This window comes from Agelaius phoeniceus, chromosome 6 (genome assembly GCF_051311805.1).
Source record: "Agelaius phoeniceus isolate bAgePho1 chromosome 6, bAgePho1.hap1, whole genome shotgun sequence".
Classification (NCBI taxonomy): Eukaryota; Metazoa; Chordata; class Aves; order Passeriformes; family Icteridae; genus Agelaius; species Agelaius phoeniceus.
In genome coordinates this window covers 53,621,903-53,879,604 of record NC_135270.1, presented here as the reverse complement: position 1 = coordinate 53,879,604, position 257,702 = coordinate 53,621,903, and the positions used below count along the sequence as shown (strand labels likewise).

General features: G+C 42.4%; 4 protein-coding genes across 13 annotated transcripts; 1 reads left to right on the top strand and 3 right to left on the bottom strand.

The window, feature by feature from the left end:
• Positions 1 to 41,480: 41,480 nt before the first annotated feature.
• CDC42BPB (CDC42 binding protein kinase beta) lies at positions 41,481 to 132,823 on the top strand. 10 transcript variants are annotated; one of them, XM_077180724.1, is made up of 39 exons: positions 41,481 to 41,967; positions 70,133 to 70,224; positions 82,504 to 82,587; positions 86,179 to 86,274; positions 90,581 to 90,729; positions 92,672 to 92,765; positions 94,063 to 94,263; positions 95,149 to 95,397; positions 96,372 to 96,451; positions 97,417 to 97,583; positions 97,673 to 97,792; positions 99,619 to 99,752; positions 101,437 to 101,679; positions 103,230 to 103,340; positions 103,794 to 104,038; positions 104,221 to 104,326; positions 104,839 to 104,963; positions 105,705 to 105,810; positions 107,399 to 107,547; positions 108,199 to 108,293; positions 108,381 to 108,460; positions 109,894 to 109,944; positions 111,020 to 111,109; positions 111,547 to 111,621; positions 112,020 to 112,125; positions 114,440 to 114,576; positions 115,152 to 115,291; positions 116,826 to 116,907; positions 120,534 to 120,750; positions 121,138 to 121,200; positions 123,459 to 124,055; positions 126,984 to 127,081; positions 127,193 to 127,277; positions 127,426 to 127,543; positions 127,646 to 127,763; positions 128,680 to 128,718; positions 128,848 to 128,953; positions 129,044 to 129,114; positions 131,098 to 132,823. In XM_077180724.1, the coding sequence occupies exons 1-39, from the start codon at positions 41,790 to 41,792 to the stop codon at positions 131,227 to 131,229; spliced, it is 5,229 nt and encodes a 1,742-aa protein (XP_077036839.1). In that variant the 5' UTR covers positions 41,481 to 41,789; the 3' UTR covers positions 131,230 to 132,823. The 10 variants fall into 10 exon arrangements, with proteins under 10 accessions (XP_077036839.1, XP_077036838.1, XP_077036841.1 ...); XM_077180723.1 differs by having other exon boundaries at positions 41,482 to 41,967; positions 127,423 to 127,543; XM_077180726.1 differs by lacking the exon at positions 109,894 to 109,944 and having other exon boundaries at positions 41,482 to 41,967; positions 127,423 to 127,543.
• A 5,746-nt stretch (positions 132,824 to 138,569) lies between these two features.
• Positions 138,570 to 159,835, bottom strand: AMN (amnion associated transmembrane protein). The gene is made up of 12 exons (XM_054635734.2): positions 159,544 to 159,835; positions 157,437 to 157,555; positions 157,284 to 157,328; positions 147,949 to 148,036; positions 146,267 to 146,502; positions 144,639 to 144,776; positions 144,451 to 144,559; positions 143,330 to 143,412; positions 142,290 to 142,476; positions 141,363 to 141,537; positions 139,120 to 139,222; positions 138,570 to 138,871 (listed from the first exon to the last, which is right to left on the bottom strand). Exons 1-12 carry the CDS (start codon positions 159,584 to 159,586, stop codon positions 138,776 to 138,778), a joined length of 1,422 nt encoding a protein of 473 aa, XP_054491709.2. The 5' UTR covers positions 159,587 to 159,835; the 3' UTR covers positions 138,570 to 138,775.
• Positions 159,836 to 165,262: 5,427 nt separating this feature from the next.
• On the bottom strand, positions 165,263 to 212,385 carry TRAF3 (TNF receptor associated factor 3). The gene is made up of 11 exons (XM_077180722.1): positions 212,251 to 212,385; positions 199,415 to 199,671; positions 196,175 to 196,226; positions 193,840 to 193,944; positions 192,786 to 192,953; positions 188,479 to 188,559; positions 185,737 to 185,811; positions 183,859 to 183,951; positions 179,301 to 179,441; positions 174,251 to 174,425; positions 165,263 to 173,044 (listed from the first exon to the last, which is right to left on the bottom strand). Exons 2-11 carry the CDS (start codon positions 199,654 to 199,656, stop codon positions 172,473 to 172,475), a joined length of 1,704 nt encoding a protein of 567 aa, XP_077036837.1. The 5' UTR covers positions 199,657 to 199,671; positions 212,251 to 212,385; the 3' UTR covers positions 165,263 to 172,472.
• Positions 212,386 to 213,988: 1,603 nt separating this feature from the next.
• Positions 213,989 to 235,987, bottom strand: LOC143694395 (uncharacterized). Its single transcript, XM_077180564.1, has 6 exons — positions 235,979 to 235,987; positions 235,007 to 235,515; positions 234,637 to 234,771; positions 233,981 to 234,036; positions 214,858 to 220,497; positions 213,989 to 214,022 (listed from the first exon to the last, which is right to left on the bottom strand). Exons 1-4 carry the CDS (start codon positions 235,985 to 235,987, stop codon positions 234,021 to 234,023), a joined length of 669 nt encoding a protein of 222 aa, XP_077036679.1. The 3' UTR covers positions 213,989 to 214,022; positions 214,858 to 220,497; positions 233,981 to 234,020.
• Between the last annotated feature and the right edge of the window lie 21,715 nt (positions 235,988 to 257,702).

Below are 257,702 nucleotides of genomic sequence, written 5' to 3'. Positions count from 1 at the left end.
TCTGGAGAAGTAGTGGAGGGGTTTGGAAATCTGCTGCTGCTGCTCATTACAGGGTTGTTTTTTCCTACAGGTAGCAATGGGAGCCAGAGGGCTCCTCCAATTTACATCTGGTTGTTCCAGCTGGCTTACATGGATCAATTTTGTGGTGTAGGTGCTGCCCTGTGCTTGGTCAGCACTTCTTGGGAGTGTATAGTATTTTTGTGAGGGCTTTCTGTATTTTTGCCATGGTTCAAGAACAGCTGAATTCCCATTTTAGAGAGTTTCTGACCTACATGAGCCCTGAGGAGACTGTATAGTCCAAGGTAGGAGGCTGGGCCAGCTGTGTCCTGAAAGTCTGGATGAGTTTGCAATGTGAGACTACAGGATGGCACAAAATGCCACTCCAGACTGCTGCTACTAAGAAAACTTAGCTCAGGGCTGCTCTGTGCGGCACTGGGCACTTCCCCCAGTGCAGGGGCTACAGTGGGTTTCAATTTCAGAGCTATTCTGCACTTTGTGGTGACACTGTCTAGCTCACTGTTCTTAACTTTTTCTTGTATCCTCACATACAAACCCAATGCTTAAAACCTCAACAACTATCAGCATTAAAATAAGATTAACTTGAATCTAATTTAGGTTTATGGCCCTGCTTAAACCTTCTAGAGTTGTGATCCCTGTTTTGGAAGCTGTGATATCTTTGCAATCAGTCCATCAATCAATCAATCAATCAATCCCATGCCATCAATGACTGTAACACATTTGCTTTAGATAATCAGACTCTGCACAAATCTCCTGAATTTCTAGCATGCCCATAGATTTGCTAGCTCTGCACTCTGTTGGGATTTACCTGATCCTTCCAGCTGGAAGAGTCTGCCAACAGCCTCCACTTCACAGAGGGGACCCTCCACCCAGGCCACCGCTCCTGGCATCTGCTGAAACAACAGATTTGGAAGCATTAGCCTGCTCCATTAGTCTCCAGGTCAGAGGGTCAGTGAAAGTCTCCAAGGTACACCAAAAACTTGTCTGGAGACTCTTTCCCCCTTAAGGAGCCTGCTACCTTCAACGCTTACTCATTGACCAAAGACAATGGTCTTGAAACACCCCTAATTTCCAAAGATAAGCAATGTAGCTATGTAAATGAAAAGTTGCAGGTTTCCTTAAAGGCTCTGTTTGAACATATTTTTTCCATGACACCCCTTCACACCATTAGGTCTTTCTGGCAGCTCATTTTGGAGGATTTTGTTTCAAAATATGTTTAGAAGCTTAGGTTTTAACAAAGGATAATAATTACCCAAGTAACAATGAACTTAACTAACCACCCAAGGAGTTGGAATGATTTACAGCTTTCAAAGGAGCTGATGCTAGCTTGCCTTTTGTCTTTCTACTTAATGCCTCTCTAATATTCTTCTCTGGACACAATGCCTTTATGAACTGTTTTTTCTCCATCTTTTTTTCTTCAATAGATTGCCAAGTCCCTCCACCACCTAATTCTCTGCATACAAAAGAAGATTTAATATCCTCTAAATGACTATAAAGAACAAACCTACCAGATGGCAGACTTCATTGCTCAAGGGGGATGCAGGCTGCTTCTCTTGGAGAAGCATTTCAATGTGGTTCCAAAAGAGAGAGCCATTAGATGTATTCATATTTTCCTTAATGGGATGCTGTGATGTAACTCAGGAAAGGTGTAAGAAGAGGGAAATATATTTTGTGATCCAACAGAGGAAACAAATGGAGCTACATGAGATGCCTTTTTGCTAATTTCTTGAATCTCTCTGAGAAACACGTTGACTGTGACCTTGAGCATCTCTGCAAAACTTTTGAGATGTAGTATCTTGATGCTATGTATGATTTTACAAACTCAAAGAAAGGTTTAAGAATGTTACTAGCATTCAAAGACTTCTTCGCCAGATTTAAAACAAGGATGTTGCTGACATATAATCAATGCTCCTCAAGAAGAAACTGTTCTGCTTCATTCTCTTTCCATTTTTCCTATGCCAGAAGCTGACAAGATTAGTTGATTAAAAGGACTTTTTTAAGAACAAATGTTTGCATCTCAGTTATTTTCCAAGTATTTGGCTGAATAATTCATCTGATACATAGCTAAATCATTTATCTTTGTAGATTATCTGAGAAGAGATCACAATATTTATGTATGGACCTATTGCTCAGACTTATTTGCTAAATAACTTATTGGAATAATCTGTGCTTTGTGTCTCATTTGTGTCCAGTTCTTTGGAAGATGTTGGTATTCTGATGATGTGATGTGTTTCTGTTCCCAAGTGGGTGAGTGTAACTTTCTGGAATTATTTTGTGATGTAAGTGGCTGTTATTATGAGTCTGAAATGTGTTTTCATGCTAAATTCACACTTGGTGAGTATTCCTTCCAGAAAATGTGTTCGCTGGGATAACTGTGGAAAGCAAACACAAAAAAAGGAAGGAAAGCAGTCAAAGCAAATCCATAAAAAGATTCAGATGCACAGAAATGTGTTTGCAGGACACACTTAACTCTGCTGTGAAGCAATGTGATAAAGGAGAGCTCAGATTTATAAGGCAGAGATGGTTATATGCCAGCCAGCTACATATCCTGTGTGGACAGCTTGAATGATGATCTGCAGCCAGGCCTGCTACCAAACAAATGTGACCCACAGTCACTTGTGTTCTCCTTGGGATGTAGGTTACACAGCAAAGTACCAAGCACAGCAAAGTGTAGCATTACATACCAAATGGAAAAGAAAAGATAAAAAGGGCATATTAATGGGGAGGCAACAATCTTGGTATTAAGGGTAAAGAAAATAGGGTATTTTATGTGTCTCCAAACTGACACAGTAGCCTGTCGTAACAGCCACTACCTGATACCTTGAAAGCAGGAGAAAAATTTCCATCATGATTTAGTGATCAGCTTTCACGCTGAATTTGGAGATCTGATCTCCTTATCTTTGCAAGTGCTACTGGGAGACCTGCTTGGTAACAAAAAAAGAATTCAACCTAACAACAGTCCATTCATACTAGTGCTGTGTCAGGCAAAACCCAAGCTTTTATCTAGAATATTAATTCTCTGCAGACCTTTGCTTCAAGTCATATTTGCAGTGCACCAAAATGTATTTTAGCATAGCCAAAGAGAGACCTTACTGTCACAGAAACTCAGTTGAACTGGGTTTCTCCCCACCATGAAAAAGTAGATTCAAATAATATTCTTGTCACAATATATTCATATAGCTCCATGGGGAAAATCAACTGTTCTGGATTTAATCCCAGCTACTAATCGGGAAGACAGCTTGCAGTTTTCTCCCCCTCTGGTACCCACATATATTTCTAGATTTTAATTATGTCTTTGGGCCATCTATAGAAAAGACATTAACTGTTTTAGATCTTTGGCCATGTCTATAGGGATGGTATTTTTCAGTACATAAATATGTACATTGTACACTCTATGTCAAACTCCCTGGTGCACTCTGCTTATTTATCACAATCTTATGTGCTTCTCTTGACAACCTTTGTGCATATGCTGTTTTCTCAGTACTTGGGAGATATCCTGAGGTTCAGTGGTCCCTTCCTCTATTCTGTACTCCACAAATTTACTGGCAGTAATTTGTGGGATGCCTTTCCAAAACTACAGGAATACTGGTCTGGAGGCGTAAGCGTATTAAACCGCCGAACTCCCGTGATTCACATCCTTTCCTGACACCCATTAATGTTCCTGGCACCATTTTCAAATTACTCTTTGGCAGATGGAGGACATGCTGCTAAGTGCTATGATTATGAGATTCATTAATATGGACAGAATTATGCACATGCATTTGTATTTGGGCAGGCAGAAGAATTTACATCTGAGGTTTCCAAAGACACTGGATACTGAGGTGATACACTGCAGGAAATTATACCAGAGGAAGATGAGATAAAATTTTGTGGAGAAGTTACATGAAGCTGTTTTGCTTGATGAAATTTTTGTTGTGAGTCTCACCTAGGCAGCAACAACTGGTGAGAACAGGTAGTGGTTCAGAACTGGATGGTCACTGCCAGTGGCAAAGCTTTTGGATGACAGAGACCAATTAGATCTGTGAGCAGAGCCCAGAGCTACAGGAGAGGAGTGTGAATGTGCCCATCCACGTGGGCAACCACACCACCACTACCTCTGGCATCTTACTGCTGATCAGGAGCTCACCAGCCAGGCTTGGGAGATCAGCTACACAAATGTCACAGGGATTTGAAATGGGGAGATTTCTGATCTGTCATGTCAAAAGCCTGGAAATGTGCAAGAGTTGGAGCTGGCTTTAAGGGTTGTAAATGACAGACACACATACCTGGTCTTTTCCAGCAGGACCAGGTATTTTCTATGGATTTTCAGAGGCTGACTGATCACTATGAAATATTCTCTGAGAGTAATGGGAAGTGAAAAGGTCTGTGATGGTGCATCATTGCAAAAAACAGGTCTGGGTGCTGGAATGGAGAGGACCTATTTGCTTCTAGAGATATGAACATTATAACTCTTCTTGTTCTGGGCATCTGGATTCCATGTATGGTCTTTTTCCCTGGCCAGGGAGGCTCTTTGTTGGTGGTTTCAGCATGAAGGAAGAATTATTTAGCTTTGTGCAGAGTGGTTGCAGATGATCACTGGCATGTACTTCAGGAAGATGGATAGGAGGGAGGTGGTACTTCATGGGAAGGGTGGGTGTTTCTCATCATGATGTGCTTCATGTGATAAGTGCTTGCAGTTTTTTTGCACATCCATAAGAAGATTTCCTGAAGGAAATGTTGGAGGAGGAATGTGAGTGGGAGCAGGAGGAAGAAATTTAATGTTTTAGGCAGATGGGGAAAGCAAAATGACCAAAATAATCATGACCACAACATACTGGATGTTTGGTGTGCTGAGGACAGAGAGTGATTTTTGGCCTATGAATGCATTGTAACCAGGGAAATGTCTTGCTCTTTGCAGTATTGATAGTGTGTGGGCATGATCTGTCATTTAGGGGTTGAGCTGGATCTACGTGACCTTTTCCAGTCAAATGCACCAAAATTAATTTGAGTGATGAAAGTAATATTTGATGTGTTGAATAAAACCTCAGAGAGTGCAGTGAGGAAGCACACAAACAGAACAGCTGAGAGTGAGATGCCTGGTTGGAGTAAGGACATACAGGATCACACAAAGGTGCCAAAGTCAGGCTGGTAGTAATGAGAGCCCAAGGGTGGCACATGCCCTGGAGTTCCATGGGATTCTCCATGCCAAATCCTGTCTCCCCAGGTGTTTGACTCTGTGCTGCCCATCCTTCCAGGGTACCTCATTCCCCTTCTTTGACAGCACCTCAGGAAGGGCCATCTCCCTGCTGTCTCTGTAGCCCCTCTGCTGGGATGCATTCTGCTGCGATGCGCTGGCACAGATTCTCCAACTTATTTTTTCCCATTCAGGTACCTGTCAGCCTCCCTGTACAGGATAATGATTCTTTTCACACAGGTTGCATGCTACAAGTGCTAAGGGACATGATTAAACATCTAAGTGCTTATTGTCCATTCCTAGTTTCCATGGCAACCATGATAAAACATTTATTTTCCCACGTTTCAGGAATGCCATTCGCCTCCTTTCTTCCCACTCCTCAGTTCCCTTCAGGAGGAGGGAATGCTCCCTCTGCTTCCTCAAGGACAGACAGCTGTGGCAAAGGCTCAGTGCTGCCCACACCTCCAGCACAGATGTGACAGGGCATGGGCAGCACTGGGTACCTGGTACATCAACTTGTCCCAAACTCCCAAGACCCAAATAGGTCTTGTCTGAAGATAGCATGATCACTCCAGGGCCACACCAGGAGCCAGCTTAGCCCCCTCCCTGTGCCTGCAGGTGTGGAAAGGGGAAGCCAGCTCTCTCACAGAGGAGCATCTTTGCCTTGCAGGGGTGTGCTGTGCTGTCTGGGCTTTGATTTCCCCTATACAGGACCTACAGAGCAGCACAAGTGCACTTCAAATTAACTGAGTTTCCCAGAGGTCTTCCTAAGCCCTTCACAACACCCTAAAATCTGCCTGCACCTTGGTCAGCCTTGGGAGCTCTGTTGCAGGATCTCAGTGCTGACAGCTCATCTTCTTAATCAGCTGAGTGAAATAATGAGTTGGAGAGCCTTTCCTAAGGAGTTTTTCTGCCTGGGATGTGTTACTGTTATACACATACTAGGTTCACAGTGTGCTTAACTATTCAATCAATATGCTGTTGGTCACTGAACCCTGCATTGTGTGAGCTGCTGCAGGTGTGCTGAGCTGAGCAAACTGCTGGCCATGTGGGAATGGGATGTGAGGGCAGCAAGCCTGGATAACAGCTGCAAGGTGGTGGTAGGAGGCAGAAAACCTGAAAGTCTTGGCTGACTTTTGACTTGTGCAATGCATTTGGCATCTTCTCTCAGTTAACAAGTGAAAGGACAAGAGGAAATGGCCTTAAGTTGTACCAGGAAGAGGTTTAGATTGGATATTAGGAAACATTTCTCACTGAAAGGGTGGTCAAGCACTGGAATGGGCTGCCCAGTGGTGGAGTCACCATCCCTGGAAGTGTTCAAAAATCATGGGATGTGGTGCTTGGAGACATGGCTTCGTTGTGAACACAGTGATGATGGGTTAATGGGGGGACTTCATGATCCTACAGGTCTTTTCCAGCCTTAATGATTTTGGGATTCTATGTACAGGAGGAAAGAGAGCTGAATGTGAAGCAAATAAGGAGTCAATACCTGGAGAACAGAGGTTTAATATATTATGCTAGTATTTGAACACATACTATAAGTTTACATGTATTTATACTTATCTGCTACTGGGGGCTGTCTCTGTACCACGTTTGATGAAGCTCTTCTCAAGGCATTTGAGTGCATTGCTCAAATCTGGTAGGTCTCTGCCCATCACTGGCTTCCTCTGCTAATGTCCACCTTGGCAGATCCTGGGGCACTTCTAAGGTGAAAAAAAATATAAGATGGTGGAGATAAATTTTGTCTTGTTCTTCACTGGGAACAGGGTGGTCTGGGAAAAGAGTCTGTCCCAGCACTGTCCTTAATTTGTTCAGCACACTGATAATGTCAGGGAAGATACCTGCAGAAATATAGTCCAGCTCCTCATAAGCTGAATAAAGAGTGGGACCACTGCCTGCCTGCCTGCCAGCCAGAGAGGTCTTGCCTTCCTGCAGCACTGCACTGGCTCCAGGAGAGCCATCCCTTCCCTGTGGCTCTCCTTGTGCTCTTCTCCAGTGGAGACTGAATGTGCAGCTCTGGAGAAGCAGCCTCCTCAGGCCCCTGCAGGGTGGCTGTGCATTGCTGCTAAACCAACATGCTGCTCTCAAGCACTGGGAAGTGACAGTACCAGAGAGCTGGCACAGGCAAGGTGCCACTGGAGCTGTGGTGTGCCCACATGGTACCAAGGAGGTCAGTCTGATAAGGGGCAATCTCTTGGCTAAGATGCTTGGAAACATGGCATCAATGGCAATGTTGGTACCAGAGCTGACTGAAGATCAAGAGTTCTGGTTCACCAAAAAGAACATTTTTCTTCCTTCCCCCTCCCTCTGAATTTCAGGAAACTGGGGCCAGACCCTTAACCTCAAGACTTCTTATCCCAGGCTTTCCAAATACATCTTTCTGATTCCTTAGTTTGCAGCACCCCCAGCCCAGGGATGTTAGGGATTCAGAGGAAAGCACCCCAGAGCCTTGGCTGAACCTAACTCATTCTATACAACACTTTCAAGTCCTGAAGAAAGCAGCTGTTGGCCTGGAACTTTGCTGGAAAGTTTCCAGCCAACTGGAATGAGTTGAAATGAGCCTTCAGAAGCCCTAGACACCAAAATGGCTTCACTGGGAAGTCAACCAGCACCTGCTCATGGGGGCTTCTTACGGGTCCTTTGGCATGAGCAAATAAAAGGCCAGGTGCTGGCCATCATTTATGCTCTTTAGTCATTATTCTCCTCCCTGCCCTGGTGCCAGCCAGTGCCCTGGCATGGCATGGAGGGCAGTATGCACTGGGCACTGTTCCCAAATACAAGGCAGGGGGGAATAGATGCACCAGTTTCAGCACTATCCTCCTCACAGAGTGCCATACTTTTTCCATAGTCTTATTTTCACAGAAATAAAATATCACCCTGCTCAACTGCAATACTATTTCAGACACTTAGAAGTGGGCGAAAAAACTAAACAAAAAGATAATTCTAAGAATACTGTATTGAGGCCATAGGGACAGCACAGGGGTCAGATGAGACCCAGAATCAGATGCACTATGGGCTGGAAATGGCTAATCTGTGCTACTTGGCTTCAGAGGCAGAGAAAGGTCCCTGATTTGATTTCCTATTTATTTCAGACCTAGACCAGTCAGCAAATTTGGTATGGAAGAGAACAGCATGAGAACATCAGGCACTTTTTGTGCAAAGTAATTTAGTCCCTCTAACATCTCCTTAATAAAGGTTTTGTGGAAGCAACAGGAGGTACAGAGGTGTTGTTTTGCTTGCATAATAGGCTCCTAAGGGGGCTCAGGATGAAGTATGCTACATTTGAGGTTCTTCAAATTGCCAAGATGACCAAAATCCTGAGAGCTGCACAGCTCTTCTGTATGTATTGGTGGTCATTTCAGTGATGCTGTTATAGACAGTCCATAATTCACCTGCTTCCTCACTGTGGGATATTTACTACATGGATTTATCCCCTAGATGTTCAGTGTACAGAGTGGGGAGTGGGTGTGATCCAAGGTTGAAGGATATTAACTAACATTAGTTTGAATTTTCCCTCCTCTAGTTGACAAGTAGCTCATTGGAAATAAGCCTGAGATCCTGAGGTTTATTGAAGGAAAGGTATTAGAGAAAGGATTTTAAGAAAAAGGCTGAAGAAGGGGTTGGTTACACAACTAATTCTACATCATAGTCATGAGCAACTAATCTATCTCCCAGCCTTTCCTATTACATCTAAATAGACCTGTTGTAATGAAGCATTGAGAGGTGAAAGAGGGGGTTAATGTACCACTCTGTCACTGCTGAAGGTATCACTTACAATTTGATGGAGATCACACAGGAAAACAAGCGTGGTTGTCTCAGTTGATTCTTCAGGGTATGTCCAATGCTGAATTTTCCTGAAATCTGCAGATTTTTAATTTGTTAAAAATCTGCATAAATGATGTTGAGAGAGGAGATTGTAATGAACCTGTTATGCAGGCAAAACAACACATTTATACCTCTTGCTTTTATTTAACACTGGACCCTTTTTACTTGGAGTTTACCTTTCTGGTGTGATCTTTTTTCCCCCTCTCAGATAAAGCAAAGTAATAGCTACCCAGGGGCCAGTGAAATGTATGAATGGGGCTGAGTTGGAAAGGGCAGCCCTACAGATATGCTGGACTGGGCCAATGAGCAAGGTGAGCAGCTTAGGCTATATAAATATTTAAAGAGCTGTAATTGGGACTAACGTGACCTCGCTCCCAAGGTTCATTATTATACATGCACATGGCAGAAAAGCAACTAATCATGATCTTTCTCCACTTGCTTTTTCCTATGTTTTTGACAGAGTGTTTTTCACTCCCTAAGGTGTTCCTGGCTGGCACTGCCTCCCTAGGAGGGGACAGGAGATTTTTCATGGCTTTCTGTGAGACCAGGAAAAAATCCCAGAAAACTTCCATAAAAAAGCAAGGGGGAGATGTTTTCTCCCACCCAGGCATCACCTTGTGCTGCTGGGATCTGAAGCAAGGAAGCTGGTGAAAGCTCTCATCCAAAGCCCAGCAGGACTTGAGGAGCCCTTGCTGAGGACACCCTGTGTCCCAGGGTCACAGTCACAAAAATACCCTCCTCCTGTTGGGATGACTCCAGCTCATCCTTGGCTTCAAGACCATGTATCTGCAGCTCCTAGGCTCAGCTGTCACACCTGTCCTCGAGGCATGCAATCTCTCAAGCTACAAACACTGCAGCTGATACAAAGCACAATATCCTATTTGCTTAGCAACACTCATTTCCATGAACACCCTACACCGTGAGGCTTGCTGTTGTCCCAGTGCTCTTTAACTGATCCTAATGCCAGGTCTCCTCCTGGGATGGAGGTCACAGTGACACAAGGGCCAGTGGGACAGCCCATGGGCTGGGCCACCAGGGCAGCCATCCTGGCCTTCATGCTCCTTGCAGTGCAGCTGGAGCTCACCAGCTTGGTGCCAGCACCTCTAGGCAGGGAGAGCACAGCAGGCCGATCACTGAAGGAGAGTTGCCTTCTCCTCCGGGAGAGCACCGAGTTGTCTTCTCCAGAAGAGGATCAATGAGCGTGGGAGGTTTTTTCCACATTGCCCATGAACAGACCCTGATGTTGGGTGGGGAACACACCAATAAATTCTGTCTGCAGCTTCCATCCCATGCAGGGTTGCTCTTGCTGGGGACCAGCCTCTGCAGGGTTGGTGGTGTGGGTCAGGGCTCAAGGCATACACACACACACACCACATTTTTAGACCTGCAGCTTTTCCAGACATAGCATTTTAATTATCTGTTTGTGCCCCTTCCCACCATGCACACAGCTCATTTTGAATGACATTTCCATTGAGAAAGACTTACTGGTCATCTGACCCAAGAGAAAGACAGAAAGAAGGAGGTGGAGTAGAAGGGAACGTGTTCCCAGAGAGTTGGGAAGCTGGTGAGCACACCTGGGCTGCACTGGCCGGCAGCTTGCACCCAGGTACACTTCTCTGGAAGGGGCCACAGAACAAGAAAAATCACATACAAACACAGGGGAGAAAAAAAAATAAAAAAGAAAAGAGAAAAAAAAGGAAAACAAGAAAGGAGAAAAGGTTGTTTGCTGCCCTACTCTTCCCTGTGGCTAAATTAATTGGGTCTTACTCCTGCCGTCTGTATGCCGGCAGTACTCCCACAGCACTGACTTTAATAGGAGTGCAGATTGCAGGATCAGGCCCACGGTGTCTTGGAAAAGATGAATAATAATCACTACGTGGAGAAATACTGCAGTTTGCAACTCAAAGAACACTTTAAATCTGCTTAGCAATTTGTAACGCCCACAGTAGCACACTGTGTAAAGCTGCAGTTATGAGACAAATCACTTTTCCATTAAGCATGGCTCCAGGACGTGCCTTATGGCAGCACACAGGGAGCAGGGAGAGATGGAGGGGAGGGGAACGCTGTGCATGAGGTGGTGCAGGAAGCCAAGAGGTTTGCTTTTTCCAGCAGCAGCTGTGTTATCCCTTTACGGTTATTTTCTGGGCTCGCTGCAATTAATCCCCACACAGCCTGATTCCAATGTCCATCCATCTGCAGACCCTTGTGACGCCTCTCACATCTAACCATCTCTCAGTACTGATGACTTTCCTTCAACAGCAAGCCTGGAAACAGCAAATTATATTAATTTTTTCAAATTACAGTATTTTTCTCGGTTCCAGATCTCAGTGTTGTTTGATGAAGTCTGACCTGGCCACCCAATGTTCTGCCAGCAGTTATCTGACCTCACCTCTGCCTGAAACATCACTCTGCCAAGCCAAAACAGCTATGAAATGAGCTATGAAAGCTCATTTTAAGGGCCTTCCTCTCTCTTAAGCCTTTGAAATCCTGCTGATCTTCTGGAGGCAGAGAGCATCTCCAGATGCAATGTGTCCTCATTTGACTCGGGGCTGTTTCACACTAGCAGGAGGCACTGAGCTGCTTGGGGTGGGAGTAAGTGGCAGATCCCAGTCTTGGCCACCACAAACTGGTTTAACTGGTAGACAAAACCCACCCTTGCCAGCTCTGATCCTTTTGTCCGCAAAACTCCCCCACACTGCCCAGTTATAATTCAATTAGTACCAGATGATGACAAAAAGCACCAGCAGAGACAGCACCTGAACCACAACCATCAGTGGCAGGAGCCCACTTGCAACAAATCCTTCACCAAAGGCTTGGGCAGGGCTGGCTCTGAAGTGCCACGAGAGCAGAGCAGCCTTCTGAGCACAGATCTCTACTGAGAAAAAAGACCTTGGACACGCTGGAAATAAAAGTGTGGTTTGAAATGCAGGGAGAACAAGGACAATGAGCTATCTTGAAGCATCTACACAAAAGTACAATGACATTTAAGCCTGTCTAGGCCAGGGAGGAGATCCAGGCAGACTGGGGAATTAGACAAAACAGACAGGATCTCAGTGGAAGCTTTTATCTCATTCTTAGAGAAGGTGTTTGGAGACCTTGAATGAGAAAAAAGGGTAGCAAGATAAACAGAGCAGGCAGCTGAATCCCTCAAGATTTTAAAACAATGATCAAAGGAAAATGGAAATGAGGAACCTGCCCCCAGAAAGTCAGAGGAAAACAATTCACAGCTCAGTGGTGGGAATCAGGTATTAGAAGAGGTATTTCAGCTCCTCCAGGGAATCCAGCCTGTCCCACACCCAGAAAGCATGTTTGTGCTGTAAGGAGAACACGGGCAAGCCTTAACAGATAGGCCAAGTTTCCTTCTGCCTGGATTGTAGGAAATCCCAAGTGGTGGATGTAGGATGGCATGGAAGATACATGAAAAGTAAGATATTATATGTAAAGGAAAAATTATTCTTGTCAAGGATGATTAAATGATGAAACAGAAGTCAAACTTCCCCACCTTTCTCTCAGACTGGAGTCTGTGCTTCCATTGTGAATGTGAGGGATTCCACCAGCCACTGAGCAATGCATCTCCACTTCCAACAGAGCAAAAGAACTTCTGTACTTCTTGCAAGCAGTCAGATATTTTTACTTTACATCCCAGCTGAAGACAAGTTTTACTGCTGGGTTTGGGTAGTGATGGGGAGAAGCAAGAAGGCTTCATACACTCAAGGTGTCTTTGCAGACCTCATCCTGCCAGCCTCAGGAGTGTTTGGCCATAATGTGTTTCAAGAGTAAGCCCTAGGTCATGAACCCTGTAGCCCTGACCCACAACAGAAGATAGGGAAATAAAAATTAAAATAAAAATTAAAATAAATAAATAAAAAATAAAAGTGGAAAAGAAAAATCACACACAGAATCACAGAATTCTGTGTGTCTCATCACAATTTGGAAGAGACCTTCAAGATCATCAAGATCATCCAACCCAACCCTAACACTTCAACTAAACCATGGCACCAAGTGCCACATCCAGCCTTTTTTTAAACACATCCAGGGATGGTGACTCCACCACCTCCCTGGGCAAACAATTCCAGCACTAATTCCAGTAATCCCATGACACAGGCTAGTCCTCACCAGTGGTAACATCTAATTTCAAGCTAGTTATGCCTTGGTTATTGAAGCATGGCCAGGGTGCCTCACCTTGCAGCTGTCAGTCACTCAGGGCTAAACACTCCAAACACATCACACCTGATCATTATTTCTTCAGAAGTACCTTAAGGTTTCCCTATGGGACAAAGAGTCTACAGAACTAAATACCATGTACACAAAATACATCACCCCCCTCCATCATAATAGTGAAATTTCCCATCTCTTTTCTCCCTTGACCCACATTTTTGTAGCAGAGCAAGTGCTTTTAAATGAAGGAAACAAAATAAGGAGCAGCTGTTTGATGGCTACTGAACGGCCTGGGATGGCAGCAGCAGCCTGAGCTCAGAAGGATTAATGGGCAACATGCGCCTGAGGAGGTCAGAGGTGGCAAATAAATGCCATTTATCAGAGAGTTACAGAAATAAAGGAATGAATCACATTGCTCACATCACTATAGATGAGGTATAAATAGAGTTAATCAGCACTGAAAGCATATTAACTCAAGGAGAATTATTCATGCACTGCAGGTGTTTTCCCAATCTCTGTCCATGGAAGTAATAAGTAGGAGAAGTAATTGGTGTCCAGCCCATCTCTAGCCAGCAGCTATTGCCCCTTCTGGACTGAATTAATCTTCCAAATTGCTATGCTGCTTTACAACACATATTTCAACATAATGATCTTTTACTTATTATTATTTTTGGTAGCTTGTGAGTTATAGAGATTGATAGCATCCTTTGCAAAAGAAATAATGAACCCAAGGGGAACTGATAATTCATTGAACTTTTGAACTGCCTCCGAGTCACCTCTCTGGGACTTGAAAATTATGATGTATTATTTATTCAGCCCTGACTGTGCCTCTCTCAGTGTGGTAGAAAGCTTTGGGAGAGTAATAACATCACAGGTCTGTACACTTTCTCTCAACACCAGCTAGACAGAGTCTGCTACTAATTTGCCTTTCAATAGGGGCTGTATTTTACCTTTGTAGCCACTTTTTAAAACGACAATTTCTGTGTGTCGGTTTCAGCGCAGACTCAAGAGTCTCCCTCTCTCTGGTCAGCCGAGCTGCTGCTCCCCAGCTGCGGCACAGGAGGTGTTTGAGAGCCCTCACAGGGAGGTTCACAGGCACTGCTGTTCTCCCTGCTCCCTGGGCCAGCACCATCGCTTCCCACAGACTTCAGAAATACAAGAATAGATCCCCAAATAAGAGGAGGTACCTCCTCGGGGTCCAGATCTCCCCCTGAAAGGTGCTCAGCTCTGTAACCAGACTCAGCAAAGGGCTTAAACAGAGGCTCAACACAAGCATGTGCTCACCATCCTTGGGAACTTAGAGCTCAAAGGATCATCCCTGAGCAATCCCAAGCCCCATTTATTTCCCAGTGAAGTTATGAGGTGAAGACTTCAGCAGGTGCTGAGAAGGCAGCTTTCATCCACACCATCACTGCTGAGTTTTCTCACCCTCTCTCCTCATCCTCCCTCCATGCTGTCCAGGAAGATGCTGACTTTAGGAAGGCTGACAGGACCATCCCCAGCCCTTTGGCCCCTGCACCGGGAGCGGGGCCATGGCCACGGGGCTGAGGTGGCCTCACTCTGCCATGGCAAAGGCCCATTTCTCTGAACACCTCAAGCACAGCAGCAGGAGGAAGAGGGGCAAGCACCCGAAGCATCCACCTGTGCTCCTCAGATCAGGTGTAGCCTTTGATGGCAAAGGTTACTCTCCCTGGGGTGTTCACGTGTGAATAAAGGTGTTGTTAACCCTTCGAGGCCCAGCCCAGCGCTGCAGGCCGCGGCGGGCGCGGTGCGGTGGGGCCGCGGGCTGCGAGGGCCCGGATCCCCCGCGGAGCCTCCGCGCACCCTCCCCGGGCGGGCTCGGGGCTCGGCGGCGGAGGAGCCGCCTTTGCTTTTCTCCTGGCTCCCTCTCGTGGCCTTCCCGAGCAGCGCAGCTCCGCTGCCTCTCAGCGCCCGCCTCGGGAGCGCCCCGGGCCCCGCTGCCCTCCCGGCCGTCCTGCAGGCCCGGGTGCGGGGTACACAAGCGGCGTTTGGGCTGCGGCACCCGGCTGCCAGGCAAAAGGCAGCAGTTTGGGTTTTTGTTGGCTTCACAGCTGTGTTCATGTTCCCAGCTCTCGGCGTCTCTAGTTGGTCAGAGTGACCCCGAGATAAGTTAGAAAGTCTCTTTTCCCAGCCCGGCGGCCGAAGAAGGAGTCAGAGCTCTTCATTTCTCGGTCTCAAGGTTGTTTATTGTATCTTATCTGTAATTTTTTTTTTTCTCCTGTCCAGCCGAGGTCTGCTCAGCATGACAGTCAGAGGCACTCTGCCTGCCTCTGGTGTTATCTTTTTTATACTAAAAACTACGTGTACAATATTTACAATTACTTTCCAATACCTATCACCTATGTTAGACAGTGAGCTTCTACTCTAAACCAATGGAAAAGTGCCAACATCACAGCAGAAGATGGAGGCCAAGAAGAAGGAGAAAAGCTGGACACGCCCAGATTCCTCCATCTTGCCCCCTGAACTCCCATTCTAAAAACTTCAAAAATCTATTTTTCACTCCGTGATAAATTCACTATCATTCTACTTAAACTTTCATGGCTTGTAATTCTTCATATAAGGTTGGTAATTGTTTTTTCCAAGGGCTAAATCAAAGGCACAGGGGTCTTGGGTTCTGTGCCAAGGTCTCTGAGCCCCCTGGGCAGGGGCTCGAGTGCTCCAGGGTAGCCAGAGGAATTTCCTGGGTTCTGACACTCAGCAAGAGGGGTTTAATGCTCCTGCCTTCATGACTTAGCACCAGTTTTAGGGACAGATGTGCTTTCTCCCAAGCAAAAAGATCGTTCATAGCTGTTGCTTCTCTGCCCTTTGCTGAACTTCCTCAAGCTGAATTCTGCAGTAGCTGTATTGCTGGATGTGTTGCTGCAATTCCTTTCGCTGCTGCTACCCATGGGATTGGGCCTGCTTGTCCCTGTGGCATCCTCCATCTACCCTGCAACCTGGTTTAAATCTTCATCTAAGTCTTCAGCTTGCAGCACTTTCAGAGAGCTGTCACCTTCCTCCTTGTTCCCAGCCTGTCTGCAAGCTCCTCTGCCCCTTCTTCACCCCAGTTTTCACCTCTCTTTTCACCAGCCATGACCCTACGCCTGCTTGGCAGCCCTTTCCCCTCTCTTGCTTCTCTCTAGACACCTTCCAAACTGTTCTCTGCCAGGGCACTGTCAGCACTGCTGTCTGCTTCTGCCAGCTGACCTCTTCCTTTCATCCCTGTGAAGCCAAAACACCTGAAAATGTGCTCATTGTCGTTGCCTCCTCTCCTTTATTCTTTCCCCTCACGTTTTCATGTTTCAGTCCCAGCTGTATCCCTGTCTCTATAAGTCATTCTGAGACACAAAGAGTGACAAGCCATGCCACTCAAAGCATGGGTGAGGATCAGGATGTCCCTGCAGCTCCAGGGCTGTGAATTAGGGCCTGATGCTTTGCTGCATGATCTCAGGCAGGTAACTGAACTTCCCATGGCTTTCTTTCCCCCATTCATCTGTTCTCTGTATTTCAAACATAAGCTGCCCAGTGCAGGATGATTTCTTAGTCTCTTGGTGGTAAGGTGTCAGATTCAAACAAGTCCTGGTTTTGTAAAACTGAAATCTAAGGCCTGATAAAATTTGAACCTAAGGCCTGATAACAACATGAATAATAATACAGCATATAGCACTTCTGAAACAGTTCTTTGCCAAATTAATATTGTGGAATTGAAGTGATGCTTTATAGTGTTTTAAACATTAAGTACCCACAAGCCTGCAGCTGCCTCCAGGCCAATTTATTTCAATTCCACCTCATTTTCCTGTGAGATACTCCATGAAATTTAGTGGCAGTATGTGACAAAGGAGCTAGAAAACGTTTTGGTGCAGAACAGCCACTGGGCCATCCAATATGCTTGATGTGCTTTATTCAGAGACATGTCAGTAGGTATTGAAAATTTATGGAGAATTATACCATTTGGTGATGTGTCTGCCTTTCCCTTCTCACTGGTTGGGTTCCTTTGGGCTTACTGGAGCATTTAGCAAGGAGGAGCTTGCCCTGCCAATCGATGCAAGAGCTCCTCTGCCTCATGGTACAAAGGGTGTAAGTGAAGTGGAAAGCACATGTTCTTTCTCTGTGAGAATCACTGTTTACTTGTCACTTTCTCAGAAAATTTTGTAAGGATTGCATGTGTTAGAAATGTCTGAAGGCTTTGGAAAACAAAGCAAAGCTATTTTGAAACGGTATCATTCAGACTGGAGGGTTTCTCTGTCATGATGGAACTTCACTACTAGATAGCAAGGTAGTTCACAGCTGACAGAGTAAATGGAGACCCTTTGGTCTGGTCATCCAGGTATCAGTGACATCAACTGTACATGAGTTGTCCTGGTAACATCCAATATTTTGGGTTGGGACTGTTAAAGGTTATCTAGTTCTAGCCCCTGCAATGAGAAGGGATGTTTTCAAGTAAATCAGGCTGCTCAGAGCCCTGTCCAACCTGACCTTGAATGTTTCCAGGGATGGGGCATCTACCACCTCCCTGGGCAACCTGTTCAATTGTTTCACCAACCTCACTGTCAAAAAGGAGACAATACAAGGTGCTGGACAGAGGGCAGCATAAGCATGCCTTTCCAACCACCCCAATGAACAATCAAAGTGCAGGAGGTAAGAGAGGTGAACAGAAAGACTCAGCTTTCTTTCCTAGTCCCTTGGTGCTAGGCATTTTTTTCCAGCAGATCCTTCCAAAGCACCACTGACACCACAGAGGAGACCTGACCTCAAGCAGCACCAGCCACTGCCCACTGCCATGTGCAAACCCTTTCCACTTGAAGCAGAGCTGGGATGCCTCCCTCTCTCATGAGGTGGGAAAGAAGACCCTGTTCCTGCTGTCAGTGCCACCTGTGTGAGACATATTCTCAGTGCTGATGGCATGGGGTCCTGCACAGAGCTGGCCATGTCAAGGGGCTCAGGCTACCACCTTAAAGCAGCAGCTCCCATGAAATCCAGCTGCCAGATTCCCACTGCAGTCTGCAGACACTGGATTTGACCCTTGCTGGAACAAATGCACTGAGGCACAGCCCCTTGCAAGGCCAGCAGCTGCCAAACCTCTTTCCTTGCCCTTGTTCCCAATGCTGACCATCCCCTCTCAGACACAACAGAAGGTGTGTGACATTTGTTTGACAGCATTTTCCAGAGACAGCAGCTACTGTGGCTGCCACCTCCATCCTGGCAGCCTGCAAGCCCCTTCCTGACACATTCTTTTATCAGAAGGTTAAATGCTGGTCAGTGCAGTTAAAATTCGGGATGTGCTGCTAAATGAAGCAGCATTTGTTCTCTGTCTGCCACTCCCCATCTCCTTTGTCTTCAGCAGGAATTATTTAATGCCCAAGAGCAGCAATGAGGGGCTGGGTGTGTTGGTCTCACAGCTGGAGAAAGGCCACTGCCTAGGCTGAGCTCTGCCTTTTGATTCCCTTGCTGTTGGATCTATTTTTATTTCAGATGAGCAGATATTCTCTTGATGTATAATAGAAATGAGTGAAGACATAGTTCTTCATCTAGGATCAGTCTCTGTGAATTCAGGTTTTTGATCAGCAGATGAAGGGGCAAACAGGAGGTGAAGAAGGGGACATCACAGGACCATAAGGGTCCTGAGGAAGCCCACCCATCTTTGTGCTGGTTCCATCAGTACAGGAGGGGCAGGGATTTTGACTCTGCTTATCAAAGGTGAAGGCGAGTAAATTAAATTCATTCACTTATAATTTGGGCAGTAAGTTTACTCATTCCCCACCAGGAGCCTGGAGCCCCAGGCAGGGTAAAGTGCTCACTTTTATTCACCACTCTAGCACTGATCCTGGTTCAAAGACAGCTTACTTTTAGGTTTTTTCTCTTCATTTTTCAACTTTATATTACAAAAAATGGCTGAACAAAGTCCTGTCTAGCCAGTACCCTGGAGAGGAAACCAGCTGTACTTCAGGGAGACACAAGCTCATGCTTTCCTTGCCCCACAGCTGTGGGAACTTGTCTATGGCTGTGCACTGAGACTCCCTTGGTGGCACCTCTGAACCTGCTGGGTGTGCATGCCCCCTTCACTGTATCTTGGGGGCTCCTTGGGGGCTCCTTGGTGGGTCATGGGGGCGAAGTGCTGTGCAAACACCCTCCAAGGGACAGTCCCCTCCCACCCCAGGTGCTTCAGGACAGTGGATTTCAATATGCAATGAAGCAGAAGGCAGCAGCAAAACCATCCCCTTTGCTGCCCATAGTTAAACTCCTCTCCATTTGTCCTCTTCACCATAAACCCCCTGTTAGAAAATTTTGAAAATGACTTAAGAGAGACCTCTGCATTCAATAGGGAAGGCATTTGGGAAGGGATTCCTAGTAGCTGCTGAGGGGGGAAAACAAAAGTGTAACCACAAGCAGCAGGAGACCACAAATCAATATTGCCTACCCAGGGGAAGCAAAGTGGCCAGGGGGGACAAGGCAGGGTGAATGACTTCAAGACAGAGCCTGGGGTCTGGTTGGAGGAAGGTTTCTGAACCGAGAGGGAAAGTGCCACAACCTTGGTGTTATGCCAATCTTATGATGCAACACAAAAGTTACCTTTCCTTCCTTTTAAAACTTACTTTTTCTTAATTATTTGCAAGAGGAAGGTAGGGAAAGTAAACTGTTTTGGCCTACATCAGGAAAGCTGCAAAGCTGAACCATTAAATCTATAAATGCAGATTACTTAGGGGAGCTGGTGGCTGCAAGCCTGGTGCCCTGCTCATCCCCACAGCCAGGCTTGTGCTCTCATGTCAGCTTGCATGAAACCAGGAGTGGCATGGTGACTTGGTCTGCAGCAAACCTGAGTGCTGGAAGCTCTGACACTCCCCAGGGATTCAGGGCTGCTGACTTAGAGGAGCATTTGCTGTTAGTCAGATTGGAGAAGTCCAGTCACAGGCAGCAATGTGGCATCTTATTGCTCAATTAATTCATCTTGTTTGTTAACTCTTAGAGAAGGAGACAGATCCTGGAAGGACATGGCCTCTGGCAGGCAGGGAGCAGCCAGAAGCCCTGCCAACACAGTTCCTGCTGCTGCAGTTACAGCACAGGGCTGTGGTTAACATCCCCATCACGGTTAGAGGGCATGGTTATGGTCTTCTGCTGCAGCAAGCAGGATCTTCAGCACTAAATTTGGATTTAAGGGAGGGGAAAATGGCACTTTGGAAAGAGGGTTCTGGCTGGAAACGATGGAGAAATACTACCACAAGCTCCTGTCCCCTCCCTGGGCTGCTGCTGCTGGGGTGATTTATGAGCTGGTTTATGGACTGAGACATGCAGGAGTGATTGCCTGTTCCTCTGCAGTGCAACACAGGCTGCAGCCAGCATCAGCTAAAGCACTGCTGTGCAGTCCCCACGGCTGGGAAGAGACAAGCCCCCACTCCTGACCCCCAAGAGACCCACCCTGGGGTCCTCCTCCAGGATAACATCCAGCCTCGCAGGCACAGCAGTCATACCCTGGCTTCTCACAGCTAGTCAGGGCTTGAAAAACCATATTCACAAGGCATCTGCAATATTCAAGGGTCAGAACTGCTCCTTTATAAATCAAGTGCAGCTACTAGCTGCATCTGCCCAATCAGAGTTCCCAGGGAAAAAAAGGCTTTTTGTCTGGAATTAATGTTTGAGAGTTTGCTTTATAGTTCTAAGTCAATATCTTTAAATGCTTTGCAAAAGAGCAATGGAAGAGAAAAGCTCTGCAAACTGGCCATGCATATTAAAAGCCTCATCCTTCAGCAGTCTAAAGCCAAGTAATAATCCACTCAACTCTCACTTATTTCAAGCTTCCATTGCTTTTAAAACAAAATCATCAGAATATTTGGAGGCATTAGACAGTCCAGTATCTCTGACTGAACAGGTCACAACCTGCAAACTTTCCTAAGGCCCCGTGTGTGGCTGATGTGAACATTCCCCACCTCCTGTCACTGTGCAGGGCTGTGTGCTGGGATTGGAGCCTGTGTGGGCCAAGGACAGCTTGTGGGATCAGATCAGTGGCATTTTGTTCTGGTCTTGCTTTAACACAATAAACACAATCATTACAATCGGTGTTATTACCCTAGCTATTTATTAATGTTATTTGATTTACAATGATAATTTGCATTATTGCATGAGTGCTTCTTTCTATTCCAAGCAGCCACATATTGGATCAGGAAGATCTATTGGCAATCAGGCTGCCCATTTGAACTGACTCCCTCTTGCTAGCAATGGCAGTGCCAGTCCAGCTGCCTGCCTGTGGAAAACACCAGCAATTTCCTCAGCTGTGTGTTTGTTTCCTCACTTCACCTATCCAGTAAATGGATTTTCACCAAGAAGCCAAAGAACAGGTAGACTCCCCCTGAGCCTGCTGCAGTTGCACAAATGTGAATGGACAGACACAGCAAAGCCACGACAAAAACCAGGGAGTGTCTGGGACAGGTACAGTCCCCAGGCAGGGGAGAGCTGGAGGAACAGAGATTTCTTCACCCTGGCTGTGTGCAGGGCTGAAAGGAGGGAGGGAGAGGAGAGAAGCCTGGCTCAGGGCAGTGGGCTTTGGCTCAGAGCCCTGCTGCCGTAGGGGCAAGGGGAGAGGGCTGAGGTAAGATGTCACCATCCCTTTGCTTACCTCATTTCTTTGAAAGGGCAGCTGATGATAGAACTGCAAGGAACATTTGTCTGTAACTCTATCACTGGTTTCCATGGAAAATATTGTGTCACAGGGGAATTTATGAATTCAAGGCAGGAAAAAGCTGAAGAACCAGAGAACCTGGGTAACAGGACTGAGAAAAGGCAGGTCAGGGACCCGTGCCTGTGCCTTTACCAGTGGGCTGTGCACATGGTCATCATGCTTGTACACTCATACCCCAGCTGCACGGCTGCCGCAGACAAACAGGGTTTCCAGCAGGCTACAATGACAAGGCCACGAGTTATTTTCATAAATCCTCACCCTTGCAAGGGTCTCTCCCCAGATCAGCCCGTGGGCTCCCGGCACCTCCCTCAGGCAGCCCGGTGCCCCAGCAGCCCGGCACGGCTCCGGGCCCGTGGCACTAGAGGGCACTCGGGTTATTTTTTCCACCGAGCCTTGACTATTAATATTCATAACATGCGCCGCGCTCTAGGGGCGGGTTGGCAATATTCTCTTACGGCAGCAGAGGGGTTTTTTTCAGCTGTTTTGCAGGGAGCGGGAGCGATCACAAAGGCAGCTGCTGTTTTCCGAGGGGATGCCACAGGGGCTGCCGGCAGCGCCGGGAGCGGGGCGTGCGCGGCGTGGGCTGCCGGGCCCCACGCGTAGGAGCGCGTCCTGCCTCAGCTCCAGGTGGTGCTGGGCAAGAGATGGGTCCTGGACCTCATCCTGCTGCAGCTCCAGGTGGTGCTGGGGGAGAGATGGGTCCTGGGAACTCATCCTGCCGCAGCTCCAGGTGTTGCTGGGGAGAGATGGGTCCCGGGAACTCATCCTGCCGCAGCTCCAGGTGGTGCTGGGGAGAGATGGGTCCTGGACCGCGTCCTGCTGCAGCTCCAGGTGGTGCTGGGGGAGAGATGGGTCCTGACCCCGTATCCTGCCGCAGCTCCAGGTGGTGCTGGGGAGAGATGGGTCCTGGGACCTCATCCTGCCTCAGCTCCAGGTGGGGCTGGGGAGAGATGGGTCCTGGGAACTCATCCTGCCGCAGCTCCAGGTGGTGCTGGGGAGAGATGGGTCCTGGACCGCGTCCTGCTGCAGCTCCAGGTGGTGCTGGGGGAGAGATGGGTCCTGACCCCGTATCCTGCCGCAGCTCCAGGTGGTGCTGGGGGAGAGATGAGTCCTGACCCCGTATCCTGCCGCAGCTCCAGGTGGTGCTGGTCCTGGCCCCGCCGGGTGTTCCATAAAGTGTGCACTCCCAGCCTTCCGGAGCTCCAAATGAAATAAGAGAATATCTGACACATCTGAAGCTAGATGCCCAGTGAAGGATGAACTGGCGTCGTGGGGTTTTGTTTTCAGCCTCTGCAGCAGATTGCTAATGCAGCAGTGAATACACTTCTGTAGGGGCCTAGAAAGGATCCTGCAGAAAGATATGTAAGTGGTGATCTGCATAGACCGAGGGGTTGCACTTGGTGCCTTGTTTGGATGGGCTTTTTTCCTCTATTTTGACCTGACACTAACACTCCTGATGCCCTGTCCTGACTTCCCCAGCAGAGCAGAGGACCCAGCCACTGCCCACACACATGGGGCACAGCTCCAGGGATCAAGGCTGCGAGAGAGGGCCATGGAGGGTCACGGCTCCTGGGTTCCCCCAGCTGATCAGATCCTCCCTGACTCAGGGGTACACAACCTGTGGCAGATTCCCTGGTGCCTCCTCCACCCACAGCTGGAAACAAAGCTTTAGCCTTCCCCCCAGGTGCTGGAGCTGGCACACTGCTGTCACAGGAGGGTGGGTCTCACTTCGACCCTGAGCCTTCCCCAGCAGCGAAGCACATGCCTCGCCTCTGCTGAAGCACATTTCTCTCTCACAAACCACATCTCATTAACAGTAATTCTTTCTAAGCTGTAACTGCCATTCAAATCGAAGTAGAGTATTTTCCCATATTTACTGCCACTTTATTTGTGCTGGAGTAGCAGCTAGAGGCTCTGATTGGGACCCCCTCGTGCAAGACATAATGAAAAGATGGTCCCTGCCCCAAAGAGCTTCCGGTTTAATTACAGAATGAGCGACAACAGATGGATGCCCCATACAGACAGGGAGGAGCACAAGGTAACAGGGAGACAATTATGATTAGCTTAATAACCCATGGTCACAGTACAGCAGCTGCCTGCCATTGTCACTAATTGTCACTCCAATTGTAACAAAACAACTCTTGCAGTTTAATCTCAAATTGTTCTCTGTCTCCTAGGGGGAGAAAACCCAGATATTTTCCAACACCTTGTGCCTCACCTCTCTACAAAACCATCCCACCGACCCTGAGAGTGCAGGATACGTTGCCCCAGCAGTGGTGCTTTTAAAGGTCTCTCCCTGCCCCTCTTTGCTTCCCACATGGACCTGAGACATGACAGCTGTTTCTGTCCCCTCCACTCCTATCCCTGCCTGGTCTTACCATAAAGTGGGTGGAGGAGCTACAAAGAGCAGCACCAGCAGGAGTGCAGACAGAGCACCATGCACCCAGCTCACACAGGAGCAAGCAGTAGGAGGAAATCTTGCTGCTGGAGGTCTGGCACTGTCCAACCACAGCCTGAGGGTCTAACCCACCTTTCTATTTTTCTCCTTCTTTCTCACCACCGTGACTCAGCTACACGTAAGTCCTCAGTCCCAGCATCCCTCCTGTGCTCTAACACTGTGACTGTTGCAGTGTAAGACCAAATTGTGATTGAAGTAATCATCACAATTTAAGTGGTATTTAATTGAAAACTACTCCCCTCTGTATGTCTCTTGACTAGGTATTTTCTATGTATTTCTGTATATTTTCTTCTATTTTCTTCTTTCTGTATATTTTCTTCTTCACTGACTTTGTCCGTGTTTTTGTGTCTACTTCCAGATTTTGACTGTTTGGATTCATGTTTGAAATATTTCCAGGAATCTGGCTTGTCCATGTCAGACACAAATACATGTGCACATATTGCAGGACTTCTCCATGCCCAAAGAGGAGAAGTAGGGGGCACATCTGGCCACCCAGATTGGATTTCTGCTCTGACTGAGCCCTAGTCAAGCAGAGAGAGTCTCAGGAGACAGAGGCTGCTCCTAAGCCCAGGCCCCACCAGGCACAGCTGCCCTGTCTCCCCCGTTTCTACAGCCACCAACCATCATCTTTTCATGTGCACAGGCATAAATCCTTGCAAGGTGAGCTGGCCATGAGGTGACTTGGATCATCCCATCTCCCTTTTCCACATCTGCACATCTTACCTCAGACCAGAAAAAAAGCCAGCCTATAGTGCCTGCTGGGTTACACCCTGGCCCTCAAGGATCTCCCCTGGAGTGGGGTCATGAGCTCATGTGGCCATGCCAGCTCTCAGTAGTGTCTCCCAGGAAGGAGCAGAGCTGTGAGCATTGCCCTTGCTGGCTGCAGTGGTCACTGTGTTACAGGAACCTCAACCCACGCTCTCTCCCTTCCAGGGCTTGCTTTAAGCTTTGGTTTCCTTTGCAGCTCTCCTCAGGCTGAAGCAGAAGACACCTGTGTAGAAAGCATGGCCCTGGGAGGAAGGATGCACTGGTCTGCACCACAGAGGGCATGGCCCCGAGCTCTCCAGGGCTCGGGGATTCCTGCAGCACCAAACTGGCTGCTGCAGAGTGACAAAGTGACAGCCAGCAGTGAGGAACAGAGGCTGGGCTGGCATCTCCTGCTTGTGCTCAAGGACATCTCCAAAACAGAACCATGAGGCTCTTCCAGCCAACAGAGCCCATGGGGAGCCAGTCTGGGCTTGGCAGTGAGCAGTGGGCTGCAGCCACCCCTGTGTGGCAGCCACACACACCAAAACTGCTGGCTGCCAGCACTCTGCTGTGGCTTGCTGTGCCTGGAGATAAGGGGGCTGACAATTTACCAGGGACGATGGAGCCTGGCCAGCTGTGAGGGAACTAAGTGGGAGCACTTGCACTAAAGCAAAGGTTAAGCTCATGAGTGCTGTGGGCAGCTACTGGGCAGGCCTGGCTGTGTCCTGCCTGTAAAAGCCATTTCAGGGTACTCCATCCACTTTGCAGTGTTCTAAAAGCAAGAAATAAGTTGCTTGAGCCTTCAAGTGACTGAGATCACTCTGCGTCCTTGGATTCTCACATCAGGTCAAGCGTGAATAAATTGTACTTGCTGCTTTCCTAGATATATTGCTTTTGTTGGAACAGCAAACTGCCAGGTTTACTAGCAAGCTGAAGAAAATCTCTGAGATTGGGTTTATATTTTTATCCTGAGCATTAATAACTTGTTATTTATTCCACTATTATTAAAAAAATTATTAAAGTATGCGAAGATTTTATGGCAGCTCCTGCTGAGTCATTTCAAAGTGGAAAAACTCCTTCACTAAAAATTAGCCCATGACATTTGTTAGCTGGGTTATCTGGGGTTGCATTCCTTTCCTTTTCTTACCTGGTAACTATTGACATGACAAGTACAAGCAAGGTACAAGACAAAGGGTAAATGTAAATTTAAAATAAAGCCTTCTGTGTTGAAAGGTGGGAACTGTGTTCCAATCAATCTGCTGCTACTGTTTTCCTTCTGTTGAAGTGGATATAAGTCAGGGAAAAGGAAGATGCCACAGAATGTGGTGATGTGCTTGCTGCAGCCCAGGCTGCTGAATGAGGTATCTCAGGGCCTTAAAGACCATGAGAGTTGGAAATGATTTGCTGGCTCATATTTTGCACCATATGTCCCCACAGTTGAAGTACCTACAAAGTGTGCTTGAGCAATGCATATGCTGCCAGGACGAAGGCTGGTGTTCCTCAGCCTTTCAGCAACTCTGCTGAGGGAAATGATGACAGAACCTGCAGAATCTGTTGGTTTCTCCTTGTGCTGGGAATGCTGGTTGAACTTGCCAGCCAGCCCAGCAAAAAAGGTGAAAGGCACCAGAGGCAATAAAAGGCAAGTCAGTGAAGCTGCAGAGAACTTGCAGAGTTCAAAAATACCTGAACCAATCCTGTCAGTGAGACAATATTCCATAAATTGCAGTAAAAAAAATAGAGCTGAGGGGGGGAAACCCAACATAAACATGTATTAGGAAGAAAGTACTGTTATTTCTGAAGGATGCAGTAATCTGTTTGAGACAGGTCTTGTTAAATCAGTGCTTCAGTGCCTTGTTTGCAATGATGAGACAGATGATGTGAAATGTAAGTCTTGCATAACTAATTCACTGCAATATTTCAGAGCTGTTAGTGGGATGATAGCAAGAGAAAATAGAGAAGACATTTTGTGCCAAGATTTTTAAAAGCACTTCATAAAGAGAAAAGTTAAAGATTAATTGACTTCTGGCTGTGGTTTGATAATGCAGTAAAGCATTGAGTTAGATAGACAACTGGCTTAAAAGCAGCTTATGATGGGAGCTAGGACGTGAGCACCAGTAAGCATTTGATTTTAAGACTTTAATTATCTGTAATGTCTTGTATTTTTAAATGGCTAGGTTGGGATACTGAAATATTAGTTACAAAATTTGCAGGTTAAGACAACAGTTGGATTTAATAAGCAGGAAGGGAGCTGGTCTGTGTGCAATACAGCTCTGCTCTGAAAGGTGACTGTGAAAATTACAGACTGGAATTTTTTTAACATGGTTATATCTCATGGAAAAGCAAATGATAGTTTCATAACCACCTGCTCTGCAAACTGAACGGGAGATCCTTGAACGTCAGTAGGAATATTTGCAGAGTTGGGTGCTTCTCAAAGTGAATCAGGGCATCAGTCTCTGACCTGAAGCCAGTAAAGGAGAGGTGGGTTTTAAAGTTGATGACTAATGTGAAACAATACATCAGGGAGAGGTGCCAAGTTGCAAACAGCACTGTCATGCAATACACTGCCAAGTATTTCTGAGTCCTATTCAGAAAAGTTTTGAGCTCATCAGCATTGTGTGTCACTGCAATAAAACTGGGAGAAATAATGTTGTTGCTGGGGGTACAGAATGCAGAATCTCTGCCATATGGCCTGTGGTAGGTGCATTCTGCTGAGATTACAGCACAAACCAAATGCACTAGTTCCACAAATGCTGGTTTAGGACTTGGGTTAAATTGCATGAGCCATGGTAGGTTTCAATTCTGCTTTTCCATTTAAGGAATCTTTACGATGAAGTAAACATATGCTTCATATAGGGGAGGCTGCTCAGGAATTCAGCTGTTCTGGGTAGTGTGGTTTTGTCTGGGTGGTGCTTGAGGCTGAGTGACAAGTGTTGAGAGACAGAGAAGAAACTCACAGGCCGTCCAGAAACAGCCACAAGAAGATATATTAATGGCATAGCCTCAGCAGTCAGATAGAGAGTACCTGCCTTGTGTGTCCCTGTGTCTGTCCAGCCTGAATCCAGAGAGCTGCTCATTCAGATCAGGGCACTGACTGAAAGGCCTTCAGGGATGCCAGCAGCAACACTGGCTTGGACTATCTTGAGTCCTGTGTTCGGGAAGGCCTGGCTACCTCCCTGGCATGAGGGCTCTGACTCTCTTGAGCATCACAGTTACATTTTACAAGCCTTAAAGAGCAACTTCTGATGTTCCCACACTCTTGTTTTCCTCCCTTCTCCAAACTGGGCATGCAATTCAGGTCACAGTCAACCCTTCTATTATTGTTTCAATCCCCCAAGTCAGTAAAAATAGCTTGTAAAGGCTTTCATGTTATCTCTACCACCCATTTTTTAGTAATTCTGCAGGAACACTGCGCCCTGCTCCCTTGTTGAGCCTGAGCCTTCCAAGTAAGTGTCTTTTGCATCTTTTCTCTTTTTTTTTTTTTCAAAATCCTGCTGCAAACAGCTCAGCTATCTGGAAAATGGCCACTTACTCTTCACCTTTGCCCACTTCTCTGTTAAGAACCTCATTAAAGTGTTCCTCTGCCTTCCTGCAGTTGAATTCTTTAGAACTAAAAGCTTCCATTTTTCTTCTTTATCAGACTCACTCCCACTTCCTATCTTCCCTTCACTGCCACTTTTGTAAAATGCTCACATGCTGTTAGGACTCCTACTCTGCCCCATCATGTCCAGAAAGCCACAAAAGAAATATCTTTTGCTTCATCCTGTCAGCTTTTTGTACCCACTTTCAGCAATATCATATGGCTCTGCAAGAGCTTGAGCTGGATCTTGAATGCAAACAATCAGTCACACAGCACATTAATCCTCAGATGCTTTTGTGTCATCCTCCCCAAGTTGGGTGGATCTTGTAGATACCAGGATCTTTCACAACTCTCATACAGCACTCTATCAAACCCTCAAATTCTTAGCATTTCTGTGATGTCCCTTTCTAGATTTCTGTTTCTCAAAGCCTCTGGGGTATTTCTATGGCTGTTCTGCATTTACTTGTTCATCATGCAGGTATTTATGCTATCAGCATTCTTACGAGTCACAGTCAGAGCTCCTCAGGAGCCTGGTGTTCCAGGTTTCTGATTTCCTTAGCAACTGTCTCCTGGTTCTGTGTCTGGTGCTCCCCCTGCACCAGTACCTATGGAACCTGATTTCTACCAAATTTGGCAAAAGCATAGACATGGCAAAGCTGCTGTTATCCTGCAAGTTCTGTATAAATGGGTGATTTAACAGAGGAGAAGCTGCACTTTTACCCTTCCAGAGCAAAAGGCAAGATTGCCTCCAGTCCTTACCTTCTGGGTCTGGCAACCAGCACATCCAGGATCCTTGTGACACTCTGTTGAGAACCCACAGGAGGTAGGTAGGAAACAGAAAGGGAGCTGGAAATACTGACGTGATTCAGAAGGAAGTGGTAAACACTTTGGCATACTACAGGGCTGGAGGACAGAGGCATGGGAAACATGGGTGGGAAAGGCAGGTACAGGTCTGAGTGCTGGACACAGAGCATTTCTGGGGGTGCTGCTATGGAAACAACACAGAGAATGAGTAGAAGAATGATGGTTAGTGCACAGGGCACAGATCCACTGGAAAAAGGTTCCTTAGTTCTGCAGCTCGTGAACACTCTCCATCCTGGGTCACTACTGACAAGATAAACAGTGACTTGATCTCTAGAGTTCTACATCATATCTCTAGGTGTGGCACTCTTAGCAGATCTCATCCCTTGTAACTACTCACAGCCCCAGGACTCTTTGAACATGTGATTGGTTTCTTCCTCTATTTTAGCACTTAGTTCTCTTGCCCATTTCTTATGACAAACTTGAGAAAACCAGCATGTATCTGGGCAGTTCTTCATGGACTGTTCCTGTTTTTTCATCATTCATTCTGCAGTGACTACTGACAAAGCAGATACTATGCTTCCTTTTTTATCCTGAAACAGCAAATTTATTCACTGAGGGCTTCAAAACTGGTGACTGCTAATAGCCCAGGCTCATCATAATACATGCTCACACTGCATATCCAGCTGGCTTGCTTCTGCTACAAAACAGTGGCTTTGCTCATTTTTAAATGAGAGTATTCCAGCTCTCTCAACTTTTGCATGGCTGTGATACTCCTCTGGTTGCAATATTGTATTTTGGGGGATGGCCTAACTGCATAGCATCAAAACATTCCAAGATCCATTTGAATGTATTGTTGTTAGGTGATTTCCCAATGTGTATTTGAGTTTCATACAAATCAGGGCTTTTATAGGAGAAATGTTCAGCATATGCCCAGCCTGCAGTCTAAAGAACCAGGCTTCTTCACCTGACCACTCTCATTGGTGATGAGGAAAGGAGCCTGCAAACAAAAGCCACTGAAGGATTAGCTGTGCGCCCATGGGAATACTAAAGTCCTTCTGCAGGGTCATACACTAGCTAGAAAGGGCCATTAAAACACCATTAGAGGTCATACTTTGTGCTGAATGAGGCCCACAGCCCTGCCTCGGGGTAGTGAAAATGAAGCAAACCTTCACTGGAGCCTCGGGAGTTTTCTCAAGGGGAAAGGCAGGAGGCAGAAGGAGGTGCAGGCAGAACAGGACAAGCTGTAAACTTGCAGCGCATCTGGGTCTAACCTGAGCTGCAGCCTGGTGGCTGCATGCCAACTGCATTAAAATCATAGGAGGATTTAGGCTGGAAAAGATCTTTCAGTTCATGAAGTGCAGCTGTAAACCTAAGTCCAAGGTTTGGACTTAGGCCAAACTTGGTGGACCAAGTCCACCAGCAGTGCCATGGCCTGTCCCACACAGACAGGACAGCTACTCACAGCTAGGAGGGACATGGCCACTCTGACCAGGCTGTGTCCCTCCAACCAGGCCCCTTAGATACACGAGCCTGCCTAAATGCCATCAGGGACCAAATCCTGGAATAGCTGTCCAGCCAGGGCTCAGAGTGGCTCAGACCTTGGGCTGCTGCCCCAAATTCCTGTGTGTGCCTCCAGCCAGTGGTATCCTCATGCTTTGGTAGGGGTCCAGCAGGACCCCACAAGAGGAGCTGCACACCACCTTGCTCAGTGGTGGCTGCTCCTGGAGGAAGCTTTCACAGTAGTAACAAACCAGATGATTTTGGGGCAAGATAGATGGGTGGACATGACTAGTGAGGACCTGGAAAGGTAAATCCATCAGTTAGCTCAGTGCACTCTTTGTCACATTCAGAGGAGACACCTGTCAGCCCTGCTGAGCACTGTCTCTGCAGGTTCCCTAACTGTGAGGCCTGGCTGATATCACCTTCCTTCTGCACAAAGCCCATTTGCCCCAGAAAAAAAGGCAATTACATAAATCAGCAGTGCTTCCCTTTGGCACAGCAGGCTGGAGGTATCCTGGGCTGTGTTGGGAGGAATGCTGCCAGCAGGGACAGGGAGGTGATCCCCTCTGCTCAGCCCTGGTGAGGCCCAGCCGAGCATTGTGTCTAGCTCTGGGCTCCCCAGTACAAGGCAGACATGGACACAGTGGAGAGAGTCCAGGGAGGGAACACTACAACAATAAAGAGACTGGACCATCTCTCTGATGGGGAAAGGCTGAGAGCTGTTCAACCTGGAAAAGAGAATGCTCAAGAGGATCTTACCAATGTGTAATAAAAGAAATACCTGAAGTGAGAGTGTAAAGAGAATGGAGCCAGACTGTTTTCAGTGGTGCCCACTGACAGGACAAGAGGCAGTGGACAGTGGGAAACCTGGGACTTCCCATCTGAAGATCCAGAAACCCTTTTCTCCCTGCGGGTGACTGAGAACTGGCACAGGTTGCCCAGGGAGATTGAGGAGTCTCCACCCCTGGAAATATTCTCTCACCCCTACAGATACTGCCCTGGGGCTCTAGGTAGCCCTGCTTGAGCAGGGGGAGTGGGATCTGATGACCTCCAGAGGTCCCTTCCAACCCCACCACTCTGTGATTCTGTAACAGAAACAGTGAAGAGTATGTGTAACACCTGGACTTTTAAAAAAGGTGACTTCAACTTTCTACTATGACAATGAGTGATTACATTTGGAAGCTGTCCCTGAGATTCTGCTTGAGCTGAAGCCTGCTGTGAGTACTTTGCATTTACTGGTAGAAACTACACCCAGGTGGATGGTTCAGAGAACAAATGTATTTAAATTAGGCATGTGGATTTGCATCTTAATCATGTTATCATGATTAAGTAGTACCTCAGCGTTACCTGAGGCAACCATAGACTACACACCTAAACGAAACCTGAGACAGTCAAAGCCCTTCTGCTTTACATATGTCAGTGCAGATTTTCACATCTGCAGGGCAAATCATAGATTGGCAAGCAGCATTTTAATGATTGAAAGAGACAGCCATGTCCAGGACAGGCCCCAATTAACTTCAGTAACGATGAATGCTTTGAAATAATGTATCCTGTTCCTGGACCATCACAAAATTAAATTTAGGCCTTGTCCTACTCCTAACATAATCAATAACAAAACCTCAGGATCAGATGGATGTCAGTGGATTTCCATGAAGTTATGACCGATTCTATCAGCCCTGGGGAGTTTAGTTATTGACAGACTGAGTCTGTGCAATTTGCTATTGACTCCAATGAAGTCATGGCAATTTACTGTAGCTGAGGATCTACCACTCCCCACCTCCTGCTTAATAGCAGGAACAAAAGCAGTATCCGTTTAGAATGGAATAGAATAGAATAGAATAGAATAGAATAGAATAGAATAGAATAGAATAGAATAGAATCATTTCAGTCTGTTAGGAAGGGACCTATAGTGATCATGCAGTCCAAGCCCTTTCTAGTGTTTGACCACCCTCTCAGTAAAGAAATGCTTCCTAACATCCAGACTAAACCTCCTTTACGTAGCTTTGAACCACGTGTTATGTCACTGGATCTCAAAGAGAAGAGACATCTCCCTCTCCACTTCCCCTTCTCAAGAAGCTGTGGAAAGCAATGAGATCACCCCACAGCCTCCTTTTCTGCAAACTAGACAGGTCCAAAGTTCTTAGCCACTCCTCAAGCACATTCCTTCCAGCCCCTTCGCCAGCTTTGTTGCCCTCCTCTGGATGCATTCAAGGTCCTCACACCCTTCTTAAATTGTGGGGACCAGAATGGCACACAATGTTCAAGAAGATCCTCTCAGAAAGAGAGATCACAACTTCATGCTCTTCTGCACTGCCCAGCCTGAGCCCCTCAGCCTGTGACAATGGCCACTTCAGTTTTAGAAAAGTCCCCATTTCTCCGTCAGAGCTGACTCAGAACAAGTGATAACCACAGCAGCTGCCTCCTCATACACCATACATCTGCTCTCATATCTCATGTCAGGGAAGCAGCTCTTGAACCCCAGGCTCCTTGAGGAATCCTTCCTTGCTGCTTCTCCCACGGTGTTTGCTGGTCAGAAGACCTCCTCACATGGGACTATGGACTCCTAGCACCATGTGGTAATCACTGCCTGGTCTTTTACCTCTGAAAACAGGGCTTTGCTAAGATATTTGTGATGCCATAAAATGGATTTTTGACACTGTCACACACTCTAGCAGATGCAGCCTCTATCCCCATGTTAGTGGGAATTGCACCCGCACCTGCAACCTGGTGTTTGGTCTTGTCTGGGGAGCTGAAATCCCAACTGAAGCAGCCTATCACAGATTGAATTTTCAGAACTTCAGGTTGCTCTAAGATGTGGGGGACATTTCAACACTACATGGAGAAAGCTAAAAAGAGAACAAGATTAAAGAGCTCGGGCTGCAGATAACTTTATATTGCCAGGAGTGGTTGAGGGCTGGCACTTACAGAGCTGGCTGGAGACCTGTGTGGGACCAGCAGTTGTCCTCTCCTTCTTCACTGAAGCTGGAGAGCCAGCCTTGCTGCTACTCCTTCTGAAGTCAGGTGAATGTCCTACTAGGGGCATTGCCAGTCAGCCCCTATCCCAAATTAGCTGATGCATGTCCAGCTCTTCAGGATCCTCCCTGGCTTTTTGTCTGCCCTTCTCCTTGACTCCTCCACAGATTTCTGAAAAGTCTAGGTATGTGCCACTTGGAGGATGAGTAACTCATCACTCTTCTCAAAAAGAAGGGGATCAACATGGGGAATGAGAGAGCCAGCCCTCAGCAGAGAGGTGGGAAGTGGGTAAATCAAATCTTTCTGGTGGGTGGTGGACTGGCAGTGTCTGGGAGCAGGGGAGCCAGGCAGGGGTAGCACTCACCCTTGCCTGCAGTGCTGTGAAGTCCAGGTCTGTTCTGAAGTGCTGTCAGTGTTGTTACAAATCTTTGTAATTGCAAACATGTGAGATGAGACAGAGGCCTTTGGCACAGCTTGGTGCTGTGGAGGGGTAACTCTGCAGACCCACACTGAGTGCCTCTGGATGTGCAATGGTGCAGTAAAGATCAGCCTGAAGCTTGGCTGAAATCTTTATTCAGAGCAAATGAAGAAGAGCAAAATGTCTTCTTTGCACATTGTCAGAAAAATCACTTTGTTTTTGGAAGAGGTTTTATTGAATAGAAAAGTGAGAATTACCAGGAGCAGTCTTTCAGGATATTTGATGCTGATGCTGATACAGTTATTTTTTCACTGTCCCAGGATACTGTGAATTGAAGCCATTTTGATCCCACCTATGCCCTTCTGAACAGTGCTCAGAAATTTATAATAGAGAACCATCAGCTGGGAATGACTTGCCAGGTCATCATTACTGAAGAAGTAAAAGCATTTTTCTGCACAGTGTCTCCTGCTGCTTTTAGGGCAGTGTACAACTGCATTTTTCCTGCATGCTATTTAGGTTCTGCCTGTATCTTAGAAAGAGATTGGAATATTTTCTGATTTCAATTTCTCATTACCACAAAATTATTATCTATGGATTGTCCATTGTGGAGAGGGAACCAGGGAAGAGAGTACAATAGAACTTGCTCTTTATTTTGATTACACATTTTCTGAAAAATCAAAGAGCACTTTGTCAGAGAAGAATGAAGTATGCATTAAAGTAACATTACTTAAAATGCAAAAATATTTCATTCAAAGCAGATTAGTTCTATTCCTTTTAGAGAGACTTAGTTGTGCTTATCTCCATGGGAACACTACTATTAAAGTCACTGACAGATTTTTAAAGGTTCAAGAGAGAAGATGAGAGAAGTTTTATTTTTCATCTCCTATCATTTCTCTCAAGACATAAAAAAATTAATAAAATGCAGTATTAATTTAAAATGTGGTGTGAATAACACTGCTACTCTCAGCAACCCAGGAGAACTAATCCTACAGATTAGCTAAGAAAAAGGAACATATTTCCTATATATTTATTGCACACATCCCCTGAAACTCCCTTTATTCTCTACAACGAACAGTACAACTGTCAGTTTAGTTGAACCATGGTGCCAGAGCATCTAGCAAAAAACAAAAAAGCCCACAAAACAAAATCAGATAATCTTAGTCTAGCGTCAACCCAGGCGCAAAAAATCGCCTCCAGCAATGATGCTTTTCACACTTTGTACAAAGATTGATCTGACCAAGTCTGGCAGATGTGAAGTTGCAGTAACAAACACTATTAAATGACAAAATGGCAGCTGTACAGAGAGCAAGACATGGTGCTGTGACTTGCAAGACATCATAATTGTTGAGAAGTATTAGGGGGTTTTTACATCATCTCTGTGCCACTGCTTCCACCTTCTTGGGAGATCCATGAGGAACTATGAGCCTAAGGAGGGTTTTATGTTTTGTTTTGTCACTCTTTCAACACTGCTGTGTGCCTAAACAGATTGGATCATTGAGCCACTGTTTTCCTTAGGATACTGTGGACTTGAAATCAGAACTGAAATAAAAATGAGCTGTTGTGTTGCCTAAACGTGGTGATGACATTCTGCTCCAGATGTCCACGACAATGACCTCATCTAAACCCATAGTTCTCTACACTTCAGTCTTTTTCAGACAAATAATGGGAGGGGGAAAAAAACAAGAAAGAAAAGAACAAGTGATCTCATAATGATTTTGATGAAAGCAGCTGCCCACTTCAGTTAATGCTGCACTCAAAACATGAATGGAATGGGAAGGTTTTTCATTTGGGATGGGATCCATTTCAGGCTCCTCAAGTTAAACTGCCCATAAGGAGGAAATGTAGATCAGACCAATGCCTTCCTGAAACACCAGCAGACAGGCAAGATCCCTTCTTTCAGGGGAACTTATATGAGCATAAATTATTGAGTAAGACAACTGTATGAGCATGAAAAAATAGATAAAATGATGTGTTTGGGGACCTGCTGCAGCTAGACTGGGGGAAGTGAGGGGTTAGCATGGTTCCTTTGTTTATTAAGGAACTCTGCTACCTGTCCTGTAAAGCAAACCAGTCAGAAGTGACAGTATCCCTAAAAGTGTCTACTAATTAACCTAATAAATTTTTCCTTCTTTGTTTTTTCTTCTCTTTAAGGAAGCATGCAGCAGGTACAAAATCTTTTCACATCCTAGTTTGCTTCACTTTCAGTCAAAATGTTGGGTTATACCATCACTAAAATCTAGATGCTTACAAGAGCAAAACAGAAGCACTGCCAAGAAATGCACCCAATGGCAGAACACACTTAACAGGAGGTAACTTGCCAAGCAGTTTTGATGCTCTTTTTTTTTTTTTTTTTTTCTAATTTATGTTATGGGAAAGCATTTTAGTGAGAATTGGAAATGACCAGACTCAGCCTTTCCCAGCACTTTCCTGTGAACAACTGCCCGTTCTTTCCTCCCACTTCACTCATCATCATGTGCAAAGGGAAGAGCATTAGTGAAACTCAGATATTGCATTACCAGAGAGCTGAAGCAGACAGAGCTCCCTGCAAGCTGAAGCACAGTTCTAGCATTCACAAACAAAAGAGCAGAGACTTTTTCTTCTTTGAGAAATGTCCTATGTGCTTACCATCATGGCCAACAAACCAGTGGTGACTTTGCTGTTGTTTTTAATATTGACTGCATTAGCTCAATGTTCAGGCTTACATGGTGCAATGTCATCAAAGACAGCCCCCACTGATAGATTATTTTTGGCTCCCAGTATAGATGACAGCTGTATATTTACACTGTGTTTGGCAAGAAGGGATTTTTTAGAATATTGCCAAATACAAACAGATCTGGAAAGGTGACAGTTTCCTAAAAAATAATTCCAGGAAGGAAATTCCATGATAACAACAAGATACAAAGCAGTCGTGTGACTTTTAGACATGCTTAACTCTTTTTATATTCTACCTTTGGAACTCATTACTATGAGCTTTCTCTGATTTCAGTTTAATTATATTTTGCATTCTGGATCATTAGAAAACTTCTCCCTTGCTGCACATTAGTCATCTTCTCTCTCAGTTAAAAATTTTATCTAATTTCCTTAATTAATAGAATATATTTAGGTCTTCTAGCTAGGTTTTCTAGCTATATAGACTTCCCTTTGTTTATTACTATAAAAACAATTTAGGCAAAACCCAAATAAAATATTGCAACTTGATGTTTTTTTCTCTTTTTCTATAATTATCTGTCTGAATGTAACAAAGGAGATAGTGGCAACTTCTTCACTTTTTATTTTTAGCATGGTGTTTCTCTTGTGAATGAGCTATGCTTGCAATTTCTGTCCATACTCTATATTTCTTCAATTTCCTAATTCCAAAATGATATGTGGGTGGATTTTCCTGAAGTCATAAAGCTGTGACACAGCTATTTCCTGTTGCCATCAAAATTCTGTAACAGAATTTCTCTCTCCCCAAGTTACTAAGTTACTTGGAGTACAGCCACAAAAAAAAAAAAAAAAAAAAAAAAAAAAAAAAAAAAAAAGGGAAAAAATACCTAAGTTGATTGAGTTGATTGGATTAATAAAAACTTTTCAATAGCCCCATAGACTTTGTGCCTTCAGTTCTGCAGATCTACAATGATTCCAGATAAGTGAGTAAACTGAGAACTTGTTCACTTGCCAAAAAAACAAAACAAAACAAAACAAAAAAAAACTAAACAAACAAACAAAACCCTGAAAAATTTAAAATCAGATCTGTTCCAGAAAAAGGGGCTGTATTTTTCCACTGAATTATGCCATAGGAAAAAGGAACTGGTAAGATGGATCATTCAGTCCACTTTAGCCAGATCACATTTATTTTTAGCCTATGGAATTGGCACAGATGAGTAACAGAAGCAGAATACCTTCAGCTACATTTCCAAATTTACATACAATTCCTAGTAGGAATACCAAATGTCACCTTTTAGCTCAGCAGAGTTTTTTGAGCTGAAACCCTTGCTGTGAAAACCCAGAATTATTTACAATGCACACAGCTTTTAACTCTTTTGCAGGGTTTTTTAAAAACAAAATTTCACCTAATTCTGGAATACCTACAGTATCGCTCATAAATAATCCTGCACGTGCTGCTCTGATGTGCTAAAGCCTCCATAGCTGTTAAAGCCGGATTCAGCATCATCTGTCACCCATCTGTCCTCCCAGCACTGGACCTGGCTCTTCCCTGCTACTGGTGCAAGTCAGGAGTAGCTCCCGAAACCCCTGGATTCTGCTAATGCAAACCAGACTGAGGGGACTGGAAACAACAGAGCAGAGCGATTGGTAGGTGGAGATGGCTCTTTCTTCACCGAGCTGCAATCTTCTTTATCTCTTCCTTGCTGAAGGAGGTGATGGTAATCACCACCTGCAGGAACAGATAAGAAGGGCAAAGACAGATATTGTAACAGGATCTTTAAAACTCTGTTGGCCATTACTCTGGTCAACTGCGCGAAAATTACTCTCCAAAGTGGTAATAAGCTGAAAATGTTAGGCTCTCCTTTTAAATAAAGCAACAGCACCAAAAGAACAATTGTGATTGTTGAAATACCAAGGCTCCTCTAAATGAATGTATCTGTGATATGACACAGTATGAGGTCAGATGAAGCAACTGTAACCAAGGAGGAACACCTCGAGAGAACAATGAAAACTTCGAGATCTGCTGCAAAATACTTTTTTTTCAAGTGGATGTTTGCAGAAGGAAGTACAAAGAGATAGAATTTATTCAGGAAAAACAAAACTATTTTAGTCTACTGTGGGTTTTCTTTGTTTTAAAATTATAGGTTCTCTGTGTGATTCATAGGATCTTCTATCAACTTGCATTTTTTAGAATTAACAGGTGCCAACATGCCTGTATCTTCTTGACCCAGGTACTGGGTCCAAACGCACAGGATGGTATTATTATGAACTGAGTAACTTTCAAATGTAATAGATATCTGCTGTCAAAGAGATATCAAACATTCCTGAGGGCCAAGGGATCCTAGAAACAGGTACTTCTGTAATCAGCTGCTGGCCCTCTGTGTCACATGGTCTGCTCCACAATAAATATCCCATCGCTCTGCCTGGCTGTGCTCCCGACCCTTGGGAAAGGGCAGCTCCCCGTGTCAGCTCTGCTTGGGTTTGGCCTCGCCTTTGGCCCTGGAGGTGACAGATGGCACCGCTCAGGTCTTTCGGCAGTGACTGCCATGTCACGTCTGACCCTGAACAAAGCGCAGTCTGGCTCCTGCTGCCCGGGGCAGGATGTTCCCAGCCCAGACACAGCCAGCGCTCCTCGGCTGCCTCCTTTCCGGTGCGATGGTTGTGAACGCACAGCACCTCAGCTACCTGCCGGGGGAGACAGGCAAGGAAACAGCATCCTTGCCAGTTCAGCTTTGCATCAGGACCTGACTGGCTGCATTCCTGCAGAAGTAAACTCCCATCCCAAGCTACTCAGCATCTTGCCTTGAGGTGCTGCAGCTTCCAGAGAGAACAGTTCTCAGAATAAGCTGTGATGGGAAAAAAAGCAGTGCTGAGGAAAGGCTTGAGTGCCCTACACCCAGTTCCCTGCTCCTTCAAGGGACCAAGGGCAGCAGCTGTGAACACGCAGGGCTCTTTTTGCCCAGGCTAGCTGCTGCTGGGAAATAAAGCCCCATCACCAGGGAGGTTCTAAAAGGCATAAAAAGCCACAGCTTCCAGACACCATGTCCTGCTGCAAAGCCATGCCTACCCTGCCAGCCCCATTGAGGCAGGGAATATGACCAAGGCTGGAAAAGAGAAGCCCCCACTCCAGGTGTGGTTGGAGAATTCTCCCAATGGCCACAGCATCCCGTGAAGACCTGTGGGGATGGTGGCCCTGGGGTCACCACATTCTCCATGGGAACCCATGGCCTGGCACGGCCAGGTGTGGGGCTGGGGGCTCAGGCAGGAGCTGGGTGGCTCGGGCAGGCTGCCCGGTCCCCAGGGCTGACCAGTGGGGACAGGAACTGCAGCCCTGTCAGGATGGCACAGGCCAGGGCACACACACTGGACACACGTTGTCCATGAAATGGGAATCATTATCTGGTGTGCAACACGCCAAGAATTGCACACTCAAGAGAGACATTGATTATTTATTTCAGGCTTGTGCAAGCCTGGGTGCTCAGTGGTATTGCACAAATCAAGCACAAGCCACCAGAGTTTCTGCACCATTATTCATAAACAGAAATTCAGAGTGAGCAACTTCCCCTAGCCCCCCTACTAGGATTGGTTAGTTATTTCCATACAAGTTACCAGGTAACTTCTACACGTGCTCAGAGAAAGGGTTTTCATCTGGGCAGAGGTATTTCTGACCTGTAGGTGTGATCTTTAGTATTACACTTAAGATGGTTCAGCAATAGGATACTTGCACCTAGAGTATTTTACCCAAGTTAGCAATGGAGCCTCTGGAGCAGGTCCAGTGGAAAGGAGGAAGGATAACTGGGGGACTGGAGCCTCTCTCTTATGAGGAAAGATGAGGAAAGTCCTGTTCAGCCTCAAGAAAACCCGAGTGAAAGGGGACCCCATCAATGTGTATCTGAGAGTGGCAAGAAGATGGAGCTAAGCTCCTCTCAGTGGTGCTGAGCAATAGAACAAGAGGCAATGGGCAGAAACTGATGCACAGCAAGTTCCACAGGAACATGAAGAAGAAGTTCACTGTGCAGTGACCATGGACTGGAACAGGTTGCCTGGAGAGGGTGTGGGGTCTCCCTCACTGGAGACATCCAAAGCCATCTGGATGCCATCCCGTGCCATGTGATCTGGGGTGACCCTGCTCAAGCAGGGAGGTTGGACAAGACTCCCCGTTGTGGTCCCAGACTCATTCCGAGATCCTGTGATTCTGTGCACATAGATAGACACCAACACCGCCATGTGCTGCGTGCTTGAAGCTCCTCAGTGGCAGCAGGTCCGTGAGGGAGAGATGCTGCCTGTCCCACTGACTAGGGCTCCTTCGTCGTGCTTGAAGGCACACACAGATCTGACACTAAAGAGCCTCCTGACTGGGGATAACACACAGACACAGGCACATAGACAGCCACACACACACGAAAGTGCCGACGCGGACACGCAGCCCACGCCGCCCCTCACGCTCTCCGCGGCGAATCTGCCGCTACGGGGCGCCGCCCGGCCCAACCTTCCTGCGCGCGGCCCTGCCCACGTCGGAGCGCGCGGGCGCCGCGCGGTGGGCGTGGCCGCAGGCGCTCCGAGGGACGCGCCGGGCCCGGGGAGGAGGAGCGGGATCGGCAGCGGGATCGGCCCTTCCCCGCCGCCGGGGCGAGGCCGCAGCGGAGCGGGGCGGGGAGTGGCCGGGTCCGGCCCATGGACCGTCCGTGCCCGACGCGGAGCCCGTGGAAGGAGCCGCTCGGCCGCGGGAGGCGGCGCGGGGCGGCTGAGAGCGGCTGAGCCCCGGGGCCTTCGCTTCGCCCCGTCCCGTCCGCGCCCCGCGCCCGCCGCCCGAGCGGCACCATGTCGGCCAAGGTGCGGCTGAAGCGGCTGGAGCAGCTGGTGCTGGACGGGCCGCAGCGGCACGACAGCGTGCTGAGCGTGGAGACCCTGCTCGACCTCCTGGTCGGCGTCTACGCCGAGTGCAGCCGCGACTCGCCGCTCCGCCGCGACCGATACGTGTCCGACTTCCTCGAGTGGGGTGAGCCCGGGCGGGGGCCGCGGGGCGGGGGCTGCGCGCGGTGCCCGGCGAGGGGCGGCGGGCCGGCCGGGGCGGCCCGGCCCCGCGGTGCGCTCCCACCGCCGCTCCCGGCAGCGGCCGGAGACGCCGCCCCTGGATGCGGCGCCTCCCTGGGGAACACCCCCGCCGCCAGCCGGGCCTTGACCCTCCAGGTCTCCTCCCTCGGTCCCAGGCGAACCGCTTGGCAGCCGGCAGCAGCGGAGTGTCCTTGGCCTGAAACCGTGCTCGGCTTAGCCCGAAACGTCAGGCTAATCCCGTGCTCCTCGGAGGGTTTCCTACCTGGGGGAGGGGAGGAGAGGAGAGCACCAGGCTCAGGCTTTGAAATGCTGCTCTGGTGCCGGCTCCTTGCTTTAGAGAGGGCGTGTGTGTGTGTGCGGCTCGAAGAAACAACAGTTCCCGTTCATCATGCTGTCTTTTTTAATTTGGGCATGCCCCCCCAAGGACAGAGAATTTCTAGGCAGCCTTTCTAAGAGCTTTGTTTAATGGTTCCCTACTGTTAAGCAGCCTGATAACGAGAGACCTCCAATAGTCCGGAGCATGCTGACAAAAGAAGATGTGGATACTTTTGATGGCACTTAGGATAAAAGTTTTCCATCCAGTGTTGGTTAGTTAAGGCTATTGACTAGAGGTATGTGGAGAGCAGAGATCCTTCCCTGCTGCATGTCTAAATGAATTTATGTTAAAACGGCCATGGTGGCTGACTGGTTTATTCAGCTGAGTAAGTTATGAATAATAATGTGTGACGAAGGTGACTTAACTTCTCCATGGAATAAGAATTGGAGGGGAGGGAGGAGTGATCATTGCTCACGAGAACGTTGCCCCGTTTATCAGCTGTTCCATGCATGTACAGTTAATTAGGCTTTAAAAGAGCACTCTTAAAAAATCAAAAAACAACAAAAAAAAACCCCAACCAACAAAACAAAGGATTTCCTAAGGGAGAGGGAGGGGCAGATTTACTTCAGTAAATGCAAATGTGTGTCTTTAGCACTAGAGACCAGAGTACTAACATGAAGGGACAGCTGGTTCTCCTTAATTTCTGTGGGGACCACCACTCTTTGTCATACACTAACAAACTAAGAGGATTCACTTCCTGGACTCTTCTATTGACGTCAGTAATGCGATTGCCAACTGAATAATTAACCACTTTATCACATCTGCCCCGCAAGGCTGCAGCCTGGGGAACATTGATTATTTGTTTTGTCATGGGAGCTTTGTACGTCTTCTGCAAAGAGCATTCAGGGCTTTTTGTTTTCAAGCTGATGGCTTGAAGGAGTGAACACCAGCAAATTGTTAAGTGTGATAGATCAGACTGCAGCATACTTTGAAAACTGAAGTTGGAAGGATTTGGGGCAGGCCAGAGAATGATATGCTCTTTCTATAGCGCTGCTGGTGGTTGTGTCTTACTGATTGATCCCAGCGTTGTCATTTTTTGCGTGATGGAGAGGCCGATTATCCAATTGTTTATAAAATCGCTTCTTTTAATTCTATTTATTGTGCTCACTGAATGTGAAAAGGTTACTGACTTGATGAAAAGTATAGCTCGCAATAAAAACAGTGTGTAGGTTTTACTGCAGTGTGGGATTACCCTGGTATAACAAAGTGCCTATTCAATAAATAATTGAAATGTATGTGAGCTACCATCTGGTGCTGCAGAGTAGGGATAAAAGTTTGTAATCCAGGCTCTTGATGGTAAGGGGGTGGACCTAAGTCTGGACTGGATATTTGTGTTCCATCAACAAGGGATACCCTTAAAACCAATTACAGTTGATACTGTGTGTTCCTTCCTTTCCTTCAAGCTGTTAAAAACAAGTAAGTGCCAGCAATGAGACACCTTTTATCTGTGTCCTAATGCCCTCACAGTGTGTTTCCACTGACAAGGAACTTGTTTCTGCCTCCAGCTAATAAGGAAAATATCATGCCAAACATGCTAATCTTCCTTATGTCATGATGTGTCTTAATTACAGCCTGATTTGCTGTTAGAAGATATTCTGGATTAATGTGCTCAAGTTTTCTGTGCTGTTATGTGTCTGTAGGAGCATCAGAGTGTAGTTAAATATTTGGGATATACTTTGAAGATCAGTGTTTCTTTATCAACTGGAGACAGAAGGAATTTCCTTTTGACAAAATGGAGACTTACCACTGACAATAGAAATAAGCTGCATAGGTATTAAATTTGAATTAAGATGACCTATATAACAAACACTTTTTTTACAATTGTGATTTTAAAACTGGGTGTGAGGTATCACACCTGTAAAATTCCCTGAAAATGATTCAGCATGGCTAATGGACTTGCTTGCCTTCTTAATTGGCTAGGGAAAATGGAGTTCAGGCGTGGTAGGTGAGGCAGGGTTTTTCTCTGGCTGTGGGGTGCAGAGGAGATGGTGAGTTATGTGGTGTAATTGCTGGATATGGCTATCTCTGCTTTCTGACAGAGCATGGTGCTGCTCGTACTCTGTAGCTGGTGGATGCTGGACAAATGGGGAATGCAGAAAATTAAGTCCCATGTACATCTTGTGAGACTTAGGCCACCTCCTCTCTATTCAACATCTGTGGAAGCCTTGCACCTTACCTGTGGAGGCTGATAAACTCCAAATGGTGCATCCCATTGCTTCTGTCCTGTTAATTCCTCTGCTGCTTCCTGGTAGTCCTGCCATAGGCTTAAATCTTCTTCCTATTTGCTAACCATAGAAGAGCTCAGGGTGTGGTCCTTTGCCTTGAGGCAGCTTGTGGCTTCCATTGCTTTACAAATCTTGTAAGAATCTGCCATTTTAACCTTGTCAATTATAGCTTTCCCATGGTGAATGGAGCTTTCAGACAGACTGTTCTTTCCCTATACTGGATGTATAATACACATATCTTTATGCCAAGTGTCTTTGGAGAAGAGCTAGCTGAACTGCAAGTGAGTAGTCCAAAGTCCTTTTCTTCTAGTTATTTTTATTTATAACTTCTGTTGAATAAGCTCACATCCAGTTGATTATCACTGTTATATTGTTTATATAATAGATATTGAAATAATGCTCAGTATTCTTAGTGGGAATTGAATCCAAGTCTGTTAGGTAACAGACCCATGTCTACATGTTAAGAAAGAACTTCCCAAATCTGTGCTTAGTGTCTTTCAAACTGTAGGAGCTGCATCTGCTGCTCCTAGAGTGAGAAATAGTGAGGAGTCCTGTTTATTCTAGTTGACTTTGCTCATTCCTGTCTGAAAGTGGGACTACCTGAAGCTATCAGCAGGCACTGAGGAGGCTGCATGGACTTTGGACTTACCTGATGGACTATGGGTGCTGCAGTGTGTGTTGTCCATACACTGCAGAGGATGTCCCAAGAGACTTTTCCTGCAGAAAATGCTGTCCCTTGTTTACCCTGACAAGGAGAGAAGTACAAGAGTGCTAGAGCAGCACAGTCACAGCTTAGGTGTCTGCACCACCTGTCCTTTAGCTTTCAGGTACAGCATGTTCCTCCCCATGGAGCCTCTCGTTCTCTCATGCTGAGCCATCTGAGTCTTGCATAACCCTGTGCTAGAGTGGCTGCTTGCAGGGCACCTTGCTGGCTGGCATCACTTCTGTGCTGGTTTGACATCACCTTGTTTTTCAGGAGTTATCTTAGCAGGCTGTGGCTGGTGCTCACTGCCCCTTCCTTCCAGTCACCAGGGACTGGCACAACCGGCTGCTCCGTTTTTGGACAGCTGCTTGTCACAATTTGCAGCCAGCAGTCAAACACGTTCAGAGGAGAGTCTCAGGAATGGGCTTTATTTGTATTCAAAATGATCCTGGTGCTGCACAGCCTCTCTTGCTTCAGCCTTTGTTTCCTCTGACCCTGTTTGATACTGCTGGCCTGCTACAGAGGGCAAGGTGGCACGTGTCCCCAAACACTTCATTCAGTGTTGTCTCACTCCCAGACTCTCTACTGGCTGGTTCTCTCTGTGGCAGCACCTCAAACCCCATGTCAGAGTAATTTAGTAGTTTGTTGGTTTTGTTTGATGCAGGCTCACAAAACACTTCCGTGGAATGTTTCTCCTCATTTGTTATGACCTGTCAGTTTGCATGCTGACTTACCTTCTGTGTTCTCAGTTTGTGCTGCTACCCAGCTCGAGTGGTGTTCTGCTTTTGGATGGTGGTGGTGGTGGAGTTTTTTGTCTCTGTGTTTGTTTTAATTTTTTCCTGAGAGGAACTCTAAGGACGCTGAAGCTGTGGGGAACATGAAGAAGATGCAGATGATTAGCACAAGTAGGCCAGCTTGGCACTTGCTGCTGAGCTCTTGAAGACAGTCTGGCATAATAGTGGATGCTGTTGTAGTAACATAAATATATTCCCAGTGTGGACTAGAGGAGAGAAAAAATGTACACACAGAGTGCTCAAAGCAACCTCTAGCCTAGCCCTGAATTGCCACTTTTGGGTATACATTTGTTACCCTTGAGTCTGGACCATAGATGGAAAAAATCATGCACAGAACATTGACTGGGAAGGGCTTCTGTGCTGGTGCAGTGATCACAACTTTAGGTCACTGTTGGGACTGGTGCTTCAAGTTTAGATTTTTCCATTTGGAGGGGCTCTGTGAGCTCTGCAAGTTGAGTCCAAGGCCTAGTTTTTCCTCCTTTCAGTTCTACTTAAAGATACATCTTAACCTATCAGATAAAAAAAAAAACCTAATTGGGGAGGGATAACCTTGCAGGGTGGCCTTTCTGTCAGAGCAGTGCAGAGCCTGCTCTCTCAGCCTGAGAGCAGTGGTGTTCTGAAGTGTACATGTGAGCCTGAGAAAGGTCTTTCCAGCCTGCACTAGAGCATCTTCTAAACCAGCTGCAGGGTTGTCCTAGTCCTAGTCCTAGAACAGCCACAGGTACTGCTGTTCTAGAAAAAGTACTGGCTAAGGGCAGGGGCACAATGTGTGGCGAGTGTGCTGCTAGCATGGATATAGCAGAACTATCCTCAAGTATTTTTGAGATGACCTCAGAGCTGATGGATTTTTAGGGTTGCTTATGAGGATCTCTTGGTCTTTTGGGGTTACACCAGGAAAAGCTGTAACTTGATAACATGTCATATCTCTTGACTTGAGGGTTTAAATTCCTCTCTTCCTTCCCTTTGGCACTCCTCTCCTTCCTCTGCTTGCAGAAATACACATAAAAATTCAGGAAGGGGCCTCGGGCTCTGCCAGCCCATATAATGTCCTTCTCTGTGCAGGCAGAAGCTGTGCAGTGAGTGATAAGCCTGTTGGGCACGTGTGTGAAGTGACAGTGGTTGGATAATGAAGACAGCTGATGAACAAGAAAACTGAATTTCAGGTTTTGGCTAAGTCTCTACATCATCCTCTATCTACCAAAGCCTGTTACAATTCCTTACACCAGAGTTAGTGGCAGGAGGGTGTGCACTGGGGCAGGGTACAGCTACAGGTGCCTTGCACATGTTCTGGAGAGGTGAGTGGTGGTGGTGGTGACCACAGGGTTTTTTGTGCAGTATGGATGCAGCTAGAACTCTTCCCTGATGGGGTACCATAGCTTGGATCACCTTCTGTAAGGAGGTCATGATGGTTATCTGGCAGAATAGTGTGACCCTGGCTGCTGAATCCCAGTTTCCTGCATTCTCTGCTTTGATGAAACTGGTTTTGTTCTCTTCAAAGATTGCATATTTGGGCTACTTCAACATGAATTAATCCTAACTGCCATGTTAGCTTTGACAGCATTGTAGTCAGTATAGTGACATGAGGGCATGTGGTTAAAATCCTGCTGCTGTATGATGCTGGACTCTTTACAGGACATCTGTTTTAATCTATTCTTTTTAGAATGAGACAGAATCTTTTAATGACTTTTTCTGTAAAACTTCATGCTGTGAAGCATTGGGACTGAATGTTGCAGTCATGTTTTAGTAGTGGCAAAGTAACAGGGTCTGGAGGAGGAGAGGCCCATTGGCATGTGCTGGTAAAGTGACAGATGGCCTGGGTGAAGATTTGTCTTTTGTCCCATAGAAGGAAGTCAGTATTGCTTTTCTCCTGTGCATGAAGGTGCTAATAAATAGCACCAGTCTTTAGTTAGGGCTTGAGGAATCATGTGGTGTATTGAAGGCTGTGATCTATATTTTGCATTTAAATTTTGTTTATCTATGAAAACTCAGAAGGGGGTAAATAAGCCACTGATAAGTTTGTCTTCATACAGGAAAATATGTGTGCAGCTAGTAGTTTCTAGATGGTAGATGATAAAGTGTAAGATTATAATGCAGAAGTAAGATTTCATAAGCATCCATAAATCTAACTTTTTTTTGTCTTGTTTCACTTGCAAATCTAAATTATTTTCATATTGAGTTTTCACAGATAATATTAAGATAGAATATTTTGCAAAAAAATTGACTCAATTTACATCCTTAAAACTTGCATGGTTGTCAGAGCAGAGTTAAACACTATCGGTGCAAATGTCTTTTAAAGTCAGTTTAATCAACAGATCTAGTAAAATGAACTTTTTTATCAAATTGAGTTGAATCTATTTTTGCAAACAATTAATGTGTGGGAATGAGTCGGTTTCTTCCACACCTACTAGAACAAATGACTTTAATTGTGTGAATCAGAACTTAAAATACTTGTTTCATTAGCTGTTTTTAGCAAGTTACTTCTACTTTATGGTTGAATATTAATATTTTAGGAATGTTGATCTGTAATTGAGATTAGCTGGGAATGTTAAACTACAGAGTCTTTAAATTTATAAAAAATTACACTTTTTCCCTTGCATGTAATTTGAGGCAATTCATGCAAGCTGGTTTAAGATGGCTATTACAAAAAGGAAGAATTATAATACTTAACAATTGCAAATTTTTCTGTGCCATTAACAGAATGCAGTGCCTAGGAATATGAAAAATTTTATGGGTTCATCTTTTTCATTACCAAAGTCTGAAAAAATCAGTAGGACAATGGACCACAAATAAACTGTTTAGAAAAATAGAAGGACTTGTTCAAGCTTTTTAATGTATTTTTGCTTTTAAAAATACTTAAAATAGAATTGACGTTTGTTTCCTAAGTCTCATAAGGTACATTTGAGAGTTCAATGTATTCTTGATTTACCAAAGGGCTTGTATCATGCTCACTGTTATATCCCACTGAATGCTAGGGGGTTTGCATTTTATTTTTTATATATATATATATTTTTTTTTTTAAGGGATTTAATTTAAAATATTCTCCAGGTCTGAGAATTTTTATATACATTTGCTCTGTGGTTCAATGTGATGTGTTCATTTTTTAGCTGTCTCCTAACACTAAAAGCTTCCAGCCTATTTTTCTCATCAGCATATGCAGATTGCCAGAATGCAGGCTTTCATTTATAAAGATCTTGTTCACTATAATGAATATAGCTTTCTTCAGTAGGAAACTACACGCTGTTTTCTTAAGCCCTGATTTTGCATAGACCTCAGTAATCATGTCTGGAGATATACTTAGAGTGCATTCAGATTAAGTGTGTGCATCCATCATTTCCAGCTGAGGCCTTAGGCATCCTCAAGTGCCTGAGATCTTAATTTCTATCATTCATGTCATCAGGGTCTTAACACTGAAACGTGTTATTACTTAACCATGGCCTAAAGCTTCAAATGTGATTAGTTCCTCTGGACACCCAACCTAAGACATCTATAAAGGAGTCTGAGCTTTAAAAAATGGTGGGGATATCTTTTCCAAGTATTAAATAATTGAAACTGTGTGGAATTTATTAATCAGATGTGCATGAGTTAAGTCTGAGGTATAGTTCTTAATTTGTTTAAGTGCAGTGCCATTGAGGGGTAAATATGTTTAGGTACCTTTCCCCAAAAGGCTGAGAAGAGGTCAGAAGCAGCACCAATTTCAAATATATCCCAAATTCTTTTCATAATTTATAATTGTTCTCCAACGAAAAAGACAAATTATCCATGTTTATAAAAATAAACATGGACAATTTGTGAAGTTCTGCTTGGAATGTTTATGCCAGTTTAGTGAGATGGTCATGCTCAGAGTTTTGGGAAAGTAAATACAAAATTCTGTCTGGACTTTTAATTCAGCTTAAACCCGAGTTATGTTGTTCTAATTGTCATTAAAAGATTTGGTGAAAGGTGAAGTAGCAAGTTAAATGACTCCTGTTTTAAACTTGTTTGAGTAGCTATGTGGAAGTCAGACTTAAAGAAGTGTTGCAGCTATTCTGGCAATATCGTACTTTATTTGGGACTGTGTAGTTCATGGGGTATGGATTCATTCTTTTTACAGGAGGTATGACTTTACCCAAAGCACAGCAAGCACTGTAGAAGTATGGAGGGTTGTATATTATGATTTCCCTGCCAGTAATGGTCCCTTAGCCTAAGACCTGCACTGTATGCCTTTGAAATCTCTGTCCTCACCTGAGGAAGGACAAGGTTTCTAGTAATTGCATGGTAATGCTCATGGGACATCTGGAATCTTTTTCCCACTCTTGAGGAATTCCTCTGTCCCTGGTTCCCCCCACTACTTCTTACAGAGCTTTGATGTGTACCTTGGGAGTGGATGGGGATTGTCTCCATTGCCTTGCACACCTTAGGATTGCTGATGTTGTTATAACATGGCTTCTATGATCTTCATTTTGCACATTCTTCCTCAAAAGTTGGCTTCTTCATGGAGCTTTTCTGTGTGCTGCCAGCCTTACTGCTGCCCACGTGACTTGGATTGTCAATACAGGAAGCTGGAGTGTTCAGAGTGCCTTTTATTTTACTGTAATTAAGGCAGAGTAGAAACAGCAGGAGGGTGACTCCAGGCATGAAGATCCTATTATATCATTTTGAAATATGTTCCCAAAGGTTTGCTTTTTAAGATGCATGTTTAGTCTTTAGATTTAGCTCTTTTTCTGATAGGATTAGTTAGGTTGTCATGTGTTTTTGTTCCCTCCACCCACGTTTCTGTGTATCATGACTGCATGGCTGTGGTCTGTCTCTTATGAGCCCTGAGAGATGGTCACCCAGTGTGCAAGCTCTGCAGGCTTTGTTCTACAGGCTTCTAGTTTTTGGACTCTGGATCCAAAGGACAAAAAGCAAATTTTTCCTATTGTTAGGTGTTTTTCCTATAGTCAGGTGTACTTGAGTAAGATGTTTGTATTGAAATTTTTAAATTAAGGATGTAGGTTTCTGTGTCTAGTCTGTGATTGCTTTCACTATGTGAGCCTGTGATGGAAATGTAATATCTGACCACATTTTCTTTCTTTTTAGTTTGTATGCTCTTTAAGCCAAGGAGGGAATCTCATTCTGTTCTCCGTATTAGAGCTACTTTTAGGGTGGCATTGTTGCCCTGGAATGGTCTCAAGTTACACATTTTGAAGGAAAATACATTTTTGTGATTCAGAACCATGGGACTTCCTCCAGGAGGCTGTGAGAAGAAAAGTTTTACATGTACAAGAGGCTAAAAGTGATCTAGACCTCACAATGGAGTAACTGGTAGATGTTGGGTTGTAAGTGCAGAGTGAAGGCTGGAGCCTGTGGTATTTAATATTTCTGCCTTTATTGGGTAATAGGTATTTTTCCTAAACTCACGGCACTTCATCTGTCAGAGCAGACTGAGAAGTTGCAGGTCAGCTGTGTCTCAGGGAAGAAGCACACACACCTTTTCCTTCCAGACCAGCTTTAACTAGTTGTAGTAAAATGCCTTAGGTCATGTGGCATCATATCACTGCATAGAGGAGTTAAGTTTGACTGTGCTAACTTACTCTGGTATGTAATTGAAGATTTCCATTACCAGTTAGTTCAGCCTTTGGTTTCCTGGACAGTTGATATTTAAGTTGGGAATAATGTCAATATACACACAACTGTTTTTAAACTGTGGTTCTTCTGGCCTGGTACTCCAGATAACCTGGGACAACATAGTGTGGGGATGCCTCACTGGAGGCTGTATCAGAGCCACAGATTGTCTTTATCTTATCCTAGAAGTATTTACTGGTTATTAAGGCAACTGAACTCTGGTTATCAGTGTTTACTGCTGTGGGCCAGCAGGATTTACTGGATTGGATGTAGTGCTGTACCAACAGGGCTATACTGGGCAGGCTTGACCCTGGCAGGCATGACCTAGTCAGGTTTACATCTGTGGCTAGAAATAATCAATCCTTGTGCATCTTGAAGTTGACCCTGATGTGAATTGTGAAGATAAAAGCCCTGACATTTTGTGAAGGAGGGAAGTGGGAGATTTTTAATTAAGAAAATTAAAAGCTATTTGTGAAGAAGCTTTTACTGCCCTTAGGAAAGGGCTTTGCAGTAATTTTCATCCGTGTTAAAGGTATGCATGTGTTTGAGTGGCTCAGACCAGGAGAAGTTGCCCTGGTTTATCCTGACAGAACCAAAGCTGCAGGTTATCTAGGTATAGACTTCCTGTTCTTGTGGGTAGTGTTAAACATCATAAAGATTGTGTTTAATGTTTCAGGCATGTTTTAAGGGTGGGGATAGCAGATACTACATTCCATCCTCTACCTTTTGTATGTAGCATTATACTTCCCTCACACTGTGAAACATCACAAAATTCAGCATGACAAATGCAAAGTCTTGCTATGTGCAGCTGTAATAGTTGGGGGATGACCACCTAGACAGCAGCCTTACAAAAAAGGATTTGTGGATCCTGGTACACAATTAGTTGAAAAAGTCAGTGATGCATCATTGTAGAAATGGAAGCTGCCTGTGTACAGGACTGCATCTGGAGTGTGTCACCAGCAGGCTGAGGGAAGTGGTTGTTATTCTCTTTACACCACTCTTCCAAGGCCACTTCTCTTGTACTGTGTCTAGTTCAGGGCTTCCCAGTACAGAAGAACCACTGGGAAGCTGAAGTGAATCTAGGAGTACTGATGTGGCTGAGGGCCTGGAGTAGGTGAAATGCAACAAAAGCCTGAGATGCCTGGAGAAGGGGAATCTCATCATTACCCTCCACTGCCACACGTGTGGTTAGGGAGGACAGAGAGGCAGATGCTTCCTGGGTGCACTGCCAAGAAGGACCAACAGTGGACACAGGCTATGGCAAGGAGCATTCTGACTCTTTGTGAGAGATAAATAAAAGTACTCCTCATGAGGATGGTCTTGCACTGGAAGAGTCACCCAGAAAGATGAAAGGCTCTTTATCCTGGCAACAAACCTCAGCTGGACAAGGCCTTTGTCACCTGATTGAACTTTGATGCTATCTCAGCTTTGGGGGGGATTCTGATGTCCAGAAGTCCCTTCCAACCTAAGTTTACTCTGAGGTTCAGTGTACTTTTTTTCGAGTTAACAAATATATTTAACATCATGGCTGCTCTGATAGTAAATAGTTGTTCTTCATACTTCTCAGAATGAAAAGCAATATGTGAAGTAGCATCTTCTTCTTGCTGTAGATAAAGTAACTAATACAACTTGTTTTTTTTAATAGTCTCAGATGGTCACCTTGATTGGCTGGCATTTTACCACAGTCTGAACATAAGTATTGACAAGCTTTTAACTAGGCTTGTTAAATGAAGGGAAAGTTTTGTTCATGTTTTTCTTCCATGTATTTAAAGAAAGCACCAGTTTCCTTGTTCCTGGCAGTGAATTTGCCAGAACAGGTTTTAAGAACTTTGAACCTATATTTTATGTTTAGTGCTGTCTCTCAAGTGTGGTTTCCTTATGTCTAGTTAGCCTTGATAGCACTTGGATATTTTAAAGCATTCCTCTGTGGAGCTGTCAGAAGAGCCTGCCCTCCCTGCATGACTGCAAGCCTGAATGATCCTTTATGAAAGGTACAGGTTTAGTTGTTGTACTAGATATGTTCTCATATCACAAAGGATCTCTATCTAGTTGGGCTCCTAATATGCTTATATCTGACACTATAAGGAGTCTAGGTAAGCAGTTGCTAACAACAGGGTGAAACAAATATTCCTCATAAGAGGCAGATGTAATGGGAGGTACTAGCTGGGGTTTTTTGTTTTCTCTGTAAACTGAGAACTCATATGACTTACATGAAGTTGGACTTGCAGCATGGTTTTAATGCTGGTATTCTTGATTGATGATAGTAGACTCAGCTAACCAAAATGCACAACAATTTCAGTGTTTCAAAATCATATTGGTATATGGAAGTGCTATCAATAATGAGGAAAACAATGTACAAATGGGACAAAACCTAAGAAATGAATCCTTTTCTAGTGCTGTTTTGTACTTAGAAGGTATCAAAGTGGCACTTGACTTTCCATACAGTGAATTTTTATCTGTGTCTTTGAGTATTTTGCTTACAGCAAACCCCTTGCAAAATAATAACATTCTTCAAAATTCCTACATTCCTAAATGCCTGGAAGTCTGGTAGATACCCTTCTCAGAGAACATACATTGTCAGCTATGTCATGAAGGCATTCATTGAGAGCTCTATATAATGTAATGGTCCACTGCCCTTCTGGGGCAAGGACTGTGTCTGTCTGTGTCTGAGCAGTTTATAATGTGTGTTCATTTTTCAGAAGAAACTTTTCTCACAGTGTTGTGTAGTTGTTTCAGATGATCTGGTGTTTGCACACTGTGGAGGTACCTCGGGGGAAAAAGAAGACAGTGAAATAATGGCAGGAGCTTTTTTTGTGGACTGAGTCTTGCTGCTTAAAACTACTGAGAAATACCATTCTCCTCCTCTTATTCCCAAATTTCCTCTTTCATTTAATCGTTCAGGCTCATCACTTTTAATTTCTTACTTATTATATACTTTCATTTCTTATTTAGAGAAGGCACTTTGCAGTGATGTCTTCAAAACAGCAGTGCACACTTGTGCACACATGGCAGCAATGATCTTTCATGTCAGTGGCTGTAATATGTCATTGTGCACATTTCTTCAAGTATATGCTTGATAACTGCAGAATAAATAATATAGACCTCACTGGAAAATGTGCTCCAGTAATTCACCTTCAGAGCTCTGTGGGTGACAGCTGGTGAAAGATAATGGATTATCTTTCTGCAAGAGGAAAGCATGGGCAAGACCTACTTCTTACATCAATCTCCTTGCCCTCATCTCTTCCTCCCCCCTCATGTCCCATATAACACTTAAGAACCTCTCCTCTCCATTTTCTGAGGGACTTGGGTGGAGATTGCTTGTTATCACTTTTGTGTTTAAAAAATTTGAAAAAAAGAGTTATTGGCAAGGAAATAAATTTAGCTGTGCATAACAATTCATGGAAGAGGAAATCAACACTGTCTGCTAGTAATCTTTTAACACATATCCAGAAATAGATTTTTGGAGAGTCACAGTATTTGTTTTAAAATTTATAACATTGGAATAAAAAATAAGCAGATCTGTGAATTAGAAAGGAGTGGAAAAAAACATTATTTAAAGTCCAAAATATTGGTCAATATACTGCAAACATTGGTCAAGCCAGATGTCTTTACCTGGTGCTTCTAGAAGTTCCTGTACTTTAAAGTAAACTTTAGGTCGAGATTCTTTACTAAAATGTCTGTTAAGAAAAATTTTGAAGGAGAGATGGAACTGATGGTACTCAGTGAAAAACTTCTCACATGGGATAACAAAGATTCTTAGACTTGGGTTTTGAGTTGTTCAAGTATGTTCACATAAGAAAGGTGATATTCTAAAGTGACTTCTTGGTTCCTTAAAAATGCATTCCTTAGAGAGTGGCTCTTCAGAAGAGAAATTCCTTAAATTTTGGTTTCATGTAATACAGTTGTAAGTGCCCCTGTTGTCTTCCTTTAAAATATGGCTGAATAGTCAGTCAGGAGTGAGGTTTTCCCAACAACTGCATAAGCTATTCTGCTATTGTAAAATTTCTTTAAACAATTAGGTACATTTTTGTTCCTGTGTAAGAGTAATGACTGGTGCAGTCTGAGCATAGTAACAGACATAGTGACAAAGTGACCCTTGCTGCTCATGCAGATAATGCAGTGGAGTAGTTTAACACATGACTGTTCCTTCTTTTTTATCATGACTGAAACTTGTTTTGAAAGATTTTATGGACCTAGGTTTTTGTTGTTTTGTTTTTGTTTTCTTTTTTAATTATGCTTCTGTGGACTTGTTTTAAAATTCAAATTATATAGGAAACAAGAGTTAAACATCAAGAAATTATTACAAAAGTGAAATTTTGGGGCTGTTAAAGTATAAACAGTAGGACAGTTGCTAGAAGTACAGTCTTCAAGGCTTTTTAACTCCTTTCCAGACAATTTGATGAACAAAAAAAGCAAGTTTTATAAGCAGTCATCTTTCCCCCCCGATGCTGTGGGGTATTTGTGTCCTGCAGACCATTGCCATGGACCTGCACTGTGTGTGTACCTGCTCATGAGAACCAGAGTGAAGCTGTTTGTTAAAGACCATGAAACTGCCAAGAGATTTTTGATAAATGTCATGTCCTTGCTTGATTCACAGTGGCAATCCAAAGATGGAATAATGAATTACTGAGAACATTTTTCATGAGGCTGAAAAAAAAAAGAGCCCTAGGTGACATATATATTGAGTATCTTATGTAAAGGAAAAAAAAATACACAGCTCTTTCAGACTTTTACATGAGAGAATTCCAAAGAAGTTTATGGAAGAAAAGGATTACATAGCCTCAGCTCCACAATACTCATATCAAAATGAACCTAGCTTGTCTGAACTACAGTATCAATGATGAAGAGTTTGACAGTCTTTATAAGATTGTGGTTTGGGACTCAATGTGCTTTTAAAGTGAGTTGATGCAAGTGGAAAATATTACTGAAGAGCTAAAACAATCATGAAATGGGTAAAGTACCCAAGGTTTACTTAGATGACACTGGAGACAAATTAGTAAAGGAAAATATTAAATTCTAGATGGAAAAAGAAAAAGGAATGGGGTATAACTAAAATGATGTGTAAGAAAGTAGAAGAGCAACCATTTGGCTTTTATCTGTGTAAATATTGGCTCAATGTCTATAGTAGTTTGCAGTTGCATTGAAGTAGATTAAACCATTTTGTAGATTGACTGAAATTCCTTGGTTTTCTGTTTGTGGTCACTTCTTCTGCTTGTGGTCTCCTTAGAGGCTGAGTGCTATGTTGGAAGATTTCTGGAAAGAAGTTAATGCATCGTTACTGGATCCTGCTCTGGATGTGGGAACTTGTAAAAGCACATCTACACCAGTAGGGTTTTCCAGCTGCATCTGTACTGGCATGCAGGTGCTCACCCTGGTGTTGCATAGGAGCTTTCAAATGTTTGGTTGTTATTTCCAAGTATGAGGAAAGAAAAAGGTTGGAAGCCAACAGAATGGAGCCTGAGGTATAGATGAAGATTTGAGATTGCCAGCCTACTACAAGCTTGTTCTGATTGTCTTAGTACTTGATTTTCTGTTTTGAAATCAACACACCTGCCTAGATGGACTGTAAATGAGGAAGAAAAAAAAGGAATTCTCTGCTCAAATGCATAGAAATAAATCTTAAAGCAAAAGGATCGTGGATGTAGTGTTTATTAAACATAGATGGCATGTGGATAATGTTGCACCTTAAGTGGGGAGTGTACAAAACTGAAAACTTATGTTTAAAACTACAAGCTTAAAAGCAGAATGCTCTAAGATACTGCACCTGATATAGAAACTTTCTGGGATGTTCCTCACTTGATATGCCTGTCTTGAAAAGCTGAGGAACAAGACGTAGAGGTGAGACGTGGTATTTGCAATTGTGAGTGCAGTGATTGAACAGATTTTTGTTCCCTACCAGCTTTAGGAATATGTAAGAAAGAGGAAGCAGCTAGAACCCAGGGATCTTGGCCTGCTGCTGATCATGCTGGAGTGTGCAGCAATGGGAGGTATGCTCTGGACTGAAACGTAATGTGGAGGATATAAGATTCTAGGAGCCTACAGGAGGTTTGGGAATGCCTAGAAGCATGTCCATTAAACACCAAAGTCATGTGGGCTGGCAGTCTGTTGAGAGCTTTCCTAAAATCATGATCCAGAAGCTGGATTTAAGAATTCCTGGAAGATACCATGGTGAAGATGTTAAGAAAAGATGGGCTATAAATACTAAACAAAACCAAAACTGTTCTTTGATACACAAAATACTGAGATAAGGGGAAAGAGCTTATTCAGTGTACTGTACATAAATTACCAAAAATTTGGATAGGAAAGCATGATAAAAATACAGAATGAGGGGGAGAGAAGAAGGAAGAAGTTCATCCTGCCTGTACTAGAGAAAGCTGAATTTATAATGCTTGGAGACTTGGAAATGTCTCTAGGAAGAGGCTTGGGGTTCTATTTTTAGTTTCCTGTTCCGTATGCTTTGCATACACATGTGATGTTAAAGCTCTTTAGTCATGTTCTAATTCAGTTAAATTTTAAAAATTCGCTCTTAACTGTTCCAAGATTTGCCTCCCTTAACAATGGCTTTTTGATTTGAAGAAGAGTTTAAAAATTTGAACCTGCATAAACTGTCATATGTCTAAAATTCTAGACTATCATTTATCCAAAATGTTTTGTTTCATGGGTATTCACTGTGTTAAAAAACCAAACCCTGTTTTAAATGGATTTTTTTTAAATTTAATAGCAGATGTAATGGTCCTGGTCAGTTTGAAACTTCAGAATAATTAGCTGATGCTAGCAAGCTAATAACTGATAGTTGGTAAATGGGCAGTATTCTAAAACAGAATTCTGCAGGCTTCTTGGTTTATTTCATTGGTAATTAAATTTTTTGGCTTTTTTTTTAGCCATAAGCACTTAAAAAAATATCTACTGCTAATGATCTATTATCATACAGTTTGACTCCATTTTTTGAAAGCTATTTCTAAGACCAGAGGTGGGATTTTCTTAGCTTCCCAGTAGATTCTCCCCACTCTTGGTAAAAATTTAGACCTTTCTTATCCATTTAAAATTTTAACTGTATTATGTGGAAAGCCTGGGAATAGAGATAGACAAATTTTAAAATGTGCAGAGGCAGTGTCAGACATTAAGGAAAAGTTGCACAGTGAAATTAGAAGCACGTTGCCTTATCTGGGTGATGTTTTCATCACGCATTGGAAGGCTGAGAGATGTATTTCTCTTCCCTTTCGACTTTCTTTCCATCCTGAGCAAGTAATTTGTCAGGAAGCATCCTGATATGCCCTCTGGAGATGTGCTTACCTTCTGAGGACCCCAAACCCCAGTGATTTTTCACAGCTGCAGGCAGCTGGCCATGCTCCCGATGCCCTGCTTGCCCTGAGTTTTTTTGGTAGTGACCTTTGGAACTTGAAGTCAGTGAAAATAGTGCTGCTGTAAATGGTCTTCCTCTTGCTTGTTGCCAGCTAGTGGTATTGGAATGAGTAGTGTAAGATAGAATAGCTTTGGCTATACATTCGTGGTCTAGAGGGGGAAGTGAACAAGAGTTATAAATCCTGAGAGTATTTATGATAATAAAAAAGCCACTCTGAGCCGTCCAGTATAATGTGTATATTAGCATGGGACTTGTTAGTATTCTCTGCAGATTTAAAGACAGTTCCCCTCTTTTCTGCTTCTGAGTAGCCTGAGCTCCTCCAAAGATTCTTGTGCCTGGTTACAGTAATTGCTTGTTGCATGTCTTTGTGGCCTTTTCCTACGGCAAAGATCTGACTTTCAGTGACCTTTTAATTAGATCTCAAGCTCCAGGCGAGTTTTGAAACAGGGTGAGTAATGTCTGAGAAAATGTCCTCCTGCCCGCTGCCATTTAGAAGGAAGTGAAGAGAAAGATGTGCCACACCTGTTCTTAAAGTAGCTGTTGCTACCTGAACTCTTAAAATTGAAAAACAGCTCAGGGTAAAAAAAAGAGTCAGGTGCAGTTCTGTAGCACTGTAAGCTCACCTAATTGTCCCATCCCCTTAGCCTTGTATTTCCTAGTTGATGGTGTTGATCTGGTTGGGAACTGAAGTGTCAGGCAAGAGGTAATTGTCATTTGGCTCTGCTTCCTTACCCAGCTTTCCATGGAGCTCCCTGTTAGCAGCAGGGCAGTTCAGCTCTGCCACAGCTGGATGCAGTGTGGGCAGCTCATCACAGCCTGGGCCCTGCAGACAGCAGCTTCAGGAGAAACGCTCTGCTCCTTTACCCTCCGTGTTCTGCTGGCACAGCAGCCTCTCCCGACCCTTGATGATTCAATTGCCTCAACTATAGGGTGATAGATGTGTCTTGGTAGCTTGGGATCCTGCTGATTTAGTGAGTAGAATCAGGTCAGTGAGGTGAGGCCAGCTGGTTTGTTGGAGCTGATGGAGAGCAGATCCATGGAACTGCTGCTCTGGTCACAGCGATCCACTAAGTTGAACTGCTTGTGCTTTGCTCTAAGTTTATAAGCAGAGAAAAGGGATGCATCATAAGGTGGATTTCACTCCTGTTACTGTAAGTGCATTTGTGTAGGGTGCTTTGGCAAGAAGAATTTACTGGAAACCTCTAAATTCTATAAATAAAGGAGGTGGCATGTGGTAAATACAACACCAGTGTAAAGTGTAAATTGTTTTATTACATAATGCACATATTGTGTTTATAGTAACTTGAGAGAAAATTTTGTGTATATCTGGAGAAAAAAACCCTATGCATTTACTGTAAGTGATTGGTAAAACAGCTATATTTGCTTTCCTGTTAAGTTTTACTTCTAAGATGAAATAAAGCATGCAGTCAGGAACTAGAACTTTGCTCATACATTGATGATGTAAGTGGTGGCTTAATTAATGTAAGTGTATGTATGCTTATATCAGCACAATGTGGTCATCAGATTGGAATTGTTTTATTTCTTAGGATGTGCAAGAGGTGCTGGGTCTGATGAAACTTAGTTTCATCCTATGTTATTGAAATTTTGGTGAGCTCAAATTCAAGATTTGCTTAATCTCTACTTTGAAACCATCTGAAAAATACCATTTTTTTCTGAGCAGTTGTAATTCCCAGGCAAGTCTACAAAAAAATTACTAACCATGTTGTTGAGATTATTCATCATGCAGTAAAATAAGTGGATTTTAGCAATATTTACAGTGTTGTTATGGAATAAAAGAAATGGAATCATTGAAATTTTACTGTTTGGAACTAGTGATTCATATAACCCCCCTGAAACAATTTTTCCATTACTGATGTGCTTCACTATCTGATTGCCATTTGCTGTGGCTTAAATGGCCTCTCCAACACCTGCAGAATCTGGCCCTGAACTACAGAAAAACTGAGGCACGAATAAAGCTAAATTAAACAGATACTGCATTCTGTGATGTTTCTTACAAAGTTTAACATGTGTTTTGAAGAGCCTGTCCTAATGTGGTGCAGGCTGTGGTATAGCCACTTCCATGGTTGCTGTGCTCTGCACCGCATTGACCTCAGTTCTGAAAGCCATTTTGCCCTTCTGCAGCCTCATCCTGCTCCCTGCCTTGGGCTGGGGCTCCATGTCACAACTGTATGGGAGTCACATTGGGTGCATGGTGTGCTGGGAGGGGGTGGAATGGGATAGACAAACTAGCTTTTGCCTGGAAAAGTTCCTTGATTGACATACTACATGAAGGCTGATGATCCAAACAATGGACTGGAGCATGGTGAGAAGGAACAAGGAGGAACTCCTTCAGGAGTAGAATGAATTTCCTGGATTGAGGTCGGCATGAAGATCCCTCTTCAGTTATCTCAAATGTCTGGGATGTCAGACAGTCCCAAGAAAATCTGTATATGGCTTGATGTACATATGTCTTCCATGCTGGGTACTATCATCTTGAGGAAGATAAAAGGACTGAAGATGAAGCTTATGAAGGCATTGGATATCGACAGTTATAAAGAGCAGAAAAGTTCCTTTATTGTATAATAGTAATCTTTGCTTTGCAGATTTTTAGCAAGACTTAAGAGTAAGGAAAGTACCATCTTTGAAAACCTTGCAAAATTTGAGTAGAAGCAAGATCCATTTGTTTTGGTCTCTGCAGAAAGTGCCAGCTTGCAGATATTGTTGGACTTCTGCTCAGTATTTTAGTCTGTGATGGTTCTAAGGCTGAAGAGGCTGATGGACCACCAGGGAATCCATGGTTGTTATGTAGTCTGATGAAAGAGCTGGGAATCTTAGGGAAAACCTTAGGAAGAGGTTAGAGAAACATGGCTTTTCGTCTCCCAAACAAATGTGACAAGTTGGAAAGAGTGTGAAAAACTGGACTACCAAGTGCAGTCAGGAGCACTGTTTCTCTAAGGGCTTTCTTCATTCTCCCCTGAGAGGCTAGAATTTAATCTCAAATTGCTGGGTGTTTTCTGAAATGCCTTTATGAGTACTTATAAAGGTGCAGGTCTTCTTGTCCAGTCTTTCTTCCTGCTTAAAAAAAATCTGTGTCCTGACAGTGATATCCTGATATATTGCATTTTGTGAAGCTTCACCAGGTTTGTGTGCACAGTAATTCACTTTTGGCTTTCCCAAAGTCAGTGCTACTTACAGTCACATTCTTCTTCAGTGTTGCTACTAACAGTTTCATCTTCCAAGATCAACTAAAATATTAATAAATAAATAAGACAAGCCATGCTTGATTTTGTTCTAGAAACCAAAGAGTAATTCCTTAAATTTGGATCATTCAGTGACAGTAACATGAACAAAATGAGAAATTGGGCAGTGAGCTTCACCCTCTGATACCAATGCAAGCCTTCTCTCCTTGTACTTGCATCCCTTGTAGTACTAGCACAGACCATGGTCTGATTGGCATGTGGTTTTTATTTTACCTATTATTTTTCCTTTGGCAAAGAAAGGTCTTGCATATATATGAGTACAGCAGATAATCATTTGGTGTGTTTCTTTGAATGTGTGAGCCAACCCTTACTTCCTCTCACCTGCTAGAGCTCTGTTTCTGTTTAGTTCTCAAAGACACACAGTGGCTTTGGCAAGAGTTAAACTGGCAATGTGTTTTGTCACTTGGACTACTGGTAACCATCTGTGTGTTCCTCAGTGCTTGTCTGTACAAACCTTGAGTATTATTTTGGATGTCCTTTCATTGTAAGCATGGAAAGCAGTGAATGGGCTGGGCAGGCAGATAGCCAGCTATTAAGTGTTTGTGGTAACATTCATCAGCAAGCTGGCATATTGCTGCTGATGAGTCCTTCTGTGTGGCACTTGCTTTTGGGGCTTGCCACACAAAAAGAATAACAGTGAACACAGATGATGTTTCGAGGTAAATGCCATGCTCTTCTGCTGGCAAATTTAGCAACACTAATAGGATCAACATCAGAACTACTACTTGATATTTTTCTTGAAAGCATTTCCCAATGCCATTAGCCTTTAGCTTGGTGATAAATTTTTCATGCAGTTATCACAGAGTAGTGTACAAATGCCAAATGCCAGAATCAGCTCTTCTGTAACTGATAAAGCTGGTTACGGAGCAAGATGCAGAAGCTACAAACACTCAGTTTATGCCTAAAATTAATGTTTTTATCCTTTTAAACCTTTGAGGGGTTTTGCATGTAATTATTGAATCCAAATGTTACCACATTCATAGTTCTGTTAGTGTCAGCACAGTGTCTGATTGAAGGTGCTCAGAATGCTCTTTTATGTTTGTCAAAAAACTTTCATAAAATGAAGCAAAATCCATAACTGGCTGCAAATGGATACCTCTGTGCAACAGTTCTTCAGAAAGCTTGAAGGCTTTTTAAGCATTTATATACCAAATAAAGACTAGCAGTTTGACATTTAACTTAATAATTGGTTTCCATCTTCTGTCTTGAAAAATCAAGAATACTCAGACATTCTTGCTATTGTGTTCATGTATGTGTTTCTACTGGCATTTTAGTAAATTTTAGTAAATGCCAGTGATACTGTTATAAGAGAACAGTACTAGCCACTGTAAAACTGGCTGGCCTTGTTCAGGGAATGAAGAGGATTTTGACAGTGTGTGAAGCAGTGTTGTAGCAGCAGGCTGTTCTGCAAGGGCTGCAGGCCCTGTAAGAGGTATCCAGGTTATGCTTCTCTGGTTTTAAAGCCAGTGGAATTTGTGTCATTGTGATAACCAAGAGTCTTGCACCACTGCATTGGTCCAGTGGATGTTGATGGGTGATGAAGAATTGGATCACTGGGCAAGAGGCAGACAGGATAACTGAAAGGTGTGTATGTACATTGTAAAAACAGGAGGGAGAGCATGGCAGAAGCCAAAGGCCCAGCAGCAAATGTGTTAGAGAACACAGAATGTATCACCTTGACTTGTAAACAGCAGAACTTGGGTGAAATCTGTCTTCCTGTAAATTTGTATTTATCAACTTTACTGGGCTCAGTGGAGTAACTGCCTGCCCTTCCCAGTGCATGAGCTTCTCTTTTCTGCTGCACAGCTCCTTTCTTCCCTCTTCTGTGCAGCATTGTCCCACTGTCCCTGCAGGACTGTGGACAGTGAGGGATGTCTGCTTTGCACCTGGGTGTGTGCTGGCTGCCAGCTGAGCAGGTGACTGCTTTATTCCTGCTGCTGCTGCCTTTCCCTTAGCAGAGGTGATACCATGGGTGTCTCCTATTCACTGCCATTTTAAAAATAAAACTTGTAGCAACTTTGTATCTTTGGACAACTTCAAAGAAATTTGGTAAAGGGGATATGAAGGGACTTTATTGGGATCAACAGGTACTGGTAGAGAGGAATGGCTTCACAATGCCCAACAGTATGATCACACATACCTTATTTCCTTAGGAAACCAGACTGAAAAAAAGCGTTCACAGAGGTAGACAGTAAGAGGAAACAGGTCAGCACAGGAAAAGGGAAGCAAGGATCTATATTTGGAAAAATTAAAACTGGAGTCAGCATAGGATGGAAGAATAAAAAAAAATTTGCATTTCTAAAATGCAGGTGAAATTTCACAATCTGATACAAAAGGATTCTACTTCTTTAAAACTCAAGTGTGGGTTGTAACAGGTATTTATCACCTTAGTAAGCAGGTTGGGGCTCCCTGGGTGTGGGTATCTCCCAAGACATGTATACAAGCACTAACTTGTTAAACCTGCCAGCCTGCTGTTTTAGTAGCAATATCATAGGAGTGCTGTTTCTTTGAAAAGGGTGCACAAAGGGCACACAAGTTACTTGATTTCTAGAATGTAAGTTGAGGGATGGCTGAGGGAAATGGTAAAATTTGCTGCTCTTTCATGTTCTTCCTCCAAAGAAAACATCTTAAATAAAATACTGGATCTGCCTGGTGGGAGCATGGCTCCACAGACAGTTATCTGCGTCATTTTGTTTTTCCCTGACATTAATATTTTGCAATTCACATAGTTTCCTACCACAATGTTTTGTAGAGGGAATGAGGAGATAAAGGGAGCATGGTGGCAGATGAACTTGTGTCTGACCAGACAGTTTGGACATACCTTCAGGGTAGATCCACCTGAATGTTGTTATTGTGTTATATAATGACTTAAACCCCAAATCACTTATAGCATCAACTGTGAAACTATTTGGTGTCGGCAATCTGTTATAGAAATAGGTTGTCCACAGAGCCCATGGAGTCTCCATCCTTGGAAGTTTTTGAAACCTGACCAGGCAGAACCATGAGTAACCTGGTCTGAAATCAGTCTTGACTGTGATTTGAGCAGGAGATTGGATTAGAGACCAGCTAGTCCCTTTCAACATGAATTGTGAGTCTGTATTATTTTCTTGCCATTGTCACATTTATTTAAAACTTGGAACTGCCAGTGGTACAAAACATCAGGTGTTCTTGAACATTTGGCAGCTTCAGCTAAGTGAGTTTTGTGAATTTCTGGAAATTTGTACTGGCCAACAAAATTTGGACAAGTCCTCAAATAAGAATCCTGGGGTAACTCCACCATTGAAGCAGCAGTGATCGTAATCCAGCAGGCTGCCTTTTGCCCATTGCAGTTTTAAGGTGTTAGCTTTTGTGATTCCAGATGGTAAATTACTGACATAAATTGAATGATCCAAAGTATGAACAGAAAGTAGAAATTCAAAACATACCTTGACACTTCTCATTTTTAAGCACATTGCAGGTGGGAAGAGTTGACCTATTATTTTTTGAGGGTGATGTTGATAACACTAGCATCCTTCCCTGACCTGCTTTCAGAAATGAGAGGAAATGTGACATATGAGGCCAGGATGCACCCATTCTTAGGGTAGCAGTGCAGAGAGCCCAGTCTGCTGTGTCAGATCATCTCTGCTGGCATTTCCTGCAGCTTTCAGTCATTCTGAAACTGCCTCCAAATATTTTCTATTTAGTGGCATAATACACATTGACTGCAGTGTAGATGCACCAGCTCTCAAACCTATATCACAAACCTATTTACCTGTGAGTAAAACATTTAAATTATGTTTTCAAATCATTAAAATTTATGTTTTCTTTTTGCGTAAACAAAATATCCATCTATCAGTTGAAGAGGAGAATATGATCAGAATAGAATTGGTGTGTGGAGAATTATGTCTTTCACATGTACCCTGGTTTTCAATGAGGAAATAAATGCTGGCATTTCACTTCTCATTAGGAATCAAAACATCAACTGTTACTGTTTTGTATTATTTTCTTCAGAGCATACATTACTTGGCTTCTGAAAATTGGTTGTTTGGGGTTGGTTTTTTTCCTTGCCTGGCGTTATAGAAAACACCCTTCTTCCAAACAACATAAGTACAATAATGCAAAATCAGCTTGAGAGAAAAGGCAGTGGTGCATACAAAGATGCTGCTCATGGAATGTCTATCCCAAATTCTTATTACATCCTCACAGTCATGAATAAACAAACTCTTGCAATTACTTGCAGCTAATGTTACCCTGACAACAGTGTGTATATATAACAAAATTCAGTAATCACTGCCAACAAAACCCCCAGTACAGCTAATGCCTCTGTTTGCCAGGATGAAATCTTTTCATTAAGGATTAAATCAACTCCAGATCATAAGTTCTGCCTTCAGTATTAGGATCAAAAGTAATTATTCATTCCAGTATATGGAGATAAGTTTGGTTTGAGTTCCCTGTTTATCAAATAGTGGTATGTAAAGGGAGAAGCTGTATCTCTCTTTACCAGTTAGGTAGTGATAAATCACTTGGCATTGTTCTGGCAAGCACAGTCTGTCTCTGATGCTTTTTGGTGCAAGTTTCTCCTCACTCAATTTTGCCAGTTCTGTGCATGCTACTGATCAGTATATTTACAGTTGAGGAACAGCAGCCTCCTGGGACAACTGCAGGAATCCAAATTGGAAATATTTTTTGATTTAACTTACTAAGAAATAGAAATTGTGGAATCCAGTACTTAAATGCGACAGTTCACATCCTGGTGTAAATAGGGTTCTACTTCAAAATGCCAGTAAAGTATATATAATTTTAAATAAATAAATTACTGGTCTGTTGCCTCTTCTGAGCTCTGATCTGTTCTGTAACTGCTGTTGTAGTCTCTGTGATCATTACATTCTCTTGACACCCAGTTTTAGTTTCAAGTTAAATTTACTTTTAAGGAATCTTAGATTCCTTGACAAAGACTCAGAATTTTTCCAGTTCAGGGGAAGTCCTGCCAAGTTTAAAATTTTTCTGTACATTCAAATGTTTGTGTTTGGTGCTTTCTAAGACAGAGACCACTGAATCTGCAGTATTTCTGAACACCAACACCTACTAAATACTAAAAGCAAACATTAGTTAAGTGCACAAATGGTTTGTAAAAACAGTAACTTCCTTCTAGGAGTGAATATTTATTTTAATTTACATATGTTAAACCAGTGATTTTATTAACCAGTGCTTCAGTTGACCAATTGAGTTGGAAAAAGCAGGACCAACCTAGGACTCTTGTAGATTTTATCAAAAATGTTGGTCAAGAAAATGAGGGCTGCTCATCCTTCCTTCTTCAAGAATACAATTTCTAGAAAGATGGCAATAATGCCCTTCCCTATTTCTTCTGTTTACTGAAACTTAAATATGTGCTCTGCTCAATACATATTTATTAATATTAAAATACAAAACGAATCAAACTAACTTGCTCTTATATACTTTGCACATTTCTAAACTGAATTCCAGTTTTAGTGGTGTGAAGTTTGATGCACTTCCAAGTGAGTGCACTTCCAAATTTCCAAGAAATTTGTAGATGAAATAATAAAATATTTTGTCACCAGTCAGCAGAAATGTAAGATATAAGGGTTTGGGGGTTTTTTTGAGTGTACAGGACAGCTTGAACTTACTAGGTTTGTGTCTCCTGGCTTTGAAAGTTGCTTGTGATCAATTTACAGCAGCAGAGCTTTTAATACTTAAAGCAATTATTTTATTGCCCAGAGAAGTTGTGGATGCTCCATCCCTGGAAGTGTTCAAGGCCAGGTTGGATGGGACTCTGAACAACCTGATCTAGTGGAAGCTGTGCTTGCCCATGGCAGAGGGATTGGAACTAGATGATCTTAAAGGTCCCTTCCAGCCCAAATCATTCTGTGATTCTCTAGTTTTGATATTCTGTTTTCTTAGTAGAATTACTGCTAAAATTTGCTATTTATTTAAAACAAAAGTTATTATTGGGTTAATGTCCTCTACAAATAAATACTAGATTTCATTTCCCCTTGAATTTTAGTAACAGAAGCTGTTGTTCTGCAAAATTAGTTCAATGACCAGCATTCTGTAGTAGCAAACCCTTAATAGAGGAGCTTGCATGTTTGCTTCTTGTCTGCAGTTGTGTTTCCTCCATCTGTGTTCATTTGATGGGAAGGAGGTGCGAGAACCTTGCAAAACAGTTGATAATACCAGTGCTGACAGCTGTGTACTGTGCTTGTACAGGTGTCTGACTGGACTGGTACAGATCTCTGACTGGTTTGAGGTGCTGGTGCTGGGGCGGTTCAGTGGAAATTATTTTGGGTTTGAGTTCACAGGCTCAGTGCCCTTCTGGTGAGGAAAGTGTGATTAGCATTTCTGCCCAGCTGAAACAGGGAGTCTAGCAGAAAATCTAGCAGTGTCTCATTCTTTAAATTTCATACTTTGGATAGACAAGAAACTCTCAGTGAAAGGGGTATTACTTCTGGAGGAAGCCTTTTCAGTAACACCCTCCTAAATACAAAGCAGCAGCATGACTGTTCTTCAGTACAGCTGTTTCTTCATTATTGTAGCAGTTAATGGTTTTTTGCTGAGAGGTTTTCAGGCATTCTTGGTTAGACTTCATAAAGAAATTTTCAGTTTCCAGTTCAGACTTCTGTACCTCTGTGTGGTTGTAAGGTTTGATTTCTTTGTGTTAGCATCTGAAATACACCATTAAGGTAGTGACCCCTCTTGCAGGAATTCTGTTTGGCTTATAACTTACTAGCTTAATCATAATGTAAGGTGAGGAAAAACAGGAGTCTGGGCTGAATTACAAGTAGTAGTTCTGTGATGTTTTATTCAGTTGCAGATAGGAAAAAATACACATATTGGAAAACTTTGGTCTTTTTAGTCTAACAGTGTTTGTGATGAGGCGAAGAGCAGCAATCCTTTTGTACTTAGTTTGAAGAGTAAACTGCTGCTGTGCTTGTGCAAACTCATCCTTGTGCACTTTGCTTGCACTTACACCACTGGTTTTCATTATTGATCTGGTCTTCAGAGTAGTGACTTGTAACAAACGTTCTACCTAAACAATGAACCACATGCTGTGATGTGCTAGAAATAAATGAAGTATTCTGGATGGGATCTGGAGAAGAGAAAACTGATGGATCTACAGATATAGTGGAATTTATCCACCAAATACTTTGAGAAATGTGGGACCACCAGAACAAAATAAGTTAGTTAATCACTTGACATCTTTCTAGACTGCAGCCCTTCCTTCACTACTTGGTCTAATTGAGATCTGGTGAATGTTGCTTAGCAGAAAAGACAGTTCAAAGTAAAAACCTTAAATTAGCCACAGATCTTGTGGGAAATGGTTTTGCTGCTGTTGAGTAGAGACAGCTATCTCTTGAGATTGGGTTGTTAAAGCCTTAGCTGGTACTAGCTGAAATAAAAAGTAAAGCTGCACTCCACTTAGAAGAGAATTAATCTAGTGTCTGCAGGGTAGGACAGATTGTCCATGGGGTTTAGCAGTAATGAGTGAGCTCTCCCTTTCACGTGGTCCTTCACTGATTCACAAAACCCTAAAGAAAGGGAGGGAAATCCTTCTGAAAGACCACTTTGCTCTATGTTCTTACTAGCAACAAGGCAGAAGCATTCATGCAATTGAACTTCTAAAAAAAATTTAATTGTTAATTAAATAGTGTAATTAGCTTTTTTCCCCCTCTGTAGTTTTAATAGTTGAAAAAGAAAATCTGCTATTGCTCTGGGTATGCAATGAATACTTTTAAATACTCCAGTTTATGAGTTGGCTTGCAATGTTTCTCTTTGTAATTGACTTTTCTTTTTTCTTTTTTCTTAAACAGCAAAACCATTTACAAAATTGGTAAAAGAAATGCAACTCCATCGAGATGACTTTGAAATTATAAAAGTGATCGGAAGAGGTGCATTTGGAGAGGTAAGAGATTTTAACTTTCAGTTGTAATAATAAAACTCATCAGTTGTGCATCTAATTTCTTTTTACAGTTGACTTTAGGACAAAAGGTTCACACAGATATGCTAAAATACTTCCAAATGTGGAATATAGCTAGGTACCTAATACAAGGTCCCTTTGAAGCAGGTTATTCAGTGTCCAGGTGTGCCATTTCTGTGACTGGCTTTCTGACTTCAGTGTAGCCAAGCAAGTGTCTCTTGGATGACTGAATGAGCAGGATGGTCCCACCTAGCAGCTGCACAGCTGAATTTGGGATCCCTTCTCCACTTGCCATATGTAGTGCTCACTGCTGCTCTAATTTAACACAGAGCTGGGCTGCTGCTGTTAGGAGCGTGGAGGCTGCTCCACCCATCTGCCTGTCTCTGTAGCAATCTGGTAATGCAGAAAGACGCATTTGGCCGCCTCAAAGGCTGTTCCCTGTCATCTTTGAAGATCAAAGGCTGCTGGATCTGTTTTTTGGACAGCAAGTTGAATCATGCTGGGATGATAGGAACGCCTTGTGTTTTGAGGACTCGCCAGTCCCAGGACCCTGGACTGAAGCTTAACTTCTTAATATATTTGATGAAAGTCTCATCAATCACACAAGCCTGGTAGGGCTTGCCACTGGCAAAAGCATTCACAGACAGCAGGCATAGGATACCCAAGGCTTTGGGAGGACCTCAAAGACAACCTTTTCAGCATTTAAGAACAGGTAACTAAAGTCATAGCTGTCAGCAAAAAAAGGTTATTAACTAGAGAATTTCTAGAAGTAAAAAAACTTTCTATTTCTTTCAGGAAACCTTTTTGAAGTAGTGCCACACTAAAGTGAAATGCAGAGACTGCCATTAGTGGCTGACTTCAGCCCATGAGCACTCAGCTGCACCTTCTGCTGCCAGTGGCTAAGGAGAATTTCCTGATCCCCATTCCTGTTGTCTCCACAGAGAGCAGGACTCTGCCCTGCCAGGCATTCCTTCCAAGCCTGGTGTGCTCTGGACACCTCAAACTCTTTCATGTAGGGTTTGAGTGTGGGACAGGGTAGCAGAGGGCAATCAGAAACTCAGCTAGAGAAACACCAGGACCCTACTTGCCCTGACTTCAGAAAACAAAGAGGTTTCTGTGTGCATATGCACTTGGTAGTGGGTGAAGTAATGACTTTATATCCATGTCATTTTAAGTTATTTCAGAATCTGCTTTTGAGAAAAGTGGTCACCTAAGACAGAAATTAATGTTTCAAGAATATCTCTTCTTCTATGTGTTTCGTAGTCTTCATGTGTACCATCATCTAATGTAACATGTAGTTTATATGTAGTTTACATGTAATCATCATGAACACAGCTGCTGAAGGAGCATTTTAATAAAATGTCCAGATTAGCAATAACATCTTGCCCTGTAAGACAGAAGTTCACTTTCTAGTGGATGTTGAACTTGATGAGTGCAATATTTGTTACAAAAAAGGAAGTGTTATCTGAGAGTAATGGAAATACTGCATGAATATCACTTCATTTGAGTGATTCACTTGCATATTATTTGAACACGAATTTTAGAGAAAAAGAAGTTACTGTAAAAAGTTTGTCAGGAAAAAGCAATAATTGGAAATATATTTTTTAGTCTAAGGGAGGACTGAGAGCTACAATCTTAGTCCAGAAAAGAAGTCTAAGGAGGAAGATTTATGAGTAGATAAAAGGCCTAAAGAATTAAGACAGTAGTGGGTACCTATCTGCCTCTCTGTTAGGGTTTTGATTCAAAGCAGTGGCAGAGTTTTAAATGCCCTCACCAACTGCATGAGAATTTTAATCTCCATGAGCTGGGTTTCTTCTGGAGGAAACTAACCAAAACCTCCATTCCAGGTGTGCACCAAATGGCCTTTTGGATCCAAGGAGTGCATAAGAATCAATCACTGGGTTTGACTCTCCTAACAGCTTCAAAGCATGTTTGGTCCAGGAAATCAGGGTAGATACAGTCAGAAACAAAATTCCTGAGCTGCATACAGTATAGATGGGAAGGCTCAGCACAGGATACTTTGATGTTGTTCTGCTCTTGCTGTGCCAAATGACTTGCTATAGTGGCTGTGACCACTGATATCTAAAGAATTTTAGATTAGCATTTTGGCAGTTTGTCTTTTGGCAGGATTAGAAAAGGTTTCTGGATCTTTTCAGAACTAGGCTTGTGATTGCTTTGGCTATCAAGAATGGGAGCCCTTTATAGTGACTTGCAGATGGAGTCAGCGTTGGGAATGCCTTCCCACAGTACAATATTCAAGGAAGGCTTGTTTTCCATAGTACTTGTTCTGTTCTTTTTCAAAAGATGCTCTTCTCTACTTAAAGAATTGACCAGCTGGAAATCACAGTACAACAGCAGATGAAGTATTTATATGCATTTCAAGAGACTTCAGTTTATATGTGGTGGGATGACCTTTCTTAGCTTTGGATCAAAGTCTTAAGGTGCATGAAAGATACAAATGCTGAGTGGAAACTTGTGTTAATAGTGTTTGGAGTGCCAGAATCAACAATGTGTTTCATACTCTTACATTTGGAAAAGTATGGATCTTTACAAAAGCAATTCACACATCCCAGCCCCCCCAGTGGAAATGAAATTTCACAGAAGTGAAATGAGAAATATCTTCATTTCATCCTTCTGTTGGAAGTGTGAGTGCTCACAGAGTCAGTGGTGTCAGTTACCTGTCAATATCACATCTTGTTCATCTCTTATCTGGAAACGTTTTCATTTATAGTTGCAGCAGCTTGAAACTTTTGATCAGTTTAAATTATACAGGAATCATTGATTTTAAGTTCATTATACTTTAGTCCCTCTTGCCACAGAATATTTTGTGCTTTTTGCTTATGAAAGAATCCTTTGACCCTTGTATATACCACACTGCTATAACTGCCAGATTTTATAGGTATTATAAAATAGCAATTATGTAAAGGTTGACGTTCCATAATAAGAAAATGAAATGTAGTTTCTTGAAAGGAACTGGTGGCATCTGACTTGTATAAAACAACACTTGAGAAAGCTGAATGGAGGAGTTGTGAGTAATTTTTCCATAATACTTTCATACATACATGGGAACTATGTTGGAAATTACTTGATGGGCTTTATGTGCTAAAAATACATTCTAAGAATACCTATAAAATATTTGTTTAAATATATAAATAAATTATTCAGAATTAAACTAAACATATTCCTGTTAGAATGAAGTAGTTTAATTTAAATACTGAACAGCTAAACAAGGTAGACTTCAAAAAGGATGAAAATTACATTCCATTCTTCTCAGTTTAGCTTCTTTGGGTTTTTTGGAGAATGCCAGGGGCTTTATTCTTCCCAAAGAACTTTTGCATTAATCAGTAGCTTTGAAGAAATACAGTTCAAACAAAATAAAAGCATGATATTAGTTACTAGTCAGGATCAGTGGTCAATTTTTGCCAGAAAAGATGTAAGCCAAGGAAGGAAACGTGGTATTTGACCAAAAAGAGGATTGAGAGCACATGGGAGCTTTTATCCCTGTGAACACAACTGCAAAATCAGTATCTAAGGCAGATTGATATAATCACCAGAACACATCTGTACTGGCATGTCAGTACCTTTTTCTTTCTTTCTCCTTTGCAGAACTCAGCTTGGTTCTTTACACTTTTTCCAGCAATATGAGAACATAACCCAATGCAAAACCATCTTAATGAAAGTTCTTGTAGCATGGCATGTCTGAGAAAGCAAGAGAAAAATGTTTGTTAAATTGTCATTATTATGCTAGGGGAGAAACAGCCTAGCTTAGAGTCTAGAGATTTCCTCTGTAGCCACCTGGACTTCTCCTTTCACATAAAGGAAGCCAGCCACTTTGCAGTCAGGGAGAACTGAATGTCTGAATATTTCTTACAGCAGCATGTAAGGCTCTGACTCAGGAAGTCACTGGCTTGAGAATGTCATTTATTTTTTTCAGAAGTTTCATAGTTAGGAAGAAAAGCTTTACACGGTATTTGAGTGTGTGACAGTTATAATAGCTTATAATTTGAAATGCTAGAAGGAGGATAAAGTGCTCATGGTTCTTCCTCATCTCTAGGCTGTACTTGCCTGGGTATATACCCATACCCAGCTGAGTGCCCCAGTGTTACTTTTAGTCTTTCATTTTCTGGGTCATACAGGCAGGTACCTCTTGTACAGAGGGACAACCTCCACAGGGAGCAAAACTAATAATAAGTGAAGAGCCCCCTGAAAGAAATTCAGAAGTAAAATGGTTTTCTGTTATCTTAATTCTGGTTTCTATTAATAAAATGACTGTAGAAAATCTGTGTTTGTAGACAAGAAAGAGTATTTTGTGTAGCACGAAGTATTTTGTGGCCTACACAGAAAACACACGAACTACACAAGAGTAAAAATCACTTCTGCAAACTACACAGAAGTGAAAATACAATCTTTAGGAGATTTAAGGAATATCAGCATAGAATGCAAAACTTTCAGATTTTCAACCTTTAGAAAACCACACCAAAACAACAAAGAAACCAAAAAGCAGTTGAGCTGTGGTTTGAAGTTTGCCTGTGCCTGACTATTCCTTTCATCTAGAAACACCATGGACCGTTACATGAAATGAAAGGATGTCCTGAGAACCTGGGCTTGGTGGGATGGTGCTTACTGGGAATCTCAGGCCAGCCTGAGAAGTGCTTCCTGTGTGTTTGGTGTTTGGCTGCACATGCCAGATGAACTGGGAGCAATGGTGCTTACAGCAAGCAGGCTGAGAGGGATAGGAAGAGGACACTGTATGGGGACTGTGGCTCTAAACACTTGCATGTGCTTCTTTGCAAGGTTCATCTGCCTTCAATAATGTGCTTGTATGTCTTTAAGGTCACATGTCCTGATTTTGTGTAAATGACCATTTAGGCACACTGCTGTAGACAAACACTCCAGTCAAAGAGCAGTTGTTGAAGGAAGAATGAGTCAAAATGTACCTTGTTTGAGAACTTGGATTGTATAACGTGGCTGACACCTCCTGGAAATTTGGCAGTGTGGGACTGAAACAATTGTCTTCCTTCCCTTGTTTGTTAGCAAGGATTTCTTGAATGAGCAATACTTACTGTGGTTCCAGCAGAAGGGTGGAACTGCTTGGTCTTGCTTAGCACAAAAATAACTAAAACTCTTAATGTGCCCCACCTAAGTATTACTGTCCTGGATGGATTAGAAATACCTTCTCATGTAAATGCTGTTGTGCACAGACTTGATCTGTGTAGTGTTTGGTAATAATATGTCACCTCAACTCAGGATGCTTAGTCACAGTCTCAGCTGGGATCAACAGACAGAAAAATGTGTTTCCAGAAGAAAATAATGGCTGAGAGAGAATAAGGCTGATCCCCTGTGTACCACAGGTTCTGATCACTGATGTGGTTTCTAATGAGAGAGATACTGGCTGAGCTTGCAGTGAGAGTCAGAAGGGAATATGTAAAAGCAGACCTTCCTGTGGTCAGTCGTGCTCTGCAATGAGAGGCAGAGCTCTTTGTGCCCTCTCCACCTTGGAATCACAGCTGTAGGGTACTGAGTTCAGTGTTTTGATGCACTTCTAGAAATTAACCTGGGGCACAGGGAGCCTATGGACTGCAATTAAGGCTGTCTCACCTATTCAGAGCTTTGGTGGTTGCTGTTAGGTGCCCAGCAGGGACCGTACCTTCCTACACTGTAGATTAACAGAATTCCAAAATATTGCACACCACATATGACACTTTTCATTCAACTATTCAAAGAGTCAAAGCCTTCAGAATACGATGCAAAAGAAGTATTTAATTAGCTCTGCTTTTCTTTAATATGCTCTTCATGAAAAAATTAAATCAAAGCAAGCTATTTTCTGCTGTGGAAATGGATGAAGAAAGAAGCTGCTTTGTTTTGAAAATGCTTCAAAAGAGCTGGTTGCTATCTCAGTCCTCCCCAGCTCGGTGTGTGTTTGTGTGGCAGCACCAAGTAACTATGGAGACAGGCAGGTTGCAGGGAGCCAGAGACACACAGACACAGTTCATTGTGGTGCTGCTGTGAGAGCAGACATTTGTCTCTGCAAACCCCCCGGCCCTGAGGGAACAGCTTAGGTGCTATTTGGGGCCTTTATTCTTCTTCTGCAGAGTCTTTCTGGCTGGGACTTGTGAGGGATTTCTTATTTGCACAACATGAAGATATACACTGCATGCTCAAAAAAATCTGATTTTGCTTTGGAAATCTGCACCATGGCATATGAACTCTATCAAAAGACACTCTGGTTTTTAAATTTATATGTAAAATAGACATTAAAAAAAAACTGATAGAGCAGCCCAGACCAGTTTTTCCTCAAAGATGCAGTATTAAAACTATCAACTAATGAGCTATATATCAAAGACTTTTTCCTATCTGAAAGTGTCAGGAGGATAAAGTAGTTGCTGCAGTGTTTTTTGCAGTAGCTGGTGTGCAGGGTATCAATAGCATGAGACAGAAATAGTAGAGTAAATGTGGCATAAACAAGCTTTAGCCAAAGGAAATGAATGTAATATTCAATTATAAATCTGGTAATAAGACATTACGGGTAAATTATTTACATCTGAAATGACATTTTGTCTCTTCTCCCAGTTGAAAGGCTTGACTAAAATCTCTCCTCAAATGTCTAAAGCCTTTCCAAGTTCCCGTCAAAGGTTAATTCATGGTATTTTACACTGTTTTATCCATGTAATTTTATTGTCTGTTAGACTAAGGAGATTTTTTATCATCCACTTTTATTGATGCCATTCCTTCCAATTTTACTTTTAGATAGAATCATAGAATGGTTTTGGTTGGAAGGGGCTTTAAAGATCATCTCGTTCCAGCTCCTCTGCCATGGGCCAGGGGCACCTTTCACTAGACCAGGTTGGTCTGAACCCCATCCACCCTGGCCTTGAATAATAACAATAATGTACACTTTATATTTTCTTTTTTTTTTAGCAAGTAAGGCTTTTTCTATTCCCACAGTAGCATTTAGTTTCTTGATCACCTCAGCTGTCCTCTAACACCTGCTCCAGATGAAGTTTATTTTTCTGAGGTGTGGCTGTGTGTGGGGTTTCCAGAGAGTTTGTATTGCAAGGCAGTAATGTTTACCCATCCCCAGTGGTGTGTATCTGCCTGTGAATTCCAGATTCAGTTTGCCTTTTTTCTTAACTACCTGCCATTATGAGCTGTTTGCACAAGTATTATCACCTGTAAGTCTGTGTTCCTCTTCTTTTCGGTGGAGAACATTTTGCAGTCCAGTTTCACCTTATTCCTGTAGGTCCAGTCCTTAAAGATAAATTCTACCTGAAAGTTTAAGGTGCCGTGAACATGAGTAGTGTCCTAGCGAGTTTTTTGTCTTTGCTTTGAAATTAATGCCAGCATGATTTTTAAGAAGGATTTGTTAGTTGTCTTAATTGTTTTCTGGAAAGCCAGTCTTATATTTAAATTATTTCTGCACTTTATTGCACCATACTTACCATTTACATAAAATAAAATTTGTACCTCGATGCTGCTTACTAATGATGATGGTGTCACTCAGAGGGCACAGTACAGTGCTGGGAAGTTCTGTCTTGTCTGTAGAGGATGATTTGGCTCAGATTTGCACCCTCTAGATTTCATTGGAACACTGGGAAAGGTGGAACTTGGCCTGGAATGGCTTTGCACAGTGCAGCCCTAAATGTCAGTATTGAGTGGGTTTTGAAGATCAAAACATAGCAAAATACTCCTATAAAACAATTCAAGAAGGAAAATACTAACTCTTGCTGAAGTCTAGAAAGCTACTTTAGCTATATTGGTTCTTTATTTTATTTTATTGCACTGCAAGTGAAGCAGAGCTTTGAGACACAAAATATGGCAAGGAAATGGATGGCAGAAGCAATACAAATCTGATGGGGTGTTGTGGCTTGTAGTTACCACACATGGGTCTCAGTTATGCCTTAGCCCCACTTGTTATATTTTTTTTTTTTTTACATAAATATGTCAAAACTTGGTTGAAGTGAAGGCACTAGGATTCATTAGGCTTTCTGAAGTCCTTGAGGAAATATACTTGAGCTTTATTGCAGTTTTCCTGTTGCCTCAGTCTTGAGCATGACAAGTCATGGTGATGCTAATCAAATCAGATGGTGATCAGTCCATACTGAAGGGGAGGTTGCAGTGCTGGGGAGACCCTTGCACCTGCAATTTTTTCTTGTCACATTTTAAAGACTTAATAAAAGAGAACCACTTAAATATCTACCAGACTGCTTTGTGATTGTTGAGCATTTGACCCCCCTGATTCTGCATTCCAATCTGGCACTATGAGATGCAAATTGGGAATAAATTTTAATTTCCTTAGTTTGACACAGGCATTAAAGGTGGTTGGTTAGCCCATGTCCCACCCCTTTGGCCAGGTAGAGAAGTGTAGGAAAAAAATCTAAGAACAGAGCAAAGCTGAATCCTCACAGTTTCCAGTGGCTGAGGGTTCAGGGAGTCCCCAGGCCACCCCTCTAACTCGGGGGTCAGTAGTCACTGAGGCCCACACTGCAGTGTGTGTTACTCACCTATTAAGTATGTCTGTATTTAAATATTTAAATACTTTCTGAATATGTAGCAGCCTGTGGCTGAGTTCCAGAACTTTTTTTGTGACAATAGTACTTCCTTAATCTTATCTTTTTTTTTTTTTTTTAATTTGATGCTTTTAAATGTCTGTGTTATGAGAAGTGGTAAATTATTGTTCTCTGTTCATGTTCTCCGTGACATTCATGGTTTCCTGTGTCTGTCATAGCTGTTACCTCTTTCAGGCCTGGAATATTTTAGGTTATTAAATCTTCTTCTTGAGAAGCTGTTTTATCATACCTCTGCTTGTACATTTTTTCCTTTCATTATTCTTAGCATACTTCTTTTTTTTTGTTCTTTTTTTTTTTTAACTACTAATACACTGCAAATTCTATTAGGCTTAGAAATGGAGAGTGAAAACCAATATTAAATCCTTGTCTGTGCCTAACATGAGCACTTGTTCAGCCACTAAACTTTTAAACTCTGAAGATGGAAACAGTGCTTTTGTTCTTAAAGCAGGCATTTGTAGCAGTGTACAAATCTATGTCCTTTGGAATACATCTGAACACCAACTGAATGGTTTTTCCTTACATTAGTAGATGTGGTGGATCAGTATGTAGGATAAAAAACATCATATTTAAAACCAGACATCTTGCATGCTTTGCACAACTGCAGTGTGAGAGGCCTCTGTTTGATCTCACAAAGTGGTCAGTCTGGTTATTGTAACTGAATTTGAGGTATGTCAGAGAAGGAAGAATTAATATAAAAGTAAGAAAAAACAACTCCACTGCAATGTCTCAGAAGGAGACGAAGCATTATATGACAAAAGTAAACTTAGAAATGCTGCCACCTGATGAGGAAAGTAAAAGAAGGGTTACTCAAGGAAATGCTGAGGTATTTCATGGAAGAAAGGATCTTTTCCAGTATTGTAACAGTATTCTTCCTTATAATAGCACTGAGTTTATCAGGGCATTATTTTATTTGTGCTTCCCTGTTTCAGTTCAAATATCAATGAAGTTTGGGTTATGCTCTTCTGTTTGTTTTCTTTTTAAAAAATCCTAATTATTTGAATTTGTTGAGGAGTCGGGTCTAATCAGGCAAAAATTCTGTCAGTTCTTTGAGATATCTTCAGCAGTCCTAAGATTTCTTTCCAGAGATAAAATTCATGGGGAATTACCTAATTTGCTGTGTGGTTCAATGAATTTTTCTGCTGACATGAGAAGCTGTCCCACTGTCACCCTTATAAGTAAAGCAGCGGTGTGTTTACTGGTGCCATAACTTGATAACCACTTAATGTGAAAATATGAGTCAGCTTTCTTTTTATGAACTATACTTTCTCTTCCACAGAAGACAATTATCTTCCTCCAGAAAGTTTAAATTGGTCTTTTTAAAGCAGTCTTTTCAGTTGAAAATAAATAGCACTAATATAGTTGGTGACTGGGGAATTGCTAAATAAGTCCTACAGATTTGGCATCCTTTCTTCTTTTCCTTTCTTCTTTTTCCAGGCCTGTTTCATTTGCCACTTTGTTCTAACATTTACACAGATCCTCAGCTGTGCCTGCCCTCTGTGATGCCAGGCTACCATTGCTCCTCAGCACTTGAGCATGTTCCAAACTTGTGATATCCTGCAATGCCTTTGGACAGTGATGGCCTTAGATGAAGTGCAGTAGACGCCTATCTGAGTTCTGATTTGTGCACTGTGTTTGTACTCAAAGGGCTGAGCCGTTCTAGTGTTGTGGTGTTATGAAACTTGAATGTTGCTACACCGGGGCTCACAGAGCTGCGCTTGCAAAGCGCATCTGCTGCAGAGTGCTGGTTCATTCCTCTGCAGCAGGTAACCTCTCCTCTGCAGCAGGTAACCTTGGTGCTGCTCTGTCCCTGTCCCTGCCCTGGAGGTGTGGGCATTTCCTGAGTCACCATCTTCTCTCTGGAACAGTTTAAAAAGTCTAGTGGGTAATGTCAGCATCTTGCAGTTTCTCAAAGCTTTTAATGCGCTGTTTGACTTACAGCGTGCCTTCAGCTGGATCGGGGTAATGACCCAATTAAGTGTATAGAGAGAGGTTTTTACAATGACTTTTAAGTGTGATGAAAAGTGGAGAAAGGCTGTTTACATTTAAGGCCATTACAGAAGGTCAGTTGAGCAGTTTCATACTTGCCAAGGAACCTCGTGTGTTTGGTTTGAGACTCTCTCGTCTTGCTCATCCTTCCCCCGCAGCAGGAGCAGTGGGAGGTGGTTGTGGGCCAGGAGACGCTGGGATTGTAATGTAGCTCTGGATATTCTGCTTCACTTAGAGAAGCTGCTTCTTAGTGCTGTACCTTTCCCAGCTGTACCTTTTCCAGGGCCAGATTCCCATGTCTTTCCTGCAGTGGGTACATTTTTTCAGAGCTATGTGTCTGTTACATGGCTGTGCAGGTTTGTGCAAGGTGCTGTCACCCACTACATGACCTGGTGAGTGGAGCTTTACTCTCTGAGGTGGGGAGGGCTGAGCTATGTACCTGCAGGCTGAGGTGTCTGTGTTAATTTCCTGTTCTTGTGTTACTGGAGAAGCAGTAGTTTCCCTGCCCCTCTCTTGGAACTTCTTTGCTGGTAAGGTGCAGGGTGATACTACATTTCCCTCGTCCCTCCTCAAGACTTAGGACTTTTTATGATGTTGTTCTGCTTGATGCATTATTCCAACCTTTTTCTATAGTCAGCAGCTTCTTAAAGCTGCTGTAGCTGAATCCTTTCTAGATAAGAGTTTTTAAACAACAGAAGAGGCGAGGTGATGTCATTCCTTTTCACACAGCTATTCAGAGCTCTGTTGGAAGCAATGAAAGCTGGTTGGTTTTCTGCTTCTGAAATAGAGATGAGCTGAGAAGCAGTAGAAATAGCAGTAGAAATATTCAAGCAGTCCATGTATAGTCCTGTGAAAATGTTGCTGTGTTAGTCATGATGCCTGTTTTTCTATTGCCAGCTGGAAGAACATGGAAATTATGGCGTTACCACAAGAAGAATTAGTTTTGGTCTTTGAGAATTCATTCACTTTGGTCAATGACAGTACATTTTCTTGGTCAAAATAAAGTCTTTGCATTCCTAAGCCTTGAAGTTTTTGTATTCTTGTTTTTTTCTTCCATTTACAGCTGTGTGCAGAGCTACTGTTCATAATAGATGAGTGTAAGCAAGTCTAATTCACAACATGCATAGTAAAATGATGTAAGCAAAATGGTGAATAAATAAATGAATTTTTTTTTCTTTTAAAATATCTGCATAAGGCACACAAAAGCATGCTAATTTGCAAATATCTTTCAAGTTTCTGAGACCTGAAATGTGAAAACAAATTAGTCAAATGTAGTGTATTTCTATTGACAGCAGCCTTTCTTGTTTTCTCAGGCTGCCCTTTTAAATGTTGCCCCACTGGCTGCAGGCATGACTACAAGCCCCACTTGTTCTTGGGAAACAATGCAGCTTTACTGCACATCTTCATATGAAAAGCTTCATGCTCCTCCTGTATCATCCCCCATGTACTTCATCATGAGCTCTTGACCACACAGGGTGCATCAATCACATAGTAATGTTGGGGGAATACAGAAGGAGCCAAGACTCAGACTGCAGTTCATCAATATGGCAGTTGATCACTGAATACTCCTTAGTAACTTATTTTATGGATTTGTGAAATTAAACTGTTTGAAAACTGTATTTCTCTGACCATGCTTTTGTGTGAGTATTGATCTCTTTAAATATTGTATTTTTCTGACCATGCTCCTGTTAAAGATATCTTAATTTTTCAGGTTGCAGTTGTTAAAATGAAGTGTACAGAGCGCATTTATGCAATGAAAATTCTAAATAAATGGGAAATGCTTAAAAGGGCAGAGGTAAGTAATACTGTTTTTTAACACAGAGAATTTTTAAAATTACATTAGGAAGATTACATTGAAACTCTTCCAGATTAGGAAGAATTATTTCATGAGCATAGGAGCTTCGGTCTTTTCTCTTTTTTTCCCCTTAAGCTGTTTTAATGCAATCAAGTCTGACAGTCCCTTCCAGGCATCTGTTGTTCTCAGCATTACTGTGTATTCATTTACCAGACAGTCTGCCCTATTTCTTACCCGAATTTATTGGCCAGATTTTTGTTTACAGTAAAGGCAAGTTAAAGACTACATGAAAGCTGAGATTGGTGCTACTATGACATTCACAGCTGTATACAAAAATGTTATGAAAACGGTCTTTCTTCTCTTCATTCAGAAACATCCATTAAGGAGCTTTGCATCCTACAGTATGTAACAGGATTTATATAGCTAGTAAAACTATAACTAAATATTTTGGGATCAGATTCAGATTGTAAAACAAAACGTGTTAAGAAGGTAACATCTGTTTAAGAAGGGGTGTTTTGGAGAAAGGAGGTGTACACTGTCACAACAAATTCTGTAAATGTAAATTCACACATTAGGAAAAGAATACTAAGAATACACAGTGGGAAGAGCTTTCTAGGATAGGTATTTCTAGGATACATACTCCTCCATGGTAGAGGAAAACCTTATGGCACATACATAATATTATGTAAGTTAGCAGATAAATGAGCAGTAGATTTGAAGAGAAAAGACATGTATTGCATCAGGACTTGCAGCAGTTCTGTTAAGGGGCAAGCAGGAGTGGCTTTGCTGAGGTCTGAGCTTGCTGACCCTTCCCTGTCCCATTCTTCTGTCCCCTTCCTGACACCTCCTCCCCCCAGCCTGCCCTTCCTAGTTCCTCCCTTCCTTTCAGTGAGTCAGTGCCAGGCCTTTTCCTGTGACAGAATCTCCTCCCTCTTATTAAGCCCCTCTTCACCACTGCCTTTTGCTTGATTTAGTCACAGTCTGTCCATCCATCCATCCATGCAGCGCTTTAGAGGCGGCAGCAGCCACTGCCACCCGGCTCTCCTTTGAGCTGACAGGAGATTTCACACCCTGGGATGTGCTGCATCAGCAGTTTTGCATTAAGCCTTTCCCTGGAGGAGGGAAATTTGGTGCCCTTTCTATGCAGATTTCGGCTGTGTTAATTCATTGGTCAGTATAGAATTGTTTTAAACACAATATTTTGTGTTTTAAATAATTGTTTTAAACACAATATTTGCAGAGGTCTCCCAAACTCAAATGGAAATACAGCTATGCTGCCTTACTTCGGTCATTTTTAAAGTGATTTCATTAAGTGGCCTAAGTAGGTGCAGCTTTTGCATGTAGAGAAGACAGCTGTTTACAGATTGTGTTCTAATCATGCAACTAACTCGTCTTATCCTCTCAGGCAGGCATAAAGGATGTATAATGAGCAATAGTTTTCCCAAGACAAACTTAGGAAAAGTAACAGTCAAAAAAATGTTTCTCTCTGCTGATTTTCCCCATCTACAAAGGACAATAAAGGAACTGTCTTCTCTGCAGAACTACTTTGTCTTTTCCTGATCAGTTTGCTTGCTTGATTTGACTTTTCTGGATAAGAAGGACATTGCATCCTGCATATAAAGTTCATGCAACATCTGGATGTTAAAAATTTCCCAAATGTGGTAAAACCTGTTTGTTTTTAAAATGAAGCCTGCAAGAATACAGTAGCTTCTTAAATGGAGAGTTCCACTGAAAAAGCAGACTTCAAGTATTTTATTAACCCACCTCACCTATTATTATATAAAAATATTATTATTATTATGAGTGGGTTAAGAAGCATGTTGTTACACTGCTTTATGTTTGTTGTGCATGACATAAAACATAGCAAGAAGTTAGCTTATTCATGTACTAGCTGCAAGAAAAAAAATCCCATATGGTTGGAAGCCACTAAAATAAAATAAAGATTAGTGAATATCACCTGACATCCGTAAATGGGTTAGAAGCAAAAATAGGCATGCCATTTATGTTGATAAGGACCATTTGTATGCGTTGTTCTCACAGCAAAATACAAAGTCATTAGTGTATTACTGTTGACAGTTCCAAATAAGTCCTGACTGGCTGATTAGGTAGCCTGTCATGCTTTTTCAAGTCACGTCTCAAGGCCTTTTAAGCTGGTGTAAGCAGAGGAGGAGAATTTTATGCTCTGAATTCAAGATGCAGTGTTCAGCAGCATTGCTGGGTTTTCAGTGTTCATAACATTCCCTCGCTATTTGAGGCTGCACAGTGAACTGGATCAAGGGACTGATGTCTTCAAAAATAAACAAACTAGTTCTGTGTGTTGGCAGCCTCCTCACATCGTGGTGCCAGGAGAGCTGAGAAGTGCAATGCTCTGCTGCTGTGGGAAGGGGATAGGATTACTTGGAGCTGCTGGAGCTGCCAGCCTTTTTTGCAGAGCGCTGCTTTGGCCTTGAATTCATAAACCGTTAAACCACTCAGTTGGCATTTAATTACAATTTACTTCTCTTTGCACCAGTGATTACTAATTTACAATGTGACCACAGCATGGTCTTCTTCAGTAAAATTGTAGATTGAATTTGGCTTCCTTTGAAGGGAAAATAGTTGGAGATACATTTGTAAGGTGCAGTCAGTATATGGTAAGGCTTGGGCTTCCCAGGCACATTTCCATAGTACATTTTCTGAGACATCTGAAGAAGTGGCAATGACTAAAAAAAAATAGTTCTTTTCTAGAACACAAACACCTCAATCTGTAGCTGTCAAATATCCTGATAATGCCTCTCTGGATTGAGAGTAGTAGAAGAGTCCCAAGGTCTGTTTCATGATAATTCTGATCCAATAAAAACATTAATATATTTTTATTGGGGAGAACTCTCTTGAAGTTTATGAAAGTTGGTTTTATGTAAAGATGCTGAGAAAACCTGTTACACAGAGCTTGCTTCTATGAAGTGTTGCAGTGTGCTGTTTGAAGTTGGGGAAGGATTATTGAAAATAAAAATCTATATTATACTGGACAAAGATAAGACAGTAATAGTAAAATCTGCTTATTTCCCATAGTGTATTAGCAGTGTCTGGAACTGGGACTGTACTGTAAAAAAAGTATACATGAAACTGTTTTCATAAAAGTCTTTATCAGAAGAATCAGACTTACTTTCCTAGAGCCATTATCTTTCTGCTACAGATGGTAGTGACAAGTTACTATTTTCTGACTTAAAAATGTTTTATAAAACAGAGATTTAGCTTTGACTTGAGTTGGCTTGTGGGCTTTTTGGTGTTGGGGGTGTTGTGTTTTGGTGTGGAGTTTTTTGGGATTTGTTGGGGGGAGGGGAGGTTGGGGGGGGGGTTTCATTTGGTTTGGGGTTTTTTGGTTTGGTTTGGTTTTGTTTTTTAAAGTCGCAGTCAGGATTAGAGTGACTGAATGCCTGCCTAAAACCTGCAGAGATTCCCTGGCATGTCACTTGTGTAGACTGAATCCCAATGAATAGAGACCTCTGTTCAGTAATTTGAAATAATCCCATAAAACATCCATATATATTCATCCTGTGGAAACTACTTGTTGTTGTTGACAATGGCTTTTCTCCCCCTCTCTTCCTTTAGACAGCTTGCTTCCGAGAGGAGAGAAATGTCTTGGTGAATGGAGATTGTCAGTGGATTACTACATTGCACTATGCCTTTCAAGACGAGAACTATTTGGTATGTTTGATTCATCAGTAAATAAAAGCTCTGGGTTGTGAAAGAACTTTATTTTTGGTATATTTAAAAAATATTAGTGCATTAAATCCGTCCACCTCATGCCTCACAGCAGTGTTTCAACATTCTTGTTTTCTCCTTGAAGCAAAACTTCAAAGGGACTGACTGTAACTCCAGGAGAGTGAGAAAGTTGTGAAGAACTGTAGTATATAGAGATTTAGTTAAGCATCTTAAATTAACTAATCTCTCTTTGCATAAAAAATACCATGTTCAAATTTAGTATTTTGGATAAGGTTGCAGTTAAGTAATCTGAGATGTGTTAACTCTGTGGAAGTAAGAAATATTTTATTTTAAACTTTAATAATGTCTTTTAAAGCAAGATTTTGTTTTAAACAGGCAAAAGTAATTTAAAAGTTTGGTATTTTAAAATCCTTAGGGGAAAACATAGCCTATTTCTTGAAAGTATTTCTATAAAATATGTCTTTAAATCAGCAGATTGGTCATTTCAGTAATTTGAGAGACTTTAGCAAATACTTATAAAATCTGTACTCCTATGACATTTCTTTATGATTGGTTACTACAACTGTGACATACAAACCTGTTTACTTCAGTCACAGAATACAGCAGAGTCCTGGTTAGGAGCAAAGTCAGTAAAGCCCCAATATTCTGCAATATACTGAACCATGCAGCTTCCTTGTGGCTGCTTCAGGCTGGGTTTGCAAACCTGCTGTTTCTGTAACATCTGACATAGCTGGAGTGTGAAAGTTTCCACCTTCTTAATACTTTAGTAGCATGATAGCAAATCATGACTATGAATAAGAAAAAATGTATTTATAAAAGGCTGCCAAGGAGTTCAGCAGGAGTTAGTAAATACTCAGACATTTCCACGGATGCTGAGAAAAAACACATTCATATGTCATGTTTGGAGTATTTTTAGAATAACAAGCACATAGTAGGAAAATAAGCAGTCACATCTTAGGCCCTCATTTACAGGCTAATTTCCATTGAATGATTTGTGATAGGTCCAGATTTTCAATCTCTGGCAGTTTAGTTGTCTCTAGCACTGCCTCATGATTTCACATCAGCTTGTAGCTTCAAATTCTCACAGAAGCAACCTTCAGACTTGCATAAAAACATTCTGTTCTGTATTTCCAAGTAGCTTGTAAGAATGGAGCTACCTAAGGAAAAATTGTTAGCTGTGTGAGATAACAAGCAAGAGCAAAGACAGCACAGAGGGGGAATCTTTTCCCAAAGTTCCCAGAGGTTCTTAGATATTGAAGTTTCACTTGACAGCAGAAGGTAGACATCTCATTTAAGATCCAGTATCTAAGAAGACAACAGTTCTGCCTAGCAGCCAAAGTCAGCAGATTCCCAGCTTGCCTGAGATCTGCTCCTGCATGTGCTGAGGTGCTGCCTTCCAGTTTGGTCTGTTACTCAGAAACCATCTCCTGGAAGTGTCTGTGCTCACAGATGGAGTGGATCCACATCTCAGTCACCATTGTAAATGATGCATGAAGAAAACGTGAAACACATCAAGAAATCAATTCATCCAAAAAGCTGGACAGAAGGTTCTCTTCCATCCCATCTAGTACTTGTCCAGGGCCTAAGAGATCTCTGTTCAATTCTCTTTGGAGCTTGAAGATGTTTATAGCTACATTCTTCCTCATCATGGAGAGTGCTGCCTTGTTACAGAGCCTGGGCAGATTTTGTTTACTTTTTAGCTGTGCTCTTCATCCACGGTCCTTGCAGAATGGAATACAAAGCTGAGAACAAAGCAAGAACACACAACAGAACTTGGTTTTCCAACCTAGTCATCTGTAAGAGAAATCTCTAGGTTTCAGTATTTTCTCCCAGTGATGTTTGTGCATTATATCTAATGATTCTTTATTGCAAAGCCACATAAGCTAACTCTGAGCAGAGGGAGAGCCTTGTGTTTTCTCCCACCTAGTTCTCTGTCTCCTCTGGCTGCATGATAAAGGGTTCAGAATGAGACAAAGAAAAAGTAAGATACTAACATAGAAAAGTAGTACCTGCCTTTGGAGAGTCTAAAAGTACTTAGTTTTATTCTCTGCCTTTAGTATTAACAGAGCATTTGATAAAGCAGAACTTCTATTTAAGCAAGAAATACAAAATTCTATTAAATACATATGTTCTGGAGTTCATTTTCTGGTTCTGCTCTTGTGGTTTTAAAATCTTTCAAGTTAATGCATCATTCATTACTGTTTTCTAATCAGCCAATTCTTAAATGACATTACATGGAAATGCTGCATAACTTTCTTCTGGTTCTTAAAAAGCTTTCATAAGAGACAGCCTATGTCAAGATGGGTTAAATCAGCCTTTGGTGAGTTAGCTGAAGCAGATATGATGTAAGTGAAACATAGTCCATGAATATTGAGAACTTGCATGGAACTTGACCTTCTCCATCTCTTCCTTCCCGATCTCTTAATTTTCTTTCCCAGTCTCATTCATGAAAAAGGGCATATGTGTATTTCCTTGCTGTCAGCCTCTCAAAGGCTTCTGGGTACTCATGAGAGTATTTTGATATCCTTTTTTCCTTTGATTCCTAACTACTCTCACCGTTCAATGTAGTCACTTCCCTGGAAGAAATGCACTACTGTGAGATTTCAACATCAGAATAGCTTTTATTTTAACCCCATAAGAAGGGAGAAGCACCTCCTGGCAAGCAGATAATTTTGAATTGAAAGATTAGTAAAGTTCTGCTTCCTCAAAGATGAGATACCAGCATCTTTCTGTGATCCAAGTGCCTTCCTTCATGGGTCACCCGGGTTCTTGCTGAGTTATAAATGCTTTGGGAGCTGACAGAAGTGCATTACCCTGTCTCTGACAGAGAAGATATTTCACTTTCCACAGAAGGTTCTATAAAGCCTCTTTGCCTTGAATTTAAGAGAAAATACTTCAAGATAATATCCCTTTTAGAAGACTGATGGTTTCTGTCTGTAGCATTTTGTTTTCAAACATAAGTATTGTGTCTACAGTGTTCAGTACATGTTTAAAGTTCCTTGGAGCAATACCCACAGACTGATTTCAACATAAATGATGCAATTTGCTTATCAGATTAAGCAGTAATTTGAATAAAATAGAGAAAAATATCAAAACTTGTGGCTTTTGGAGTTGCTCTTTTAATCCAAAAGATAGTGAGGAATGGCTATTATTGCACTTCATGTTCTTTGCATTTCTATCTTAAATTTGTTTCCCTCATGGAAGATGGATCTGTGGCAGGGACAGTGGATTCTAGGTCGCTTTACTTTGAGGAGAAAAATAAGATGATGGCTTTGAAAAGTTAATTCCAGAATAAGCCAAGTTAGTCTTAAAACCACATATCAAATCATCTTGGGAAGCATGGAACAAAGTGGCTCAAGACTGGTAGTACTAGATGAAGTCATTATACTTGAAGTAATGGTCTGGATTTAGGTGGATATTGCTAAGAAATACCTCAAACATAATCCTTGTTTTGTGGTATGAGAAACAAATGGCATGCCTGAGTCCTTTTCCTTCATGTATCCTATCAGTATTGGTCCTTTCCATGGATGGGATGGTGCCTGATTGGCCTAGGAGGCTGTTTACTTTTTCACTGAAATACATTCAAAAGCACACCAATGTTTGACTGTTAAATTTCCCACTCTAGTGCCTCTGGCTTGACAGTGCTTTTGGCTTGTTGTGGGCATCCATGTATGGTATAGTAATGTTCAGTGTCATCAGACTCCTGCCAGCTGTGTTATGCACCCACGGTGTGGAATGTGCCAAGATGAGTGGTTGAAGATGTTGATGTGATAAGTACCACTTCAGGAACAATGAGTAGTATTGAAATGGTACCCTAACTAAAAAAGTACTAAAATGTATATTTTAGACTAAGCTGCATCAAATATTGATTTTAACTATACTTTTTTTTTTTTTTTTCTTTCATCATTCTTTGGAAATTTTCAGTTTAAGAGTCGTTAACATGCACCAGTTTTGGGGATATTAGATCATTTTCTTTGTGATACTAGTTAAGACAGAAATAAACTCATCCTGATTTACTTCTTTGTTTTTGTCATATTTTGTTTGGGTTTTTTTTATCATAGGAACTAAATGCTGATGTGCCTTTCTTACTGTGATTAATAAAGGAATATGATACCTTTTTATACTAAGTAAATAAAAGTAAAACAAAGGACCACCAATTTTGACTGCTTTTCACAGGCACAGAAAAAATAGTGGAAGGGTTTTTTTCAGGGGCTAACTGATGAACTTTATTTTTTTTTTCTTGCCAGCTTTCTCTCAGTACTTTATTGCTTTATTTCTCTATTTTCAGTATCTAGTGATGGACTACTATGTTGGTGGTGACTTGCTGACACTTCTCAGTAAGTTTGAAGACAAGCTTCCTGAAGATATGGCTAGGTTCTACATTGGTGAAATGGTGCTTGCTATACATTCCATACATGAGCTGCATTATGTGCACAGGTAAAATACCTTCTCATTTGGCAAAATATACAGGTACAGTTATTTGAAGTTAATCCCAAATTTACTGCTATGTATACAAATGCACACAGTAGCCAAAAGCAAACTACTATAGATACATGTTTACTTTATGCTGTATAATAGCTGTATAAGCTACTTTATTTTAAATATCAAGTTTTGATGGATTGGTATCAGAAGCAGTGACATTTATCTGACTAACCTTTTAAAGTCTGTTCTATTTTTAATCAGGGCTCTTGACTTATTCTCAATTCACTTAATAAATATTTATCTGCCTTTGTCCAAGCAACCTAGAAGTTTGAAGCAGTTTGAAATGGTTTGAACTTTCTACAGAGGTGTAGACATTCTGCAAAATTTATGCACAGTAAGCCCATGATAACATCAGTGCATCTACTTACCTGAGATTATCCTCAAACAGGTTTTCTAATCAGGGGGCATATGCTGGTCTAATTGTTTTTGCACACAAGATGTGGATTCTGAATCACTGGCTACCATCAAGTAAACTTAGGTTGTGGTGGGTAGTAGCTGTACAGTTAAAGTTCAAAAAGCATAAGGGATTCTCAGTTATAATGCAAACTCTTCTGTTTGCATTTTGATTGCTGTTTTAAAAATTGAAAAGATGTTTAAACTCTCTAAAACTCTTGTGAGTGAATGTGGACAATATTTGGGGATTTTAAAATGTTACAGCCTCAGAGAAGTTCACTAGAGGCACCATTGCACCAATTTCCAAGGAAATTACTGAGCAGCTACATCTTTCCCAGGGCTGAATGCAGGTCTGTTGTGGCAATAGGAGTGTGTGGCTCTGTGGCCAAAACACGTGCTTTGAACAGGACATGTGCCAGTGCCAAGAAATTACTGCTTGGCAACTGGAATGGATGAGGAGGAAGCATGATTACTCTGGAGAGGGTTTCAAGGACCCTTTAAGGGCTTATATGACCTGTTAGCTGCAGATAGGAGACAGTGGAGCTCAGAGAGGAGGCATTAAGCCTTTCTGAGCAGCAGTGCTGGTCCCTGAGGCAAGTGAGAGCTGCATGCCAAGCAGAGATTGGCTCCTGCTGCAAGTGCCACTGTGAGCAGTGTTCTTTAAAAAACAAACAAATCAGTGTATAGTTGTATATTAGTTTTTATAGTACCCTGCAACTACTGAGCTTGACTTGTGGTTGTGGAATGTTGACAATATCTGGAACTGAAATGTATGGAATAAGTTTAACAATGCAGAATTACTAATTATTTTTTGGGGAAGCACAGTGACATAGTCCAATCTTCTCAGCACATATTTTTGTGTATTATGACAAGTAAATACACATTTAACATTTAAATTCATGTAGACAGGCATAGATTAGCATTTATTATTTTGTATTAATACTGCTAATGAGCAGCGGTATTACTGACATTTCAGTAATTAATTTCAGAGCATTAGCCCTTGGTTAAAAAAGGTTAATTCAAGTTTGTGTTGGAAAAATGTATCAAGTTGGCAGGCTTTTTACACATATGAGGACCCTTTGTTAAATCTGTCACAGTTTTTCTCACAAATGTCAAGTGTGAAATTGGAATTCAGCACCTTAAAACTCAGCCATTGTCAGCTTCCACATCTATGTAGCAAGGTGTATTAGAGCGCCTTATTTTTGTTTACTCCTGGTAATTCTAGTCTCCTTCTCAAAGATTAAACTGAAGGTGTTGTGGAGTTTTTAAGTTTTTCAGCACATGTAGTAGCATTTGGGACTTCACATTTGAAAAGAAATGCAGATTTTAGGGTGCAACAGAACTGGTGGCTTTAAGGTTGGTTGGGGGGCAGAGAGTCATAAATAGTACCAAAAAGAGTTTACATCATTGGATAAGATTCTATGTTATTTTGATGCAAGATTAATCTCTACAAGCAGAGCTAATAGTGTATGTGTAAATGCTTTCACTTCTATCTATGTAACAGGGACATAAAGCCTGATAATGTTCTTTTGGACATGAATGGCCACATACGACTGGCAGACTTTGGGTCCTGTCTGAAAATGAGTGAAGATGGCACAGTATGTATGAAGCTCCATTTATTTGGGTTGCTGATAGTGGGACCTTCTAAGTGAGTTGCTGGTTTTAAAGAGATTAGACATCATCAGGGATGTGACAGATTGTGAACTTTCTGACACACTAAAAATTGAGGCTGCAGTATAACTCAACATACTTAAATGAGTTTTTGAAGTCTTCATCTCCTTATTTTACAAGCCGCTAACTTTTCAAGTTATCCTTTGCTGTATTTTTCTGGTTTTCACTTTTTCTCCTCATGACCATTTGAGTCCAAGGGGGTAGGATGAGTCACCATCCCTGTAGGTATCAAAAAGATGTGGATGTGGTACTTGGGCACACAATTTAGGTGGACTTGCCAGTGCTCAGTTAACAGCTGAACCTAATGATCTTAAAGGTCTTTTCCAACCTAAATGATTGTCTTGAGTCTACAATTAATAAGAAGTTTGTTTTATATGCCTTTGACAAATGGAACAGCAACATGATGGTAATTGGCCATCTTGTGCAGCAGATTGGATTTACCTCTAAAAGCTGAATTGCTTGTGACAGGTTTTGTTTGTTTTGACTAATTTAGGGCATTTCCAGGGGTGCCAGTCCTGCCAAAGTATGGCATCGTTCACTGGTTTTGGCACAAACTCACATCTTGTTGATGTTCTTTAGTCATAAAATGTCTGTCAAAGCTTTACCATAAAAATGTAAATGAAAGAGCCATTAGAATTGAGAACATATTCCTAGAGATTAGTCTGCCCTGATGGTGAGGGCTTCCCTAGTACTTGTGCACAGAGTAATTTCTCCACCTTATTCCTGTAGTAAATCCAGTTGCACATTAGGCAAGAAACATTTGACTGATTTCTGACATATTAAACCTTACCCAGGAAATTTGTTCTATGATCTTCAAATGAAACTATAAAATTCAGGGGTAGGACCTGATCTCCCTACTTACTCATTTTTCATTTCAAGTTCTGGGCAGCAAATTGCAGTTTCAAAATATAAACCAACACAAAGGAAAAATATATTTTGTCTTTCTGCTTTCACAGTATTATTTCGCTGTGATTATTTTGGGTTTCCACTCTGTTCAGAATAAAACATATCAAGTGATTTTATGTAGCAGTAGAATGGAACTTAATCTTTGCAGTCTTTGTTACTTTCTTAATATTTCCTTTGTTATGTTGCTGTGAATTTATGAATCTCTTCCTTTTCCAGAACCGTGTCGTGGTGTCTCTGTCAGAAATACTAGTGTTTGAGTAAAACAGTTGCTGAGAGAAACTGAAAACTTAAGAGAATTATGTTTGTCTTATTTTTAAGGTACAGTCATCAGTAGCAGTGGGTACTCCTGACTACATCTCTCCTGAGATACTGCAAGCAATGGAAGATGGAATGGGGAAATATGGGCCTGAGTGTGACTGGTGGTCACTGGGTGTCTGCATGTATGAAATGCTCTATGGTGAAACACCCTTCTATGCAGAGTCACTGGTGGAAACCTATGGGAAGATTATGAATCATGAAGTAAGAGCTGTATTAAATCTCTTGTGTTCTGAGTTTATGTTTACAGAGAAACTTATTACTTAAGGATATTGAAGTGATGGTAGTTGTTTGCTTTTTCACAGTGTTTTAGATTGATATGTAGGTTTGTTGGTTCAGGTTTTAGGAAGCTTGCTTCTCTGAAATTAAGAAATTTAATTATTTGACAAATTAAAATTTTTCTCTAAATGCTGATTTTCTTGTTGGAAATCTAAGCAGTCATCACAAATCAAAATTAAAATCTACTCCAGTTTCTTCAGTCTAGAGTAATTTCAGTTGTAAGTGGTAATTACAATTTTTAGATGTTATGTTTGTTTATGAATAGAAATATTTTCTAAATGTAGATTATATTTTGGTAAGAAATACAGGTATTTAACCTATATATTTGAAAAATACATTCTTAAATATGATAACATAAATAACTGACTAACATCATGGGGTTTTAAGGGTTGAAATTAATTTAATCTTGAGGAGTACATCTCCAGGAGATCAGTGGACCTCTGACTAAGAATACCAGTCTGTCTTTATTGTATGATCTTTAATATATCGTAGTGTGCAAAAATCCTGGTGTGTCTTAAAAAAATTTGCTTTTCCTAACTGTGTTATTGTAATCACAGATCAAACAGATCTGTTTTAAAGAAATTGAAAAATTATTTATTGTACTTGAAATCCAATCTAAAACAAAAAGTCTGTCATTGAATGTGTTGAATTGTACTCTGTCATTGCTCACTGTAACTAAAACAATATTTGACTAATAATTAACTATTAATTTCATTTTATTGGTGTAGTTCAATGTTTTTTTTGAAACTACAATTGTAAGTTTTGGAATTAGTTCCTTCTCTAAAACTTTCTGTTTGTTTTGTTTTCTAGGAACGATTTCAGTTTCCATCCCATGTTACAGATGTATCTGAAGAAGCAAAAGATCTTATTCAGAGACTTATCTGCAGCAGAGAGCGTAGGCTGGGACAAAATGGAATAGAGGATTTTAAATCTCATGCATTTTTTGAAGGACTTAATTGGGACAACATCCGAAACCTAGAAGCACCTTACATTCCAGAAGTCAGCAGTCCTTCTGACACCTCAAACTTTGATGTAGATGATGATGTACTAAGAAATCCAGTGAGTCTTTGTTTTCAGATATTACTAATGGAAGTATGCATCCTTGCTGCACTGTAAGGTAGTAGTGAGAATTTACTTCAAAATAAAGAAAGAGATGAAAAATAAGAGATTAATTTTTCACTCCAAATGTGAAAAATTCAAGTTTTTAATCTCTTGGCATTTTGTGTTATCAGAAATCATGAGCTGCTTTTTTAAGTGGTAGCATTTGCCAGACTGTATTACTGTTACATGGTCAAAGTTAAAACATGTTTAGGTAGGGAAAAAAGCCTCTTAGTTGCCCTTTCAGTTTACCCTAACAGGGAGCCTGTATTTGGATTTATGCTTTTGCAAAGGTGAAAAAAAAAATAATCTGTCTTTACAAATGCACATGTATTCTCTGTGTAGCTTGCAAGCACAGCTGTCCAAGTGAAAGGACTCATCCTGCTATTTCTCCACTGACTTAAGAAGCAGGAGGCAGGTTCTTGGAGTAAGGGAACATTGGTGTTGCACACCCCATTTCTGTTTCTTCTAGTTTACAAATGGTTCAGGAGGAGTAGAGAGCTTTTGTGGTAATTTTTTCACCGATTTGTATTCCAAGAAATTAGGAGCTTTTGGCACGTTTTTTGATTGCATGTCTGACAGTAACTAAAACACTAAGACTAACAGCATGCATTTTGGTGCCAGGTCACTTTTAATTAGGAACTTGAAATTTTGGGTTTCCTTTTACTGGCTGCATTGTGCTTTGAACTTGTTGAAATGCTGCCCTTTCAAGTGCCAGTTCAAGAGGCTCTGAAATTCAAGTCGTTCTATTAGGCGACCTGATCTGAAATAAAGCTTGTCCAGGGGCAGTGGAGCATAACTGCCAATTGTCACTTGGTGTATTAAGAAAAATCTTTCCATTAGCTGTCTCTCTTTTAGCTGTTGAGGCTCAATGAAATGCCTTTCACTCTGTATGGGTTCTCTCTTGGGTTTTCATGCACATTGTTTTCATGCAGGAAGTGGTGCCACCAAGTTCTCATACAGGCTTTTCTGGATTGCATTTGCCATTCGTTGGGTTTACATACACAACTGACAGGTAAGCAAAGGATATGTTTTATATAGGAAACTTGTTTCCCAAATGCAGCTAATTCCTGGGAATTCTCATTTTTATAAACATATAGAAAGGTTGATATCCATAGGTATACATGCAGCCCAAATTTTATTCCTTGTTTATTTTTTTCAAATTTCATGAACATATTTTGATCCTGTTTGCCAAGATTAGGTGCTTTTTTATTTAATATTTTATGTATTTGAAATGAAAGAAAGTTAAGGGATTAGATGTGTGAATTGCAGTTCCTTCATTGAGAGGCTGAGAGCAAGTCTTGTCCACACTGGACATGTGCCAGGAACTGTTCAGGATTATCTCATTGCTCCACTGTCTTGCTGGGAGACCAAGTTAACATAGAGGGTTCTGAGCATGGACAAAGTGGCTCAATTTGCATGTCTTTGAATGGCCTCCATCTGACTTCAGAGAGCTTCCAAACATATGTTTGTCTCTGATCTTAGAGTATTCTGACCTATTTGTTATTCCATTATTTCTCTTTGCTGGGATTTGTTACCCCATGAACCCAAAACATGTGTGTCATTCTTTTCACAGTGAAACATTAACTTAAATCCATCTTTGCCATACTTTAAACTAAACTTTTGGGATTGTCCCTCAGGTATCTCAGTGCAGGTACACTTACCTGCTTCCATTTCTGCCAGGTACTTGTAACCTTTGGCATGGGAGAGTTAACATTTTCAGTCATTTAGGCAGTTTGTGAAGTCAAGGTATATCTGCATCCATTGAAGTTCTGCATGCAGGTATCTTAATTCTACAGCAGCATGCACAGTAACTAGGGAGTAATAACTTTACCCTGAGAATTGTCTCTACAGTAACAATTACTGCACTAATTGTACTTGTAAATTTAAGATGCATATTTGGTGGAATCCCAGCATGTCCCAGCTATAGACTGCTGTGAGTATTTATTAAAATGTCCTAACTTATGTATTTCTTTTCAGCTCTTTATCTGATAGAGGCACTTTAAAGAGTGTGCTGCAGTCTGACACTGTAACCAAAGACACGGATGTACAGCGAGACTTAAAGAACACTTCACAAATAGAAGGCTATGAAAAGAAAATACGGAAATTAGAGCAAGAAAAGCAGGATTTGAACAGAAAACTGCAAGGTTGGTGGTTTATTTTTGTTTGGACTCTTAGTTCTGCTCATTGGAATATATTCTATTGAAAATCTTTTCCTTTCTGTTTGGATTTTAAGAATCTGCACAGACAGTGCAGAACCTCCAAGGTCCAGTGTGTGTTACAGCAAATACAAGCCGTGATAAGGAGATTAAAAAACTAAATGAAGAAATTGAACGGTTGAAGAACAAATTAACAGGTAAGCCTCTGGCATGGTAATTATAGTAATGCAATTTATTTTGCAATAAGTAGAATTAATGCTTTTCAGCTGTTTAAAAAACAAAGGGTGTTTTAAAGCCTTGTTCAATATTAAGAGGCATTTCAGTTTTTTCCAGATGAGTGCTTAACTAGTTCTTCCACTTGCTTGGCTTGATAACACATACTAGCATGGGAAGTCCAGAGTGTGATGAATTGTGTGGATGGATTTAATTAAATATTTTGTGTGATTTTTGTTTCCCTAAAAATCTCAGGAGATCCTGTTCTCTTACTCCTCCATTTGGGGAGGAGTGTTGTGTTGGAGAGGTTTTACTTGGAGGCAGGTGTAAGAGACAGGAGATAGAAGTCTGGTTGCTCTTTAGTAACATAAAGGAGTAGATGGGGGATGTGTAATAGTAGTTCCCATTTAAATATTTCTGAGCTTCTGCTCCCTTTGTGTTTCTGTGTTTGGTGATGCATTAATTAGGAAGCACTGAGCGCTGCAGAAAAACAAATACTGGCATCTGTCCTGAGGGAAGACTGACTCATCCATATCACTGAAAATCTGTTGCTTGACAATGCTATTAGTTTATCCATGCAAACCTCCTGTTAGCACCTAATTTTTAAGTAGGAATCAGTGATAAACAAAGTGGTAGTTTTGAATCCTAATGACTTGGCTGAGAGTTTTATAGAGGCCTGTATAGTGTGAGTTCAGATGCTAAGTTGCTGATGCTGATTTTTTTAGAATATCTTTTCCTGATTTCGTTTGACAATATACCCTTTTTGTAGGTGTATGCACTGCAAAAATCAACTCTGTTCTCCTACACAGATTATCTTCCCCAAAAAAAGCTATTTTTGTGTATTCTGAAATTAGGTTTGAGTCACAATAGTTAGATTAATGTTCTGCTTTTGCAAAGTCTTCAGGTTTATCTAGTTCTTCTACCAATGATGTCCTGTTAAATATAAATTCTAACAGTATGTTCTTAAGAAGAAGTGGCATTGGTTCATGTAGGGTGGGAGGAAGTTTGTTCTGAAGTGAGGAAAGGAATAATACTTCAGGCATTATAACAGTGCTTGGGATCCTGAATACTTAGGTCCATTTTCCTGTTCTGCCATAGATACCAGTGGAACTTGAGTGAGACAGTTATCCCCTGTGAAATTTCTTATATATTTGTTTAGTATATTTGTTCTCAAATAGAGAATGGCAATTCATTTTCTTAGAATTGGTAAGACTGAGCAGGAGTATATAAAGGTGGCTGTGTTGGGTGTTTTGCACTTAAAACCAGTAATTTCAAAGCAGATTTGTTTATTTGTTTCTCACTTTGAAAGTAAAGTGAGAACAAGCTGCCAGGAGTACGGTCAGTCAGGTCTCCAGGTTACCTTGTGCAAGATGGTATTTCTTTCCCAAACTATTCATTAGTTCTTATCTAGAAAATAAATGGTCTTTGCTTGTCTTGCTGGATGCACTAATGACTGTTGCCTTTTTGTTGCCTAAGGAAAACTATTTAGGAAACACATTACTAGAACTGGAATTGGAACATTTCAAGTTTATTTTACAATTTTCTAGGGCTAGAAGTTGCATTCCTCAAAAACAAAACAAAGCCTTGTGCTAAGGCTTTTTCCCTTAGAGATCACAATCTTTGGGGCTGAGAAAAATAAAATTATTTTGAGGTATCCATATCCCAAAGTTACTTTAAACAGTCTAAAATGGCGGGAATAGGAAAGAAGTTGATTTTCCAAGCATAGTGATGCCAATTTGCACGAGTAATGTGGCTTGTGTTTTTGGTGTTAATTTGGGACCAGTTGCCTTTAATATGTATTTATCTACAGATATAAGTAAACTGGAAGCACAGCTTGCAGATGCAGTGGCTTTTCGACAAGAGCATGAAGACTCCATGCACAAGTTGAAAGGACTAGAAAAGCAGTGCAGAGTACTGAGGCAAGAAAAGGAGGACCTGCATAAGGTACTGATCCAAGGATAGATACTTTTTTTAATGGTTATGTAAAGTAGTTCTAGAACAGTTACGTTGTGATTGCAATTTTAGTGTTTTAAATGCTGCTTTTTAAAACGATGCAGAGATGTTAGGGAACCTGTTCAGCAGTACAGTAGCTTTCCAAAATATCACACTTTTATTTTTTGGAAGTTGATGGGCTTACTATTTCAAATGTGTTCTGCTAGATTAAACAAACACCTAAAGAATGGTTTTAATTAAGCTGTTTAATTCTTCTTAACTGTTTGAGTGGAAGTCTGAGGCAATCAAGAGAGACTTCAGAGCCTTGGGATGACTTGTTAAGGGATCAGGAGCACAAGTATTATTCTCCTCTATTCTTCCAGTTTCAGGGAATGATGAGGGAGGAAAACAGCCCCAGCAGATACCTGGCTGGTATCTCTGGCAGAATTAGGGGGTTTTGACTGTAGGTCAGTTCACATGACACCAGGGCCTGCTGGTGACATTTGGGGTACACCTGCCTATTTAGGGGAAAAGAATCTTTGCACAGAAGTTAGCAGAGCTCATTGAAAGAGCCCATTTACTCTTTCTTTATACCAAAAGGTTAATTATTGCTCAAGGTTAATGATGACTTCTCTGTAATCATTGAGTTTATTTGCTGCTGTATAAATTATCCCTTTGTTTGCTTCCTGAAATTTAGCAGTATTTCATTTTTAAGTCAGCAACATATTTTGTAGTAAAGTAAATAGGGATTTGCATATACTACCTACCACTTTCAATAATAGTAAAAAAAGCTACCTATGTTGGAATAACTAGTTTTGCAAAAGTCTACCAGCCATATTGTTCCTGAGCATTCATATGGATCCAAAAGTAATGCATGGGCCAGAATTTCTGGGCTGTTTCTACACTAGAATTTAACAGTCTCTCTTCGGTCTGTTAACCAGTGGTAGGGATTATTTGCCAGAGTGTATAAGTAGCAGAGAAGGTGGATCTTCTGGTCTGAGTACCTGCTTTTTGGGAATTTAATCTTCCTGTAATGCTCCTACTGATGGCAGAAATTTTTAGAATTCCCTTCCACAGTATACATTTATTTTGTTGTGTCATTCTGCTCTTTTTCTTATTTTTTCCTCCAACTCTCAAATGATTTTATGTCAAACATTCCATTTGTATTTTGATCCCATTAATTTTTGTGAACTACTTTCTGTAAAGAAAATAGTTTTTATACTTTCAGTTAAAGTATTAAGGGTTTCAAAATTTGTTTTAAGGAATTTTCCTCAGTTTTCTGAAAAATCTCACATTTGCTGGAGCCTCTCAGTGCTGGTACAATGTATTTGATGTTGCTCCTGATTTCCTGTCTTCTGAAGCATTCCTTTAAACAAGATTTCAAATGTGCAGGTACATGGTGGTAATGTAAAATCAAATTATTTGGAAGTGAGGTGACCTTGTGTGGTCACATTTATAAGAAAGACTTCTGGGATACCAAAGGTATCTTTGGAGCTGACACACTAGAAGCAGAGTGATAGCTGTCTTTGTATGTCACTGCAGCTGCCTAGCTAAACAATTGTGTAAATTGAGAATTAGAAATCTTTAGTAGTTACATGGGGTGGTCAAAACAAGCTTATGTAGGTCCAGTTTCTTCTTGGAAAGAATATATGGAGTTCAAATTACTCTTTTTTTTTTTTTTTCTTTTTGAAACCAGCAACTTGTAGAAGCCTCAGAGAGATTAAAGATGCAGTCCAAAGAGCTGAGGGATGCCCACCAACAAAGGAAGCTGGCTGTGCAGGAGTTCTCTGAGCTCAGTGAGAGGATGGGGGACCTGCGCTCCCAAAAGCAGAAGCTGTCCCGGCAACTCCGCGACAAAGAGGAGGAGCTGGAAGTGAGCATGCAGAGAATCGACGCTCTGCGCCAGGACGTCCGAAAATCTGAGAAGCTGAGAAAAGAGGTAGCTTGATAAAACAGCTAGCACTCATGGGTTGCAGCTGCTGCTTACCCAGAATCTCCTGTGTGATTGTATGGAAAAATTGGGAGTGTCTTCTGGGAGTTCTTGTGGGGTTTTTATTTGCACTCAGACTGATTTGAATCTTGAGGAAAGTGTTCTTGCTGTATGCCCAGTTTATTAGTTCTGGTGTTTGGATTCTTGTAGAGGCTTGACTCATAGTCAGCTTGAAACCTATAAAGCTCAGTGAATGTCTTCATGTGCTCTGAGGTTGGAGTATTCTGACTTCACTGTTTTTTTAACTGAATGTTTCTCTTCAGCTGAAATGAGGAATAGTGATACAAAACTAAATACGTGGTTTTCCTTCCTCTGTATTTAAGTCATTGTAAGAGTAATATCTTTAAGCAAGCTAATTTCCAATTAGTATTCTAGGCAATTTATAATTTTACATGAGATGAAGTGGATAGCCAGAAGAGAATATAAGAAAAATTTCTGTGGTTAATCTGGAGTGTTTTAATCACTGAAAAATCATAATGTTTTCTGCATGCTCTGGGTGAAAGAGAAGAGAAATTCAATAGCTCTATAGGCTAGGAAACTTCTGGCAAATTGAAGGGTAGGCTATGAAAATGTAGTAGATGATGAAGTTTCTAAAGCCTTTCTCCATGAACAAGATATGATAGTCAACTAGGAATTGATGAATTGGTGTGGCATCTCATCTCTACAGCAGAGTGCAGCAGGCATTCAAGTGTTGTTGCTAATGCAGTTAAATGCTTTCATGCAGAGCTTTAAAAATCTCCTGTCTTTGTTCTTAAAAATTCCTCTGTACTCCCTTTCATAACAGTTGTATCAATCTTCTATTCAGTGCACAGTCTAGAAGTTCATTATCTTGTCCCACAGTTCTAAGTACAATCCTTTTAAAAACAGCTTTGCTAGTTTAATTTGAACATAGAAAAACAAATCTTACTTTTCCTGTCATGGTATGAAACTGTGCTGCTATTGCTTCAATTCCAGCAGTTGCCTTAGTTGCCACTAAATCTAAATTGTCTTTCTGATAAGCTTTCTGAAGTCAATAAATGGATGATCAAGCTTATTTTGTTCCATAATTGCAAAGTAAAAATATTCAGTGTTCATATTTAAAGTGTTTTGCAGTAATTTGGTTTAAAGGTTGATATTTTTAAGCTGCCTTACTTAGATACTGAGCCGTGGAGCTGACCTGTAAATGTGGGAGACTTTTCTCTTTCTCAGCTGCAGTGTCTTTTTAGTGCCATTTCCTTCTCTTTTCTGTAATAGAAGCTGTGCAGTTATCCCTGAATGAGCTTGATGTGGTTCACATCAGTACAAAGAGTCATAAAATAATAGTTCTCTGCATGTGACAGATGGATGCCTGAATCACTGAAGGCAAAACAATTATCATGACATTCTGAGATGGTTGTTATAGTGGTGTAACTTAAAATAGAAATAAGTAAAACTTGCTGCTAGGCCGTATGGAGGAAAGGAAATGAATGATCCAGATAGTGTTATCTTGTGTTGAAATGACCTAAAATGACTCTTCACAGCTGGAAGCCCAACTTGAAGAAGTCGTAGCAGAAGCATCAAAAGAACGCAAGCTCCGTGAGCACAGTGAAGTTTTCTCCAAACAACTGGAAAATGAACTGGAAGCTCTAAAGGTTACATGGTTTTTGACAAATATTTACTCATGGCCTAGAAGCTGCAATAGTTTGGCTTACTCAACTGTTAATACCAGTGGGAGACTTAAAAACTGCAGCACTACTAGAAATCTGACCTAACCCATGCAGATTTATATGCCTTTTTTGCTTGAAAGCCTTTAATTTCTGGGTACTAATGTCTTGAAAATGCTCAGTTTATATAATTTCTAAGCAGTTAGTAAAGCAATGTGATCCAAATTTGTTACCTCTGCAAGCCATTTCAACCCCTTATTTGGGTCATGTAAGCAGAGCAGTCATTTATAATGCTTGGGGACAGGCACCTTTTAAATCACTCGGTGCCCAAATAAATATTTTTCCAAAATGCCACGAACTGGACAATTCTGACTTTTAAGAATATACTCAAAATATAAAGATCATAGCTTCTCCCTAATGACTTCTCCTCTTGTTTTGCAGTTGAAGCAGGGAGGCCGGGCAGCTGGTGCCACACTGGAACATCAGCAGGAGCTTTCCAAAGTTAAGTCTGAGCTGGAAAAGAAAATCTTATTTTATGAAGAGGAGTTGGTCCGACGAGAAGCATCACATGTTTTGGAAGTAAAAAATGTGAAAAAGGAAGTACATGATTCAGAGAGCCATCAGCTTGCACTCCAGAAAGAGATCATGATATTAAAGGATAAATTAGAGAAAACAAAGCGAGAGAGGTAAGCTTTTGGGCATGCTCCCCTCACTATGGATTTCTTTTTGTTGTGTGTATGTATTGCAATGCATGGGTGCCTGTGCAGGCTGCTGTTTCACCCTAACTCTCTTTATTCCTTTTTGAAAATCCTAGTCTACAGGTTCAGCAATGTGACAGTGTGTTTCTATTTCTTGCCCTTCTCTTTAGGCACAGTGAAATGGAGGAAGCAGTAGGAACAATGAAGGAGAAATATGAGCGTGAAAGATCTATGCTCTTGGAAGATAACAAAAAACTAACAACAGAAAATGAGAGGGTAATTATTTCAGGAAGCATATAATTCTTACTTCATTAGTCTCTGATGTTGAAGTAGTCTACTCACTGTTCAGAGCAGGATCTGTGAGTATTCAGGCACTATCTGAATTTTAAAAACTTCATTTTTGCCATATAAATATTAAGATTTGGCTACGTAGTAACTTTAGCATCTTGCTACTCTGCTCTTTGGGGGATTGATTCCCACAATTAAGAGGACACCACCTTGCTGATTCCTCATGAAGGCTGCAAAGAGAGGGAATCATTGACACACAGTGCCTGCCTTCCTGGTGGTTTACAGTTAAACCTTGTTTCTCTCTGACCTCTACACTTGCTTTTTTGTTTTCTTTTGTTTTAAATTATTTTATGTGAACTGATAGTTTCACAAAAAGGAAGCCCATCCAGATAGCCTGGGGTGGTCTTGTTTGTTCAGATTCTAAAGGTTTATAGGCATACACATATATAAAAAGTCTTAAACTGAGCTAAGTCACAAGTGAAATGAATCTCTTGTTTCAGCTCTGCTCCTTCGTGGACAAGCTAACAGCACAGAACAGACAGCTGGAAGATGAGCTCCAAGATCTAGCAGCAAAGAAGGAGTCTGTTGCTCACTGGGAAGCTCAGATTGCAGAAATCATTCAATGGTATGTGCTGGTTAGAAATCCAGACATAGCCACTTTCAACTTCTGAAAAACTGCTTGGATTTTTAAATTTTTTTTAAACATAACTAGGCCTTGTCTGTGTCTGAGACCAGCAAGAGCATGGTACTTCTGAGTGCTGATTTTGTTAAAATTGCCAGATGCCACTGAAACAAGTACAAAGCAGAGTCAGGGTGTCAACTTTCTTCAGTCTCTACAATGATTGTTAAATAATCCAGTTTGAAATATTTTGATAAATCCATTCAGGAAGGTGGTGAAGATTTAAAAGGTCAGTGTTAACATATAGAACCTCACTAGCTGTATTAGAGCACTTAGTACTTCCAGTCTTCTTCTCTATATAATTCACTGTTCTAGCAAGCTGTGTGCAAGAATTCCAGTGTGCAAAACAAAAAGGACTGGAAGGTAGCCCTTACAAAAATTGAGAAAGTAATAGGCAGATAATTTTCATATAACAGCAAATCTCTGCAGAACTCTTGCTAATGGAAAAAGGGAGGTTTCAGTTTCCCTAGCAACTGCCACAATCAAGAAAATCAGATAAAAGAAAAATTTAAGGCAGGCAATCTGGGATGTATTCAGTTTTCTGTTGCTGGGAGAGTTTTCCCTGCTCTGTTCATTCCTGTTATGTCCCTAAACCCAGCACAGACACTCTGATAATTTGGTGGTACAGTATTTGGTGCTGTGAGCCATGAAACTGCTAAGTTATGGGTTTTTGTAATTGCACAACAGGGTAAGTGATGAGAAGGATGCTCGTGGCTATCTCCAAGCATTAGCTTCCAAGATGACAGAAGAACTGGAATCGCTGAGAAGTTCCAGTCTGGGGTCACGAACACTGGTAAGGAAAAAAGAAATATTCAGGATGTTCTGGGCCTGTCTGAGAAGCTACATTTTTGTACCTAAAGATAATTAATCCTCTGCTCTGCTTTATAGTTTTTAGCTACTGCTTGCAAAGCCAACTAGGTAATCTGATGAGAATTTGGTCATTACAGGGGGCAGTTGTTTCATACTAATATCTGCCATCACAGATATTATACACTACAGAGGAGAAAAGAAACAATAACTTAAACCTTCAAAGGGGAGTACATAAATATACCTTACCATGTTATGCACAGTTGAATAATTGCTGTTACAGTGAGACAACAAAGTAAATTTTCTTCTGTGAAAAAATACTGTCTGGCTTATACCAATAGAAACTAGGGACACACAGAGAATTTGGCTTTATTTACATGCAGAACAGTGAGACCTTTGTGCCATAATTTTCCCATACAGTAGTAACATGAATTCCCCAAAATTTAATAGAAGAGCTCTCATGAAGGAGTATGGTTTCAAAGAGAAAAACACTTGGATAAGGAAAGGAAGAGCCATTTGCAGCTTGGCATGGGAGCCCACATCCCCACTAATGCCAATCACCAGTCTGCCATCCAGAATCCATCTGCTGCTGGTTTATGCTCATGAAAAATTACTCACCCCTTCCAAACATATGAATATGAGAGAATAAGAGAAAGTTTTATTTCTGTGAGCTGACATTTGTTTGCATCATCAGGAGACTTTATTATAATATGGAGAGGTTTAACAGGAAGAAAGATTGGATCAAATGCAGTTTGCATTTTTATCTTAGCTTCTGCCTGAATAAAGAACACTGTCTATTCTTTATACTATAACTAAGGCAGTTACTTCTCAACATAAAAAGTGCTTCTCAATTTTCATGACTATTATTTACAGGTTCATCCATGACTAGAGAGGTATTCATTTGGGAATTTCAGAAACATAGTCCACACTGAAAAATGTCTAGAAAAGCTCAGAATATTGGCTTTTGGGGTAGTAGGGAGGAATTGCATGGTGTATGCTGGAGTATAGCATATGTTGTATGTATGTAGCATATGTTAGATATATAGTAGCATATATATTATATGCTACTTAGCAAGCATAAGACTTGCTTAGGCAAATGTTCCAGGTATCTTGGGCATCTCAAGACCCAAGATTCTTTCTTCCTTTTTGTCTTCTCATGGTTTTGCTACTCTTGGTATGTTTTATGTTAGTATGTTTTACATTAAATGTTGATATTTATCTCATCTTTGAAAGTCCATTATATCACTGTGCAAGTTTTGCACTCAGTTCTAGATTGGACAGTGAAAACTAGTCATTTCCAGTGGGTTCTGTTTGACTTCCATGCTCAGCAATCCAGCATTTTGGTTTCCACCATATTGTGTTAATGGTGTAACCAATAATAAAATTGCTCATTACTTCATTTTTGTGTCATGAACACTGACTATAGACTAATTTTCATGCAGCAGGTAGGCTGTCCATAAAAAGAGCATTAAAAGAGCATTCTCTGAACCAGTGTGAAAGCTAATTTATGTCTTTGGGAAGAACAGAAATATCCTTAGACAGTTGTAGTAATACTCAGCAATTTACTGCAACAGGATCCCCTTTGGAAGGTGCGCCGCAGTCAGAAGCTGGACATGTCAGCAAGGCTGGAGTTACAGTCAGCCCTTGATGCAGAAATTCGTGCCAAACAACTGGTTCAAGAGGAGCTACGGAAAGTTAAAGATGCAAACATATCTTTGGAAAGGTAATGAGGGTTTTGGTTCTGTTTGGGGATTAATGTGCTGATCTAAACTGCTGATTAGAATAGCAGCAACTCCCTTAAAAAGGCTCCTTGTGCCTGGATATTGGACTCTGTCAGAAGGATCCCATTCTATAGAATATGTATATTTATTACATAGTCAAATGAGGACTGTAAAAATTCCTTCAAGTAAACACTTGACTGCTCTAATAAGTTAAAATCTTGGGCATCTGAGAAAGAAAAAAGGTGTAAGAGCAAATTCAAAACAAATTCACTACCATTTCTTTGACTAACTGGAGAGTTAGACATGTTCTTGGGAATTAAAAGTCAAAGTACTCTTAGAATAATTTTGTTTGGCAGATACTTGCAGGGATAGCTGACGTCTTAAGTACAGTTTTAAATATCTAGTCAAGTAATGAGGTGTCTGTTCAGGGGAAAAGTAAAATTAATCATCCTTAAAAAAAAATCACTTAAAAAACCCCAATGCCCCTCAAAAAACCCCAACATAACCCCCCAAAAATAACAAACAAACAAACAAACAAAAAGGCTTTTTCTGAAAGTCTGAGATGTAGGACCAGAAATTAACAACCTTGTGTACTGGCATTCCTGCCTTTGAGACATTTCAGATTACATTTTGATCATATTTTTTTACTTTAGTAAATTAAAGGAATCAGAAGCAAAAAATAGAGAACTGTTGGAAGAGGTGGAAGGTTTGAAGAAAAAACTGGAAGAAAAATACAGAACAGATTCAGGTAATTAAATTTACTGTGTTCTAACAGAGTTCTAACACAACCTGTGATGTTGCCTTTTAGCTAAGCCTGTTCTGCTTTTGGTTTTAGGTCTCAAACTTCCAGACTTTCAAGATTCCATTTTTGACTATTTCAACACCTCTCCTCTTGCACGTGATTTGACTTTCAGAGTGAGTTATTACATAAAATAACTACAAAACGAGATAACAGAATTATATTTTTAATATGTAAAAATATCTCTTAGGCACTGTATGGCAGATTGGTATCTTGCATATTAGCCAAATCAGCGTGGCACAGAATTGGATGCCCAGTAGTTGTCAGTTTGCTTGGCATTTTGTAGAGAAGCTGGCACCTCTGGGAAATATTCTCAGAAGTTCACTTTAATTATTTCTCATTCTAGCGTCTTTGTTTAGGTTAATCTCAAACATTTGCTAGATGAAATATATTCAGAGTTTTTTTGGAAATGCTGGCACACCCTGTTACAAATAAGGAATTAAGTGCTTTGCAGTTGGAAGATGCTGATTATTACAAGGAAAAGTTTTCACACAGTTCAAGGAGTGCTTAAACAGATCTGTAAAATTGTTGGCTCCAGATCTTAATGGAGTGGTTAGAGGAGAAGGAGCTGGGAAGAGAATCAGAGGACCCACAGATGTTGGTATAATAATTTTATCATGACACACCCTGTGATCCTTAGAAAACAAATCATTCAAATCACAGCTCCAAGTAGGCGTTTCACTTTAAATGATTTGTGCATTCCCCCAGGAAGCAGCTGTTAAATGCAACATTGAATCACATTTCCTTACTTCATGAACTCTTGATCCTTGAAGATTTTTCTGGGTTTTTTTTTAAATTTTGTTTTGCAAAGCATAGACAGTTTAGGATAAAACCAAGGGCTTGAACTGAAACAGTCTGTTGATGAAGTGGAGTTAAAGGGGCTCAGGTTAAAACCTCATCAGTCTGGTTAGATTTTCTATCTGAGATGTCTACTCTCTCTTTTTTCTTTTTCTTTTTTTTTTTATTGTCACTGTTGCTAAAAAGAAAAAAGCCTTTGGACATGCTGTGATATTTTCATACAGTTTGTATATTTACTGTTCCCAGTCACAAAATATCTATGCTGCCTTTCTGTTGAAGCAGGAGGATGTGCTCTATGGGTGGCAAGGAGGGAAGAGAGAGAAGCATGATTCATGCTACTTTCTCAGTACTAGCTTTACCTACTGACCTTGATATTTTAAAACATTGTTTTAAAAAGGACCAGATAGATGTAAAACAGAAACATGTAAAATATCAAGCCCATAACTAAATAAGGTTCCATTTGATGGATCCTGAAATAAATACATATTCTCAATGGAAATGCAGGTGGCATTTTCTGATGAATTACATTAAAATTGCTGATACCGTGCTTAATAACTTACATTAACTTTTTTTTTTTTTTCACATGTACTTATAAAGATATTTTGTATCATCTGCTTTGGGGTTAATTTAGTTTGAATGAGTTTCATTGGCCATATAAAATTTTATTTAGCTAGTCAACTAATATTCTATCTGAAGTTTTCCTGTGGGTGATAAGCAATCGTTTTTATCCCTCATATCTGTTACAACAAAGGATTCTGTTTCTTCTTCGTCTACATCTTCTCTGCTAGCCTTTTGGGAAGAAGTAAGTTTTTGCTAGTAGTTTTGTGTCCTTATTTTGTTGTGACCTGTCTTAGTAAGAATGGCCCTCTAAAACTAGATATTTTGCTTCCTTAATTTCTCTGTAACTTAATCCACTAAACCTCTTTGAGGCTTACTGTTTTATAGTTTGACTATATAGCTAAAGCTGAATCACACAGTATTTTGAAATTATTCATATTACATAATCATGCAATTTGATCTTAAATGGCCCAGCCCTTCCAATCAATTTGGAACAAAACAAAAATAACAAGTATCTGAACAAATTGAGCGAGCTAACTGGAGATGTCTTCCTGTCTAAACTGGCTGGGAAGTGAGTGATTCATTACTTGTTGCCTTTAGTGCTAATTACATCATTGATGTGAAGTCTAATCTCATGTTTGTTAATCACAGTTTTCATGATGTCCTGAAAGTACAGTAATACAGAATCCTACTTCCACACCCAGCTGCTTTAGCTCTGCAATTGTAGCATACTTCCCCCTTGTGCTGGCAATTAGTAGTTGCTAATTTTAAGTGTGAAATTAATAGATAGCTTGTAATGGATGCTAGCTTTAAATGTTAGTGAAATATAAGACACTGTGATTAATTAGACATGATTCTTTTAATGACAGAGGCCAATCATTCTTAAACAATTTTTTAAAAGATTGAGTTTTACTACTTTAAGATTTTTTTCTTGTGGCAGACTTGCTGGCTTCTGTATATTAGAAAAATCCTAGTGTAGTAAGCTACCATGAGAAATCAGCTATTTTAGGGATGATTGCCAAGCTACTCAAACATCATTCCATACCTGCAAGCAAGAGATTAGACACAGCCTTGCTGGGAGAATGCAGCTGTTAGAGCATTTATGCTGTCTACTATGAGATTTTGCATTTCAGTACTTCCAGCTTTTCCATCGGGTGTCAGGGTTTGTTTTGAGGAAAGATCTTTTTTCAGAGTGGATGTTAAATGTATGTGTACTTCATATAGAAATCAGCATCGGGTCTTGTTTCCATTTTGTTGACACAAGGACACTTCATCAGATATGTGGTATCTAATCTAACATGTTTGCTGTCCTTTTGCAGACCAGCTCTATTAGTGAGCAGGAAATGCAGGGTCCCAAGTCAGAGGTTTCACCATCTACTTCAGTTGTAACTGCAGAGCAGCAACAAGAAGTAAGAGACCCGTTATTTTACCCTGAAGAGTAATTCACCAGAAAGTCTCTCTGTCTTGTTCATGATAAATACATACTGCAGCATTCATTATGAAGAAGCAGGATTGAATGCTGCATATTTGCAATGTCTCAGTGTTAATTGCACCTGCTTTGAGGACAGTTGCAAATGAAACCTTTTTGCTGGCTTTGTGTATGTTGATGTACCTCATTTCCATGTTTTCTGTATTGCTGCTTGTTTGTTAGTGTGCAGGCTTTCCTGTGAGTGCTTTAAAACACAATCTGTTTCTATTAAATCAGAATGGCGATGTTTACAATGATTAAATTTTTGATAATTTTCAAAAAAGGAAAAAAAAATCAGAACAATAAGCTTTGCCACCCCAATCTTAAAACAAATTCTTGCAGCCTTATTTTGCTCAATTACAGTTTCTTGTGATTCAGGAACCAATTCGGCTTCAGAGGATGCCTGCTGCTCCTTCCCCCACCATTCAGTCCATTTCTCTAGCTGTACCAAAGGTAGGGGGACTGTGCTAACCTTATTCTAAAGAAAAAAGGAAAAAAAAAATATCATTTATAAATGAGCCCTCTGTGTTTTCTTGTCCTGTTTGGGTTTGTCATGTTTGTGTTTTTGTTAGGTCTGTGTTTTTAATCAAATGCTTCCACATGTACATCAGTGGGTTTTGTTTTGTTGGAGGGGATGACAAAACATGGTTGTAGTTTTGGGTCTGTCTTTTGGAGTTGGAAATAAAACTGTTACTGTTGTCCTGCAGCACCTGCTACAAGATGTACTTACATAAAAAAAGCCTAGGCTTCATAATGTACACACCGATACACTGGAGGGTGGTGGAGGGAGGTGCTTGCATTACTCAAGTCCAGAAAATGAAGTTATTTTTTATCCTGAATGTATCTTTCAGCCTAAAGCTCACCAGCTCAATATCAAGTCGTTCACCAGCCCCACTCAGTGTAGTCATTGCACTTCTCTCATGGTGGGATTAGTTCGACAAGGTTATGCCTGTGACGGTGAGTTGGTGAAACTTTCTGTAAATTTTCAGCAAGCCCCTCACAAAAGCATCCCAATGTATTTTAAGACAACCATTTCTCTGGGGAGGGAATGAAAGAGAGGGGTGGCTGCCACTGGATGATTTTTCTTTCTGCTGCATCACAGCATATTCCTGAAGTCTCTTTAGAAGAATGATGATGTATGATGAAGTGTGGTTTCCTTGCATATTGTATAATATTAATTAATTCTATTACCATTAGTGCAGGGGAGAGAGTAGGGAAGACAGGTCTGGTTTCTTTTGTTGTACTAGAGAAAACTGCAGTAATTATCTGGTGACATAAATCTGATTATGTCTATGCTATTCTGGTCATAAACCCTATATGTTAGGAGGACTGTTTGCTCTATTATTTGGCTTGTAGCCTGTCTTGCTGTCCATTAGTTTTATTTAAAATGCTTTCTCTGATGCATGCATCACTACTGAATTCCATGTTCAAGTATATGGAGGTATTTTCATTTGAAAATACTTTCTGTATATTGATTAGACACATGAACTCAGTTAAATAGGCCATAAATCCATGTAGTATACATACTACAGTATAAATAACTTTATTTCTGTGCCCAGCTTAGTTCTTGCTAGTGGCAGCCTCTCCACTGACACCCTCAGTATCACATGTAGATTGTCTCATCTGCCCTTCAGGGCTTTTTTCCTGGCAGATCTTCTGGTGGCAGTTCTTCCCCAGGAGAGCCTATCACTCTGCCAGCACTTGCCCTGGGGCTGCCTTTTGTCTCCTGTTGCTGACAGTTCTGAGCTCTTGTTTTGCATCTCTTCTTGCAAGCTTGAAACTGTCTTTTTCCTTTAGTGCAGCTAGGGGCTTCACTCTTCTTTTGTCTTGTGTATTTTGATTAAGCTCTGCATCTTTAGTTTTCCTTTTTGCCTAATCTACAGCAGTTCTTGATTGCTACAGAAAAAACTAAAATCACATTGATATAAAAATAGAGATGATTCCAGTAGAACAAAACTTTGCCAAATGTTCCCCTCTCAATCACTTGCATTTCCCAATTCCTCCTCTTTCTAATCCTGGAGACTGTGGATACAGCTACACTTACAGAAGACTGGAATTTACTCTATCCTGTGGATTTTCCCTATTCTGTAACTGGTGTACCTTGATATCCACAGTCCCAGATAATCATGCTGCCTCCTGAAAGAGCTGAATTTCTTACCTGATCTTGAGGAGCACCTACAGTTCTTTGTGGGTATGACTGTTTGGTATCCCCTGCCCTGCTGGGAGCAGACAGTAGCTCAAAGAACAAGCCAGGCAACGTGATCTGGGCTGCCCCCTCTGCTGTCTCCTCCCTCAGGCATCATGAGGAGGAGCAGGCTGTTTCCAGGTTTTTTGGAATCCTTTGAAACTTCATAATTACAGAACAAGATGTACCTAGGATATCTGCCAGATTCCCACTTCTGAGAATATGGTTAGGAGGAAGCACAGGACAGCTCAGAGTGTTCGTGCCCCTCTCTTCCTGCCTTCCCAAGCCTCCTGGTAGAAGCAGGGTAGCTGGGACAAACAAAGCAAAATCTCAGTGCAAGGATCTCACCCCTAAGCTGTGGGTCAGATGATATAACACATGAACTCATTCTACAGTTCTTGTAGTCTTTATGAGGTTTTTCTGTGTACTTCTGTGTGAAGTGCTCTGTAGACAAGACCTAGAGACCTTTGTCCCTTGCTGGTGCAGCACAAAGTGGTGCAAATGGTAAGAAAGCATTCAATGCTCCCTATTTGAACTTACTGGAACTCTGGGCAATAGGCATATATGGCTCTTTCATCATACAGTATTTCAGTCCTTGTCCCTGGTTTCTACTTTATTTATGCTTTATTTATGTCTATAGCTTGTGTTTAATATTTTAACCCTTTCTGGTTTTGGTCAGTTTAGTTTTACTTTGTCTTTGCAGTGTTCTTGCGTACTTGGATCAAATTAAACACCTATTAGCACTACCCTAATTTTTATTCCTTCTTTATTAATACTGTTTCTCTTCTGTAACTGGATTAGTTGGTGCTTAACACCAGCAAGGCTGCCCACCTCATTTTCCTTTAAATGTTGACTCAGTTCCTGCCCTTTGTGAATATAATAGGCTAAAAAGAGGAAGTGAAAGCACTTTGGAGAGTCTCATACAATATCTAGGTGTGTTCACTTCTTCAGCATAGTGAGCTATTGCAATATTTGACTGCCAGTTTCAGTGTGATTAATTAATTTGCTGAGCATAGACTATTTTAATCACCTCTTATGATTGACTCATACACACATTTCACTGTGAATTTTCTCTTTTGTACTTAGTGTGTTCATTTGCATGCCATGTTTCCTGCAAGGATAGTGCACCTCAGGTCTGCCCTATACCCGCCGAGCAAGCCAAAAGGCCTCTTGGAGTAGATGTGCAAAGAGGAATAGGAACAGCCTACAAAGGTTATGTCAAGGTAACAGTCCTTTCTTCTTGGACAAGAGAAGGATACTTAACTTCACTTACAGCTCTACAGCTTGGAACCTCTATGTTTAAACACATCTCCTAAATATTGCTAAAGCCTTAAGGCTTTGTGTGCCATCTGTGTAACTTATTTAACCTCCATTGCTTTAGATGTGGGAGAAACGCTAGGTTTTACTGCAAGAGCTGAAGGTCAGTAGATTAGTAGCTACAATGTTCATAAGCAGCAGGGGGGAAAAAAAGGAATGGTTTAAGAAAGAATTTCTGTCATTTTTAATGTAAGCATAAAAAAAAAAGTTAAACTGTCCCACCATTTCGGCATTGGTGGAATATCCAAACTTCATATCTTTATACAAGTCTTCATATATTTTTAAGCTGTAAAAAGGGATGGTTGAACTTAAAAGAGGAAAAATGATTGCTTGATTGCTTGGTATTTTTCATCCTGTTTTGAAGGACAAGTAGAATGTGTTCTAATTCCATTGATCTAAGTATAAGCTTTTCTGAACGTCCTGCTTTCTGTGTCTTCTGCATGTGTTTACACATAATAAGCAATCAATTATTTACCTGCAGGTCCCAAAGCCCACAGGAGTTAAGAAAGGGTGGCAGAGGGCTTATGCAGTTGTCTGTGACTGTAAACTGTTCTTATATGATGTGCCTGAAGGAAAATCCACCCAGCCTGGAGTTGTGGCAAGTCAAGTCTTGGATCTCAGGTTTGTATTGTTACAGCAGAGTAGAAATCCTCTCTACTGTTTCCTTAACAGGAGTGTTTATTCCTAGTACACAAGAAATTAGAAGATTTTGAGAGCTGTGGCCTAAGAAGATTCGTGTATTGTGTACCTAAACTGCAGCTGAGTTTAGGCTGATCAAGTTGGCTCAACAAGAAATTACTTAAGTGACTTTGCAGTCACTCACAGTGCAGTCACCAGTATTCACAGTATTGGCATGCTTCTTCCTAGAATTCCATTTGCACCTGTAAAAAGCAAGTGTATATTGGTAGATTGCTTTTCCCATGCACTCTGACCTCAACATTGAGTCACAGATCATCCCATAGCCAATAAGTATTCAGGAATGTTAGAAAAATTGAAGTAGCCTGCAGAAAAGCATCAACTAATTTCCACTGCAAATGGCTCTGACCCTGCCTTTTAACAGGAGTTATTACTTCAAGGGGAACCATCTGAACCAGTGAACACTGTCTGCCAATTATTTGAGACTTAAGTTGATCAGAGTAACCAAGGAAGTTCTTTTATTTCAATTTTTGGAAATATTAAGAAAGTGTAGTACCTTTTAATGTTACAGCACCTTTGTACCTGTGTTGAATATAAAGTTTGCATTCACAAGCACGTTGATTTCTATTTCTTCCAGACAGCAGTATGGTGGGGTTACAGCAGTAGGGCTGTGCTGGGAGCTCTCTGACATGCTGGCAGTGGGAGCAGGAACGTGGAACTATTGCAAATAGCAGCATTCCCATCAGTACATTGCTTGAAGCAACTCAGCCAGATACCATATACCAACTGTGCCATGCTTTATCTGCTTGTTGTAGCTGCCCCTTTGAGGCTGTCATCTGAGGGTTCTCAGATGTTTTTAATAGATGTTAACCACCACAGCTATGAATTCTAGCATGGGCAAGTTTCAGACATTAGTGTCATCTTTGCACTAAAATTGGCAATTATGGTGATCAACGTGGTCAAATTCAGTTTGAAAAGGCTAGTGCAGACAAGCCCTCTGGGGTGGAGCACTCTAAAATGCAAAAGTTGTTCTGATGTCTGTTTATTTTACTGTAATAGAGAATAAAATCTAGCTGTTTTGAAAACCCTTATTTGAAACCCACAAACTATAATTATGTTGCCAAGAGCTTTTTATGTGATTTTTCTTTTTTTCCAAAGGCCCCTCTCTTGCTACACATTGAGGTATGAATTATTCATTTCTAATGTGTCTGCTGGGCTGGAAGAGCAATATTCTTGCTTCTAATTGTAGAATAGGTGTGGTTGGGACACCAAAACTACACAAAGCCACCCTGCTTAGCTTCAGGTGGACTGAGGTACACGTACCAGATGCTGTAGAGACATAACTGAGGCTTGGGAGCTGTTTGGGTCAAGGATGGTTAGAGCATAACAAAGCAGTTGTGACCTCTGTGCGGTGTTAGGAGATTGCAGCCTATTGAAACAGTGGTGATACCAGCTAGATTTTGTTGAATAATCTGTGTGTGTGCTTGTGTGTGATGCTCTTGTTCTCTTTTCTCACTAGAGATGAAGATTTTTGTGTGAGCTCTGTCCTAGCATCAGATGTAATACACGCAACCCGGAAAGACATCCCGTGTATATTCAGGGTATGGCTGTGCACTGACTCCTACAGAAAATACCTGTTCAATACCACTGGTTTGTTTTGATAGTGGCAAATGCTGTCCAGATCTAACATTGATTAGGTTATGTAGAAGTATAAGAATTTACAAGGGCTGCTGACATATGTGCAAGAACAATATGGTGCTTCTCTTAGAACTGAACTGTAAAGAACAAAGTGTTTTATTTGGGGGACCCCCGTGGCAGGAAGGAATGGTGAATCTGACCCCATGTTTTTATTATTTATTATAATAAATAATAAAATTTATTATAATTTATTATTTAAGATGCTAATTTATTATTTTAAGATGCTATGTTATATTAAAGAATACTATACTAAACTGTACTAAAGAATAGAGAAAGGATACTTACACAATGCTGAAAAGATAATAATGAAAACTCATGACTCTCTCCAGAGTCCCGACACAGCTTGGCACTGATTGGCCAATGAGTGAAAACAACTCACACCAAAAACCAAAGAAACAATCACCTGTTGGATAAACAATCTTCAAACACATTCCACATAAGCAAAACAGGGGAGAAACAAATGAGATAATTGTTGTTTTCATTTTCTCTGAGGCTTCTCAGCTTCCCAGGAGAAAAATCCTGGGCAAAGGGATTTTTCAGAAAATATGAATGTGACAACAAAGTTCTCCTTCTTTAGCTGCTTCATTGTATATAAAGTTTGTCACTTTTTTTATTTTCTTGAGTATAATTCAGTATATTTTCTCTCTTTTTCCATTGGTATTACCAGATTCTGTTTTTTCTTGCTTTAGGAACCAGTGCTGTAACAGAATATTCTGAAACTGATCTAGTTCCCTTAATTTCATATTTAAGTATAGGAGAAAAAAATAAAATAAGGGAAAATAATGTACTGAGCTTTAATATCCCCTTTAGTATATGTTCTATCTGAATGCTGTATTTAGTTTTTAACAACAGGAACTTAATTTCTATGTTTTGTGTGAATCATATTAAATCTGGAGTTCTAAAATTTAGAAAAGAATACATTAGTAGCCAGTATCTATAGTCCCTTACATTTGAATGCAGAAACTCATTGTTTTCAGCATCTCGGATCTTCACCCATTTAGAATCAAGTCAGGAAAACATGGAAAGCAAAGATCTGTCAGTCAGTTGCAGTCCCTATCATTTGGTCCTTCAGGATTTTACTTGGGAATTGTCTTTGCTACTTGCCTGCCTCTGTGTCTCTGCTTTTCTGCTTTTTTTGTAAAAATATTTTCTGCAGTGAATTTTCATACTTTGGTTTACCACTACCTTTACCTTAAGTTTCTTCTTGTTTGTATTTTGGTTTTTGGGTTTTTTAGTTCCCATCTGCCTGCTCTCTTCTTAAATTAGCAAACATAGAATACTGTAGGGAAGGACATCTGAGGAAGAAAATATGCTGTGCAGAATGATGGTTCATTCATTTAAGAACAAGGCATCCATACAGTTCAGCCTGCCTGACTTGCTGCTGTAATTTCTGCCTGCAGTTTTTAACTGAAAGGGTATCTAAATAATAAAAATCATTTTTGTCAAATATCCCTCTGTAAAAATACATGTGTGGATATACATGACCAAATATCTCCATGGTTTGATCAGATTATCCCCTGCTAAAGAGATGTGATGAATTAACTGGAAGCTTGATGTGTGAATATATCCATTTAGGTAGGGGACCAGAGAACCTGCAGAGTTACACCTCTTTTCTCAGTTCTGTGTCCTCCTTTAAAAGCAGGATTTCTAAAACTGGAAACCACTAAACCTGATTGGGAGAGTCTCATCTCAATGTTATGTAGTTCTAGATCTGCATCTTGCTGACACAGTCACATAGAGTAGCTTGTACAGAACAGTTTAAACTGTTAATTCACATCATCTGTGTAAAAATGTGGTCCTTCTTTTGTATGTGTCATTGCACATAACACATGGTGATATTGGTAGCCTATGAAAGACAGATTTTCATTTCTTCTGGATATTCTACCAAAAGAAAACAATACCCAGCAAATTCTGTTCTACAAATAGAATGCTGCCAAACACATGTTCCCACCTCTGACTCCCCATGAATTCAAGAAGAGTAAGAATTTGTCTCAGATTCAAATATTTCTCCTTGGTAACCAGTTTTTAAAGCTGGGTGTTAGGCCATGCTGACATTCAGACACTACTGTCTTAAATTCTGCCATTGATTCACATTTCTATTAATAGTGTAGGAGTTGGCTGTAGTGGAGTGCTCCCACAGCTTAGCAGTCCAAGTTAAGAAGCCTTGAGTTTCATAGCAAATAATGGATTTTTATATGATGAATAATGCAATATATATTATGACCAACTGCTCACTTGTTTTCCTTGCATTTGACTATATATGAGTTGCCAGCTTCAAAAGATTGAGGAGTAATACATGGTGGTACTTCAAACAGAAAACCATTGCTGGAATCTGATTTTGTTTTGTTTTCTAAACATTATCCATTATGCCTCCATCTGTCTTTAAAATATTAATGCTTAGTAACAGTTTAGACAGGAACAAACCTTAATGCAGAATAGTTAGAGCTATGATCAGCTACTCAGCTCTTTCCCTAACTCCCTTCACCTCCACTTTCATATTACTTCTGAACTTCTGTCTTTGACATCCTGTTGTCCCAAGTTTACTTTCAGATTGATTTTATCTTTAAGATGAGTGTTACTGTTTCATTCATTCCAGGAAGTGTGTGTGTTGCATTACCACAACATCCATCTTTACAGTGATTTTCTTATAACAGCATGTAGGCTGAAAAACTGATATTCCATGTTAAAAGTCTTCTGATTTGCACTTTTACACCTTTTGTTGCTTTTTTTCTGTTCAACTGTTGTTACTCAGAGTCTGTGCTGAGGGCTGATCCTGGCTGTTGGCCTGTTTGTCTGTGGCTGAAAGTATAGTTCCTATGATACCATAAACCCTTCAGTCTCTTCATGCAGTACAAAACCCCAAAATATTAAGAATTACTGTATGCATTCTTCAGGCAACAGAAGTTCCTGGATAGTTTTTCTATGTAGAGCACATTCTGCTTTGAGATCTATGGGATGATTTAACTGAAAATTAAGTGAAGCCATAGTGATTTTCTTTTAACAGAGGGACATGGGAGCATGCAGTTCTTCAGTCTCAAATATTGCTTTCCTCCAGAGCTTTGAATGCAGATATGATGTGCTCTTCCCCTGGACAAATATTTGGAAAATTAGATAACAAATTCAGAACTGATGATAGCAATGCCTTTGGGTTTAAATGCATCTGGTTCACAAAGCATGTGTGTCACTCTCAGTAAATTATAGGTGGGTGGGATCAGGACAAACAAGGGTTCAGAGCAGGAAGGAGCCTTTTACTGCCATGTATTGATCATTGTAGCATTCCCTGCCCATATGTTAGGATTCAGAGTATTTAAGCAAGGCTGAATACTTTTAAACAAAGCCACTGTGGCTTGTGCAGTGGTTGTGTTTTGGTTGTTTTCTTGAAGCACTGTGGCAGTATTAGCGGTGTTGTATGTGTTTCTTGGGTACATGATTCCATTGCATGAGAAAGTGTAGTTTATTTTCACAGTTCTGTGTGATAAAAAGGGCTTTTATTACTCTAACTAATTTCACTGTCTCTGTCTGTTTAAAGGTGACAGCTTCTCTCTTAGGTTTGCCTTCAAAGTCTTGTTCTCTACTGATCCTGACGGAAAATGAGAATGAAAAGAGAAAGTGGGTTGGAATCCTAGAAGGGTTGCAGTCTATCCTGCACAAAAACAGGCTGAGGAACCAGGTTGTGCATATTCCACAAGAAGCCTATGACAGTACACTGCCTCTTATTAAAGCAAGTTTAGCTGCTGCTATTGTAGGTATGTTTGATTTAACTTTTATCAGTGTATGAAGGTGGTTGGAACTTTTAGATGGGCTTTTATAATGAGAGCACTGACATCTTGAAATAAATTCCTCAGCTGAATTCCTTGATAGGAATTTAATAATGGGCAAAAAATGCTAATCTTGCATTGATATTCAGGTTTCTTCATCCACTTGGAGTAAATAATACCGTTGAGTTGTTCAGCAGGTTGTTTTAGTAACATGGTACTTAGCATGCTTTTGACAGACTGTGTGAATTCAAGCAAAATTGATTTGCTGGTGAAAATCTGTTTGTGCAGAAATTTTTTCAGCTGTTCAAAACAAACAGCCTGTTTTAAAGATAAGACCAAGCTTAGCTGAATTAATGGCCTTTTTTTCCTCCTTAGATCGAGATAGAATTGCAATTGGCTCAGAAGAAGGACTGTATGTGATAGAGGTGACCCGTGATGGTAAGTCAGGCCATAATGCATGCAGTAATTACATACAAAATAATGAGCTCCATAACTTTTAGTGCTGCTGTAATATAGGTTGCACAACAGCCTTTCATGTATAGTAAGTATTAAGCACTCAGCTAATTGATGAGAAGGAAAAGTGAATGTGAGGTATAAGCACTAATTTGGTCATTATCGCTACATTCAGGTGAGAGGCTGAAATTAAAGGGATGAGTTACTGGGCATATCCTGACACATTCTCACCTTAGCTGTGTTCCCACAGCAGGTATCAGAATGCTTCAGCACACAGAGCATGCACAGCACACACAAAGTTTGTAGACTCCCCTTTAAAACCTCCATGTCTTATCTGTTTCTTCCAGAAATTTGACAACCACTCACATTCTCTTGAAGACCAATGGTGTCCAAAGCAAATTTGTCTTAGGGTGCTGGTCTTGTCAGTGATTTTCTCAATTCCTTATTCTGTGTAATTTAGTTTGTGGCTATTTGAAAGTTGGATTTTACTCATGCTAAAGCTTGCATTTCAATGTAAAATAAAGCAGTGAATATAGGTTTTTAAAGACTTACTTGACTTCCAAAATTAAATTATATCAGGGATCTGGTTTTAGGTCACAAGAAAATTCTTCTTGTTTAGAATAAGACATTGCCCAATTCCAGGAGAAACTGCTTTATACATGGAGACAGCAGATATTTGGAATTCTTTCTAGCAGTAATGAATGCCATTCCTTTGAGTAAACTTCCAGTGGTCACCATTCTTTAAGTAGTTAGATATAAACATAACTTGAGATGCAAATAATTCCAGGAATTCTAGTACAGCTTCTTGCATAAAAGAAAGTTGTAAATTTAATTTGAAAGGTCATTTCCTAAAGGAACAATTATCTGCATCACCATGTTATATGTAAATGTGAAAATTAATTATCAGGTTTGGTTTTAAGTTAAGGGATATTTAGCAGGAGTTTTCTCTGGCCATTCTGTGTGTTAATAGCATTTTTGTAAATCGTAATCTGTTTTTCATTTTATGGCAGTTATAATTTTTAGTGTTAATTAACTGCCAGCTGTTTATAGCAAAGGTCTTTGGTTAGAATATTGCTTAATTCTTGACAAATAAGCTGGAGTTGGAGCTAAGAAGGAAGTTATTTCTCTGTGGCAAAGCCAGTTATTTCCTAGAGCATTTCTTCAGACATTTCATCTGTTTATGCAGGTGAGGGTACACCACAACAGCACTTTGTGATTTAAACAGCTGAAGTCTTATTGCCAAGTTTAAAGAATTTGGTAACTTTGGCTGCATTACTCAACTGTTACTGAAAAAAGGCAAAGAATTTCCAATGAAGCATTCTCTTTTTTTTTTTTTTTTAAACTACAATTCACAAATATTTTTAATTCATTCAGGTAGCAGAAAAATGAAAGTTACAGTTTAATTTTATTGGTTTATGCTTATTAAGTTTCCTAGTTTAGAATTGCTCTCCTGTTTGTACCCCATTAAATACTCACTTCATTCTTGGAAGTTCTTGTATAGCCAAGATCCCCCAAAGAGCACACACTGTACCTAACCCCCTTAGCTGCCTCTAACCCTGCTTTAAAAACATGCATCAAACAGCAAAACTCCCCATGGGTAGCCTGGCTAGTCCTTGTTCTGAAAGGGTTTTCCTGGTGCCTGTCCTGAGCCTCTCTTCCTGCAGCCTAAGCCCATTCCTCTTATCCTTTCCCCATCACAAAGAGCATTTTTTCCCCATATGTGTGTTTTACACCCCCTTACTGTACTGCTTTTGTACCTGGCTGGGAGATCTGCCAACAGTACAGCATTTTGTCTCCTCACTTATCAGGATTAAATAAATATTTTATACTTCTTGTGTTTGTTTTCTGCTAATTTGGTCTTCCTCCAAAATTTACTGAAGATGCTGATGTTTCCCTGGAGGTGGGACCCACTTCTGAAGATGCAGCATCTTTCACCGTACAGATGGTACAGATACAATTATATAAAGAAATGTCTTCATTTATCCTACATGTTAAACAGCATTTTCCCACAAAGTGTTGTTGAGATTTTTGTTATGAATAGAGAGGGTTGCAGGAATGCTTTGTTTCATTGTTTGCTCTGAGAATTAATAACAGAGAATCAAACATGTGTAATAAGTGCTCTTCCTCACCTGGTACATGTCTGTGTTTAGATTAATTTTCAGGCATCACTATGTAGCACTGCAGTGTTTCTGGGCCTGGTGATTTTCCTGTTTAACTTATGGCAGCTCTTGTTTCCTTTGCAGTGATAGTCCGAGCTGCTGACTGCAAGAAGGTGTACCAGATAGAGCTTGCTCCCAAAGAAAAAATCATCATCCTCATCTGTGGTCGGAACCATCACGTCCACCTTTACCCCTGGGCCTCTCTGGATGGGTCAGAAGGGAACTTTGACATTAAGCTTGCAGAAACTAAAGGCTGCCAATTGATTACAACTGGAACACTAAAGAAGAGTTCTTCTACTTGTTTGTTTGTGGCTGTCAAACGACAGGTTTTTTGCTATGAAATTCACAGAACTAAACCTTTCCACAAAAAATTCAGTGAAATTCAGGCTCCAGGAATTGTACAGTGGATGACAGTGTTCAAGGACAAGCTCTGTGTTGGCTACCAGTCTGGGTTCTCTCTGTTGACCATCCAGGGAGATGGACAATCTATAAACCTGGTAAATCCTAATGACCCCTCGCTTATCTTCCTCTCCCAGCAGTCTTTTGATGCCCTTTGTGCTGTGGAGCTCAGTAATGAGGAATTCCTGCTTTGCTTCAGCCATATGGGAGTTTACGTCGATTCGCAAGGTCGAAGGTCACGCATGCAGGAACTTATGTGGCCTGCAACTCCTGTTGCCTGTAGTATGTATATGTTTTTCTGTTGCCATATCCCTGTTGCTGCTTTACTTGTCAAAAAAATACTCAGCATTGTATTCAATTTTGCTTCAGTTTGTCTTTGAGTATCAAGTTTAAGTTTTGATGAGTTAACAGACACGTGGTTCTTCCTGGGGGTAGTTTTGGACTTGGAGTTCCTGGATGCTGCAAGAAATGCTCTGCCTTATTATAGGACATTGAAGAATAAATAGTGGAATGCAAAATAATTTTTAGAGAAAGTAGTCCTGGATGCAGGACAGTGTCACCTGTCTATGAAATTCTGTAAAGATTTTTGTTCACCTAGAGAGCATAAATGTCCAGTTGCCTGTAGGGTGTCTTCTCTGTACTGTACTCAAATTACAGCAGAAAGTCGAAGAAGAAATGTAAGTGCAAGTCTGAAGGTTCATAAAGATAATAAGAGATAAAATTTTTCTCCTTTTGGCTTTAATTTTAGGGGGACAATATCCAAAAATAGTATAGGTGGAGGGTAATATTTAAACCACTCAGCTTGTTTCAGGAGCATTGGTTATCAGCTTGGTAGAATGGAGGCACATGCAGAGCATTTTTCAATATTCAGTAGTCAAAGGCAGGTGATGATAAATCTGGTATTTCTATTTGAAGTTCAAATAGCAATTAAAATTTTTTGAATGATTGAAGGCAATAAATAGCTTTTTGTTTAAGTAGTACAGCAAGGAGTTAGGTGGATCAGGCCAGGCCCTAATAGGAATGTGTTTAATTGTATTTGATTTGAACTGAAATTGTTTGCTTACTTTACTCTGACCTAGTTCTGTACAGAAGTCTGAAGCAAAGTCCCAAGAAAACAATGTAGTGGCAAATTTACTTTAAAACACTATTAGCTAAAACTAATGTTTCCTTTCCCTTAATCAGCTTTACAGTTTTTTGCATTTCAGCAAACTAGAGTTGCTAGTTAATGGTTTTGTCTGTTATTATTAGAAGTGTTCTTACTGTAAACTATTTTATAACATTCTTGTATGTGCAGTTCTGAGTGGTGCTGGCCTCAGGCTGTTTTTGTAGAAAGAGCAACATTTTCTGCTGCCAAAGGAAATTGAATTACTTCCCTTTTCATTAGACTTGTCCTCACTCCTCAGTCCTGGTATCTGTCACTAGTGACGGTGGGTTTTTTTAACTACCCCATCAGGAGGTTGTAAAATTACAGAATGGTTTGGGTTGGAAGGGATCTTAAAGATCATCCACTTCCAACTCCCCTGCCATGGGCAAGGACACCTTCTCTTAAACCAATTTCCTCAAAGCTCCATCCGACCCAACCTTGAACACTAGCATGGATGGAGCAGCTTCTTCCACACCCTCTGTGAGCAACTTGTTCAGTACCTCACCACCCTCAGCATAAAGAATTTCTTCCTAATATCTAGTCTAAACCCACTCTCAGTTTAAAGCCATTTCTCCTGTTGTATCACTCCATTGCCTTGTAAAAAGTCCCTCTCCAGCTCCCTTGTAGCCCCTTTAGGCACTGGGAGGTGCTGTGAGGTCTCCCCAGAGTCTTCTCTTCTCCAGGCTGAGAACAGCCCCAGTTCTCTCAGCCAGTCTTCATAGGAGAGACCAACAAAGTGGAAGTGATTCTGCTGTGGTAAACACCATGTTGTAGAGAGGTTTTGGGCTGAAACAGAGAATTTGTGTCTGGGGCAGTCAGTGCCCTCACCCCAGGAGAGGGCAGGGGGAGCACTGGCCCAGCTCTGTTAGCCCAGCTGGCCCATCAGGGTTGCTCCTGCTCCAGCCTGGTGCTGGTGTCCAGTGTGGGTGTCCTTGGCTCCGCTGCAGCCTGGGGCAAAGGCCTGGAGCCAGCTGGGCTGGAGGCTGGAGCCTGGGCCAGCCCAGTGCAGCACTGACACAGCTCTCTGGGAGCCACTTCAGACCTGGGCAGGCCCATCAGCTGTGCCTGGCACGTGCCAGCCTTGGCTGCAGATGGTGTTTCTGCCTGATGCTCCCTTCTCCCTCCTGGTTTGAACATCCACGCCAGCCAAGACCACATGCAATAGATGCTTGACCATAAATCACTTTTGTGTTACATTTTTATGATAGCTGTCCAAGGCATCCTTTTAATGAATTTAAAAAATAGCACCACAACTGTACTTCAGTTCTTCTAAGAAGATTCTGTGATGTGTTTAGTGTCCTACTGGGTTATTTTCATTTTGTTTATTGAAGCATCTTCTCTCTGTTAAATCCCTTAAGTTACTAGTAACTGCTTTTTACATCAGGAAACAGTCTTTACATGAGCAGAAGCATGTTGATACAAAGCTCTAGAGATCTCTGCTTTCCATTTGACCTAAAATAAACTTGTCTGCTGATGCTTTTTATGCTTAAAAAAAAAAAGTTGAAAAGAGAAAATGAGTTACGGGCTTTAAGCATTGTGACATTTTTCTGTCGACTTGATGAAAGTAACCCATACATGAATATCTAAAGCTAGAAAATTGTAAGCAAAAGAGGAAGGAAATTGAGAGCAGATCTGCATCATGAGTTCATGACCCAGCTCACAGATGGTGGCTTTCTCATCTCCTCTGCACTCAGCAGATGTATAGTTAGTTTGGTGCTTCTGAAGTAATCCATAGCAAAGCTGGCTGCTCAGTTCCTACCACCTAGCAAATTTGTATGCATGTGAAAACTTCAGATGCCATTTTACAATTTCATGAAATGGCAATGTGAAGTTTTAAAAAATACTGAAAGGGTCAAATTTAAATATTTCCATAATGCTGGTAGTTGTCATTAGCAAATCTATTCTCACCAAAAAATCCGTTTGAAACAGGGGCTTTGAAAATGTGTTTTAAAATGTATCTTGCACATAATGGAAAACTTATAACTGTTTAAATCTGCTCAAATGTTTGTTAGTTCTGCACTACTGAAATGACATTAGGGTTTTCTGTTTGTTTTCAATCAATGCAGGTTGCAATTCTTCATATGTAACAGTGTATAGCGAGTATGGTGTTGATGTGTTTGATGTGAACACTATGGAATGGGTCCAGACTATTGGCCTGCGAAGGGTAAGTAATTTTCTTTGAGTATTGCACTTAATTGGGTTACTTTCAAATGAGGTGTTTCTTCAGAGTGTATGCTAGACTTGAGGTAATTCTCTGTCTCCTTCCTCAAAACAGATCAGACCATTAAACATGGATGGCACACTGAACCTCCTTAACTGTGAGCCACCAAGGTTAATATATTTCAAGAACAAGTTCTCAGGTGAGTCCTGAACAAGGGGAGAAATGAGGAATTCGTTCTAACTGGTTAATTTTCATCATGTTACCTTTGCACTAGATGAAATTTGTGTTGAATATGTCTAGGTCAGCCTGTACTCTGTAAGTGAAGTTGCTTTGTGCTCTTACAGCAGGAGCTGGCCTCAGTGTACCAGAAACCTCTGACAACAGCAAGAAGCAAATGCTCCGGACCAGGAGCAAAAGAAGATTCGTATTCAAGGTTCCCGAGGAAGAGCGGTTACAGCAAAGGAGGTAAGAATTTATTTGTAAATTTGTAAAAAATAACTGAATATACATGATGACATGCAGAGACTGGGAATGCTAAGAGTAAAAAATCACTCTTTTTTTTTTTAGGGAAATGCTTAGAGACCCTGAGCTAAGGTCAAAGATGATTTCTAACCCAACGAATTTCAACCACGTGGCTCACATGGGACCAGGAGATGGAATGCAGGTCCTCATGGACCTCCCACTGGTAAAATATATTTATAAGGGAGGGATACATATGTGCATTTGTTCTTGCTCACAAAAGCTGTGAAGTTGAGCTGGATGGGCTCAAGTATTATCCCTGTACCGAATTCTTCTTTAAATCCTTTTGAGAAAGGTGAACCTTCCTGCTGTGCAATGCTTCTAAATCCTGTGCAAGGAAATACTGTTAGCTGACTTATGAATGAGACACTGAAAGACAGATATCTCTGCCAGGAGCTTGTTAGTAGTTCTGTATATAATCAATCTCTCCTCCTTCCTTTTTTTTTTGTCTTAAAACAACAGAATGAGTTTCCTTTCCCCTCATCCTCTCAACATTCTGCTCTTGGTATCACCCCCAACAGGCTTTGAGCACGTCTATCACATGAGCCCTATCTCTGCTGAAATCTCTCTTCAGAGTGACCATTCCTCACTGCAAGGCTCCCTTCTGCTTTCTTCCTCTTCCTGTCCCTCCTCTGCTTCCCTAGCAAGGGTAGGAGTAGCTGCAAACTGTTAGGAACTGGAATATGGTATGCTTGTGGCACTTCACCAATTCTAGAGCAATAACAAGGGGAAAAAAAACTAATGCTGTAGAGGTAACTAAAATGCATGCGACTTGCAGTGCTTTATAGCATTAATTTTATTTTGTATTTAACTAATACAGCATTTTAATGTTAAATCTACAAGAGGAAGATGTGAAGGTACACTTTTATGTTCTGTATGTACCCTCCATCCTAGGGCTGTTAGTCAGGCTTTCTCTTGTCTTTCTCAGGTAGCCCAGATGTGGGTCAGGCATTTGTCATTTCAGCAGGAGGAGGAAGGAAAGCAGAGCTGTTAGTACAGTCCCTGCCCCTTCATAGAGGGTTTGCTGGCTGACAGGTTCCAGTGGCTGCTATGGGGCTTAGTTCTTTCTCTGTCTTTCTCAGGGTTTGTGTCTGTTACTGAAAATATGTGGATGTGGTCAAGTAAGTTCAGTTTTTCTACCAACACTGGGTTGTAATAGCTTCAAAAGCACCGTAAAGTTTTCATGAGTAACAACTTCTTCTTGGATAGCTTTTGTTGCTGGCTAACAAAGTGTTTCATTTACACTGTAGAGTGTCCTACCTCCTGCCCAGGATGAAAAATCCTGTCCAACTTCAGCCAACCTGTCACGGCAGCAGCAGCAGAGAAACAAAACCTACATCTCATGGCCCTCCTCAAGTAAGGCTGCAACAAGCTGCTCACTTCTGGGCTGTAATCTGTGATGTCTACAGGAGCTGTAAATTGCTTTTTGTCCTTTCCTCTCTGCAGGTGGCAGTGATGTGGGAGCAGCCATGCCTTCCCGAAGTATGTCCGACCCTGACCAGGAGTTTGACAAAGAGGTAAAACAGCTTCTGTACATGGACACCAACAATATCCTGTTAACATAGATTGCTCTCTTTTTCCAATAAATTACATTCCCAAGGAAATACTTCATAGAGATGTTTATGGAGATGTTTTCTTTCCACAAGTGTTTTCCTCAGCAAAGGTTATTAGATAAGCTAGCACAAAGGCAAAGCTGTGAACAGATCTTCTGATGGTGATATTTTAAGAAATGTAATGTCTTCGATTAAGCTTTATAGGCAACGGAAATTTGACTAATTGATGAAATGTCCTCAAAGCTCCTAAAAATGTTCTCTGGGATATTAGCATAGAATAGCAGAGTAATATGACTAGTTAAGTAATTTTCTGTGCTGCCTTAAGGAAGACTTTTTGTCATGTAACTTGAAAAAGAATCAAATTTATGATACATAAAACTGCTTTTAGCAAGAATAAGAGTATGTGCCAGTAGTCACCAAACTTAAACTGTCTTGGCGCTACAAAACTGATGTTCCTGAATCTAAATAGGGAAGATACATGACTTTGTATCTGTGATTTATCATATCTTTTCTTCTAAGCTTTGCTAAAGCAGTGTCTGTGCAAGGGGAAAGTGTTAGGAATTATTCCTGGGAAGCAAAGTCCCTGATTAAGATATTTTTTAGTGCTTTTTGGTACCCAACTGCAGGCCCATATAATGCTCTGAATTTTGAAGCATGTTTTTGTGAAGCCAGACTTTTGCTGGATGCCTTAGCACACACCAAGTCCAGAGTTCTGATCACACCTGTGGTCTGACTTCCTTTGTAACCTTTAGTTAGCCATTAAAACACATGAAAGTGGGGATCTCTAAACACAGGTATTTTTGGACTGTGTTAGTTATTCTGCTCACCTTTCCCAAACTCCATTATATTCCATGCTCTATTTGTAATTGTTGTTTGTAGGCATGACTAATGATAGATTCGAAAGGGAATTTTTACAACGTTTTCTCTTTTTGGTAGCTCTTACAATTTCTTATGACTTTAAATTTAAAAAAATAGTAGTTTGAAACTGGAAAGAGGCTCTAATAACACCTTTTGGCTTTCTACTATTTCCCCCATGGCTTTTGACTTTATGAACCAGATCATGTAAGGATAATCTTGTTATAGATTATCTTATTTTTCTTGAAGCCATGCAAAATCTTCTGAACAGCATTCTTGAAGGATGTTACCTTTCAATCTATTTGCTAAGTATATATTTATCTTTCTTGGAAATAACTTGCTGCAGTGGTAACAGGCTTTTTTTGTGCAGTATTTCATTAGCTGTGAATCTGTGCAGCGCTCAGAATTGTAACACACCAAAATAGTGGGAAACTTGCCAGCCATCCTGTTGAAGTGAGACCAGCCTGTGAAGGCAAATATCCAAGGGCTAATCTCATACTGGGGAAATAACTGTGGATGGTGTTTATTAGATATTGACATAGGACATACCCACTAAGTGTATTGTCTTTCCAGATCTCCAGCCAGATTCTTGGCAGCCTTCACTCATTTGTCAAGCACTTCACAGGCTTGTTGCTGTTTTGTAAACAGTTCATAATGCTTGTTTCCTTCCTCCTCACCAAACTGAAGATGATTTGACCATAGTTTTTATGTGTTTACATAGCCAGATAAAGCTACTCCTGGGCTATAAAAATTGCCTAAAAATTTCAGGCTGGTAAATTCTGAACAACAGTGTACAGATAGATGTATTCCATCAGGAAAGCTTTGCAGTGGCTAAAGGAGAGGAGCCAGAGATGTAGCAATTTCCACATACTTTACCATAATTCCTGCTGCGTCAGAGGTCGCCTTTGGGACTGCACTAGAGCCTGTTGATGGTAATGGAAGTAATTGCTTGAATGTTTAACCATGGAGTTAATCTAATGCACACTGCTTCCTAGGTGTTGCTGACCCTCATTTTTGAGTGCCTTTGAAAGCTTTTGAGTGTAAAGAATTCACTTCAAGTAAACATAATCCTTTAATGTTTCTCATTAATAGCCGGATTCAGACTCCACCAAACACTCTACTCCATCGAACAGCTCAAATCCAAGTGGTCCCCCAAGTCCCAACTCTCCTCATAGGAATCAGCTTGCGCTGGATGGACTGGACCAGTCGACCTGTGACGCGTAACGCTCCCGCCACCGCGGCTCCCGTCACCCGCTGCTCCACGGCGTTCAACTGCAGGGCAGAGCCTCTCAGATGCTAGTGCCAAGACTGACACAGACTCTCTAGTGTTGTACAAGAATAATTATATATCCAGATTGTAGATACAAACTATGGAAATGAAGAAAATTCTTTACTAATAGCGATTGAGCTTTTTATGCAGAATTGTTCACTGCTCGGTTACGGTTGATTCCTTTCTGCACAGCTGTGACAGTTTTATTGCATAGGAGCATTTAAGGCCACCAGTAAATAGTCTTATTCTTATGGTGAAAGAGAAATAGAGTTACTGATAATGTTGCTACAATATCAGGAATATTATTTTTCTATAGAATGATGTAATGTCTGATTAGCAGGAAATCCTTTTAGACAGAATTTGGACTTCTAAATAGGAAATGTGAGCAGGGCTAGTTACATCCTCAGATGAATACACTTTTCCCTTTTTCCTGTAACTGTTTTTTTCCTAAATCTTAAGGAGAATGGTAGGAAGCTGTAGGTCGTTTCCAACATCAGTAGAGTCACCAGGAAGTCAAAGAAGAGCTGGGTATAGTTTTGTGGCCTTTTAATTCATTTAGCCATTACATATACAGCTGCATAACTGTCTTTCTATCTTTCTACCAACTTTTTAGTCTTGTACATAGGACTACTGACAGTTATCTCTTTACCCATTCCCTGCTTTTAGTCCTCATCAGTCATTAGTCAGGGCTTTTAAAATACTGCTGTGAAAAAGATTTTACTCCTAGTTCCTGCCTTTCTCCTCCTGAGAAGTTGTTTCTCCTGGGTTTTTGGTGTAAGGACACACTATGCTGTTAAGCTAGCAAGCCTTCTTGTGGACGCATTGCCCTCGGAGTCTGCTGGACCCAGGGACTGTATCGCACTAAAACATCAGTCTGTTCATTGGTTACCAAAGTGGAACGTGAAGGATGTGTAACTGGGGGTGCTGCTTTTCTCATTAATTGTATCCTCACCTGCATGAAGACCCCATGATTATTAATCAAGTATTGATCATGTAGAAAAATGCACAACACACTCCTGTATATTTTGCGATGGCCCACGTGCGGTGGTGTTTGCGTGTATATTTAATCTCATGCTTCCATGTATTATACATTTAGTACTCAAAGATTTGTGACCATGTTTCATTAAAAGCTTGTAATTAATTCAGTGGCTGGCATATCCAGTTTGTCATTGTCACACTAGTGTGCCTTCTGTGCCAATTTTATGACAGTTGGATGTCACTTATTTAAAATTCAGTTTAAATGGGCTAATGATATACCAATGGCTAATGTTCTTTTCTGAAACACTGTATAGGACGTGCACTTATCTTTAGTTTAAACTGAGTGTTCTAGTCAACATTTAATCCTGTTACGTTAAGTGTTCGACAGTACTTGCTCTTTTTCTCAGATTCTTGATAAAGGGGCTCAGTTAGAGCTGGACACTACTGCTTTGGGGGTTTTCTGGTTTTTACTTTTTTAATGTAAGTCTAAGTCTTTGTAATTATTGAATTGTGAGAACATTTTTGAACAATTTACATGTCAATAAAGCAGAAGAGGGAGGTTTTAAAGTTTATAGTCGTCTGTCTTGACATCTACCACTGACACTTGCTTCAGTCTCATGGTAAATTCACTTTGTTCATATGGACATTTGACATAAACTGGAGGTATTTTGGAGCTCCCAAAGCACTGCAAGAAAGGTGCATACTGCTGAAGGTAAATGAGTGTTCAGGAGCCATGGAAATCCTTTTGGTGGAATACAGTGCTGAAATTTTGTGCCCTTGGTTTTGTTTTAGTGTTGTCATGTCGTTGATTTGCTGACCCTATTAATTCCTTTTTAAATTATTTATATGACTCGTTAGTTACAGCTGAAGCATGGAAAGGAGGCTGCAGGGTCTACTCATGCATTTTAACTATCATAAAACAATAAATATATTTCACTTGTCAAAGCAGTACTCCCAAGGAAAGGCTTAGGAACATTTCAAGGATTGGTGTGTGAATGGTGCAGCCCCCCTCATACAGGGTTTTTTTACAGCTCTCCTCATGCTCTGGTATTTGAGCACTATAGAGCCCACTAGTTAGACAGTGCCAACATCTCCTCTAGGCTGTCCTAGGTAAGCATCCCTCATCCCTTATGGAGTGCCAGGTGTTCCTGAATTGTTCTTGGTTTGTCTCACCCTTCTTGGGGAAGGCTGAGCTGGGTGTTTTGGACCCTGCTGTTCTTGCCTGACCAAACCTCCTGGGCAGGCTGGATGGGTTGGCTGGGGAAGGGGCTCCCGCACTCTGTCCTGGGGATGGGGTGATAGCTGACAGGAGATCTGAGGGCTCTGTGCTGGAAACCTTCTCACAAGTATTCATGCTAATCAGCCTTTGACTTTTAAAAAACATTTCTCCTGCTCTTGAGCTGATTTTTCTCTGCACAGTGAGGGCTTGGGATGACAACAAAGTCTTTAATTATGGGGGTATTAAATCATAGCACTCAGCAGTGCCAGGGCTTGGTTATAATTTAAGCAGGAGAACGTTTCTAGAAAAATTAATTAATTGCTCATATGAATACATTATTCTTTTTTTTTTTCCTGCCTAAGTCTGGCCAAGCAGAATTCCTTCCCAAGTCCTCCACCACAGCCCTTTCCAGATCCTATTTTCCCTTACGGATTTTGATTCTAGTTACCAAAAGAGTCCTCTTGAGCCCCCAGGAAAATCTTCATAAATGCAGGCATTCAGGTGAAATGATTCTCTGACAATGCACTTTCTTATCCCTGGAGGCACCGGTCTAGGACTGAAAGTGAGGAATTGAGCTATGCAAGGAATGAGAGTAATTTGGTGTCTGCCTGTTTCTCTGCTCATTCCATTCTCACAGAGTTATGACATCAGGTCCTGAAGCTGGAGTGGTGATGGAACTCACTGGAACAATTGGTCACTTCTAGCGCAGATCTTTTCCCCAAAAAGCTGAGTATTTTGGAATGCATCCTGCTATCACTTGCCACCCAAGAACTAAACTCATGTGCCACCATCTCTGTCTGCAGAACAGGTGTGCTGGGAATGAACAGCTTCCTAAACAGGTGCAATCTGCTGGAGACGGGGGTGCATAAAAGCTGCCTTTAACTTTGCAGGGTAAGGGCTTAACACAGCTAAGTCACAGGGAGGGGACCCCAGAGTGGAAATGCTGGAGGTGCTGCAGGCACCCTTGTTCTGCACAGCACCAGATTGGCATCCCTAGGAGAAAGCAGATGTGTAAAATCCTTGAGAGCTGGCACTGGTAGCCTGAAGCACTGAGAAGCAGGAAAGTGTTTGAGGGAGGAGATGACTGTGAGAACTGAACTGCACCTTGAGGTGCAGTTAAGAAAAGTGTTAGTGAATGGAAGGTGTATAATGACCAGAAGAACCCTTGTCTTGCTGAGTTTAGCTTATTTTGAACCAAAAAGAACACATGGCATTCTTGCATGCCAGGCTACTGGAGCATCTTGTGTTCCAGTTTGCACCATCTGCTCTGGATGAAGCGGCTCTGGCAGGCAGAAGGGAGGACAGTCCAAAAATCAGTGTTCAGCTGCCCAACCCTTTCCTTGCCCTGCTGTGGCAGCAGCTCTGCCCGACCTTCTGCCTGCTTGCACCCCTGTAAATGTGGCTCCCCTGTCAGCTTCCCCTCAACATTCTTCCCTGGCAGCCCTGGGCTCCTGGCAGCTCATGGGCTCCAGAGCTGCCACCTTTGCCCAGAGCAGGGCAGCCCCTTCCTGCAGGGTGAGAGCTGCTCTGGTGTCCGGGGCTTGGCTCTGGCAGGGCAGCACATGGGGCTGGAGGGGCTCTGCTTGAGGGGAGGGAGTTCCATGCACACAGGACCACGTCAGGAAGACAGGAGGGAAGGCACGGTGCCAGCACAATCTCAGTGACTCCAAGATGTCCTAAACATGTTTTTGGGAACGGGGGGTGATGATGAGACCAGGTATCAACTGCGGGCCTGGTGTGGGATGCCCAGGGAAGACAAACGCTGGCAAGAGCAGGTCCCAGCGGTGCCTGATGCTCAGGCCAGCGCTGCCGGCAGGGTTAGCTGAGGACAGGAGCAGAAGACAGCAGGACGTGCTCAGCCAGCGGGAGCTGCAGTGCTGTGCTCCAGCCAGAGGAGGAACATGGACTAAGGAATCAGCCCCTTCCCTGTCCTTGCAGCAAATATTTTCCCTGCTCCCCAATAAGCTGCAGCACTTTTTTGTCATCTGACTGCACAGGTTCATGCAGGCTTATTGATGCTTTCTCATAGATAAAACCCTCAGATTTTTTTCAGCCTCGCCTCCTTTGCTGTTCCTTACGCAGTGCCCGCTCTGCAGTCCCGTGGGGACAGGCAGTGCAGAGCCCTGCATGCTGATGGACACGGCGGAGCTGCCGCCCCGCAGTGCCTTGGCCGGCCCCTGCCAAATGCCCTCCTGCCACTGCTCCCTCCTGCTGAAAGAGATATAAAAAAATACATTCGTTGAGCCAAGTCTGTCTTTAGGCTCAGGGATATTTTGAGGACTCTGCCACAATCCGGGTTTGTGCACAACTTCTGTGAGCGGCTGTATCGTGCAAAGGGAAGGCGCTGTGCTGTGAGTTGGTGCCCATTAATAGTGTGCAGGTTGCTTTTTCTTTTCACACCCTAGCAAGCAATGACTCCTGACATCTTGCCATTAACAGTAATGCATTTTGAATTAGTCTGTCACAGTGGGGGACCCCTGACACTCAGGACCAGAAGCAAAACACAGCCATCAGGTGCCCAGACCTGCCGTGCACAGCCTCAGTGACATAAACCACCCATCCAGTGTGCTGCTTACCAAGGATGTCTGCGAATTAAATTCCTTGTTTAGGCAGGATCCCAGGAGACACTTGTGTACCAAACCCCTTTGCTCTGCCCTGCCTGCAGCACGGGCTGCGTGTGTGTGTCGGTGTGCAGCAGTCATGGATACAATCATGGATACAATCACGGATACAGCTGTTCTTCCAGCAGCTCTCGATCCCCAGCATCACAAACTGACTCTGGTGCTTCATTTTGTTTCTGCAGAGCTCCCCCCTCCCTGCGGCACGCTCTGTACAAGTGAGCGAGTGGCTCCTGAAGGAAAAGTACAGACTGTGCTCTGCTCGTGCACTGACAAAAATTGATCTCTGCATTAATTAAAGCCTCTATTGTAAGTGACCTCGAGCTGCTAATGCATTTTAAAAATGAAGCTTCGCCAACAGCAAATTCAAACAAGTAGGGGTGACCAGCTCCTGCCATGGGCTGCTCTGCCTCTCTCCGTGTCGGTGATGTGTCCCAGGAGGGTGTCCGACTCCACAAACACACCCCAGCCTGTGGCTCACCCTCAAATCCCTGTGTGACCAGGGCAGCACACAGAGCTGATGTCCTCAGCCACTCACAGGGGAACACCATCTTATGTGATGGTCCTGTTGCTAACAGGTTTTCTTTTCTCTCCCTCAGCCCATGGCCATGGGATGCTCCTGCCTTTCCCCTTCTGCACAAGTTGTGGGGATGCAGCCATCGAGACCCCTCCCAATCCTCAGATCACAATTCACACTCACAATGAGGGAGGCCCAAAAACAGCCAGGGAGGGAAGAAATTCACTCTGAGGTGGGGACTCCCTGGGGGTCACCCTTGAGCCCCTTCCTCGTGTGGGCAGTGCTGGTGTGATGGGCTGCCTGGGGCAGTGATTGGGCTGCCTGGTGCAGTGGCCTCCAGCCTGCAGCACTGCATCGGCCTCAGAAAGAAAATTCCTCTGTGTGTGTTTATATTTGAAGGCTTGTGGGCTGGAGTCACCTGCAATGAACTGATGTGAAAGAGGAAAAGAACACAAAAAGGCCCTCACAGCAGAAAGCAGGGACGGAGCTGGTGGAGGATGTGGCTGCCCTCACAGGCACCATGGTAACACCACAGCTGCTGAGCTGCACAGAGCCCAGGCCATGCAGGGCTGTCCAGTCCTGTGGGGTCAGCAGGAGGGCTTGGGCTGGGGATCCACCTCGGGCTCATCTCACAGGAGTGACTGTGTGTGTTGTGAGTTCTTGGGTACTGTCCCTGGGTCACTGCTCCCCACAGTTGAGGCACTGGTTGTAGGACCATGGATGGTGGGGATTGGGTATTCCCCATGGCAGCGGCTGCAGGCTGATGGCTTCCTCTGCTTTTTGTCCTGCCTGGTGACCATTTCACCCAGCAACAAGTGCCTGACAGAGGCAGCAGAGACTCCTGCCCAGGCAAGCTGCTTTTTGCCCCGCAGGAGAGGTGAAATCCCAAGGGGGTGTATGCCCTGAGCACAGGACTGCTCCTGGCTCTGCCCCACTTGCAAATGCACCACAGCACCCAGGAGCTCAGAGAGGCCTTGCTCCCTGCTGGCCTTGTGCTCTTGTCCTGCCTGTTTGCAGAGGGCAGGGCTGCTCCCACCACCACAGGCTGCCTGCTACCTTTTGTCAGGGCTCTGATGCACCTAATATGAATTCCCAGCCCTTTGAGAAGGGATTATGTCTTCCAGAGACTAGAACAAAATATTATAAACTTAAAATAGCTGCTTCCTTATGGAATATGCCAACAAGCCCTACTGAATACTCAGTAGAGTGTAAATTTGCATCCATTTGCATACATATCCATAATTTCCACCTCACCCATCAGCCCTGCTCCATAAAGATGCACTGCCTGACATTGTGAGCAGATGATGGTGTTTGACACAGGCCAGAGCTAACGAGGCCCCTCAGTGCCACTGCCCCAGTCCTCATCAGAGATGGGGTGGTGTGACTGTCCCCAGCCCTCAGTTCCTGCCTGCATCCCTCCCAGGGACCCTGGCATCAAATTTCCTTATCCTTCTACCATGAGAAGACTTTCTCACCTCGAGGAATAACAGAATAAATCCCCAAAGGTCTAAGAGGGTTTCTTACCTATCAGTCCAGGCACAGAGGGAAGGAGCAAGCTCCAGAAGCCTTCCTGGGGAGAGAATTGTTTAATCAGGACTGCACCTCACCAGCACCCAGTGGACAGGAGTGAGAGGAGGAATGGGGACCCTGAGCAGAGATCCCCAGCACTGAGCACGTTGCTGGAAAGCAAAACAACCTTCCAGGTCCTGAAGGCTCTGGGTCCTATTCTAAAATGTGTCTGAGCACTGAATTTCTGTCATGCATCCAGGGATGCTTCCTTTAACCTGCTGTGTGCCCTGGGGCAAGCCCAGCACAGTGCTGGCTAAAGCATGGGGTCCTGAGCTAGACCCCAACCTCTCTGGATACCATCTGAGACCCAAATCTCAATGTTGAACTATCTAAAAAGAACTGACACCTGCAAAATACAGTTTAAAACCCAGAAGTAACACCAGGGAGGCCATGTCCATGTGACTGAGTCCCAGCAGTGAAGGTTTGCTACGGTTTCCTTCACTGCACAGACACTTTTATTCAGGTGGGATCTGCTTCTGGCTCAAATCCCACCAGGAGTGATGTGAGGGGCTGTGAGGGGCTGTGAGGGGCTGTGAGGGCTGGAGAGGTGGTGATATCCCCAAGGGAGTGGGGTCTGCCCCCAGCATGAGTCCACACCATCAGGTCTCTGTCTCGCTTGCATCGTACAGAGGGTTGAGGTAGAAGACCTGGAGATCTTTGGATGCCACTTCTCCAAGGTCAACATCTGGAGGCTCCTGCAACAGCAAGGGAGGAAAAACAACCACTGGGGAAGAGGAACAAAACCCTTGGGCAAAACCCACCCAGGGCTGAGTCCCTGCAGCAGCCAAGAGGCCCTGAGGGAGAACAGGGATGTCCCACAAACCCCTCCTGGCCTGGGGAAAGCAGGGCCCCTCTCAGGGTAACCCCAAGAGGCTTTCAGGTGTGTCACAGCAGCCAGCAGCTCCTGCCCAGGCCCCAAGCAGCCCTGGAAGGGGTGACTCACCACGCTGAACACGGGGTTGTCAAAGCCATTGTCACTGGCTGGTGCAGGGGGCGCCGGCTCCTCCATCCTCTCCCAGGGGTGCTGCGGGCGCAGGGCAGGCAACCTGGGGAGAGCTGGGCATCAGCACCCACAGCCCTGCAGCTCCCCCAGCTGAAACCCAGCGTCCTCAAGAGGTGGATGGGAAATTATACAAGGGCAAAATGTCAGGCCGTTATTGAAATGGGATATTTGTACCCCTTCCCAGGGAAAAGCAGCTGTATCCAGCAGAAATCATTCAGCCTGGAGATCTAGGACCTGCATTCTGGAGGGAGGAGTTTGCAGAGGCAGACAACTCCAGCACAGGCTTCACTTTGGAGCAACCATTCCTTCCCTGTGGCCTAAATGAATTGCCACCTGTTCCCACTGTAATCTCAACAAGTATTAATTACTTTTATCATTACTTTTATCATTACTTTTATCACATTATAATTTTTTCATCTTAATCACCATCACTACTTGTATTATTTTCTTCATTACTTTTATCCTAAGGGTCCCAGTCACTGAGCACCCCCCTGCACTGGGCACCTGCTGCAGGTGGGCTCAGCAGCAGGTCCATGCACATCACCTCAGGAGCTCTGAGAGAGGCTCTGCCAGGCCCCTTTTGGTGGAAACAAGGGGGGCCTGCAGCAGGAGTGGGACAGGCCCTGGGCTCGTGTTCAGTTCTGTCTCCTGTAGCTACACAAAATTCCCTCCTGCTGCTGACAGAGCTGGTTTCAAAGGCCTGTCCAGCATCCAAAGAAGCTTCAGTGAAAGATAAATCATCAAGTAGCAATTATGGGTCTGGGAGTTTTATTTAGAAATTAAATGAAGGCATGGGTTTACTGCTAGGAAATATCATGTCAGCACGTGTCAAGCAGCAGGGCAAGTGTTCCTGGCCAGGGCCACTGCTGCACAGGGACAAAATCCCAGTGGAGGAGGCAAGAGGGAACAAATAACCTGACTTGTGAGCCTGTGAAACAGCAGCCCCAGCACCAGGGAGCTCAGCACCCCCTGGCAGACACAGATGCACTTTGCACGTGCAACTTTAAGCAATTCCTGGCCCCTGGTTTTCAAATGTGTCAAGTCAACCCCACTTGCTCACAGCTGGGTAGCCTGCAAAACCCTCCACAAGAAGGTGGGTGCATGTGGGAGGAGCCGAGGTTGGTGCCCAGAGCACTTGCTGTGGCACTGCTGGGATGCCCTAATCACTGCCAGCCCCATATCCAAGCTGTGAGGGAAAATGGTGATGAAGAAGGGGTATTTCTGATGAGCTCCCAGCTGTGGTGCAGTCAGGTGCACCCTCCAGCCCTCCCCTGGGACCTGCACTCTGTACTCCATGCTGTGTGAACAAGCAATGCATCAGAAGCTGCACTTGCTCTTGGATGCTCTCTCCCTTTAATGGTTATGATGCTGTGGGACAACTGTTTTGCATTATTTTGATGCATTTCCATTGAGCTGCTGGCAGGTTCAGTGCTCCCCTCCCCATCAGGGCTGCAAACTAATGGTGCCAAGGAACAGGAGATGTCACCAGGCACCATGACTAGGCTGTGCAGAGCTCAAGAGATGTCACCAGGCACCATGACTAGGCTGTGCAGAGCTCAGATGTCACCAGGAATCATGACAAGGCTGCGCAGAGCTCCAGCTGAGCTGCAGCAGCCCTGCTCCCACCCAAGCACACTGCACCCTGCCAAGAGGCAGCTCCTCCTGGCTGTGGAGGAGCATGAAGCAACAGTCCAAGAATACAGAAGTGCTTTTCAGCCACCTTACCTCCAGAAAACCATGAGGAGCAAGGACAGGTTTTAAACTGACAGAAGGCACATTTAGATTAGATATTGGGAACAAACTCTTTACTGTGAGGGCAGTGAGGCTCTGGCACAGTTTGCCCAGAGAAGCTCCATCCATCCCAGTGGATGCTCCATCCCTGGAAGTGTTCAAGGCCAGGCTGGCTGGGGCTCTCAGAAACCTGGGCTAGTGGAAGGTGTCACTGGCTATGGCAGGGGGTTGGAACTGGATGATCTTTGAGTCCTTCCAACCCAAACCATGTTGTGGTTCTATGAACAGTTATGTTGGGGGTAGCAGGGTGCCAGGGCATGCCCCTCTCCATGGGAGTTCCAAGCAGCACCGTGTGCCCCTGTGTGCCAGGCTGGAAGGACAGCCTGGGCTGGCAGCTGCTCCCAGGCAGAGGCAGCCTGAATATCTGCTGCTGGCAGAAGCCCCATCCCTACCTCAGCTTTCCCTTTCTGTAGAGAAAGAGGATCCCTCCAAGGAACAGAAGACTGAAGAGCAGCCCCATGACTGTCCCTGCTGTGATCCTGCTCACTGGGTGGCTCCCCACCTGCCCGCTGGCAGTGCTGCCAGTGGCCACTTCCATTTTGCCACTTGAAATGCCGAGAGCTTCACCTGGGAAGAAATAGGAATGAGGATTGTACAGGGCAACACATCCCCACACCCATGGCAGAGGGAGCCTTCAGCTGGGTCAGGTCCTGCCTGCCTGGCTGATCATCCTTCCCTGGGAACAGGGATGGGATTCACAGGTGGATGGACTCAATGGGGACAAGCCCCTGTGGGTCTGCCACCCACACAATGACCACCACGTCCCCTGGCTGTGACCTGTGTGCCCATCAACATCTGCCAGCTTCCACTGTCTGCCTCCACAAGCAGCACTCTGGCTGCAGAACAGCTCTGCAGACAGGGACCTGGGAGCCCTGGCAGGCACCCAGCTGGTCATGGTCAGACATGGCATGGAAGCACACCGGTATCCCAGGCTGCAGGAGGAGAATTGCCAGCAGGACAAGGGAGGTGACCCTTCCACTTTGCTCTGCCCTGCCCTGGTGAGCCACAGCTGGAGCACTGAGCCAGCCTCTTCTCAGCGGCTCCCAGTGACAGGGCAAGAGGCAATGGACAGATACTGAATATGGTAAATTCCACTTAAATACCTATATTTATCTAAGTATTTATATATAAAAAACTGGTTTACTGCAAAGATGGTCAGTTGTGGAGACAGGCTGTGGAGAGATGCTGTCAAATCTCCCTCCTTAGAGACATTCAAACCCCACTGGCCATGTGGGCTGCGGGCAGGGAATGCAAAGCTCTGGCCAGCAGTGGGTCTGGGTGCCCCTGCAGGGGATCTGCTGAGGAGGACAGGGGGTTACCGTGCTGTGCTATGTCCTGCATGATGTCTGCTGCCAGCTGCTCTGCAGAGGTGCCCGCCTGCGCTCCCGCTCTGTCATCAATCAGCACAATCTGGATGAGAGGAGCGGCGCCTCGGGACACGACGCCCAGGAAGGTCTGTGCTCTGTGCACCTTGGACATGGCCATCTGCACACCAGCGTATTTGGGCTTCCCAAAACACAAGGAGACACGTAAAGCCAGGGAGAGGGTAGGCACACATCAGTCACATCTCCAGACAGCCACGATGAGTGCAGCTGCAAGGCCCACCTGAACCCTCCTGTGAGCCCCACCACAGAGCTGCCATCCCTGTCACGGCAGTGCCACTGCATTTCCCAAAGGAGAGGCCTGTACATCCCCTCTCTCCCAGGCTGTGACCAGCACCCAGCACGCAATGAGCCCCCATGGAGGAGAGCATGCTGAGAAAGCAATTTCATGTATCACACCCATTAAAAGCTGTATGAAGACGTGTGGCTGTAAGGAGGGCAGGCAGACAGCTTTCAGCTCAGGATCAATAGAGCAATACCCTCCAGTGCAATGCAGAGCACACCTCCCTCCCCCAGCAGCCCCTGGCAAAGAGGAGGGATGTCATGTTGTGTCTGACAAGCAGCAGCATGAAGCAATGCTTTGTAGAGCATCTGAGAGCTGGCCAGTGCCAGGGAATGCCCTGCTGCAGGTTTGCACCACCCCAGCTGTGTGTGCTGAGCTCCTTGCTCCCCTCTGTTTTCCAGAGCAGCAAGCCCCGCTGCATCCTTCCCCATTGCAAGCCAGCAGCTCTTCCTGCCCTGAGCTCAGCAGATGGTGGAGCTGTGGTGGGGAGCAAGGGCCCAGCTCCCACAGCAAGAAGGCACATCCAAGAGGTCACACAGGGAGCGTGGGCCTGGCAGGGTGCTGGGGAGTGAGCTGCACCCCTGCACTGCTGGGACCACATGCCCCACACAGTCCCACAGCCATCAAGTCACCAGCAGCTGTGGCCAGTGGCTTGTGGTTTCATTAGCCCCTCCCAATCTGACAGGCTCCGTACCTGGCTCAGCAACTCTTGGACCAATTTGTCCTGGTACTTCTGCAGGTCAAAATCAGGAGTGAACTCCAGGTTAATGGTGGCCCCTGCAGCCAGAAAACAGACAGACAGACATCAAACTCACCACGTGTGGGCAGAGAGCAGCCATGGCAGCACAGCTCTGACTGCCACAATAGGCACTGGGGACCCTCTGGTACCCTGTGCAACTGATCTGGCTGGGCTCAGGGACAAACCTCCCTTGCTGGTCTTTTTGTCAGCTGGGTTTGATGAAAGGCTTTTGACTTTCCAGCATATTCAGGAGAGAAGCTTTCCCTGGAAAGTTTTCTCTTACTTATCCCTCTGGGAAGCTCCTCATGCCCCTGGTTTTGGGGCCATGAGGCAGCACTACCCTGGCTATGGGGGGAAGGCTAGGAGGGAATACCTGTGCTCCCCACACCACTGCACTGCAATCATGGAGACAAATATTTTCCTTAAAATACAATTAAGCATCTGCTGAAATTTTAAATTGTCCTAAAGACTGTAAGGGCTTATGCTTTTAGGAGCACGTTGGAGAAACATATGGTGCCATTTTAATGAATTTGGTATGACATACCAAATATTGGATGCCAAGTATCCAGGTACAGTTGTGCATGAAAAATTGCCCCTAGCAACATTTCATGCAGATTAATGGAGGAGCACCCATGCCAGAGAGAACGCTGTCAATCTGCATGCTTTTATTTTAAATGAAATTAAACAAGCTGGCTGTTGGGAAGCTGACATTACAGTGGAAAAGGTTGCATTTCCTCTGTGTGTTTTCAGCTGCATAAACTCAGCAGAGCCCTATTAGCTTGACGAGCTGTGACATCCTGACAGGATAAACCAGAAGCAGGGACAAAGGGCTGCTACTGAGAACAAGCTCCCAAAAGCCAGGAGCTCTTCAGAGAGACGTGCTGGAAGGTGGCACAATGGGATCTGCACATGGGACCCACAGATGGGACCCTTGGCAGCAGTCATACAGCAAAACTCCAGCTTACAACCAGCAGCAAGCACCCCCTGCACCCAACTTTCCCCCATGGAGCCAGAGGAAGCAGGCTGGGGCAGCTGGCATAGCAGGAAGGAGGAATAGGGCCGTGTTCCCCACTCACCACAGACCCCACAACAGTGGCCAAGGGGCTGCAGAGGGCTCTGGCACGCTGGCACTGGGCACTGCCTCCCTGGTGCCCTGAGCAGGGCTGCACAGATGCGAGGGCCATCCTAAAGGAGAGCAGGGCAGTGTCAGTCCTTGCCCCACAAACTGCACTGGAGCCCCCAAAACGGGAAAGGGAAGACTCACCAGGGTGTTTCCACAGGCACAGCCAGACTTATCAGGACAGCCAGTGCCTGTCACCTGGAGAGTGCCATTGCCATGAAACTGCAGCGGGGCAGAGGGCCCCCCCAGGTACCCAGCCCAGGATGATGGGGTGTTCAGCTCCTGTGCAGGGAAGAGCAGCAAGGCAGGTGAGTATCCCAGGACAGATCCCAGTGCTGGCCCCTGGCACCCAGCCATGCTGCTGGGACACCTGGTGTCACATCTGAAAGCCATCACTGGGGAGTCCCACTGCAGGCAGTGATGCAGCAGGAAAACCCTGCCAAAGCACCCATTCCATCTTTTCCCTTGGACCAACAGAAAAACTCTCTCAAACCAAAAACAATGACAATGAGATGGCTGGGCCTTTTCTTTTTTTGCTTTCCATCTTTCTGCCGGCTCAGAGAATTCAAGTTACCAGCTTTTCAGTACTGGGAGGAAGGGGGCTGGGTCTGAGCTGTTTTCCTTCTATCTGGGAAGAATTTCTATGTGCTTGGCATTAGCAAAGGCTGAGCTGGACTAACCAGCCTCATCCTGCCAAGTCACCGGTGATTCCCTCACCCACTCTCTTCCACAGGAAGTGTCTCCATGCTCTGGCACAACAGGTAGATTTCTCAGGCCCTGGGGTGAAAATAGTCATCACAGAGCACAGAGTAGGCTGGCTACAAAGGGATAGAGAAGCTCATAGGGTCAGTTCATAAAAAGCACCTTCTCCTTCCATCTCATCACTCAGCATCAGCCCCAGCCCTGAGGAACAGCCAGCAGTGGTCCCTGGGTGGGATGATGTGCTGTGGGGTAGTCTGAAGGATCAGCAGGACCAGCATCACTCTGAGCACCCAAGAGCATCCACCTCTGCATCCCTGGGGCTATGTGGGCCTGGCGTGAGTTCCACTGGGGCGCTGCCTTGTTCAGACTCGCCTGCACCCGCCTGGGCACCGACTGAGTCTATGACTCAAAAAGCAGCTACCTAATGCCTGGCCCCGAAATGGCAGATCCCAGCCAGCACAGCAGCAGAAATAATAAATAACTTATGAAACGCCTGCCGCATCTCCCACTCCTGGAAGGAGCCTGTGTTTACCACTGCAGCGCCTGTGATCTTCTGCTCCTCCGACCAGAAGGGACAGGGCTCGTGGGGAGCCTGATTCCCAGGCTGAGGCACAGCAGGCTGCCAGCGCTTCTATAATTATCCCTCCAATCAATTAAAGAGCAGTGCTGAAGCAAAGGTGGGAGATGATCACTGGGCCACAGGCCATGTTAAGGTCAGGGGCAGGAGGGAAGTGTCCCCAGAGGGTCCCTGAGCAGCACGGCTGCAGACACGTGCCTGGGAAGGAAGAGACCCCTGGGAGCCACAGAAGCTGCCATTTGCTGATGGTTTGACCCGTGCATATTGGCCCTTTTTAAAACATTCATAGTGAGACAGCCTGAACTCCCATACTGCAGGGAGGGAGCCTATAACAAACTGGTTGATGCAAAAAGCCATGGAGGCCATCCACAGCAGCAGCAGCAGCTCCTCATGAAGCTGCAGCCCTGCGGGTGTGCCCCATCTCCCTGTGCAGCGCTGCTCCCCCTCTCGGGGCTGTGCTGAGAAGGTGTCGAGCCAGTTTCTCCCGCCTCACCTGGCCCAAGACAGAGATGCTGCGGAGGTGAATCACGGGCTGCGCTGAGTCGGTGTTTACCCGGAAGGAGGTTTCGGGCTGGAAGATAACATCATCGTGGCGGCACGGGACGCGCTCCTCATGCACCGAGAAGATGGGCCCGCCGGGCCTGAGCTCCCCGCTGGGGAGGACATCCCGCCACAGCGTGGGGTCGAACCACGAGCGGTGCTCAGCGTCAGCAAACCTCGCTGTTCCACCTGGAAAAGGGACAGAAAAGGCTGGGCATGACCCCAAATCCAAAGCCCCAGCAGATGCATCTGGGTTGGTAAAACCTTCACCTGAAGTGAAGGATCTCACCCTGTGGGCAGGGAGCCGAGGGCTGGCCCTGGCATCCCCCTCATGGGCACCCACTGCAGGCATTTCCCAGAGCTTGGCTAAGCTTCCCAGCACTCAGGGCTGGGGTCTCAGCCCAAATCCTACATCTGCCTGCAGGCTTCCAGGCCCAGACCCCACAGGATATTTTTTCCCCGTTTTTAAAAGCTCATCCTTAAGGAGGATGTTAAGGAGGAAAACATCTGCCTGAATGCTGAGTAACAGCTAAATCTGATAAAAATGGGTATGATAATTCATGTCCCAGTTTCCCAGCAGCCTGACAGTCTGCAGAAATGTGACAGGCCCTATTCGCTGCAGCAGGTAACCCCAAAGCCAGTGCTCAATTTAACTATAAATTATTTAACCATTAACCATTTCCCTGCTGGTTAGTCTTATGCAGTGCCCTGATTCCTTCTCTCCCTTCCCGGCAGCTGAACCAATTTAGCCAGCATGCAGGTACTTAGTGACTGAATTATTTGCATTCATTTTGAAATCATGCTTTAGAGAAGTCCATTTGTGAAAGCTGTCCCAGAAACGGCAGCTGATTTCAGGGGAGCAGTGCATGGTCAGCAGGAAAAGCCCAGTGCCAAGCACAGATGCTAGAGCATCCCTGCTGAGGGGCGAAGAGCCCCAAAACAAAAAAAAATATAGGGATGAGGCTTTCAGAGTGGCTCCAGACAGTCTTAAGATACAATTCTTCCTCTGGGGAGACTGATTTAGACTTTTTCTCTCTTTTTTTTTCCCCATTCAGAGTGCAGGCACAGATGCTCTGCTTGAATATTTCCTTCCCTTGTAGAAGAACTAAGAAGTTACTGGCCACTGAAAGCATGGGGCAATTCTTAAGCACCCAAAATACACCTCCCTAGAAAATAGCTTTCAGATAAAAGCAGGCAGCAATGACACAAAGCTGCTGTCTCAGCCATGGGCTGGGGGAGGGGAGGATGCGTGTGTGGGGCCAAAGGCCAGCTTGTTGTGGTGGCCATGGTTTGGATCACCAGTGTGTAACTCCTAACTGGTTTTCTTTAGAAACACCATGGCAGAGAAAATAAGGGCTTTGATGTGGCTACATGCTTAATAGGCAGGGGAAAATACAAACAATATTTGCCTCTCTGCTACAACTTCAAAGGCTTCCCTACTATAATTACCTTTTAAGAAGACAGGTGATCTAGGAGGAAAAAACGATCTGATGTGAGGGAGGTCATCAAAGAAATGGTAAGTATTGAAGAGGAGTGATTCACTTTGCCCTGAGGCAGGACCTTTGTAGAGGTATTTGGGCTGAATTTACATGACTCATCACAGCCTGATGGGTGCCTGGTTTGGGCACAAAATACCTGAGTCACAGCCTGGATCCCAGCTGCCATCGAAAGCTGTGAAGGCTGCACCAGCTGCCAGCAGGAACTCTCCGTTCAGGGGCAGGTACTAGATGAAGGATGCAGAGTGTTACTGTCCTGCTGCCAGCCACCCAGGCTTGCTACCAAATAACACTGCTAATTGTTAGGCTGCCTATTACACTCACAGTCTCCAAGGCACTTTACAGTTATCAGGAGCTACCCTTACCGTGCCCCATGTGCTTGGAAAAGTATCAGCTCCTGGTTTTATGGATGGGGATCCTGCAATGGGGAGAGGCAGTGTGATGTTATCCTCCATAACACAGAAAAGCATTCAGAGGAGCAAGAACACGAAAAAGCAAAATAAGCTCTTTGACAGTTTCTTCTTCCTCTCATACACACTTGCAGCAGCTCAGGAATGGATTTATGCATGGCTGGTACACCAAGAAAAACCCAACCCTACTCTGCAAGTGCCAGAGGGCCCCCTCACTTAATGGGTTCCCACCTCCAGGGGCTGTGCTTGCCCCACAAAATATAAATCAGGAGCCCAGGCTATGCTTGGTACAGTGTCAGGTACTGAATTTACACTGAGCACAAGCTAAGGGAAATGCACAGTGGCATTTGGAGCAGCTTGCCATAGCCAGACTCTCTTCTTGTTGGGCAGGACATCACCAGCTGGTAGTCAGGGTCACAGCACTGACCTGGCTTCAGCCTGCAGGCCCCACCCATTGATGAACCCCAATAGGCACAGCTCTGCCATGGGAACCTTTCCAACAAAAAACTGCAGCCACCTGGGTCACCAGCCAGCACTGCTAACTCTGGGACAGACCCTGACAAATGATCAACTCAGGCAACTCACCCACAGCAAACGGGTTATTCAGCCCAGCCCATCTTATTTTATATTTAGAAATTGCAGAGGGAAAGTCATGGTTTCTTCCAATATTTTAGAGCCAGTGATGCTCAAGGCATCCTTCTCTAATTTGGTCTATCCGGTGTTTTAGCATCACTCCCAACAGCAGCTGAAAGCCCTCCAGGACTGAGTTATGCCAACATACAGGGACCTGTGCTCAGGCAGAAAAAGTTAAATGGGATTTTAAGGTTTCATCTACTTAACTGGTCTTTAAATATGTATGTAGGTTAGAGAAAGTAAGACTAATGACTGACTGCTGCATGGTGGCCATGACAGCTCTCTGTCCCTGGGCAGTCCTGCCTGAGGAAATTCAGTCCCACTCAGAGGCCACCATGGGGAAGGGATGGGGGAGGTGGACAAGGCAAAAAGCTCATCACCCTCAAACTGTAGGCGGGCACCTGTTAAGAAGTTTAGTGTCTTGTTGGTGCACTGCTTTGAAGGCCTTAGCCCTGGTGCCCCTCTCCTGGTTCAGTACCATGAGAAGCCAGGATAGAGAGCAGAGGGTGGCTGTCACCAAGACAAGTCCCACAGTGCTCCTCTGCACCATCTGCTGTGGACCCAGCAATGCCATACATTGGGCTGGACAAGAGGGGAGGACACTGGGAATAACTGAGGTTGCCAAGGGTGTGGACTCTCCCCCCAGCCAGGAAGAGGCCTTTGCCTATGGACACTGCTCCATCAGACCACAGCTTGTGTCCTGCCATCAGGTTCTCTGAATTTCTATTACTTTTGAGTAAGGAAATTTGTCCAATACCAAAGCACTGAAAAAGGCTGAAAGGTCTGCCAGGATACAAAAGGCATCATGTCCTTTAGCTGCAGATGAAAAAGCCATCAAAACATGTCTGTTTGGAGGCTCAGGACTTGGCCTGCATTCAGCTGGGTGAGGGCAATGCTACCAGCTTCAACCACAAAATGCTGTACTTCAGTTCAAGTGCCCTGGCTTGTCTTCCTGTGAGCTCAGGCAGGAGCAGGCCATGGGACAGTCAGCTGCCACCCATGCTCAGGCCAGTGCCAGCAGCACTGCCAGCCCAGTCCTTTCTTCCAGGCTGGCTGGGCCATTGCAGCCCCTGGGCACTGTCTCTTGCCTGGTTTGCAGGCTGGCCCCTGCAGCCAGCTGTGCACAGCAGGGCCAGGCAGGAAGGGTGGCCAGCTGGCTGCTGGGGCCATCTGAGCTGCTCAGCCTGGGGCTTTGGATGGGATGCAGCAGATCCTTTCACCAGCACAGGGTACCAGCTCTTCATGGCAGTCAGCTCTGAGCATCCGCACGTGCTTGGGAGGGCAAGCAGGTCTGGGTGGGCCAGCAGGACACAGCACCAGTTCTACTCAGGAGAGCTGGGAGAAATGTCTCATGCCAAATCTGTCTCATGCCAAATCTGCCCCATGCCCGCAGCGCCTGTGCTCTGGAGACATTGGCCTCTGAGCTCTCTGGACGAGATGCAGCCTCTCCAGCCACCACAGGAGATGGCCCTCCACTGCTGAGGCCAAAATCCCAGGCTGGCTGGCCTTCCAGGAAGCTGCTCATGTGGGTGTCAGTGTAGCAGGGAAATGAGAGTGAGCACACACCATGCCCCTTCACACCCTGGGATTACCCAAACACTGCAAGCACCAGCCCTGGAATTAAAATGCAACACAACACGATGCAAGACAGGACAGAGTCACCTCATCTCCACAAACATCAAGCTCAGGAAGAGCTCTGTACTTCTGCTTAGTCACAGGAATGTCTGGGGCTGGGCCCTGCAGCTATGGCTCCCTGCCCACTGAGGCAGCTGTGTTGCACATCCACCACCAGCCCTGCCTGAGATTCTCACCACTGGGCAGCATTTCAGGAGAGTCTCCATCATCCAGTGGATCTTTGTAAATAATTTGCCCTTTCTTTTTTCCTAACATAAGTTTAGCATCTCGGCTCACTGCAGAGGACAAATAGACATTCTGGTTGGGCAGTGGTTTTCTACCTTTGGGAATTTAGTATGGAAATTGCATACAGGTTGGGCCACTTTCCAAGTACATTTTGAACTGAGCAATGACAGGTACCAGTGGACCAAAGCCAAAAAGCTGGAAGTTTCATCTGCTTTCCCTTCCTCCTGCCAACATGTACTCCAGGGCCATTAATACAGTGAGTGTTTAGAGTCCCATTAGTCATTTTCCATCCCTGATACAGGTAAATCACTTATCTCCTCAGTTATCATTATCAAATGTAATGGCAACCAAAACACAGTCATCATTTTTCTTATTAAAGTCAAGGAAAAAAAAAAAAAGAGGAAACACCCCATGTGGCTCTTGGACCAGCCCCAGCATTGCACTACCAGAAGGAATCTACTCCTCCAATGCATAAGTGAAAAAGAAACTAACCTCCAAAATGTGAAATAAAAAATAGCAAAATCCTGAGAGATGGCTTTCCAATCAGGTGGTCTCTGATTGGAACCAGCCTCTGGCACATCCTTGAGTCACAAGCATCAGGCTGAGATGACTGACAGGAGCACTGTGACTGGCATGCCACCATCATCAGAAAAATGCAGCACTTGCGCTTTAACCTGGGTGAACAACACTTGTGACTGCAGCCAGGTCTTCCCCCAGCCTTGCTTTTATTTGCAACATCAATGCATTTGAATTCCTTGCTTGGATGAGATGGTGCCACCATCCCCATCACTCAACACTAAGACTGCCTGGGCACACTGAGCTCCACAGTGCTGCACCCACGGCTGCATCAGCAGGCAGGTCAGCAGCCATCAGCCCCCAGCTACATCTCCTTGCCTGGCACCCAGCCCAGGAGCAGCTCTGGCCCTGGTGCTGCTGGCCCTCCACTGAAAAACATCACTGGGATAGGATGCAGGTGGGCTATGGCTCCAACACAGACTGTTGTAACCCACCAGAAACAATAATGCACAATGGAAATCTTTTCCATTTCATCTTTCCCAGTACAACCCTGGTGGGGCAGTGGCAGCAGCAGGCAGCCGGGGCAGCAGATGGGCAGGCCCAGCCCATTCTGCCCACAGGTGAGAACAACAGGGATTTTCCCAGTGTCTGCTGGGGCTGGGGGTCTCTGCACAGCTGGTGCCTGGGTGATATCCAGCTGTTGGCTGACACCCCAAAAAGGCACAGGGCCAGGATCACCCACAGGTGAATCCCTCAGATAACTCTGGAGCATCGCCAGGGGCTCACTTGCAGCCCAGCATTTCTTGGGTTCATTACTGAGGTTTCATTTATTCACCTTCTGGTCCAGGTGAAGCTTTCACCTGCTCCCTCAGGACAGTGTCCTTCCCCTCAGCCACACAGGCCACCCCACACCCCCAGTTTGCTGCCAGAGCCAGCCTGTTCCTGCCACAGCCCTCGATCTCACAGCAGCTCATCCAGGTCCCCAGCAAGGCAGGATGACCTCCTGCCACCTCAAGACCTCTGTGTGAGAGTCACCTGGTGCTGAAGTAGCACCTTGCTGCCCAAAGACCTCCCTGCCCAGGCACATGGTCCCATGAGGAATGGGGCTTTACCTTGCCAAGGAAACCAGGCCAGAACTGCAGCCTGTATCCCCACGCTCGTGCAGGCTGGTGCAGCATGCCTGGGGCACAGCGGCTGGTGCTGCTGTCCATGGGCCCCACCAGCAGTGGTGGGGGATGCCCACAGCCCTGCTCTGACCCCAGCAATAGCTCACCCCTCTGCTTCTGACCCAGAGCAGGCAGGAGCACAGGCACAGGAGCGGCGTGCCAAGGGATATCATCATTTCAGTGTCATCCCCTGCAAGCTAACGAGGTGCTTGGCTGCTCTCCCTGCCCAGCAGCAGCAGCACAGCCGCGCTGTCATTAACGCCAGAGCCGGCTCCCCTGCTGGGTCTGCTCATCACGTTTCAGGCTGTGTTTCAGCACACGGGCTCACACAGCACCTGCCCAACCTGACCTTGCCACCACATCCCCTGGCACAGGGGTGGCCTGACACATCAGGTTCCCAACACATCACGGTCCTGCCCGTCCCTACAGAGAAGCCATAGCTCCTGGCCATGCCACACAGGTGCTGCCTAGTACAGCTCCTCCCAAACCACCCCACAGGGCCCAGTGAAAGCCATGGGAAGATAAACAACAGACCCAAAAATCCCATTAACTTCATTGCAAATGGCCAGTACAGACTTCTAGCCGAACAGGTCCCGACAGTGTACAAAAATCAGGTGTCACAGGGACATAGGAAGCCCCTTGGGTAGCTGAAGACATTGAGCTCTGGATGCAGAAGACACAAGAGAGGCTTAAAGCCATTTGCCAAATCTATTTCAGATTAGCTAAGCTCCTTTTCCTGAACTTTCCTCTACAGACAAGGTCAGAGAAAGCCAGGAAGAGGCTTGAGGTGTGGGCAGAGGGGCTGTGCCCAGCAGAGAAGGGATGGCAGACGGTCCATGGAGCAGCTTCCCAGCTAGACAGGCTCCAGCATCCGCTACAGCCCAGGATGCTGGCAAGCTGCTCTGCTCATCAGACTTTAATAACTCCTCCTGCTGGAAACCAGCCTGAAATGAGCAAATAGACTCAGAGAGATGAGTGTAAATGGCTGCTTTACCAAACTCCTTTCCTGCATGCACCTTCATTGTAAACGCTGACACAGAAAAGACTGCAGAATTCCATCTTGGAATTATGTGCTGGTACACACTCCCCTGAAATTTTTTATCTTCATCTTAGGGGAAGGAAAAATAATCCCTTTTCTGGTTGTTTCATTACCCCGCTGTCTGGGAAGAGGTGGGGGAGGGAGCACCGGTGCCTGGGACTAGCACGAACTGTGGCAATTCATTAGAGCCGGTGCCCCTGGAGAGCAATTGGCATTTCAAGATCAATCTCTGCCAGGAACCGAGCGGGAGCATCCTGCAGCAAAGCCGAGTACATTCTGCTCTCACAATTAGGCAGCTAAAAATATAAGGCTGGGGGAGGTGCCCCTGGTCAGACCCCAGTGCCACTCCAAACCCTTGCCCAGCCTTGCAGCCCCTCGTGGCGTAGGGCAGGGAGGGGTATGGACAGATGCCGCCCCACAGCAGAGCTCGGGGATGGGGCAGAGCTGGAAAGGTGACGTGAGGGCTGCTGAGTAACCCCAGCCAGTGTCCTGACCCTGGGGCCGAGCAAGGCTGCTCTGCCCATGTGAATAAACCCGACTCCTGCCACCCTGAAAATAGAAGCAGTAGCATCCATCCCTGGCCCATATGTCAGTGCTGGCCAGCTCAGGCACAAACTGCACCAGGGCTGCTGTTACTGGGGCAAACACCAGGCTCACTGGTGCAGCCATGCCCTGGCCTGGCTCCCTTTGGAAGCACAGACATAGCCAGAGGGTCCACTCCCTCTCAGGAGTCTTTTTCCCCCATCAGGAGACAAACAAAGCCAAATTCTGCCTTACCCTGGAGCACCCATGCCAGGCATCATCACCTCCATTTCCATCTTTTCTGCACATTTAGTCTCAGGCACCTCCAAAAGCTGGCTAAATACTGATCTGCATCTTTAGGCAGCTAAACACCATAGAAAATCCAGCCTAATCACAACGGTTGTGCATCAAAGCCACTTACGCTTTAAGCTGGATTTGGATTTAATGTGTGACTGAATTAGGGATTCATTTGAAACTTGAAATAACTGCTGAGCTGGGTGCTCAGTGGGTGGGCTCTGAGCAGGGAGACAGGCTCTGCACCCCAACAGCCTCCTCCCAAGAAAGCATCTCCCAGCACTTGGCTGGTGCCCACATGGGAGGGATGGGGAGGGGAGCTGGAGAGCTCACCATACAGAAGTGAGCTTTCACATAAATGTCCAGGAGAGGAGTGATGGTGACACACGAGGACTGCCTGGCACTACACTCAGCTGGGGAGTTGGGATGGGAGATCTCATGCTGTCCCTCCACCACCAGCACCAAGCATCCTCCCCTACATGTGAAACAGCAGGCACTTATCTTCATGAAAGTCACTGAGAGCCTAATCCCTCCTCAGCCATGAATTTCCTTCTATGGTACTATAGCAAACAACATTCTGCTTTTTTTTATTATTTTTGGCCAAAGGCTGTATAGCATCTCCATGGTGACTCTAAAGCTTAATGTATTCTTGCTGATTTAAAGTGATTAATGCTCCAGCGCATGTGGCTGGCAGCTGAACAGGTGCAGCCCAGCCTCCCCGCAAAAATCCTCATGACCAATTCATTTTCTAACCAGCTGGTTGCCAAATTTCATGCCATTTGCATGAGTGGCAGCCTGGCTCAGGTGGTGGGTTTCATTCCTTTTTCATCCCTAACCTTGGCAGTCCCTGTGTCACCTGGTGACAGCAGAGCATGGCAGTGAACAGGAAGGAAGTGCCTGAGCTGAAATTACAAAGAAATATTAACCACCTCACTAAGAGACATGCTGGGACAGTTCACAGGGAATGGCTGGGGCAGTGATGCTCAGAAAGAAGGTGTGAGCTGCAGTACAGGTTATAGGCAGGGCTGGCTGCTCACCTGCAGTGCAATTCAGTGCAGGAGGGGAATGGTGCCCTCACAGCCCACGTGATGCTGCATCCCCTCATGGATCCCCCTAGCAGTCCTCCCCATCTGCACAAAATTCACTGTCACCCTGGAGCCTGTGCAGCTGCCTGCCAGCAGCAGGGGCCCAGAGAAACCCCAAGGCAGCAGAGGGTCCCCAGGGGCTGCTGCCAGCACTCTGGATCCTTTGACAGGGATGAGCCAGGGGTCACTGGGGCACCCTGACCCACCCCTCAGCTGCAGTAGGAGCCATCCTCCCGAGCAGGGGGCAGGGCTATGGATGCTGGTTTGTGTTGTGCAAAGGTTGTGTGGATCTCCCTGCCCCCAGGCTGCTCAGCTCTGCTCTCCAGCTTGGCTGCAGGAGGCTCAGCAGTAATGACTGACGCTGCTCTGCAATTATGCACTTTGCAGGCCTCTGATGAAAGTACTTTAGAAATATTATACATTCATCTGTAAGTAAAATAAAATCTACTGGAGTGGTATTTTGCTCTTTTCTTCTCTGGGTAAATTCCACATCATTTATTACGTTATATTTGTACGTATTTCCCCCAGTACATTCTTTCCTTCAAAAATTCATATTTAAAATGCCATATAAATAAAGTATCTTTTCCAAATATTTGTAGAGGGATTAAATGTGGCACATGGCGTTATCAAAGCATCAAAACTATTAGTGGCATAGACAGCCTGAACAAATTACACCACATAAATTTCAAGGGCTTCTTCAAATTTAATGGCCAATAAAAAAGCAAAGCTGCCCTAAAACCAAGAGAGGAATCTCATCCACAAACTCATCAGGTCTGGAGGAGGAGGTTTTCCAAACAGGATCCAGCCCATCTCTTCCTGTCCCAGCACTGAGAGAGGGCTCACTGGTGACCCATCCCCCACTGGCAGGGTGGGACAATGAGTTTGCTTTTCCCTTTAATTCCTCCCTGTTAAATTTTACCCTCCAAGCCTCTCAATACCCTCTCAATCTCCAAGAGATTGAGAGCCCATGTTTCCATGGCTGCCTGTCAGCCTGCTCTGGGGCAGAGTTTCTCATGTGGGGCAAAACCAGGTTGCTCAGAAACCCCCTCTGAATTGAGCCCCCTCCAATCTTATATCACTCAATACACACATTTCAGCATCCTGCCCATCCTGCCACAGCAACACTGATCATACCACAGAAAAATACAAAAGCCAATGGCACTTGAAGAAAATTTCTCAAGCAACATTTTGGGATTTCCCAGAACAGTCTGTTTTCATTTCAAGATATTTTGATGTCAGCTTCACTTAGCTTCTGCCCAGGGCTGCTCTGTCAGCAATGCTGTGGGTTGGTGCTCCTCAGCCAAATACTGCTAAGCTCTCCATCACATAGAGGGGGTTTTATCCCTCCTTTGAGAAGAAAAAATCAATTTCTTTAAAATGAAATTGGATTTTGCTGTACTCTCATTCCCCCAAATAAAAACAAACAAACAACAAGCAAACAAACAAGCAACAAAACAAAACCAATCAACCAAAACAAGCAGAAATGGGCTTTTTGGTTCCATGGTACAGAGAAACCCAGGCTACTGTAGGACTCCTGTTCCTCTCCCCAGCTGAGACATCCTTGGTCTGGCTGAACCATGGAGGAAAGTGTCAAAGTCCATGGAATGACTTTAAACTGACAGAGGACAGTAGGACATTAGATATTAGGAAGAAATTCTTTACTGTCAGGGTGATGAGACACTGGCACAGGTTGCCCAGAGAAGCTGTGGATGCCCCATCCCTGGAAGTGTTCAGGGCTGGGTTGGACAGGACTTTGAGCAACCTGGCCTGCTGGAAGGTGTCCCTGCCCATGGCAGGGGGTTGGGACTGATCACCTTTAAGGTCCCTTCCAAGCCAAACCATTTTATGATTCTGTGGAGAGGGGGACAAGGGAATGTGCCACCAGGCAGAGCTCCAGGGCTGGCCCTGCCCTCGCCCACCCTTGTGCACCTATGCCCTCCATGCCTTACCATGTCTGTCAGCGCGTGGGGAGAGCCAACGAAGACTGAGACAACCTGTAAGAAAAGCAAGAATAAAGTGTGCTTTGCCCTGGCAGGTAAAGGGGATTTTGCAATGCCTGATGGTGTTTTGTGAAGACAAAAATAAATTTTAAATGTCTATACCTTGTCCTTCTCAAAGTGAACCACATCCCTGGCACAGGGGACTCTGCCTTTATCCCAGTTGGAGGCGGTTTCAAAATTGGTGTTGGGGATCCACTGCTTGTACACGGCAGCGGTGGCAGCTGGGAGGGAACAGAAAAACCAGTTTAACCCAGTCCATGAGAGGCACTAGGAGCCTGATCTGGGATGTGCTTTAGGATGGCTTGGCATTTATAGGTCATATTTGGGGATTTTCTACCCAAGAGCAGCTCCTGTGCTGTTCCAGCTGAGCAGTCACAGCCTTTCTCTACAGGGGGGATTTTTTTTTGGTTGGGTGATGGTTTTAGCCACCCAGACAGTAAGAGAAGCAAGGGACAAACACTCAGCAAGCAGACAGAAGGCAGGGAAGTGTCCTGCAGACAAAAGGTAAGAATAACATACACCTGGTAGTTAAGTAATCCTTGCAGGGGGTTCAGTTGTCACTCAGACTAATTAAACAAGTAAAGATTCTTCAGGCTTTGTTTTCCAGAAGGTACAGAGTGGGCATGCAGAGCTGTGATACCACTAAGACAGGGCAATAGAAGAAAGGGCATTTGCTGTGGGACATGTAGCACAAGTATAGGCTGGTTTCATGTGTTTGGAGCTGGAGAGGGAGGATTCAGTGATGTACTTCAGCCTGAGACATAAACATGTTAGGAAACAGGGTTCTTCCCCTTGGGGTTTCCTGGGACAGTGGCAGTCCAGCTCTTGGGGCCCCACAGAGATGAGCCTGCTGAGCAGGGACAAGACGTGGCAGATGGGGGTTTCACTCTGACCTCTCTGTTTGCACAAGCACAGCAGAGCAGCCTCCCAACCTGACATTGCCCAGGCTTGGCTGGGGGATGCATGTTCAGCTGAAGATGAATGAATCTCCAGAAGCCTGAATTCAATGGCTTCAGGCAAGTGAGTATGAGACACAGAAGAGAAAATTACCAAAAAAACCCCCTACTTTTGTAATTTTAATGGATCATCTTTTCTGTAGGAGAAGGACCCACACAATTACACAGTATGTAGAAAGCCCGTGGTGGAAGGGCTGGGGCACTGCAGAGGGAACGCGGGCCCAGCCCGGGACGGGAGGGGCTCTCAGTGACTGCAACGCTGCACAAAGCCCGGGCCCGGCTCCTCCGAGCGATGGGTGCGATGTGCCTGCAGAGGCTCTATCAGCACACAGGGATCACCTTGAGGTGCAATTTGCGCTGTTTTACTCTGCCAGGGGCTCTGCCGAGACCGCTGGCTGTAGTAGCCGTCTCCAGGTGAACAGGAAACGATGTATTTTTAACCAGAATGAAAGTCCTGGAGCCCAGGTGCGACCGCGGAGGGGCTCCCCTGCCTCACGCCGGGCTGCGGGTGCCTGAGGGAGCCCTGAGGCAGAGCGAACATACCCGTGCCGTGTTTTCCCTCAGAGAAGGAAAAAAACATTACCGGCGGTAAGAACTGCAGCCAAACAGCTGCTCGCAGTGTTGTGGGCATAAACACCTTCCTAGCTCCGAGCAGAAAAGAGCTTAAGAAGGAAAAAAAGCCCCCAGACAGCAATGGCAAATAGCTCCGTCCTTGCTGCGGTTCCCTCGTGTCCCTGCCGCCAGGAAGGTGGGCAATGGAGAGGCCGGAGCTGCAGCCGAAAAGCTCGGCCCGCCCCAGGGCACAAAGCCTCACGGCCCGGAGGCCGAGCGGGCTCACAGCGGGCCCACCCTGGACACGGCTCCCCCGGCCGCAGGTTAATCACTTTGCCCCCTGCATTCCTGCACCCTCCCCAGCCCTGGAAGTATCAGTGTGCTATTTAATCGGCCCTGTCTCCTGGGAAGCGCAGTCCTTGAACACCAAAGCTACATGCATATTCAACAGGGAGCGTGTCCTGCAGCGCAGCGCTGCTGACTTCAAATGAGAGGCTCAGCAGGCTCCGCACGGCTGTCCCAGCCTCGGTGCCTGCCTGCCTTCCCCGTGTCCGGCTGGAAATGCCGTCTCCCGTCCGCCTGTCAGCTACGCTGGGAGTGACAGAGTCCGCAGCTCTGCTCCAGGGCTGCTGGAGCACAGGCGGAGCTCGCCCCGCGGTCACCGCTGCTCGCCACGGCGGCCGGGTCCTGGCCGTACTCACCCAGGAGCTGCAGGATGCCCAGCAGGGAGAGCAGGCGCTTCATTCCGGCTGCCAGCCCTCGACTCCGCGATCCCTGCCCCGCTGGACCTTGCACCTTCCCGGGCACGTGATGGGCTCAGCCCGGGGACGCTGCAGGGAGCAGGCAGTTCACTACAATGGGAGGCAGGCTTCCCCCAGCATGAACCCCACCCTTGCTCTGTCCCAGAAGCTCAGCTCCGTTCCCAGTCTCCCGGTTTCCTTGAGACTCGTTGGGAATCTAAGACAGCCACCGAGGAAGCAGCTGGGGAGGCAGGAGCGGGGCTCCCCCAGCTTGGCTCACCAGATCTCACCCCACACTCCCCCCACCCATCCAAGTCCAGCTGGAAGGTGTCGGGGTGAACACATTGCATGCACATCCCACGCCACTGTCCCCTGCCGAACAGCAGCTACCTCCTAATTACTAATAATGGCCTACGTGTATTTTCAATTAGCTCTCTTGGAAGGGAGCAGCTCCCAGCCACGACTCGTAATTGTACTTTGGCCACCAGCTGATTTGATCATTAGTCGGCAGCGCCAGCACAGCCCCACGCTGCTGGTGTGGCGGCTGCTGGCAGCGGCACCAGCGCATGGGGATGCAGCAGGAGGGGGGACTGCAACATCCCTGTCCTCTGCCACAGCATGGAGCAGCGCTGCATGCCGGCCCAGGCCCAGGTCTTTACCAAGGGTGTGTTAGGAGCAGAACAGGGAGGGGGGAGAGCAGGGATGGTGGCAGAGGCTGATGCCAAGGAGAGAGCTGTGGGGCTCAGCTGCCCTTCAGCTGACACTGGTACCAGCATGGCAAGGGTAGAAGATTGGTGAATGCTGGGGCCAGTCTTAGAGACCAAAACTAGAGGCCAGCAGGAGACTGGAGAAGTTCTTGGAAGGGTCCTGCAGTGGAAGGGACACAGACAACAAGAAGCTCTCACCTGACATCAGCAAGGATTTAGGAGTGCAGGAGTGGGAAGCAAACCATCCCCATCCCACCATTCATGCTCCCCCTGCTTCCTAGCTTCCAACTTAGCAGACAGAGGTGCCAGGAGAGAAAGCTCCTTAGAGCTGCAGCTCTAAGCTTGGGCATCAGCCAAAACACAGTCAGCACTTTCTACACAGGGAGCTCAATGCTGAGAGATGTCCTCGAGGTTAAAGGCTCCTGCACTCTAATTACCACTCACAAATCTCTCCTAGGGGACTCTCGGGGTGAATGCTGGCTGCAGTGAGATGTCCTGTATTTTAATAGAGGGAGGAAAAATTATAAATCATGGATACTTGGCAATTAGAGCTTGGAGAAAGGACTGCAGTGAGCAGAGGGCAAGTGCATGCTTGTCTGTGGCCTCAACATCCTGCAGCACAGCCAGGATGGGAGAAACTGCTCATGGGACCCTGTGCAGAGAGCAGTGCCACAGTCCCTGAAACCCACTGGGATGTGCTCCACACCCTTCATTTTACTTTTTATACTCTGCAGCTGCTGCTTCTCAGTGCTGCTTGTGCCACCAAAGTTGATACTTGATTTTAAATGAGCTGGAACTCATCTGGCAAGCAGGCAGAGGTCAGAAATCCCCAATCTGCCTGTGAAACCCTGCTCAAGGATGGACAGTCCCTGCTCCAGCATTAGGGTAGGACAGGGCAGGGTAGAGGAATGACAGAAATTCCAGCAAAACTTATTACTGGGGCCAGAGGCTCACTGCAGCATTGCTGAATAACCCAGTCAGAATAATCCAACCCTCACCATGGGTCTCTCCCCAGGGCTGCAGCTTGCTCCTCTCCATCCCAGATTTTGTTGTTGCTACTGTCCCAAGATGCTGCTGAGCTCAGGACCAGACAGCACAACAGAAGGCTGCACAGGAGCAAGGTTTGGGTCAGGTGGTTACAGGGAGAGTGAAACAAAGTTGAAAGGAAGGAGAAATCAGTCCCCCAAAATTAAAGCAGCTGCCCTAATGCAGAGAGCAGCACATTTCACTCCTTGCTGCCTGCCCATCCTTCTGCTCCCCTGTGCTGGCTGCCCGCAATGCCCCTGGGGTGGGGCAAGAACATCACCAGCACAGAGGGGAAACAGCATTCAGTGGATGCTTGACCTTCTCAGCACTGATATATAAATGGGCATCAAAGCCAAAAACACTGCTCTGCTTAGAGAGCCAGCAGAGCCACCTCCTAAAGCCCTTCAGGGACATCCAGCACCTCCCAGAATTTCCCTGTTGTACAACTGCATCTCCCCTCACTGCTTAAATTTGTATCGTGCAACACAAGGGACTTTCCCTAGCATGAGCACTCAGACCCAGCAGTTTGCATCTGGAAAGGGAGCTCAGGGCTGAGCACAAAGCAGTGATGCTGTGGGCACCAGGCCCCAAGGTGCTGCCCACCACAGCACATGCTTCCTGCAGCCCTCTAAGCAGCAATGGCACCATCCCCAGAAAGTCATTAAGTGCGTGGGAAAATTACTCTGTGGTAACTGTATTACGTGCCATGGCCTCAAACAGAGAGAGGGGAGAAGGCAGAGGTGTGCCAAAAGCTGGCTCCAAACCCCCAGTGCTGAAGCCACCCCCTCTGGGAGCTGGGCTGTACCCAGGCACACAATGTTTGCCAGTCTCCTTGGCACAGTGCTGAAGGTTTGAACACGAAGCTAATCTTAAATAAATGAGTAGAAATGGCCTGGCAGGTGACAGCCCCTCTAGCTGTTTTCTATCTCATGGCTGCCCTTAAAGCAAGCAGCCCCTAGCATCAACCAGAGAAAATATCCACGTGATATTTCCTTTCATTTAAGAAAAAGTCTTGAGTGCAACAGCACCATCTATACTGCCAATCTCTGGTGGCAGAGGAGCTGTGTGTGCTGCTGGGAGAGGCATGGCCTCATTTCAGGGCTGGTCAGGAGCTGAAGCTGAATATACAGTCAGTCTGTGGAGTTAAATCTCTCTTTGGAGCTCCACACCAATTCAGCAAGAGGAATTCACCCAGCTTACAGGCCTCCAGCAGCCACACAGTCCCCTTACCCTCAGGGCAGCAAGGCAGGAGGAGTCACTGGAGGGGATCACATTTGATCTCAGAACTACCTGGAAGCCACATCCCAACTCACTTCTTATCTTGTAGTGTGAACAGGGGAACAAGAGCTTCCCGTTAGGGGTGTCCACAAGGAGCAGCTACAGAGCAAGATCTGTGGGGATGTAGGGGTGTGAGCAACCAGGTTTGAGCCCTGAGCCCAGGCCAAGCTGCACACTGGAACCAGCCTGCTCCATCCAACCCTGTGCTTGGCTGGGATTTCTTTTTATCCTCGGAAAACTGAGCATCTTTCACCAGCCATCACTACCTACCCCAGGGACACCTGCTAAATGGGCCACAGCTGGGGAAAATCCAAGTAATCTCTGCAAAGCTTCTGCATTGGCACAAAGCAGCCATCGAGTGTCCACAGCAGTGTCTGCAGACAGCTCCCACCTCCACTCACACAGCCATGCTGCCAAAACACAGCTGCAACCAAAACAGCTGTGCCCAAACATTGCTTAACCAAAGGTGCAGCCTGCGGGGTGGAATTCAGTTCCTCAGGTCTCTTCTGTGTTTGCCACCCCAGCCAGTGGGAATTCAGTTCTTGGCTTGGGCCATTCCCCATTCTTGTGAGCCTACAGAACACACCAGAGCACGTGCTGAGGTCCAGTGTTCACTGCCAAAAACCCTCTTGAAGGAGCAAGAGATCTGAGTGGGCTCAGCTTCCCCAGGTGCCACGTTTGTCAAGGGGGCTGGGAAGATACTTGGGTTTTCACCTGTTTTGGCCAAACAACAAGCCAGACACATTACTCGACAGGAACAGCCTCCAGGGCTTAATCCAGGTGTGCAGGAAGGAACCACACAACTGACTCATGGAATAACTGGCTTTGGGGAAGGTTGGGGGAAATCACCTATTTCACCACTTGTTTTGATCACTGGATATTTCCCCATTCCTTAGACAATTCCAGGACACGGTCACATCAAAGCAAACAAGGAGCAGGATGTACAGGACTGAACATTTTGAAAACCTCTGACTTCTTACCAGACAGCAAGCAAACCCAAGGTTTGAAACTCTGGAAAACTTCCCAAAAACTTTTAAAAAAGCCCCTGCAGTTCTTCCAAAAGGTGGCCCTAGCAGCAGGTCCAGACTCTGGCAGTGTTCCTGTCAGCCAGCACGCTCTGTAGCCCAGGAGTTCTTCACCCTGCTCTCCCTGGCTGTTTGGTGCTCCCAGAGCTGGCACTCTGCTTCTGTCACCCTAAGTACCAGATGGCCCACTGGGGGAAAGCCCCCCACAAAGCTGACAGTCACCTTCTGGGACCTGGCATGAAGGAGAAACCTTTTATAAAGCCTCACTGGAGCCAGAAGGGCACCATGTGTCATTTCAATTACGAATCTTTGCTGGGGGAGGAGGAGCAGGGAGGCAAGGAATTAGCGTTTGCCTTCACGTTTAAAGCAATTTGATTCCTCTCTGCTTATCCTGCTGCTCTGTAATGATGGAAGTGTCACGTCTGAGCAGCAAGCTCCCCAATTTGGGAGGAGGAGACTCCTCTCCAGAGGACTCTGCTGGAAGGTAACCCACTTCATTAAGACAAGGAAGCTCACCACCCCTTCACGCTCCACAGCAGAAATATGAAGAGCTTCAGGCAGTGCAGCCTCAAGTGCCAGCGCTGGAGTGCAAGTGGAAAGGCTGATGAGCAGGACAGCAGAGGCCAGAGCATCCAGAGTGACACAGTGACTGCTCTCAGCAGCAAAGGGAACATCCACCTCAGCACATCCTGCACGAGGTGACAATGGCACTTCTTAGCCACCCTCCCTTCACCATGCCCACCTGCCAGCATTTGCCATTTCTCTGGCATCCCCACTTTATCAGGAGAAGTCACTCAACTGCACAGCATTTTCAGAGCCTGTTTCAAACACTGGTATGGGCTGGCCAGGTCGTTCTCACATTCCAGGCCAGCAAGGAGATGGGGCTTTTGCCAAGACACTGCGGTCTTGTGTCTGAGCACAGGCAGGGCATTCCTGCATTGCTAAACGCAGTACTGCCCCTGCAGCGATGGGAAGGAAGGGAAACTGCAATTTCAGTAAGAGAGGGGTGGGAGGGATGATAGGGAAGAAACAACAGTGTGGTGCTCAGTAGAAGTTGCATGCTTCATACAAAACCCCAGGGGATCAGGGTTTTCATCCCTAGGCTGAATCTGAAACGTGGAGGAAATATCACTCCACACATTCCAGAACTGCCTGGTGTTTTTACAGACTGCATCATGTTCTGTGACTTTGAGCAGACACCTGGCATGCGGTTCTGAGCTGAGAAGAATCACTAATGACACAACAGAAGGAAAAATAAGAAATCTACATCTTAAGACATTTAAGCTATGCTTCAACTCTCCTTTCCCACACCTCTTTGGGAAAGCTGTGTACCACAAATACATGAAAAGCCATTCAATTTATTTCTACTGTTTGCACGAGGGCTCTCAACTCTGATGTTAGGATGAACACCATCGCCTGGTTTATTCCAGCAGAGTTAGCGCATGGAAAATAAGACTCTGACAGAAGTTTTGGGAAGCTACCTGTGCAAAGAATGGGAAATGCCACAGTAAAGCTCTGTTGGGTGTATGAGCACAAAGCACAGAACAGCCATGCAGTGGGCTCACAGAGGAGGAAGGATGCACCCTGGCCATCTGCAAGTCAACAGCACTCATTCAAATTCAACACACCACGTTTTTTAAAAAATATTATTTCCTACTTATTTATTTTTCCTTTAATAACACAGTTTAGCATTTCAGAGTTCAGCATTCTACACTCTTACACACTGTCCTTGTTTATTAGCATTTAAACACAAAAAGACATAGCAAGACCTCCAAACACAAATAAATACAAAAACACAATATACAGTAAACTGAAATACAACATATAATAATGCTATTGGGAAATTAAGACATGTTGCTAATTCCTTTTTTTTATTATTATTTTAACAACATGGTTATTGCTGAGCAATAAATTATACATTTTAAAATTGTTTTTCCCCCTATAAGAAAAGGACGAGAACCACTGGTTACCAGATCACTTGCACTGTATCCTTACAGCTATTGATAATTAAGACAGGCAGAATATACACAATCAAATGAGGCTGGCCTTCTTTGGTCTTTGTTTTTGATCATAAAACTGAACACAAGTGTACCGTTCACTGAAGAGTATGAGATTAAAGAAATGGATACACAAGTTTCAAACACATTAATTTGTACATTATTCTCAATCACTGATGTCTTTTCCATAGATAGTTCTCACAGAATTTCTTGGAAACAAATGTCAGCTTTAGTTTTCCCGATTTTTATGTTGTTCCATGCATCTTAAAAGGTTATCCTACTTGTCTAAGAGAAATGGACCTACATTTAGCCCATCATCTCCTAATGGGGTATTTTTCACAGCTCTCTAGTCACCACTAATTCATTGGAGTTTTATACCTTGTAGAAAAAATCCTGAACTTCCCCTTTTTTTTTTTTCTAGAAAACTGAAAAAAAAAAGAAGTATTAACCGAATAACAGCGATAAGAAAAACAAAACAGGTGGATTACACGATGCATCAGCAACGATGGAAGCTTGTACCTTCCCATTCCACAAGTACAGATTATACAACTCTCTGCCAGTGATGCAGGTCATAGTTGGAAGATGTGTCCTTTCAGGTGCGAGCTAGATTCAAATACAAAGCTCGGAACACTATGCAAGAAAATGACCTTTACGAATGGTAATGCTGGTTTATCTCAGTAACCCTTAGACAGAGTCAAATTTTATCACTACGCATCGCACTGCCAGCAATGGAGCGTGTGAACACCGGCATTGCTAAGAAGTTAAAAAGTCCTTGCAGAACTGGCAACCAAATTAAAAGCTTAGTTCCAAAGGACCAAAAACACAAACACCACATAGAGACAACAAACCCTTCCCTGAATGGGTAGGTTAGTAAGCCACAGAGTTGGGATCCAGATTTGAATTCCACATCAAGTCTGGGATGTTTGAATCCAGGGTTTTGGTTCAGGTGCTTCTTCGTGAAATTCAGAACTTATTTGAACCCTAAGGAACTAATCCTAACTTGGAGGGGAAATAATGAAAAAACACAGCCTAATATCTACGCTGACATCATGAAATGGAAGACAGAAGCTGCAGTCTTGACCATATATTAGAAGAGAAACAGGAATAGTCAGATCCCTTATGCATTGTATAATTCTACTCTTCTAAATCTTAAGAGGATGTCCCTGAATCAGCAGTCCAAAGTTTTCCACAACCTTCCTATCTGGTGCTTCTCTGCAAAGGCCTGGATTAAGAGGCAAGAAAGAACAATTAAGCCCTCCAGATTTTGGTTTACAGAAAAAGGGAGAAAGCCCCACAAGGAAGAAATGGTCAGTGACACTGACTGGTAGAACAAAGATGAACCCACTTCACTGTACAATGGTATTCTCCCTCCTTAGTTAAGAGGAGCATCAAACGAGACTGGTTTTGTTGGACAATTCTGAACAGACAGAGCAGGACACAGGTTTGCTGCTGTTACTGACACGGACATGCTGTGCTGGCCTTCCCTCCGCACGTCTGGGCCACCACGCGTGCACAACCCCAAATCACGACAGCTTGTATGTTTAATTCTAGCCCTTACTGTCCTGATGTGGGTCTTCAGGGTATGTCAACTTATTTTCCAGTTCCTTTAAGGGACAAATGTATTAAAAGAGTAAAACCTCATGATTCAGAGATAACAACTAGGGAACTGGAACCTCTCATACAGTTCCGGCTCCAGGAGATTCCTTTTGTGACTCTGGGCAAATCACATCTCATCCTTGATTTCCTTGTTCCAAAAAAGAGAAATAGCACTTGCTATACACTGTACACGGTATTAAAAACTCAGATTAAACTGCCAAACCGATCATTTTTATTGCAGTAGCTTTGACTTCTAGGTCAACCAGAATATCAAGGTATTGACTGAACACGACAGAAATTCCAGGGAAGAGGTCCAGATGCTTTTTATCATTTTCTATTCCAAATTAGAGGAAATTATTTGCAGTCAAAAAGTTGCCCATCACTATAGTTATTTAAAATACAGGAATCTCCAAATTATCAGAGCATGAGGAAGAACATGTATCCTAAATTACAATTCAGAGTCTTCAGAAAAGCTAAACAAAGTGTTTGCTACATACAGGTCTTCAAACTTGAAAGACATGAATCAAAGTTTGCCCTTAGCCAAGATCCTCCTTTAGCAGCAACAAGTTATATTTGCACCAAGTGATCAAGTATAACTTGGAGGAAAGGGTTTTGTTTCATCACTTCTACATAAAGAAAAGACTTTGCATATTTATGTGCATGCATGTCTGTGTGTATATGTATGTACCAACACACATACAAGTATTTTACAGAGCAAAATCTAAGAGATTAGGTATGCAACCCAAGAATTTCCCCCCTCACCTATCTGTATATTTGCATAGTTAAATCATATCAAAGGCATCAATACTGCAGTCATGTTTTTCACTCTTCTGCAGTGCAGGCAACTGTCCTTGTCACTCCCTACACGCTTCTCTGTCTTGGACCAAAAAGCACCAGTGCTTTAAAAACTGAACAAAATATCAACAGATACCCTGCACTGTTGGTGAAATGCCTATCCCAGGTGATGGAATACAAATACAAATAGGTGGTAGCTTTTAAACTCCAGCTCAGCAAGCCATAACTGTGGCAAGCTGAGGAAACAGAAGCGATACAACCACAGCCTAACATTCATGGGTTTAACATTTAAATCCCAGCTAACATGAATCTCTATTACCTTTGCATTTGAGAAATTCACCAGGCACAGAAACAGGCACATATCTTCATCTTTCCTTTTCCAAGTAGAAAACACCACAAGAAAAGGAAAGAAACTGCATTTCTTTTTTTTTTTATGTTTTTAAAAATCTAGCGTGTTTTTTCCATCAAAATTATGCCACCCACCATTCCCTTTTCCTATTGCACATTCTCTTTGTGAAGAACAACATTTACAGTACAAGGCTGAAATCAACATTGCATATTGTAAGTCAGCAGTTGAAGGTGTACCGTGTAGACAGTAACTGAAACAAGACCCCAATTAATTAGCTCAGAGAAACAATGCAGACATGGTCATGCATCATAATTGCAGGTTGGTCTTTAAACACCCAAATAGTTTCATCCTGCTTAGGATTCAAGACTTTCTAGGTAACAGGTGCACTCACTCTGTGCTGAAGAGTGTACACAAAGGGCAATATCCAGATTGTCACACACTGGAATCTCCCTAGAGGAAGCTGGAAACTGAAGAGGTTTGTACATAACTTGTAGCGTCACCGTGAAGAAAGAACACCAGCAAGAGACTTCAGCTGTGTGCTGCTAAGAATTACTGCTAAGTAGAGGACAATATGGTTCCACTGAACAAACTCTGTTCAAAGTAATGCAAATACTCTGGGACCCCCTTGCAATAGTGGCAGCCCCCAGGAGTTTGCCAGGATTCAAGAGTATACGTGGGGGCAGGGTGATGTCCCACGAATCACTTTAAACAGACAGTCCCTAGAAAACTTCGGATATCTCAGTCAGGAACAAAAAGAAAAAGGATAAAGGGCATTTCAGCGATGAGAGAAACAGTTAAATAACTTAAAAGTGTTGAGTAAAGCACCAGGTATCTTTTCCTTTCAACTTAGAGAATATACAGTGGCCTTGTTTTCACAAAATGCTACATACTCCTTGCTGGAAAGCAGAGGAAACCGATTTCTATGTACACAGTAAGAACTCTACAGAGATGGCCTGTGAGTTCTGTGGAGAAAGGGGTGTTACAGTCAAGGCTTCAGGTATTCCACAGCAGGCGGTGTTTACATTTGTGTAGCAAGATCCTGGATTTCACAGTACGCAGGGTTGGCAAACTGGAAATTCTCTGGCAGCTTCATGTAGTTTTAAAAAATAAGTGCAGTAGGCCTCTGTTTTATTAACTGTGATAAAAAGCACATATGCAAAAATATTTTTATATCGATAGCACATTACTGCATTATAAAAGCTGCCCAAGTGAAGCTGAAGATTCTGGCAGCTGGTGCTTTTGGCACTTGGGAGATGTGGAAAGCAGCATAGAGATCTGTGAAATACAACAGTGACTGATGTTTCTGCTACAGTGATCGGCATTTAGATAGTTAGCAGTGTTCATATTTAAACTTCTCTCTGAAGTTTCTGAGTCAATATCCCACCAAGACGAGATATTCAGATCTCTTAAAGCTACTAGTTTAGGCTGTGTGCAGACTCAGGAAGACTTCCCTATTGGTTTACACATTCACATGTTTCAAAGTCCTCTTTCAATCACCAAGGCTGGAAATGCTTTTTTTCCTCCTCTTTTAAAGAGCTTGGATTTAGAAGCGCAATTCTGTCACAGAAGTTGGAAATTGTAGTCACAAATCTGCAGAATATGCCGGGCCCTGCTTATACTCAAAATCTCCTCCAAGTCCCAAATTGAAACAGGATATAAATTGTTTTGTGATGGCCAAACGGTTTCATTTAATTTTACAAGACATGCATTAGCAATGGGAGGAGAGTCCTTTGGACATTTCCACTTGGGAATCCTGTTTTCAGTAAAATTCTGTGATGCACAAACACAAAAGCTCAGCTGCCTACATTCACAATTATTAAAATGACACGAGTCGAGCGAACCTTCGCCCTAAAGCGTAAGTGATGGGTTTACTTATGCAGCCTGCATAAAACTGCAAGTGCCATACAATGATATCTAGAGATATAGATGCAGGTATATCTATAGATATTTATCTCTTGTGCAGAACATCCTCCTTCCGTGCTAGAAATTAACTGCTAGCACGTGCCTCCATATTTGAGCTTGCACCTGTTGACAGCCATGTACCATAGAGGGAGTACAGTACCCGGACAATGGAAGGCAAGAAAAGGAAGACAAGTTGCTGCTGACAGTCAGGACAGTCAGCAGCAGGCAGTATTCTAGCAGGTGCCTGGAAAACCCATGAAGACCACTTAGCATGCATTGTATATCCATAAATACTTCTTGCAGGCACTGTGTGTGAAGGCACAGCCAAAAAAGACAACAGCAAAGACAAGCTGAAATACAAAGGCATGAATTCAACTGCACCTTAGACAAAAATTGTGACTATGCCTCAAAAAAGCAGAAAACCGATACAGCCTGATGTTAAAGGCTGAGATGCAATAGGTTTTTTCAAGCCCATGAAGGCTGAAAACACAGTGGTGCAAGCCCACTCTGCTTAAGCAGGATTTTAAAGAGCACCACAGTCAGGCTGTGTCTCTGGACTTGCTTGTCACAGGCTATTAAATAGAAGCAGATGAACACAGCAGGTTGCAATCAGCATGTTTCAGGGCTAGCAAATGCTTTTCACTACAGTTGAGGCTGTTACAAGAAGGAAGCCCATGCATTCCCCATTAGGATGCTTGTCTGCTATGAGAAGCTGCCACGAGCATCCATATTCACAGCCCCAGAGTTCTCAGATGGATTAGTTTCAAGTGATGCCACCTTACAGCCACAGGCATTAGAGGAGAAATGTCGCCTGCCCTCACAGCGGCCATGGAGACTGTCCAGTCCAAGCTCCATAGGAGCACTGAGCATAACGTTTTGGCACCTCAATGGGATGGATTCCCCCATGGCCAAGTCATAGAAGCTGCAGGAGCCAAAGGAGTGGGCTTTGGCTGCTGTTTCGTACATTGCAAGGTACCTAAGGGCTCTGAAGACAAGGCTAAACATTATGCCTGAAGTCCAATCAAACTACCATTTCAGATATCAGAATTAATCTGAATAAAAAGCTATGGTTTATAAGCAGCACAGCACATCTAAGGCACATGTATGCATGCAAGCCACCATCACTATATTAAGACATTGCTGGTTTGTCTTGAAGCAATGGCTGCTAGTACAGAACAAACATAGAGGCTTTTTTTTAGCACTAATCCTCCTCCCCAATACTGAAAATACTATATACTGCTGACAGCATAATGTGCAACATATATAGCTTGATTGGAAAGCATGGGGCAGAACTTTAAAAAATGTACAGGATTCCGTTTAGAACTCCAAAGTTCAACAAATGCCCTATTTTAGGGTGAAAACAATTATAAATCTGATAATGATGCACAGCATCCATGAGTGATTTTTCCTTAATTTTGAAATAGTGTCATTAACTACGACATATATTGTAGGTTTACATTTCTAAAGAGAAATAACAGAATTGAATAGTTTTTTTTTCCTATCACAAGTGATAACCAGTGTTTGATATCTTCTATTTTTTCTTCCAAGAAATATCAGTCTATCAACAGTTTTAAAATAAAATGTTTTCTGTAACAATAGAACTTTAAATAAAAATATGATTTTGATTCAGATACTTTTGAGAAGACATGGATACTTTTCCAAGATCTTCTGACAAAGTAATTATTAAAACAGAGACCAGATGAGGCCTTAAAAAGACAATATACTATATTTCAGACAAGATTGCACCTCAGTTTTTCAAAGAATATCATAATTGCAACATTACTTCATCTTCTTTTAACATGCTGACAATTTCCAGCTAGCCCACATGTGAAGGGTTTTTCTTGTATTCTAGCTTAAAAGAAATAAAAGTCAGTAATTGATTCAGCACATACTGTATATGTCTTTTCACCTCCAATTGACTAGATCATTAATAAGTTAAAAAAAAATCCTCTCTGACCATAATCACTATCCTGATGAGGGGTAAGTGATTCGTCAGAGCTCAAGTGTTGCTAGTTCTATTAAAAAATATACCATGGTATGATTTCTTAATGTGTTGCTACTTTCGCAATTGGACCCTATGCAGTTATGCCTTCAAACTCTTCCATCTGTTCCACAAGGTGGTTCTGTGAGCTTTAGGACCTCTGATTGAAGACAAACTGATATAAAACCCCCAAACGGAGTTGCCTTCTGTTTAATCCGCCTCCCCCAGTGTATGTCAGGGGTCTGGTAGATCCGATGTATCCACTATGACTTTAATAAAAATAGTATCATCTTTAATATACGTTCCATTCTCTAGAACAGTTTGAGCCACAAAGACTGGGCAGCCAGATGCAATGTTCATTTCTCCAGTTGGCTTCTTGAAACTGCTGCTGTTCGGATCTGGCTTGAAAGCATCTCCCAAGTGGCGTCGAGACGGTCCCTGATCCATGAGCATGAGAGTCACTTTCTGTTTGAAGGGCCAAGGAAGCAAAGCATCGTATTCTCCACGCATGATGACAAAAAACAGAGACAAGTGCGTCCCCTTTCCCATGCCATCCCCGTTCAGATAAACCCTGGCACACATCTTGTAGCCAAAGTATCCAGTATAAAAGGGTTGGCTGTACAGGGACAGAGTCTTCCCCATGACTGCTTCTTGCTTCCGACGTTTATAGTCTCGGATTTTCCAAATCAACACGCCGTTGTAACTCGCGGTTTCCAGCACCTGGAAGCGCAGGTCCATGTCAGCCAGCCGGATGTCGTGAACGCTCAGCATCTGATCGTGCCTGCTCAGCTGGGTCTCCAGCAGGCCTGGCAGAAACACAAAGGATGGGGTGAGAAACCTGCTGCTTACTAAACACTCTAAAACCAACCACCAGTGCTGCTACTGTGCATGAAAATACTTTCCTCCCCGAGAACCAAAGTGCATTTGGCCACTGATGAAACAATTTCTACAGGCTCTAATTTGCTGCCTGGCATCTAGGTTAGTTGGGACTTTTACAAATGTGGGTGTTAATTGTACATGCAGTAAAAGTCAAATATTCAAATCACCTAACAGATTTTTCCTGCTCACCAAACAGTATAACTAGAGGCTTCCATTTTTTGAAAGGAGACTTGGTAGCATTAACTGCAAATTACTATTTAGCAGGTAAGACCTTGGAAGCAGTTACACATCCTATGTAATCCCTCTGAAATTCAGAAGCATTCCTGATCACTCAAAACATTCTTTTTAGACACTATTTGTCTCAGAAGCACATTGCTGTTACAATGTAAAGTTCTTCATTAAAAAACCAAAGAATTCAAGCTTAGATCTGTATTATATGGTCATTTATTTAGTTTGGAGGGAGGGCTATGTCTTCTGTGTCCCCTTTCCCCTTCATATTACTCTTATTTTGTTACTGGCAAAATTGGTCAACACACAATACTGAGAAGCAGATGAATTCATAAGGCAGGTTTATCTCATATAGGTCTATTTAAATGTTCCTTGTCACAAACATTTAAACACTTGCATGTGATCTACGCTGTCCTGCTGAATTCCAGTCTTTATTCAGAAATATAATAACCTCATTCTTAAGCAGATCTCACTTTTCTTAGGATCTCATACACCTGTCCAACAGAATCAGGATGGGTGGTTTCAGGTGGATCCATTCTGATCCATTCACAAGGGAGAAGAGTAATAAAAAATGTCAGTACTATACACTATATTTAAAGAAGACTATATTTAAAGAAGTTGCTGAAAGCTATTAGCTATCAAAGATCAATTGAGAAACTGTTTATAATGAGCTAACAATGCAGTCAAGACAAGAGTCAATAAAACAAAAGAGAAGACAATAATCAAGCCTAAGAAAAAGCATGGAAGCAATGCCACACCATCAACAAATGAATGTTGATTTCCTACTCAAAAATCAGAAGAATCAGCATTATTGATGTTTCCATATAAAAGCCACAATGGGAGTGCCACTCAAGGGACACCGTTGTCCTCTCAACAGCACCGCAGCCCATTGTGCTCACACTCACTTGTATTCCGAGCTCCTTGCCCTGCAGTTTTATCAACACTTTCCAGCTCAGTCACTCTGTTCTGGAGGGATTCCACACTGCTCTTCATGCTGTCAGCCTCCTCCCAGTTCTGTCGGAAGGGACGGATTTCTTTGTCCAGTTCTTTGAGTTTCTCTGCTTGACTGTCTATCACTCGCTTTACAAAATAATAGCATATGAGTTAAAATAACACAAAGACATTCATTTATGCAAATTAAACAAAGATTGTATGTTGGTAATAAGACTGAATTCCAATATAAACAATTTTTGCTTTTGTCTAGTATTTTAATAACACAAACCTTGAAAATTTTAAAGGAATAGCCCAGGTATTTATGAAACACTTTAAAAATATTTAGTGCTGCATAGGTAGAGCACTATCAGAATTAGTAATAGCCTTATTTTAAAAAAGGGACTTGTTAGCATGTACCTCTTGTCTAAAGTAGCTTGATTTTTGGGTTTTTTTTAAAGCCTTTCAATATAAGAACAATTTTCTGAATGTCTCTACATTGGTATTATGGGCTGACACCTGTTGGGTTTCATGTGACAGTACTTAAGCAAAAAAGTATGGGCACAGCTTCCTGTGGTGTGGATCAAATGGCTGTCCATGTGCACAGGTTTATATTGGTTTACAGCAAAATAAGTTATGCCTCCAGGAAAACATCATTATTCTTGCACACATGGAACACGAGTACACACATGTGCAAGCTCCCAGCTCACATAAATCAGTCATCAAAGCCTAAGTTATTATGTGCCCACAACCATATCAGAAGCCCTCAAGAATGTAAGCAAAATGATCACTTCTGTCCTTTTAAGTACCTTTAAAATTCCCACTCTTACTTCCTAAACTCAGTAACCCATGCATTTTGAAAGTATTTTCTGTTGAGTCTTTTTAAGAAAACAAACAAAAAAAAATACCCCAGCTGGTTTTGGAAATGCATTAAATATTACACTCAAGAAAGAAATAGACAGAAAGGCCAGTATTCTCTTAAAGAGAGATATTGCAGGCACCTCAATATATTAAAATATAAAGAACATATTTCCCAGTCTACCTCAAATCTGATGCAAGAAATACACAGCACTTCACATTATCACAGCTAATTTGGACTAGCAGGAATTTTAGCCAGAACCCTATAATCATTTGTGAAGTTCAAATGATAACAAAAATATCTGAGAGAAGAAACTACTTTTGCTACCACCTACAGTTAAATTCCAAATCTAACTTTATAGCTTTATAGTCTATCATCATATAGAGTCAACAAAGGTAAAAATAATTTTTCATTTCTTCAGAAAAATAAAGTGGCAGTTGAGTACAAAACAAGAAAATAAATTTCTTTTGCATTTGCCTTCTGGTTGGCCATGTGGATTCAGTGTTCCCCACTGATGGGGAAAACCCTTCTGCCCTTTGAGGCATTTGCTTTTAATCACGTGGTTTCAGTTATACTGAAAGTCTGCAACCATTAATTGAACGTTGTCAATTTGATGAGCCAGCTAGCAACATCAGGTTCTAGAGTCTTATTTTTTGTCTCAAAACAACTGAGCAATCTAACATATTTCAGGATTAACTATTTCTATGCTCCTGTTTTAAAACAAGTTATGTATCTCTCACATCCAGAATTAGGGCTCTGTGAAGGAAAGCTGTGCACTGAATCATAAATGCCAGAGGTATGGGCCCAGTAAATATATCAAGCAGCTTGCCTGGACTTATGAAACACCACCTACCAACCCAGTCACACCCTCCCACCTGGGCTGATGGTAATCACACAGTAGAGCAGGGAAGGGCTGTTACCCATATAAATAAGGAAACATACCACAGCATGGCCTGACTGCATGTTATGAGCGCAGAACCAAAGAATTTGGCCACTAGCTCACAGTTAACATGCAAAAATAACTCAAAATATGCCCAAGTCTGATATTTTTCCTTTACTCATACCAAACATGAACTTTGCAAGGCAAGAACAGTAACCTGGCTGGGGTTTGCACAGTGCCTCATGGCTTTGCAGCTCTTTGGACTAACACAGCATCAAACAAAATAAATGATCACATTTTTATATGAAAGGGGAAGTGCTAAACATGCAGAACAACTGTAAGCTATTCTTTTGGGAGAAGTTTACCCAAAACTGTTATTAGGGATCCACTTCTCTCCATCAGCCTGTGGGACGTTCCACCTTTGTACATGCACAACCAATTCTGGTTTAGCTGCTTCTGTTTCACATTGGCAAATGTGTAGCATTTTTATCTACTGCACCTTGACATGAGAATTCAAGAGATACAAAATAATCAGAAATAAGACTTCTATTTAATTTTTAAAAAGCAGTGGGATCTCTATCTTTTTACCCTACAGGGAGTCAACCTCCCTCCTGCTGGGAGATGCTGATGTACTAAATCTGAATTTAATGCAGCAGTGGAGATTTTCACTCTAATTATTCCATTAGAAAGCACACAGATGTCTCACACTGTACTCATAAATTTTCAAGTAGATATCAATTTTCTGCATGCACTTTTCATTCTAGCAACTGACCTCTGCAGATCATTAATCCCGAGTTATGTGCTTGGCAAACTATTGTGAGTTCCTTTTGATGTTGATTTTCATATAGGGTTTTGTTTATATTTCCACCAACTTCCAGAATTTTTGCACTATACTTACTAAAAGAATTTCAGAAAATGTCATGAGGAACTGAAGAGCTGTAATGACCTTTCCATTGCAACTGATAGGACGAAACTGAAAAGCTAAAGAACAGACTAGAAAAGGTACTGCTTGACTTGGAAAAGAAATCACGTGTCCTTCTCCTCTGAAGGAAGGTATTACTCATCAAATCATTTTATGTTCATGAGGGCACTGTTTCTTTTGTCCCTCAGTACCTCACTTCTCCACCCTGCTTACAATGGGATTACTCACATGCTTCCATTTCCATATGAAAGACTGGACACTGCATGTGAAAGCTCCTCTCTACATGACAGCAGCCAAAAAAAGTATCACACACCCTTGGTAAAAACACTTCCCTTAGAGACCAATATATAGAAAACTCATCTGAAAACAAAACATCTCTAGGCTGAGGTTCCTGCCCGTGCCCAGACTCCCTTGATGCATTTACACTGGTTGTGTCAGATGCCTCACAGTGCAGATGATGCTCAGTGATGCTGCTGCCACTCCCCAGCCAAAAAGGTCACCTGAGAGCCAATACTGGGGCTGTACTAGACATCAGGAGCATTTGTAGGACTTGGGGGACTAAGCAAATACCCCTTGCTCAGAGCTGAACTGGTTAGTGCAGTATCTGTGGCTCCCAGGTAACCACAGCTGCTCAACACAACCCAGGGAAAGAATGGCTCACAAAAGGTAACTAATTCCTTCCACTCCTGGTGGGCAACACAAGGAGGCTGATCATGTTGTCCAGGAAAAAACAAATTGAGGCATGTTTCCAGGATATCCTTAACAATCAGACTGAACCAGGAAATTCAGCTAAGTGGAAGGAAACAGGCTGAAATAGCATTGAAATACAGTTTGGCTTAAAATAACTAAATTGAAATAGCTGGCAAGAGGAAGTAAAGAACAGGAGGGAAAACAAAAAAAAAAAGAAAAAAGAGCAAAACATTTTCTCCAGTACTTATTACCACCACAAAGCCACTTGTTGGAATTTGCTGCTTTGTAGTGGTTTGGGGTTTTCTTTTTTCCTAAACCAATCACTTGAAAATTGATTTTGCTAACACTTACAGCTCAAGGAAAAAGATATTGCAATCTGTCATTTAAGACAATAATGAAAAACTCAGATCCATGTTTTTTCCATTTCCACTCTCACTGCTGGCCATTGAGACAGCATGTGTAAGAACTTCAGGCTTACAAATTAACTTACCTCCTGGTAGATTCAATCAGCAATATCAGTACATACAAGGATTAGCTCCCCAGTGTCAGAATGCAATATTGCAGGCAGGCAGCCATATCCCAGACTATCATCAGACAAGTAACAATGACTAAGGCAGGCTGAGCTGGTTACTAAGTGGGCAGGTCATGGAAAGAAATTACTGCTATAAGGAAAAACGTTGCAGTTGCTAAACTTGAAGGTTTCCTTACAGACCATCATCAAGGGTCTCCAGGCCCTGAGCTCCTGAATGTGCCACCCTTTGAACCCTTTTAGCCACACACTGGTTTGGGTACCTTTATCTTTCTTGAGTTATCAACATTTGCAGTTTAAATGTGAAGTGAATAGTAAGTGAAAAAGAATTTTATTTCCATTCCTTTAAGGTGGATGCTATAACAAGTATCTGATATTCTAGCAGCAGACGTACTACATTAATGTGTAAATGATACCTCCACAATTGCTTGCTAAATACCTCCTGAGGTTTCCCTTATTGTGGTTAGTGTCATGCAAGCTAATACAAATTCCCAGCACCCAATTGCAAGTCAGCTTTGAATACAGAGCAAGGAATTTCAGCTTGGGCTAACCACCGTGCTAGGGCATCCTGAGGATTTCTAGTTTCATGCTGGCTTGTGGCCAGGTTATTCAAAACATAGAACAGGAAACTCAGACCTATCAGCAAAGGAATAACTAGATAAATTTTCCTCAGAAAGACAACAGTAATCTGGATTTTTAAAAAGTGTATTCAAATGCATTATGCTATATTTGAATTAAATCCACACCAGACTGTTCTCACTCATGATTTGTATTTTTTTTTAATATCAGCAAGTAGAAAAGGAATATATGTAATATTCAACAATTTTAAGGCGCTAATCTTGTCCTTCAGTGGGACTTCCTTAAGCAGTTTAAGTAAAAAAAAGATTATTCTTCATATAAGATTTCTATTTTGTTTTCAATCTTTTCCCTTTTGAAGCTTTTTTTTTTGTTTTGTTTTAACATAGGCTAGGCAATTGCAGTGGTTTACACAACAAACCAGAAAAAAAAAAAATCAGAATGGCTCTCTAATAATGTAAAATATCTCCCCCCACTTTTTATTATACCACCTCACTTCACAAGTGTAAAGGCACAGAACAGAAGCTACTGCCATTTCTGATTTAATGGGGAGAGTCTGTATTTCTTACCTGTAAATGAAGTATTTTAGATTCATTATTCCGCAGCATTTCCTTCTGTCTTTCAATTTCTATTTCAAAGCTACAAATCTGATTATGTAAAGTTTGTATACTCTTGTTCTTTTCCAAACTTTCATTCTGGAGCAAGGCCACCTGGAAAAAATTCTACAATTACTCCTGCCAAAGTTTATCAAACTACTAAAATAGCTATGTTATTTTAAAACTATCTTAAACACATGAAAGGGATAAGATCCTAATAAAATCTCTCTCCATGTATTGCAAATAAATAAATAAAACCCAACCTTCTGATAGCTATTTTTGCACTTCCAATGTATGACATTGGTACAACTTCGGCTTAAGAAAGTGCAGATAGGACACAAAACCAGCAAAGAATTTGTGTCTAAATGTAACATTTTCTTTATTCACTTGTTGTTTCATGGCTTGGTTTCCTGGTTTCCACCAACTGACTTGGGAGTTGCTTGGAGTTTGGAAGAAACAACTTGATTCACTCTGAATTGGTGTTAAGAACTTGAGCCCTGCACAGAAGGGACACCAGAGACAAGCTGAGCTGGCTGGATCAGGGAACACTAATCTTCTTCACCTACTCCAATCTGTCCTCACATATAGCAAATTTAAGAAAACATATCTGCATGGGACTGACTTGGCTTAAAAGAATGTGATGGCGATGAAAACTCTTGAAATGAATGAATATAGAAGGGATCCATGCATTTGAAGGACAATCCAATGGTGCCTACTAGTAGAAAAGACCAAAGAACTACAGGCTGTGGATTACATTCTCTCTCTGTACTGATATTTTATGGATTTATTCATTAGTGACTCATTCTGTTTTTAAAACATGAGCATTGTTAAAAGAATATCATATTATATATCTCCTTGGGGATGAAAGTAATACAGTAAATATTTTCTGTCATACTGCTTAGTGCTTGTTCATTAATGTGGTTTGGAGAAGGGGGCTGCTTGGTGGTGGTGCATTGCTTTTTTGAGAAATGCAGTTTTCCCCCAGGCAAGATCATTCAGCAGCAAAAATGCAGAAAACAAACACTTGGCACAAGATGATGTTTGGACATGCCCTGACTATTCCACAGATAGATCTTCAAATGGATATGACACAGCACCGTTTCAGACCCAAAAAGTCTTGATGAATGTTTCACATCAAGACCAATTACTTGGATGTTTCATGGTCTCAAAAAAAAAAATCTACTCCTGGCCTCTATTACAGCTGCTAGTTTGAGGTTAAGCTATCTTCACCTCTGATGTGGGTGCCACTGCAGAATTCCATCCCCCTAACTGGCCTCTAATCTGACACCATCACCAAATCCCTTATGTGTCACTGCATTCCTAGCAGAACCCAGACTGTTTGAAAAGGTAATTCATCTCAAATCTCTGAACCTAAACTAGACAAAGGACTGTCAAAGTCCACAGGCACTCAGCAAGTTCTTTAGGTGGGGCCCAAAAATAGAGAGATACCATAATGTATGTGTGGGTATCTACTTTTCAATATAGTACAATGCAGTACGTGTGCACATACACGCACAGGTTGGTTCTGCACTTTATACATGGAAAAACTGGCAAAAGAAACTCAACAGAAATGAGACTAAGCTAAGTTTGTCAGTGCAGAGAGAGAAGCAATACTGAGACTGAAGGAATGCCTAGGTATCAGAAAAAATTTAAATTTAAACCAATACCTCTGACTCCCAGATATTTATGATCTGCTGGGTGGATGCTTCATTATTTTGCATCGTCCATTTCCATAATGAATCAAGAGTTCTTTAGTTAATTGTGATCTTTACATTTCCCTTTTCTCACTGTTTCCTCCCCAGGCCTCCCAATCACAAGGCAGTTATGGGCTGGGTCACTAAGCATTGCACTTCCATTTTTGTACAAGTTATAAAACGTGGGCCTGTTTTGTACTGAGATTTTTCCATGCAGCTTGACAGAATACAAGAAAAGCAGAATTATGTCCTGCAGTCCTTAATCAGACAGAACTGTCATTGCTAAGTCAGCAATTGTAGTTTGGCTGTGATTTGTGAATAAAAAAAAAATTTAACACTAAATAGTTTCCTAACTATTGTTTCAACATAAGTCTTTGGAACTTCAGTTTAAAAAAGGGTGAAGTAAACACAGCATCTAATTACAAATTGCATCAGCTTCCTTTACTTAGCTGGCATATTTGAAATATTCCTAGGAAAAAGCATGCTCTTATTCAGCAATTTTGCAAATTAAGCTGTTGCTTATTGTTGCTTACTAAAGAAGAATGGAAAAAACCATATGCCACAAGAAACTGTATTCAAACAGGTTCCATACTTAAATCTCATATAAAAAAAAAAACAAAACAGTTTATACCAGTTTTCTGTAAGAATGTGATGAAGCCACAAAATTACTTTCAACTAATTATTTCCAACATTACAAAACTGTGGGAGTTCAGTCTGCAATTCTATGCCATCACAGAGGGGAAAAAAGCACTGAACTTTAATTCCCCCCACAAAGTTTTGATTCAAGATTTTACATCTGACCTTCTCTTACTACTCTTTGCCAGCAGCACCATTCAATACCAAACTCCTAACTTAGCACAAGCTTTGCAGCTCTGAAGACTTCCAGTTTGCCTACTCCACGTGCACTGTTAAAGAATGTGGTGACTGGGAGGAGAGAACCCCTCCACAGAGACAACCCCAAATGAAATCTTGACCCTATACAAACTAAGAAGACTTCCACTGGCTTCAGCAGGGCTAAGATTTCTGAGATAACCATCAGCCAATTTGACTTGACACTGTTGTTCTTCAGTGCGTTGATTAATTTTTTCCTCAAAGAAGAGCACAGCAATGAAGTTACAAATCATTTTGTTACCCTTCCCTAAAATAAAGTCACTGACATATGACATGTGGTTAGCTATTCTGGTAACTTGGCACTGGCTTGGGATTTCCAGTGATTCAACTCTTTATTATGAATAGGAAGAAGTCTATGAAGCAGGAAGTAAAAAGAAAAAAAATGGACATATGATGATAAGCAGTTTTGTCTTAAATGAAAGTTGAAACAAAAGTTGAGCATAAAACAGTAGTGAAGTGTATCATCTCTAATGTCTGTAAGAGGCAAACATAGAACCACTGGGCATTTTTTAAATGACAAAGCACCTCTCAGGACACCGAGAAAAGCAGAACATGATCTATTCTGCAAGTCACAGGGAAAGTGGGTTTTTTCCTATGATGTGAAATAAATTGTATAATTTTCATCAGACTAATGAAAAACGAACTAAGGATATGAATCTGTATCTCTCAAAACTGAAAAATGTAAAGTTCCTACACTGACAAAGTTTCAGATGCAAAAGCAAACTTAAGTAATCTTCTGGATCCTCAAACTAAGACCTACCTATACACGAAGAAAAATTGTATCTAAAAAAATCTGTATTAGAACTCTGCCAGGTTCAATGGCTTCCTTAAGAGGCTTCAAGTTGAAAACCAAACAGTTCAGGAACAACCATGCAGAAGGCAAAAAACATTACACTGTTCCAGTTAATGTCTGCTTTAAAACTAGAATTCCTGCAACTGCATGATCTTGCTGGAGACCCAGGCAGAAGAGATCTCTGTAGGCCAAGAAGGGAATGTGCTTTCTAGACAGAGTTTGCTTGTGATCTGCTCTGAGATGACAGAAATCGTATCCTAAGTGCCACTGAGCTTACACTGGAATTGCTACTTGTGAACTCAATTGAGAAAAGTCTGAAGGGGGGCTCCTCACCCTTGTGCCTGCATTTGTAGAATACTTTGGTAATTCTGGGATCTTCTTTCCCCTAAAATTACAGAAACATTAGTTTGATGTCTATGTAAGACTTTTTCAAAAGGATTTAAGAAAACAGCAATTTGCTCTGAAATTTTGCATTTTTTAAATCAAAGGCTTGAATTTTATTCGCAGAACATGTGGTTAAGTCATTCAAGCTTATTCACAAGATCATAGCTGATACAACTCCCAGCATCTCCCAAATCCCAAACAATTTAAAAACTGGAGTCCCAAGGAAACACTGCAACATGAACTTCATGCTGGTCTAGCACTAAAGCAGACGTCATCATGCCCATGAGTTACAATATATTTAATTTACTTAACCTGTGCAGGTCTTTAAGTTTGGAGAGCAAGAACAAAAATAAATAAAGTAAATAACCAGTTTATTACACACTCCTGAAGTTATGTCAGGAAAAATGATGAGGTAGCAAAGATACAGCTCATAGTGCTGCCATGGCTTTCTGAACTCTCTGTTCTGTAAGAAGGCAGCTCAGAGAGGAAATATAACACTGGACTGTTTATTTATCTGAAGGAAGGAAGTGTTTTAATTAAGTTATCAATGAGGAAAATTGTCCATGGAGTTGCGAAGCCAAGTTTCTCACAGCATTTTATTATATAACAAAGGTACAAAAATATGCTAAATGGCTTGGTAGCTTTTGAAGCCTACTAGTGCTTTAGCTGTAATGTTGAACAGCTGTAAAACAGAAAAAAAGCGCTTCTTCCAGTACTTTTGTATGATTTAAAGAAGTCAATGAAAATTAGAAGTGAGTAGAAGATATACCTTATTTTCTAGAGCATTGCTCCACTCTTTCAATAAGTTAACATGCTGCACTGCTGAGCTGGCTTCATGTGCTTTAATTTGTTGGTTTGTTCCCTGTGACAACAAAGAATTTATACATTTTAGCCAATTCCACTTCTTTTAAACCTACAAAGAAAGAGTATATAAAGACATCGAACCAACACTACATATTTTGGTTCACAGGTGCTTGTTGCAGAACTGTAGAGAGGAGGGAAATCTACTTGGGAATTTACAAAAATCAGGAATACATTTAATATAGCAAGTTTTTTATACAACTGCTATGTATCTCCATCCAGTGTGCTTGATAACTCAGAAACAATAAAGATGAACAAGAATTACAAAATGAGTTGTATTTTAGAGCCTTTTGTGTAGCTTAGAACTAAACAAAGCACAATAAAACCCTTGAGTCATATAAAATCTGAAACTTCCAATTCCACTGACTGTAATTTAAAACTTCCGTTCCATTTCATGAACAGCTTCATAAGCATTACATTTTCCTTCAGCTGAATATTAAAGACAAATATTTAAGATAAATTTATCACTGGAAACTGCCAGCTTTATAAACTACACTGAGAGTTATTACAAAGCCTATTTTGTCACGTTAAGATGTTACCATGATTGTTCTGTGATACTCAGATATGCTGCCTCTGCACAACCTATAGGTGCTGTTACAAATAATCACTATATAGTTTACAGAACACACATAGATTATATACAGAGTACATAAGATGCAGACCACATTACTTACTTCATTTGTATTGTGCTGCTTACACCTACTTCAGTAAGTGCTTTGCAATGCAGAGAATATTAACTTTGATGGTAGATAGTGCTGCAAAGCAACTGAAAGGGTTTCAATGATCCTCAAGGTATGTACTCTATATAAGGTACTAAAAATATATATGTGGATATATGTACATATATGCACACATATACATACATAAAATGAATGGCAATACGTACAACATAACAGTGGGCAGGCTTACAGCATCGATCACTTCTACCTCTAAGAGCATTACTGGTAACACTTAAAAAGATGAATGCTCACTATTTAAGAACCTGGAAATACCTGCAGGACATCATCTATAGAGATGTGTTGCTCCTCAGTGAGTCCTTGTCCTTTAAAATAGCCATGGGCTAACAAAGGAATCATTCTATCAGATAAATGCCATTTTTTCCTGTCAGCAGTTTCTGAAATGTCCTGACTAATATTTTCATTGCATAAGCATCCAATTCCCCAGGATTTATGGTAAGGGAAGCAGAATATTGGAAGAAACTGGAATACTACTGGAACTAAACTCTCAGGTTTTACTTTATTTTTTTAATATTGCAGGGATTGCCAGGATTAAAACCTAAAACTTTTTTTAAAAAATAAATTTCATGCTTTGATTATACACCTGTGTGCACACAGACATATTAATGCACATAAAAATACATGTTTTAAGTGTGCTAACCTACATGTAACCTCAATTAAAAATATTAAGACACACAAATGAGAGAAAATATAAACATACTTGGTTCAAGAAAATGCTTTCATAGAAACAACTGAAGTTACTAGTCTATTCTCTGAAGAACTAAAGAGACTTTCCTCTTATCCTAAGTTAACAAGTTCTTCAAATGGTTCATATTCCTATTTCAACAAGATACACCTAACAACTGAACTCACAAACCACTGCAGGAATGTGTGGGCTTTTCATGTTGATTATTTTAAAATGCAAAATCAAACATCTCCTGTATAATCACTTGGTGCAACTGGATGATTTTCTTAACTGAAACTAGAGAAGCCCATAACTTTCATGTCAAAGAATTAGGTTCTATTTGCAGACTTTCATCAATTGGGAAGTATAATTGTTATATACTGACCTGAAAAGTGCAGCCATAACGCTTAAAACTACAGGTACTTGGGGCATTAATACATTCTGACAAATGTGCATTCAACTGCAATAGGAAAAAAATGTGAGTTTTGGCAAAAAGACTTTTGCATGATAACATAAAGGGCAGAGGTTATCAGGTTTGTATTGTGTGCCATTTGCAGAACATACAACACACATGTGTATATTTTCTCCAGTCTGGTCTCAAGTGCTAATTCTGTATATACACATATGTAAACCACACACACATGCCAATACAGTATACAGTGTGATACATTTAATATACAGTGAAACTTCTACCAAAGACTATTTCAATGGGCAACCCAATTTAAAAAAAACCGAAACAAACAGAAAGAACATACTCTATAATTGTTTGATTTCATTTGACTTTAGTGAATGGCTCATCTTTTCTCAAAAAGTGATTTTTTTTTTTACCGGTGCTGTGAGCAAGTCTTAAGATCAGTTTCACTGTAGTAAAGTACATTTTTTCTAATCCTAATTTCACGAGGAACCAACTTTTCAAAACATAACATGCAATTCTCCGTGCCTAAATTTAACAGTTAAATTACACAAAAAAGACTAAACAAGTACTGCATGAAACAGACAAAGAGTTTTAGAATAGGTAGTTAAGTAACTTTTTGAAAATGCAGTACACAGGATTAAAACTGATTAGTAAAATGCCTGCATTTTTCACAGATTGAGATTTAGTCCAATATCTTGGATTATTACAAGCACAGACTACTTTTGATTTAAAAGTAAACCAATTCACAGAAGCATATACATATACATGGACAGCAGCAGCACAGATGGCAGCAGCTGGATGCAAACTGCCTAAAAGTTGGAGCAGAGAGACATTTTTGGAAAGGACAGCCTAACAAACACTCTCCTTTCAAAAACAGAGTCTGCAGTTTGTATTTCCCACAAAGCAGACAGGAGCCAGAGCCTGGCTCCTCAGCTGGCATCACTCTTTTGGGCTGCAGAATCTCATCTGAAATTCCCACACCTTAAGCCCCACGTGACTCAGCTCATCCACCTCCCTGGGAAGAAGTGGTGAATCAACACTGCTCTCAATGTGTAGCACTGGAACAGACAAGAGAGTCTGTAAAATCTCATACTGACATGCCATCAGTCACTCATCTCCGATTCACAACTACTGCATTCTAAACACTACCTGGAGAAATTCACAGTATCATTTCAAAAGACATGTAGTGGAGGAAAAAAAAAGAATTAAGAAAGGGACATGTGGTCCAACAGGTTTTACAAGAACGCCATGTTTTTCAACTTCTGAAAACCAGAAGTCTGCCAAGGAGTTATGAATTAAACATGAAAATTGCCTTTTATTCTACAGTAAGATATCCACTTGTACACTACAGAATTTTCTCAAACTGTTAGGCAGGCATTTTCCCATTTTCTGCATTAGACTTCTTGTCCCTAATCATGCAACCAAGAAATACATAGATTTTCACAGTATTAGGAAAAAAAAATTAAGCAACATACAGCAACAGATGATGCAGGGCAAAGGGCTGTTTAAAGTTCTGTTCCTACCCATGGTTTCAAACCCCATTCTGACTCTGTGTGTAACAACTCAGCCTTTAACGGTGCAGCCCTCACAAGCACTCAGACACACCTCTTCTGAAAGTAACTGCTCAAGTCAGGCTTTAAGAATAAGCCAAAGTGCCCCAGAAGCAGGAGCTAATCTTGGCAGTAAGCACTGGTAGGGTTGGCCAGTGTAAGTATTTTCTCTTTTCTTAACAGCTCAATTTCTCTTAATAAATACAATATCTATCATATATTTTGTATTTCATTATCTTGGAGGAAAAGACTGCATTAAACTTTGGCAGGAGTCTTATGTGCCTTCTGCACTCTGCCACAATTAATAATTTACAAGTGCAACTAAAAAATGGTATGAATCCAGCTTGGGAAGTAAGTAGCAGAGGAAAGAGAAAAGCTCATCCTCAGATCAGAAACTTCACTTTCCTTAAAAGAGGCTTACTGAGTGATGAAGACTTCAGTAAGTTCTTCTCTATCCTTGGCAAGTTCTACTTTAAGGGAAAAATTAAGTACCTCAATTTTGACAGATGCTACTTTTATCTTTTCATGTACAAGAACATGGATCTCTTCAAAGCCAGGCTTAAATTTTTTTAATCTATGTATTATTGGAAGCTTCTACACATCAGAAGAAACTTTTATGCATTGTTGCATCTGCTGTTGGAGTGTTGTACTCAACCTTAATCTTACACCATTTCTCTAAGTATCAGTTACTATTTTCCCCCTAAAATTTAATAGATTTAATAGCAATTTAAGTTTTTCCATGAAATTACACATCTGTACGATTTTTGTAGTCTTTACTAACTCTTGTCAATGTGGACTGAATTTTAATTGTGCATTTTTATTTTAATATAAGCTAACAACCCCAAGATGCTGCTCTGTGGTGCTGAAACAAGGGAAGGGCAGGGGGAGAGCTAGTAAAAACAAAAGCAAGAAGGACATGCGCTCATCTTGGACAAGCCAAGTGTAATAATGACTCAAAATTAAGAAATTGTTTCTTTTTAAATAGGTTTTTCAAGAAATCATTTAAAATATTTGAGTGTTATCACACTTAACTGTGTGGTAGAAAAAGCTTTTCCTTAGATCTCACATTTTAACAAGGAAATGGCTTCTGGCAAAATTCTTGCGAGATCTTACTAAAGACATTATTTAATTTTTCAGCACAACACTGGGCATGACTTCTTACCTCGCTCCTCATGAGTGTTTTAACACTACATTTATGAGGACATGAAACCATGACACATGGGCAGTCTGTATCTTCATGTTTCTACAGAGGAAAAAAGCAAACAAACCACAAATCAGACCTTACTCTTTAATTAAGGGAGGACTTACCTGCAAAGAAAAGCATCCTACAATAATTAAAAATCCCACAAGATTTTTTCAATGTTATTCCCAGTTGCACAGTTACAGAACTGAAATTGCTCAAACATAATTTTATACTTTTTTAGGTGTTGATATGCTGAAGCAAAACCAAGGGTTTCCTTGTGTTCTCCCATGCAAAGCAAATCAATCTGTTTACCATTTTATAGGTTTTACTACATACAATGAAACAGCAGTCAAAGTCAAGTTTTAATCCCCAACAATTACTCACAAAATTGGACATCTTTAAGAGAAAGCAGAACCAGTCTAGATGTCCTTTCTAGTGAGGGCATATACTGCATGGAAAAGTTCATCAGAAATGTACACTGCCCACTCTTAGAGATTATCTTTCCTGTGTATGGATAGTCCCTTCCAATTCTTTTCTAATTTTGATTCCCAAATACCTGATATTAAGATTCACTGTTATACATCATGATGCTGGGAAGGGATTTTAACCTGAACCCAGATGACAGTTATCTCAGCCTAGCTGTCAAATGCTACCACCCCAGTGAGGGAAGAAAGTCAGGCCCAAGAAAACTGAATTTTCATTTCCTCTTCATTCTCTCAACAAAATGAAAAATCTGTTTCTCGTCAAGTGACACGTCCCATTCAACTTGAAACACACTGCTTCATTTCTGGTACTTAAGAAAAGCAAAGGAAACAAAGCTCTAGATTTACAAGCTTATTAGAAAGGGAAGAACAAATAGCATGCCCTTTTTGCCCAGTAACCAGGTCTATTTTTTGAAACAAAGCCGAGAAGTAAAGGAGATCTGATCTCCAAGATGTGCAAGGCCTTGGTCAGAATTCTGGCATAAATCTGGCACTGTCTGAAGTTGTGTATCTTCTCCTTTTAGAGCAGGCCATCAGATGCTGTCCTGAGCCACCTACCCTGCCATGCTCCCCATTCACACTCACTCACTTGGGCTGTGGCACAGTCCCAGTGACAGGGACCAGGGAACCCTCAGCTCAGCCAGAGAGCTGGGACAGCTCCTGAGCCACCTTCAGTCCATCCCCACCAGGGTACCCAGGCAGGAGCAGTGCCAGCTCCTCTCCTCGGAGCAGCCTGCCAGGGTGACAGCAATGCTCTTCTGACAGAGGAGCTCCAAAGCACCACTCCTGCTCAGAGTCAAGAGCTGGACCTGGGCCTCTCATCCTGAACACACCTGGAATTGTGCTGAAGGGAGACATCTCACACAACCACGTAGCTTTAGGAGCCTAATGTCCTACACACATCCTTATTTATTTATCAACTACAAACCCAGACAAGTATTACTCCCTTCTAATGTTCATTCTCTAATTTTAATTCCCTAGCCCTGTTCCCTAACCTACCCAAACCATCTGACAAAGGCTGTGACACTGAGTCTTGGATCATGGTAAGAAGGCAACATGGAACTTCTCAGCATTCTCTCCTGGTTTCCTCCTTGCTCCACATCCCAGTGTCCACCCACTGAAGCCATGGCAAACCTTTCCAGGGACTTCAGGAGATACCAGAGTAACCCCAGCCCAGTGGCAGAACTCTCTCCCTCCTAGTCTCAATCCACCCAGTTGAGCACGTAAAGCCAAACACCAAATCCAGCACAAACCACAGGTGACAGCACATGCAGGGCTCCCAGCACAGGTGAGGGCAGGGCAGGATATTAACACAGCTCTCAGAAGAGCCAGTGCCACATTAGGAACATGTCTGGCTCCAGAGCAGTGACAGGGAGCAAAGGTCATCCCCAACATTACCCCAGTCAGCTCAGCTGTGTTTCAGACCACAGGGCAGAGCCCAGGGTTTCAGGGAGGAGCCCAGGCCTGAAACAGTGCTGTCCTTCCAGATCCCTGTCACACTACTGCTGTCTAAGTATCTATGTTACAGGACAAGCACTTCCAAGCAGCTTTGTGGATTATACACAGAAAAATACAGTAATCCAGGAGCATTTCATATTACTGATTTCCATTTTAACAATGCACAATCTTTATCTGTCAGGAGGCAGAGGATGGAAAAGGTAGGTTTGTGACAAAAAGAAACCCTAAATTTTTAGACTGAACAAAGGACATTAGGAGGCAAAGTCACTGAGTGAGCATGCAGGCAAGACAAATGCAATCTAAAAAAGCTTTCTACTAACATTGCTAACTTGTTGGAGTCTGCCTCCAGCCACGGGGATTTCCTACCCCACCAGTCACGGGATTCTATGAAGACATGAACCACATGTTCTCCAGTAAAATTTTTTGTTTCCATTTGCATACCTTTTTTCTCAGTCTGCTCCCCCTACCTCCGTTTTCAGTTCAAGTCACTGAGGCCAGCTTCAGTCATTATTATATTAGAGAAAATTCTAGGCTACAGAACCCAGAGATGAACTCAAGCTCATCTCTAAAATCCAGTTTTGTCAATGGGGTGACAAAACTCAAATGAGAAGTCAAAAGAAACCTTACAGTACCTTAAGGGGCCTACAGAAAGCCAGAGAGGGACTTTTTTTACAGAGGCATGTAGAGATAGGATAAGCGAGAAGAGCTTTAAGCTGATAGTGGGCAGATTTAAATTAGATATAAGGAAGTTCTAGACTGTGAGTGTGGTGAGGCACTGGAACAGATTGTCCAGAGAAATAGTGAATGCTTAATCCCTGGAAGCATTCAAGGCCATGTTGGATGTGATTTTGAGCAACTTGGTTAAGTGGAAGCTCTCCCTGCCCACAGCAGAAGAGTTGGAACAAGAATGATCTTTAAGGTCCCTTCCAAGCCAAACCATTCTGTGATTCTAAGATTCAAACACACAGTGTCATTAAGCTTCTGATTCTTATTACTAAAGTACAGTGAGATAACATTTTATCAGGACACAACAAAGAAGCCCATCTGCATTTCTATAACCACTGAACTTTTAAAAATCTAGGAAAAAGCCCCAAAAATATCAGCCAATCCAGTCTGCAGAACATAGTTAAAACTCACTGATTCTGTCTGTTAAGACACCATACATTTTTTAATGTCACTTTTTCCTCATGCCAATCCCCACCTAACCATAATTCTGGGAGAATAGCATCCCTAATCTACCTAAATACACTTCACCTCTGTATCAGAATGTACAAGAATAAATAGATAAATAAATAGGGCAGACCTTATGTTTTTTTGTGTATTTTCATGTCTCAGCCACCTTATTCTAGGTAAGGCACAGTTATTGAACTACCAGCCCCTGCAAGTGTGCACTCAAATAACAGAGCCAAATCTAAACCAGAACTTGGCAAGTTTCTACCTATGCCTTTTTGTAACAACATCTCCAAGCAAAGGACATTTCTCATCATTGTCAGACTTCACCTAACAAACAACACACAAGAACAAAAATGAGAATAAAATTTCATCACTCTTACTGTAGTAAGAAGGTGTGAGATCCAAAACCATCAAACTACAGAAATTAAGTAGACAGAATTTTAAAAAGAATATTAAAATCATACCAAGATAGATTCAGCATAATATCTTTCCATGTGAAATAACATAAACACAGTCAGGTTAAAATTCTATGTGTAATGTAAGCATGACTTTCTCAACCTCTGCTCTGCAATTCTAACCCTCAATATGCTGCCTATCACACAAGCTACTCTGATGCCAAGAACAGCAGTAACTCATCCTAGGCCTGTCATGTACCACTGCTGGTTATGCCAAGGTACAATTTGCTTTTACATTCTTCCTTTCCTCTCATAAGACAGAATTGGTTTTGCATTCTTCCCTTTCTCCCATAACAGATCACACAGCACCCAAGAAGGATTACATAGAAGATGCTATTTTTCCAGTCAATTGCAATGCTTATGCTTTTCTTGCACAATATTTGATTGTCATTATAGTAGTTGCATTTATTATCTAAATTGTAAAAAAATATAAAAAGCATAGCAAAATTAAGTTCAGTATCAATATCAGGCAGTGGATCTGAACTTTTTAAAATGCAGTACCTGAACATCAGAATAAAGAAAATATTTCCTATTCAATGCACGGGTTTTTTTTTTCAGGAAAAAGACATGTTTTGAAAGTCAGCCTATTTTCTTTTTTGAATTATTAATTCTGGCTGAGGGGCCAAAACTCTTTTGCCAGCTACAGAGAAGGACAAGAAGAGTTGTTATTACTACATTAATGTAGGGAATCTTGTATATACACAAGAAAATACTGCACCTGCAACATAATCATTGGGACTTGGCTTTTACAGTATTTACAGGTTGTCTCCCGGTATTTACAGGTCTTCTCTACATGGTCTGGCAAATCTTTTCTCAGTATTTTTTCTTTGCAATCAGCACGAGGACATGGGAGTTCTTCAAACTGACAATCAGTCCTCAAATGCATCTGAAAGATTTAAAAAAAAAAAAATCAATCCAATTAAGTTTTGTGCATGTCTCCCATCCTTTGAAGACATCCAACATTAAATAACTTCAGAACCAAAGTAAGGAGAGTTATTTTGTGAACTGCATCACACAAGAGCATACACTGACAAATCTACTGAGGAATACATTTCTGACTGTACAGTCCCTTTACCTGGACTGCTGATTTCACTGCATTACAGATGTACATGAGCTACTCCTACACCAAAAGCATTCTAACACAGCACAAAATGCTACACAGGCTATTTAAAGAAAAAGTAAGCACTCTTTTTAAAGGTATATTATTCCACATAAACATAGATGCTGCTTTAAGTTGTTTAGGTACCTGAGCTTGCTCACTCAAAGCAAGAATCTACACATCTCACTGCAAACTGCTGTGCAGCCACACCACACAACTCTTGAATTACTGAATTACTGCTATCTCATGCCTTCACCAAAACAGCTACAGCTTATTTTACACAACTTTGGAGAAGCCAAAGGTTTAATTTCATGCATAAATACCACATGAGAGGATTAAGATAAATAAAACACACTAAAATAGAAATCAAATTTCTCACATTTGTCAAGTACACATTAAGATTCTTCACTATTCTATTTCTCCTTCCAGTGCTCATTTGGTTCATACATTTGTATTTCCAAGCTTTAGTGCCAGACAATCACATGATTTTTTAAAATTCCTTACAGTTCATGAAAAAGCTGTTTTAAAACAATTTAAATCTATTGTAACATTTCTAAATCACATTAACCACCAGTGAAAATAAATTAAGAAACTGGCTGTCATTTTAATTTGTAAGAATTTTTTCATCATTCTTTAACTCAAAAGAAAGCTTATGACTGTTAGATTAACCTACCAGTAATTGACCCAAAGATAGCTGTTCCTTACAGCCCTTGTTTTCATTTCTGCAGTATATCTGAAGGGCAAGTAGTTCTCTCCTGCAACAATTATCTTTAAATACCTGAAAAATCAAAAATAACTTTATTTCAGAAACTGAAAACTCAAGGATATGCAAGTCCAAATAAAGTAGAAGCCATGCAGTTCAGCTACAGCAGAGTCATTCAGTTCTAGCTTTATGTGCCAGAAATAAAATCCTGCTATTCTATTTTTCTAGAATGTGCACAACACTGAGGTTCCTCTACTGTGAAGCAGCTCAATGAAAGAGTATTTGGACAGATACTCTACTACTGTTTCAGCTGTACTGTAAATACAATAAAGGGAAAGGTACAAGAAAGGACCAAATTTCCTTTTTTGCTTGCCAATATTAGGCCTGCACAAGCTAGAACTCTCTCCATTGTTTGGGGAGCTGCTGTATTAGGCACACCACCACAGAACAAAAGAGACTTAAAGCACAGTAGTTTGGAGAGGAAGCATTTCATGGATGGTTGTCCCAAAATTACCAGATGGGATGGCTGGAATACCTACTTGCACTTCAGTGGTAAAATTACAGATATTTTCTAAGGTTTTGGAGGGAAGGAGATTTTTTATTTCACAGATAAGTAGGCTTTAACTATCTCTCTATTTTAATGTTTATAAGCACTTTCAGTGTTTTTTGTCCATAATAAAACTGGAAGAAGTTAAAAATAGAGAGGTTGGGGCTTGAGTTTTACCCTATAAGGGACAACACAACTGAACTCTCAAGGAGCCAAACTGCAACAGGCAGGAACTAGACAGATACAAGAATTTAAAACCATTACTGCTATTTTAAAATCTAAAACCAGAGATAACCTTCTAATTGTTTTTCAACTGCTTTAATAGCCATTAAGAAATACCTCAAGAAGCAAGCCCAACCTATGACTGCTTTTCTGACAAACAGACTCCTGTGATAATGTGCACACTGCAGCACTCCTGTAATTATGGAATGGTTCTGCATGCTAACACTTAACCAAGAATTATAATCCACCTGCCCACAGTGACTATGAACCTATCCCCAGTATCAGTGAAGAAGGGGACACTGCAATCACTCTCATCTGATCCCATCTGACACAGGTCACTGATTTCTATTTACTTTTCAGAAGCGTGTGGGAAGTTTAATGAATCAACAAGTCTCATTTAAATAATCAATTGGCTATGCTGCAGTATCTCTTCCAAAGTAATTCATAGGGTCAGTATGCAGAGCTTTGCTGACTGAAGATAAAGGAAGAAGACAACCTTTAAAGTTTTTCAAAGACTATCTAAAAGCATTTCTGTGATTTAGGACTTGAGCATTCTGTGGGAAGAGAGGTGCCCAGTTTCATGGAAAACACTGATTTGCACAGTCAGTCTAACAGGTATTTAGCATACATTGGCCTTCTTGTCCTGTTTTAAAGATACTTGAAGTTTCACAACAAATGTACATATTTATGTATATTGAGAGCCAGAAAGTCAGAGTTAAGAGAACAAATAAATTAGGCATCACGAGTCTGAGCTCCTGGAGAGTCCATCCATGTCAAAACTAAATTACACTGAGCACTGTTCAAAGAACTGTTTTGGATTAAAACAAGAGATATTAACATACCCATCAACCTTTTCTTCAAAATGGTTACAGACAAGTATTCATTTATGTAAGAAAGAGTGCTAGCACAAATAATTTACTGAACACTTTAGCAATAATGTCCAACCACATAAACCATGTACTAAGCCAAGAAATTTTTCTACCTTCAACGTTTCAAAGGCAGCAAAAGTTTTGATGTGAAAAACAGTGAAGAGGGTATCACTGAAATAACTTACACCTATAACAAAGAATCTTATCCCTTATCATTACTGTAACTCCCCACTGTCCTAATTCCAGTGGGGTTCACTGGACACCACAATGTAAAAGAGAGGAGTGAAACAGCAGCCACTGGTCTAAAGCCAAATCAGTGTTCACCTAGACCTGCCACATCCCTGCATCTACAGGAGATGGAACATTTCTTATCATCCTCTTGATTGATGGGAGGACAAGTGCAACGTGCTGCTGCAGCTCCCAACTATGAATACAAGATGTGACACCTGTCTAGACTTTTTGGGATGAAGCTGATGTGTTTTCTACCACGAGGTTAACAGGAAAAATGAGCCACCTACCTCTATAAAATGCATGGCTTAGGTTTTATGACAAACCTACCTTTCTAGGCAGCTTGTTAGGTTTATGAAATAATTACCACTAACAGTAACACAACTTGTGGATGCCACACAGTTCAGTACTCTTGAATAAGAAATTATTTTAACAATACCTTATCTTTTACTATGCTTTCTTGACACGCTGTACATTTTGGACTAGAAGATCTGAAGACAAAAGAAAAGAAAAAAACTATTTTAGCTCACCTGAATTTTTGTAGTACAAAAATTTCCATTTATGAGGCACTTCATTTTCATTATTCAATATATTCTAAAACCATTAAAAGTGGATATATCATTATAAGGAGAAAATACAACATTATTTCAATAAACTTGAACATTTGAGTTTTCAGTGGAAAGTATCTGGCATTCCCAAAGACGTAAAATCACCACAATATCTCCAGACAACTGCAAAGTGGTTTTCAAGTTGGCAAAACTCATTCCTTTTTTTCAGTCTGCACCTGATCCAAAATTGTTGTCATTTCTCAATCTGTGAAAACAGGCATATTGTCTCTTTAATTATTGTTTTTCAAACAATACCTAATGAAAATTTACTTTCTCTGATAGTCAATTATGCATCCTTTTAGGGTAAAAAAGTATTTATGTCCATGTCCTTCAAGTCTGTTCTGGTTTTAGCAACCATTACAGATGCTTGCTGCCTCCTCTATCTGAAATACTGTCTTGTAGCTGTCTTAGTAAACTAATTATTAAACTTGTGACCTTTTGGACAACGGGCAGAATCAGGAGCAGGGCAGGCTGTGACGAGAAACTGGAGTACAGAAAACCTGAGTTTCTACAGCTGCTTCTGGCTCTGACTGGCCAAGTGCTGTAGTGTAAACCTCTTAGAATCATAGAATGGATTGAGTTGGAAGAGATCAAAGCTCATCTGGCTCCACTGCCCTGCCATGGAGAGGAACACCTTCTGCCAGAGCCGGCTGCTTCTTTCGAGGTGGAGTTGCCATCCCTGGACGTGTTTCAAACAGACTGGATGTGTCACTCAATGCCATGGTTTAGTTCAAGTGTTAGGGCTGGGTTGGACTCGATGATCTTGAAGACCCCTTCCACCCTAGTGATTCTGTGATTCTCTTCCTTTTTAGCTCCTTTTCGTCACATAAAATGGGAACAGTCAAAATTATCTCCCTTGTAAAGCACCAAGACGAAAAGCACCAGGTAAAAGCTGCGTGAGTTCTTCCATGAAGCAACTCACTGACAGGCTGTGGCTGCTAGCAGCAGTGCAAATCGAGGTAAAAGGCTGAAAAAGTTCAATTATGTTATATATTCTGTATGGTTATTTCAAATCATCTCGCTGGCTTCTGCTCTTCAACCATTTTGTGTCTCATCATATTTCTGGGCATCTGAAGTACCTCGAAGCTTCAATATCTGTAAAGCTTTTCATAAGTCAGGGGAAAAAAAAAGTAATCTAAACTACATCAGGGCATATAGTGTTTAATACAATGTCATGCTTTTCTTGCTCTTACTGAATTCACTCAAGCATCCTACTTGTTTTTTCAAACTACTCTTGCATACTGAGCAGACATCTTTACTGCTCTATCTCCACTAACTCCCAATTCCTTGTCCTCAAACAACCCTGGAACAGAAGTTGCTAGCATACAATTACTGTGTTTGTATATGCAGCAGCATATCAACACTGAATGAAAAAATTTTGTACCAAATACAGGACCAACATAAACTCATTTTACTCTCAATTTTATGGCATGCTTTTTATTAAAAAAAATCAAGGGGGAGGATGTAAATTTTATTTTAATAAAGGATTTGTTTATAACAAGTACTTAAATAAAGTAAAATAACTCAATGGCCTTAAAAGCATGTGTCCTTTCAGTAACAGACTGGTTGGAAAGTCAGGAAGATAAAATTACACATATTCTAGCTACACTGTAATAAGCACATGTGCATATCTCACAGCAGGGAAGTAAAATTGCCCAGACTCTAGCAATGCCAGAATTGTTACTGCTTAGATTGTCAAAGATCTGCTCTGCCAACCCGTTCACATCCAAGCATAGCAGGTGTTTGATTTTTTGCAGTCACTGTTATTAACCTTGTAAGAGTCTTCCAAAAACACATACTGAATAAGAAATAATTGCATTTCTTAAATACCACACCTCATTTCACACTGTGTATCAAAAGTAAAGTTGGTGAGGTTTTTTGTTGTTGTTTTAAATTTGAAATGCTGTAGGCACAAAACCTGCAGGAGTGCATTAGTGAGCTATGGACCCTTGTGTCTGCCCAGTACAGAGATTACTCTTTATCAGGAGACTGAGTATTGTAACAACTTCCATACTCCTTTACCATGCTGCATGTAGCCTTGACTTATATATCTAAGTACTAGATATCAGATTACAGTATTTCCAAGTGACATATACACCAGCATCAAGAGTCAGAGTGGTCACAAAAAGTAAACAGATCACCAAGGTTTCCAAAGTCAAATGCTCTCTCTGATAGTAGTCCAGTATGCAACATTCATCAAGCCAGGTATCTTCTGTATTTCTGCTTTTCCAGTAGTAAATGAACACGTTTGGTGCTTATGTACCCCAGGAGACTGAAGTGTGCTGAGTGGTCTACAAACATTACACAAAGTTTTGAAATCACATTACTGAATACAACCAGCAGTAATGCACCAAAGTTGTGAGGAAAAGAAATCTACTGTTGCACAGGCACTTAAAACCTAGATAGCCCCTGAATGATTGCACTTTTATTCTTATCTAACTGGGAAAGATTGCACCTCTCAGCATTCACTTTACATCTCTATCATTCACTCACCTCTTTGCACTGTGGCCCAAACACCTCAGTAACAGAGATGCCAGCCTTTCTGACCCTCCTGCAGTCCACAGGTTGTGCAAGTCCCATAACAAACAGCTGGAAGGGCTACGGGGAAACTGCTCCACAAGCAGGTACATTTATCCAAGGGTCCCATCACCCATTCTGAGGCTGGGTCCACAGCCAGGTTAGGTAGCATCACTCCAAGGAATGTGTACAAGCTCACTTCCTCACAGACAATTTACTGTGTGTATTTGACACCAGATTACCCGAGTTAGAAGTCTTGTGAAAGAGCTACTCCACTTGGCCTCCACAGGGAATGAAATTCTTACCTAACACATTTCTACACAGGATTACACCACCTTAACAACTGTTCCAACAATACCAATGGAAAACCCAGTTGTCCTATTCTGACCAGAGTAGAGCAAAAATGTTTGCACCAGCACACAGATAACAAATACTCAAGCAAGAAACAGTGGAAGGCTCAACATACTCCTAAAGCTGCAATGGTGTTCACAGTAATGTCAGTAGTTCACAACATGTAAAGGTATCGAGATGCTCTACCAGAACAAACAACATACCTCAGCAAGGCATTCATGCAGGTTTCACAGAACCTGTGTCCACATTCAGTCTGTTTAGGATTGCATAAGATGAGGTGACATTTTTCACATTTGTACTTATCTTCCACGGCATTCACAAATTTCTCTTTGTAGCCACCTTGCTCTGGAACATAGATGGATGCTGACGGACTGCGGTCAGGATTGGCCCTCTGCTGTACCATTTCTACAGATAAAGGGGGTTCTGACTTCTTACTGGGGTCCATGCTCTAAGATAGTTTCTGTAAATCAAAAGCAAGAAAAACTAAGAAATGAGGATCTCTTTTGCCATTTAAATAAAACAAACAGAGCATATGAGAGATTGCATAAAATCAGAAAGTATCAAGAACAGATCTGTGTCCACACATCACATGAACATACATTATACATACATTATACATACAATATACAAGCATTACTGCCTGAGTATATTTAGCATAGCAAATCTGTAAAATAGTCTACGTATTCAAAGGCTCTAGAAAGCAAAGAATTAAAACCTGCTCCTGAAAATGAAGTGTTAATTATGGCCATCAGTCTGGGAATACATAAGGGATTCTTTCATATCTTTCTCTCTCTCACTCTGAAAAGTATTTCTTAATGTTGAAGTCCAACCATTAGGGGCAGCAAGAGGTGTGGTGAGGAAGGTGTTCTGGTACAGTACTGCATGTGATCCTGCTCAAATGCTACTACAAAAGCAACCAACCACCAGTGTCCTACACAGGGTACCCAGAGCCTGCCCAGCTCCCCTGTCCACTTTTCCTGTCTATGCTTTTGCAATAGCATAGTGTAAGACATGCTGCTTTAAGTCTGCTTCACAACACCACAAAAGGGCTTTACACATTAGACACTTTCCAACCTTTTCATGGCACATCTTCACCTGAAGAGAGCAGCTGAGCAAAGTCTAACTGACAGCAGAGAAGGGCCTATGTAACATGGCCATTTGATTAATTTACCAGGGCTAAGCACAACTGACAGGTAGCTGAGAAAATAATGAATCCAGCTGAAGAGTAAATTACAGTACCTATTATCTTGGACAATCTATCTTCTAGGTCAGCATGCAAAGCATCAGCAGAGCAACAGAGGAATGATATCCCTTAATATTTTAAGTTTTAAAATGTGTTTTCAATAATTTCCTAGCTAATCTCATAGTCAAGCAAGTGTAAGTGCTCTTAGATAGGCTCAGCATAACCAGGAGAAAGCACAGTTTAAGGAAGCAGAATGAAGAAATGAGGTACAGTTCACTTCTCAAAGTATGTCCACAAATGCCACAAAGGGAATCAAATGCAGCACATTCCAAATACATAAACCCTCTTGTACACAGTTTTTGTGGTATCTTACCTTCCCTTGCTAAGCCCAAAACCACACATTTGTAATGAAATATATTTACTTGTAGGTAATTTCTGCATCTGGAATTTTGGTACAGAATTCTCCATGCAAACTAAATGGGTAAGGAATTTTCTTTGATTTCTGATGCCATTATTTACAGAAACAAAAGACAAAATCATTGTGACTCAATGCTGAGACCATTTCACATTTTTACAACACCACTGAGCAAGGGTAGAGGTGTCGAGTGAAGAATTCTCACTTCATTGCCCCCTTGCCCAGGGGAAAGCCTTTCTGATCTCCATCAAACCCAGAGAGCCCAAGGAACCCATTCTCTTAACTTGGCACACGGACCCAGTCATTGTGTTTTATTCTAAACCAACAAAACAACACAAACACACAACAAATTTAAAAAAAAAAAAAAAGAAAAAAAAGAAAAAACCCAACAGGTTCTATGAACTGAAAAGCTACTATAAATTCTGATCCATAATTTGAATTAATTTTAGTCTATTTCTTCTCTGCTCTTCAAAGACTGCAGAGACCTGTGTCTTGACAGAACAATATGTGAAAGAACCAGAAAGTCTGTGCTGAACTGAAAGTGAGTCACACTTCTCATTAATGAGGAAATTTAGATTATTTCAGACCTTAGCTAGAGTTTCAGCAGCAAGCATAAAAACCCAGGAGGTAATAATGACACTGAAGAGGCAACTCAAGATTGTAACCAGCACAAAAGAAATGAGATTGATGCTGAGAACATGATTCAGACAAGGAAGTTCACAGAAGTGCCATGAATGAGGAAGGACAGTAGCTTACAAAAGTGGTCAAGATTCAAAGACTGCCCAAGGCAAATGTGCTGCTGCTGTACATCAGTGGCTGGACATGGGGAAATGCAGAGCTTAGAACCTGACACTTTTTTCTGTGGTTGTAAGAGAAAAGATTAGCATTGGAAAAAAAGTCCAACTCCTTAAGTATTCAGCCTGCTGAAACTTAGCTACCTAGGGACTTGCTTCCTATGTGTGTGATTGGAAAAGCTTCATTTGGCACTTGCAGTGTAGGAATCTGTAAATGTTTCAGTTCCTTGATTTATAGATACTAATACCTCTTTACCCTCTGCAGCTGTGTATTTTTTTTTAATCATATTCAAGACCTCCACTATTCTGGCAATTCTTGAAGTCAGAGGCCAACTTCAAGCATGTTGATTTGTAGAACAACACAGAGGACATTACTTTCCTTAAAATGACAGAAGAAACAAGGCATGACCTGCTTTTAACCCACAAAAGAAATACAGAAAAAGAGGCACTAAAAGAGATGCTGAAAGGAGAATTGTCAAGTCAAGAGAGCACGAAGTTCCCAAACTTCCAAGTCACAGTCCAAAACTACTGAATGTCTGCTTCCCCATTAAGCTTCTTCTGAACAAAAAGAAGCTAAAGATGATTGGAGATGTAAAGTCTTCCAAAAGCATGATTTCTTCAAGGAAATGGAATAATTAGTCACAAGGAGGCAGGCAGGGATGACAGGAGAATATTCAAGACTTAACACAGAGAGCACTGAATGCCAAATGAGCAGCAGGTAAGAGTTTCACTGAGATCCAAAACTGCTCCAGGCTGGACTGTCAGCTGTCAAGAGAGATTTCACACCAGAATAAAGTGCACAGGGTGCCACAGGACTCCACTTTTGGAACTGACATCTTGGATATCTTGTCACAGAAAAGAAGCAGAAAGCACACTGACAAATGAAACATACTATGGGACATGCTTAACAGATTTGTCTGCCTTGGGTTTCGTATTTATTTTATGAAGAAGTATGTCAGACCAGAAAAGCTAAACAAGCTCAGTAATAGAGCAGCCAGACTGGTGAGGAATTCTCTTCCACAATACTCTGAATGCCAGCATTTTCTTGTGCAGCAAAACTGGGAAGCCATTCATGAAGTATTATTATAAAATACAATAGAACATTGAGCCTGCAAGACCACCACAACCTTATTACAATGAATAAGCTGTATTTAATAAGGGGATGGGGAGAAGTGAGGTCTGTCTGTCTGGCTGCACAGAGCTTTGCCTTCATGCATATTAGTTACATGCTCCTACACCTGCATGTGGGAACAGTGAACACAAGCACAGAAAATATAAACATTTCAGCTGCCACCCTTTTGGAAACAGCATTCTGTTATGACTTCCATGCCACTACAGGGTGGCAGCTGCAATGGTTTCTCTTCCTTTGCAGGAACCTTTAACAGCAGGACTTGGATTATTCTCCCACAATCATGTTTCAAACTGCCAACAAGAAGCAATTTGAAGTCACAGCTCAGTAAGGTACTCTGTACTTATGGCAGTGAAGTTAACATCCTTCCAGAGCAGGGAGAGGAGCCTAGCTAGGGCATCCAAGATGGGCCTGTTCTGGTGGGGGCCTCTGATTCTTAAAGGCATGGCAAGGTGCCATCCAGCCAAAGACTCTGGTTCTTGTTCAGCAAGCTAAATCTTAATGCCTAATTAATCACCAGCTAGTCCTTACACTCCAGTTTCTTATCTGTGGGAAAAGATTATCACAATAAAAGTATCTGACTTTTAGATATCTTTCAAAACTGTTAAACCTTGGACAAACACTTTTCAGGACAGATAAGCACATAAAAAAAGAGGCACAGTCAACAAGGTTGGTTCTGTCCACTGCTGCTTTCAGCCACCTCTCCTGCAGCCAGCATATGCCAATATTCACACTTGAATGGACATTGTTGTGGCCATCAGATGGGTGACACTGTGACACTGCTTGCTCCACTCTGGTCACTACTCTTGCTCAATACAAGAGGAATTCAAGCAACTGAGGCTGAACCTGAGCTGATACTTCAAGCTGTATATACTGCAGTGAAGGTCAGAACAATTTGTTGGTGCTTAACTAACACTAATATCAGTACAGAAACCTAGAAACTGGAAGCAAAAGTGAGTTTACCCACGAAGTTGTTCCGAGAATTAGGAAGCACGGGAATTCCCAAACAAAAGGCATTTTGCTCTTTCCTTATTCCAGCAAGAGTGTTATTGTCATTGCCCAAAGAGCAAACATCCTAAAAATCTGCACTGGTGCTCTGTATTAGCACATATCTTTATGATTTGTTCTTAGGGAATAAAGCCAGTTTGTGACACTGAAATACAATAAAGCATCTATAAAAATTCAAAATAAATTTTGAATCCTAACAAAAACAGAAAAAAAAAATTAATTCTTATATAAATCTAAAACAGTCCTAAAAAATTTGATTGTACTAGGTACCATGGGATTTGGAACCTAGAAGGCTCTGCATGAAGACAGTTTCAGTATATTGGCAATATGAAGCAAATAAGCTTTTGCCACAGCTTTAAAATGCAAAAAGAGAAAAAAGCTATTAGAAATAAATGTTTTCATTACAGCACCTTGGAAGAGAATAATGCATGACACTGTTTAATTTGGTTATTACTACAGGACAGCAAAGCTTTTTGATCAAATTACAATTTGCACTGAGAACAGGAGTTCCTCAAACAGAACAGCACTGCCTGCACAATATCTAAATTAAGCTCAAAAAGAGAAACCTAAAGTGGGACAAGAAGCTTAAGATCAGAGCAGAAAAGTAACCTTTCCTCTTAAAAAATTTTTGTATCTAAAACATGTAAAAGCGCACAAACTTCAGCATCTCATCCTAACTAGGTCATTTTTTTTGGGTAGCCTGGGGTATAATTTTTCAGTCTAGCTTTTAATGAGATAAGGGATTGTGATTGTGCTGTCTCTCCTCTCAGCCTCCCAAAACCACATTGGAACCAACTGGACAGTGTTGCCATGAAAATGAACAGCTATGAGGGGAACAGAAAGAGAAACTTAATGCAGTGTCCCAGTGAGCAAGAGGCCATAAAAGTGCACCCCCATGGTCTATCAGTCAGTCAGTGCACAAACACACACAAACCAGCCAGGAACACCTGCTCCCTCTTGTCCCACCAAGCTTCATGGCCTCAGTCTCCTCCTGAACCATAAAAACAGGGCTGGGCTGGAGATTTAGGGGGTTCTGTTGTTTTATTGCCTTTTTTTGGGTTAGGTTTTGTTTGGGGTTTTTTTGAGGAGGGGGGAATAGGGGTTAAAAAAAAGGATGTAGAGCACAGATTAGTAGGAAAACAAACTTCATCAGTTTCACTGCTCTTCACGGAATTTTCTTCCATACTCCACAGGATATCCTCAGAGAGACACATAACCAGGTACCAGGAGAGGGATTTCCAGATCTTCAGTCTTTCCAGCTCACTTGCTTTCTATCATCAAGAATTATTGCTTCAAGTTAGCACACAGAAACCTTTATCTTAAAATTAAATTATTAAAACAATCTGAACTTTGTCTTATATTTCAGCATTTTATAGCTTCTAAGAAATTCCTAGAACATACTGAAAAGAATGTCCATCTTTCTTTCACCATTTTTAGGTAAGTCTTCTGAGTTGGTTCTGTTTCCAAGTGCTATTAAAATATGCAACATGTATTGGCATACTCTGATGTCTTGTTAGAACAGTAATGTAAGCTGAAAGCAGTATATTGGTGACAACATATTATCAGTTTACTCAGAAATATTAAAATAAGGCTGTCAAAAATATTAAAATAAGGCTGCCATGGAAATCTTTACTCTGGAGCTCTCAAGCATGAAGGGGTCCAACTGCAGAGTATCATTCTCACAACATCCACCACACCTCAGCCTGGCCTTCTGGCAAAGCTCCACTGCTGAGTCTGGGCAGGGGCACTGAACAACAGATAAATAAAATGCAAATGGCTTGAATCACTCCAAAGAAAGACTCAGGCCATGACTGAGGCAGCACTGGGGTGGCAGGTTTGAAAGCAGACAGTCATCCATCAAATTTGTTTTGTGTGAGGTCAGAGGTCTTGGCACGTCCACTCCTGCTGTTTGCACAAGGGAACTACTGATTTATTTATTTTTACCTCCATGCATTTTTCATGCTGGAAGCGCTATTTACTATTTCTCCAGAGAATATATATAGGACCAACTAACCAGAGGTTTAGGTACTTCCAGGACGTGCTCTGAGAGAATATTCTGAGGAGGGTAAGGAAGGGTTGCTAAGTGACCCACACTGATACAACTTTATATAGGGAGAATGAGACCACTCCTCACCTTCTTTTATATACACACACTGAAATACCAAGTCTAATTCCTGTACAGAAATGAAAGCACCATTGATATTTAAAACTTTTTTTTCTCTGTGCTAAAACAAATAGGCTATTTTAACTACTTTAAACTTTGCCCTATGATTTCATAGGCATGCACCTTCCTTGCTGTGAAGAAGACCTGGAGATCATACATATAGTAGAACAGATGAAGAGCAACAGGCAAAATCAGATATAAGCAAGTAGGCCAAGCATCTGAAAACACAGAGAAGATGTGCACTGAGTATTCTCCACACAGGAAGCTTCTGCCACTTGCAAGCTCTCTAGAGCCACTCATCAGTGCAGTTTCCCAGTGCTGAGCCTGGAAGGCACCTCTGGAGGTCATCCAGCCCAGCCTCCTGCTCAGAGGAGACCATCTTCAAAGTCAGGTCAGGTCCACTGCTGAGTTTTCAAAACTCCCTGGGTGAAGAAACTGCAACCTCTCCCAGCAACTCCTCCCAGCACTTAACACCCCCCTGTCAGGAGTTTTTATTGCAGCAATTATGATGTGATATTCTTAGGCAGCAAAAAGGCCTGTTCTGATACTTGAACTGCTATGATCTCAAGCAATTAAACCATATTTCACCACAATCTCCACAGGCTCTAGCCTGTAGAAATTATTGAACAAATAAGAAAATTATTTTTGGTTTGGAAGGAACAGGCTATTCCTTCTTTTCCTATCTGACCTAGAAAATCAGAAGCGTAATCAAAAGATGCTATCATGATATTCTTGCAAAAGAACAACCATGTGTCACTTTAATCAAAAACATTGTGTATTTCCTATGTTCTAGTTTGCAAGATGACTGAAGAGCTGAAAATAAAAGATAAGTTATGTTTTACATTGTTTTATTCTTTTAACTTATCTATTTCCTTGGCTGTATTTCTTTCAAAAACAAGTCTACACAGCCATGTGAAGAGTCTTAGGGGATTACACAAAACAGCATCCCCATACAAGGGATCTCAATTTAGCAAGTCTGCTGGACTGTGCTGTCATGAAAAGAGCTCTAACATATACTCCCTCCTGCTCTGTGTAACAAACTTCTGATTCTAAATAAAGGACAGATTTGGAAAGTAATTACATCAGCTCTAAGAGGTTAGATTACTAATATTTACAAGTAATAACACAGTATTAACATAGTTCAGAATGCCCAAGAAGCCAGGGACTGATACTTAGTAACTATCCAATAATATGCTGAATACAATTAACATTTAGTCAAACACATATTTCACCAGATGAGAGAAAAGAAAAAACCACAACTTTTAAAGGGCTAAAATTTTATCTATTAAAAAGACAGCAGAAAAGGTAAGTCAGTGCAATTAAGGAAAGCTGATTTTTATGTGACACTATGCTCAACTCTTGCTTTTTTGAAAGTTTACAGCATTCCTTTGAATCATGACACATGGGTTGGCAAAACAGCTTTAAGATTCAGCCTCAGGCAGCAGTAAAAATAAAGTGTTTGTATTTTGACTTACACTTGCTATCTACAGCTCTCAGTAATTACTTCCTAATCTCACTGGGCTACCAAAATACAGTATAAAGTCGTCTGAAGTGCAAGAAATCAAAAGCATCTTTTAGAAATCAAAAGACCTCTTAAGCTTTGACAGCCTGGGTCACAAGACAACAGATAAGAGAAATGCTGTCCAAGCTCACGATGAGTATTCTTCTGCATTTCCAATTCAGGTTCCTGTACATTTCCTCTTTTCTTTCATGCACCCCTAGACAAAGCTACTGCATTTCATCTGTGAAGTTAACCCCCAGCTGTGATCTGTATTTCTATACCAGGCTTTTAGTAGAAGCAGATAAAGAACAGGAAAGATCAAAAGATAATCAGATGATCACAGAACAAAGTATACTTTAATCTCTTCCTCTGCCTGTTTAGGGGAAGTCCATGATTGAGATACATATGACAGTCCTATGTGGGGGAAGTGGCTGAACACTGTGAATTTTTGATTTTTTTAACTTCTGGCTCTGTTTACAAAGGAAGCATTTTATCTTCTGCAAAACAAATATACTTAGATAAAATATTCCCAGAAACGCCATGAAAATCATATTTGGAATTAAAGGTAGTTTCATCTTTCAAAATGGTTTTACATGTGCTTTGAAGAGAGAACTAGGAAAAACCAGCTTATATTTGCATTTGAAGTACTCTGTTTTTATGGAAAGCTATTTCCATCAGTCCAGATTTCCTCCAATTCCTTTTTTACAGCAGGTCTAACGCTTCCTTTACTTTTGCTGCACAGCACACAAGTGTTTGGCCCACATGATACAAGTGTCAGATCACAGACACCCAAAAGCCCAGCTGCTCACTAGGATTCCCACTTCTGCCTGCTGTGACTGGGCAACAACAAACCCCAGCAAGGACCAACAAGGGTAAAGGCAAACAGCATGTCCCAGTTATTCTCAGCCTGGCATGCAGTCCTAGAAAATGATGGCTCATCCTCTAGTGACCTAGTCTAGTCCCCTTTTCCTCCCAAGTTGTGCCTCCAAGGAAAATCTGCTGCATGAATAATCAGTAACAAGTTGCTTATCAATTATAGCAACTTAAGACAAAGTCTCTTCATCTCTGAAATCACCAAGTAGAGATCAAAAAATTATTGCAGTATTTTTGTCAACCTTTTCTTTGTTCTGGAACCAAGACCTATTGATCTAATGCTATTCTTTTACTTTCTGTTAATCAAAGAGATCCTCGGCTTCAAATCTAACAAAATTTCAAGTCTATCAGAACAGCAGAAGATATTCCTCAAATCAGAGTCTACCTATTTACACTGCTCTCTGCCAAGTCCATGAAGAATATCTGACAAAGTGCATCTGCGCTGTCTCTTCATGAATCCAGCCTTAAAATCTCAGTAGAGAAAAAAGAAAAAGAGAGGTAGTACCTCATCTTCTACAATTAGAAGTATGTGAAGGCAAAGGTGTCAGAGACCAGCAAATAAAAAGAAAAAAACCCAAAGCACTTCAAGAAGCTTATTATGAATAATTACTGCAAAACTGCCTTCTCAAGAATACCTACAAAATACAACTTAATTAATTTTAAAATGCAGCTCATCTTTAAGAAAAATAGTCCTCCCAGGAAATTCTGAACACAGCAGAGTTTAGAGGAATCTGGTAAATGAAGAGAATGCAACTTCAAGTATGGCTCGGCACTTTTTGAACTCAACACTGAAATGAAGTGCTGTGCAAATAGACATGACCATACCAGAAAACTCAAAACCACAGTCTCTCACTTCCAAATGAAGTTTGTTCCACTCGAAATTTTCTAAGCCTACATCCAAAATGCAAAAAAAACTATCTAACCTGTCTTTCATGGAAATTAACTCACTCTCATAAAACATCTCCTGCTCCTCCATTTTATCCAAGTGAACACAGCGTACTGTGAACTCAACTAAGAAAGAAATATTGCCCCAGATACTAATCAAACTCTAGAAATTAACACAGCATGTGACATCATCAGACTATTTTACTGAACACTAAACTGCATGGAAGACATTTATTCATAAACAGAATTCAACCTTTCACTAATCCTGAGTGAAATTTCCCACCATTTGAGATGATGTCTTCAGCTGTGTGTGAATCCATTGCTTCTTAATCAAGAAGGAAAAGGGAAAAAAAGAGAATAACAGTAACTCTCTTTTCATTTGCCTATATTTTATTATTTATCAGAATGTGAGGGGAAAAAAACCATCGTCCACTTATTTAATGAAGTGATAGCAGGTTTAACTTTAGTGATTTCACCGTCTACACTGTACAATTCTGGAAGATGGAAAAAAATACATTAAAAAAATTTAAAACCCTCTGAACAACTTGTGCTAGAACTTCTAGTTATACTAGAAATTTCAGTTTCTATAGCTCTAGTAAAAAAGTATTATTGAACTTGAGTTTTCAGGAGAAAGTCGCAGACTCTTTACCCAGACTTGTCATAGTATTCATAATCCCAACTTCACATTCACTGCTTTCTAAAGCATTTCTTACCTTTATTAAGATGCTCATGGAGAAAGCTGTGTTTTCCCTAACTGAAAATTTAGATTCACAAAACATGTTTCCCAGCAATGTAAGAAAGGAAGGAGCATGTTGCTTCCTCCTGCAGTAAACGCAGACTTTAGGAATGTGTTACTGGAAGCCAAATGCATGTAAGACACAAATGCCTGCTGGTGTATGACAGTGCTCATTATTCCAGCTGGAAAGTGTCATTAAAAGACTCTTACCTGGAACCTGCATGCAATTTCCTCGTTTCTCTCACAGTTTCCCCTAGTTTCTACCTCTTCTTTGTGATTACTTTGCCAGGTAACAAACTATGGTATTATTTTGACTTGCCAACCTTAAATATTTTATTTGCTGCCTGCAGGTTTACACCAACTGCAGTTCTGGAGGTTTCAGATCAATAGATGTCACTGACATCTTGAGAACAAGGCACCTCTACAGCCCTGGGTCAGACAGGACACTACTAAGGACCAAAAAACCCCAAGTCCCTTTGAAGGTTTCCCTTGTACTGGATTAAGAAAATTAACAAAAACCAATGAGGATGTTACCCTTCTACAACATACCCAGTATGACGGTTGTAAAAGTAACTTAAAAATTTTTCTGACTGAACTTCACATTATTACCCAGAACCAAGTGTTTATCCCTGTTACACAGCCAAAAAAGCTTAACACAAGCCATAGCAACCTTTCAAAGAAACTTCTGATAAAATGGTACAGTACTGCTGCTGCTTCAGAAACACATTAAAACTGGTGCATTCCACACCATCCACAAGGCCTTAAAGAGATGTGTCTTCAGATTTGGAATACAAAGTTGACAGTTTTAGCTGAAAATTCTTTTTGCGTGCTTATCGCCTGAGGGCTTCTTTAGTTAATATTAATGAAATCATGTTCACTTCTACCAAATAAATACTTAATAAAGCAATTCTGTTTAACGTATTAATGGCAATCTAACCTTTAAATATGCACTTTTATTTTTCAAAATTCAAACCTGAAAGCCTCCAGGTGTTACTCTAGAAACTAAATGAGAATACTCAGATTCCTTGGAAAATTTATGCTTATAAAGAATTATCTGCTTGTTATGAAGATTCACACAGGCACAGTTTAGATATGCAGAATGGAAAGAATAATTTACAAATGGAGCAAATGCCAGATTTAAAAGTATGCAGAGGACACTCACTGATAGAGTAAGGGGTTTACATCCTAAGATTAGAGCTTACAGGATCTTGCACAGCTAATGACACTTCAGAGGAAAGACTGCTGATTCCCACTTCCTGCAAATAACTTGTATCTAGGCAATGAAGTTTCCAATATTACAGCAGTGTGGATTTTTCCCCCATCAATTCTACAGAATTCCTACATGATTTTAAGACTTCATCACTTTGTTTCTCTCCCTAAACTGTATAATAAGCAAAACATTGCTTACCTTTTATAGCATCTCTGGCCTGAAGTGTTCTACATCAGTAGGAAGTATTATTTTTGGACTCTTCTAGTGAGATTTGTCACCACTCTAAACCCTTCTAGAAGTCTGGATAAAAAGAAATAACTTGCCCACACTTCTTAAGAGTCAAAAGAGATTCTTTTTCTTAACATGATACTTTCCAACTAAACTGTACACCAATGCTTTGTTATCTTAGGAAGCAATTTCAGGACCTGAAAACACTAGGTGTAATATTAAAGACAAACCTACATCTCTCTATATAAGGAGAACTACCACCTTAACATTATAAATGCTTCTTAGAAGAATCCTTTCTTCAACCTACTTCACTGTTTTGGAAGTTCTTCTATGGCTGCCTTTAGAAGATCCCAAAGGAGTGTCAAACTTAATCAAATTCAGAATATTTATAAATGCACTTCCTGCAATATAGCATAAAGTCACAAAATACACTAAAAATGTTGATCCATAAAGCCAGGCTCAAACCAGTTCCTGGAACTCTTTTCCATCATTATACAACATCTAAAATACACCAGTGGATAGGCAAAAGGGGAAAAAAAGAGGTGGGGGGAAAGACAGCTCCAAAGACAGCTCCAAAGATTCTGTTAAGCATGGGTCATGGATTTCTATTTCCTCTACACATCTGCTAAATCTACAAGCAATTATTTTGAGGCCAAGAGCAGCAAATTCTTAGTGTTATATCAGAACAGTGAGTTCCACAGGTTAGACAAGCATCATAGTGTCAAAAAGTGGGTTTGCTTTGTCTTGGGGCTTTTAAAAACAATTTTCCATTTTCCAAGACAGTTATTCAGGGAGAAAAAAAAATAATTAAACTAGGTATATGTAAACTCACATTGCATTTTTATCTTTACATGGTCTTACTACTTTGCTAATTTATTCTCCAGGGTATTGACTGCACCAGAATTATACTTACTCACTGACAGCTGTGCTGGTGATAGCTGAGATTAGTTACAGTGAAGGCTACTCCACTTTGGAACAAGGATGGGTTTTGTTATCAATCCAAACAGCCTCTGTGTCTCAGTGAAATAAGGGATTTCATCAGGGCACTAACACAACACAGAGGGCTGGCAACAGCTGTAATTAAGGCAAATCCATAGTATCTTAAATTCAGCTGAGAGAGGACAATCCTAAGTTTCTCTCACTTCCCAGAAGAAAATTTTACATCTTTAATGATATGTCATCACCCAGTTTTTTAAAACCATCTCCAGATAATTTTATTTTAAAAGTGGCCTAAGCTGAATGTAATAGGCACATAAGAGATCATCTCTCTTAGTACAAACTTTTTGTATTCATACACTTTCCTTTATATAGCCCCTTTTTTCTCTCATCTGCTCAGTTTTGACCAGTAATTCCAATCAAGTTCTCCACTACTCCATTCAAGGTTCACTTTGATGGACTACAAAAAAATCAACAACACGGATGCCAGGGGAATATATTGTAAAAATCTATTTTTCATCCTATCAGCAGTGCAATGATGAATTGCTGAAAGGATTGCACATGAAAATTTAGACCAAGGTCATCAAAATAACTGCTCATTCTCACAAAGAACTGTATTGCATTTTTGAAGTAGAGGAGGAAATATGATGTGCATGACTAGAATTAAAACCAAAGGAAAACAGATTTCCAAGCACCTACTTCACGGCAGTAGAAAGACTGCTTAGGTAAAATGTTCTCTTCTACAAATATTCATGCTTTAGGAGGAAAACAAATAAAATCATTATATCCTTAATAAATGTAACAGCAATTTGTCTCCTAACCAGTACCTAGCAAGCTTATGAAGTTTGGATTAAGTACAGCCCAGTTCAGCCATGCACTCAAACACAAAGCAAAAGAAACCTTTGAAAGTATATAAAATTGTAATTCCAAATGAATCTCCTTCAGAGTTTATCCAATGCTGTCTGTCAATTTTTCATGTTTGACAGATGTGAGAATTTTCATAGCAGCCAAAATAAAACTTACATTAAAAACAAAAGGATTTTACCATATCAGAGCCACAGAAAGCAGTGGCAGCGCCACTGAAGAACAAGCCATATATGTGAATACAATTTCAGGTAACACACAAGTCAAGGTAAAAGCATTAGAAGTTTAAAGGTGAGTGTCCAAACTCACAGTAACACAATTCCAATAAATGTATGTATTTTCTTAGGCTCTAACCTTAGGAAAGGTTCACCTTAAAAACAGGTTACAGGACCTTTTCCCATTTAAATACCTCTTTGATACCACAGATGCTGCTAGAATGGCATAAAGGTTGAAATCCTTTACAGTTCTTGCCCAGCCTCTGTTCTTACTGCTTTTTCTAACCTCTTCCCTAATTACCTGCTAACAGGTAAACTCTATCAGTCTGGAAATTATATGTTCCTTCTCATGTAAAAATTCTCCTTCACAGACAACTGAAGAAAGTACAATATTAAAAACTGAGTTGTTAGCTTAAATAAAAGTTCTTGATTTCCAAAGTCCATGCAGCAGCTTTCTTGATCAGATCTGTATACTTCTCTTCTTCCCACACCTCCCCCAAATTTGGAAGACTCTCTGATTGCTTACATTTCCTTTGTTTTATTTGAATCTCATTTGATCCGTAGCTTGAGAAGAAAGAAGAATAGGCTTTCTCAATGCTCTGATAGGGCTCTCTTTACTCCTGCCAATAAAAGGAGCTTTGCTACAGTCTGTCTGGTTTCTTTCTTTGCCCTGAAGAAAGAAAGAGGTTGAGTTACATTACCTTCATTCAAAAACACTGTAACAGGCTTCTCAGAATCCATCAAGTTACTTCTTTAGTTTCATTAGACCATCAAACTAATTCTTAATGATGAACTATAAAAATAACCTATACATAACATAAATAACAAAGAACAGTACACAAAGCATATCAACATGATTTTTAAACTATTGTTTTCTTCTCCTCCACTATTGCTCACAAATGACTCAACAAAATAGCATTAAAGGAGGGCATGCACAGTTAAAACCACAGCTATATTTTCTTGCTTTCACACACACAAAAAACCTTCTTCACTCAGATACACTGGGTCATTACAGACCATAGAAAACCTTCAAAGCATTTTCTTGGAAAGTCTGATAAATTCCATTTGAAAACACCAACTCAATTCTGGGAAAGTAATTAAGTGTTCTGCAAAGCAGAACACCCCACAACAATATTCCAAGAGGTCATTACAAGTAAGCAACTTAGCTTGGGGAAGGTTGTTTGATCCTGGAATTTTTACAAGCACAGAGAAAAAGAAGAAAATGGTCCAAGAGCATAATTAATACAAATCTTCATCAATATCTATACTGTCATGTTTAAGAATGCACGAAGTTCAACAAATGCTACCACAATGCCCAGGTCACCACCACACAAAGCCTGACATCCCCACGGCCTCTCTCACCCTTACACGTCAAGGCCAAATTTTGTGAGCGCACAGCAGCAACCTCACCTGGCCAGGTACAATACAGAGCCAAATCACATAATTTCACAGGAATTTACAGGAATTTCAGCAGCTCAACTCCTGTCAGTGAACTCTGCACCCACCTAGCCCCGAGTCCAGGAGGGCACTGTGGTTACTCCGCGGTGCCAGGGCAGCGACGTTGGCGGGCGGGCCGGGGCAGGCCGGCAGCGAGGGCCCGGCCAGGCAGCGCGCTCCCCGCTGCCATCCTGCACACAGCTGGGGACGGGATCGGCCTCAGCAGTCACAGTCACACAGCTCGGCCTCGGCAGTCACACAGCTCGGCCTCGGCAGTCACACAGCTGGCTACGGAAGGTCACAGTGTCACAGAAATGCTTACCTGGCCCTACACGCGCCGGGCTTTCGCTCCCCTGCCACAGCTGAAGTGCGGGACTTTGTAACATGAGACCAAGATAGCCACAAAGGAGGAACGCCACAAACTTCCACGGCTATAAAACTGGGGTTTTGTGGCTTTCTGATTTTTTTTTTTGATCTTGGTCATGTGCTACAATTCACCTTTGGTCCTCGGGAAGCGGAAAGGAAAGGCTACTGCTGCTAACAAAGCAGCAGCAATGCTACTTTGGACCACAATCCTAGTAAGTAATGTGCTAATGAGTGGTTACAGGTTCTGGCAAAACACACGCGGGCCAATGAAAGCTCAATCTGGCTCATTCTAGAAACACAGTACCTGGAAAAATAGCCCAGCACTGAGATTTACAGAAAACTCCAAGAATAAATGCTTACTCAAAGAAAAAGGAGATCTGCAACTTCACGCTTTCCCCACCAAAACAGTATATAAATTACAAGTCAGCCCATTATACCTACAGGTGTCATGAAAGTAGCACAAATTTCTGTACTAAATATTTACATATTAACTCAGCAAAAAACTGAAGTTCTAAAACTCTTAGCTCCGATATTGACTTCAGACACCAATCATACCAATGACCCTGGGCCACTACTCCTTCGTATTCTTAGTTATAAATCCAAATTTAGTGCAGGGAGTTTTGCACTTTCAGCCTCTCCTTTCCCTCCCAAGACACAACCAACCCCTTCCAAACCACAGAGAATTAAGGTGCCTCCAAAGTTTCATTCTTACTAAACAAGTGCACTCCACAGCTGAACAGCAGCATTATGACAGTGCTACACCCTTAAAAATCTGGCATAAAAAAAAAAATCCAAAGAGATTGGTAAAACATAGAAAGGACTGGGGATTTAGGTCCTAAGATTAACATAAAAAAGGAACATTCTCAGAACAATTGAAAATAATTGATCTTGAAAATAATTCTGTATTATATTGGAAAACCAAAGTGAAAACTGACTAAAAAAGAATCTTTTAATACTAATGAAGTACACATAACTGTTTCTCAACTTGAATACACTAGATAATTCAGGGAAATTATTACAAAGAATTTCAATGAATTACAAGCAATAAAAAAGGCAATCAAAACTTTTACTTTCCAACAAGCACAGTTATTGTTGCATGCTACAACATATAGAAATTACTTTCATTATCCTTTATATGTTAGTCAACAAAAAGTACCTTACCTTATTCTCCACTGTCTGAGCACAGAGGATTAAAAACAAAGTATTAGGCAGAAACTGCAGGTGATTTGTAACAAGAAGAAAACCCAAACCACTGCATCAATAAGCTTAGTGGCTGTCCAGCATGCCATGCACACTCTAGGGACATTTAATGGAAACTTATCCACATCCTTTTTTTTATTGCAAGCTCCCAGACTTCTGAATTGGAAACCCAACAGCAGCCGTTCATTACCTCCTCCAAAATGCAGATCTCAGCAACACCACACTGCAAGAGGAGCCACCACAGCTTGATTTTCCCTCCTAGTAATTCCCTCCTTGCCAACTACTGCACTGCAGTCTTTCTGAGGGCTGTGCAAAATGCAATCAGGGGAGGGCTGAAAGAGCCCAGCAAAGAAACACAGCTACAGCAAAGTTCTTTCAGATCATCTCATGACTTCCTAGTCGTGGGCTGGAAGGCATAAACTGCAGAGTTTGGTTGGGATTGCTTAGCATTTTCTCTGCTGCTCTTCCTCATGTTCCTGCCTGCTTTTTATTTCATTTTTCACAGAATAATTTGAGGATAGCACTTTGTGGAAAAACTGGAGTGAATGAGGGGAAAATAAACAATTTTGTTATAATAAAGCTACCTTTAATTCTCATAACCGTACTATTTTAAGGGATTAAAATCAAAACGTCTTGTAAGGTTTAGGATGTTTTGGTGTTTTCTCAGTTCAGGGAAGGGGGAGACACTGGTGGATTTTTTTGCTTTGGTTGTTAAATTGGGGAGTTTAGTCAATTAACTACTTAGCACTTGGATGCTTTCCCTATACAATTAAAACTGCCATGATTACACAACAGCAGTTTTTGTGAGACAAGTGCCCAGCAGGGGCATTTGTAATTATTCCCCAAGTGTTCCACAACAGCAGCAAAAGAATGCATCCAAATATTAAAGAAGCTTTCACAGAAGCAGTGGGTTGGAAGGGACATCTGGAGACCATCCAGGCCAGCCCCCTGTGCCCAGGCAGGATCAGGCAGAGCTACCCAGCACAGCCACCCATCGGGTTTTGAGGATTTGCAGACAGTGACTCTACCACCACACTGGGCAGCCTGTTGCAGTGTTTGAGCACAACCCCAGCCAAAAGCTTTTCTTGTATTCAGAGGGAATTTTATCTTTTTTATTCTTAATTTATGCCCACTGCCTCTCTGGACACTGGAAATCTAATCTCTAATCTGAGTTACCTCCATCCCCCTCCACTCTCCACAGCTGTGTTTAAGAGCAAAGGGAGCCCAAGGAGCCCCTGGTGTCAATCAGCCAGTTGTTGGCTCATTGGAAACAATAGGCTCATCACTGCTTTCCACCCCTCCTTCCTTCTGCATCCTGCAGAGCCAGGCTCAAGGCCAGATCTTTTAGCTCATCCCAGCTGCCTACCATCAGCAACCTATTATTCCTGGAGACCCAGGTCCTCCTTGGGGGAGCATCCTGCCCAGTCTCCTCTGGTTCAGCCTCACTGGAACATTAGGCAGGGCTGAGCACCTGCTGGCCATGACATGGAAAGCTCAGAACCCTCCAGAGCCCTCTGGCACCTCCCCACCTCCTGTGCAGCCCCCAGGAGAGGGGCAGTAGCAGCAATGAGAGCGTGTTATATGGGCATGAGCACAAAGGAAATGGGAGAGTTTGGAGGGAGATGCATCCTTTGGGGGCTTGGATCAAAGCAGTGCTAAGGCTGGCTGGTTTTAGGGGCATCTTTGAAGGTTTTCCTTTCCCTTAAAAGGCCAATATAATGGGCAACATAGGTATAGACTCAGATACAATGAAAACAATTACTACCCACTCCCTGACCAACAGATGGGAGATTAACTTCTCAAAGCTGTGCACAAGTCCTTTGCTTACTCTTTGCAGGGGCTCCTGAGTTCCCATGCACTGAAACAGCAACTTTAAAATTTTTCTTCTAACATGGCTTAGTTAACACTGACATTCCCATAGGAGATAATATATACCCAGTTTAGGCTCCCAAACAAAGTTTTAATTTGTTTTATTTTCAATTTTTATCTATTGAAAAGAATTTACCACTAAAGGTCATCATCTTCAGCTTCAAATCCCTTCCTTGGTTTGCAGACCACATGACATATAACATTTTAAAAACATAATCATAAATATGAAAAGGGGAAAGAGAAGCCTGTTGGCTTTGAAACAGAAGAATGAAATCAGAAAAGCTATTAGAAACTTTCTGTGTGACTTAATGCACTTCTGCATACTTCTATTCTCCTTTGTTGAGGAACAGATCCCCCTTCTCTGATCTTACCTGGGCACCTACCAAGTTCCCATCTCTTCATATGTATTACCTTGTATAATAGGGCTCCAGTCTTAAGCTGGGAACTGTCAAAAGTGAAAAAATAACTAGAAATAAGGAACACAAAAACAATTATATCTTGATAAAGTTGGGAAGAAGGACTAAAAATATCCCTTTCCCCTAAAAACCAAACATAAATAAGAAAATAAGATCTTTAATTACTTTTTTGGTTTCTGCAGTTAGTCTAAGACTAGCACCTTAACACTTCCTAACCTGTTTTGCTTCAGGACAGTGAAAATTACTTCAAGACAGCCATGAGTAGCCTAGTTGCTTTCTGGCAGGCATTCACATACCAGCACAGAGGCACACAAGATTTCTTAGGAAAACGCCACCAAACAACTAGCACCAACTTAGAAGACGTGGCCAAGGGAAAAAAAAAAAAAATCTTACAGAAAGATAGCAAGTCTGCTTCATAAACTGTTCATGGTCCTGTGTGGGAGAGTAAAAGAGAAAGAGAAAAGGCCAAAAGAGTGTTCAACCATTCCAGCAGACTACTTCCTTTTCCTGCATCCTTCAGATGCTACTTCTAGATCACAACCTAAAAAGGACTTCTCATACTGTTATGTGAACCTACAATCAGAACTTATTGTGACAAGAACATGAACTTCTGTATATAAACACCATCATTAATTCACATAATTTACTACCAACAAGAAGCTCTTTGTCACAGAGCTTAACATACGGTCTAGCAATAGTGTAGCAAAAAGCTTACTTTTTATCCCTTTCCACAGAGAACTTTGAAAGAGCCTCTCTACCTTCCAGCTTTATAAAAAGCTGTACCTGTTCCGAGGAAAAAGCCCCAGAGTAGTCCCAGAGCATCACCTGCTGCTCCTCTGCAAAGCCACAACCCCCAGCACTCACCTGAAGGACTGAAGAATTTCCTATGTTCACTTCAAGAGGTTGAAAGGAGCACGTTTCACTTCTTTTATCCATTCCTAATTTAAAGCTTAAACTGAAGGCAAACAGGACTAACTTTTTTTTTAGAAGCATAATTTGTTTTTTAACTCCAGAAAAAGTAGAGTGGAACAAGGAAGGAAAGCACAACCCCAAACATATTTAAGGTACTGTTCTAAAGGATTCAGGACATTTTCTCCTCTTGCAAGTAACGTTAAATGCAGTTTTCCAAATTAGGCTGTGGCTGACTGAGGAAGCTGGTTACCACCTATGAGTTCTAACCATATTTTTAATCTATTTGAAATCAAACATCTGAGGGGAAGATTTTTTTTGTGAAATAGAGATAATAATTTGCTTACCTTCCTTGCAAGTACAACTGATGAAACAAAAAAACCCAGCCTCCATATACTATCATGCAACTTAAGTCCATCAGGCAGAATGCAGAACTTGCCAAAAAAGTCCATTCTGATTGTGTGCAAAGCACACAACGAGACAGAACAATGCTACATGAGGGTTTATTTACAGAAATGAGAATGAAACTTGTTCTGACTTTTGAGGTATCACCTTCATTCATAACCAAACCAAACCCAGGCACTGAAGATGATTTGTAAAATAAATATCATCAACTTAAAGATGCGAAAATGCAAAGGAGAATGAGGTACTTTACGGTGTCATGCAATGATACTAATACTAAAAAAAACCAACAAAAAACCAACCCAAAAATCCCACCAAAAAAAACCCCAACTCGCACAACTATCACGAGGTTTCTCAACAGACATATTAAAAACATACACAGCAGAAGAATCGTTCCTACCTACCTGTTTACATGAAAAAAATGCCCACCACAAACCCCAGTGACACACAAGCCCGCAGTCTGTGCTCCGATAGATTAATATATTGTTTCCCACTGCTGAGAGCTGGTCTTGATTCAGTTAAAGCCTAAGCACTTGGGCTTTCCTGCTGGGAAACAAACAAGTCAAGTCGGTTTCAAGCATCTCCTATTAATACAGAGAAACAATTCTCACAAGCCTGAAGGCGAAAAAAAAGAAAAATAGTAGGTAAAGGCTGCACTAAACCATAACAAACTACAGCAAATCAAAAAGCTGCACTGAAACCTACTAGCTCACTAGAAAATTCATTGCAAAAGTCTGTTTACTTCATGGAGGAAGCCATCAGTGAGTCAATATCTACAAGAATGTTTTACATAATGGGAAAATTTTTATTGGCCAGAGGTTCACAGTGTTCTTAAATTTCCAGAAACTGCAGATGTAAAGATACTTCTCTTAACCTAAACCAAAACCAAGAAAAGAAACTGTCTGAGATGACACTCCATTTCACAACACAGCTCTACTGCACTTCAACCTTCTCAGCACAGGAAAGACACTCTGATATTAAAGGATGGAAATGTGAACACTGGAAACAGAGGTAGCTTTTAGACTACCACCAAATGGCATTAAAATATATCAGCCAGCATAAAATCTTGGTTAGCACCTTGTTGCCATTTCTGAGCTGTGACACTAAGAACTGAAGTAGCTTAAGGAACCAGTTCTACTCTTGTAGAAAATTACTGAGCCAGTCAGAAGGTATTTACAAGAAAGCATGATACTATCTTAGTTCTTCCATTTTCACTTGTAAAAGCTAATAAGAGAGCCAAGAATCATTAGTCAATGAAGAACTGAAAGGAGTTCCTTCCTTCTTTTAACAAAGAAAACATGCTGCAACACCACTACAGTATAAAATCCAGTTTACTCAAACTAAAGTAGCTTGAATGAAGGAATCCTTCCCCAGTCTTCAAAGGCCTGACAACAGTTTAAGGATTATCTTTAAAAACCGAAGAGTAAATTCAAAACATTGCACAGGTTACATTATTCCTCTTAATCTGCTAAAAATTACCAATTTAAAAATGCAAATTATATTTTAGTTGCTGCTTTTAAAATATTTTGAATGATACTTAATAGTAAGCATTTTCATCACACAACTTTTTGGAAGTTGGAAATTGAATGAATATTTTTTTAATTAATGTCATGCATCATACATGCACAAGTATCAGGAGCAGAGCTCTAAAAGAGACTTTAAATTACAAAGCTACTCATAAACTAAAGCCTACGTGTTAAATTTCAAAAGCACAGAGATCACATTTGTTTCAGTACTGTAGTAGTATAATTCTATTACCATGACAGTGCAAAACAACTTTCCTAGCAGGCCACAAAGCATTCAGAGGGACACATGATCAGAAGCTCAGATTCAGAAAATCAAGTTCATATTCAGCCAACCCTTAGTGCTGGCACTCCATAATGCAATATATGAGCAACTGTTTCTATAGTTCTTATTTTTTTATCTGCTTTTGGTGATGCAAATCCTTTCTAATGTATTCTGTTCTACTGAAACATTCTCATCCCCCACAGTACTTCAAGACATCCCATCTCATTTCTCTTCTCATAAACAATTTACCTATGTATTTGCCAGCAAAAGCCAGTTGATGGACAGAAGAATGAATGAGAAAGGTCTTCTGACTCAAGTAACTATATGCTTCTTTTTAAATTGAAACCTAGTGATGGGGGCTGCCTCCACTGCCCAACAGACCCAACCTGTAATTATGGAGAAAGACAAAAAAGCACATGCAGAACAGAAAACAGAAAGCATGCTCTTTTCTTTCATCTGCTGATGCACTCATTCATCTGAAGGCCTAAAATCTATGCCTGCACATGCAGACCAAGACCAGCAATGCTGCTGCACTGCTCAAGTAAAAAGCAATATGTGGTAATTACCAAAGCATTCTCTTGGGCCCTCAGCACAGTTCCCCACGTGTCCATCAGTTCATATGGAGAGCAAAGAACAGCACAGCTGTTTCCTGGGATAGTGAACACTGCTCCTCACCTGCAACCAGACTCTTCTGGCCAGTCTTGACAGTGCTGTACTTACATGGACTTCACCATCTTTATCCACACATGGATGTAAGCCCTCACCCTCCATGAACTGGCAGGCTGCACTCCTGATTTGCCTCACTAAAAAACTACAGCCAGAAAAATACTGGCTTTGTGGGTCTGCCTCAGGTCTTCCACTTAAATCTCAAGAGCAAGCACAGCTCTTCCTACAATGTTAAACATCTGGAAATCATGCTGGAGCAAGCTTAATCTGCTACTTTGCAAGATGACCCTATAGAGCTCAGAACCCTTGGAGCTACTCTTATAAGCTAAGGTAACACCATAAAACCCATTGCCTGGATTCAGATAGGAATGTAAAGGCAGAGAAGCTTCAGTAATTCTTTTCTAATGCTGTAGCTCCACATGGTACAGGGAAGAATCTCAGTACAGTAATCTGAAACAAAAAATTCCCAGTGCAAATTAGTAAAAAAATCTCCAAACAAAACAATCACACAAGAAATAAAATACTAATAAAAAACCTAGAGCAGAAATAAAGGATGAATTAGAAAAACAAATCCTTGCAGCAGCAACAAACAGATGTGTTATAGACCAGCTCCTGCTCTAGGCCTCCTATGAGAAAAAGGAGATGATGAAAGCAGGCAGAACACCACTCCACACCTGAAAGACTCCTAATTCTGTAATGGAGAATTGTGTCTTTTCTACAGTGCTCTGCCTGCAGACAAAGTGCCCTGTATGGCATATTGGCTCCTCAGACTGCACACCTCCAGTCCAACTACCCCCAAGTCTGAGTACACACTGGAAACAGCCCTGAAGCCTTTCTGTGTTTAGACAGCCACCAGAAGCAATTACATCTGGGCACACTGCAGGCAGTGGTCCTGGTTTAACACGTGGAACACTCCAACATCTCTAACCCCCATGCATTTCTCCTTCATTCAGTATCAGCAGTAGATCAGTTCTATCAGTTAACATAATGCTGAAAATTCACCAGCCTCATTTCAATTCTCACACTGCCTGCTCTTCCAAAGTTAGTTTGGATTGTCTAACTAGTTCTGCCACAGTCACAGCAAAGCTGTGATAGTGTCAAAGAGGAGTGATTGACCACAGTGGGTATCTGCAGGAAGAATGACCCCAAGTCATTCTTACCCTAGTTAGTGAAAACAGATTAATAGCCTTCATCATCTTAGAACAATGGAAGCTGAACTCTTCTGTATTAATTTACAGCCATAGTAAACTAGCCTCTTTACTCTTGCAGAGAACATCTGGATAAGTAGGGTAGCTGTAGGGAAACATCACCTCAAAATTCACTTGTATCCAAATATTAAAGCTTTCTTAAAAATATTTCTATTTACAGGAAAATTAGTAGAGACCAGAAGAACAGAGAGACATCAGTTAAAGGAATGCATCATATGGGCTTAGGGAGCTCTAACAGGGAATAAGGCCATACAGAAATGTTATTAAAACACTCATTAAATGCTATTGTTTCTATCTTATTTAATGTATGTAACACTTGGCAATAGGCTCTGATGCTTGAGCCCTGGTAACTGACTTCAACATTAAGATATTGGTACATCTGTACTTGGCCTTCCCACCTCTTCCTTGAAATTTGCTATGCTTGCAGTAGTGAAAAAAACCAAATCAAGACAAAACCAACCCCAAACCTAAAATATGACAAAATCATGGTTTTTACAGTTCACTTCACAACACCATATAACACAGAACTCATGTTCAGCAGTGATTTAAATTAGGTTTAAAGGTAGAAAGTGACTTGCAGTACTCTGCAGCTCTGGGCCGACTCTGAGTGATGAAGATACATGATTTCATTTTGGTGTCAGTAACAACATCAAGCCTGACACATTGCATCTAGTCTTAACATCAGGCTCTAGCATTTCATTTAACAACTCAGGACAGCCATCCATATTTATTATCAAGAGCTTTCCTGTACATCAATAAATTCTTGCCCAGGCACATGGGACATATAGTCATTTCTCAAAAGATACCTGTGCAAATAAAATCCTTCATTTATGCAAAATCTCCTGTTTGATCATTTATTTACTAATTTTTTGGGGGGGTTTTAAGCAGAAATATACCATCCCACTCATTTTTGGTGGGTGTATCACAACCCTCCTCTCATCACTCCCCCTAGGCCTCCCCTCACTACCTTCCTTCACCTAAAAATAAACAAGACACAACCTCAGTACACTACAATATGTTGTCACTTCTTCCCTGCCCTGACTACATCCTCTCTGATCAACATGACATAGGATATGCTGTTGGATGCCATTTTGGCTGTAGGAGCAACAATTATTCCTCAATCTGGAGTCTAAGCACAGCAAAATGCAGTGACAAATCCTGTTAATTGTCAAATCTCAGCCTGTAAACAGAGTCAGTCTCCTAACCACTTCAAACTCAAGGCAGAAGGGAGGAAGCAAGGGCGGGTTTTGTTAATTTTTATGTATCTACCAAGTGCAGAATACTATCAGCCTTCTCTCCACACACCACCCTGGACAATGTCAGAACCAAGGCATTCTATTCAAGGTGACCAAGCACAATTTTCTTCCTTCCTGATTGGTTTCCACCTTCAGCTGTGGCCTCACTCACCAAGCCAATCACATAACCAAGGAATGACAAGTTCACATTTGATACGACATTGCATGGCTGGATATCACAGCTGCTATCTTCTAATTGCCCCTTTAAGGGTCCTTATTAGCCAGCTCTAAGTTATTATTAGCAAACTGATAAAACACAAATGGCCAAGTTCTCTCACACAACAGTTTGTCCATTTTTCCACTTATCACACTGAGTTATTCCAAAATAAATGATTAAGATCAAGAAGAATCATCCCCATGCCTATAACTTGAACCTGTTATATTAGTTACTGTTACCTTTTGAGGAACTAACAGCATCTGACAATCACACATTTTAATCCTGGCCAAGGTTAGAAAGCCAACCAAGATTTTTGCAAACCTCTCTATTTCTCTTTGAAAACAGAAAGAGAGCATGTGACACCCACTGGCTCTCTCACACCACTTCAACAGCTGTTAAACTCAGGTCAAGACTGTTAAGCTAGGCTTCCAGCTGCTAGATCTGAAATTATTTAAACTTTCTAACATCTAAGAAGTGGATTTTTGCTATGCTACATCTTCTTCAAGAGAAAGAAAATAGGATTAGTCTCAGTTTCTCATGAAAAAATGCATCTCTTGCATTTCTTGCTCAGTGCTTTTTAATGCTACTAAACTTTTTTTGCTAGCTGGTTATAGTTACCTTGATTCTGTAAATCACACTAAAAATACCTCTGCCTGTAATGAAAAAAGAACCTATTGTGACTAACTTGACTGCTCTTGGCCAACACCATTTCTAAAAATTAAGTTTGGGGTTTTTTCCTACTTACAGCCCTGTGGTGTGGGAGAATTCAGAGACCTCAGCAACCTCATTCTGTTATCTTTGAAGCAATCCTACCAGCAAGGAGTACTGAACAAATTCACTTTTAATTTAGTTCGTATCTCAGCTCTAACTACTGCAGAGAGAGTCAAGGGTCTAATCACAGGGGCTTAGTACAATTCCAGATGCCAAGTCCTGTGTAGAACTGGCAGATAAAGAGTTTAGCCCTATCTCATACTTTCTGAGCATCAACTTCACACCACAGGGGACAACCTATAGCATTTAAGATGGTACTCAGTGCCTCTGTGTGCAGGCACCATCTTTGTTCCCTTAGGTTTTTCTAAAGTCAGTAGTCAGTCAGGGCTTAGGCAAAGAAATACCATCATGATGTGTTGAAGTTACAACACAGCTCTTTAAAATGAAATGCTAGTAGACAGGGTAAAAGAGATCATAGGAACTCAAAAGATTCACCAGAGCATTTTTGCTGTAATAGTCTAATTAATTTTGGGATTTTTAAATCAAATATTTCTTGAGACTGCAGTTCTTTAATGCTACAGTATCTCCATCTACATGGCAGCAGGGTATGAATATAATGGAGTCAACACTTGCACAGATGAGAGCTACAACAGAGGCAGCTGCTAAAATCTAAATCACCCACACAAAAAGCATATGATTGATTCCTTCCATACCTCCTTCCCAAGATGACAGCCTGTCTTTTTAGTATTTTATCTAATCACTTCAAACTGAAAAAACCCTACACCTTAGCAAGTATTCCTGCCTTTGAAAAGTGTATTTTAATAAAGAGAAGACCTTAAAAAGAAAAATACAGACACGGAAATAGTTCTAGGCAGAAGCCAGATTCTATTGGGTATATAAATATTTCAATCCCAGCAGCACCACCTAATGGAGAGCTCACCAATTTTCCCCCTTCTTAAACATGACAAATATTTGAGTTTGGAGATGTTAACAACTGGTACTTTAGCACATGCCCTAATTATTACCCTATAAAATCTGATTAGCTAAAGAGAAGCCAAACCATTTCTCCATAGACAATCATGGTCCTTTTTTCTGCATGCACCCACATTACATTCATACAGAAATTTCTTCAGTACACAAGAGCTTTGTTTAACCAGGAGATAAGATTTTAGGAAGATTTTAGTTAGAAACTTATAAAAACCCCAAACAACAGTAACCGTGCAGCAGTTCCAGCTACCTTAGGCATGTTTCAACTTGCCCTCAGAAAGGAAAACAGAAATGTCACTACCTCTGAAGTGTACAGAACACTGACCAACCCCAACCTAAGATGATGTTATGAAGTTATGCATTCCCAGACATCTTCAGGCTGCAATCCTGCTACAAAACACCCTATGGGAAATTTATTGTAAGCATCAATAAAGTGTGCAGCATGATGCCTGCTGTAAACATCCATCATTTATCTCTTGCCAACAGACGTGACTGAACTCATGTATAACTGGACGCAAAAGAAATGAGTTTTTCTTCACTGCCTTTTGTCCTCCATGTTCATTATATAAATCACAACACTGTAAGTAAGGGTTCAACTACATTGAACTTTTCCAATTAACTCAGCACAGGGACACTTGTTCTGGAATAAGTGCATTTTTATGTATGGCTCAGAGGACTTTCAGAGTCCCTCTGCCCAAGCTCATCTCAAAAGAGTCAACTAATATACTGAGAGTTCATATTAAAAAAAAACAAAAACAAAAACAACAAAACAAAAACACCACCAAAATCTTACTCATTAATTCTGCAAAATTACAGCATCATACTTTGGCTACATGTACTAAAAGCTTTATTTACACAAAGAAGATAATTCCAAGCTTCTTCCTCATTTATTTTGAGAGTGTCTCCTCTGCAAAAATACACAGAATGCAGTGGGTAGATATTTATTTGCTTGTCTTAAATCTGTCTCTAGAAAACAAAGGCACACATAAAACCAACCAAACAAAAAAACCCCGACACAACAACAACAAAAAAAACCACTAAACATCAACCAAACCACACAAACTACCAAAACAGTAAATTCCCCAAAACTCCCTCAAGATGTTACTGGCTAAAATACTGAAAGTTGCATGTCTAAATAATCCTTTTCAAAATGAAAGTGCAGTTCTCAGGAATTTGCAAGAAGGAAAGAGGAATAGGGGAAATTTGTGGTGCCAACTAGTGAAAAATATCTGATGAAATCCAATACTCAAATAATAATAAACTTGTTTTATCTTCCTAGACATTGCAAGAGAATTCTTCTGTCCATGCTCAAAACCAAACTGCTACAGAAACCACCTGCCAAACAGTATGAGCAACACAACAGCAATATCTACTAGCTGAACTACAGCAGAGGATTCATTGGCATTTCCATCACATATTGACACCATGGGTGAGTAGTGAGATGTATTTGCTAATCTGAACTACAGCATGCTCAGGTTCTGTAGATAGAAATATGATTCAACTCCTGACAGAGAACAGGAGACTACTGACTTCAAGGGATACTGCATGCCATTAATTTCAAATGAAGTTAGCACAAATCCTTTATTCCCTGCTCCCCACCAAAATACTAAATTGGAGAATGCAATGAAAATACTACTGCATCAAAGGGTTCCAAAACTGCTAGAGAGGCACACATGCAACTCAGCAGTCTTCATTTAGGTAGTCTTTATTTAGGTATCCAACCTCCTCCTACTCAAACTACCAAATGGTAACATTTTGAGAACATGGCATTTTACAACCACAAGGACTTTTACCTTCATCTACTGAATATGGAACTGGCATCCTAACCAAGTTCAACCACAACAGCTGGAATGATAAAAACATTCCCAAGCATAACATCCTTGAGATGAACAGAAGACAGTGCAAAGGAAGGAATAAAAACCAGTGTACAATCATAGACACAGGTACTTCAGACAACAGCAGGGTACACTGCAGTGTATCTCTGGTGACCTGGAAGAGAACAGTATGTTCATTCACCTGGAGTGGGAGGTGGGGCAGAGAGGGAATCACAGAAGCAGGTAGCTACAGAGAGGTCAAAGAAAAGTGAAACAGAAATTACTTGCCACAGTGTGAACATAGGTACAATCCTGGAAACAGGTATTTCAAGAAAAAAAAGAATTATGTAAATGGAAGTAAAGGGGAGACTGCAGTTACTTTGCCCAAGTGCAAGGACAAAACCACCTTGGAAGAAAAGTCATCCACTAGCAACTCCAAAATTGCGAGAAATCTGATTGAAAGCAGGTCAAAATAAGTCACTTCTAAGAATCAGAAGGACCAGCTGGAGAAATTAAGAGCCTTTATACTCTTTGGAAAAACATGATGGAAGAGAAGCACAGCATGGACAAGAGCAATCCATTGGAAACTGAAGAGCTTAAATGCAGGAAGAGGAGTCACTTGGGATGGTTTGAAGGAGATTAAAACAAGAACAAGTTAAATGAAAATTATGAAGTTATACTTCCTGTGCAAAAATCAAGACTTACATCTGCGAGTCATTAATTTACAAGCCTCAACACACCAAGCAACCCACTCTCACAAGGTTCCTCTCTGTGGTAAAGACACAGAGTGGGCACAGTCAATCTGGTGCAGCACACAAGATCTTCATTATAAAAACCTCTAATAATTGCTCTAATTATCTCTCTCTCGCATGTACAGAGATGAGGTTACAAAACAAAATCCATTCACATCGCTAAAATTTGGTTTATGAGCTGAGCTTTGCTGCTACAAAGTGGCACAAATACCATGCAGGTTGGCTCCATAAAATAAGTAAGAAAACAGTTACTTTTCTAGAACATTCAAAGGAGAAAGCCAGGAATAAGTACAAGCATGGGAACAACTAGCACTGAAAAAATTCTGTCCTGTACACTCAGCCTCATAGAGCACTGCATGTTTGCTGTGGGCATCAATGGAAGAGCACAGCAAGAGCTGTTTCCTGTGCCACGATGCTGACGGTGCAGGATGGCACAGCTCTGCAGAGAGCCAGGACTGGATGCCTCCACTCAGCACTTGCAGTTCACTCACTTTATCAACAGATGACGCTTGCACTGCCCTGCTGGGTCTCAGCACCTCATCATTTTTATGTCCTCAGATCATAGGAAAGTACCGCTATTCCCATGTTATTACAGACTGGGAAAATGGTCTGTATATGGAGCAAGAAGCTAAACACAAAACAAGCGACTAGCTGCATCAAAGTTATTTTCAGAACCCCAGTTCTGAAAATAACTACCACCTAAACCTGCACAACACCCAGGTTTCTCTTTTCTTTCCCAGCACATATTCCACACTTAAGAAAACATCCTGACAAGGTTAATAACCTCAGGAAGAACATCAAGTTCACATACATGAGAAAACAATAAACAAAACAGTGGATGAAGCATCAGCAGACTCTAAGTCTTTACTCATCCTGATAATCCTAACAAAAGTCCTAACCACTTGACTGAGACATCATGCTTCCTCTCACTCTGTTTCTTAGGCACACTGAGTTTTGATTTTTCCTGGCATGGCAAAAACCTTCAAGAGAAGGAAGTGACACTACTCTCAACTGGCCTGTGGTTTGATGATGAGAATGCTCCCCAGGGAAGTAGGAAACTTGGACTGGAATCCCCCTTCTGCCCCTGGGACTAGGACATGATGTCACATCACTCAGCACTTCGACATCAAAGCCCCTTGTTGGTTTGGCCCTGACTGGAAGGCCTCAGTACACACATCTACAGGAATGCCAGAAAACCAAAGCCCAGCCTCCAGGTCGCCTGGTTTTACACTGGCACCTGCAGTGGAGCATCTTCTCTTTCTTGATAGATGTCAAAGCTTGCAAGAACAAAGTGGCAGCCAGGAAGGCACTTATCTTACACTAGCATCTGCAACACACTTTTCAAGACAGATGAAATCCAAATCACTTGTTTTCCTAGACACTTAAGAAAGCTGTAAAGATTCGTGGCATTATGAGCCTGTCTTCCATGTACGTACTTGTCTACAAAAAAATGTTTTTCACATTAATGCAGAAACCAAAACATGAGACAGAAGTCCAGTATTACTCCAAATGTTAAATTTTTCTAATTATGAGCTACCATACAGTCATCAATAAAACACGTAAAATGAAAGATTCATGACTTCTTTCACAAATATTTGTGAGAAGTGTTTACTATTTGTGCATGAAAAGATTCACTTCAGAATATTTAAATTACTACAGAATTAGTAGCAATCATGGCAAATAATCTACAGAATGTTTCCTCTACACATCAAAGAAAACTATTTTACAAATTAACATTTTATGAAACTATATAAAATAATAGCAGAACTATGAAATATTCCAACTTAAGGCATTCCTGCTATGCCTACTGAGGTTCTAATGCCTGCAACCAGCAAAAATTCAAATCTTGATGTCCAAGTACACAACACCCCAAATTTCAGGAGAAGTGAGCAGGGGATGGAATCCATCACACACACACACACAATATTGAACTTCTGCACACACAAACATGTTGAGACTTTGCTGCCTTGACTAGATGAACAGCAGAACTTGAAATTCTACTGAAATCACATGTTATACATGCAGAGCAAAAACAGCAGGGAAGAACAACAGCATGGAAATCAAAGGCTTAACATTTTTTGGGGGGTGGAGAGGATTAGTGACCTACAGTTGTTGTATATAATTTTAGAGACACTCGTCCTGTTAACCTAGTTACAAAGCCAACAGTCAGTAGCAATTTGAAGTCACAGTGGCAACGATATTTTTCCGTGAGGGCTCCAGAAGAGAAGATCTACATGAAGAAAACAAACACCTCCTCAAAGACTACGTAAACACCTCTCCCTCTCTCACACACATATGGAATTCTCAATACCAAATCACCTTTTGCTTCATTTTCTCCTTAAGTTCTAAGGTGTTTCCAGTGGGTACTTTCCTTACTTCCTTTAGATATCCTGAGAGCTTTTTTGCATTTAATTCCTTTTCTCTTCTTTCCCATTACAAAAAGAGAGAGAGAACACATCTTCCTACATTGTGGGCACCTAACAATAGCTCATTATAAGGTGACTCCCTTTTTCTCCCAATTCTCTAGTCCCTCCTCCTGCCATAAGAAAAAAGACCGAAAAAAAAATTAAAAGTTTGTGATTTGTCAAAACTAAATATACTCATTTAAATTATCCATTTATGAGGGCATGGGATTCCAGCAGGCAGAGCTGGGAAACCAGTTATATTCTCTCTGCCAGCTCTTTAATACTGTAGTTTCTACAGCACCACTTCACCACCACAGGTTAAAAAGTTTAAGATAAAACCTGGTGCAAGTACAGCACTCCCTCTTGTGCTATAATCACACCTTTATTCTGCTGCACAAAACCACACAACTCTCCCTCCCTCGGCTTCTTTTCCCCATATTTCGTTTTGAAATCTCCAATTTCTCCCACCACTTCAGGCGCTCATCAGCCAAACACCAAAAATTCAAGGAGGTTTCAAATATAAGCATTCTATTCAGAAAGTATCCACAGCTTAAAAAAACAAACAAACACACACAAACTCAATCCTTGGTAGTTCTTTAAAGGAACTGTGCACCAGTATACAGATACCAGAAACCAATGTCTAATGAGCAATCTTCACACATCATAAGATGCAGTACCTTCAACTAAGAAATACAATCATTATAAAGAAACTCTAATAAAATCCAGTAACTACATCATCTAAGATGAGATCAGAATGTTGTATTTTTACAATACCTATTCATACAAGGCCGGTTTAGGGTATTAGAGTAGATTTAAGTCATTCTTATTTTTAAACTGCCTTTTCATCTGAAGAAGAACTATGATCAGCTGCTTACCAGTAAAAAATCAAGGTTTTTTGGCTTTTTGTATTTTCAGCATTGCCATATCTACTATAGAACAGCTGGACTTCAGTACCAAGAAGCCATTCCTCTTCTCTCCTTAAGTGTTCATTATGGACAAGAACAATGAAAAGACCTAAAATACAACATGATCCCAAGATCATTTAAAAGATAAACCGTGTTAACATGGACTAGTAAGACTTCATAAATAATCTTTGGTCACTGATGCTGATGCATCAACAGTAAATATGCTTACACGATGCTCGAATTCTCTGAATCCATGCAAGAATGGTTTCTCAAAATTGGTATCATCAAACTTAATTACAGGAGGACTTCAGGAAAGCCTAAAGACTGAGTCATTTAGCACCCCCTTTGGATTAGAATTAATTTGCGCTGATACTGAATGCACTTTATGATTCTATACTCTAGGTCCAGCTATTATTAGAAACAACTCACCAAGTCATATTTCAGTAAAACACCTACCATTCTTGTGCTGGAACAACCCAACTTTTAAAACCCCCTAGTGCTGCCTGCTTGCAATGCCCAAGCTCATGATACATCAATGTTTCCGTTACCAAGCTCTATGACAAGGGGTTTCCCAGTGCAGCCATAAAAAACTGATTCCGTCCAAATGTTCAAGTATGTCTCACCTTAAATGAACAGCCCTCTCCCTAATCACCACAAATAGCATTTAGATCTCAATCCATATGTGGTATGAGCCAATGGCTCATTTGAAAGGACAACACGCAGTATATGGTATGGTCTCTCTAGGTCTGAACAACCATCGGTGCAACCTTTTAATCTAGGCTTCTAGGCAAGCCAATAGCCATTTTAAATGTAGATTTTTACTACCTACTTCAAATTATACTATTTCATTTGCCTAAGCTAGACACTGCTAGTACACCTTTGCATCATGCACTAAACTCCTTTCCAGTCTATGAATGCAAGTCCAGATTAGTGCTCAATAATGCTACGTGCATCCTATAGGACAAATCTGCAAGGAAAAACACACCGTTCTACTCAAGAAATAGAAAACACGTAAAATACAATATAAAGTATATAAGGCTCAGATCTCAACGAGCTAGAGCAGTCACAGACCCAGAGACAGCATATTTCAAATTGTATCACTGGAACTTCCCACGTTTTACTACAACAGAAACAGCAAAAGATGAAAGATGCCCTAATGCGTGGTAAAGATCCACGCGGAGGAGCACATACAGTCTGTCACGTCACACACAAGCTGCTCTGATCGGCAGAACATGAGATTATGCCTCCTAACATTAATACTATTTCTCCTGTTTTTCTACAGGTAATTCAGATCTCAGGCACTCAAAAAGACACAAATAAATCAATACATAAATGCCTTACCTTCCTATTTTACAAGCCACTGCAGTTCTCAGATTATGAGTCAGTCATAGGTTAATCTGCAGAGGAATGACTCAGTATAAACTTTTAAACATTCATGATTTTTTCGGACCTACAACACGGCGGTTCATTCAACGCGCTAAAACGCGGCGTCGCGAATCAGCGCATGAAATGAATGGCGTGAAAACAAAACACTTTTCTTTCCGCTCACGGCAGGCAGCCGGGGATAGCGCAGCGCCGGTGCAGGCAGGCGGACTTTGCGAAAATACAACTCCTTGCGTGCCGACGAGGGGCAGCTCCGGCGGGTCCGGGCGCAGCCCCATGGCCGGGGAGCGGCGGGGGCTCCGCCGCAGCGGCAGCCGGGGGGACGCGCAGCCGGGACCGCGCTCCGCGCCAGGCGCGGCGCTGCCGGCAATGCCCCTTTAAAGGCCGTCGGCCCGCCCCCAGCACTGCATATGGAGGGAGCCAGGAGCGAGCGAGCCTTCTGCATTCAAACGACACATCAAACGCCGCAAGCGCCGCCGCGGCTCCCGGCTCCGCTCCGGCCTCGCCTCCCTCCGCTCCCCGCACAGGCACACGCACCGCGGGGAGCGGGGCAGAGAGCGACAGGAGCAGGGGAGGGAAGGGGGAGGCAGGAATAAGTAAGCGAAAAGGGGCACCTGCAAAGCCCTGGAGTGCGAGTGCGTCCGGGCAGGAGAGTCCGCGCCGCTCCGCCGCAGGCTGATCTGTCCCCGGGCACCGGCCGCCGCCGAGGTCCCGGCACGGGCTGCGGGTGCAGCGCGCTCGGCCCCTGCCTGGCAGCAGATGCCTCGGTCAGCGCTCAGTGCCCCCGCCGGAGCGCCCCCGGCTCCCGCCGCCCGCCCGGCCCCGTTTCCCTGCCCGGAGCGCCCGAGCGCGGGCAGGCGAGCGCGGCCGGTGCCGGAGCCCCGCGCGGGAGCCGCCGCCACGGCGGCAGCGAAGCTCCCGCCCTCCCTCCTCCTCCTTCTCCGCCGCCCAGCCGAGCCGAGCCGAGCCCCGCGGCCGCCCTACCTGCGAGCGTGTGCGGGGAGCGGGGCGGCGGGCGGCAGCTGGAGCCGGGCGAAGACGACCGCCAGCCCGGCGGAAAGTCCCGACCGCTGTGCGCCGTCTCCCCCCGCCCCGCACTTCCTCTCCCGCCCGCTCGGGCTGGAAATCCCCGGCGAAGCCCGCTGCTCTCCCGGCTCCTCCCAATTACCGAGGGCGGGCCCGGCACAGCCGCTCAGCGCGCAGGCGGCAGCCGGGGGCCGGGCTTGCCCTGGCCGCTGGCCCCGGCTGCACCTGATGCTGCTGTCACCCCCCTCCCGCGGGCACGACTCGGGCAAAGGGGCCCCGCGGCCGGGGGAGGAGGCGCGGGCTGGGCTGCGGGGGACGGCGCGTCCCGCTCCGGGCCGGCGTGGTGCCGGCGGAGCCGTGGGGGCTCGGCCGGAGGGCGGGCACTGCTGCTGGGCACTGGGGGAAGGAAGGGCGCGGGAGATGGCGCCGGGACGCGGGGCTCCGGGAAAGCCGCTCGCTTCCCCTGCCTATCCCGAGGGAGGTGCAGCAGCCCCGCTCAAAGAGGCGCCTCGAACACAACAGCGTTTATTAAACAAAAAGTGCTACTGGGAAGAATGGGAGGGAGCGAAAACAGCAGTTGGGAGCGGGAGAAGGGTCTGGAAGAGATCAGGAAAGAGCAGCGAGCCAGAGCCGCTCGCCCGCGGGACAGGCCGGTCGGGGCGCCCCGGCAGCCGCCGGCCGTAGGTGCCAGCCCCGAGTCCCGGCGGCGGGCAGGGGGTGCGGGCTGTTCCCTGCCCGGCTCCCCGGGGCTGCGAGAAGCACCCGCGTCCCCTCCGCAGGCGACCGGGGAAAGGGGCGGCGCTGGCAGCCCATAGAACCTGTCGCTCCCGGCGGCCAGGTGAAATAAATGCCTGCGTCGTGCTCCCCTAGCTCCGCAGCGTGTCCCGACCGGGGCGTGTGTTCCGCCAGTACCGGCGGTCACGCTTTTACACGGGGCATCGTTGGCTGTCGTGGTTTGTCGTGTTCCCGCCGCCTCACCGGGCTGCGGGCAGGGAGGGAGGGAGGGAGGGAGGGAGGGGGAGAGGCGGCTCTGGCGCAGAAGCGGCGCGGGGGCTCAGCCGGAGCCGGGAATGCCCAGCCGGAGCTGGGGATGGGGGCTTAGCCGGACCCTTGGTCCGTGGTGGGCTGGAGGAGTTGCCGCACAGGGGCCTTCGAAGCCCTGGGTGCAGCGATGGGGCTGGCAGGCGGGAGAGCCGCAGCTCTAAGGAATGTGCAGAGCTGAACACGGAGAAATGTGTGGTGTTTGGCTAATTTCAGTGGGATGAGGTCACCGTCCTTTTTGGACGTTGTTTATCGAGGGATCACTAGGGAGGAACAGTTGGATGCGTGATCCTGAACGGACAAGCTTTGCGTCATAGTTGCCGCTTGCAGCATCTCCGCGCGTCCCGAAATCCATCCTGACCCTCCTCGCTCTTCATCTCCCCCGGCTCTCGGTGCCGCCCACGCCACGCTGCCCTGCAAACCTAAACATCTCCAGCTCCGACACTGTCCTCACCAGCCGCTAAATCACGAAGCCTGGCCGCACTGCTAATTCCCTCCTGTGCGCTGTTTTTCTCCTCAACCCACTTCTCTGCTTTCTCTCTTTCCCCCTCTCTCCCGCCTTTGCTGCTGTCCCCAGTCAAAGGCTGGCTTAGCTGTCAAGACAACTGCGGCTTTTGAAACGATGCCGTGAACCTGCCATCAGAAAGACAGTCTCAGACGGATGTCTTACATGTTCTCATCACTTGTTCAAGACTGCTTGGCTCTGGACCAGCAGAAAGGATTGTGCACCAAGCCAGGATTGCTCCAGAAGCAGGGCTACAAATAAGTTTCTATCAGAGACAAACCTGCAATTTCCTCCTTTGCCACTCTTTTTGCTGTTGTATATGTGTCCTCTCGTTTTGCCCTAAAAAAAAAAATGGAGAAAACATAATAGGATTCCAGTGCCTGTAGCTCTAGCAGCTATGCTGATGTATTCTTCCCCAAAGAGAGAAAACAAAATCTAATACCATTTAAAGATGTCAGAAGCCTTTCCACATTAAAAAAAATGTCTGTTGATGAAAGGATAAAGTGATTATTTGATGAAATACCTAGCATTTGAATTGCTTTGGTGGTTTTTTTCTTTTTCCATATTGTGACTCCAAAATTTTAGAGATTTCTAATACAATTATTACAGCAAGATATGTCACCAATGTTTAGTCTTTCATTGGTTTGGAATTCTGTGTTATAAGCAATGTTTTCTCTGGGGCTTAAAGCTGCTGTGATATGCTGAACACTTCTGCTTGGCAGTATTATTTCGAATATAGTTGTTGGAGGGGTAGCTACTTAAACCAGCAGAAATTATAGTAAAGATCATGGAGTAGCTCTGTATTTTAGTAAATTGTTTGAAGAAGTAAAATAATAGTGCATTACATTGGAAAATCACCTGAGAGGAAAGAATAGAAAAAATCCACTGAGAGAAGAGTGATAATCCCTTACAAACTTGGACAGGGATACTTATCTCCAAAAACTATTTGGAAGGCATAGAAGAGCAAATGGCATGTGATTATGGGAAACTAATTTCTCAGCTACAGACTGGAAGGTACCACTGGGAACTGGTAGGGCTTAAATGTTCTGGAGTGTTGTAGAAACTCGATTTCTCAGGCAAATAGTCCATGAGAGAGAATGCTATTTTAGGACTGGTATTAATAAGCAGCAAGGACCTTGTAGAAGGCCAGAGTGTTGAAACTGATCATGAACTGAGTGATCACAAACTAATCCAGCTGAAGTTAAACTGCAAGAGGGACAAATGCAGATATTTGACTAAGACTTGGAATTGCAGAACAGCAAACTTAGAGGAATGGGGAAAATTCCTGAGGTTGACATGATGGATGAACCCAACAATAATTTTTACTTAGAGATATTGGGAGAAGCAGCAAATAACAATTGCCAAAGCAAGGATTTGTTCAAGGTTAAAAAGACTAGAAGCAATAACCTGTGCCTAAAACAGGATAGTGAAAGAAGGAGGGTGGTGATGTTGGTCGCCTTGGGTCTGCTGCTCTGACCTTACTATGGGGGTGAGTTCCTCCATGAGAAAATGACTGTGAGCTGCCAGCAGAATGGCTATGGAAAAGACTCACTTGAGTCTATGATGCACAAAGCATGGTATTTTTAGTAGAGAGAGGGAAGTATTAATAAGGCTTTACACAGTAGAGCTGAGGAACCTTGCTTGGAAAATTGCATCCAGTTCTGGTGACTTAGGGTCAGAAAAGATTGACTCAGGTTGCCACAGGTGCAGAAGAGGAATACTGGGGTGACAACGAGCAGAGTATCTATTCTTGAATGGGAGCTGCAGGCAAGCAAACTTAGCTTCCTCAACTAGCCAAATGAGGCCAAAATAGTGTGATTCAGGCAGTGAATATCAAGGAAAGAGTATCATTCAAATTAATGTTAAAACAGTGATCCATGGTCATAAATTGGTCAGGAGTGTACTTAGATTGAAAAGCTTTCTAAACCATTCCAAGAGCAAACAAACAGTACTTCAGGAACAAACACCTACATGGTTTTAAATCAGGGCATGATGCTTTGTTGTGTCCAAAGGGGGTCTGAAGGCAGCTGAGCTGCTGACCTTTGACATTGTGCTGCAATCATTCCTGAGTTCCAGGCCTACTTATGGTCCCCTGCCCCATCTACATTGGGCTTGTGAGGTTTTTTTCAACTGCCTCTGAGGCACTGGAAATTAGTCAGAAACAGGATGTAGAAAGGGCTGGTGACATTAAGTCATCAGGTGGTTTGTGGTGGATCTTGCTCACAGGCATACTGTGATTGCCAGATTTGTGTCACCACAAAACCTTTCCCTCAGGTGAGCCTGGCAAAGAACTGTCTTGTGTTCCTCTTGCCACCTTCTCAGAATCTTCTAGGAGATCTATTTGGTAAATATCTTGTTGCAGGGGTACTGGTTATAGGCTTCTCTGATATTGTGCTTGAGAGGTTTAACCTTTTTTTTACTGCAGCTCTTAATTTTATTACCTTTGACCAAAAAGGGTTTGGTGACTCTTGATGAGTGGGGATGCAGAAAAGTTATTGCTCTGAGATCTCCTAAACAAAATGGCCATTATGTGTTTGTAGAGGGGGATCAGTCCCAGTCCTGTCTTCCCAGAGGTGGCATCAACAGGTTATTTTTAATTCTGGAAGTAAACCTGAGAGAGGGGGAGAGAAAGAGGACAGCAAACCATTGTTCCTTGTGTGAATTTGCTTATCGCAATTAACAGTCATTCAGCTGAACATTTGAAATTTAGAATGGTTCAGTACATCCTTATTAACCCTGCTGTTTCAGGTGCAATTTGGCACTGCTTCTATGTTGAATGCTTACTCTTAAATGTCGTGGTTTGTGTGCTTCACATGGCTTCTCCACAGTTTCTGCAGAAGGTGGTTATGATTTTTTTCTAATCAATACCTATTGTGGATCTGAGCAACACTTAGCAGGAGCCAGTTTCTACATTTCTGGCACTGAGGCAGTTTCTTGACTTGCAGCTTCCTCATTCTTCACTCTGGATTGAAGGTGCTTATTAACAGAATAATAAAATCATTAAATTTACATTCTTTTTTATTGCTGAAGCAATGCCCAAGAGGACCTGTATCATGGGAATACACATTCATTTGTTGCATCCCATACATGAGATAGGGGTTCCTCAGGGTTTATTTCAACTGCTCCTAGGCAATAATGTCTAATGTGATAGCCCATTTGTTTAGGGGAAAAGAATCCCCTGCCCAAGCTATGATTTTCTACTTTAATTTCCTAAAAAGTGATGGTTTTCCAGATGACAAGCATTCAAGGTGAAACTTTTCCCAGCTCTTCCAATAGTAAGTTATATATGCCTTTCTGCATTTGCTATGTAACATCTTTCCTTTTCCTTTTCCTTTTCCTTTTCCTTTTCCTTTTCCTTTTCCTTTTCCTTTTCCTTTTCCTTTTCCTTTTCCTTTTCCTTTTCCTTTTCCTTTTCATTCCATTCCTTTCCATTCCTAAGTCAACTTATAGAGCTACTTCACACTTGACAAGGAATATTAGTATGGCATAACACAACTGTGTCTCAGTAATCTTAGGGCCTTCTTGCTCTCTTTCTGAGATTATTAAAAATATATTGAGGTCTCCAGGCTCCCCTATTATCAAGACTACCATTGTAAACATGCCAAATTGACTTTGGAGTCAAATGAACTTTTGGAGGTCATGTCAGTGGGTTCCCAAAGAGGTCTGCAAAGTGGTTCATGTGAACTCAAAGCTGTGCCTGGAAAAACAGACAAGACACAGCTCCACAGTAGGGAGTTACTAGGGCACAGCAATGCCTCAGCCATGCCTCTGCCTCTCTGTATGGCTGCAAAATCAGAGCTGTGGTGGGAAGAGTGCAAACTCAGCAAGATCAGCTCCCTACTGTATGGAGATTTCCCTGTGACAGCTGAATCTGAATATAACTGATAAAAGCATCTTAAAGGCTCCTTTGTGCCTTCAGAGCAGCACAAAGAAGCTTTATCAGGAAGAAGGACTTGGTCCAAAAGATTTCTCCAGACATGAAGTGTCAGTTATTATGCTAGTTTGTAACTAGCAACTGCAAGGATTCTGTTGAAACCTGGCAAAGTAAAAGGCTGAGATGAATATAACAGCTGTATTGATTTATTCAGATGCCCTCATTTTCTGGATGAAACATCTTTAGGTTATCCTGATATTCTTAGGATCTTTTGTCCATCAAGACTCTCAGAATCTAATCATACCAGAGAAAAAGCCTTACCTAACATTGTCAGAAAGACCAGGTGGGTATATTTTCTGAGAGTCTTTCATTACTGTCGAAATTGTTACAGGCTCTTCTTCAGTAATCAATAGTAGCTCTTTCTTCAGAGTGATGTAACTACTTTTGCTTTCACCTTTTCTGCATGTAGTCATGGGAACACCAAACAACCTGTGAGACTCAGGCTTAGGAATAATTTGAGCATTTGAGATGATTGGGAAGTGGTCACTGTATCATAATTTTCCTGGCTGCCATCTTAGCTGTGTGCCTTACCCCCAGTGCTGTCAGAGCATCAGAACAGGTCTGAGAGGATTTTTCACCCTCCCTTTTATTGACAATGCTGTAGGTAGTTCTAAATGGATATTTCAGAGTATTCTGAAAGGTTGTTTGAGCCTCTGGGTGTTCTTTTGTTGTAAGCAAACTGCCTATAAAAGGTGCATTTCCAAAGCCTGAAGTATTCTGTCCTGAATTCATACGCAGCCTGACCCAGGCAGACCAGCCAGACTTCAGCACTGAAGAGATTATACAGGATGGAACCTCTGTGTTTGCTGCCCTGGCAGATTCCTGAAGAGCATCCAGTCAGGATAATCACCATATAAAGAGCAGTTGTTCTAGTAGCCTAGAGGAAAACACTTCTCTTGTCACAGTGGTTTCCTTTGTCTTAGCATCCATCCAGCCCTCTAGTGGATTCACACTGTGGGATTCAAGATGTGCACACCTGTAGGACAGCAGAAAGTCCTTCTCTCTGGCTTTTACCTTAAAGCCTGTATCCCTTGTTGATCTGCCTCTTGTGACTCCACAGTTTTCCCCACTGTTCTTAGCAATTTTCTCACCTTGAATAGGAAAATGGTAATTCAGATTTACAGTTGCCCAGGTACCATTCATTCTGTCTCGTGACAGCATGCATAAAATGAGGTAACTAGAGAAGCAATAATTATCCAGCTGTTGGTCTGAAGACACCTCTGAGCTGGATTCTATTTATCCACCTGGGTCTTGAGAATTAGGAGACATCAGCATATTCACTGGGTGATATTTAGAATGATTTCACTTTCTTCTATAATTTTTTATCACAGGGGTGGGGAGGTTTCCAACCTGTGCATATGAACAAAATGACTAAAAGTGCTCCAGGTGGTATTGGGAAGAGAGTGGCTGTCTTGGGATGAAAACAACTGGCTGTCTTAGCAACCCCCACGTACTGCATTGTTAAAACCCAAGGGCAGGTATCTAGTTTAAATGGATCTTCAGGGAAGCATGATTATATTCAAATATTTCCCTTGCTGAGTTTCAGCATTCTCTATATCAAATATGCTCAGTTTTCAAGTAAAAAAAGTAAAATCCAAATGCTCTCAGGACAATTTCAGCCTAGCCCCTATGAATCAAGCTTCCCTTCTTCTCCCTTCTTACTGGTTATGATGAATGCTCTGCAAGCCACATTACACCCTAATCAGCATTTGCATAATCTTTACTATCTCTGTGATTGCAATATGAGGGGGTTATATATAAGCTAGACAGTAATTAACAAGAGCTAGAAAGAACCCAGTTCCAATGATTAGCATGAGGCAGCAGTGATTCAAGAGCTGTGAGTCTTTCATGTGCAGCATTGGGAAGAGAGCTGCCCTGCTAAGGGAGCTACTTTGAGTTTCTTAATCAGGAGAGACTGTTCAGATTTTTGGGTGCACCTGTTGGATATTGTGTCTTCAATTACTGGAAATAATCTTCTACAATCCCACTGCAGAGGCTGCTCTTTTGGGATTGGGGGATAACAGCCAAGTTCTGTTGGCACCAACCCACACAAGAGCCATGTGCCCCGGAGAAGGAGTTCTTCCTGCTCTTCCAGATGCTGAAAGACCTGTGGTGGACGTGGTGAAACACCAGCTAAGATTCTGCAAAGGTCTGAGCTAGGAGGATTAGAAAAATTCCCTTGGAGCCTTCAGATGATTGGAAAGGAGTGAGCCCAACAAAACCGGCTGGAAGATTTTCCTCAGTAAATAAAGGAGCTCCTTTTCCCAGCAGGGGTCATCTGCTGTAGCCATGGGATGTGTCTCAGTCACAGGCATCTCCCTGCTGACAAATGGGCAGAGGGAGTGACATTTTGCTCTAGCTGCCCTTGAAACTCAGACAGGTTCCTCAGGCTGCAGCTCCAGAAAGAACTCTTGGAGCAGCAGAAGATTTAAGGAGAGCTCAGCTTACAGGACAAACTTAGTAATCTGCTGCCAGTGTAGAAAACAAGGATTCTTTTCAAATCAAAATGAATTTTGCATTTATTGTTTGTAAGAACAGATAATAATAGAGCAGAACCTGTTGTCAAGCTGCAGGCAAGCCCAGGCACTCTTGTAATTTTAGCAGATGGAGCTGAAGGAGCCCCAGAATATTCTAAGGACAACCCTCTCACTTTAATAATAGCAGGGAAATGTTGTCAGTGGGTTTGAGGACAAGGAGCTGCTGTGTTCAGCCTCAGATGGAATAGCTGAACTTTCAGGAGCCTTAGGGAGCAGAGACAATGGGACTTCACCATTCCCTGGGTCACACCACAGCAGTTCCCAGGTCCTTCTGTTTTTCATCCTTCCTAGTTTGTATCCCAGAGAGATAAGAGCCTTTTTCTGATCCTGTTCTACTTTTCCTGAGTTCACTCCTCAGTGTCTGCTCCAGCTGCTAAGAAAAATGCTTTCACATCCTGAATTAAATGCTCCTCTGTTGCAGACAGATGTGACTTAAAATGCACAAAATCTTATGTCATCTTTGCACTGAATCAAAAGCCACAAAAAGCAAATTCTTCTTTGGCCTCATTCTTACCTGGGGAATGCTAATTTGTCTTTGTGCCATTGCTGCAGTCTGACACCAACATAATCCAGAGCAGAAAGAGGCTCCAAACCTCTCCTGGGCTGTTTAAGACACACACAGTCATAAAATCAAAACCCAGTATCCCTCCCTCCTCCAGCTTCCCCAGGGTATCAGGAAACATTCTGGTCTGAGGTCCAAAGTGGAAAGCACTCACTGGTGCTATTTGCACTCACTTTCTTGGAGTTACTCCCAATCCATACTGTGGTAACACTGTCAACTCAGCTGAGAACAGAACTATTTTTCATTAGCTGGGCCTCCCATTTCAGTGGCTGGGGAGAGAGAAGGTGGCAATCTGCATCTTTCCCTGCAGAAAGAGAAGTTATTTCCAATGGTATTGCTGCTAAAATATAGCTTTGCATCTTTTATAGACCTCAGGAAGTTCTTTATTTATAAGAAGGGCATTTCTAAACCTCAAACACATCTGAGGAACTGCCAATTCTCACAATCTTTATTGTAAGTTTTGTGATATTTGAGGCTTTTTCCTCAAAGTACCATCCCTTGGAATGATGTGATTATGTAAAAACTCCCATTTTTCTTTCATTTAAACAAAAAGGCAATAATTTTCCTGCTTTCATGGTTATAGACAGAAGCATAAAAATATAAACTGAGCATACTGCAAAGGCTGAGGAATCAGAAGGCAAAGCAAAATTAATTGAACATACATTCTCTCCTAAACATTATAACTAGAAGTTCCTTTCCTACTTTTTTTAAAGATCTGACTCATTATTTTTATATTATTCAGCTTGGCAATACCATATAGATTCATTATGCTCTTGGATAAAATTCTTTGTCACGCTAAAGACTAAATTGAGCCAAGAGTAACTTCACTATAAACAATTACATGTATTGTCTATTCTCAGCTTTTTAAAAACATCATCTACCCTTTACAAAAACTCTGTAACACAATGAAGACTAAAGCTTTCATCTAGGCAAGCTCCAGTATATGGCAAATACAAAAATTGAAAGGCACAATGGAAATAGAAGCTAATAAAACTTGAAATAGGTGAGATTTATTTCTTTAAAGTCTCACTTCTCTCATACCCACCGGACCACAGTCTGTTCTGGGTTACACTAGGGTAAACTCAGAGTAAATCCAGCAAAAATAATCTGACTTTATTGTTCACAACTTATATATTTTGCAGTGAATTGATATCAGTTCTGCTAAGTGCATTTGTCATCCCATTTCTACTTCCACCACTTATGTCAAAATCTAGTAACAACAGTGGGACTGGGGGACTGAGGAAGCACTAACATTAAGTCTGTGTGTGCAACTTCAGCTTGTCTGATATCCCTTCTGCCCTGCTTCTGAAGCCCTTAATGATGCAATATTATTTTTTTCCACAAAATCTGGTACCTCTCTGAGTAAGAGATTTGGATATGAAGCATGCAGCAAGAGGGACTCCTGCCTTCCAGATCTGTATTTCACTTTATCCTTAAAGAGGAACTTGGTGCTACAGAAACCAAGCCCTATAGAAAGTAGGTGAAAAGTGGGTATTTGCACACTCAGCTTGTAAGGAATCCAGGATTGCAGAGTTTAACATGCTGTGCTTCAAACACCTTCAATGAGAAGGGGAAAGCATGCAGCCTGCAGAAGAAACACTATCCAGGAGTCCTACTTGCAGATCTCCAATTCATAATCAGAAGGTGTTATCCATTTTGCTACCAGAATGCTGTTGGCAAGGTCTTTGCTTGGATAGATGCACCCTATAATCAAAGTTGAAAGATGGGTAATGAAATATATTTCTAAAACCCCACCTAACTTCTCCCAAAAATAACAGAGCAAAGTGAAACCCTTGCCAGGCTGATATGAAGATCCATTGAGTGTTTGTGAAGCCCTCAAGTGGAGCAGTGATGAGTACTAGAGAGAAAATTTTAGGACTTGAGCTAGCACATCACTGACAAAAAGTAAGAGGAATAGAGGTCTTACATGGTTACTCTCAAATCCTCCAAAGCCAAGAGCACCTATCCCTCAAACCCTCTTTTAAAATCCTGTTTACTGCCTAAGAGAATCATCCAGCTGGGATTCAAAGGGCAGAAAAAAGTATGTACCAGAGAAAAACAAATATATAGCACCCTTACTTAGGAGGAAACAGATGGCTTTTCAAACAAGCCTGGATAACGCAAAATAAATATATAGGGCAGCACACATTAAATGCTGCAGATAAAACAAAATTACTAAGAGGTCCTTTGTCCATGTTGTAGATCAAAGAAATTCAAGTTCTTCAGAAAGAATAGTATCCCACTAAGGACTGCATCATAACAGTGTCTTTATTCTGACATGTTTCTGAGTCATCTGAATTTCTGAATCACCTGAACTTCAACCTCATTGTCAACTTGTTCATGTGGATTTCTATTTTGGGTTGAGGGCAAGGCGAGTGACGACTGTTTTTTCTTTTTCTTTTTCTTTTCTTTTTTTTTTTTTAATTGTGTCATCCAGAGTAATTCATATTCTCATGCTGAGATAGAGGAGACTCTTTACATCCACTCCACAGACTTCTACTCCTTGACCTAAGAGAGAGCTGCTCACAGAGCTGCAATGCTGGTGCTCTGGAAGAGCTCCTCTCCTGCCACCCCAGCATCTCTGCTGTTTAACCACAGCAGAACAGTGAGGCCCAGCAGCCTGGATGCTTTTCCATGTCCTGATGGGGGCACATCTTGATGGGCATCCCCCAAAAAGCACCTTACTTCCTCTCATGCTGCTCATTTTTCCTGTTGTTTTAACTTCACTCTCCCTTTCTCAGAGATCCCATCCTCATCCCAGTCTCTCTCTCATTATAACCTCCAACTCCTGATTTTCCATCCAAGTACTGGTCCCTTTATACACTGTCAATGCCTTTGCACCAAAGACCAGCCATCTTTTAATCATGTTCATTGCTGTTTTTTCTCCCTTGCTCTTGTACAATTTCCCTTTCCCTTTATATCTCTGTCACCTCTAAGCCTGTGCCCCACACCAGCTCTCCTTGTGACACCTTTGCCAAAATAAACACCCAGGGGTGGGTTATTGGAGACAACCATGCTGCAATCTGAACCCTTGTTGGTGCATGAAAACTACAAATAACACAAAGTGTTGAAACATGATAAAAAACCATGCAGGAGCAAGGGACAGGATGTTTATCTTTTGATTCAAGTTCACGGTTTCATTGTCCATCATGCAGTGCACTTCACCTGCACATTTTAAGATATTTATACTATGGTCCAAGAAGCTTGAAATCTGAACTGCAGGGTTCAAGAATCAAGAATTTTAAAATGCTGTGATCTTCTGAAGAGAGCAAAGGAATGGGGATAATTTGGCTTGACACAATTTTTTCTGCAACAGTAGGCTTGGTTTTACAGCCAAAATGAAATGAGAATGTTCTGGTGAGGGTATTTATTGAACAGAAAGTAAATCCAGACTCAGTCCATTCTATACCCTTAGAAATTAGGCAAAAAATACAAAAATCCCCAGACTTATCATGGCATAGTCAAAAGCCTTTTCTCATTGAAGAAGGTCAAGGAAAACAGGTTGAAGACCTAAAATTCACTAAATTTCTAAAGAAAGAGAGAAAAAAAGACAACACAGATGATTTTACCATGAAGCATTAAAAGACCCAGATGCAAGTAAAAGGGTCTCAGTAAATACAGCATAACCTGAAACCTTCAAAGGGATAGCAATAACACACCTAATAACCAGTGTCAAATTCTTGTGCCCTTGGAGTATTCCAGTAATAACTGGAATAAGACTGATTTTTGCCTCTAATCTTATCTTATATGTGTCTCGTTCCCCACAGTTCAGAGAAACCCTGCTGTCTGGAATGAAGTTCTGAGAAGACAAAGACTGAACAAGTCTTGGCATGACTAGCTAAATTAATAGGGATGGCCTGGGATGCTGAGACTCAGAGATAGGTACTGTAATATCTGGAACAATTATTCTCCCCTTTGTTGTCCCTCTAGAATCTCTAATTAGTTCATGCAACAGATAAAAGCTTTGAAAGGCCTTCAGGATCTTCCCTTGTAGCACAGTTCCAGCTCTGCCTCAACGCTCTGCTGATCGACAGGAGGTGAATGGATCTCTTTGTCAAGTGCTCCAACCCCTGCCTCTTGTGTCATCTCCAGCAGCTGACACACAAACAGCACAAACAAGAGCCTAACAATAAAGCAAAGTTTCAGGCATCGAGCTGCAGTTTGAATTCTGAAAGGAGACAGGCACTGCCTGGTGGTGTGCAGTCAGATGGCTCTCCCATGAGAAGGGATGGATTTAGAGCTTTGGTCAGGTGGCCTCTTGCAAATGTAACTGTGGCAGTGGAAGGAATGTCCTTGTCCTTCAGCTACAACTGCTGGCCTGAAAACTGCTGCTCTCCCTTAGCAGGGCTGGCAGAGTTACCATAACTGGCCTGCCTCAGAGGTGGGCTGGTCTGACATTGCCTGGGGCAGGTGAGGAGTGCTCAGGTGAGCTCCTGGGTGTGACAATGGCAACCCCTGGCAGGGACCTGGCCAGCTCAAACAGCTGAAGGGATGATCCTGTCTTAAACTGATGCAGTTTCTTCTAAAGTGGTAATGTATATCCAAGGATGTCTCCTCTTTTCAGTGCCTCCTATTTTGGCAACTAACCATCTAGTATAGTGGTTTTGGGATCTTCTTCTGATGTTACCTTGCCATCCCCATGCACTGGGGGGCAAGGGGTCTGCCACAGACCTGCAGATCCTCCTGGGGCTGGTGTACAGCCGTGTTCTAATTACCTCATCAGTAGGGCAATCCACCCTTCAGTGCTCTAATTACCCCATCAGTAGGGCAATCCACCCTTCACAGCAAGAAAATGCATTAGCAACTCAAAGGCACTACTAAAAGACAGGAAGGAGGCCACAAGGAATTTTTTTCTCTATACCAATCTCATTACAAAGTTGGTCAAGTTTAGCCAAGACTCACTTGTATCAAAAGAGACTTTTCTTTAACTAAAGTTAATTGTAACTCTTAAATGATGATCCAAATAAAAACTTGAACTGAATCTTTACAGAATTAAACCAATAGCAGCAGAAAGGCTTGGAGATGCCAGGTGGAGCCTGCCCAGTCTTTAGGGTTCCCAGACATGCACAAAGCCAGCAGGCTGCCTTTTAAACCTTGAATGTCTTCACTGTCAACTGACTTTGCCCTCTCTTCTGCCTCCCTCCCTCATCATCACTATGGTGACTACTGTATCACAGCCTTTGAAACTCTCTCTTTCTCTCCCTTATTCATTCTTCTTCCTTTAGCATCCCTTTTCCTTTTGACCCAATCCTGCCCTTTAAATGATAGGATCAGCTCTGGACTGAGGCTGAAGTCATCCCAGCTGTCCAGCCTGTCCCTGCTGCGTGCTTGTCTCATTGCTCATCAATCATCTCCTGAACCACCTTGGTTTGCCAAGCAACATTTTAAGGCAAACTGAAAAAAGCAACAGTTCACCTTGAAACACACACTCCCAACCGTGACAGCCAGAGGACTGACAGACAAGCAGCTGTACAACAAAGGGGAGGGGAACTAATGTCCTAAGGTAAACTTTCCCTTCTCTTAAAACAGTCTCCTCTGTAATACAGGTAATGAGTGCTCATCCATCTTCCCCTTATTGATTTAATCTTATGTCAAACCTCCCTTTTCACATATTCTGGAAGAGGCCCTGTTTCCCTGCACGTGTCACCCCCCATCACGCAGAGCAGCGACTGACAGGAGCAGGGCTGGGGAGCAGAACGAGCTGTGCTGCTTCTGATGCAAGGCACAGCCCCAGAGGCTCCAATGTGCTAACTCAACTTCAGCTTGGCAAATCAAGTCCGAGCTTCAGGCACAGCATCTCAGCCCTGTGTGCCCCCCTCAATGTATTGGAAGGGAGAGAAAGTATTAAAAGCATCAGATATGTGAAGGATCAAGGATAACTGTTATTTTAACGTACACTTGCTCCCTTTCACATTTTATACCGATTTCCTATAGAAATAAAGCTTATAAGATCAGCTGGGAAATTCACAACTCTCACTCTTCAGTCTTCTTTCCTCCATTAGCCAATTTCAAGAGCACTTAATGGAAAGTACAGTCCTTCAAGCCTAAATTAATTTTTACAGGATTTATAAAAAATAGTGGCCATGGTTTGGACTTTCCCAAGCTGACCTCTAATGATTTTGCTCCTGTCACCCTATTTCTAGAATATCACTTTGCTTTAAAATCCTTGGAGGGGGAGGGGGGAGGGAGTGGGGTGTCAGGGGTGAATTATGTGTGGAATGTTGTAAGGGCAAAGCAAAGGGGAAGCACAGTGCCATGGTGAGTACAGCAGTGCATGGACCAACACCATCCACAGCAGCCACTGTGGTGCTGCTCAGGGAAGGCCAAAGACAGGATCCTCACAGACACCATGGGCAGCATGCCATGGACAGGCACAGGAATAGGAGGGCAATAGGGCAAGATATTGCAATGCCAAAAACAATGTGAAAAAGCCAGGAAGCCTCATGTAGCTGTGCAACTGTGTCACACTGGTGGGACCAACAAGCTTCTCCTGAGCAGCTCACCTTGTGGTCCAGTCAGACACTAACCAAGCCTGGCCTAAAGGTCTGAAGTCTGACTTAATATGAGCCATAAAAGGATACTGTACATTAGGGATATGTCATCCAGGAAATGTCTAAATATAGCTTTACATGAAATGAACACGGGGTGCTGGCAATGACTGCCATGAACGCGCGACCTTAGGATAAGGATGAAAAATTAATCAATTAAAAATGTATAATAAGAGATAGCAGCCACTGAGGAAGTGCACTGCACAGTGCAGAGGGCTGATTGAATACCAGGGAGCAGCTGTGGCTCAGTTCTTCCACCTTTAGCTGCTGTGTCATGTAAGCCCTGGTTCCAGTGTTAGGAGCTGTCCCTGCTGTGGAGCGCTGGGGTGAGCCCTGTGCTGCCTGGAGCTGTGGGAAAGAGCTGCACAGTGCCAGGCAGCAGGAAAAGGACATTCCCTGGCTGGATTGTGGGCACTGGATGGTCAACAGTGGACATGGGCCGTTGGTGGGTCCCATCTCTAGAGCACAGCAAATTCTGGAGAGTGCTGTGGTTAATGGGATGCAAGAGACCTTGAGAGCTCACTGACTGGGGAGGAGTGGGGTGAGGCATTGCCCTGTTTCCCTGGAGCTCCCCAAGTGCTGGGAGTTGTTACTGCTCAACCACAGCCCTGCTGTTATTTGTGCTGGCAGCAGCAGCTCACACAGCCCCTCAAAGAGAAGGTTCAAGTCAGGGGAAGGGATGGATTAAAAAGGAGGAGGAAATGACAAGACAATCTCAAGAGAAACCTGGAGCAGCAGAAAAACACAGAGGCTGTAAAGTGCAGAGAAGATGGAAAGGAGGATGAAAGGCTGAAGGCAGCAGAGCAACTGTGGGCAGGTCAGGAAGGCAGAGTGGCTGAAGAACATGGAAGTTGCAGGGCATGACATGCTGTATGCTTTATGCAGAGATAACAGTAGATTTGAGTATAATTAACTTAAAAGTCAATACTGCCCTTTCCATGATAGGAACATAGATCTGCAGAGAAACAGGCTTCATTATTTTTCCTGCTTACAGGATGACCTACTCCCAGGGAAAGTCACTCTCTACTGGCTCTTGTAAGGTACTGGAGGTGACAACAACTGTCCATTTTGGCAAAAAGGGAAAAGGTTATTTTAAATGGGCCACAGGAGGTGTTGTTCTCTTTTGTTTCTCCAGAGCTAAAATAAAAGGCGAGCACAGAAATGGAGGGCAAGAGGGAAGAGGTGCAGAAACAGAAAAGACAGCAGCTGTTGTGGTGCTGACTCTTCCCCTCCATCTCATTGTGAAAGGAAGGGCACAGCTCACACTCTCACCATTTCCTCTGAGGTGATTGGTACCAGCATTGGGCTGATCAGGGCACTGCTCAGCCTCCCTTTGCAGCCTTGCAGCACTCTAACAAAAATGCAATCTTGGCTGCCTAATCCACACTCTGAAATAGGGGCACAAGCAGACAGAGAAGAGGAAACAGGGAGAGGAAAGAAAGAAAATAAGAAACTGAAACCCAGCAATGAAGGTATTGGCTAGATCCTTTCCTTCAATTTCCCTAACTACATAACTTTTCTAAGATGAAGTAGATTACACCCATTTTAATAACTTAGTTGTTTCTGGGGTTTGAGAAATGCTTGGGCAGCGCAGACAGTTAACAACTCCCCCAGAAATGTTTACTTCACCTAGTGCCCACTGGAAGCCCAACATGGGCAGAAATTTCACTCACTCATTATTTAGCCTGATTAATGACCTCTTAGTTTGCCATGAGAATCTACAGAACCCTGAGTCCGTGACAACAGGCCTTTTGTGCTAATCAATTCTGTGGTTTTTAGTAATTTCATTACTCTTATTTTTTTTTCAATCTTGTGGAGGGACTGAGTTCAGCCCTGGGTAACCCCAAATACCTTATATCTCTTGATTTTCACGTTTTCACCTCTCTCTATTCAACCACAGTTAGTTCTGCTATAATTGAATGTTGCAAAACAGCTGCATTTAGAAGCACCCAAGAAAGTTTCCACTGCCCATGGCTGGAGCCTGTGTTTGGGGCATTTTGTTCATGGTGGTTTTGTATGATAGGCTGAGGGTCACAGCTGCTAATTCCTCTCTCCCTGCATTTCAGTGGTGTCAGTCCCACCTCAGCCATCCCAGCACAAGCACTTACTCTAAGAGTACAAATGCAAGGAAAAATAAGTTGTTAAAATATTGACCCTGCAGTATGGAATGAAGCAGAGAGCCTCCTGAGAAATCCTCCTCTGCTGCATTTTATTAAACAAAAATAACCTGCAGAGGCCGGCGAGTCGAATATTTGCCCAGGCCCCAGTGAAGAGATTTGATTTTTATTGTACTCTTGCCTCTTTCCTGTGAAGGAAGGAGGATTAAAACACCTCCCCAGGTGGACAGGGGAGTCTGAGCAGGGCCCAGTGTCCAGGTGAGGCAGCTGACAGTGGGGGATGGTGCTGGGGCTGGTGGGGCAGGAGGGTCAGGAGCAAAGAAAAGCAGGCAGGCTTTCTGCAGCACTCAGTGACACACCTGCATGAAGCCCCAAAGGACTGATCCTCCAGGACATTTTATACATCTTAACTTTATGCTAACAGAGCTGGAACAGAGCTCAACAGACATTTGCCCCCACTCCCTGTAAATTTTCATGAGTCAGCCAGGTCTTTGTTTTCCTTTGGATCCATCATTTTTTGAAATAACCTGGCCATTGCTCCAAGAGGTGCCTCAGAGCTGAAGGAGCAGAGGTGGGCAAGGACCACACCAGCCCAAGAACTGAACCAGTAGTCCTTGACAAAACTAAATCATCACCTAATACTTTTTAATGTATTTTTTTCAAAGTGTAGAGTCTAAGAATTAAATCAAAGTTGTTGTGTTTTCTGAGGTCCCCCGACGAAGGGAGGAATGGTGAATCTGACTCCATGTTCTTAGAAGGCTAATTTATTATTTTATGATACTATATTATATTAAAGGATGCTATACTAAACGACACTGAAGAATACAGAAAGGAGACAGACAGAAAGCTAAAAGATACTAAAGGAAAACTCGTGACTCCTCAGACTCCTCAGAGTCTGACAGCTTGGCCCTTGATTGGCCAATAAGTAAAAACAATTTACATGAAACCAATGAAACAACCACCTTGTTGGATAAACAATCTCCGAACCACAATCCAAAGCAGCAAAACACAGGAGAAGCAAATGAGATAATGTTGTTTTCCTTTTTCTCTGAGGCTTCTCAGCTTCCCAGGAGAGAAATCCTGGCAAAGTGATTTTTCCAGAAAATATGATGGTGACAAAAGTTATCTAGAGACTAAAGTATATGTATTGGTCTCTCTAGATTCTCCCCAGGCCCCCAGAGGTGATGCCTGTGATACTGGGAGTTCAATGGCCACCACTCACAGAAAGAGACCAGCCCTTTTCAGTTAATTTCTTGCTCTTCCATGGAAATACCCACTTTAATTCTCTTCACTTCTTACCCCTCAGGCAGACTTATCTGCATCTTAACTTTGGAAGGTTACTTTGGGGAAATTATTTAACACTGTGCTGTATTTGGGACGTTCAGGATTTTGCAGTGAGGGCAGGCCCATTCCTTTATTAAATAAGGAGTCACCAGCATGTTTTCAAACTACTCAAGCATCAACACAAGCTGAAGTGGTCCTTTCTCACACATCAGTGGCCAACCCCAGCCCAGAGCTGCAGCTGCCAAGGTGGAAAGCATGGCAGCTACCTACTTCTTGGTCATCAGCCAAAAAACAGATCACAAGTCAAGGCCCAGGCATGATGTGTGCCACTAACATTCAAAATGAATGACTGCTTGTGAGTCACTAAAAGCCCTTCTTTTTCTCTATCTAAATTACTTATTTCTTAGGTTATTACCAGATCTTTTTAGCCTTCACATGAAAGAATTGCAAGAGGAATTTTTATTTAGGTGACAGATAGATGGAATATCCCTGGGAGAGCTGAGAAGTCCATGCTTCTACAAACACAAATTGGCACATGGGTTTGCACAGGCCAGCACTGCTTGAGACTGTGTGAGCAGTGCCTGGGGAAGCTGAGACACTGCAGAGGAGCAGCTTTCCTCCTGGGCATGTAGTGTTTCCAATAAAAGGATGTTCTGTTCTCTGCCACCTCTAAAAACAACACTGTTTCTGTCACCCCCAGGTTTGTTTTGCTACGTCTGATATTTTTAAATTGTTTATTAAAGCACTGCTGATTTAATTGGCTGTTTGTAATAGCATGAGATGTGTGCTGCTGGCTCGAGCCAGGAGCCAGAAGGCTTCTCCCATCCCACTGACATTGCCAGGCCCCCATGGCTCACAGAAAACCTCTTTCCAGTACTAAACCTTCTTCATGTGATTCCATGTCACCACCAGCTGGGGTGAAACTGCTGTGAGAAGGTGCCTCAGCGTCTGAAATCATGCACAATATCACCTCGCTTTAATTTCACCAGAATCATCAAAATTTTCCTTCAAATCCTCTTGCAACCACACCATAGAAAGAGTTTATGTAAAAGTCTCCTCTCTTCTCCTCACTGCATTTACCAGAATCATGATGCTGCAGGACCATTGCACTGGAAACTGTTATAAGGAAAACTCATTAAATTTCATTGCAGAAGTGATCAAATATGAAATGTATAGAGCAAAATAATTTCAAGGAAAGATCCTAAAAGAACCCATTTCAGGAAAACAAAAATGCAGTTGTTTCCATCTGGAAAATGAAGACTGTGCTTATGTAGTTACAATGCTAAAACAAATACTAATAAAATATGGAAATCATCTTTGTATTAGTTAAATGAAGTCATTGCTAATTAAGTGACTACTTACACAAAATACACTAAACAAAAACAATGTTTAAAATACAATATTAAGACATAAATACACAAAAGGGCAATTCTAAATTAAGTCAACTCTTTGCTTAATGCAATTCTTATAAAACTTACACTTTTCCAGAAGGATACCTAATTCCCAGCATGTAATTTTTCTCTTCACCAGGCTATAGAGTAAGAATGAATAAATGGTTGTTTACACAGTTTAATTAATGCTCCATATCTCACATCCACAGATAAATGTTTGGGATTCATGATCTCCAGTAATCTGAACAAGCTGCCAGGTCTCATTTCACTCTGTCTTTCTTCCTGTCATTTCACTCTGTCTTTCTTCCTGTCCTGTCTTCCTGTCATCCTGCATGGTCCAAAGTCACTTCTGCAGAGGAATGGGTGATGTTGATGTCCCCCTACCCCATGCTTTCCCCAGATCCAAAAGCAAAATAACATTCCATGAAGCCTGTGTCACCTTTGTCTCCACTGCTGCCCTTCCACACAGAGGAGATGGGCATTACCTGCCTTACCCAGGGTTTGTGTCTGAGCCCATCACTCACCCACAGCAAAGGGACAGGAGGGACAGGGACTGCACACGCCAGGTGCCGCACAAAACAAAACAGGGGCCCGTGGGAGAAATATGAGATAGAGAAAAGAATGGAAGAGGCAAAAGTTGAGGAAAGGAAAGTGAAACTAAGAAAAGTACTTACTCCTTTTGAGGGGGAGGCACCAGCCCCTGGAAAAGTCCTTTTTAGACAAAGCCTTCCTTCTGTTTCCAAATTCCTCATGCAGAAATGCAGACAAGAAAAATTTTCCTCCTGTCCTTGACAAAAAAAATTGAGATGTGCCCTATAAGAAAAGCTGCTGAAAGAAAGTCAGCATTGGCACAAGAACAAATGGGTCTGAGCTGGACACAAATCCATTTAAGGTGGCAGCGAGAAGCTGGTGGCTCTGAGGTGGGAATGGACAGGAGCCTAATTAAGTGTGGAAAGGAGTGTGATGCATTCATTAATGGGAATTTGGAGTGTGATCACCTCCAAAGACAGGCAACTTGTCTCAATGGTACCCAAGACTCCCACCTCTGTTCCCAAATCCCACTGTACTTTCTTTGCCTCACTTTTGCTAACCTCTCATACTTTCATGGACCCACACTTTCAGCTCCATGTTTCAAGAATAAAGATCCAATAGCATCCAAAAAATTTGGATGCTATTAATGCAGTGCCACACAATTTTATATTCTTACACAGGTAAGACCAACTCTTTCAATTAGAAATACATGGCCTACCAAGGACTGCAAGAGTACATACAGATCCATCCCAAAATAATGCTTTCTGTATATTTCAGGAATGAGCCTTAACTAAACTTAGGATAAGGAATTTGTCTTCATGTGATGAGCGTGACCTCATCTTCCACAAAGGGAGAGGTTGTGAGAAAGCAGACACTCCTCTCATCTGCAAGGTCCAAATCACCAGTATATTTCGTGTATTTAAAGTACTGATCTGGAACCCATTGCCATAGTGTCTGGGTGCCTCATAGTCTGCCTAAAAATAAACAAATATCAGTTACCCAACTGGGTGACTCATAATCATACACGAGCCCCTTCCAGTGTGAGCAGATTGGCTGGTTAATTAACTTGAAATCTGACTAACAGATGATCCTAATACTATCCTCTAACCACCATCAAACCACATAGTATGTGTACAAGGGTCAAAGTGCACAAAGCTCATAAACTATTTGCCTCTTCCATTGTACATCATGTACTAGGAAAAATTCCCTGTTCCCATCCCAGAATTCATCCTTATTGACAAGAAATGCTCAGAGCTCTTTCTGTTCCACGTTCAAAATACGGGCAGAGGGCAGGTTTTCATCATGGTACCAGTGAAAACAGTTCACCAAGGCATGAACCCAGCAAAAAATTCAATCCACTCTTGAAATACTCAGTGCAATGCTCATATATTGTGTTGTTGATGCTTCTGATAACTTAACCTCACCTTCCATGTCCTCCACACTCCTAAAAAATACACAGTCTATTAAGAGAGTCCTTCTGAATCTTGATCTCATGGGCAATATTTGTTCTAAATAACACAAGTATTTTTAAATGAAAACGTTTCTGAATGAGCAGAGCCCATTGCGACTCAGTAAGTGGCTAATTTCCTTGAGAGCTTTTTGTTTTTAAAAACTCCTGTCTTCCTATAGGTATACACACATACAAGACTACATTAATAGATATAGAGAGATAGATATAGATATGTACAGGTATACATAAAAATATATAGGGCCCATTGGAACCCTCTTTGCCAAGCCAGACTCAGCCCAGAGGGAGCTTTGCTGGCAAGCACAGGAACCTTTGCTGTCCTTTGACTCAGCAGCAGCCCTCACAGTGCTGCTTCCTTAGAAGCCCTCCACAGTGCCATTTCCTTAGAAAGCTACCAAACTCAATTGTTCCAAGAAAAATAAAATTCACCCTTGGGGGAAAAAAATAAAACAAAACAAGACCAAAACCAAAAAAAACCCTACAACCAACCAAACACAGCTACAGATGTTGTGGCATCTCTATGAAGTGTTACAGTTGTCCACCTTTAAAAGAAAATTGAAGTTTAAAACCATGTCTTACTCCACATGCTGCTTGCTTTCCAGTCTAAACAACTCCTCAGGGCTGGAGCAGAAAGCAAGGGGGCTCCTGAGAGACACTCCTTATCTATAATCATCACCTATAACTGCATTTTCCTCTAGCTGGCTCTAGCATTTTCCTGGCTAAACCCCACCATTCA

Coding starts and splice junctions, on each gene's coding strand:
- TRAF3 (XM_077180722.1), bottom strand. CDS start 199,656: ATGGACCCCAGTAAGAAGTCAGAACCCCCTTTATCTGTAGAAATGGTA. Junction 193,945..196,174: donor AAAGCATAGTAAAAGATAAG/GTATTGTTAAAA, acceptor TTGATTTTTCAG/GTATTTAAAGATAATTGTTG. Junction 185,812..188,478: donor AAACACTCATGAGGAGCGAG/GTAAGAAGTCAT, acceptor TTCCTATTGCAG/TTGAATGCACATTTGTCAGA.
- CDC42BPB (XM_077180723.1), top strand. CDS start 41,790: ATGTCGGCCAAGGTGCGGCTGAAGCGGCTGGAGCAGCTGGTGCTGGAC. Junction 120,751..121,137: donor TTTAGCTGCTGCTATTGTAG/GTATGTTTGATT, acceptor TTTCCTCCTTAG/ATCGAGATAGAATTGCAATT. Junction 128,954..129,043: donor CATCTCATGGCCCTCCTCAA/GTAAGGCTGCAA, acceptor TCCTCTCTGCAG/GTGGCAGTGATGTGGGAGCA.
- LOC143694395 (XM_077180564.1), bottom strand. Junction 234,772..235,006: donor CTCCCCGCACACGCTCGCAG/GTAGGGCGGCCG, acceptor ATCTGCTGCCAG/GCAGGGGCCGAGCGCGCTGC.
- AMN (XM_054635734.2), bottom strand. CDS start 159,586: ATGAAGCGCCTGCTCTCCCTGCTGGGCATCCTGCAGCTCCTGG. Junction 148,037..157,283: donor CCCACGCGCTGACAGACATG/GTAAGGCATGGA, acceptor TCCTTCATCTAG/TACCTGCCCCTGAACGGAGA. Junction 141,538..142,289: donor GCAGGACATAGCACAGCACG/GTAACCCCCTGT, acceptor ATTTCTTCCCAG/GTGAAGCTCTCGGCATTTCA.